The sequence below is a fragment of the Taudactylus pleione genome, unplaced genomic scaffold, assembly GCF_031769625.1.
Source record: "Taudactylus pleione unplaced genomic scaffold, aTauple2 ptg000406l, whole genome shotgun sequence".
NCBI lineage: Eukaryota > Metazoa > Chordata > Amphibia > Anura > Myobatrachidae > Taudactylus > Taudactylus pleione.
Genome location: NW_028284808.1, coordinates 304,765 through 593,122, shown reverse-complemented (window position 1 = coordinate 593,122; position 288,358 = coordinate 304,765).

The window sequence follows — 288,358 nt, the reverse complement described above, 5'->3', positions numbered from 1 at the left end:
ATCTCACATTACAATTTGATTAGCTTCTTATGTTATTTTTAAGCAGGAGAGCAGCTATCTGTTCATTGCACATACTGTAGATGTATGACATACATAATTGTTGAGAGTGAGCATAATATGTTCTAAGAGGGCATCATTTTTAATTGTGTGTTGTTTATAATTTTTGGTATTGACACGAAAAGGGAAAACTACTATATACTTTTTAATAGGACCAAATAAAGGTCAAATTTTACGTAATTTACATAATTCAAAATAAGAGTGGCCCAACAAAGAGTCTCTCTTTTTCTCTCTTGGAGCTTTTAAGGCATTTGTAATATCAGAATCAAAATATCATGTCCTATGTAAAAATCAACAGAAAAGCACCAGGAAGTGATAATAAAAACAGCTAAAATCATGTAATTTGAACCTGTTTACATGCAATCCAGAACCCGAGATTCGTATTTTAAATCTGAGTTCCGAACTTACAGCAGACCCGAGCCGAGACTGAGTTTTACTCGGAACCCCAAAAGTGATCCGAGCCGGGACTAGATTTGATTCGGGATCCCTTGGTTTGGGTGTGTTTATTTTTCAGTAAAACCAAACCGTACATCTCTACTTTAAACTTAAGCCTGATCTACCCCTGTGTGTCGATTAATTAGCATAAGAATACACAATCACTATTAAATTCCAAGACTGTGACCCAGGGGTGTGCATGTAATGAGGTATTCTGAGAAAATTGTATGGGGCATCAGATTGGAGGGCAGCAAAATGTATAAAAGTAATTAAAAAAAAAAAATATTCATGCTGCAAATATTAAATTAATGTTATTACCTCAGATCAACTATTCTCTTTTTAAAAAAAATTATAACATTTGCAAAAATGTTTGCGGTAATTTGTGCAATAGCTGAGAAGGGACCCAAATCATGTCCTTTCTCAAAGCACTGGGAACACCACTGTAAATACCAAAGCATACTTATGCAGTCTCACTTTGGGATGAGTGCTGGTTTACACTGTCACAAATGATTCTCTTTATAAACTATCTCATTGAGCTTTGGTCTGCACCTCGGTACTGTAACTTACCAGAGAAAGCATTTTGACAATTCAAAAATAAATCTAAATTGGTACTGTTATTGGATGCTGGGAACAATGCTTAGAATTATGACCAAATCATGTAGTACACTACATTTTAAAAAAATGCATGCCGTTTTAGGATTTTTTTCTACAGATCTACTCAATGGAAAAATAATTCCGTACATTGGATTCATTACAAGTCATTCACTATTATTTCTATTAGGAATGTCACATGTATTTGAAATATTATTCATTATTAGGTTGCAGAGAATTAATTATTTTGATACGTGTGGGCTAGATGCACGTTCTAATTATGACTGGCGATAGCAGTTCAACCTGTTGTGACCTATTAATTTATTGCTTGTCTCTATAATAAAAACTCATACATGGCTCATTATAATATTCTCACTTGACAAATTGAAGGCCTTAATGGTCTGTTATTTATAATTAGAAACTTTGATCAAGGGTAAACAGATATCTAAGATAGCATACAATTAATATTAGTGTTACTATGTATAAGCCTTCATGGGGTATATAGCTTATTAGTTCACACAATGCTATTCATTAAAAAATACAGGCACGCAGTAAGACACAATGTCATGTATATACCATTGGATATGTTGTGAATAGACAGCTGCATGTATCTAAATTGCTGTTTGCGTTAATGTGCAAGTCAGAGTATTTTTTAGCTTTTCACTAAAATAACAAAACAGTTGTTTCAGACACTTGGCTCATTTTCTGCTCCAGCTCACATTTATAAATGTGTTGACACTATATGCCATGACTCAAATCATAGGGAACTGATAACTAATATCAAATACAGAGTGTGATTCAGCACTGGACACAAGCAGCTCTGCAATTCTATCCTTGCTATTATGTTAAAGCAGCAGAAGGCATCATGCAGTAATGATCCGAGCTGCATCCACGGACGCAGCATTGGATCATCTGCGTGATTCTTGGCTGGCTGGGTCACACAGGCCGGCCATCGCAGATATCCAAAAGAGGCCAAGAAATCTCTGTCTTCCAATGGAGTTCCTGGCCTCTTCCCTCTCCTCCAACAACTGCAACACAGCTCCATTTTGAAAAACGGAGGCCGTCGTCACCTCATCCCCACCCCCATACAGCAGTAGACTGTCAATCACTGACAGTATGCTGATGCTCTGCATCCAATCACACAGGAATTTGCATTCAGCATTGTGCTTACGTACAATGCTGAATCACCCCACAGTTTTGGTCAACATTATTGGCACCCTTGAAATGAAGCGAAACAGCTTTGGTCTATAGACAGTAAAGTTTGGCCCAAAACAAAAATTAAAGAATAGCAATTTGATAAATCAGTAGGAGGAAAAACTATAAAAATTTAAAGAATACTCTAAAAAAGTTAATGGCACCCTTTTGAACGAATTAAATCAATTTGAAAAAAAAAATAGCTAAATGGTGGACAAGAAAGCTGTTTGACAGCATAAAATGTGCTATTATCACCAAACACAAAACCTCCAAAAGGTGCAAGACCATCTCTAAAGACCTTGACATCTCCATTTTCATGATGTGCAATGGTTTTAAGAAGTTTGCTACTCATGAAACTGTGAAGAATCTCCCTGGACATGAGGGAAACAGGAAAATCCATGAAAAAAGTGTTTGAAGGCTGGTACAAACTGTGGATAAAACACCACGCAAAACATCCAAAGAACTGCTAATCTGTGACAATCCGGAGTGATGGCTTTAACCAGTACCATATGCCACACACTAAGCTAAGAAGAGCTTCATGGGTGAAGGCAAAGAAGGACCCCATTACTGAAAAAAATACCTAAAAAGGTACAACTGATTTAAATAAAGTGGAGAGAGATAAAGTAGCAACCAATCAGCTACTACCTGTCATTTTTCAAACACAGCCTGTAAAGTGACAGGTAGAAGCTGATTGGTTGTTATTTCATCTCTCTCCAAAGTTTGATACATCTCTCAATTTATTCTTATCAGTCTGTAAATACTTGGTTTCTCTCAAATCACAATAATCGACCCAATGTATTTAGTGCAAGGGTAAAGGCAAGGGCTCTTTATAAAAGCTGTATGGAGGAATGCTTTCTGTTCATTTCACAAAGCCCTGCTAAAACCAATCCAGAGTCAACTTTCAGCCTGAACTGCAAACCCAGTATTTCGAAAATGAAAACTTCACACAGAGGGCATACTAATTTTATGTTGTAAATACATCAATACTATTTTATATGATGCTATTATACCTCAATTTTATTATATTTACAATAAAAAGCTTTATTGACTATCAAAGGAATAAGCCAACTTTCATCTGATGAAAAATATTGCTCATGGATAAAAATTAATTTCAGGTAATATAATTCTCAATTGTGATACTGTATTGGTCTTATATCTAGTGTTATTGAGATAAAGTCATTGAGCAGAATTTATGAAGATTCAGTAGTTTCAATTATTTAGACCTTTTGGCTGAGAACTTGTGTTCACAAAGAAGCAGTATAATTAATACTTTATTTTAATTATCACATTAAGCTATTCAGAGTGAGTTTTAAAAGGTTGGTTTGCGATATCCTGCATTTGTTTTTACACAAATGCATTTAAATGGCAAAGCACATGGATTAATATGTCAAGATGGCACTGGTTATGGAAATGAAAAATGTAGTGCTGTCTGACTAGAAGAGGTAGGTAGATCAAGGCATATGTTTCTATATGTGTCAGCATGCAAAACTAAATTTCTTTTTGTGGAACAAGATATTTACATTTAGATTCAATGGGTTAAGAGAGAACATTTCTGGAAGCAATGATTATTACCTTGGAGCCAGCGGGGGTAACTACAACGTCAGAATAGGAGTTAGTGACTGGAACCTCAGGACAGGAAGCAGCATTTGGAACCCTGGAGCAGGACCCAGCATCTATAAGCGAGGTACAGGAAGCAATGACTAGAACCTCAGGCCAGAATGCATTGACTGCAGCAGATGAAGTAGTCAACACACTTTCAGGAACATATATTAGAGCTGGTTCCAAATTAATTTTCTTACTTGGATGAGAAGGATTCTTATTCCTACTTAGGCAATGTCACAAAAAATGCTCTTTTCTGGCACAGTAGAAACAGACATTCTGACATCCTCATTCCTGATCTGATAAGAGACTATGTGCCCTATTCATTATCACTTAACTGCTTTTTCTGTGCAATCATAAGACTACTCAGAAGATCAGTAATCAAAGGATCTGTACAAAGAATTTGTATGCAGATGCTTTGATTTGCAAAGCTGCTGGTGGGCATCTCAATACATTCCTCGGCATCTGGTACAGTTGAACATTTATGCACATCCACTGTATACATAGATGCAGCAGTGGCAATAGCATACAACTCTGTATCAGGCCCTTAGCCCATTGTTTATTTTGTCAAACATCGGCAGGTGAAGAATCTCTGAGAGCGGAGGATGTTTTTAGGCAGGAAGGAGCAATTGAACGGTTAGAGTTCACTTCAAAGATTTGTGGAGAGATTTCAGGTCAGGAAGCAGGATCAAAAAATTTCAGAGAGTAGCTGAACCATTTCAGGCTGCAAATATTGCAATGAGGAGGCTTCTGAGAAAACATCCCCAACAAGGTTTATGATTGACAAAGTAATTATGTCACAAAACTGTGAAGAAGTCAGAAGCTGTCATGGTTTTGATAGACTTTATTAAGGTCACAAATACTGAAATTAATATATAACACATTCAGATGATAGATTTCAGTGTCTGGAAGTCAATCTGAATTGGTTGTGCAGGTATTTAACTGTGCAGGTAATATGATTGAAGTAACTGGATATACTGGCAATTCTTGCAATACACTGTGCAGGTAATAAGAGATGTAGTTGACATGCTGGTGGCCAGGATGCCGGCGGTCAGGATACCGTCGCTTAAAATACTGGTGCGAGAATGCTGACAGCAGTCGGAATCCCGACCGCTGGCATCCCGACAGTAAGCATTGGGGTTAAGGTTAGGCACTAGGGGGAGGGTTAAGGTTAGGCTCTGGGGGAAGGTTAGTTTGCGGGAAAGGTGGGTTATTGTGAGGCTTAGGGTTAGGCTACTTACCTTTGGGCATTGGGATTCTGGCTGTTGGGATGCCAGTGTCGTTATTCTACCCGCCGGGATCCTGACCACCGGGATTCCATACCCAACCCGGTAATAAGAATGACGTAGCTGGATATACTGGAAATGCTTATAATAAGCAGTACAGGTGTAACAGAATTTGCTTATAAAAAAATGTGCATGTAGCAGACCTTAAGTAGTTTGTAATAAAGTTGTGCAGTTAACAGGACTGGGGTTGTTTATTCATTGCAAATAGGCTGTGCAGGTTTGAAGTGTCTGGGTGCCCGGTGATAGCTAAGTCCAAAAGACAAGCCAAGGCCAAGCAATCCGGAAATCAACAGGTCTTGGGCCAAGTAAAAAGATCAGGTTACTGTAAAATCAATCAGAAAAAAAGAAGCAAACTCAGAAAAGACAGCTTAGACAACTAACACACAATAATGACTTTGCACAGCTCTGAAGCAAATAAATCCATTTTACAGAGTAATAATCAGGGATGATCAGCTTTAGAGTGGAGAACAGACACAAAATATGTGCAAGCACTTAGAAGAAAAATTGACAACTGGAGACATACACACTTGCCCTATACTCATTGAAACTAAAAACATATATTTTCATATAACAAACTCAGGGTCATGACACTACCAGGAATAATTTTGTTTAAGTTTAAATCTATACTAATTAAAAGTAATTGTAAATAAAAAATATGTACTGTATATCAAGAAAGTAATCTTATTGTAATAGTGTATATTTAAAAGTAGAATTTAAGTGCATTTTTTTAAACTCACAAAATGTGTCATCATTTTTATTACATAGTTATACTGTATATATCTACTGAACAACCCACTGCCTTGGTGCACAAAAAGAGCTCATCCTGAATTTTGACTTGTCCCTAATGCACACATGGGAGCACTGCTGAAGGGGCCCTTTATAGCAATATATTTTTTTAAACATGTGTTTATATATAATAAAAAATAATTTACAACTGGATGATAAGGTCATAATTTATGTCAATAAGTCATCAAAATAGTAAACATTATAGTAATTTAAATTGCATTGCATATTGTTTTATTATTATTCATATATACATATGGACAAGATACTTGAACCCTAAAGCTGTGCTAAGTTATCAGCAAATGCAACAGTACAGTTAATTAGTAATGAGCACACTGGTTCAACAACAAAGATTGTTGGCTAAAACCAAACAAATTATTATGTAAAATGACAAAAATAATACAATTTGCATATATTTACATTATAAAGAAAAATATTCTAAATAATTCAAACTACTAAACTACACAGGCTAATTGAGATTCATAGAATATCTTGCATGAAATCACTCTGCATCCACATGTGCATCAATTCTACTGCATATGAGCTTGTGCCCTGCATGTTCACACATTGCTAACATATGCAGACTGGAACAAATATGCTTATGCACCTGAGAACGCTGTAATATTTTTGGATAGTCAGTGGTAGATGCAAATAGAGGTGATGATGATGCTGGATGCCAGCACTAGTGAGCCACCTGTGATTGGCTGTTTGTGAGTGACCTGCTGATGCTCATTGGTGATTTCTTAGTCACTGGTGCATATATATTAGGCTTGCGTGTGTGTGTGTATATATGTGTCTTTCAACCATGAGATGGAGAGTTGTTTCTGTTATATTAAAGACATTTTCGCATTCTTATTGATGCCTAATATTGAATGTGTTTATTGGCAATATTACACTTTTCAGCAGTGAGGTGAATTTTTCTTAAAGATTGTCAAACATTGCTTAGATTTGGGATGCCCTGTGTCGAAGCTGGATTATTGGCTGAGACAAGATCAGTTTAAAATTGAATCGCAGCGACACCATCTTGCGACTGGCCGCAAGATGCCATTTTGCGAATGGCCACCTAAGCACCATTTTAGATAAACTCACACTTTAGTACATGTGGCGATATTACTATTAGCATCATGCGATTGCATCTGTGACCATCGCCATAAGTTACGGCGATTCACCAAAAGCCCATTTCATGACTTTACATAGTTTGGGTGCTCTGGATAAAGTGTATATTATTATAATTCGCCTAAAGGATATATTGCATTAGCTAAACAGAGCAAATGGCCACGTGACAACTAGCCTGTGTAGACAAGCTTCCTGGATATACCGTCTGCTCTCACTCCAGGTGGCCCTGCTCAAATACACTCCTTACATTAGCAGGCTTCCTGCAATAAAATACCTTCAAAGCCAAGAGTGTTATCTTAGGTTTTGGGTCTTGTAGCTGTGCTAATTTGCATTTACACAAGAGCCTGGGAGAACAAAGGACTTTACTTTTGAGCCTGGGAAGGGTGGGGGCTGCTGAGAGAGGGGGGCGTGTGGAACTATAAGGCTCAGCATTCCACATTGCTAGGTGTTCACTTAGTTGAAGTGAGATTTAAGTGCACCATTTCTCATACACACATTAATACGCACAATTGCGCTGGTAACTAATCGCATATTAGCGAATACATAAGATCCTATATGAAAATGTTGTTCATTAGCTTTATGCGCACGCATCTGCTCCAAGTTAACTAGCGTCTTTATATCAAACCCCGCATACTCACACATTACATATCCACATACAAGGTTCCATAAGCTTTAAGGGATAAGATTTAAGTTCGTTCATTTAGTATAAATGCTGTGAAATAAAGATTATTTGGTAACTAAGGTTTTATACATGCTAAGTAAGCCGTGTTTGGTTTTGTACTGATGTGTACTCTTTCAACAGAATTCTGGTATTATCGGTGTGGAGATCGCATCATGCATTGTCAACTTATGGACTGCAGAGGCTTCAAGCAACAAAATGTATATTATATGAACAACTGTTAGGATGTTGCATGGGGCAGGAAACCAGAGACCCTCAGTTGTTGGAGGCTGGGTTGTGTCTATTTGAATCAGCCTGTTAAACGCTCTGTAACAGATGCATCCTACTTGAGGACCAATGGCATAAGCAACAAACTTCTCTATTGTGTTGTCTATTTCTGGGGGGTATAAATATGTGTGCTCCAACACTGGGTCTTACTCTTCTTGCTGAATGCTGACTGATGAGGGGTTTCTTGCTGATGGCTAACATCTGGACCAGAGAGTGCTGCGTATGTATAATTGTACTTGGGTCTGTATAATCTCTTTGAGCTTAGATTATATGAGGCTCATAGCATGTAACTGCTGTACTTTTACTTGAATAATACTTTGTGCTTTGGAACCACAGATTCTAGGTCTGAAGTCTTTATTTACTGTATGACTGCATACGCAAAATAGCGTCATCCTTAGAGGTTTATAGGTAGGATATTAGAAGGTATAGGCAGGGGTATATAGAGGTTTTCAAATATAGATTCCTTAGTTGTCTTACACCATCTTACTCCTTGATCTTCTTTAACTGTAGATGTTGCAGAAGTGCAGTATATGACTGCCATCACTAGCACTGGGTTACTGTTCTATAGACAGATTCATGATTGATCTACATTAGGACAGGAGTAAAACTAATTCAGGTTTTTTTAAATGTAGAAAACATTTTTTTTCAACAGTATGTTCATTTGGGATGCAGCTGACAGGAACACCACACCCACTAAGTATAGCAATATGCACTGCCTCTAAAATACACACAATCTCCCCCTAGAATTTCTAAATTGAGATTTATTTGTAAAACAGAAAAAAAATTCAACTTTTGTTATTATGGGGTGCAACTGATGGGACCTTAATACTCGGTAAGTACAGTTATGTACGCTGCCACTTAAAAACACACAGTCTTAACTTTAGATATTTTAATTGAATTAGAAGTTTTGAGATTTGTTTTTACACAAGAAAAAAAATCTTTTTTGGTATACAGTTCCATCAGACGTTGCACAGCTTGCAATCTCAGCTAAGCTTGTAATCACAGTACTGTCTTTGCCCCTAGTGCACAATATATACTGCAGTATAGACTATACATAGAGACACCCTTGTGAAAAACAATTGTACAGTAAGTGCAGCTCACTTCAACAAACGTGAGCAGGCCGTATTGCTGAATGCTAGCTAGTGTCTAATTAGAAGTAAAATAAATGGTTAAATACCTGAGCACAAGTAGGACAATAAGGCAGTGGTGGGAGCATGGGGAAGGGGTGAAGGGGGCATAATTAAATATGTGAGGAAATGTGAAGATTAGAAATATGAGGCATTAATTAATTATTCCAATATGAAGTAATATTAATTATATTACTTAATCAGATTGAAGTTGATGTTTTGCAGCTGCCATCCCAACTGAAATAGAGAAACAAAAAACAAGATTGCATAGCTGGAAAATCAGTACCTTAACAATTAAAAAAAGCTACCTTCTCCAGGTTGTATTCACATTTACTAGAGAAACCTACAGTATTTTCCCCTCAAACGATCCCAACATTAAATTATTAGTATTCACATTTCATAAAAAGTACTCCTCCCAAAAATTCAGCCCCACATTCAATGATTAGCCCTCATACCATTCAAGCATTAAACCACTAGTCCTATCACCCAATCTTAATTAAGCATATCATGACCTCTTATTAAATTAAATGAAACAGTTTCCACCTTAAAATTATTTGACTCCACCTGTACAGTGATTACAGTGCCACCTTTTTTACTCCTTCCACAATTCCTTTATTTTGAATTAGGTAAATGGCACACATTCTAAATATATGTATATATATGCAAAGCACTGGTTTCCTGTCATTTCAATGGTTTTTTAGATGACCTGTTGAATGTTTCACATTAATCAAAGATTTGATCGGGTTTTAAAATCACTGTCCCTTTTCTGTGCTCTTATTTCTTAAAGAGTGAGGTGCACTTGTGTCTAATAATACACTGGATATATAAAAAGTTATACATAAATAACCATTTACATAATATCATAATATGCCTTTAGTTAAAAGACATAGGGTCATTATATGTGCTTTAGCACCAGAAACAATGCAGGCAGCATAAATTCTCTCACCCCTCTCCAGTTGTTTCTACCACCATGACCAATACACCACAACCCTTTCCATCCTTCCCAGGTCTCTTGAACCTAAAGTATACATTACTTTATTTATCTCAGGTTCCCATTAGAAGGTCACATCCATAAAGCTTAAGGCTGAAGGGAACAGTGCATGATCAGGGTCCTGTCCTCTTAGAGCAGTGTCTCTCAAACTTTTTTTGACATACAGTAAGACACGAGAAGAATGGCATCCATACATGTAATTCAGCATTGTAAAGAAATAAAAAAAAAAACCTACTGTATTATTAAAAAAAACCCTAAACGCCCTCAAACCATGTTTTTAATTTTCACCTATAACCTCCCCAAATGCATTTTATATAATCAAAACCACCCACATGCTATTTATGTGCCCCTCAACCCCCATGTGCACCAAGACCTCCTCACATGCCATTTATATTGCCATAAAACTACCACTACATCCCTCTACATGCTTAAATCATTTTTAAGCCATTTATGCTTTTGCCACAACTTGGTTTTATATTTTGACACCATTAGTAGTGCATTGTACTTATACTAGTGAAATGCCAACACTCAAAGTGTAATTCATAATTGAATTACAGATTAGAACAATAAATCAAAGATGGTGGGACGTAATTATGTACACTAGTATAATCTACAAAGGTCTATAGGGTCCCATCTGTCTACAGAAAAATTAAATGCATGACAGATCCTCCCACACACACACACACACACACGCATACATCCTCCAACAAGACTCCTCCCCCTGTACAGTTTATTGGTTATTGGACATCTGACCATAAGTATTAACATTTGGTGATGCTAGAATGGTCACTGTTCGTTTGATCTCTGTGGTGCAGAGGAGAGGGCCACAGGTAGAAGAGCACACTCCTGAGGCTTCATCCTATTCTTTCAGTGTTATGGCCAGCTAAGGCCAGCCACAGCATGGTGAATTAAATCTTAAAGTCTGAGTGCATCTTGGAATACTGCAGTTTGCAGTAGACCTGTTTTTTTTCATGAGTTCCCAACTGCAGCCACAGTGACAAGCATCACAACAAGGTGTGGCAATGCTAATTTAGAAGTACTACATTAGAATATGAGACGGGTCTCTCAGACAGTGTGGTCCAATGGAATATATCCCTGATTCCCTTAGCCAGTTCAACACCTAACCAATAACGGCAGAGAGGCATGTGCCCCAATGCTTTCCCCTTGAACCCTCCACTGTATTAGAGTATGTGGCATTTGCTTGCTGTAATCCAGTCTCAAATTCTACTTTTACCAATGTATAGTAAGATAGTTGCTACTTTGCATATGGTCACAATTGGGACTTTTTAATTAAAATATATTGTGCCTGTGATTTAGGGAGCAAGAGCCAACTCCGCTTCAGGTACTAAAAATTAATTTTGTCCATTAAAATAATGAGTTGGATTTACTGTATCTTCATTTGTTCGCTTTTTGACTTATTTTGCTATAAAATGCATTATCATTTTTTAACTGAGACTTAAATTTACATAATAATAATATTTTATAGCACTTTTCTCCTAGATGACTCAAATCTATTTACATTTGCAGTAAAAAATTCCATATTACAAAGAAGGCAGCCAACTTGGGCGCACTAACAATATTTACAATTGGTGAATAGAAACAATTAGAGATATGCACAGACCCCTGTGTTTTGGTTTAGGATCTGGCTTCATCTTCGTGTTTTGGTTTTGCAAAACCACCCTCACGAGTTTTGGTTATGGATCTGTATTCTTTAAAAAATAATAAACTAAAACAGCTAAAATCATGTAATTTGGATCTGTTTACATGCAATTCTAAACCGAGTTCCAAGCTGACAGCGCAACCAAGAAAAAACTTGGTTCTACTCGGGACCCCAAAGTGATTCCGAGCTCGGACCTGGTTCAACTCGGAACCCCTAAATTTGTTTGTTGTTGGTTCCCTGGGAACCAGACCCGTACATCTCAAGAAAATATGTAATTAAAATACAAGATACATATCATAAATTCAGATTATTTATCCCACACACAAGTACCAAGTGAGGCAGCCATCTTGGGTGCACTACTAGGTAACAATGGGTGGGTATCAGCAATACATGGAGCTACACATGGGTAAATACAAGGTGTGAATGTACTTTATACAAGCAAGCTACCCACAGAATAATCAGTTGCATGGATTGCTCAACTCACCCCATGGAAGTACCTCATGAGGCAACAACCTTGGGTGCACTACATAGGTTACGCTAGGTGTCATAAGCAATATGTGGAGATATGACTACATTTTGGGGAGATACAGTGAACAAGATACAATATACAAACAGCAAGATACCCACAGAATTATTGGAAAGATATAGCGATATAAATAAAAACAGTGGAGGGAGTACTAATCAATTTTCTGGACACTGGACAATTTTCCAGCAACAATTTTAGAACAATATTTCATTATATTGGAAATAGAACATTAGCAGAATTTATATTTTATTTAAATTTGAAATTCCCCCCACCATAATCACATAATGTGAGAGTCCATCGTCCCCTACAAATACCCTTGTAATTGTTAATGTAATGTACCAAGAAATAACTGCATAGTGTACTGCATTCTTTATAAGAACCTACAGCCTAGCCCAGAGTACATATTATCTGTAGTGAGTTAATCAAGATAGTCAAAATAGCAACTTATATAGTTTATTCAACTATCAAAAACATTTATACTGTAGTGAACCATACATTTGGTAAATGATATTATAAACAGATCAATACTATAAAACTGACCACAGTAGATTACTCAAAGCTTTCTGTGAATCAGTAACTTACCGTATCAGTTACTGTATAAAAAAACAGATTAACCGTACTTGATCATTGTTTAATGTAGTTGTTGTAACGGTTTTACTATACCTGGTCAATTGCATCATTTAACTCTTGGCTAGAAAACCAATAGTAAATAGATAAATAAGTAGGCATGTGATTAAATGTAAGCATCACTTTATGATATCACACCTAATCATGTGAAGTCCTCTTTGGACTGTAAAGTTTACTGCTCTATTCTTACCTGGGCAACTGCATTAAACAATGCTATTGCTTAGGGGTTGGCTAAACACTTTATTACACAGGCAGATCTTTGTCTACAAGTGCCCAAATGGTATAGATCTGAACAGTCAGTTCTCAAGTCTATCTTTTGGATCACATTGGGGCAGGGTGCTATTGCCATATATAGTCTTGATGAGAATCGTAGCAGTTGATAAGAAATTCTGGGGCAATTTGGGTCAAAAATTTGCAAATTTGTTATCTAAGTCTCCATGTGTGTAGTTTTCTGTACATAATACCCATAAAGTCACTATTTGAACACTCTTATAATCACCATGCAATCTTACTTTTCTACAACATATTTTTCATCAAATATCTGAGGAATCTTTTATATATTTTTTATCTTTATTTATATGTATCTAGTTTCACAAAAAAATCATATTGTATTACTACATAGTGTGTCAAATATTGAAATAAGTACATGTTAAAATAATTACTTATATTGTCTAATAAAATGAGAACAGAATAAATAAAAGTTTAAATAATTATGATCTGGTGAGGTTTAAAAGCAGTATTACTTGTACTTCCTTTGCAATTAGACATTTGTGACCTGCAGTACTTTAGGCTTGTGTGGATAGCAATTTCCTTTGAATTGTTCAACAAAGAATGTTTGGTGATTGAAGTAAAGCATTATAAAATATACATGCTGGTCACTAGTATGCCACTGTGCCCAGATCTAAAGTGGAGTCACTTTGATTAGGAGCTTTCCAGAGATTTATAGAGTATTAACAATGAATAAAGCTTCCAGAATACATAATAAAACCTTAAAACCTCACATTAATTTATTTCAGTGATACATTTTCAATATCTGTATATTTTAAATGCAGAAGGTTCATATTTTAAAATGTATTTTTTATTTTATTAATATTCTATGTTATTAATCCAAAGTCCATGCTATTTTTTAAATTAGTACAACCACAAATTATATTAGTTTTATTTGCATTTTAGTATACAAATAAGCTTCTGTTTAAAATAATTTTAACCTAATTAATTGTGAGATGAAGATATCTGCTGACATATCAATTTACTTTGAAAGATTGTAATCTGAGTTCTCACATCCCTTCAATATTCATTACAACAGAATATTGCCAGCAGGCAGGACTTCTGTTAGCTTTTGATTTGGAACAAAGATGCTTGATTTGAATATGTAAATATGTGTACAGAATTTTGTACCATTATTTTAATAACAAAAAAAACAGCCAAAACATAAAAAACATTTGTGTATAAAACATTTTCCCTAATTCTTATTATTGATTTCTAGTGTTATGAAATCATGAAAAGTTATTTGTGAACTGTAAAAAAAAATGCTTTCTCAATATTCTTTGTGCAAACACTACTATTTATCTGCCGTATACATTTTAGGGTGCACTCCTGCTTCATTGAACTGTGTTTTAGGTGAGATGCTCATTCTGAGACAGCATAAGCTTGCTCAGAACTTTAATGTGTGTCCGAAGTGTTATCAATTTTTTTTGCTTTCGAACATAAGTGACAGATTCGAGACGCCAACAGTAGACGTGTCTTTGCACTAGACGGAGGCTGAGTTATCGGCATATTTCAAAAGTCCACTGCGAATACGATTGTACATTGTGTGCATCTCTAAATCAGGCCTATAGCACCATCATATTTTATTTGTCCCATGCCAGCTGAGCTTCGAGGAGCCTGTGCAGCTAAAAAAGTTATTCACCTGAAGACAAGAGATCCCACTGGTAAGAGTGGATGGATGAATATCTATTTTTGTTGCTGCCAAGGCCACTGGAAGAGAGAGTGGCCAAAATTGGAAAGATCTGAGCCATCAAGAAATTCTTCCTCAGGTTCCATTCTGCAAATTGAAATGTCCATTGCCCTATGTTGGGCAATTGATCCTTTGATACAGAGATCTTCTTGGATTTTGGCACCATGGAGAATTTAATAGATTTGGACTCCATCTTGAAGAAGAAATACCCTTAAAGCTATTGGCCATAAAAACAGTGGATAGATGATCCATAACATCAGCTTAGCTAAAGCACAAGACTATCTGGTTAGTGAATTGTGTTAAACTTCAGTCACAAACAGCCCAATCATCCTGAGTTAGGACCTAAAAAGAAGGTCTGTGATACAAGCCATGCCAGACCACTTGCCTATAACCAGCAAAAGCCAAAGTGATATGTGCTACTACCCAGAGACTGTAACTTGAACAGAAAGGCTTCTCAGTGTGTACCAAGGCTTCTGCAGGGTCTTTGACAAATAGCATGCAGAGATCTGTACTGACTAATCAACCTGCTACTTGCACAATGCTACCAAGGGGTAAGAAATACCTGTCTGCCCAGCCTACATATACAAGTACCAAAATTTATCATGGTCCACAGCCAGTCAGAGTATTTTTGTTAGAAAGAAAGACACTTTGCTAAGACCTTACATTACAGAACTCTAGAAAATTCCTAACAAGAATTGGTATCAGCCACAACTCTTGGACATCTTTGTGAGGCTTTGTCTGGTCATGGTATCCAACCTGATCTGTGTTGGGATGTTGATGAATGGAAGACAATTTTCAAAACAATGGAAGACTGCCGTGAATATAATCATGTGATTTGCCATTTGGAATTCCCCAGCCATCTCCTAAATATTTGTGAATGCCCTCTTTAAAGACTTATTGGTGATATCAGTTATCATCTACATGATTTATATCCTAATTTTCTCTTGCAAGCTTGAGTAACATCATAGCCACATGAGAGAGTTAGTGCAATGCCTGTTGGTTAATTAACTATTTTTTAAGATGGAGAAATGTGTCTTAAATCTGCCCAGACTAGGCTTCCGGGAACAGTTCAGTTCAGTACATGGTAAAAAATTTGTAATATCTATGATGTGCTCATTTGGTTAGTGCCAAGAGGACTCAAGGCAAATCAGAGGTTTGTGTGGTATAGCAACTACTACAGATATCTTATATTTGCCTGACAAAGGCATCACAGATTAGAGATGTGCGGTTTAGTTTTCCTGAAAAACGAATACACCTGAATCTAGATGTCACGAGTCGAATCGAGTCACGGCTTGGGTTACTTTTTGGGTTCCGAGTAGAACAATGTCCCAGGTTGAGTCTATTGTAAATTCAGAACTCGGATTTAAAAACCAAATCTTGATTTTGGATTCCATGTAGATAGGTTCAAATTACATGATTTTAGCTATTTTTATCAATTCTAAAGCAACACAAAACCAAAATTGAATCCGAACCAAAACACTTGAGCATGGTTTTGCCAAAACCAAAACCATAATATTTGAGGGTGTGTTTGCCAAAACACAGGGGTCCATGCACATCTCTCTCACAGAGTCACATTAGCTTGATGAGGGGTTATAACTTATTAGTTAGTCATTAAAGCTTATCAACTTCATGTCACTTTAACTTTGTTTTTTTAATTTAAAGGCAAAAGTGCTTGCTCCCACTTCTTAATTATTGGCTAGCATGGTATAGAACATTGTTTTTACTTTCATAAGAGAAATCAATATTTTGTGACCTCTGTACATTTCAAAAAATATTTACTGGTATCTGTTTAAATGTTGTTTATCTTTGTGGACATTTTTGATTCTCTGACTCATGTTGTGGAGACCACGTTAGCATTTTTTGCCATAGTCATGTCTTTATGCTAATGTTACTCTCCCATATCCAAAATGCTTAGGAGTTATATTGGATATCGGATTGTTCAGTATTTTGGAATATTTGCATACCATAATGAGATATCTTAGAGATTGGACCTAAGTCTAAACACAGAATGGATTTATGATTTCATATACACCTTATACACATAGCCTAAAGGTAATTTTATGCAATAATTTTAATTATTTTGTTCAACAAACAAAGTTTGTGTACATACACATAGCCTGAAGATAACTGTATACAATATTTTTAATAAGTTTGTGCATCAAGCAAAGTTTGTGTATAGTGAACCATCAGAAAGCAAAGGTGTCACTATTTCTGTTGTGCTAAAAAAATTCCGTAATTCAGAATATTCCATATTTCGGAATATTTGGATATGGGAAACTCAACCTGTATAATCCCTTCCCTGGTGTACAAGCATGCGTATGAATGCTGAGATCCCCATCATTGAAACTTGCACCAGCCCTAAGCTATGTGCAGATTCTTCTTGAAAGTATGGCCGCCAATGTAAGCGATTAAAGGGGGAATTCAATTACACCCGATAAGTTTTCTCAGATGAAAAAGTGAGATAGCCTCGGCTTTATTGTCTGAGGCTATTCGGTTAGGCTCGCTTTTTCACCCGGTACCTTTGTTAATGCTTGTTAAAATGGGTTAATGGGTGGTAACACAGTGAAAAGTGAAAAGTTCATGGATTTATGCGTTAACAGAGTAAAAGCACCTGTTAACCACCTGGTTATTGGGAATTTTTTTCACTGCTTGTGCAGTGGTGAAAAAAAATCCCTGATAAGTGCTGCCTCTAGTGGCTAATTTAATAGCCCCATGGGATCAATCAGTACACAGTAATTTACCACCGCTACTTGAATTCTCCATTAAACATCTGAGTTTGCAACCAGTTATTCGACATGCCCGCAATACTCCTATAACACACCTATAAGACAGTGCATCTCCATGTATATGAATATGCAGCTCCCAGTAACCTCCCAGTAATGCCCAATACATTTTCAATATATTTCAAAGACTATGCATCTCAATTTCTACAGCGCCTATAAGTGTACAGTGGGACACATGCGGTATGTAAAGTTTTAGAAACTTAGATGCATGTGCAGTTGGAAAGCATTAACCATTTGCACAAATATCGGCATTGTATGCAACTTAGGCCCGTAAATTCTTCTTTATTGCCAATGCAAGTCCCTATCTAACTGGTGTCATTTGTTGAAAAACTCTACGTTATCTTTACTCGATAATTTTGATCAACTTCTTACATATGACAATCTTATTTAGAGGACAGTGGTTGCAGTATATTGGTGGAAATGCATTGGGTCACGTTTACCTTAACCTGACTATTATTTCAGCTAACACTTGGACTTCAAAAACATATTGCACCATTTTTAATATGTGCAATGCTTGTATACTGGAATATGCATATACAAAAAATAGCACTTTATAGCATAAAGCACAGTCTCATATGTCCCCAATCCGCTCCCTCTCAAACACACGCAGCCCACAGATTGACACTCTGCCCTGGAGCTCCCAAGAACAGCAGAGTAAGTAACTGTCACAAGCCGCCGCACTGCGAATGTTGTGCAAAGTGAAAACTGGGTGAGCATTCGCTGAAACTCCTCCTAACTCCTGTCCATCATTCTGGGGTCAAAATTGGCTCCTGCATCTATGTCCTTCTGCTGTGAATGCTGCTCCAATGCCAGTGATAGTGTTTCACGTGTTTCTGGTTCTGGCATTGTCTCTTGTAATCCAGTCAAGTATCCAGTCCTCCTGCCTGTCTTGTATACCTGCCATTTATATCATCTGGGTGGCATGGTTCACATACCATCTACCTGCCGTTTGTGTCATCCAGACGGCATGGTCCGCACTCCGGCATCCTCAGTACACAAGCCAGCGTACTCGCACTTGTGTCAACCCTGGTGGCACAGGCCGCACTCCAACGTTAGCTGCTTATGTCAACCCGGAGGCACAGGCCACACTCTAGCATCCTCAGTATGCAAGCCAGCGTATTCTTGCTTGTGTCAACCCAGCGGCACAGGCCGCACTCCAGCGTCCTTAGTACGCAAGCCAGCGTACCGATGCCTGTGTCAACCTGGTGGCAGAAGCCACACTTCAGCCTCAGGCGCTTGTGTCAACCCAGCAACACAGGTCACTATTCAGCGTCCTCAGTATGCAAACCACGTACTTCCAGCAGTCTTCAGTTACAGCAGCCAGCCAAAGCACTTCAAGCTCTCAAGCCTGCTACACAGCCCAAAAGCCACATCACATCTTACAGGCCCACAGGCCACAGCCAGCCAAGGCACTTCCAGCCCTCAAGGCTGCTACACAGCCCAAAGACCACATCTCATCTTAAAGCCCACAGGCCACAGCCAGCTAAGGCACTTCCAGCTCTCAAGGCTGCTACATGGCCCAAAGGCCACATCTCATCTTACAGGCCCACAGGCCACAGCCAGCCAAGGCACTTCCAGCCCTCAAGGCTTCTACATCTCATTTTAAGGCCCACAGGCCACAGCCAGCCAATGCACTTACAGCTCTCACGACTGCTACACAGCCCAAAGGCCGCATCTCATCTTAGGGCCCACAGGCCACAGCCAGCCAAGGCACTTCCAGCCCTCAAGGCTGCTACATAGCCCAAAGGCCGATCTCATCTTAAGGCCCACAGGCCACAGCCAGCCAATGCACTTACAGCCCTCATGACTGCTATACAGCCCAAAGACCGCATCTCATCTTAGGGCCCACAGGCCACAGCCAGCCAAGGCACTTCCAGCCCTCAAGGCTGCTGCACAGCCCAAAGGCCAAATCACATCTTACTGGCCTCAGGCATCAACCAGCAAAGTCATCTCAGCTCTCAAAACTGCTCCACGGCCGCATCTAGCCAAGACCATACCAACCCTCAAGGCTGTTGCGGGACTAAAACCCTATAGAGTTATCTGAGGCTTAGCAGTAACATTTATCTTACCTTAAGAGTCTGTTTTCATCATGTCTGGTAGACCCCTGATTCTGTACAACTATCGGTAATTTTATTGTGTAGAAATGGTGTAATGGGGGATTAGGAGTGAGTGCCTATTGAATACCAGTAGAGCTGCCAAAGTGGGTCAAACACACATCAGACTGCATGTTTCTTGAACATCCGGGCTACCTGACTGATAATTTATCAGAACACAATTCCTATAGGTAGAGTTCTTAAAAATTTATAGACTGTGCTGGCTAAGGATCATAGGACTCATTCCAATTAGGGGTGAGTTGTCATTGTACCAGCGTAGAATTTGCCCCTCTTGCAGCCCGAGCTCACCCTAGACTCGCACATATTTGTTCACAGCCCTATGGAACTGCAAACAAAAATGTACGAGTCCAGCGGTACCTTAAGTGTGACATACAGCTGCACGTATTCATGCAGCGAGTAATTCACACCAAATTGGATCAAGCCCATAGACTCATCCCAGAAGTCCGAGTGCATGTCATCATCAGTGGGCAATAAAGACTGATCAACATATGCTTATGTTGCCTGGACCTCTACAAACCAATTTCTAGAGGTTTGGGAATTACAAATTATATAGTCATCTCACATTGTCCAGAAGAACCTCAATCCTATTTCTATATACTGTTGTGTGAGGTTAGTACACCTTTTTGTTGAAGCTGCTAGGGGCCACAGACACTATACTGTACATTAGAACGCAGACCATTCAGTTTTTACATTTTATTGGTGGTATTTTCTTTTTTCTTTGAGTTTCCATATTTTCAAAGGATGTGCTTCCATTTGCATGCTGATACCACATGGGAAATTAACCAGCTAAAAGTAACAATCAAACGCTAAATAATTAAATTGTTTTTACTTCTCATTGTAAGCAGATGATATTTTTAACTGCACTTTAATAATGCCATGCCCTTTATAAGCCAATTTAATGTTTTCTGTCATCCTGTTTTTGAAGTACATGTCGGTTTAATTAAACTATTAATGATTGGCAACATTTTAAGTATCAGATACTTCTGGTGCCTGCTCTACAAGAACAAACTGGAAAATTTCAGTTAGTAGCAGATTCTTTTTCTGCAAATAAAAAAAAAACATAAAAACCCCACTGATGATCAAAGGTTATGATGAGGCATCTCTGTTCCTTGATGAGTTGTGCCAATCAACAAATCCATTTTCATACAAAAGATTTCATTGACTGCTTTGGAAATAAATGACAAAAATCAATTTTAATATTTTCATCCATGCGGAAAGCTTATTTATTTTATGCAAATTGGGCAAGTAACAATGGCATATATTCAAAGCTGCAGTTCATGCAAAGTTTAACTTCTCTGTGTTGCTCCTTTTAATAGAATATTCTTAGATATAACAATGTTTAAAGCCAATTGATTATTATGATGCTGTTTTTGTCTGAATCTCATTAGACCATCCTTTTTATAACAGGTTACTGATATGAAGCTATGATTTTATGATTTACGATTATTTTTTAGCTTGTGTGCGCTGTGTGGGTTTTTTAATCTGATCATACAACTGACAACAGTAATGAATAACTGTCAACAGTACTTGGAGGTTTGAGATGTTCTTTTCTCTGTACTAATTATAAGCAAATAAGCAGAGTTAGATTCATTATATATATATATATATATATATATATATATATATATATATGTAATGGGAGCCGCATGGTTAGCAAAGTTTACCCTGCGGTTCCCACCATTGACTACAATGGAGGGAGCCGTTCATTGGCTGAGAGATGGGGGATGACCTCTCTCAGCCAATGAATGCTTAGCATCGGGGTTTCCATAGTGATACCCCGCCGCTAAGCTCTCATTCGGGAAGTACCATTCTATAGAACGGTACTAAGTTCGTGGATCGGGTTTTCGTGTTTTTTTTTTGCCAAATCCGGGGATGCCTACTTTGGAACGAATAGGACAGAACCTCGCATAGGAGATGGAGAGTATGTTTTTTTTTACAGGTCTCCTATGGATACTTTACTGGACAAGTGGACCGATGCTACAGGGTTACATAGGTGAGTATGTGTACATGTGTGTGTGTGTATTTATGTTTAATAAACTTATACTGTCACGGTGTGTGTGTCCTGTGTTTTTTTTTTTTTTTTACAGGTGAACTACAGGTACTAGTGGGCCCTTAATGCCCTGCATGCTGGTACTTGTGGTTCTCCAAGTACCAGCATGTGGGGCAGGCTTGCTGGGACTTGCAGTTCTACTTGTAATGACAATGTTTCATATTCTTTATTTACACCACACCACACTATCAACCTGCCACCCACCGCCACCAGGGGTGGTGGGGATAGCCCCGGGCTATCAGCCTGGGCCTGAGGTGCCCTGGAGAGGGTGACCACTTTATTGGGGGGGGTCCCTAGCTCTCCAGAGATCCCCGGTCTGGGCTTACTTGCGGTCAGGGCTGATGCTGCGGCTGGGGGTCCTGGTGAAAGGGCTTCCCTGGCTGTGGCATCAGCACCCCGCTAGAAAAAGTCCAGTGCTGGTTCTGGAACATACAGGGGATCCCTACTCATTTTTTTCCACTGTATTTCAAGAACCAGGACCGGATCAGAGCCCAGGGCTGGTTGCGCAGAGTACGGGGGACCCCTACGTTGTTTGTTCCCCGTATTTTGGCAACCAGCGCTGGTTCTGACTAGCCCAGTGCTGGTTGTGCTTAAGTACAGGGGACCCCTACATCGTTTGTCCCCTGTATTTAAGCACACCCAGCACTGGGTCACTAATGCCCGGGGCTGGTTGCTCTTTTTTGGGGGAGGGGCACGCCATTTTTTTCTTTTTTTACACAGGTTTTTATTTTTATTTTACCACAGCAGCACAGACGGGTCTCACTGACCTGTCCATGCACTGTGTCAATCACACAGATGCATGTAGCACGGATCTTCCGGGTCCATGCTACATGCAAATGGGCACCATAATGCTGATTGGCTTCCTGTCTGCCCCTGCAGTGCCACTCCTAGATGGGCCACGTGTTTGTGCCGCCCACTTGTGTCGCTTAGCATACTCATCCAGCTACCTCGGTGCAACCTTTTGGCCTAAAATCAATATTGTGAGGTGTTCAGAATAGACTGGAAATGAGTGGAAATTAATGTTATTGTGGTTATTAATAGTGTGATTTTAGTGTTTTTTTTTATTTTTTAAGAAAAAATCCAGATCCAAAACACAAAACCCAGAACCAAAAACACGGAAGGGTGGTTTTGGCAAAACCAATCCAGATCCAAAACACGAAGAAAGATCCAGATCCAACACCAAAACACAAAACACGAAAAGTGGCCGATGCACACCCCTAATATATATATATATATATATATATATATACATATATGGCTTTATTCAGCATCAGGGTCAAATGTAACAGGGTGAGGGTTTAGAAACTGTGAGAGTTAAGCAGTAAACTTACGCATTGGTCGTTTTATCTTCCAAATGGGAAAACATCTGGATGACAGTTTAAATCGTGGGAGTTCTTTGAGTCTAAAAACATGCGACTTTGCATGTTCTCAGACTCTATTACATTGGCCGAGTTTAAAAAGTGTGAAAGTTTACTGCTAAACTCTCCATTTTCTAAACTCTCACCCTATTACATTTGGCCCTCAGTCTTAAATACAACTTGAGACTTTTTTCAGTGTCAAACGGCTATTTTTTACACTGCGCTTGTGCGACTTTCCAGAATCTGTCTTTCATTGCCTCAAGCCTGTATTGAGACTTGTTGCAACTAGGAGGGTCAGACCAGGGCTAGATTTGGTTTGAAATCTCAGGAAGTGCATAGGCAAATGCAGGGGGGTTTCCAGCTGCCTGGAAACCCGCCTCCCCAGCCCACACCATGACCACAATAGAAATAGTAATATAATAGAATTTTACTAGTGCTGTATGTTCTTCTCATTATCACAAATTAAATAATTAGCACCAGATGTGGATATTTTAACATGTGTCAGCCAGTAATAAATACACCTGTGCACCAACTAGGAGATCTGAAAAACATGCACTGTTAAGGATGCACTGCTATAGGCCATCAATAGGGTTAATCATTAATACTGTATAAAAATACTCTATCCAGTACATATATGTCCAGAGCAGTGCTAGGTTATTCTACTGCTCCCCCAGACTCCCGTTTTTTGCTCCATAGCTCTGGAATGGTGCCCACATCTGAAATAAAAACATTCAGCTCAGGCAGGATAGCCCTACTTCCGCATATAATGGCATACTGTGATCGCTGGTCCTGTATATGCTGGAATTATGACACACAATACAATTTGAATGACACATATTAAAGCTGGATAAGTGCTAATTATGTCCACTTCATGTACTGGTCACACTCTAAAATCAAGCATTTGGAAACCCAACTCAAGAAATCCTGCATTTGCCACTGAAGTGGGTGTGAATGCAACTGCAGTGGACATGCAGTCGCAACAAAAGTATAGTACGGGCACGGTGTGGGGGTGTGTAATCATAAATTGAGAGTAACATGGTCCCCGAAAAATAATCTCCATTCGTCTTGTGTGACCCCATGGTCATTCAGCTGACCAAAGGGATTGCAGATGATCTGATGCTGCACCCTTGGATAGGTTATCAATCCACAGCTGAATCACCCCCTTTTTTCAGCAGTGTTTTCTGAAATCAATTGATTTTGGAAGCTACACTGATTTCTGTTCTGTAAGTCAGTCTGCTCCTATTATACCTCATTCCAAATGGTATGAGGATACGCCTGCCTGCACTATAATACTTTTGTCATCAAGCATAAGTATTCTTTCACCAGCATTTTTGAAAAACCTTCAACACTGTCGTTCTCATACATACACTATTCCTACTTCTTGTTTTTCTCCCCCTTCTTACCTCATCCACACCATGACCATGTTTTCTTCAAATTCTCACTTTATTCAGTGCCTACCTAATCCTTTATTCTGCCCCCTGTTCCCACCTCTATCCTTCCCCCCTAGTCTCCTCCACTTCTTCCTCCCCTTCTCTCCCCTCCTCTGTCTGTATTCTTTCCCTCTGCTTCCCTCTTTCTCCTCCCCTGTTACTCCTCTTTCAATCTTTTCTCCCCCACAATGGTCCTACTACCCAACCACTAAGCTCAGCACCCACCCTCCTGTCCCTATCACTTCACCACACCTTCATCTACATCATACTGATCTCCCCCCCTTTCCTAAAAATGCATGCCACCTCTCTTGCCTATTGATCACTTCCTTCCACTCCTGCCTCCAAGATCTCGCCCGTGCTGCTCCCTACCTCTGGTACTCTCTCCCTCTCCGACTCTCCACCTCTGCAAATCTTCAAACAGGCTCCCAAGACTCACTACTTCAAAGCCTTCCAGCTCTCATCCTAACCTGCTGCTTACATGCTTCTTCCTGATTATCTACCCTATCTGTGTCACCCCTGTCTGTGTCCCCCCCTCCCTATAGAATGTAAGCTCTCACGAGCAGGGCCCTCTTCCCTTATATGCTTTTCCTTCTCTCACTCATACAATAATCTACTCAAAACTCTCCACAAGGGCACTTAACACTTGGTAGCTGATGCCCTGCTGCTTTTTTGAGTGTTATGATCGCAGTAGCAATGTTTACAAACTATGTTCTTATTCTCTATTGTCTTGTATTGTAAGACGCTGTTTTACTAGTTTGCTCATTTGTTAATGTACTTTGTGAGGCGCTGCGGAACCCTTGTGGCGCCATATAAATAAAGGATAATAATATCTTTTACTCCTAATTTGCATACTGTAGTTATCCAGGTTATAGGTGAGGCCATTGTAAAAAAATTAAGGCTGCAGATGTACTTCAGGGTCCAGTCTTCAACCTAGGCAACACCAGGTATCCCAGCTAGTATATATATATATATATAGATATATACTAGGATATATACTGTATGTGTGTGTCTGCTTTGCAGAGCAATTCATATGCTCCCAGCCACTTGGGTAGTTTTTTAGCTGCATGGTTCATCAATTAACTTCAATATATTTCTATTGTGTACTGTGATTTTTAGCATTTTCTGTACTGTCCATGAAGCCACCAGTCTCATCTCAGTCAGGAACAACATGACTCTCAGCAAGTAGGAGGGTGTTGCAGGCTATTACATATGGCCTTGACATTAAATAAGACAAATAGTCATCTTGAGTGTCTCTATTAAGCTGCTAAATGTGCTAAAGATTGTATTAAAATGTAGTAACAATTAAAGGAAAGCATCACATTAAATGGACTTTTATCTGCCATACATTGTCTATGTGCCTATATTATTATTAAAATAAATATGTACAGGAAAACATAATTTCCCCATTATTGGTTGGATAGAGAACGGGATTTAAGTTTCCTACCAGAAAGTTACATACATATAATCTGATGAGGCTGAACAATATTGCAGTGTTACTTACAGCTGCTGTACATATATTGTTACAGAGATAAGGATGGCACAAGTGTAATTGATATAAATGGGTGGAGATGCGCCTCCTAACAGGCACATTTGTGAATAGTTGTAGGCTTCCATGACCCTCAGTTGCATGATCCTCACTGCACTTTGCCTACATCTTTTCAACACCCTAGAACCACCTCTTTAGTCATAAGTCCTGTTGCATGCAGTAATAGGTTTTTGCGTCTAGTGAGGATGTTGTGTCCAAATTTCATACAAGAAACACATTTGCATGTGCCTATTTTCTGGCCATGTGCAGTGCAGAGTCAGGCAAGAAATGCTATCCAAATAGGCATATGTTCAACTCTTCATCAGCCCTACAGTGTCTCATCGAGCCATACCATACTTAAATAAATACTGTGTTGAGCAGGCCAAGCCAATACAGCCAATTGGGTTTGAATTAGGGATGTGCAGGCTCGGATTTACTCGGTTCTTATTGCCACTTTACTGCAAGTTCGGATTTATTATATTGGCTATCCAAAGCACATGATAGGCGATAGCCAATAAAGTGCGGTTTTGAGATCCAAGTAAATCCGAGTAAATTCGAGCCTGCACATCCCTAGTTTGAATAATGATGTAGAGGTGGCGGCTGACTGTAGACAGTGCACACAGGTTATGGAAAGATAAGCTCTGTTTAAAGCAGACAACTATAAATACAAAGAAGACACTTAGGCCCTGATTCAGAGCCAGACGCAAGTGGCTGCTCGTGCGAATGCCTGCTATTTTGAGTGACAGAATGAGGTGTATGTGGGTGGTAACAGGGGAAGGTGCTTGAAAACGGGGAGTGGAGATCTGATCGCAGGCGTGCTTAAAGGTCAAAACGGGCGTTTTATGGGTGTGCATATTTAAAACAGCAGCGCCATTGACCACGTCACTGGGTTATTTTAGAGCCAGACCTGCTTGCAAAATTGTGGTAGCAAAAACCAACCACAACAATAGCGAGCAGCTCATACCCTGATCGATGTACTCGATTAATCTAATAAATAGCGGACATGACATAGGATGCGAGCGGCCAGGGGGCGTAGTTTCCCAAAAAACGACCGCAAGTTTTGTACGCTCGTTCAGACCTAGAGGCATGAACAGACCGCAAACAGCGAACGGTTCATTTGAATAGCCACCCCTATTTTCTTGACGAGCGAGCGCAAATAGCGTCCGGCTCTGAATCAGGCCCTTAGATCCTATTTAAACCCCCAAAAAACTAAACATACTGTAGTTGGACTGTGCCTTTAAATTATCAGTGTCTTCACATTACAGTGCTTTATAGTTGTTCTGTATGTACAGTATGTTGCACTCGGCTTCTCCATTAACATGTGCTAAATGCAGCAGGAGGATCTGGTATTCGCATTGAAGATTTTTTTTGTATACCTTTAAAGGAGAGCAGAGCATATTGCTTTTCATAGAAACGAGTGAATTATTTTTGAGAGCAAGGGTGAGCTGTATACCACAAATAGAAAAGATCTGTCGGGGTTTGCATAAGTCTCCATATATCAAGATCAGAGCGCCCCTCTGAAGACGCGTGGTTCAGCTGACCTGATCGAGCTGACACAACCGAGCACGGGATAGCCGTAGACCCAAAAGAAAGAAAGGTAGCTGTGGGGAGGAATAAAACTCTCAGGAATATATTTAAGGAGGATTACAAACGAGTAAGGCTTTGCCGAATGAAATCTATCTACACGTGGGTCCGGTGAGTTCCCAAGTTACTTTATCTTTCTGCTCTCAATAATGTTCATTTCGTAACATTGTTTTAAAGAGAGAACATTTTTTGAAGATTGCAATAAAAACTGTGTTTTTTTGGATATAAGTACTCCAATTTTTTGGTAAATTAGACACTTGAGAGGAATCCTTAACAGGACTGATTCATATTGAATAGTGGTGATGAACTATTCCAACTGAGGGATTTAATAAGATATATGATATGGACATTGGAATCAAACTTTAAAAGGAAAATACGAGACTTTGTTGTTTTGTTTTGTTTGTCTGGAAAAAGAAGGTTTTCTTTCCCCTTCCACTATTTAAATAGAGAAGCCTATATCACCCAATTTGTTTTGGGCCTTAAAACTTATAGTATTAACGGAAGAAGTTCTATTGGAAGGAGATAGTATTTTCTGTACTTGCTGTGCAATTTTTAATAAGAAACTGTATCGACAGCGCTCCAATTTTTAACTAATTTGATGTTTTTATATGCTAAATGCTGCTTCAAATCCATAATTACACAGATTATCCAATGCTGCATTGAACGACACAGCTCGGATAAGTAATACACAGGAGGTGTGATGCGTTGTGCTACATTACCATTACTACAAGGATCGCAATTGCAAAACTGCATGCGTGCATACATCATATAGCCTGCGTGCAGCTTTGCAATTGCAATCCTTGCTGAATCAGGCCCATAGATCAGTTGATTATCAACCTTCTGAGTAACCTTATGGTCGTGCAGAATGGATTCCAGCCTCCTTGCTTGGTAAAAAGCCCTTCTAATCTCACCATGCCGGGGTGCAACTTGCTAGCACTGAGCCTCTTTTCATGCAATTTTTTCCCCTTGCATTGTGTCTTATTCAGAGCGATGCAGATAGATTGCAGAAGTGGCTTATACTTATTACAATGATATGTGGCATGCCTATATTCTGTGAGCGACTGAGGCTGTACCTGCATGCAAAATGCTACGTTACAGTATCACAGCCACTGACACTGTAACGTAGCTATTTGGCATGCAGATGCAGTATAACCGCAGCTGCACACAGAATATAAACATGCCACATATCATTTTAATCAGCATAAGCTGCTTGTGCATCCTCTTCATATCACTTTGCGAATAAATGCACTGTAAGCGAAAAAGTTGCACAAAAAGACTCTCAGAGGTACCAAGTTGCATGGCGCTCACACGTTATGTGCAATGTGACTTATAGTGCACGAACGATAGATGTATATGGATATATCTGTACATGCAGGAATGCAGATGCAGTCCAAGACACACCTTGTAAACAGTTGTGACATGTCTGCGTTTGAGTCACCAACCCCCCGTTACTGCCCACAAGTGGTTCCTGCCTGTCAATCATATTGCAAATAAATCCTCATTGCAAGCAACAGCGGTAATGAAATTTGCCACCTGCGCAGTGCAACTCAGATGCATGCACAGATTACTGATAATTGCTCAACTGCACAAACACCGGCATTGGGTCTATCTCTGTATCAGGTTCTAAGTCATATAAAAGTAGCACAGCACATGCGCTAGTAACCATAGAATGGCTGAGAAACAGAAAGCTTACATAGGGCACAACATTGAACTACTATAGCATAGAATAGTGTAGAACAGAAATATTTTCAATCATGTTAAGATAGGGAAATACACAAGTATTTCCATTGATTAGGAAAAGTGTAATAAAGAATGCTTGCTTTAATCCTTCAAGAAATCCAACATGATTATACGGAAACCTTTGCAACAGGATATTCTATTGAACTCTAAACTTTTCTTTCTCTTTTACTCTGTAAAACCTTAAATCACTTTCCACAGTACTGAACGTATCTTACTAGAGCTGGATCTTGCTACCATAATGACAATCTTGGCCTTCCATTGTCTATCTGATTGGAATCAATGCCAGGGCATTTGATCTTGTTCACTTTCTCCCCGTAATGAAACCCCTCTGTGATGTGACAGCTATAGAATAACAAGTGGTCACAGTGCTGGTGTTAACAAGAGAAAGTCTTGTTCAGGTAATTAGGCCGTTTTCTGGTCTCAGATCAAAGATTGTCAATAGCTTGTCTAAATAACACGGCTTCCTTTCACAAATCACTTCATACAATGTTGGTTGTAACACCAGCAACTTTCACTCCTCGTTTATTTATAGCAATATTTAGTGTTGCTCAAGGGAAACCATATTTTTTCCTATAATATTACTTAAATGTTATAGTAATAATAACATCCAAAATGTTTAATATTATGCAATTATGCTTCATACACTCAGGCCTAACCTGATCACATGCAATGGGTTATGAATGTATGTTAAAATTAGATAAAAATGGTGAATGGTTGTCTTGTCAGCGGTATGAAATAAAGGATAGGTCACACAAGGGAATCGGTATGAAATACCGCCGGCCACATCGATTCCCGGCAGTGCCTGGCCGACAACAGCAGAGTTCCCTGCAGCGGAAGCCCGATAGCATTGGAAATCCCGATCGTGGATAGGTAAGTACTAACTAACCTAACCTAACCCCCTAACCCTCCTAAGGGGTGCCTAACCCAAACCTCACCCCCAAGTGCCTAACCCTAATCCCCCCTCTAAGTGCCTAACCCTAACCCCCCCATTCCCCGCTGCCTTAACCTAAGTCCCCCGGGGGGGGTGCCTAACCCTAAGTCTCCCACGGGGTGCCTTACCCTAACCCTCCCTCCCCCTAGCCTAACCCTAACCCTTCCGGGGGGGAGCCTAACCCTAAGTCCCCCCCGGGTGCCCTAAACCTAACCCTCACCCCCCGCATTTTTCTGCTCGCGGCGCCTGGCATCCCTTCGATCCGGATGCCGGGCGCTGGTCTCCCGGCGTCGGGGAAATGTCAGGCATCTACATCTAGACACCCGGCATTTCATCCCTCGCCGGGATATGACAGTCGGGAAGCCGGCTGCCGGTATTAAGGCAGCTGGCTTCCCGATTGTATACCCACACAAGCGCTAAAATTTTCACCACATATAGTACATCCTCAGGTTGAAGATGCAATCACAAATTCCAAATCGCTTCCAATGATGTCATCTAATGATACATATGTAAATAAAGGCTAAATGGACACAATAGTGTAATACTGGCATAAATATGCAACACCACACAGGTATCTAGATGGTAAAGATGATAGTGGATAAGTCCCAACAGATCTCCAGATGACAAAGTACCACTAAAGTACCACCATAAGCTGTATAACACCCAGGCGTGATGAAATAATAGTCACACAATGTTGATGACTTGCTTATATGCTTGCATGTAAATAGCAGATGGAAAACTCATAAAGGTTTCTTTAGATCTTCTACTCTCTGATGTCAGTTCTCGTATGTACCTGTACGGCAATTTTTTCAATTCGGCAATAAAAGCATTAAAAAATTAGTCCACTTAGGTGGACAAATGGAACCTGGGGATCCCAGCACATAGTGGAAATGGACTAATGGATGAGACACTGCACCCCAAAATTAACACTGCATTTCAACACTCAGCTGCGTCTTTTTCAAGGTAAGTGTATACCTAATAACAGGTCTAAATCTATCATAAATATTTGTGAATTATTTTAGTGAAAAACACCATTGGTCTATAGAACAAATATTTATTTAAATTTATTAGTGATGGATTTGCTTATCTATATAATAAGTGAGAAAGCGTGTCTGTCCGTCTGTCTGTTTGTCCTTTATGCATACCCAGAGTTTTGGACCTAGCTCCACCAAATTTGTCAATGTTGTGTACTATGGCCAGGATTGGGTTTTTGTCTAGGTTTGAACTTCATCAGGGCCACACACTGTCACACAATCCCTAAAATGGGGACACTGTTAAATTACAAAGGCAGTCTGCCAAAAACCTGTGTGAAAGCTACAAAAGTATCCTTTGAACCTCACAGTCTGAGCAAGTGTCAAACTTTATGACGCATGCAAGTTAATTTTAAATCCAGAGTTAGTACTTTTTAATGTGACAATACATATGTCAGCCCACTGTGTTTGCATGCAAGTGCATAGCTATTTCATTGGGGTCCACATAGCAAGAACTTAAAAGAGCCCCCCAGAGGTAAAAAAACACATACATTTGCCCCCACACAGAGCCCATTCAGGTTATGCCATACAGTAGTACCCCTTATACACATTATTACATGCAGTAGTAGTGCCTCTTAGACATTATGACCCCCAGCAACATACCTCCCCGTCTCTCACCAGCAGCCTCTCGCCTCCCCCTGTGTGCCATCAGCAGCCAGCAGGTGTGGATTTGGGGCCGGGCCGCCAGCTAATTACAGCTGGTGGACCAACAGTAAGTGGCAGACATGTACAGATGGCGCTGGCACAATTTGAATCTGGCACCAGTCGCGAGCCAATTGGAGCTTGTGTTTTCTCTACTTCTTTTTACAGTATAATGCCCATATCCTACAGTACAGATTGCAATCTCACACTGTTTTGTCTTATTGTATAGTCATATATTATTTTTACAGACTTCCAGTAATGCAATTTTAATAACATAAAATGTTTCCAAACACAGGAGCAGCCTCTTGGCACCAAGGTCAAATGTCTTGCTACCACAGAGCATCATTAGTGAGAACAGACATGGACTGCTCTTGGTGGTATTTTGGGGTGGATATAGTTGGCCCAACCCTGGCGAGATGTAGTTGGCATCCCAGCAGTCGGGATGGCGGTGGTCAGAATATCGGTGCCAGAATGCCAACAGCAGTTGGAATCCTGGCTACAGAATCCCAACCGCTGACATCCTGATGGTAAGTATTAGGGTTACTAATTAGGGTTAGACACTAGGGGAATGGTTAGGGTTAGGCTGCGAGGGGGAGGGTTAGGGTTATGCTGTGGGGGGGAGGGTAAGGCTGTCAGATAGGTGGGTTAGGGTTAGGCTGCACAAAAAGGTGGGTTAGGGGTTAGCATACTTACCTAATCCTGTCTGGATTCTGACCACCAGCATCCCGTACCCAACCCTTTTGGGGCCATACTGTACATTGGTCAGTTTTCTCTGGAACAGCCTAATTGGCTTTCCAAGTTTCAACATAATGGACACCACACTTTATATTCTGCCCAGGTGTAATTTAGTTATGTAACTTGTTTTGAACATATAAAGATTTTTCTGGGGACAGACAACTTTTAGCATTGAATGAATTAACTTAGTTAACAATAAACACAGCAACATCTTTCTTAGTCGCTTGACAAGTGTCATGTTTTTAGGCTCAGTAAATGAGTTATTGACCTGTTCATTAAAGTCATTTCACAGTGCTTTTTCATTATTTAACTTAGTCTTTTCTATCATTTCTTATCAACAAGTAATTCTCTAATGTAAGAGTGCTAATCTTTTATTGTGGAGAAAAAAAGAAAAAATAGTTATTCACATATGCATTCTCAGTCTTCAGTGCCTTGTTTGCTGGGCCCAAGTTATAATGGATACAAAACTGTATGGTGCATAGCAGACATGATGTAAGCTCTACAGGAAATCCGAGTCAATGAATCATAAAGGCAGACTCCAGCAGAGGTCTCTGAGTTTGAACAGACTGCTAAGAGACAGAAAAGCAGCTTATATGGCTTGCTTTCATATGGCAAGTATGCATAAATTAGGAAGAAGAGAAATTGCTTAAAGAGATGAGGGGATGCTGCAGGCTACCTAGAGTGGGCAAACGGCCAGGATCCTTGCTGCTCATCACAAAGAGAAGATACTATCTTGCCGTACAGCACTACTAATTAGCCATTTAATCTTGGGCACTAATGGCCAAAATTATATAGCATTTGTTTGATAGCATTTTGTTTCGATTTTGTGATTTGTGACTTTTAGGCATTTTTCCTACATCAAACACTAACTAATAATGTTCAACTGAAACAAAATGAATAAATGTATAATATATTGTATAAAATGAGCGAAGATAGAGATATAGGTGTATTTTGTAAAGATATTGAATTATAGTAAACATTGCACCACAGCCTGAGATTAAGGGCGCAATGGAGGGCTAGAAGTAAAAGAAACATATATGGAAACAATTGTGTATAATATTATATTTGCAAAGTTGTCCACATTTTGTGATGTGACAACATCAACGTGTGTAGCAAGTGTGTCTGGCTTGCTACTAAACATCACCAGCATGTGCTTGTGCCTACCCTGTACTAGATGCAAAAGATATACATTTAAAAGGCATTGTGTAGATTACATCCAGGTCTACATAGTTCGTATGTGCATTGACTTGCCCTCACTGAGCTTTGCCCACATGAGAATGCCACAGATCTGTTTATTTGAACATAAGTGTAGATGCATTTGAAATGCATACTACTCTGTATTGGTCTATATTTGGAGTATGTGCACTGAAAATTTGAGCAAGATAAGCTCCGCAAGTGGCCGTACCTTCAAATCGGCATCAGTGGGTAATATTATATCTTAAAAGATCTGCAAAAGTCCTTTTTATAATAGGCAAAAAAAAATGACACAGAAAAACTTTCACTGTTTTATTGTTAGAAAGAAAACTTTTAAAGGTTTTATGTTGGTGAACTTGAATGGCGAACCTCTAACTGGAATGGCAGGATGGCGAATCTCAAATACCGTACTTTGAACAGGAGCGGCAGCCTTGAATGTATACTATGTAGACTAGGAAAAGTGAACATAAGCACTAATATGCAGCTGCAAGATCTGTGCAAATTTCTGAACACCCTAAAGGACCACACAAAGTCAGTTTTTAAAAGTTTTTTTGGGCTCTTTAGGAAGTGACCGTATACCTTTCAAATGAGCAATTCACCTTTTAATGTATAATTTTTTGGAAATGGGAATACCGGGATTGACTGGATATACTCTTTGTTTCATTAATGCAATGAATCTTTTTCATGGTCCCATGTATTTCAGGTGCCCAGAAAGAGCCTGATGCTGAGTTGATCGCTAGATGACCATGATTTATCTATGCATCTGTGCCTTGTTTATACGCATCCTATCCATATGCTTGCATAGCTCTACATAGCCTACAGTTGTATCAACACACCCTCAATGAACTTTGCAAATATGAGAACACCCCATTAAAGCCCAATTACACCTTTACAGTCACAAGTGAAAATGTGGTTGAAATGCGTACGCTCTAGAGCATTTGTGGTGCAAAATGCCTCAAGCTGCACTCGGAAAGCAGGCACACGCTCAACTGTACATCAAGCCCAAAATATTTTCTGGATTTTTCTGTACAAAATTATCATTAGTATTTGTCATGTCCATTGTATTCTGAATATATACCCTTGTGCAATGGCAGTCAGTTAACAAACTCTGCTGTCTGAGTCCTACACGCAAACGTAAAACACATTCGACCCACATCTGACCCACCCAGTATACTCTAAGATCTAGTCATCTGCGCATTACGATTATGCTAAATTCAGGCCCAAAATTCTATAGTCAGAAAAAGTAGTGTAATTAAGGTAAGCGTAAGTAACTCAAGTAAAACAATAATAGATAGATCTATGCACAAACCCTAGCATTCATTGACTGTTACAGATTTTTGGAGCAGTTGTTGTTAAATTATACATAAATATGTGCACTCTTCATTTAGATGAGCTAAAATAGGTGACAGAGGTAAAGATTTAAGTTTTCTTCTTGCTTGAATTACATAAACAATAGTGAAGTTTCCATGTTTAGGCGCATAAACAAAAAGTACGGGAAACCTAATCCACTTCTAGATGTTTTTAAATATATCAGGCTAGGCCAAATTAAGCGACTTTTGCTACATGGTGTCTATTCTTCAATCTGTACTGTTTTAGACAATTTTTAGAAAATGATTCTTAAAAAAAAAGTGTAAATGTGTCATTTTGTGCATTAACATTTTGAGATCTTGACACAATAAAGGAGAAGAACAAAGATGTGGTATGAAGACTTGGGCTCTATGAACTTTTCCATTCATATGCTTCAAATATTCGTTAGGGAGATGTCTTAAAACTGTCAATCTCTCCATCAGCTATAATAGCTTCTTAAATCACAAGGATGTACAAGATCTTAATTTTTGTAGTGTTTTGACAGATAAACCATAACATGAAACTGAGAAGAATTCTCGCAGGAAGGTAAGACATGGTCTACAGAGTTAAGACTGTGAAATAGCTTTCATGAGATCTCATCAAACAGAGGCAAGCTCCAGACTTGCTGTGCTATCAGATGACCATTAATTTTTAATAGTGTTAATGTTTGTTTGTTAGTGACAGATGACTAGCTTGAAGTGTCTTGTGAATAATGTATAGACTGGAAGGGTTTCTGCCACAGATTTGTATAGAAAACCACATGGATTAACCTCTGCACTGTTTTGGGAGCTATGCAAAGTACAGTAATGACCCCCAGGGATTGATGGAAATTTTGCACTTATGGCATAGAACATTGAGGCAGACACATTTTCTGCTGCTTTTCAAGAAGCAGAGATTTGAGGGACCTAAGGGGACTGGGAATTTCATCCATGCTGTGTGGCAAATTCAAAGCAGCCTCTGAGTGCCTCGTTCTATCTGAGGCCCTGCGGTATTTCATCACACTTAAACACCTGTGTCCATCAAAGCAAACATAGAAAGTCTGAGAGATGTTCCCTGGACTTTGTAATTTCAGTGACTGACAGTTTAATATCTATTTATTTTCACATCTGACACTAGTAAAAGACAAGTTGGCTTCATGAATGTCAATACATTAGGATAAACAACTGTATTTTTAGCATGGAAAAAAAGGACTTTGGTTTCAGCATCTGAACATTCATAATGTATTTGAAGACAGTACAGAGAAAGAAAAATTACAGTTCAAAAGATAATTAGCTCTGATTATTGATAGGTTAGTGCGAATATTCCCTGGGAAGTAAATTCACTGCCTCTTTTCTTTATCATCTCTGTCAAAATATGTAATTACTTTATGTAAATAAATGAGTTGGTTCTGATACTGTACCACTTTTTTGAGAAGAGTGTTATAATGTAATTGAATGTTTATACTATTTTTCTTAAAAGCAAAGAAAGCACAAACTATGACTTTTTATTAAAATTAGTCACACAAACCATCAACTAAATGCCACACATTTTAAAATGTATTTTGCTTTTCAAACAACAAAAGTTTAGTCAAATTATTCTTAAAAAAAAATTAAATATAGCAGTAATTTAGTACATTTATAATGTATGCAACATTTGTGGACATGTCAATTTCCACCAATGTGCACATATTTCTGCATTATTGCAGATATAGTAGCCACGCCACTCTTTCCAAATTCATCTGTTGCAGAAGTTTATGGAATAACACATGATCTTTGCTGTCTTTGGTTGGAAGAGCTGAAAAATTCAGCATACAGTTTTGCCCAGAGATGTTAAAACAAGCTGGAAAGTGTTCCTCTAACCAGTTTATCAAAGCAGAATAAAAATTTGAAAGTCAACAGACGTTCACTATTTTAGATAGATTTAAACATTAAGTTAAATCCAAGCAAAAAGATTCCACAATGTTTCAAGCTGATTCAAACATGGATAAGCCAACCCTACCAATGTGATCCTCAAATGCCATAACTTGAACTGGAACAACAAACCTTGATTGTGAACAGTAGCATCCCTCCCCGTGGTGACACCTGGTGCTTATATGAGTGTAGGGGCCAGGGACATAACTGGAACTTTTTGGGCCCCATAGCGACATTTTTAAGGGCCCCCCCCCTAACTTAGTTCTTACACATTGCCCACAGTAGTTCCCCTAAAACACTAAATGCCCACTGTAATGGTGTCCCTTATGCAAAATCCACTGTAATGGTGCCCCTTACGCAGTGCCCCCAGTAGTAATAATGCCCCCTGTAGTAATGCCCCCTGGTAATTATGCCCCTAAAAGTAATGCCCCCTGTAGTAGTGCCCCCTGCAGTACCGCCAGTAGTAAGGCCCCTATAATGCCCCCATATTATGCCCCCAGTAGTAAGGCCCCTGTAATTCCCCCTGTAGTGACCCATATTATGCCCCCAGTAGTAAGGCCCCTGTAATGCCCCCTGTAGTAAAGCCCCTATTATGCCCACTGTAATACACCCATATTATGCCCCCAGTAGTGAGACAGGCCCCTGTAATGCCCCCATATTATGCCCCCAGTAGTAAGGCCCCCCCACCACACACCAACATACATACACACGCACAAATAAAAAACATACTTACCTTAAACCCCGCTCCAGTGCCTGCTGCTGACGTCCATCCTCGGCGCCCGCTCCTCTGAACTATAGGAGTGATGTCATGACGTCACTCCCATAACGCACTGCAGGACCCGGAAGCCGGAGCTCAGTGGTAACACAATCTCAGCAGGTGCCCGACAAATGGAGGGTACATGGGGTGCGATCGCTGGGCACCATAGCAACCACATACCCCTGCACCCTCCGTAGTTACGCCTCTGGTAGGTGCGTGACCTCACGGGTAGGGGCCATGGTCTTGCTGATAGGGCATGGCCTAGGACCCCGAACCCCCATTTTAGTCACTCCGGGAGTCCTGGAGATGCGGACTGCCCCGAGGACCAGTCTGTGTGCAGTTCCGGCTCCCTCACTGTGTCAGGAGCCAAGTGCTGAACATAATACAGCACCTGGCTGCTGTCATTGAGGAGGAGTCGGCACTTTGGTGTCACCCCTCGGCAGGTGACACCCTGGTGTGGCCCACACCCCCTTTGTGACACCACTGATTCTGAACTGTGAATGGTGAGTACGAGCTACAAATTTCTCACTGCAAATTGGATAAGCATACATTAAGGATTGTACTGTGTACATATTTGTGACCAGTGATCCAATGAAATTCAATTTAATTTCAACTTGTTCTAAATTTTCCAACATTTTCATTGCCTAAAATCATATTAGGCTCCCTAATTTTTTTCCCATTCTATACAGTTCTTATGAAATACTGCCTGTTTTGTTTTCTTTTGAGTTTAATGTAATTTATGCAATTAAAGGGATTGTCTTTATAGATTTTATGCACATAGTTTTGTTGGTGGCCCATTAGAGGCTCTGATATCCTGTACAGCATCCCAAAAATGTAGGCACATTGTCAAATACACAGAATCCCTAACTCATGTACAGTAAATTTTATAACCCACAATATTACATCTTGTTTTTCATTTCCTCATCCTATCTGCCAGCATGTTCCACATATTGCTAGAAACAACATTTAATAATTCCATAATACTAGTTGTCACATAATTATTGTATGGTCTCATATATCAATGTACACAACCTGAGAATCATGGGCATAACTATCATAGGTGCTAGGGGTACAGCTGCTATGGGGCTCAGAGCTTCAAAATTAAAAGTTGCATGTGTTATATACATTTTTCACCTTTGGGTGGTACATAGGGGCCCTTACAAACTTTTGCTATGGGGCCTTCAAATACTTAGTTACACCCCTGCTGAGAATGCAGTTATGATGTTGGTCCACAATGATATTTTCAACATTTCATTGTACTAGATCTAGATGGTGTTAGCCCATGCAGGCAAGATCTGCAAATCTTATTGCTGTGGGGGCTGGTGGACAGAAAATAGAGATGCGCAGAGACCCCTGTGTTTGGGTTATAAATTATCGTGGTGTTTTGGTTTTGAATTTGGAAAAACCACTCTCAAGTGTTTCAAAGTCATTCAAAACCGGGACTCGGTTTGACTCAGAAACTCAAAGTTCAGGTGTGTTCGGTTTTCAGTAAAACCAAACTGCTCATCTCTACTTTCAACATTCAGTGCAAATAGCTAATATTAAAGCTGGATATACACTAGGACAGTGGATTGGCCATTGTATCCTGACAATTAGCAAGTGCATACACACTTACCAATAATTGACCTGATTTGTGTTATGTCTGACGTATCAACTGGGTGGGCATATACATGTGCTCACTCAGTTGAGATTTCAGTCACCGATGGTCTCTGACCACCCATACACACAGCACAATATGCCAATATACCAATATATCTGAAGATATATCGGCCACTGGCTGTGCTGCACTGGTGACGCGATATGTCTGTGAACGGCATTGCTCACAGAAATATCAATGGTACAAACCCACCAACATGCCCATGTTATATCGACCATTCAAATTGTACCCAGCATTAAGAATTCAAGGTTTAGTTCAAATATTTGCCATTGTTATGGATTTTCTTTTAAATATTATAAAATGCAGTTATTTAAGCTTAATTGTGTTTTTTAACAGCTTCTCTGTTCAGCATTTTTAATCTATATAAAGTCTGAAAATTTGGAACTTTACAACTGGTAAACAAATTTGAAACAATTTCCAGCAACTCTAGTAACTAATTCTGTATTCATTAGGAAAATATGTGTATTATAATGAATAAACTACTGTGATTTATTCCAGATATAGGAAGATACCTTGGATTTTAATGATGTGTATGCAATCGTCCTGGGGTCCATGATCATGGAACTCCTCAATGACTTTTACCATTCTCATAAATTACAACAGCAAATACATTATTCCTGATATAACATGTAAACAATTATATACTTAAATGTTACATCAAATATATGTGGATAGTTATTTAAATTCTGGGTATGGGCTTACTCTACTGTGACATGTATTTTTTACTTATATAATGTAAAGTGCAGTTATGTGATAAAGGGTCTTTTCTTTACTCTGAGGGGCCTATTCATCATCACTTATTTTTCACAAAAAGTATTTTTTCTGTACTTGACTGTGTTACTGAACGCCACTCTGAGATGGCGTTCAGCCCCCAATAATCTTCACAGGCTGCTGTTTACACGGCAGCCTGCTTCAGCCAGCCACAGCAGAGGGATCTATTACGATCCCTCCCTGTGTGATAATTATGTTATGTTATTTAGGGCCCTATTCATCATGATAAAATTATATGTAGTGAAAATGTAGTTTTCTATTCTCATTTTTAATTACAAAAAAATTGTGCAATTCAACATTCAACTCTGTGATTTTGCAGAGACAGCTTTACAGATTAGTGATAAGTTTCACCTTCAGCTGTTAGAAGCAATAATAAAAAAATAATACTTTTGTTTATCTTTATTTAAGATGCATGAATTAACATGCATGACTTAAAAAGGAAGCCAGGGGAGGCAGCTTGTCAGCAGTGCTTGTCACATTTGGGAAAGTGAACGCCATCTAAAAATGGTTAACAGTTTCACTTTCAAAATCAGAAAATAAAGCATTTTCAGAGCTTGATGAATCCCACAATTTTAACATCCCCATACTTAAGTTTGGGGAGTGTGACATTTATTGGGATAGTTTTGTAAGAAGGGAGATATGAGTGATATCTCCTTTGTTACAGCTTGATGAATTAGGATTTTACAAAAAAATTTGAAAAAAATAATGGCTAGTTTAGTGATGATGGATATAGCACTTACTGTACTACCTTGTGAGTTTCTGTAGGACTAATGAAAATATTCCGTGTGGCTCTGCCCACTCTTTTACTGTCCACAGCCACAACCATTATCATTAGTATCGATTCTAGTACCCTGGCTGTTGGAGTTGGCTCAGATAAGTTTAGATAGTTCCTTACAGCTGAAACCGTAGTTCCTGTGGATCTTCCTACATCTCTGGCAATTACTCCATGAGTTTATCTACATCAGGCTGTAGCAGAGAAGCTAGCCCCATCCACACAGTAAAATTACAACCTTAATAAAAAGAATAATCTAGTAGATTTTTTAAAGGGGGTGTAAGTGGACGTGAGTCCAGGGAAGATCACAATAGAGAAAATAATGATCATCATACAAATGACAGTAAACTCTGCACAGATGAATAAACTACAAATATAGGACAGTAGTTAGTAACATGGTAGTAAGTAGACAAAAAGCAATAACTCTCTTTAGTAGTTGAATAGGCTTCTTTAAATTAACTGCTGCAGCACCTCTTTGGCTATAACTAGGGAAGATGCAGTTTCTTTATTGTGTCAATACACTGGTTTCTCAACACACAATAACTTTCACAAATACACATATAATGAATTAAGATAACTGATTAATACTCAGCACAATAGCAAAACCCCTGACTGATCAGTCATTTGCTTTAAAGTAAATACAAAGTTCTTTGGTTGGAGTACTCTCTTGCTAGGTAATCATTGTCCTATAAAATGCATGTACTTGTAATCCACAATAGGCAAAACTAATAGGATAAGCATTTAATGCTGGTCTTTCTTAATTCCAGAGAACAAAAACTTTACTTTCCAGTGATAAAACACAATAAACACAGTTCCACTTTTAGTAGCACAGTTATCTTCAGTACCTGATAATATCAAAAGCTCAGTCCCAAAGTACATGTTAACCATCTTATAATTCTCTCACAAACTGGCTTCCTCTCTTTTTACTCATAGACTCAGTCTCTGATACAATAGTAACAGGACATATATCGACTGTCAACATATTCAGATCTCTAGCTCAGTATCTTGTAAATATCAGGGTTACTCAATATTTTTAATATGCATTCACTATGCTTTCATATGCTTCCACTTTGCCTTCCCTAGGGGCATTTCCCATTATCAGTTTTATCTCACACAGCCTTCACAGACCTCTGCGGAAGCTCCCAGCACTGTCATACTGCCTCTGGGTCTTAGACTCACTCAGCTGGTGCTTCTAGTGCAGTCCCCAGCACACATTAGTGAGTATTCAGTGGCCCTTGGCACCACTTCAGCATCATCGGTTGCCTAGTCCTGGCTCATGAACCTGTGGCACCTAACTCCACTCTCCTGCTCCACTCCTCAGCATCTCTCAGTCTCCACTGTGTAAGTGCAACCAGTGAATCTTTTCCTTTTTGCCCACTTGTCCCTTTTTGATGCTCTATCTTTTCACATAATGTCAGCCTCCTATATTACAGCATCCATTAGCTCCTTTAGAGCCAAGGATATTACATTGGCACTTTCACCAGCCCCTTGCTTATGTAAGAGATCTGTCTGAAACATGCTTTCCTTCTCCATAGGCACAACTCAGAATAGCACAGAACTCAAGCTATATGCCCATTTCCACAAGCTATTGCATGGCATTGTTGCTGCCCAGTTCCCACCCTAAAACAGCCTAAAATGCACATAGTTTCATATTAACAGTTAAGATGATTTTAGGAAACATATCCAGCAATAGGGGCATAATCCATAGGGGCATATTTATTATAAATTGTGGCCTGCCCCAGAATATTAAGAATCCTTATTACTACATATAATGACAGTAAGGATTCTTTATTCACTTAAATATAATAATAGAATTTGCTGGGACACAGGCTCCAATAAGAGCCAGTCCCAGCAATCTTGAAAAAGACTAATCGAATATCCGATCACTTTACTTCCATTCAAGGACCTCCTTGTGGCTACTGCAAATATGTAGCTTTCCAGCTGTGCATGCACAGTGCTACCTTCTGCAAAGAGGGATCACAAGATCCCTTTTAGGCAGGGCAGCCCCATTGCAGTATCTCCTATGTCTCCTGCTTTCTGAATTGGTACATTTAAGGGATACTTAATTCTGCCTTTAAACATGCAAAACAGTTGCAGCATTTTTAAGTACAGAATAGATTAATACATATGCTCCATAGTGAGTTATTTACACAGGTCTCAATGCATTTGGGTCTCCAGAAAAGTGGCTGCTACTGGTATAACTATGTCAGTAAAAGAGACACACTTTAAATTAGTGGTTAATTCCCCTGAAACAATTGTTCTGCAAAACCTTATTTAGGAACTTTATCTCTGCAGAATGAGCAATAAAGGATTTTTAGTATTTATTTACTGTATTATTCAACACTGTTTGTTTCAGCATCTGTCACAGGGCACAAGCAGATACTTTAATGATTACTCTCTGTTGTTTGTGTGTCTGTGGATTCCATGTATGTGTCTCTTTCTACAGTAGGTGTCCCATGCGAGTTTGTATTTATACAGTATATACACACACATGCACATATATACAAACTATTACAAATCTTAAATTTGGTTTGCGTTCTTCAAATTTCCAGTTGTGCCTTTTTTTTCAAATTGATATCTTGCTGTCCACTAGAGGGAGATCATTACAAAGTACAGTACTGCAGCCTAGCATTGTAAATCTAAAATAAAAAAAATCAATATATTTTCTAACATTTTAATTTTAGAATACAAATTAACTAGTATTTAAGGTAGTCTAATTACTGCTTGATATAAATATCCATAGAAGGTATTCAATTCTTAGCATGTTTTCTATTTTGTAATCATTTGCCTGCAAGACAAACAACATATATAAAATATAATATTGTAGTGTATATTGCATAGGAAATAGTAACATAGATGTCCAGTATAGTTTTCTATACTGCTTTGTTACACTCTGATGGCATAGATGCACAACTGTATCTTGTTTACAGCATCACAAAGCAGCAGCAAATAAGCAAAGTAGAAACTGCACAGCAAAGGGTCTGATTCAGCATGGAATGCAACTACAACAACGTACACAGATGGGCAATTGTTGCAATCTGCACATGCATTGCAGTGTGCATATGCGAACTGTGCATACCCATCACAGAATGATTGACAGGAAGTACCGTTTGGGGAGGTGACGGGGGGGCTGGGCGGTCGGAGAAATGCAGGCTTGCCAGTACGTTTGAATGCTGTTACAGGGGCATGCATAAATTAGTCACTACAATGCCATATGCAGCTTGAGTGCTCACTGCGTACAGGAAAGTTAGCAATTTATAAGTGAGCTCTGACCTGCTGTAAATGTGCGAGTGGCTCCAATGTGCTTCGATATTATTGATGTTTTTGGCTTAATTGCAAGGTATTACGGATGTGCCAGATTGAATGTGAACGTCTGCATGTTGTCCGTGCGAGTGCTTTGCATTTGCACATATTAGCATACTTTTGCAGCAGACCTGCGTATGCGATTGCAGCTGCATTCACATCAGTGATCCTTGCTGAATCGGGCCCCAAAGTACCGTTTCTGCAATTGCATTTTTAACACATCTTTAGTAAATGTGATTTTACTGTAGCATAAAATACTATGGGGGAATTCAATAAGTCCCGATAATTTATCAGAGTTGAAAAATGGAGGTAGCCTTGGGCTTTATCATCCGAGGTTACTATCACGACTCTAGGGAAACTGGCCTCCTGAGATGGAACAGGCTTTGCTGGCTGAGGTACCAGCAGCACAAACAGAGGAGGTCTATGATAAGTCTTCCTCATAGGACGGCACAGAGTTAGGAAAATGGAAAACAGGAACAATAGATGAAGGCAGACTGTGTTGAAGCAGGAACTAGATATGAATTGATCAGGATAAAGTATGATACTTTATAGGTTTTAGATAGCAGTAGAAGATTTTGGTACAGATGTTTAAAACAAAAACTCAGAGGTGAACAGCAGGAGTCCGTAGTCAGGGTACTGAGGAAATTCAGCTCAACAAATGCAGGAAACCTTGCTCTGTAGATTGTTGTACAGTAAACACCAAAGACTTCATGCTGTGATGCTGGGTTGAGCCCAGGTAACTGAGACAGAATCAATAAATAAACAGCAAAAGTCTTGAACAAAATACTGAACTATGCTCAGTTTAACGATGGCTTGAAAGCTTGATACTGAACTGGGTTCGGATAAATGACAGCAAAAGTTCACTAGGTCAGGAACAAACATAGATCCAACAGGAGCCAAAAGGAAACCTTTAGAAGATATTTCACAGACACTGACTGAGAGTCCAGGAAGGGTTTAAATACCCAGTGTCTGTTGCTGATTGGACAATTATTCACAGCTGACCCCGGAGTTGAGCAGGATTGGCAGATTCTGAATCAGGTGACCAATCCAAGATGGCTGTGCCCATGAACAAGAGTAGTCAGCGTGGATGCAGAGGAACAGTGCCAGGTAGTGAAGATATTCTTAGGTAAGTGGAGCAGAGAGAGGCAGTGGCTGGCAGCGTGACTAAATGGCTATCCCTCCAGCAGTATTAGGAAGTCCCATGCAGCGGACACCGCTTACAGCTGCAGGGAGAGCGGGCATACAGCAGAGCGCACCAGAGCCCAGTCAGATGGAGCACGGCTGTCCGGAACCTCAGCTGTGATCCGGCAGCCCAACTCTTGACAGTACTCCCCTTTTTTGTGTGGACTCTGGACACCCACGGGGTTTCTGAGGGAACTTCAAATGGAAGTTTCGTACCAATCTAGGAGCATGAATATCTGAAGCTCTTGACCAGGATCTTTCTTCAGGACCATTTCCTCGCCAATCGATAAGATACTGCAGGTGTCCTAGATGCCAATGCAAATCTAAATTTTTTCAATATCAAATTCTATTCCATGAGACGTCTGCACCGGTGGGGTTTTAGGTAATTTGACATGGAAGCTATTGAGTATCAGTGGTTTAATCAAGGAAACATGAAAGGAATTCAGAATACATAGGTTGGATGGAAGATGTAACTTACAGGCCACAGGATTAATAACTTGTTTGATTTGAAAGTGTCCAATGTACCAGAGGGCAAATTTCATGGTGGGAACCTTAAGTCTTAAATTCTATGTAGATAACCAGACACGATCTCTAGGGGAGAACTTGGGCAGAGCAGAGCATCTCTTGTCAGTAAAAACTTTGTAATTATGTGAAGTTTTCTTTAGAGATTGATGGACTTGTCTCCAAATCTGAAGAGCAGCATTGGCAGCAGAAACTTCCACTACCGGTTAAAACAGGAATTCAGGAATGCATTAATGCAATCCGTAGTTGACAAAAAAAGGACTTGCTCCTGCAGCTGAGTGATAGTGGAAGTTGTGAGCAAACTCTGCCCATTAAAAAACTGGTCTGCCCAATTATCCTGAGAGGAGGACAAATACATTCTAAGAAATGCCTCAAGGTCTTGATTGATTCTCTCAGTCTGGCCAATTGACTGGTGATGGTACGCTGATGAAAAATGCAACTTAATCTGCATAGCAGAACACAGAGCTCTCCAGAAGCTGGCTCTAAATTGAATCCCAAGATCTGATACTATCTCTTGAGGGAGCCCATGTAGACAAAAGATTTCTTGTATAAAAATCTGTGCCAAATTAATGGCCGTAGGTAGACGTGGCAAAGGAACAAAAGGGGCCATTTTAGTGAAATGGTCCACCATGACCCAGATAACTGTATTACCTTTGAATTTGATAAGGTCTGTAATAAAGTCCATCGAAAGGTGGGACCAAGGTCTGACAGGAATTGACAAATGATGAAGCAAACCTGAAGGCGCTTGTCATAGAGTCTTATGTTGTACACACTTGGGATAAGATAGTATGAATTCTTGAACGTCTTTCCTCATGGCAGGCTACCAGTAGTTGTGTTGAAGAAAAGAATAAGTCCTACGGACACCTGAGTGACCAGAAAAAAGAGAATCATGTGCCCAGGATAATGATTTGTTTTGTAACTCTGGTGCAACAAAGGTTTTACCATGGGGAGGACTTGGAGATGTAGTGGTAGTGGCGAAAGCCAGTGGATTGATGATTGGATACTTCTGCGTAGATGTTTGTTCATCCTCTTCTGACATAAATCTTGAAAGGGGATCAGCTTTACAATTCACGGACCCAGGACGATACTTGAGAATAAAATCAAAATGGGAAAAAAAGTGCCCACCGGGCCTGACGTGGATTGAGGCAATGAGCAGATTTCAAGTATAGAAGATTCTTGTGATCAGTATAAATTGTTATAGGATGTTTCGCACCTTCTAGCAAATATCTCCATTCCTCCAGGGCAAGCTTGATGGCTAAAAGCTCCTGAACCCCAATAGAGTAGTTTTTCTCTGCCAGAGAAAATCTGCGGGAAAAAAAACCACAGGACATGAGTTTCCCATCAGAAGAGATCTGCGACAAGATTGCTCCCAGTCCATGAACTGATGCATCAACTTCCAGTACAAATGGTTTTTCAAGATCGGGTTGCAAAAGAACAGGTGCTGAAGAAAAGGCTTGCTTAAGGGTATGATAAGTAGAGAGGGCTTCTGGAGACCAATTGGCTGGATTGGCTCTCTTTCTGGTCGTAGACATGATGGGTGTTACGATGATGGAAAAATATTTGATACATTTTCTAAAATAACACAGGTCTGCAGAATTTAAGGTATTGAAAGCTTTTTTAATAATACTTTTATATTCTTAATTATACTTCTGTGTACATCAAGAAATAGTATAATAAAAAAAATACCACATAACATTTACCTATAAGGGGGTTACATAAATTTTTAAGAAAAAACAAGAAGTTTAATTGTTTTTCACATATTTATTGTGACATACAAAGAAGTGTAGATGATATCACTGTTTTTGTCTTAAATACATAATGAAATAACAATAAAATCAAACAATAATAGAAACAAAACCATAATTATTGAAAAAATCATTAATATCTTTTTTGTTTTGTTTTCAAACTGCGTTTTGTCGCTTTTCGCATTTAAGCTTTTTTTGTGTTGTCTCTGTGTATCATCCAGCAGTAGTCAGCCATCATGCTTCTTGTGAAATGCTCAATATGGGAATTCAAAAAATGTACCTTTAAACTCATATTGTAGCCAAGGTTTCTATAACTACTAAGCATTTCCTGACAATTTCTTTGTAGTTTGGATCCATGTCATTGCCTAAAAATGTTGAAATCACTTGTACTGTATGAGTGGTGTGTAATGTATATGTACTGTGTGTGCAGTGTGTACTGTGTGTGTATGTGGTGGTAGGCAGGGGTTAAAATGAGCCAGCACAGGGCAAAACTGTGTTGCATTGTTGTATTTGGTTACACCTTCGCCAGCTCACCTTGTAGTTGTAGTTTTGTGTGTGTTTGCAATGTTCCTTTAGACAGTATGGGGTTTAGGCGCTTTGTAAATTTCAGCTCCAGGACCTTGTGGACCTTAATCTTGCAATGGGCACGGGGAAGTTTTATGATGGGAACCGAATTGAAACATTCTATACTACCAACTGAATTAATTTAAGACAATGTTTTATAATAAATGTAGGCAGAATACATTTATTACTTTAAAGAATATTCATTAATACACATTTTGGAGAAAAACGTGATGTGATATGCAAAACGGGAGTCATTTTCGTGTTCAGAAGCCAAAAATCCATAAGTATCACATAAATTCCTTAAAAAAGCTTTTTCATCACAGAGCTGTGTAACTTGCGAAGCCCAGAAATCTTTGGATAGCTTTAAAGGATGTTGGTAGAATCCACTCCTAAATGGCCTTGAGTTTTTCAGGATCCATGTGTATCACATATCCAAGAAAAGAAATAGTTTGAACTTCAAAGATATATTTAGAAATTTTTCCGTAGAGTTGGTTAACATGAGGTCGGGACAAGACTTCTTTAACATGTTGCCAGTGACTGTTGAGATCACATGAGAAGATGAGAATATCATCCAGGTAAACGATGACGTATTGATATAAGATGTCACAAAAACACTGCTGGGGCATTACACAGGCCGAAGGGCATTACAAGATATTTGTAATGCCAGTCACGGGTGTTGAACGCTATTTTCCATTCGTCCCCTTTTCTAATTATGATAGTTATAGACACCTCTCAGGTCTAGTTTGCTGAAGATGTTTGCACCTCTAACTCTATCAAAGTGCTAGGTAATTAGGGGCAATGGATACTTGTTCTTGATAGTTATATCATTTAGACCCTGGTAGTTTATACAGGGGTGGAGCCCACCATCTTTATTTTTACGAAAAAGAAGCCAGCACTAGCAGGGGACAAAGAGGGTCAAATAAATCCCTTTTGTAGGTTTTCCAGCCATGGACTGATTTTCGGGAACAGAGAGTGGGTAGATGCGACCTGGGAGGATCTTTTCCTGGAATAAGATCAATCAGACAGTCCCAAGGACGGTTAGGTGGTAAAAGGTCGGGCGCCTGTTCTGAAAAATAGTCGGCAAATTCTTGATATGGTTGAAGAAGTACATTCAGGGAATGAGTCTTGGTGTCCGCGACTCGAATCGCCTGTTTAAGGCAGTGTTGTTGACAAAAGGTACTCCAAGAAAGAATCTGAGCTTTTTACCAATCGATGTGGGGATTATGCCAACACAGCGAGAAATGTCTGGAGCCACCAAGAACTCTACTTGTTCCATATGTAAAGCTACGATCTTCACCTTTAGGGCTTTGGTTACATGAGTGACTGTATCATTTTCAATTCGAGTTCCATTCACAGCGGTGAGAGAAATATTGTACTACTGATGAAGAAATGAAGTTACCGGCAGCGCCGGAATCAATTAGAGCAGAAAACTCAAGGAACTGAGAATCAACACCATCTATGAGGACAGGAAAAAGACAATCTTGATTTGGGGAAGATGTGGTAAGGATCCCTAGTCTGACTTCCCCTTACTGACTAGGTCCGTCCGTTTCCCGGCCTGAAGGGGAATTTATTCAAGAAGTGTTCATAGTATGCACAATAATGACACAGTTTCTGCTGTCTTCTGTGTTGTTTCTCTTCTTCTGTTAACTTGGAGAAATTTATTTGCATGGGTTCATCAACTACAGAATGGGTGATGCGAGGCTGTAGGTCTGAAACGATCACTACGGGTTTTTTCAATGCCATGTTGTTGCATCCGAAGGTCATTCTTGATACTGAGGGATATCAGATCGTCTAGGTTATCTGGTAAATCCCATGTGACTAGTTCGTCCTTGAGTTTATCCGAGAGTCCACTCCAATAGGTGGCTTCCGAAGCTTCATTATTCCACTGCAAATCAGCTGCCAAAGTTAGGAACGGGACAACATATTGACCTAATGGCCAAAACCTTGCTACAACTGAAGAATATCAACTGAAGCCACCACCAATCTGCCCAGTTCATCAAAAATTCTCTTGAAAGACCAGATAAATTCTTGGTAATTGGAAACCACCAGTTCATTCCTCTCCCACAGTGTAGACACACAGGGCATGATTCAGAGCTGGACACTCTAAATCAGGGCCCTCCTCACTGCCGCAAGCCCAGGAGTGCTTTTGGCTCTATCAGAGCCAAAAGCACTCCCACTGACATCACTAGTGATGTCAGTGGGGCCGGACCCAGATGGTAGGCGTTTCCATGGGAACACCTCCATCTGGGCAGCAATGCCCCCGGCACGCCCACCAAAGGGGGCATGCTGTCACTCACCATCGACAGCAAGCACCCTTTGGTGTGAGACCCATAGCGATGGCTGGCCGTCGCTATGTGGGTCTTGCGCATGCGCACAACGGAGATCCCTCCATCATGCGCATGCGCACTAGGGCACCATCGACCCGCTTGCGAGTGCTCAGTGCTCGCGAGCGGGTCTGAATCAGGCCCACAGTCCAATGCTGACCCATCAAGGAAAGAACTGATATACGCCACTTTAGCTCTGGGAGATGGAAAATTCTGTGGAAGGATTTCAAAGTGGACTTTGCATTGATTAAGGAACCCACCACAATTCTTGGGATTGCCATTAAAATTACTTGGGGTCGGGAGATGTAAATGAGATTCAGAAGGCCTTATAGGACTTGCTACAGTGGCCAGAGCAGATATAACTGCCGGCGATGGAGTAACTTGGAGATGATCTAGTCAAGCAGAGAGGTCTTGCAGACACTGGAGCACTTGTATCTGTGAATTCTCCTGTGCCACTAGCCTTGCCGCTAGGTTTTGCAAAACTTGAACCCCAGAAGCCTGATCCTGTTCAGAATTCATCTGGTCTGTGCAAACTGTCATGACTCCTGGCCTTCTGAGATGGATCAGGCTTTGCTGGCTGAGATACTGGCAGCACATACAGAGGAGGTCTGAGATAAGTCTTCCTTATAGGACAGCAAAGAGTTAGGAAAACAGAACATGGAACACAGAAACAATAGATTAATGGCAGACTGTGTTGAAGCAGGAACTAGATATGAATTGATCAGGATAAAGTATGGTACTTTATAGGTTTTAGATATCAGAAGAAGACTTTGGTACAGATGTTTAAAACAAAATCTCAGAGGTGAACAGCAGGAGTCCATAGTCAGGGGTACTAAGGAAATTCAGCTCGACAAATGCAGGAAATCTTGCTCTGTAAGTGAGTAGATAAACACCAAAGACTTCATGCTGTGGTGCTGGGTTGAGCCCAGGTAACTGAGACAGAATCAATAAATAAATAGCAAAAGTCTTGAACAATATACAGTACTATGCTCAGTTTAAAGATGGCTTGGAAGCTTGATACTGAACAGGGTTCAGACAAACGATGGTAAAAGTTCACTAGGTCAGGAACAAACATAGATCCTACAGGAGCCAAAAGGAAACCTTTACGAGACGTTTCTCAGACCCTGACTGAGAGTCCAGGAAGGGTTTAAATACCCAGTGTCTGCTGCTGATTGGACAATTACAGCTGACCCCGGAGTTGAGCAGAATTGGCAGATGCTGAATCAAGTGACCAATCCAAGATGGCTGTGCCCATGAACAGGAGAAGTCAGCGTGGATGCAGAGGAACAGTGCCAGGTAGTGAAGACATCCTTAAGTAAGTGGAGCAGAGAGAGGCAGCGGCTGGCAGCATGGCTAAATGGCAATCCCTCCAGCTGCATTAGGAAGTCCCGAGCAGTGGACGCCACTTACAGCTGCAGGGAGAGCCGGCATAGAGCAGAGTGTGCCAGAGCCTGGTCAGACGGAGCGCGGCTGTCTGGAACCTCCACTGTGATCCGGCAGCCCGACTCCTGACAGTTACTTCGGCTCCCTTTTTTCCCCGATACCCTTGTTAACACCCTTTAAATTTATGTGTTAATGGCCATTAACATGGGTTGTCGGGCATTATCACACAGAATCCATCAAAAGGTCAAGAATTTATGTGTAAAATGGCTGTTATCACCCCATTATGGAAGAAAACAGAGATTTATTTTAGGGTCTCAGCAGACCTGAAAAGAATTCTCCATTAAGCAGGGCTAATTGAATAGTGGTCGGCAATCAATTGGAACCTGTAAATTAATGTAGCTAATTGAATCTCTCCCTATATGTTTGCTTTTCTTTTAGTAATTAAAGAGCCTGTGACAGAAAAGAAGACCATTGGACATCCAGAATGTCATATCTATGGAATAGTTTTTAATGTTCTGTACCTCACATTAAAATGAAATGGAAAGACCCAGGATTCATTAAACCAACCAATTTATTCAGAAATGTTCAGTTGTTATGTTCCTAATGGTTCCTACATTTATGCTAATAATGGTGCCCTAAAGTCTCAGTATTATTTTCATGGCACCCATAGACTAAACATTTCTACTGAGGTAATGCACATTAAAATAAGAAAATGGTGCTGACCTGTAATACTTACATTATGTTCAGTTATGTGGTGGTGGACATAGATGCTCTTCTGTTTGTCCATGTAGATTGTGATTGGCAGCCACCAGCACTGCTTTATCTAACATATACATTATACCAGAAGAACAGAAAAAAACATGTGAAGAGGGAAGAAGTGGATGATGAGGGGGAAGATGTTGCCATGAAAGTAGACAGGAAGTTGTGTGAGAACATGTGAGAAAAAGGAGGGGGAACAAATGAAAAGGGGGAAAGTGACAGAAACACACACAAAGTAGGTGACAGAGAGGAACATATATGGGGAGACAAAAATACTGGTACATATACAAGATAGGTACACATGACGGCTGGAGAAAAAGAGACTAATATAAAGATGACACGCAGAGGATGGGACAAAAATGGGGAGTGAAGGAGGAATGGAGTCAGGAGTGGGCAAAAGAGGAGACATGTGCTGAGACTCTGGGCCTGATTCAGACCCGGGCGCTAAGCTGCACTCGCTCATTGCCAAAAGGGGCCGGCTATGCAAAGCCCACGCTTATATTGTCTGGCTTAAGGATGCCCTCTATGTCTTAGAGAGCGAGGGCAGTTACCGTACGCTGGTGTGTCAAGACGCCCACTTTTCATCTCCAGAAAGTGTATGAATCATCGGTAACATCGAGAACCATCAGAGCAGTTCGCAGCCCTTGAAGTAGACCCTACCCCATCGCAAGCACTGCGATCAGTTCAGGGAAAAAAACAACCAAGTGATGTGTTCAATGATGCTACTTTGCTAATTATCTACACCCATTAAAATCCATTTTGATGCTCAGACACGCCTGCGTTCACACAGCCACTCCTCCGTTCACAAGCATCTTCCCCTGTTACCACCCACAAACAGTGCTGTCACTCAAAGTAGCGTCCAGTCTGTGTACTACATGTGCACGATTCCCTGGCCGCAGTGACTGGTTCGAGCATGCGTACTTTGATGCATATGCATGCGTAGATGTGCGATAATTGCCCCTAGCGAGCGAGCACAGCTTAGCGACCGAGTCTGAATCAGGCCCTCTGTGTGTAGCAAACCACATGAAGAAGGTGGAGTAGAATGTTGGAAAACTGCAGCAGGGGGCAGGGATAAACATGCACTCACTAAGCAATTCAGCCTGGTTAAATAGTTATGTTCTGCCTCTCTAAGGCAACATAAAGATGCCAGTCCAAATCACTTGATTTGGAACCACACCACCAACCTGTGGTATCCCTGCCAGTTTGGTAACCATTGCATTAGCCCATGCATTGTGGTTTTTGAAACTATACCTCATTGGGTTTAGCAAGCACAAGTAAGCAGGTAGAATGAGAAAATCAAAAGACAATTAAGTGTACATTATAAAGTGTGCAAAAATTGTTTAGTGCAAATAGAGCTTATCTGAAAAACTGGAACACCAACAGCCAAATAGCTAGAAGGATCCTAGAGTGTCACAGGCCACTCTGGAGGACCACAGGCGTTCCAGGAATTACCTGTCCATGCGCTTTGGCGTGGTCCGTCTGATGGCGGTGCAGGCTGCTAGCGGTTAGCATGGTGTGAGGGCAGGTCGCTGAGAGGCAGCGCTGGGTCTCTGGCATGTTGGAGCTGCAGTGGCTAGGAGTCTGTGCAAACACTGCCGGGTGCTGGGCATCGCCATCTTGGATTTGGTCACATGTCAGGAACAAGCCAATCCAGTCAGGAATGATTCACATGAGCTCTGACAGCCAATCCAGCTCCAGACATGGGTACTTAAGTACTTCCTGGGAGTCCTCAGGTTGCCAGTGCAATGTCTTACACAGCTAGTCTGTGTGCTAGTTCTCTTTGCTCCTTGTCTCATTTACCTCCAGTGTCCCAGTTGCAGTGCTCAGTTGGTAAATTAATTTGTTGCCAGCTCCAGTTCATAGTGCCACTGCCAGTGCTCTACTCTTCTCAGTTCTGGTAATATGCTGCTACCTGCGCTACATTACAGAGCCTCCTCCACCAGCATTCCCAGTCAGCACCGGTACTAGATTCCCATAACTCAGCATCTCCGGAGCCGCACACTGAATACCCAGTAGGGTTTAGTTCCCTTTTCCCTGTGATCTCCATCCTCTGCATCATCCAACAGAGGCAGAGACATCCATGAACAAGTACCCCCTGCGTCCAGCCTCATTCCAATATCAGTAAACTACTCACAAGGACTTACCTGCACCCATTTCGGGTCCACTTCCAACTTTGGATTTGACACTAGAGGTTAGAACTGCCTTAACGCGTTTCATCTATGAAGTATATGCTGGACTTGATGACATCCTGCATGTACTCCATGGGATCCTTCTTGTTATTTGGCTGTTGGTACGCTAATTGTCTTTTCATATTTTTTTAATAAACCTGTTAAATGTTACTACACTATAATATGGTTTTTTTTCACGTTCATGTGGCTTGGAGTGTCTAAGATGTATTTAATTTGAGATTCATCACACATATGGAAAGATCATACATACCAAATGAGATATACCCAAGGTACCTATTTGGTACGTGTGCATTCAGTATCAAACCACGTGGTGACGTTGTGGTGGTGCTTTCAATATGATCCCAAAGCCGGTAGTCAGCAAACCAGTGTGACCTACCAGTGAAAGCGGTAGAGGTTCCAGTGGTATAACCTGTGACTGGGAGAGGTACAGCACCTGACCATACATCTACGGGGTAAATTTACTAAAGTGAGAGTTTTTAGAAGTGAGTTTTAGAAGTGATGTTGTCCATAGCAACCAATCAGATTCTACTTAACATTTAACTAGCACCTTCTAGAAGATAATAGCTAGAAACTGATTGGTTACTATGGGCAACATCTCTTTTAAAACTCACTTCTAAAAACTGTCACTTTAGTAAATGTACCCCTAAGTATTTGTCTATCTAAGTGGTTTACATTTAGTATGAGCATTACCTGGCGAGTTTGGTATTTTTATTGCAAACGCATGTTTGAGTATGTCCATCCCGAGTTGGTTTCAACTTGGCCGGTTCTGTCCGTAACTATAAATATATTGTGCGTTCTTAAGTGGTCTCAGTCATACACCGACCAAACTACGCAGCAGAAAGAATTGACTGCTATCCCAGGTTTAATTATTTGTCATAATGCAGATTTACAGGAACAGTGCTAAATGGCAGAACTAAAGCGGAACTCACAGTTTACACCTCTGTGAAAAAGCCTGTTCTGATACAAACTTCATCTATAGTATATGAAATTTTAACGCAATCTCACTAATCTGTAATTGGTACCTGTCTCTCTGCTTTAAATAGCATTGTCTCTGCATATAAAAGGTTGTCATTGACTGAGCAGTGAATTACAGTGAATTACTTGAAGAGACCAGGTGTCCAGACCACTCATTGTGCCTTTTTTGGCTAATTTATACAATGTACATTAGATTGCAAAGGAGGATGTGGTCTATAAATATAATTAAAAATGGTTATTGTTCTGTGAGAGTAGAAAAAAAGCTCATGCATGGAAAATGATTGCATAATAATATATCTGATGTACTTCAAAATATAAACTGTAAATAAAAAACTCTTATTTTAAAAGCTTTATATTTCAATACATTATTGAATATTTTGCCAAACAGTATATATTCATTTATGTGTTGTCTAATTGTTTTCTTTAAATATTTAAACGTACTGGGCCTAATTTAGAGGTTGGACTGCGTCTTTATGCGAATGGTGCAGCCAATGGTATTCGTAATGAGATGCGCACCGGCTGCAGGCTGCAACTCAAATCTGCAGCTTTTCACAATGAGTTGCACTATTGGACGCACATCGATCACACCTTAGTACATTACAGCAGTCCTGTGGCTGCTAGTGTAACTGCGAAAAAAGAAGTAGTCACTGGCCAGGACACAACAGCGTCTAGATAGCCACCCCCCTGTTACCACCACTCAGGAACACCCACTGAAATTGTCGCTGTCTACGTTCAAATTTGTTCTGTGTCCACAGTGGTAACCATCAAGCTGCATGTGCAATGTTACTCGGAACCATGTGTAGACTGAAAACATGGGCCAAAATTTATACTGCGTTCAGCTCTTATTCAGGCAATTTATGCCTAAAATAATGATACCAGACACTAATGGGGAAACACTCTCCACCGTTTCAAGTAATTCAAATGACATTGATCTGCTTCAGTCATATATATTTACTAATAGTAATGTTTTAACATGATAGTTTTTCTGAATTTACAGGAAGCCATAAATCCTGCTTATATTAGTAATATGATAATTAGAGATGTGTGGTTCGGTTCTTCAGAAATCTGCGTCCACCCGAATTTCGTGAATCCGGAAAGATCCCAATCGTGGTTCTGATCTCCTGAGATCTGGACAGATGCAAGTCACAGGTCTGATCTCCCCGCGGTTCGGGTTTTGGATTGCAACAATTACATGATTTTAGCTGTTTTTAAATTTTTTTAGCAATTTTTTAAAAAACAACCCAGATCCAAACCCAAAACATGAAGATTAATCCAAGATCCAAAACAAAAACACAGGGGTCAGTGTACATCCTAATAATATTATATTTATTTAATACAGGCTACAGAACTTGCATTCAAAGCCTAAAGGAGAAATGGTAATCACATATGAACTTGTGTAAATATAAACTCGGTTGCTTTTAGTTTGTTGCATTGTTGTACTAAAGCACTGTGCTGAGTGATGCAGCGATAACTGTAGAATATAAGGTTGCTTTTTGTAGCAGCACAAGATTTGACAGCATTTACTCTTTCATAACTGGAATATAATTACTTCACATATGGAATTTCTAGATAGCCCACAGGCTACTGAGAGAAGGCAGCATCTTACAATCTGTCCCGTGTGATACATTTGCATTAAAAATATGTGAGTATAAAACACCTTGCAATGGATATGATAGACATTACAGATCTGATGCAACATGTGGCATGAGATATTTTGTAGTTATAACGTAAAATATTGGAAAACATTTCTAATGAGCCATGTGCAGGCTTTACATAGTAATAATGTGCACTGACCGCCGTGTTTTGGTTTTGGATCTGGATTCATCTTTGTGTTTTGGTTTTGGTTCTGGATTTTTTCTTTCAAATGCTAAAAAGTTTTGAAAAACATCTATAATAATTTTTGCTATCCAAAACCTGAAATTTGGATTTAAAATCTGAAATTCCAAACTCCTGGAAGATCAGAACCACGACTTGGATTTTTTCCAGATCTCCTCAAGAGATTAGAACCGCGACTCAGACCTATCCGGATTCACAAAATTAGTGCAGATTCGGATTGCTGGAGAACCGAACCGCACATCTCTAGTACAAAAGTATGCAGAACATCGACATTCACAAATGTTGACAGCAGGTTAAAATGTCGACATCATTAATGTTGACACCTGCAAAATGTTGACATTGACAGAATGTTGACATTGCCATATTATCGACATTTCCGTTAGGGCTATAGTTTAGCGTTAGTGTTTGGATTAGTGTTAGGGTTAAGAATTGAATTATGTAAAAAAGATATTATTGACACCTCATCAATGTCGATATTACTGCAGTATTGATATGCTGACTTCCGACATAGCTAATGTTGCCATTATGAACATACCTGTTAATTGCATTATTTTTTTTCCAAGTGTTTCAATTATCTGCAGTTTTACACTTGCAAGATGCATCGAGTGGGATTGTCAGTGGAAGCCATGCACAGCTTGATCAAAGTTTTCAGCTCATAAATGTGTTTAAAGGAAACAATGTTGCTTAAACCTTTGACCAGACCTATGACTGTCATACATTCCCCCCTCCCTAACTAAACTGCTAAATCACAATATGACAGTAAGAAGACCAGTAAAGACAGTAATTTGACAATCATAATAATAATAATAATAATAATAATAATAATAAAAATAATTTTATTTATATAGCACTTTTCTACCATAGGACTCAAAGTCGCAATTGTCACATGAACACAAGTATGCGGGGCTTAAACTTTGCATCAAGTGCACATGGGTTACATACTGTACATGCAACATTCCACAACATCAGTTTTTCCCCCATGGTTTCTTACACCTGCTCTGATCTATGACAAATCTCGAAAGTCCTATTGTGTAACAAGCTGTAGAATGTAAGGATTGGAGGGACGGGAGGGTACATGTTTTTTCTTTTGTTCAATGAATTATAAATCAGCTTTATTTATTCCCTCCCAAATTCTGAGATTCCAACCCATAGCAATGTTTGGGCATGTGAATTTTATTTTATTTAATAGTTGTTATGTTCTGGGTTATTTGTGGACCCGGGTGGTAGAAGGAGCGATCACAGAAGCGGGTTTGAATAAAAAACTAGGTTTTTTAATAAGTGCTTGAGTAGACATAAAATATGGCAGTAAATAAAAGTCCAGGAATATATAAATGTGCACAAGAGTTCTGTGGTGGGAGTAATGGGTTAATGTCCAAGTACAAACAATTAGAGCTGTCCAGGTGCACAGGTAGTGAAACTGAAAATAATCAAGCCAGGTATGCAGGTAGTGAACTGAAAATAATCAAGCCAGGTATGCAGGTAGTGAACTGAAGCAAATGAGCAGGATGTCAGCAGGCTCAGGCACTCAGGTATGGGCAAGGGTGATGGAGGAAGCGGGGTAGTCCAGTGGGAGCTAGGAGCTGACAGGTAGACTGGCAGACAGTGAATTCACAGGAACAGGATAAGCACAGAGAACTCCCTCTCAGCTAGGCTGAGATACACGTTGCACTGGCAAAGAAGGAAGGCACTGACCCTTCCTAAATACCCCATGCTGTGCTATTACTGGCTGGAGGGAACATGTGACTCACCAGGATTGGCCAGCCGCATCACATGGCCAGAAGGCAAGATGGCGGCGCCCATGCTAAACGGAATGGAGACGCTGCCAGGCCTTACCAGCGCAGAGTGACAACAGGCCCACACAACAACGCGCGCAGCCAAAGCCCCCTGCCAGACACCAGCTCCGCCACCAGACAGCCCGCGCCACAATGACCTCACAGGTACCACTCGCCTAGCACCATGCTGAAATACCCTGGCCGTGACAGTACCCCCCCTTTTGGGGTGGCCTCAGGACACTCACCAGGCTTCTCTGGATGGGCAGAATGGAATCTCCTGATGAGCGTGGGAGCATGGACATAATGAGCATCGGTCCAGCAATGTTCCTCTGGACCGTAACCTTTCCAGTCCAGCAAATACTGTAGATGACCTCTGCGTACACGAGAGTCCAATATCTGGGCGACCTCAAACTCAACTCCTCTCTCCGTCTGGACTCGTGGAGAAGCAGGTAGAGCATTATGGAACTTATTCTGGACCAGGGGCTTTAATAAGGAAATATGGAAGGAATTAGGAATTTTTAGGTATGGGGGTAACTGTAGACGATAGGCCACTGGATTAATGACTTCTGTTATGGAGAAGGGACCAATGAAGCATGGTGCAAATTTCATAGAAGGCACCCTCAGATGAAGATTCCGGATAGACAACCAGACCTGGCTTCCAACTTGAATGCGTGGAACTATTCTACGCTTTCTATTGGCCTGGGTCTTATAGCGAGAGGATGCCTTCAACAAATCAGACCGTACTTGAGTCCAGATGGCAGCAAAATTCCACACCGTGTCCTCCACGGCCTGAACATCAAAAACAGGCAGGCTTCGGAATTCGGGAACACGAGGATGAAGGGCATATACAACCTGAAATGGCGTTTGGTTAGTTGACGAGTGGTAGGAAGCAATACGTGCAGACTCAGCCCACGGCAGCAAGGCAGCCTAATTGTCCTGGGAAGATGACATAAAAATTCTTAAGAAAGTCTCTAGATCTTGATTAACTCTCTCGGTGGAGCCGTTGCTTTGCGGATGGTAGGCCGTGGAAAAGTTTAACTTCACTTGAAGAACAGAACACAAAACCCTCCAGAATTTTGCAGTAAACTGCACACCACGGTCAGAGACAATTTCAGCAGGAAGGCCATGTAGACGAAATATGTGTTGGACAAACAACTGTGCCAGGTCAGGGGCAGAAGGTAACTTCTTCAACGGTATATAGTGGACCATCTTAGAGAATCGGACTATTACAACCCAGATAGTGTTGAAGCCTTGAGAGACTGGCAGGTCTGTGACGAAATCCATGGAGAGATGCATCCATGGACGTGATGGAGTAGGTAATGGAACCAATTCCCCAGCTGGAGCTTGTCGTGATGATTTATGCTGGGCACAGGAGGAGCAGGAAGAGATGAACTCCATTATATCTGCCTTCATAGAAGGCCACCAATAGTGTCATTTCAGGAACTCCAAGGTCTTCCGAGTGCCTGAGTGCCCTGCGAAGTGAGAGGAATGTGCCCAAGTGAGAAGCTGCTTCCTTAATTCCGAGGAGGCTGAACTCTTGATTCCAAGACAGGGGTATTGCTTTGATTTTCAGATTGATCATCACAGAGGAGAGATCTCGATAGGGCATCAGCCTTCTGATTAAGTGCTCCAGACCGGAAGGTCAGGGTGAACTGAAACCTGGCAAAGAATATTGCCCAGTGGGCCAAACGAGGACTCACACATTGGAGGTTTTTGAGAAATAGGAGATTTCTATGGTCCGTAAATACAGTAAATGGAAACTTGGCGCCTTCTAGCAAATATCTCCATTCCTTCAACACCAACTTTACAGCTAGTAGTTCTTGCTCACCTATGGCATAGTTCCTTTCGGCAGGTGAGAATTTTTTAGAAAAGAACCCACACAGATGGACTCGGTTGTTCTCATAACGTTGAGACAAGACTGCTCCCACAGCTTCAGATGATGCGTCTACTTCTAACAAAAAAGGCCTGTCCAGATCTGGTTGTCAAAGAACTGGTGCTGAGATAAAGGCCTGTTTTAGAAGATGAAAGGCAGACTCTGCCTCAGGAGACCATTGGGCAGGATTAGCACCTTTGTGGGTCAAGGCTGTAATGGGAGCCAGCAGTGTAGAAAATCCCTTAATGAAGCATCTATAATAATTGGCGAAGCCCAACAATCTCTGGATGGCTTTCAGTGTCTGAGCTCGGGTCCAATCCAGAATTGCTTGTACCTTCTTCGGGTCCATCTCTAAACTAGAGCCATAAATGACACAGCCGAGAAAAGGAACACTGGGCACTCCAAAGACGCACTTCTGCAGTTTGCAGTAAAGGTGGTTTTCTCTCAAACGGGTCAGAACTTCTTTAACATGTTCTTGATGTTTAGCCACAGAGGATGAAAAAATCAGTATGTCATCCAGATAGACAACAACCAAAACATATAACAGATCCCGGAAAATCTCATTAACAAAACTTTGAAAGACAGCAGGGGCATTGCACAATCCAAAAGGCATTACTAAATATTCAAAATGTCCATCTCTGGTATTAAAAGCGGTCTTCCATTCATCACCAGCTCAGATATGAATGAGGTTGTAAGCTCCTCTCAGATCTAATTTAGAAAAAATGACAGAGCCCTTGACCCTATCAAACAACTCAGTAATCAGGGGAAGAGGGTATCGATTCTTTACAGTAATGTCATTAAGGCCTCGATAATTGATACATGGTCTTAGACCACCGTCCTTCTTGCCAACAAAGAAAAACCCAGCTCCGGCAGGTGAAGTAGAGGGGTGAATGAACCCCTTTGCCAGGTTGTCCTGGATGTACTCGGTCATGGCTCGAGTCTCAGGCAAGGACAGCGGATAGGTACGACCACGAGGTGGTTTCTTATCAGGTATCAATTCAATTGGACATTCCCATTCCCTATGAGGAGGTAAGATATTTGCTTGTTGTTCAGAGAACACGTCGGCCAACATCTGATATTCCTTGGGAATCGCAGAAGAAACTAATGGAACTGTCTTTCTTACAGGTCGAATTTTTTGAAAACAGGATTTCTGACAGTCCATACCCCATGACAGAATCTGCATAGAACTCCAATCAATCCTGGGATTATGTTGATGTAACCAGGGTAGACCAAGAACAATTTCTTGAGAGGCCTCTGATATCACCAGGAATTTTAAGGACTCAGAATGAAGTGCCCCAATTCGGACCAATACTGGTTGAGTCTCTTTGGTGACTATCCCGTTAGTTAGAGGGCGTCCGTCTATAGAGGTCAGAGAGATGGCATGGTTGAGAGACAAACAAGGAATCTGAAATTTATCTATGAAACTAGACGTTATGAAATTTCCGGCTGCTCCTGAGTCAAGTAGAGCAGTAGCAAAGACAGGTTTGGGTTTAAGATCAAAAGCTAGGGTAATCGTGAAATCTTTAATTTTTGGAGACGGGCTCATAACTCCTAACTTGATGTTTCCAGGGTCAGTTAGGATTTGGCATTTCCAGGTTTACGGGGGCAGGAGATCAGCAGGTGACCAGACTCTCCGCAGTACAGACAGAGATTCTTTTGCATTCTTCTCTGATGTTCTTCTTTGGAGAGGTGTGTATGATTCACCTGCATAGGCTCCTCTTCAGTAGGAGAAGGAATGGGACGGGTAGAAATGGTGGGGGTAAATGACCTTTGCCGGTCAGTTCTGTGTTTTTCAGCCTGACGTTCCCTGAAGCGTAGGTCAACTTTGATACACAACAAATCATGTAATTCAGATTAGTAGGAAGCTCTCGAGTGACTAGATCATCCTTTAGTCAGTCTGACAACCCATGCCAGAAAGCCGAGGTGAGGGCTTCCTCATTCCATTTGAGCTCTGATGCTAAAATATGAAACTGCACGGCATATTGACTGACAGGACGGACCCCTTGTCTCAGTGTCATGATGTTTGACGATGCTGATACAGTACGGCCAGGTTAATTGAAAATCCTCCTGAAGGATGACACAAAGCCTGCGTAATTATCCAGCAGCGGATCTGAGCGCTCCCAGAGTGGGGAAGCCCATTCCAAGGCCTGGCCGGATAACAGAGAGACTATATAAGCCTCTTTAGTTCTTGCAGTTAGAAAGTTGTCAGGCTGCAGGGTAAAATGTATGTCACACTGATTTAGGAATCCTCGGCAGAGTTTAGGGTTGCCGTCAAATTTACTTGGTAAAGGAAGATGTAAGCGGGTAGATGATCTGCCTCCTGTATTCCCAGATGCTGATGCGGATGTAGATGCTGGTACTACAGGGGTAGAAAAGGAAGTTTGCAAACTATCCTGTCGCTTGGACATCTCTTGCAGAAATTGAGCCATCTGATGCTGCATGTTTTCCAGATTTTCTAAATGACCAGAAATGCATCGGAACAAATCCACTCCTGACTCCTGATCCATGGCCGGCTCCATGGGGCCAGTGCAAACTGTTATGTTCTGGGTTATTTGTGGACACGGGGTGGTAGCAGGAGCGATCACAGAAGCGGGTTTGAATAAAAAACTAGGTTTTTTAATAAGTGCTTGAGTAGACTTAAAATATGGCAGTAAATAAAAGTCCAGGAATATATAAATGTGCACAAGAGTTCTGTGGTGGGAGTAATGGGTTAATGTCCAAGTACAAACAATTAGGGCTGTCCAGGTGTGCAGGTAGTGAAACTGAAAATAATCAAGCCAGGTATGCAGGTAGTGAACTGAAAATAATCAAGCCAGGTATGCAGGTAGTGAACTGAAGCAAATGAGCAGGATGTCAGCAGGCTCAGGCACTCAGGTATGGGCAAGGGTGATGGAGGAAGCGGGGTAGTCCAGTGGGAGCTAGGAGCTGACAGGCAGACTGGCAGACAGCGAATTCACAGGAACAGGATAAGCACAGAGAACTCCCTCTCAGCTAGGCTGAGATACACGTTGCACTGGCAAAGAAGGAAGGCACTGACCCTTCCTAAATACCCCATGCCGTGCTGTTACTGGCCGGAGGGAACATGTGACTCACCAGGATTGGCCAGCCACATCACATGGCCAGAAGGCAAGATGGCGGTGCCCATGCCAAACGGAATGGAGACGCCGCCAGGCCTTACCAGTGCAGAGTGACAACAGGCCCGCACACCAACGCGCGCAGCCAAAGCCCCCCGCCAGACACCAGCTCCGCCACCAGACAGCCCGCGCCCTAATGACCTCACAGGTAACACTCGCCTAGCGCCATGCTGAAATACCCTGGCCGTGACAATAGTACTCCAGCACTGTGATTTGCACCCTCATCACATGCTAATGTCGGAGGATATTCTCAGCAAATGTGTAACTCACTACCAATCACTGTGCACATTCTCTTGGGTGTCTATGTATTAAGCCTTGGAGAGAGATAAAGTGGATGGAGATAAAGTACTAACCAATCAGCTCCTCACACTTTTCAAACACAGCCTATAAATGACAGTTAGGAGCTGATTGGTTGGTTCTATATCTCTGTCCACTTTATCTCTTCCCAAGGCTTAGTACATAGGGCCTGATTCAGAGCCGCTCGTAAGCGGCCACTCGTTGAAACCGAGCAATGTTTGCCCAACTGCGCATGCGTACGGATCGTTATACTCATGCGCGAACCAGTCAGTGCGGCCGAAATTCGTTTGTTTGCTAAATTGCGAATGCCTGCTATTTTGAGTGACAGAATGAGGTGTATGTGGGTGGTAACAGGGGAAGGTGCTTGAAAACGGGGAGTGGAGATCTGAACGCAGGCGTGCTTAAAGGTCAAAACGGGCATTTTAAGGGTGTGCATAATTAATACAGCAGCGTCAATGACCACGTCACTGGGTTATTTTATAGCCAGAACTGCTCGCAAGATTGTGGTAGGAAAAACCAACCACAAGAATAGCGAGCAGTTCATACGCTGGTCGATGTACTCGATTAATCTAATAAATAGCAGACATGACGTAGGATGCGAGCGGCCAGGGGGTGTATTTTTCCAAAAAACGACCGCAAGTTTTGTTCGCTCGTTCAGACCTAGAGGCGTGAACAGACCGCAAAGAGCGAACAGTTCATTTGAATAGCCACCCCTATTTTCTGGACGAGCAAGCGCAAATAGCGTCCGGCTTTGAATCAGGCCCATAGACCGCTTGGTCTGATCTTCTCAATCATGATTGTTGCTCAGGAAAATTCTAAATTTCCCATGTCTACTGTATGAACTGACCTCTAGACTACAGATGTGCACTGACCCCTGTGTTTTGGTTTTGGATATGGATTCATCTTCGTGTTTTGGTTTTGGTTTTGCCAAACCAGCCTCAAGTGTTGGTTTTGGATCTGGATTTTTATTTTTAAATTGATAAAAAGATTTTAATAACAGCTAAAATCATGTCATTTTACAATCCAAAACCCGAAATTTGGATTTAAAATCCGAATTCCAAACTGCTGAAAGAGCAGAACTGCAACTAAGATTTATACAGATTTCCTTAGGACTGAGGTTCCCAAACGCGGTCCTCCAGGCTCCCCAACAGTTCAGATTTTAAAGATATCCATGGCTGAGCACAGGTGGTTAAATCAAATTGACTGAGGAACTATTTAAGTCACCTGTTGGGGAGCCTTGAGGACCACGTTTGGAAACCTCTGCCTTAGGAGATTAGGACTGTGTCTTGGATCTGCCAGGATTCACAAAATTCTGGTGAATTTGGATTTCTGGAGAACCGAACTGCATATCTCTACTCTAGACATGAGTCTTCTGTTAGGTTTAGCTACTGGAGGAGTACTGCACAGGCAGACTGTGGCTCAGTACTTTGAATGCCCGTTTGAGCTGAATAGTTGAGCTGTGCAAGTCTCAGTTTCCCCAGTGTGTACTCCAGTGAAGGAACCACTAGCTACATCCAGATTTAATTCTACTGTCATTTTTATTGCTTCTAAAACTACAGCATCAACAAGGGCAACTCCAGAGAAACGTAACATCAGTGACCTCACTTGATGCAAAGTTTTCACCTCTATCGCTATTGTGATCGCAACTCTGTAATTGCACGTAGGTCTGCCACGAAAATATGCTAATGAATGCAATCGAAAAGCCATAGCACAGCAATCATAGAGACGCCCACTATCACTATCTCATATCCGTAATACCTTGCAGTCCTGCGTATACATCCGGAAATGGAGTAACATCGGCCCCTCACGCAGAATTAAACCAGGTCTGACCTGGCACAGAAACTGCTAGTTTTGTTGAAAGCAGTAAGTACTCAAACTGCGTATGCCGTCTCAGTGGCTAATTTATGCATGCTTATGCATCAGCGTTCAAACGGACAGACACGCCTGCTTTTCTCCGACCACTCCCCGGTCACCACCCCCAAATGCTCACAGCCTGTCACTCACTTTGAAATGGCTTTTATTCTGCTTGAGTGATCACTAAGCGATCGCAATGCCAACTCACGCATGAGCACTTTGCTGCATACGCATGCACCATCGATCGATATGAGTACAGTGTTGCACTTGCGATCCATGCTGAATCAGGCCCTCTGTTCGTACAATATTCCTCTGAAGAACATTGGGATGAATGACATCATTATTATTAATATACAATCCTAATTTGCAAATTAAGGTTCAGTGTTTTTTTTTAATACTTATTACAGCTGTAAGTTTCACTACAAGGGAAAAGTTACTATGGATGAATGTCAATGAAAATGAGCCGGCTAATCAAAATGAGTGTCGTGTGCTGAACACTGGAGGACTATACAATTTTATTCCTTCTGATCCCGCAGAGCACAAAAGACTTCACCTTCTCACCTTTCAACAAGACAGTTTTAACTTTGATCTTTTCAATTTTGTTTAACTTCACAGAATCAGTAGTTGCCAAAACTTGTGATCATTTATTTGACATACAGTATATATGTATAAAAAAGGAACTTTTAACTTGGCTAAATTGTACCTCAATTTTTGGATATTACACACTTTAAATTGGATTAATAAGATGATTTATCATAGGGAATGAAAATAATGGTCACATCTTATGAGTCAGCAGCATATTTTTCTTCAGTGACTTTGAAAAAGTAAAGAAGCATATACTAAAGCATTATGTATATTCCAAATACAGTATGTATTGAATGGTCATTCCTCCAGATAACATATTATTATTATTATTATTATTATTATTATTATTATTATTATTATTAGTATTATTAGTATTATTAGTATTATTATTACTACTTTTGTTAACATTAAAGTTTTTATATTTACCATTTGGATACTGATGTCTATGACTAATGCTGGGTACACACATAGTGATTTTTTTAACAATTTGCCCAATTCCGACAAATCGTTTATATTTGTCAGAACAATTGCTAGGTCGGCCGTACATACAGCCCAAAATGACAATGCGGCTGATGACCCTATGCAGCGTGATGCGCCACGGGCCGACATATCAGGTGGTCAGGCACCGGATCATCTAATGTGCACCGGTTGCCCGATATGTCGGGTACACACTTAGTTTAGTGTGTACCCAGCTTAAGACTGGCCTCATATACAGTACTTATATACTTGGATGCCTAAATTGGATAAATACAGATATTGTTCCGAATTCAGAGATGGACCTTAATGCCAGCATAACTGCGACTTTTTATTCAGCACTCATGTGGCTATTTGCTAATGCTGCAGCCAATGGAATTTGTACAGACATATGGTGCTAATCTGCGACTTTGTGCAAACAGTGACACCATCAGACATTGGACATTGATCAGACCTATGGAGGTGCAGCATGTCTGTCTGAACATGGCCCCCAAAATCAGTGCAACTGCGGAAAAAGTCACAGTGACTGACCATGACACGCCCGCGTCTGGCTAGCCGCCCTATTGTTACTCCCCGGGAATGCCCCCTGATATTGGCTCTCTCTGAGACTAAATTTGTTCGGCATCCCCCAGTGGCACTGGCCACATGCATATGATGCCACAACAGCGCCCATATGTGGGTGGGACTAATATTTCATGACACCCAATAACAGCACACATATGGTCAAATGAGGTAATTAAATTACTGTATTTAATCAGACCTCTCAAAATGTACACTTGTCAAATTGGTACAAAATCAGCCCCAGCTCCCAATCTGCCAAAATTCCACCCACATTTTCCATTAAATGTCTACCTTTGGTTTAAACTACGCCCCTTTCATGGTCAGTAGATCAGGCCTGTCCCACAAAAAACAGGATAATTGGGAGGTATTATTTATAACCAGTCCAATTAACATTCCCTCTGATCCAATCAAATTTTGTTTAGACCCAGGTATCATTTAAGGTCCAAGAATGCTGCAGTGTTAGGTCTGTTTGTTTTAAACAACCTAAGTGAACAATGGAATCTAACGTGTATCTGGTTGAATGTTTTATGTAACCTTGCCCAAGAAGGAGAACGTGAGGCATAGTCAATCTTCTTGAGCTGGGTTAAAACCAAAGTTGAAGAAGCATTGTGCCTTTAATAATTATGATGAGCTCCCTTAGTGCTTTTGCATTGCTTTTTTATGACCTATGGAGTCCATAGGGGTATGTTTAGTTTGTTATATTAGTACCTGTCACCAGAAAGCCATCTCTTTGCTTCTACATATCCCACACTCCCTCCCACCCTTTGTTATTGTGTTGCATGTTGTAGCGGAAAGATCTGTAGTTTTGCTATTTAGTTATATATATATTAGATGGGTGCGCTCTAATTACAGCATTGAATTATAGGCCAATACCGGGAAATGACACAGCCTGTCTGGGCGTGTTTTTTCAGGAAAGTTGAACACCAATGAGTGTTTTATGCATGTTATTGTTGTAGTTGTCTATTCTTTGTCATCTGTGTGATTGGTATGAAAGACCACCAAACTTGAGCCTGGCGCTTGAAATCCCAATGCCGGCAGCCTAAACAGCACAGATCCTGACAGGACAGGTAAGTACGCTATCCCTAGCCATCTCCCTCCCTAATCCTAACCTCCCCCCAGCGGTACCCAAACCTAACCCCCCCTCCCCGCACCCTAACTCTCCCGGGGGGGTGCCTAACCCTAACCTCCCCCCGGGGGGTGCCTAACCCTAGCCACCCCTTTCCCTAGCCTAACCCTAACCCTCCCGGGGGGGTGCTTAACCCTAAGTCCCCCCATGAGCCCATAAGCCTAACCCTCTTCCCCTGCAGCTGTCCACTCGTGGCACCTGGCTTACCGTAGTTTGGTATGCTGGGCATTGGGATTTTGGTGGGTGGATAATGATAGTCGTCAGCATTTCGATGCCTATCATTACTGCCATGCCGGGATTTCCCAGTTGGGAAGCCGGCAGTCGGCAGTTTGACCGCTGGCTTCGTGACTACATACAGTTGTCTGCCACCATACTAACTTTAATTATATTCTAACTCAATTCTATTTGATTATTCAAGAATTTTAATCATGGGCCTCATTCAGCATGGATCGCAACTGCAATTATGCATGCAATTGGCTGATCATTGCATTCTGCGCATGCATAGCAGTGCGCATGCATGAACCAGCCACTGCCATCGGGAGAGCGATTGCAGTGACTGTGCAGATCAATCGCAGAGTGATTCACAGGAGATGCCAATTTGGGGAAGTGACGGGGGATGGTAGCTATTTCTGAGTAAGGTCAGAGCTGGAGAGAGGTCATGTACTGGGCATTCCTGGATGGTGACAGGGACATGGCTTAGCGCATGCATGGAGATAGTCCGTCTTATGGGCATGTATCCATGTGTTGCGGATGTATCATATTGAGTCTATAAAGTGTGGCAATACCCTCTTGTCTGTGCCATCAGGAAGTCTAAAATCAGCCTTTGCTGTATGAGTTCAGTTTTGAAAGCCTGTAATGCTTTTCCAATAATACCAAGTGATCAATCATAAATACCTCTCATTGGGCCTGATTCAGAGTTGCATGCACTGCCAATGTCATACATAGTAGAGGAATATTTTGCTACCGCGCATGTGTCTAAGTCACACCACACATGCGTCCCAATTGTATCTGTTCAGAGCCACAGTTCTAATTTCAGGCACACACAGGGAGAAGTATTTTGAAAATGTATAGTGGACATTTCTGGGTGGTGACAGGGAGGTGGCTTAGCACATGCACAGTTATGGTCCTTTTTATAATCATGTAATGGGGGTGCATCCTTGAGGACTGAAATGTGGCACTGGTGCCGAGGTGTGGGCTTAGGGATCAGAGTGTGTCTTAGATGATACAATGTGGCCTTGAGGGCCAAAGTGAGGACTGGAATGCGGCTTTGGTGACCACTGATGACATGATGTGGCCTTGGGAGTCGAGGTGTACCTTTGAGGGCCGTAGTGCGGTGCTCATGCCAAGGTGCGGCTTTGAGGGCTGAGGTAGCCAGGAAGCAGATATAGGCCACTGGATGGTATCACTGTGAATGTGGCAAGGTTTGCTGCAAACCACATTACTCAGGGTGGTAACTGCAGTGATTAATCTGTAAGTCATGAAAAAGCATGTCAGCCAGTATTCCCAGGAGTGACTGCGTCAGCCCAGCATCTAGATCTCCTAGCAACCACAAGCACCATCCTAGTTCAGCGACTACATTGCCCAGCAACAGAGGAGGAAGTGTGAAGCTTTGGCCAGAGGAACCGGCATCCCAGAAGAGAAGTGACAGCTGGGGCACGAGAGTGTAACAAGTTGCCCTCATGGCTTGTTGCAGTACCCCCCTCCTGACAAGTGTTTAAGAAACCCCTAGAGCCAGGCTTGTAGGGGGATGCCTTGAAAAAAGCCTACTTCAAATCCGGAGCATGCAGAAAACTCTCAGGTACCCAAGAACATTCTTCTGGTCCATAGCCCTTCCAATGAACCAAGAAATGTAAGTATCCCCACACAAACTTGGATTTCAAGATCTTCTCCACCACAAACTCCTTTTGATCTTGAACCACCACAGGAGAAGGTCTTCTAGGGTGTCTAACTCCAACCCTAGTGGTAAAATGTGCTGCTACCGCAGGGAACAATTAGATATATTTTTTATCTTTAGGATTTTGGGTAACCAGAGTCAAAAAGCCACAGGATTCACTTTGGCAAAGATCCAGAATGGCCCAATGAAACTGGAGCCCAGTTTTTGAGAAGGTTGATGAAGCTTGGTGTTTTTAGTGGACAAAATCCCCAACTTTAAAGTTACATGGTCTCCAGTGTTTATCTGCCAAAACATTTAAGCAAAAATATGCCTTGAGGAGACATTGGTGAACCTTGTTCCAGACTGACCGGAGTCAAGAGACAGATGGAGCTATTTGAGAAGCACTGGTGTTAAGTTTAAAAGGAAGATATTGCTCCACGGACTGGCTTACTCATTCCGTTTGTCCATTGGACTGGAAATAATACCCAGAGGAGAGACTGATACTGATAGCTAAGGCTGAACAGAATGACTTTCAAAAGTGGGTTACGAATTGAGTTCCACAGTTAGAGATGATGTCCTGCAGCAAACCATGGAGACTGAATATTTGATGGATAAATATGGTTGACATTTCCTTGGCAGTGGGGAGTTTGCCTAATGGGATGAAATGCACCATCTTGCTGAAGTGATCCACCACTGTCCAAATGATGGTACAATGAAAATAAGGAGGAAGATCCACCCCTAAATCCTTGGCAATATGGGTCAAGGTTCTGAATGCACTGAAAGAGGAAGCTGCTGACCAGCAGGAGTGACATGGGGAGTCTTATTCTTGGCACAGGTGTCACAAGCCAGAGCAGTCTCTTGGACATCCCGAGTTACAGATGGCCACCACACCAAATGAGACAGTAACTCAAGAGTCTTTGAGATTCCCAGATGACAAGAAGCCCTGCTGGAATGGAAGTCCAATAAAATTGATCCTCTGAAGATTTCAGGGACAAACAACAGTCTTGCAGGTTTCCTTGGAGGGACCTTGGACTGACAAGACTGAAGACACTCTGTCAAATTTTGTGCCAACTCAGTATGAATCTGAGAGCAAGGAATGATGGGGTCATCGGAGGTAAGATACTGCTGTACTAGGAGAAAACATTGGGAGAGAACTACTGCTTTAGTGTTCTTGGATCCAGGCCAGAATTAAATAACATAGTTAAAGTGGGTAAAAACAACACCCAGCAAGCCTGCCTTGAGTTCAGCTTTTTAAAGCTTCAATATAAGACAAGTTTTTGTGGTGAGTATAGACCAGAATTAGATGTTTGGCTCCCTCCAGGCAATGTTTCCAGTCTTCAAAAGCCCACTGATAGACAGCAGCTCACAATTACAACATCGTAGCTCTTCTCGGCAGGGGAGAACTTTCGAGAAAAGTAGTCACATGAAAGTAGTTTGATGTCCAGGGCATCCTTCTGAGATAAAATGGCCCCTACTCCAACCTCAGAGGCATTCATCTCCATAACAAATGGAACCTCTGGATTATGGTTATGAAGAACAAAAGTGAGGGTGAAGGCTGTCTTCAGGTAGTCAAAGGCCCGGTCAGCTTGTGCAAACCAGTTGGCTGTATCTGATTCCTTCTTGGTTAGTTCCACTATTGGTGCCACAATAGTGGAGAAGGATTTAATGAACCTCCTATAGTAATTTGTGAATCCGAGGAAATGTTGGATTGCCTTGAGTGTTGTTGGTAGGACCCATTTCAAGAATGCCTTCACTTTACTGGGATCCCTGGAAAATCCACTGTAGGTGATGAAATATCCCAGAGAGGAGACTTTATTTACTTTGAATTTTGCACTTTCCAAGTTTAGCATAGAGATGGATTCACAAAGTTACTGTAGTACCAGTCTAACATGATGATGATTTTAATCCAGTGACTGGGAATAGATCAATATGTCATCTAGGTATACTACAGCAAACTGTCCCAGAAACTCATGTAGGACATAAGCAAGGTCTTGGAAGACAGCTGGGGCATTAGAGAGAGTCTAAAAGGCATCACCAAATACTCATAATGTCCTGAGAGAGTATTAAATCCTGTCTTCCATTTGTCATCCTGCTTGATGCAGATCAAATTATATGCTCCCTGAAGGTCAATTTTAGAGAAAATGGTCACCTCTTTCAACTGATTAAATGAATAGAGATTAATGGCAGAGGGTAAGAGTTTTTGACAGTGACCTTGTTCATACCCCAGTAATCTATACAAGGCCAGAGCGATCCATTTTTCTTCTCAAAGAAGAAGAAGCCTGCTCCAATGAAAGACTTTGATGGATGAATAAAGCCTATGGCCAGGCTCTCCTGGATATAATCTTCCATTGCTTTATTCTCTGGAATGGAGAGATCATAGGTCTATGAGATCTATGCACATGGGGCTTACACAGCAATCCTGGTGATCACAAGATGTTCTGTGGCTGGTGATGGTAAGGGTCACTTGATGCGACCTTAAATGCCGAGATGCAGCTTTACAAGCCAAAGTGTGGCTTTGGTGATGAGATGTGGCCTTGAGGGCTGGGGTGTTGCTTTTAAAGCTGAAGTGTGGTTTGGTGATGAGGTGTGGCCTTGAGGGCCGGGGTGTAGCCTTGAGGGCTGAGGTGTGGCATTGAGGGCTGGGGTGCAGCCTTAGGGGCTGAATTGCGCACTGGTGCTGAGGTGCAGCCTTGAGAACTGGGATAGGAGACCAACTGGCAGGGAACGGGAATACACACTAGGAAATCCTATAACCCGCAAAATGGTGCTGAACCAGTAGGAATATAAAATATATTGCACCAATAGGATGCCAAGCAGAAAATGATCAAATGGCCAAACACTGTGAAGAAGCATGTCAGCCAGTAGTCCCAGGATCAACTGCATCAGCCTGGCGTCTAGATCTTCTAGCAACCACAGGCACCATCCCAATTCAGCATCTACATTGCCCAAAAACAAGGGAGGAAGTCTGAAGCTTTGGACAGAGTACACTGTGTCCCAGAAGAGGAGTGACAGCTGGGGCAGGAGAGAGTAACAAGTCAACATCGTGGCTTGTTGCAGCTGCAAGTTTAGATGGTGCGACTGATGGTGAGTCTAATGTTGCACCAATCAGTATTTCAACATCTACGAATACTGACAGTGAGCATCTTAGTCCTTGCACATTTGGATGCAGGGAAGTACACCAGGGAAGAGCTTTGTAGTAACATTTGCATAAAATCGCAGATGGGTGACCACCACTAGATACAGATATGGTCAAACTAAGAATAAGCCCCGTTTGCTTTGCCAAATCCTGAATTTTTAAAATAAGTGTCAATGAACAATACTTATATATTAGCATAGTATCCCTTTAAAACATTTTATTTTTATTAATAATATTTACAACACAAAAAAACTGTACTTACCAGTGTTATGCCCATGAAAGGGGCCACCTCATGCAACTGACTATATTCAGCAAAATCCAAAACTGGAAAAAACCACTGAAAAATGTGTGAGATAATAGCTCACACATGGCATGTATAATTTGAAATATCTGAAAGTGGACACATCCCCCATAAATGTACTTAGACATTTGTCCATTGATCCAATACTGTGGCACTGCAGCTTATCCATGAGGCATGAAACAATTTCAGAGAGCAATCTTGATGGCTAAGCTATATTGATGAGTGTGTAGCCTATATTTTCCTCTAGCCTTCATGAGAGATACAGTAAAGTGGAGAAGTGGCCCTTAGCAACCAACTAGCTTCTAACTGTCATGTTTTAGACTGTGCTATTTATTATGTAAATAATAGCTTGAAGCTGATTGGTAGCTATGATCATCTTCTCAACATTATCTTTCTCAAAAGTTTGATACATCTACCTTCAAGTACTTGTGATTTCACCACAGCATTTTTCACTTATCAATTTGCTTTTAAAAAGTAATTAAAGGCCAATAAAGGGTGTTAGTCATTGCTCATGCTCATGTACAATGAATTATAATTTACAGTTGATATGCTCACACTATTAGCAAAAGATGAGGGTCATCATCTAGATTGTATGGTATTGTAGTAGCATCAACTATTGATCCATTTCATCACAAGTAACTCAAGACAAATATGTATTTTGTTCATCATACTTGCTTTGATAAATCGTGATAGGGCTATTACACACATGACGGTTTTGTCCATCCGGCCTCTTTTCAGTTAAACATAGGAATACATTGTAGTTTTCAGACAGCAGGTATATAGCATGTGGCCTCGTTATAGCCATGAATAACCACTGGTTAGGATGGCTGCCATGCCGTGCTGTCTCCATGACATAGTGAAGCACATGAGAGCATGCACGCTTTCAAACACCTCTCCTGGTTCTAAAAATATGCGGAAAAATGTAGGGTTTGCTTGTATTTTAGGAACCAGCACTGGGCTCCCAGAGCCAGTCCTGGATTTAAAACAGGGGGAAAATTGTGATGAGTTACCCCTATTTTTAAAACTAGCACTGGATGCAAATCTAGCCGGGGTGTAATGCCACAGCCAGGGGACTCTTTCACCGGGTCTCCCCGCCAAAGCATTAACACCCCAAGCTAGTCAGCACAAGTTGGGGATCTCATGGGAGGTGGGGAACCCCCCAATAAAAGGGTCCCCCCTCTACTGAGTCCCTGAGGCTTACGCTGAAGCATGGGGCTCTGCCCTGCACCCCTGGCCGTTGGGTGCTATGGTCATTTTGGGAAAAATAGAATTATACTATTGTTTTTTACAGTGGAACTATAGGTGCCAGCGTGCCTGCCTTTTGGCACTTGTGGAACTACAAGTGCCAGCAGGTGCCCGGCACCCATACCCCCACTGTAAAAACAAATAGTACACACACCATAGAATGTAAAAGTTTATTACATACCAAACAGACTCACACATACTTACCTTCTACCAGATATTCCCGTCCCCTTCTCAAGTAGAATTCCCATGGATTACCTGTAAAAAAATTTCCAATACTCAACTACCTCCTGGCTTAGCTTTAGTCCCCTTCTCCTGTAGGCTCCACAGGACTGGGCAAAACAAAAACAATTAGTACCCGATCCATTTTGGACTGTAGAGATTTATGTGTTAACAAATACATCTCTATTGTGGTGAATGACAGAGACCAGCATGCTTCTGTCATTCTTCGGGCCCACCAGCCAATCAGAGGTTGCTCTACAGTTAGCGGCTGTTGATTGGCTGTGACCCACATGGCTGATAGTCAACAGCATGTGGGTCACAGCTAATCAGCAGCCGCTAACTGTAGAGTGGCCTCTGATTGGCTGGTGGTCCTGGAGAATGACAGAACCCGGCCAGTCTCTGTCATTCACCACAGTAGAGATGTATGTGTTAACACATACATCTCTACAGTCCTAAATCGATTGGGTACTCATTTTTTTGTTTTGCCAAGTCCTGTGGAGCCTACAGGAGAAGGGGACCGAAGCTACGCCAGGAGGTAGGTGAGTATTAGATTTTTTTCACACAGGTAAGCCATGGGAATTCTACTGGAGAAGGGGGTGGGAACATCTGGTAGAAGGTAAGTATGTGTGAGTGTATTAGGTATGTAATAAACTTTTACATTCTACGGTGTGTGTGTGTACTGTCTTGTTTCTGTTATTTTTTTTACAGTGGGGGTGTGGGTGCTGGCTGCCTGCTGGCACTTGTAGTTCTGCAAGTGCCAAAGGGCAGGCACATCGGCACCTGTAATTCCACTGAAAAAACAATAGTATAATTCTACTTTTCACACAATTACCCCTGCACCCACCGGCCAGGAGTGCAGGGAAGATTCCTGGGCTTCAGCGTGAGCCTGGGGTGCTCCAGAGAGGATGGAACCCTTTATTTGGGGGATCCCCACCTTCCCTGAGATATTCAGCTTGTGCTGACTAGTTTGGGGCATTAATGCTTTGGCAGGGGAGACCTGGTGAAAGGGTCCCCTGGCTGTGGCACTACACCCCGGCTAGAATTTCGTCCAGTGCTGGTTTTTAAAATAGAGGGAACCCCACGCAATTTTTTCCCCTATTTTTAGAACCAGTACTGGCTCTGTGATCCCAGTGCTGGTTCCTAAAATACAGGGGAACCCTACATTTTTTTCACCATATTTTTAAAACCAGGACTGGCTTAAGAGCCCGTGGCTGGTTATGTTTTGAGGAGGGGCTCCACATCAATTTAAAAAAAAATTAACCATTTATTGAATACCAAAAGGCAGAAACATGCATGGATCACTCTTTCTGCTAGACACACTGCTCAGAAGGGGTTATATTTGTAGGTTCTATGTTTACACCATGTTTGGTTTTATTACACCTGTGATTCTAAGCATGATTTTTGTTAAATTCCTGTGTTGTATTCCTGTATATGGAAAGTACTGCCTTGTTCAGATGATGGTCTATTAATTTCTAGTTGTATTTTTGGGTGCATTTTAACTTCAAATCAGCCATGATCACCTCTAAAGATACAGAAAATACTCCCTTTCTTTTCATTAATTTTCCATGTTTGGAAAAATTACAAAATTCTCCCGTGATTGCAATCTCAGACCAACATGATTCTTAGTTAATTTACCCCTAAGAGGGAATGCATGCAAAATGTGTTTGACTCTGCAACTGATCATTTGACTCTGCTTTTTGGAGATATTCAGTATAATCCCATGCAAAATAAGCAATTTTATCTAGCATAGTGCTCACTCTGCACCACCCACTTATTCTTTAGTGCTGCATCAAAAAGACCCATTCTCTATATACAGATTTATGGGGTTGAACTACAGTATATACTGATTTCAGGGCAGGAAAGATTAAAGAGCTGGAGTGGTCCATCTGCATCGTAAAGATTTCAAATGCACAGAGCCAGAGTCTCTCCTAGTTCATGTGTGAAGCCATATTTCTGTACATATCACTGTAAAATGGCACCACCAGACGAGCACAGGCAGTCACAGTGTTTGGTCCTTGGTGGAGGGTGTGTGGTGCGTGGGTTCCCTGGAACCATGAGCCCTTGAGTACTGCACACTCTGCACCCATAATAGATATACCTTTTATTAAATACTGATTTTGAGAATTGAGTACTGCTATGGGCATCAGCCATCCATTTTTACTTGATGAAGAGCATACAATAAGTTGATTAAGGCCGATTGTATTGGATATACTTATGGCCAAATTACTAGAACATTAAAGTAAGCATCTTAATTATGTTTTCATTTGCCTTAAATAAACTATTTGAATTATTTAGTCTACATTTTAGGTCTATACTTGATGAAAGATCAAACCTTACAGGGTATCCCAGATGGAGATAAATTACTAGTACCATTTTCAAATTATCCATTGTTGACTCTCACTTTCATGTAACAAAGGTAATTGTAACTGTTGAAAGATTTACAGTATCTTGCTCAACAATCCATTTCCTAAGTGAAATGGGGAAATCTGGTAGAACAACTAAAAATCATAACATTGCGATCAGCGATATCACTTTCAGTGCTAGTCTTTCCTACATTGCTGCCTCAAAAAATGAGTCACGCACAGAGGGGGAGTTTCAGGGAAAACCACTGATAGAAACAGCTCTACAATGGCTAACCCTCCTCACACTTGCAAGTTGTTATTCCTATGTTCTACTGCTGTTTTGGATTAGCAAGAACACAGGAGCAAGTACATTATGTGTTAAATCTCAAACTGTGAAACATGAAGTTGAGTGTTCAACTCCCCGGTATGTCATACTGAGCAAAGTGTTTTGTAAATACAGAGGTATTTAACTAAAATGTATTATTGACAAGGTGCAAACAAATCATACTAACAAGTGCATGGATAGAGGTATAACAGGTTTAGTGCTCAAATTCCTTGCTTGGAGTGTTGCTAAATAGCTTGTTTACTTCGAGCAACTAGAAACATCAGTTATCATCAGAAACTATCAGTGTTCCCGAACTAAACAATATTTTATTACAATTGTAAAAACATTGGTACAGTACTACCATTTTATTTACAATGTCCCATATCTATTATCAGTTGTCTGGTGAGTGGGTGGGGCGAATATATTCATTGCATTATTTTGGCTATGCCCCTCCCCAATCACCTTATATATGGACCTCGAACACTCTTTCCAATCTTCTGTATTCCCCCAATTATGATGTGATTCAACATAAGTTTTCAGGTCTGGTATTAATGCAGCCAGTTGCACGACTCTGTATGTTATTCTAGCCATTTCGGCCAAGTCGGCAGGTTGGTAAGTAAGTAATGCTGCTGCTATACAATGAATCACCAATATCTAATAATCATTTTTTTACTTGCTTCCAACAGTCTCTCCTACCCTTCACTATTGGCAAGTAATAGTGTTGATTAGATGATTGGATCAAAACCTGGCTTGGTGCAAGGTTTAAATATTTTGAATCAATTAGAATTGTATTTAATGTGCATCACAAAATTATCTTAAAAGAAGTTAACACTGTATAACAGCATATTCACAAATTCAGAAGTTTCACAATATGCTGAGGTTAGAGTTAGACTCTTGTGTTGTAAAAAATAGAATAAGTTATTTATAAAGCAACAGAAAGATCAATTGGTTACAGTTTTGCTCATATCTGACTATGGCTTAAATATATAAGAACAAAGCATTTGTGGGTGAAGACAGAAGAAAGATAGAACAAATTAATAAATCTCAACTTGTAATTTGTTTTATTTTTAATCAAACTGATGCTGAGGCTCCAGCTTGTTTGCTACATTGAGTCATTTGGTTATGATAACTTCCCTGTCAGAAAAGTGAGATCTTCAAGACCACACTTGAAAACTGCAGATTAATACCTTTATCAGTTTAGAAAATTATGACGAAAGATAGAAGCTGCCCAGTACTACAATTAGGCAGCCCAATGTAGCTGCCTATTATTCTGTGATCTGTAGGCTACTGCAAGGGTGTCCCATCTCCATTTCCTTGTTAAAGAGGAGGAGCAACCAGTATACTGAGGAGTTTCCTGATCAGACATTCAGAAGCCTTTACTGTGCCCCATTAGATGAATGATATTACAGAGTCACTCAGCCAATCATAGCAGGCTCCCTAATTACACTGTCCAAGAAATAGAGGAAGCTGGAAGCAGAAAAGCAGGAAGAAGTAAGTGTGTAAGCATTTGTATATGAGAGTCAGTATTTATGAGAGACAGATTGAATCAGTGTGTGAGAGATAGAGTGTAAGTCAGTGTAAGAGAGATTGTGAGTGTTCTGAGAGGGGGAATAAATGTATGTTTGAGAAATGTGTGAATGTTTGTTATATGAAGGGTGTGGACATCATTGCGATTTTTAACTATATTACACTATATTTGTCTTAATGTTTTAACATTTTTACATGTTGAAACTAATTTCAAGTGCAAGAACATCTCCTCAGGAAAAGCACTATTGCATATACAATACATAATCACATGTACAGTATATGTTCCAAACACCACTACATTTATCTACCTAGGAGTCATCTTCCATTGCTACTGGCCCCCATACACCTCCAGTGTGATGTTTATTATATTGTTTTGTTTATTATTTTTAAATAAATTACACTCTAAATATATTGTAAGAATGTAAATAATTATAAAAGAAATCTGCAATAATAGGTATGAAGTTAATTAAGCAATAGACATGCATACAGAAAGTTGAAGATGAGCTTAAGCTTCCTGGGCTGAATATATGTACTTGGGATGTGAAACAATTATTCTTTCTTATATTGGTATCCAAACAAGTGTGAGATCTTCATGCTTCAGTAATTTTCATTTTGTTATTTAAAATAGACACATTTTATGTTTTGTGCAGATATATGAGCATTTCACTGTACCATTACACAAGCACATACTACATATAGCTCAATTAAATTATAAAAATGGCAATTACTGGTTATTGCAACAAGTTTTGCTTGATTCAAAATCTAATTTTTTGGACACTCTTCCCTTATTAATCTTGCCCCTGGGTAGCAGTGGAAACTGAATAGAGCCCTGCAAGGCAAGAAGTAGTAATGCTGGGTACACATTTGTCAATACATTGTTCGATTGAAGCAATATTATTGCCACTGAACGCCGTCATTCATTGACAGATCAGGTCTCTGCAGCACAGCTGATGCCGATATATCTGAAAGATATATCGGTGCATCTACATGTTTGTACGGGTTACCAGAAAACTGCCCATACACTGGTTGCAGGGACTGTCAAAACTGACATCACAACTGTGAGGGCAAATATAAATGCCCACCCAGTTGTGATGTAAGACCAGACATATCAAGCAGCTCATTGGTAAGTGTGTATAGCATACAAATTGGCCACGCTGATGATGGATCGGTCTGCTGACTGATCCATCATGATAGTGTGTACCCAGCATAAGAGTAATCAATTTTGTTTTAGTGGTCTGGGATGGTAGCAGTGACCTGAAACTTTGTTTAGGGTGTGGAGAAAACTTCAGCTGGTCCTAGCTATGAAAATATCACAGACTGATTTAACTAGTAAGGGATGCTGCATTATGTTTTGGCGTCACTTTCTATAACCAGATATATCCTTTGATATATTATTGAAAATGTTAATCTATGCACATGAATAGAGCCACATAAAAATTCTATTTTATTGCTGTTCTTATATTATTATTTGAATATAAGTTTATTTGTCTTAAAAATGATCCTTAAGATAAACATTTCATAATTTTAAGATACAGCTGCATTTTAGCCTGCAAAAAGTGAAGGTTTTATTTTAATTAGATAGTTTAGCCAGTTAGGTACTGATGTGTAAATCTACTTCAATTAATTTAGTCATCTAGAATGACAAATCTGTTAAAAAGAATAAATTACCAGATGTTATTATGATCAGCATTTGAATTATGAAAATGTATACAATATGGCACCATATCTGGGTCAGCAACCACAATCCAAAGGAAATGTGATTCTGTCATATTTCAGTTCATACAAAATGCTAAATTGTTTTGTAGTTAGTCTTGCTACTATTATTTCCCAATACTTTGTGTAATAAAGGTTAGTGGCTAAAGTCACGGTCTGTGATACATGTTAAGTAATTGTTGTATATGAAGTCAAGCAAACTCTGATTACAATTGAATTTAGAATTATACACAATGAATGAAAAGGAACAACACAATAAAAGTATAATTGCTGCCTTTAAGGGGAAAATAGCTAATCCACATACTGTAGGATAATTGCAAATGTTGTATATTAATTTCAAGGTGTCATAATCCATTATGAATTTATGGTACTTTAGATTGAGCACCTTTTTCTGCCCTCGTTGTAATCTGTGGTTAATGCACAATTTAGTGAAGCATTGATATCAACCATAATTAAGAAAAAAAGACTAAAACCAAAAATTACATTTAAAATTTACAAATACCCACAATTTGGACAGGGTAATTCTATTGTGCTATATTAGTAAATTTGATAGTCTTCCATTTATTGTAGTTCAGATATTACTACTGTATGCTACTGTAGCAGGAGTAGTGTACAGTATGTAATTTTGGCTAAACATGCTTGCCGCTAGGAACTGTGAAGAATAGCACTTGCTGAGTTATTTATTTTAGAGCATATATCCATAATATAAAATAATGACAATTGGGCACATGAACACACTTAGAACCTATTTGTCACAGTACTATAGTAATTTATGGATATAGAGATATCAGTCTATTTTTGCAATATCAATATCAAGGGTGCAGAGTCTAGAAACTCCTTGCGGGAAGTCAAAACCTCCCACAAGGAGGTTTTGATTTCACTGTGCCAGGTACAAAGGTTGAGGTTCCTAGTACTAGTTACTGGTGTGGTAGTTAACACTAGGAGAAGTCAGCCAGCTCTGGCCTGGCACATTTGAAGTCTCATATAAACCACAAGGAGTATGCAAAAGACACACATAGCCAAAGTCAGTACATAAGGAGGTCATGGATAAGTTACAGAGGTGCTGTAAAGAGTCCCCAAAAATCCTGGGTCACAGATAAGCCAAAGGGATATTGCAGAGAGGAGTCAGATACAAGCAGGGTCATACACAGGAGCATACACAATAGAGATCACAAGACCATCGAGCTAAGCAGTGAGTCTAATATTCTAGGAGTCATTTACAGTCAGAATGGTGCTTAAATAGGCACAATCAGTTCAAATAGCGTACCTCTGCAATGCCTGTATGAAAGAAGGCAGGGAAGTGAATCAAACCTGCCCATATAACAAAGGGAAATTGCAATGGTCAGCATAAAACATGCTGAAGAAGCACAGAGAGCTGCCACAGATGGACCTGGTAAATATCACGTGAAGTATTTAGTTTGGAGACAACACTTAGAGCACCATAAAACACACTTCTGATAACTACTGCTATAAAGTAGTCTCTTTATATACATATATACAACCAAAGGCATACAGTATGCTTGGAAATTCCATGTTTTCTCATTAGTGACTCTGAATTGCCCACTACAATGTGACAGAAAGCAGATGTGATACCAAGTTTTATAAAGGGAACAAAGTGAGAACCAGGAAACAGAACTGAGAGTCACACATTAGACATGGGTAAATTATATGAAGGGACTCTGGAGGATGAAAATCAAATGTAGCTACAAAATGCAATATATGACATCAGTTTCCTTACTTGTCACTTTGCCTCTGCTTTCGCTCTCTGCCAATTGCTACACTGGCTCCATGTACCATCTCAGCCACTACTCTCACCCCAACATTGCCCAACTTCAATTCCGTCCACACCCTCTGTAGCCCTTTCAACTGTGCCAGCAATCCTCACCTTGACTCTCCAGTTGTTACTGCTTTTTATTTCCATTTTTAAGATTTCTCACATGCTGCTCCACAAATTTGGCACGTATTCCAGTGCTGAATCAGGCTATACACTAGAGTCTATGGGGTATAATTACTAAAGTTTGTGTTTTTAGTAGTGGAGATGTTGCCCATAGCAACCAACCAGATTCTACTTAACAGTTATCTAGACCCTTCAAGAAGACAATAGCTAGAATCTGATTGGTTGCTATGGGCAACATCTCCCCTTCTAAAAATCCACAATTTAGTAAATATATCCCTAGGGCTTAAAAACTAATTTACTCATCAAAACCAGCTAGCACTCCTCCTGAACCATCCCCTACTGACCCACTCTCAATTACCAGCAAACTCACTGTCAAATCATTTCAGGTCTGCCTCTCTCCTCTAGATTGTAAACTTTCATAGGCAGGCGTGTCAGATGCTTAATGATGTGTCACTAAAACTATATTGATGAAATTGCAAAATGCTGATGAAGAGCAGGAGGTAAAGCTAAAATATATGAAATGAGTAGACATAAGCCACAAATTACTATTTCCCCCTCTTAGGTTGTTCAGGGGTTTATTAAACAGTTATTATGTTGCTGTTAGCTGTTCTCTTCACATATTTGAGTCTCGAGCTCTGTTTGTTGTGCCTATGCTCCTGAGCACAGGCTTGCTTCACACTGGTGTGCTCTCCCTCTGTAATGTGTAACTCATTGCTGTTTTTTTATCATGATCTATGGTTGTTTTGCAGTAATGAGTATGCGTAGGGTTATTCACAAGCAAAAGGAGCAATCTTTATTTATTTTTTTTAATGGGAAGAATATAAACCATGCAATGTATGAACATGAAGTTTTAAGAACCTGCCAATATTCTGGTTTTACGCGCAAAAAAATATCCGCACAGGAGCTAATTGTTTCCAACAATCTATTCCCCTAAATTATCACATAACCTTTGAATATAATTTAATATTGTGGGGAGGTGCACCAGAGAATAAACATAACATGATTTCAACCAAACAAAGACAAAAATATTCTCGTACCGGGCACACACAGATTATATTGAATTAATGTATATTTACAATACAGTGCAAGTCTGGATTCTTTAATTAAAACATAACTTTTATTAAGGCGAAATATGTAAAAATAAATATATAAGGAAATAAAGTGATTAAAAATATTGACAAAAACCTGTTGTTTATTTCTCTGTTAATTCATACATTGTCCGCATACTTTGCTGGGAATACTAAATGTCATCAGCCTATTATCAATGCATATGCCAATATGGAAAACAACTGGTGAATTAAATCCTACTTACATGTCCTATAATATTAATATAATGTTGGAAATTAATTAGTGGAGTTCATCAGTTGTATGGATCGATAACCCATGGATCACCAATATTCTGTTCATTGCTCTATTTTCGTACAAATCATTAACACTCCCTCATTTCCATATCTCAGCCATATGCTTTAATTATTCATGATGTATAGCTGTGTTAATACAGTATATAAAATAATCATTGCTGTGTATATTCCGTATCGGACTGGAGGTTCCTATATACTGAGAACATATGAATGGAGTGAATAGGAGATGGTCCGGACTTGATTTGTAACACAATATATATCTTGCTTCTTAACCAGATAGCTCCCCTAAATGGTTTGTTTTATTCACATGAATGATTTAACTGGTGATATACATTGAGGATTCAACATTCATCATTGCATGTATCTTTCTCAGCAGTATTGTCTGGGGGTAACCACCATATCGTAAGAGTAATAAATAATAAACAATACAAGTTTGTTGTCTAAGATACAATGTTTCCAAGTTTCTATGTGTTCCATCATCTCCAGCACTGCATATTGCGAGCTGATTACCACGTATTCGGCTTACTCCACCATGTGTAACTTATTCAAAAACAATGCACGTGGGTGCTCCCCACATACTGAGAATATCGTTTTACATATAACCTCTACCACCAATACAGTAACTAGTATCCTATAGTTTCCACAATTATTCCGCTTAGCGGTATTGCATAATAGCAAATAATTGCCGCTTATATTGTACTCAGGTAATTCTAGCTAGTGGCAGATCGTGCAAGTTTAACCTTCAGTATAGTGTGAGTTTTTCATTTTAATCTACTTTATATAGTAGTACGTGATCCACATATATTGGCAATGATAAACAGTATTCAGCGGTATCTTATACAATGAGAATACAACATAGGTTTTGTCTTTTAAAACGGAGGAGACGCCAAGCAGCGTGTCCTCCCTACCCTGACGCGCGTTTCGCCAGTGGCTTAATCATAGGGGCCAACCCGTATTGCGGGTTGCCTCTCCTTTTAACAGGTACATAACCAATCATCATTAACCTAGGTGATTGACAGTTAATTCCTCCAATCAAAATGTATTACATCGTAAAACCTCTATCCTCAGGTCCAGACAGGAATAACAAATGGAAACATAATGCATTCAGATCAAATGTTGATGCCACGAAGCCTCTATAGATCTCCAACTTATTCTTATACCCTTTCATTATGAATTAATTGATAAACTCATTATATTATACAAGAAAATTAATATCAAATATTACAATTAATAATCTCAATGTGGGATTTATAGGTGTATAATTAAAACCTAGTGAAAATTAAATTAATATTATGATCATCCACATTAAAGAGGATAATACTAGTGCCATACTATAAGCTATTATTTTACCTTTCCATTATACATGTGTATATATACATGTGTGTATGTGTGTACAGATATTGACATGAGATTTATTTATGAACTAAGATTTAATTCATTATCTGGTGGGTTCTTATATCTTATTTTTCACATTTTTCACTTTTATGCACATTTAATTACATAATCACTATGCCATTTATTACTCATACTATAAAGTAAGTTGTTAATATTTTGAATATCAATTGGGTAATATTTATTTATGGCACTAGTATAGTCACTTCTCTTAAATGTGGATGACTATAATATTAATTTAATATTAATTTAATTTCACTAGGTTTTGATCATACACAACATTTCACTTTGAGATCATAATTTGATGACTCTATACAATATTAAATTTTTTTTAATTGATTTATAATGGAAAGGTATAATAATAGCTTATAGTATGGCACTAGTATTATCCTCTTTAATGTGGATGATCGTAATATTAATTTAATTTTCACTAGGTTTTTAATTTTCACTAGGTTTTATTTATACACCTATAAATCCCACATTGAGATTATTAATTGTAATATTTGATATTAATTTTCTTGTATAATATAATGAGTTTATCAATTAATTCATAATGAAAGGGTATAAGAATAAGTTGGAGATCTATAGAGGCTTCGTGGCATCAACATTTGATCTGAATGCATTATGTTTCCATTTGTTATTCCTGTCTGGACCTGAGGATAGAGGTTTTACGATGTAATACATTTTGATTGGAGGAATTAACTGTCAATCACCTAGGTTAATGATGATTGGTTATGTACCTGTTAAAAGGAGAGGCAACCCGCAATACGAGTTGGCCCCTATGATTAAGCCACTGGCGAAACGCGCGTCAGGGTAGGGAGGATACGTTGCTTGGCGTCTCCTCCGTTTTAAAAGACAAAACCTATGTTGTATTCTCATTGTATAAGATACCGCTGAATACTGTTTATCATTGCCAATATATGTGGATCACGTACTACTATATAAAGTAGATTAAAATGAAAAACTCACACTATACTGAAGGTTAAACTTGCACGATCTGCCACTAGCTAGAATTACCTGAGTACAATATAAGCGGCAATTATTTGCTATTATGCAATACCGCTAAGCGGAATAATTGTGGAAACTATAGGATACTAGTTACTGTATTGGTGGTAGAGGTTATATGTAAAACGATATTCTCAGTATGTGGGGAGCACCCACGTGCATTGTTTTTGAATAAGTTACATGTGGTGGAGTAAGCCGAATATGTGGTAATCAGCTCGCAATATGCAGTGCTGGAGATGATAGAACACATAGAAACTTGGAAACATTGTATCTTAGACAAGAAACTTGTATTGTTTATTATTTATTACTCTTACAATATGGTGGTTACCCCCAGACAATACTGCTGAGAAAGATACATGCAATGATGAATGTTGAATCCTCAATGTATATCACCAGTTAAATCATTTGTGTGAATAAAACAAACCATTTAGGGGAGCTATCTGGTTAATAAGCAAGATATATATTGTGTTACAAATCAAGTCCGGACCATCTCCTATTCACTCCATTCATATGTTCTCAGTAAATAGGAACCTCCAGTCCGATACGGAATATACACAGCAATGATTATTTTATATACTGTATTAACACAGCTATACATCATGAATAATTAAAGCATATGGCTGAGATATGGAAATGAGGGAGTGTTAATGATTTGTACGAAAATAGAGCCATGAACTATTTAGTAGTTTAACAGAATATTGGTGATCCATGGGTTATCGATCCATACAACTGATGAACTCCACTAATTAATTTCCAACATTATATTAATATTATAGGACATGTAAGTAGGATTTAATTCACCAGTTGTTTTCCATATTGGCATATGCATTGATAATAGGCTGATGACATTTAGTATTCCCAGCAAAGTATGCGGACAATGTATGAATTAACAGAGAAATAAACAACAGGTTTTTGTCAATATTTTTAATCACTTTATTTCCTTATATATTTATTTTTACATATTTCGCCTTAATAAAAGTTATGTTTTAATTAAAGAATCCAGACTTGCACTGTATTGTAAATATACATTAATTCAATATAATCTGTGTGTGCCCGGTACGAGAATATTTTTTTCTTTGTTTGGTTGAAATATTCTGGTTTTACATGTTTCTGACAGACAGAGTTAGTTCATGTGCATGCTGTTTCACAATCTTTCCTGTCTCATCTTTAAAAAAGAAAGGATAATGAGGAAAAAAACATCCTTACCCTTCCTTAATAGCCTGTGCTCCTGAGCATTGGTACAAGCCCTATAGAGGGGGCCTGAACAAATGATTAAGCCCCCACAGGATACCTGGAGGAGCCCAATACCACTGGTCTCCTCCAGGTACCCTGTCATTTGGGTACTGTGGAAATACAGTAGTGTAAAAAAGAGTGCAAGCACTTGCAGCACTACAAGTGCCAGCCTGCACTCACAGTCCATGACTGTTTTGAATCCTGCCTCTTGTAGAAGTAAATAACATGGACGTCTTATGAGAGTAAATAAGTGATCATGCACTCTTAGGAGAATTGATAAATAATAGTTCCCTTTTGGAAAATTATCATTGATTATTGTTCATACTGTAGTATTGTCTTAATATTTGTTTTTGCAGATTTGTGACAAATAAATCCCTGAAATCTTCTTCTATTGATCTGATGTAATCCATATGGAAATTAAATAACACCACATAGACACAACACACTTCTCATGAGGAGCTCCCAATGTCCAAGGAGTTAATGTCCATGCCTGCTAGCCAGGCAGCCAATCAGGAGAGGGTTTTCATCTATTTTGGGCTAAACTGCTTGCACCAAATCATGACACATAGCCTGTGGTATTAAAAGTCAGTGGATAGTAAAGCTTGCCACCCTAAAAAATGAGAAAGTTTATCACATAGGGTTTGAGTCAGATGCAAATTCAAAAGTAGACAAATCTTGGGATTTTCTGTAGACTGAACATGCACAAAAATCAACAAATGCAGCCTGTGTATGTGATGTGTGAGTAATCCACAGTTGCAAGGATCTCCATCTCCAAGTGTCAGATCTCCATCAGACATAGGGGTCTATTTACTAAGCAGTGTTAGGAGAAGTGAAAAGTGAAGAGTGAAAAGTGATAAGGTGCCAGCCAATCAGCTCCTAACTGCCATCTCACAGGCTGTGTTTGAAAAATGACAGTTGGGAACTGATTGGCTGGCACCTTATCACTTTTCACTCTTCACTTTTCACTTCTTCTAACACTGCTTAGTAAATAGACCCTATAGGCTTTTTGTGAAATTAGTGTTTATAGGTGGGAATTGGGGTGTTATACAGACCCACAGAACAGATGCATCTTGTGGGAGTGTAATGGGGGTGTAATGGCATGTAGCCCTCCATCTGTGCTTGTCTGAGACATACAGAACGGAGACAGGATGCTGGTTTCTGACATATCTTTTTCACTCAGCATGGTGTGGTTCAGGTGCCGATACTAATAATCACAGCTGTGGACGTAAAAATAGTGGGTGGAGCGATGAATTACGCATTATACTGCATAGGTAATTACATAAACAGATGTATACTCTCATTGGCTTAAGGTAGAAAATCTGTCTGCTGTGGACAGCCATACTTGAGGCCACTTTGCATCTGACTCAGAGTTCTAGTGTACAAGTCCCTAGTTAAAGAGTAGGAACTCAGAACATCTGACTCCCAACAGAGACCAATGTTTTCCCAACGGTACTTGCATATGGAAAAAAAATCCATGCAAAGGATTTCTCCTTAGCTTTCAGGTAAATTAACATTTTTCTGATTGTTATGCAAACTGGATACTAAAAATGACAGCTATGGGAATCAAGAGCATAGTAACGTTTAACTGTTTTATTATAACAAAACAAAGTCCAGACAATGAAGGGTATAAACAAACCAAGTTCAGTGTAGCTGGAAATTTGTATGCGGATGGATAGCAGGTGAACTAAGCAGACAGTCCCAGGCAAATCAGAAAAACATAAACACAAGTAACAACTTCTGGGAAATTCAGATAAACTGTGTGCTGGAAACTATGGTACTCTGTCTGGCCCAAGGAAACTGCACTGGTTGTCAGGAAGTCCAAGGCACAAGAACTTGAACCCAGAGTGGCTGGAACATGGACGAATACATCCAGGAAAAACAAACAATGACCAGCAAGGTGCATGGTGAGGGTCAGGAAGAAAGAGTCAGTGAGGCAGGTGCAGGTGATTAAACAGTGGAGTGAGATTAAATCCTGCAAGCGTGGAGAAAAATGTCCAAATACATGAGCACACTTCTGGTAGCACAGAGGTACTGCAGGCCAAACACAAAATAAGGACAGAGTCAAAACACAGCTTGTCAATTATCATGTGCGCCCAGGTCAGTAATTATTTATAGCAAGCGATTAGACTGAAATAAGATCTGTGAAAGAAAACCCATCCAACTTTGAGGGCTTGAGATAGGTACACACTATAAGATTATCTATCTAATATGACTGGTTGGAATTAAAATCTGGTAATGCATGGGAGCAAAAGACAATCAACCATTTGCTCCCAAATGCTGGAAAAGGGTAAAAAAATTGTTAAATCAAATGGATTTAATCATTTTGTCTGAACAACAAACAGAGCTCGAGACTCAAATATGTGTTGATGCAGTGATAAATGGTTGATTGTCATTTGCTCCCATACATTATGTACCATATTTTTATTCCAACCAGCCAGATTGGACAGATGATCAGCCAATATATAGGGTGCCCATCGGCCAGTGTGTTCCAGCGATATGTCTATGAATGACGTCGTTCACACACATATCTCATCGGCTGTGCTGCTCAGCCAATGGACAGATATCTCTGCAGACATATCTGTCCATCGGCAAGTGTGTACGGGCGATCAGCCGACCACCCATACACATGCAGCAGCAGCCGCGGGGAGGAGGACCCGTCCTCGACCCGCCCCCTGCTCAGCGTGACCCACGGCTGCCTGGAAGATGATGGCCATGCAGTGTATATGAATGACCATCATCTACAGATATATCTGCAGATCACTCGATCTGCAGATATATCTGCTAGATGAGTACCCACCTTTACAGTGTGTATCTAGCTAGAATTGAGGGTATATTGGGGAAAAGATAATGGAAATTGAAGCATAGAATCATACTGTAGATCAGAAAAAGATTTAATAATAATGAATTACTGCTACAAAAAGTGACACCCACACAAGGTTTACACCATGGGCTACAGCATATATATCAAAAACATCTTCAGGTAGACACTGTACTGATAGAAAGTGTTTCCCCATCTTTTATTGTCAACCCATTATCTTATATTAGATCAAAAATGTATAATGTTTTAATGAAGATATACTGTCACGACACAGCACCCCAGCCTGCGCTCAGATTCGCCAACCTGATGTAGATGGACGGTTGTGACATGGTTTTTACCAAAGTTGTCACCATGAAGAGCATTAGAACAGTGCTCTTGCATTTTCCAGACACTTAAATCACAATGATTACACAAATGTAGAATGGGCCTTTCCAGGCACGTGAATTCATTATAGCACAGAGATACTGCTGATAAAGTTTTAGGATTTATTGAGAAAATATCTCCAGGGTTAAATTACAAGGAAAAACAGATGAATAAAAAAGACATACAGATATGAATACACAGATTGATTTCAAGTAAAAGAAAATGATAAAGAGTCAGAATCCTAAGTTTTCTTACTCTGAGATCTCCTAGCTCTCAGCTACTCCCTTGAAGAGTGAACCCAGTGGAACAGGGGTGGCTAGCTCTTATGGTTCCCCAACCACCCTCTACCCCGAGCAGCCCCCACCCTTTCTGGGCGCAAAAGGCACTGTCCTTTTTTCTACACAGATCTGTGTAGATGTAAACCAGGACTTAGAGTCGTATATCTCCCTGACTTGGAAAGGTCTGTTTATGGCAGGGAAACTGATAACCTACAAACTGAGCCGGACTGTCTGTGCATTGGTCTGGAACTAGGCCCCCCTAAGGTGAAGAGCAAAAGCACTCCTTTGTAGTCAAAGGCTACGTACAGTAGCACTTGGCCATTTGGTTCTCAGTTGTGTGATGCAATGCAGTTTTGACATAAATCGTGAATTGGGACCCAATTCAAAGCAAGCAGACATTCGTGAAATATATACTTTAGGGGAATTACAATAATACACACACTTTTATCAAGGGCACACAAAATACATACAGTAATGACACGTGGCTTTGATAAATCACTGTAACCCATGGCGATGGTCACATACTGTTTACTATGTACGAGTATTACTTCCTTTGGAGAGTGAGGATGAGCACATTAGTTTGCCATGCATAGAATGAGTGCCAGAAAGTATTTGCTCCAAATGTTTTTTTCATTAATGACAATGGTAGTTGTGTATTTATTTTTTTACTTTATATTTTCAAACAGTTCAACTTTGCTGTAAAAAGTTAAACACAGTAGACCCTTTTTAATTTCTTAATAGTTCTAAATAGGCCTATTTATTCTCTTTGCCATACTCACCACTGTTGCAAATAATTTTAGTTGAGTAATGTGAAATACCCATATATTAGGGGGTATGAGAATGTGTTTTTGTTCACCTGATCAAAATGCCTATTATTTGCTTATAATATTACTTTGGCTATGTTTGTCCTTGTAGAGTAACTCAAACATTAAAAGTAGGTATTGTTGGGATAAAAGCATAATAGCTGTTCCAGAATTAAAATGTGGTAATACCTTTAGTGTGGCAATTGAAAAATGAATAATTCAGTATTCATAATATTAGACATCAAAAATATATATTTATTACTCTACAATTATAAATATTTTTGAAAATGAATTATAATTAGCCTAGTATTCAGACAAAGACATTTAATATTGTAAACTTAGTTATCAAACACATAAACCAAATCCCATAGCTTCTAGCTCTCATGAGTAGGGCCCTCTTACTCTCTTTTCTGTTCATCTACATAATTATGAAATTTGCAGTCTATAAATATGTATATATATATTTTCATGTTTATGAACTTGTCTATAAAATGTTATTTATGTTAACTTTTTGTGGTTTGTTTTATCCCCTGTGCACAGAACCTTTGTGTTGTCATATAAATAAAATGTAATAACTCGTTCTTGCCCTCCCTTTTGATAGGCAAGGAGTGGTATGACATGATTGATGAAAGCATACCACCGTCTGAAATAGAGAAAGCATATGATGAAAATGGTCATAAATTTGTCATGAAACTTTTAACATAAAACATAAACAAGCGATTACAAGTATTCAGAATAATTATTCTGAATTATACAAAGGTTGATTGGATAAAATTGTTTATTTCTCCTCAGGTAAATCGTCAGCTTTGTCTTCTGCTTTTGTGAGAGATGCTAAAAAGCTAAAATTATTTTTTATGTATTATACAAAAACTACAATGTATGAAAAATAGAATTAAATGTTCACTGGGAAATATTTTAGAAAATCACTGCTGCAGTATTCTAGTTTAAAAAAAGGGTCAGTTGATGGAAATAGTTAAATTGATTATTATTTTATAACAGAGATCTGTGCAGAGAACAATGTTTAGCTTTTAGTTTAACACCTTCGTGTTTTGGTTCTAATTTTTGCAGAATCACCCTGATGTGTATTAATTTTAGATTTCATTAAACATGGTCAAATACATGTCATGCCATTAGAAGCTCTATTTGTTTCTTCATTAGTGGTTATACAATTAACATAACATTCATTTGAGTAGTTACAGTCAATTTTCTAATGATCACCTTACAGCTACTAATATTTTCTTCAAAATTATACAACACAGCCATGAATAAAGAATGATACCAAAATATCCTCCAAGAACAATTTCTCCCAACCATCCAAGAACAGTTTGGTGACAAATAATGCCTTTTCCAGCATGATGGAGCACCTTGCCATAAGTAAAAAGTGATAATTAAGTGGCTCGGGAAACAAAACATCAACATTTTGAGTCAATGGCCAGGACGTAATCCCGGCGGCCGGCTTCCCGACTGACCGGCATCTACATCTAGACACCTGTCATTTTACCGATGCTGGGAGAACGGTGGCCGGCATCCCGATCGAAGTGATGCCGGGCGCCACTGCGGACATCAGCGTGGGGGGGTTAGGTTTAGGGTTCCCGGGGGGGACTTAGGGTTAGGCACCCCCCCAGGAGGTTAGGTTTAGGCTAGGGGAAGGGGGGCTTAGGGTTAGGCACCCCTGGGGCAGAGGTTAGGGTTAGGCACCCGGTTTCTGCCGCAGGGAAGGGGGGGTTAGGTTTAAGCATGTAGAGGGGGGATTCAGAGCTGTCTTAACAGCATTGTGGGCCCTGGGCAAAGCAATGCACTGGGGCCCCTACCCACCCATTCATGTGAAAAAAATCTAAATGGTCAATAAAATTAAACCTTTAGATTTTAGGCTCGAGAACGGGCATTCTCCGACTAAACCTCCCGGCGCAATGCTGTTTTCCCGGCACTAAGGGCAGAAAACAGCATCGTGCCTGGACTTTTGTTGGATTTCTGCTCGAAATCCTTAGTCGGGCCTAGCACCACAAATGAATTGAATAGCTCCGGGAGGTGATTCCCGCCGCTATTCACTTTGCTTTCAATAGAATCGTGCTGTGTCATTCACAAAAGTTTTGGAACCACTGGATTAGTGCAGTGCAGATTCTTTTAAGAATGAAAGAAATGTTAACACCCAAACACAAAATCCATACCATTGCAGCCAATATCTATATTCAGGACAATGATGGCTAATCCAAACCAAAACAGCAAAAAAAAAAATAAAAATAAAAAATATATATATATATATCTCAACACCAAATGCCTTTATCTTACGCTTATGTTAATCACACAAAGCTGCACCTTTAGATAAAAACCCCTGTCAGCTAGGGTCAAATACAATACAATATCACAATCACACTCTATTGTTTGTGAGATATACTATATATATATATACACACACACAGTATATCAGGACCAGCGCTACACTTTACTGCACCCAGCTGCCTCCTTTGTTGCTGCCCCTTCCCTCCTCTGCTCCCTCCCCATGAGCTTACATTATCCAACTAGTGCCGGGAGGCAGGGTGGGCTTTTCCTGTGCCCCCAGGCTACAATAACGCTCCGAGCGATGACCCGGCTTGCCTGTGCCTGGAGCCGCCACTGATATATATGTATACAAAAAAGATACAGGTATTGTGATTTCACACCACCCCATTATGGGGACCCCACCCATAAGTATGGCTGGCTGCTCATGATGACTATTAGGAAATTTTTGATAATGTAATATATGTTACATTACATTATTAAAAATGTCCTAGAGTAGTCATAACATGACAGGTTCACAGTAAGCTGGTAGGTTGCATTCCCAGCCATCCCCCTCCCCCATCATCCCATGCATATTAACAGGAGTCTCCTGACCTGTACTGACTCCTGTGAGGAAGCTGAGACCAGATCGCGGGACGATGATGGACAGATCCTCAACCTGCTCCAGACTGGTGCCTCCAGTGACTTCACCACCACCAGTCCGGCAGCAGAGAGACAGTCGGAGTCGGACTACAAGGCAATCGGCGGCAGCAGCAGATTGGGACAAGGAGGTGGAGTCAGCAGCAGCTGGTCTGGACCTGGACGGAGCTGCAGCATCTTGCACATGACGCATGAAGAGATGTCTAGATGCGGACCTGTGCGCACTCGTCAATCGCAGGCAGGGGTGGGTGACAGGGAAGTATTGCGCATCACCCAGTGGTTGAAATGCACAGTGCTTTAAAAAAAAAACACATTTATTAACAGGCCGGGGCTGTAGGGCCCCTTGAATCTTCGGGCCCTTGGGCAACTGCCCAACGAGCCCAATGAAGGAGACGGCCCTGGGGGGATTAGGGTAGGGCACTGGGGGGAAGGTTAGGGATAGGCACACCTAAGGAGGGTTAGGGTTATGGAGGGAGGTTAGGTTAGTAAATACTTACCTGGGGACGATCAGGATTTTCACCCATGTCGGGCAGCCGCTGTCGGGATTTGAACCGGCGGTAATTCATACTGATTCCCCAGGAAACTCCCCAGACCTTAATCCCATTGAGAATTTGTGGTCAATCCTCAAATATATATATATATAATGCATCAAAAAAAACAGAAATCTCCATAGAGAATTCCGGAGAGGGTGGTATGGTGTTTAAGGGCTACACCTCAAAAGCTCTTGGAGGTACCGAGCTAAAATTTGGCATAGGCGGGTAGAACTGTCCTTCGGTGCAGCATGCAAAATTTCATGGCAAAAACATAAAAAATGAGGATTTGGGAGTAATCTAAAGCTCCAACTGTCACTTTTTTCTGACATTCTCAATCAGGACCACTTTTCTGCTTTTCTCTATGGGGGATTTTTGGGAAGGCATAACTCAGGGTAGGGGACGAATTCAGACTTGGGGTTTATTTTATTAGGTAGCTATTGTATTGGTGCTTTTGGGATTTAGGTAATTGAGAAATTTACAGTTTTTAAACTATTACCTCATGAATGCCCCTTTATATAGATAAGAAACTTCACCTTCTTCTGCAGCCTCAGTAGGGGCCTCCAGCAGGGGGAGTATGTGGCTTCACTTAGGTGTATTAAGATGGCTGCCTTTTAGCATCCTGTGCCCTTATAATAATATATAACAGATGCTCCCTCTCCTAATGCATGCTGCTGCCACTCCCCCTGCTACTAATACTGCTGCTTCTGAGGGTAATGGTAATGAAGGACTCGGAGTGGGAGGCTGGGAGCACATCACACACTACTTGTTAGATGTTGAATGTCCCGTCTCTAAGCTCCACCCCTCCGATTTTAAGCTCCGCCCCTCCCATTTTTAAGCTCTGCATCCCCTGTCTCTAATCAAGTGGCTTTGGCTGTCACTGGGTTAGCGGCTGCATGTGACGTGATGACGTTATATGCTACATGCGCTGTGTCCCTGCTTTGCCCAGTGAACTAGTGTGAAGAAGAAGAGCTGAAGAGAGGAGCTGCATGCTAGTGCTGGAGCAGGAGGAGATGCAGTGGCTAAGTCACCTGACTGTGGTACACACTGGGGACTGTGAGAGTGTGGCAGCTGTCTGTCCTGGACCTGAAAGAAATGCCTAAGCTATAAGGTAAGTCACCATGGCTGTCAAGAGAAAGGTTGGGGTGGGGTAAGGCATCAGTGCATTGTATTTAGTAAGAGTAGGGGGTGGTCTGAACATTGTATTTAGTAAGGGTGGAGGGGGGATCTGTGCATTGTATTTAGCAAGGGTAGGGGGGTCTGAACATTGTATTTAGTAAGGGTGGAGGGGGGGTCTTTGTGTTGTACTTAGTAAGGGTGGTAGGTGGTCTATGCTGTGTATTTAGTAAGGGTTGAGGGGGAGTCTGTGCATTGTATTTAGTAAGGGTGAAGGTGGGGGTCTGTGCATTGTATTTAGTAAGGGTGGAGGGGGAGTCTGTGCATTGTATTTAGTAAGGGTAGTGGGGGGGTCTGTGCATTGTATTTAGCAAAGGTGGTGGGGGTGTCTGTGCATTGTATTTAGTAATGGTGGAGGGGGAGTCTGTGCATTGTATTTAGTAAGGGTGGGGGGGTCTTTGCTCTGTATTTAGTAAGGGTGGAGGGGAGGTCTGTGCATTGTATTTAGTATGGGTGGATGGAGGGGCTCTGTGCACTGTATTAAGTAAGGGTGGAGGGGGAGTTTGTGCATTGTATTTAGCAAGGGTGGAGGGGGGTCTTTGCATTGTATTTAGTAAGGGTGGGGGGGATCTGTACATTGTATTTGTACAGAGTAGTAGGCTTGAATGACAAACCAAGCTGAAGGTGAAAGAGAGCTGGAGGCGACACAGGGCAGGGGTCAGGAGAGATGCAGGAGGCTAGATGGGACATGGGGCAGGAGGCTGGAGATGACACGGGGAGCTGGAGGTGATACAGGGCTGGAGAAACACACATGGCTGAAGGGTACATGGGGCAGGACATGACACGGCACAAAACTGGAATGTTGCAGGGATCTGGAGGTGACACGGGTAGGAGGCCAGAGGAGACAGAGCAGGAAGCTGGAACGGCACAGGGATCTGGAGGTGACACAGTGAGTTGGAGGCTGGAAAGACATGGGGATTTATGGGAGCCAGGCAGGAGGCTGGAGGGGACATGTGGCACGAGTTTGGTTAAACCTCTGTTGTATGATAATGATATTAGTTATATTCCTGCACAAACAGGCATCTTCCGGACAATGTGATTTCCTACATGAATAATGAATACCGACTGAAGACACCGTCAGCCTAGGGAGGATCAATTTCTTCAGAGGTTCCCCATCGCAGAGAAACACAATATAGGTAAGGTCAGGTGTATTTGTATTTCGCATTTCGCTGTACCTTTGTCAAATATATTAGAATTGCACATACAGTAATACATGTGCCGGGGTTTTGGAATTGCATAGAGAGTCCAATGAGCTGCAAAACAAAAGATGTGGAGAAACAATTCCACAGATAACATCCTGTGTGTTGCAGCTCATTGCTGTCTTCATGCTTTACAATTCCAAAACCCCAGCACATGAACTATGTGCAATTCTATTTGGCACCACCTTCTCTCTCCTGTCACCAGAGCCGTAACTAGACTTTTGGTACCCTGTGCCAGAAAGAGCATTGGCGCCCCCCTCATTTTTTAAAGGGACTTAATGCACCCAAAAAATTGCCATGGCTTCATGGAGAAGGGCCAGGGAAGAGATAGGAGGGGCCAGGAGATGCTGGGGATGAAATAAGAGGAAGCTACAAGCAAGATTGATAATAAACAGAAATTTACCAGGCCCAAACAGCGCCCCCTGACCTGTGGTGCCCTGTGCGATGGCACCAGCCGCACTACCCTAGCTACGGCCCTGCCTGTCACCCTCTGCCCTCTATAAGGCATCACCCTCTGCTTCTCCCTATCACCCACTGCCTCTCCCAGTCATGCTTTACGTCAACCACTGCCACCCCCAAGCGTCACTTTCTGATTTCCCTGTCACTCATTCCCTAGCATCACCAACTGCCTCTCCCTGACTCCCAATCCCTGGCGTCACCCTACTATCTAGGGTGTCACCCACTGCCTCTAACTGTTACCCTCACTCTGGCATCACCCACTGGCTCTCGCTTTCACCCTCTCCCCATTACCCTCTGCCTCTCCCCAGTGTCACTATATCCCAATTACCCTCTCTCCTGTCACTCTCTGCCCTCTACAAGGCATCACCCTCTCCCTGCCACCCTCTGCCTCTCCCCATCACCCTCTCTCTCCTGTTACCCTCTGCTTCTCCCTATCACCCACTGCCTCTTCACGTCACCCTTTCCTTTCGCCCGCTGTCTTTACCCGTTGCACATCTCTCCTGCCACCCACTGCTTCTCCCTTTCATACTTTGCATCACCCACTGCCACCCCTTGCATCACTTTCTGATTTCCCTGTCACTTATTCCCTAACCTCTCCCTGTTACCCAGTGCATGTCACTCTATCCATGGCATCACCCACTGCCTCTCTCTGTCACCCATTGCATGTCACCCTATCCATGGCATCACCAACTGCCTCTCACTGTTTCCCTCTCTCTGGCATTACCATCTGCCTATCCCCTGTGTCACTATATCCCCATCACACTCTCTCCTGTCACTCTCTGCCCTCAACATGGTATCACACTCTCCCAATTATCCTCTGCTTCTCCCTATCACCCACTGCCTCTCCCTGTTACCCTCTCCCCGCATCACTATCTCCCCATCACCCTCTCTCTCATGTCACCCTCTGTCCTCTACAAGGCATCACTTTCTCCCAGTCACCCTCTGCTTCTCCCTATCACCCACTGCCTCTTCCCATCACCCTTCCTGTCACCCACTGCCTCTCCATTGCCCACTTTCTCTACCTGTCATCCATCTCTTTCACTGCCTCTCGCCTGTGTCACCTTCTCTCTATCGCCCTCTCTCTCCCTGTCACCATCTGCCTCTCACCTGCGTCACTATCTCCCTATCACCCTCTCTCTCCTATCACCCTCTGCTTCACCCTATCACCTTCCCATCACCCTCTCCCCATCATTTGCTGTATTTTTCCCATCACCCTTTTCTGTTGTCCACTGCCTCTCCCAGTCATCCTCTACGATACCTACTGCCACCCCTACCATTACTTTCTGTTTTCCCCGTTATTCATTCCCTAGCATCAGCCACTGCCTCCCCTGACACCCTATACCTGGTGTCATCCACTGCCTCTCCCTGTTACCCTCGCTCTGGCATCACCCTCTGCCTCTCCCTTGCATCAGTATCTTCCCATCACTCTCTCTCATGTCACCCTCTGCCCTCTACAAGGCATCACCCTCTGTTTCTCCATATCACCCACGGCCTCTTCCCGTCACCCACTCCAAATCACTTACTGCCTCTCCCCATTTCCCTTTCCTGTTAACCACTGCCTCTCCATCTCCCACTGTCTCTACCTATCACCCATCTGTCCTGTCACCCACTGCCACCCACTTGCATCATCTACTGACTCCCCCATCACTCATTCCCTGGCATCACCCACTGCCTCTCCCTGAAACCCTATCCCTGGTGTCACCCACTGCCTCTCCTTGTAACCCACTGCCTGTCATCCTATCCCTGGCTTCACCCACTGCCTCTCCCCCTGCGTCACCATATCCCCATCACCCTCTCTCCTGCCACCTGCAATGCATCACCCACTCCCTGTCACCCTCTCCTTCTCCCTTGCACCTCCCCATCACTTACTGCCTTTCCCTGTCAACCTTTCCTGTTGCCCACTGCCTCTCCACATCATCCTCTACAATACCACTGCCACCTCCTTGCTTCACTTTCTGATTCCCAGTCAGTCATTCCCTAGCATCACCCACTGCCTCTCCCTGACACCCACTGCATGTCACCCTATCCATGGCGTCACCCACTGAATCTCCCTGTCACCCACTGCCTCTCCCCTGTGTCACTATATCCCCATCACACTCCTGTCACCCTCAGCCCTCTAAAAGGCATTACACTCTCCCCATCACCCTCTGCTTCTCCCTATCATCCGTTGCCTCTCCTTGTCACCCTCTCCCTGTGTCACTATCTCCCCATCACCCTCTCTCCTGTCACCCTCTGCCCTCTAAAAGGCATCACTCTCTGCTTCTCCATATCACCCACTGCCTCTTCCTGTCACCCTCTCCACATCACTTACTGCCTCTCCCCATTTCCCTTTCCTGTCAACCACTGCCTCTCTGTGTCCCACTGTCTCTACCTGTCACTCATCTGTCCTGTCACCCACTGCCACCCCCTGGCATCATCTACTGACTCCCCCATCACTCATTCCCTGGCATCGCCCACTGCCTCTCCCTGAAACCCTATCCCTGGCATCACCCACTGCCTCTTCTTGTCACCCACTGCCTGTCACCCTATTCCTGGATTCACCCACTGCCTCTCCCCTGTGTCACTACCTCCCCATCACTTATTGCCTATCCCCATCACCCTTTCCTGTTGCCCACTGCCTTTCCCCGTCATCCTGTATGATAACCACTGCCACCTCTTTGCTTCACTTTCTAATTACCCAGTCCCTTATTCCCTAGCACCCACTGCCTCTCCTTGACACATTATCCCTGGCATCACCCACTGCCTGTCACCCTATCCATGGCTTCACCCACTGCCTCTGCCTGTCACCATATTCCTGGCTTCACCCACTGCCTTTGCCTATCACCTTATCCCTGACATCACCCACTTCCTCTCCCTGTTACCCTTGCACTGGCATCACCCACTGGCTCTCGCTATCTCCCTCTCCCCATTACCTCATGACTCTCTCCTGCATCTCTATATCCCCATCACCCCTCTCTCCTGTCACTCTCTGCCCTCTACAAGGCATCACCCTCTGCTTCTCCTTATCACCCACTGCCACTCCCTGTCACCCTCTCCCCGTCACCCTCTGCCTCTCCCCTGCTTAATCATCTCCCCATGACCCTCTCTCTCCTATCATCCTCTGACCTCTACAAGGCATCACCCTCTCCCTGTCACCCACTGCCTCTCCCCATCTCCCTTTCATGTCAACCACTGCTTCTCCATCTCCCACTGTCTCTACCAGTCACCCATCTGTACTGTCACCCACTGCCACACCACGGCATCACCTACTGACTCCCTTTTACTTATTCCCTGGCATCACCCACTGCCTCTCCCATCACCCCCCTGTGTCACTATCTCCCATTCACCATCTCTTTCCTGTCACCCTCTGACCTTAACAAGGCATCACCCTCTACCCATAACCCTCTTCCTCTCCCCACCATTTACTATTTCTCCCTGACACCCTATCCCTGGTGTCACCCACTGCCATCCCCTAGCATCACTTTCTGACTCCCTCATCACTCATTCCCTGGCATCACCCACTTCCTCTCCCTGACATCGTATCCCTGTTGTCACCCACTGGCTCTCCCCATCTCTCTCTGCCTCTCCGATGCATCACTATCTCCCATTCACCCTCTATCTCCTGTCACCCTGTGCTCTCAGCAAGGCATCACCCTCTCCCCATGACCCTCTGCCTCTCCCTGTCACTTACTATCTCTCCCTGACACTCTATCCTTGGCGTCACCCACTGCCATCCCCTAGCATCACTTTCTGACTCCCTCATCACTCATTTCCTGGCATCACCCACTGTCTCTTCCTGACACCCTATCCCTGGTGTCACCCACTGGTTCTTTCCATCACTCTCTGCGTCTCTCCTGCATCACTATCTCCCCATCACTCTCTGACTCTCTCCTGCATCACTATCTTCCCATCATCCTCTGTCTCCTATCACCCTCTGCCCTCTACAGTACAAGGCATCACCCTCTCCATGTCACTCTTTCTTTCTCCCTATCACTCACTGCCTCTTCCTGTCACCTCACCCCCTTCCCATTACTTACTACCTCTCCCCATCACCCTTTCCTGTCACCCACTGACTCTCTGTCTCCCACTATCTCTACCTGTCAATCATCACTCCTGTCACCTCCTGCCTCTCCCAGTCATCCTCTACATCACCCACTGCCACCCTCTAGCGTCACTTCCTGATTTCGCCATCACTCAATCCATAGCATCACCCACTGCCTCTCCCTGACACCCTATCCCTGGTATCTCCCACTTCTTCTCCCAGTCACCCTATCCCTCTGTTGCCCACCTCGTGAAAACAACGAAGCTCTGGGGTGGCGGTGGCCACAAAAAGATAGGGTGTCAGGAAGAGATAGTAAGTGATGCGGAGAGGCGAAGATGACAAAGACCTGGTGGGTTGGTGCCCACCAGGCGAAAGACGCCAAAGCCCTCTGGTGGCAGTAGACAGCTTAAAGGCTGCCGTCCCACATGCAAAGACACTGAAGCCCTGGTGGGTTGGTGCCCGCCAGGTGAAGAGGATGAAGCCCTGGGGGGTGGCAGCACAAAAAAGAGCTTAAAGGCCGCCACTCCTCCAGGTGAAGGAGCAGCCAAATAAATTGTTTAAAAAAAAATTGGTGTATTGTGTTTATTTTAATATTTCTTTTACAGGAGTAATACAGGTACCAGTGGGCCCTTAATGCCCCACTTGCTGGTACTTTTGGTTCTCCAAGTAACAGCATCCGTGGGAGGCTTGCTGAGACCTGTAGTTTACCTGCAAAAGACAATATTTCAACTGTTTGCTTACACAATCAACCTGGCACCCACCTCCCAGGGGTGACGGAGATAGCCCTGAGCTAGCTGCCTAGACCTGGAGTGTCCTGGAGAGGGGGACCCCTTTATTGGAAGAGTTCCCAGCTCCCCAGGGATTCCCAGCCTGGGCTGACAAGTGGTCAGGGTTAATGCTTTGTCTGGGGGACCCTGGCTGTGGCATTATCCCATCCCCCCACTAGAAAGGGTCCAGTGCTGGTTCTGATAAATACAGGGGAACCCTACTCACTTTGTTTCCCCCTGTATTTCCAGAACCAGGACTGGCTCAGAGCCCAGTGCTGGTTGCATGCAAAAAACATCTTTATATAATGCAGGGCATGTATCCCATAATCAGTTCCACAAGGCATTAAACGTGCAAAATTCGCATATAGTGCAGGCTCAAAGAGGAAAAAGCAGCTTTCCATGTCATCTTACAAGGCACATAATACTCATCATTCCATGTGTAGATCAGGGTGAGCAGCCCAATGCCCGACAGCCGTTTCGGTGCACACAGACACCTTCTTCCTGGGGCAGCGTGTTAAACAACAAGCCATCTCTGCCTCATATACTTACCTATCCACCTGTTTATGCCCACAATCATCCTCCAAATATGCACACACCTGTGTAATGCTGCCAGGAACCGGACTCATAATCCAGGCTGCATGTTTCACCGGAAGTGACATGCTCTACAACTTCCTCTAAGGTGGAACACAAGCTAAACCAGCGTAACCAAGCAACCTCAGACTGATAGACAGGCGACAATGCATGCAGTCCGAAACCGGAAGTGCTGTGCTATATAGTCATGGCCAGCATTGCTAGGTAAGTATATAAGATGAGATGGAAAGCTGCTTTTTCCTCTTTGAGTCTGCACTATATGCGAATTTTGCACGTTTGATGCCTTGTGGAACTGATTATGGGATACATGCCCTGCATTATATAAAGATGTTCTATTTATATATATATATATATATATATATATATATGTAGGGAAGGAATGTCATGTTGGAGCTGAAAAAAGGTTGTACTAATGTTTTTCACACCCCCAGCTATCAAACCTTTGTGGATCTGAAGATTAAAAGAACCAGTTGTACAGAAGAAGAGGAGATCAGTGGTTTGAAAGGTGAGCGGTAAGTGGTTGTAGTACACACACACACATATATATAGTTTACATACAGCACACAGGGAAGGGGAGTCTAGTACCTTGCCTAGGTTCCCGGTGGGTCCAAATCCACTTTTGCAAAGATGGCATGTAAGCACAAATTTCCTTTAATAAATCACTAGGGTCAGGACAGTAACTAGTGGTGTGCGATTGATGCCACCACACAGAGCTCTCTGGGTGGCACTGTTGCTGCCCCATGGCCCTTTCTTCTGGCTAGCAGGGTGCCTGGCATGGCACCCTGCAGCCAGTATTGCTGCAGCAGAGCCACTCACTTTTACTTAGTTGTATTGGTAATAGACTCTTTGATAAAGCTTCACAGACCGGAATCGAAACGCATAAGTGGATTACTACAAACTGCTACAAATTGCTATTTTGTATACCTTACTTGCCGGACATTATTTAAGCACCCAACTCTCTCACTATATGAGAGCTGCCAGCACTATGAGCATTACACTCTCGTCAGAGACGTTGGATTTGTATTGATACAGGAATAGGTGAAGGCGGTCACGAGTTGACTTTATTACAGCCTCCGGACCTGGTTGGTCTTTGGATTATCATGCTATTAGTCCCCTACTGGGTGTTATTACTTCAGTCTCTACGGAGCCCCAGTGTGTGCTTTATTGTTACAAGACCTGGAGATCATTTTACCAGCAGCCATTCTTAATATTGTACGGAGGTTACCAAGTGCCTTCATTTCTTATGACCTGGAGGTCGGAGACAGTGGATTAAGACTTTAATAAGTGGACAATGGTCCGGTGAGATCACTGTGTCATTTAGACAATTCATATTAGTAGTATTTGTGGTTCATAAATATGGAACTTTTTTATATGCTGTAGAAAGCTAGCAGTTTTGTTGTTCATATTAACCAGATTAGTCTGTATAGACTTCTTATGAAGTAATATATTTTATATTGTTATGTCTTATTGATTCATTGTTGTACTTGATATAGACTTTCTAAAGAAAGATTTCTTAAATATACATTTGGTGTCTTGATTATATCTTCTGCCATGTCCAGTCATTAATTGATCAATTATCTACATTTAGGCTATTACCGCAACATCAATACTATTTTTCTGTTTGTTTGTGATTGCCTCTGGTAATCTTTATAGGGTTTTTCACACACCCTTAGGTGTGTGCCGCTGTGTTTACTCATAGAGGATTTATAGATCTTATTAGCACCAAGCTGATTTAAGTTTTTTATTTTGTATTTTTTAGTTGTATTTGTGTTTATATGTGCAGAGATCCATACCGTACTTCTGCATCCATTGGCCAGGTGCAGTGTGAAGGGGGGAAGCTTGTGGGTTGAGCAGGTTGTCGGGCCCTGCTTGTTTTGTTTGTACTGGGCCCCACAATTTCTGATGGCAGCCCTGATTGCTTTATTTACAAATGAGAAAATTTTTCGGGTCTGACAGAGCCATGGCTAGTGTTTCAGGTTTAAAAAAAAGAAGGTACACAAAGAAGCTGTATAAAATCCATAATGTAAAAATAGTGCAAGATTAAATTGTCCTTGGACCTGCCAACCCACCTTTATGTTGTGTATTAAAAAGGTCATGCACAGTTTAACAGGGAATGCCAATTGCTTATTGGGCTGTAGAGTAGGGAGGGATTTTAGCAAATGAGCTTAAGGTTTATAGTGTTCATCAACCTCAATGTCATCAATGTCATCGTACTTAACACTGATGTCAACAGCATCATTAAGCAATATTAATTAATTCCCACCGAAATCCAGCATTAAAGATTCTTTGTAATTGGCAGCAATAATAATCATCATAAAATTTGTAGATTATTATGATAAACAACAGTTTTTCAAACTTTTTTTTGTTTCCTGTTTTATTTTCTCTTAAAGGGCCTATCCATTACCCGACTTTGTGAACCAGGAGGTTTTGGTTGCATTGTTCACAAAGTTGAGTAATGGATAGCTGGCAAGGACCATCGATGCGCGTGCACGCTGGGTCCTTGCAATCCCCGACTATCTACTGAACATGCCCATCAACCTGACGATGCTCGTCAGGTTCAGCATGTACAGAGATAGGAGGTCGGGCTCCTTCACTGAATGACGCTCAGTGAACACAGTTTAATGTGAGCACCGTACCTCAGCGACCTGAAGGTCTGAACACTAGACATTCAGTCTTTCAGGTCGCCTAGTGGATAGGCCCCTTTACACATCTATGTCTGAAATGCTATTTTGTACATTTATTATTAAGGTAATCCTCCTGCATTCAACTAATATAAAAAGTGTTTCAGATTGAGATGTGGTGGAGGTATCAATATATGGACATTTCTTGTAAGACTCACCAGATGTCTTAATATTCACATTGATGCACTGTGTTAGAAAAGTTAAGAGTTTCTCTGGTAGCAGCATGTATAAGAAAGGCTGATGCAGGGGACATGTCATTTGTGAATTAAGTCGACAACTTGCTGTTAGCACCTCTTAATATCTGTGTGAGTTGTAAAAAAATACATGACTTGAGTGTCCTGAGTTGGATGAGCTTAGAATAGAATATACCTCCCTAGATCTCCTGCTAATAAATATTATTTTTCATCCAACCTCATGTTCTGATCCCAAATGGTGGCAGTACAAGGAACCTGTAGAAGAGCTTTCCATCTGGTACAGTCATGTAGGCCTTCTGTAACCCTCCTCTGAGTTAGGGCTATTGGGGAGTCAATGCTCCAGAGTACTGTAGTGCTCAATTTGCTCCTGGATTTGATGAAACCTGCACATGCTGCTGACTTGATGAAGTGGACTACTCACTTCTGCTTCACCCTGTGCTTTCAAATACCAAACTGCTGTTTTATGAGATTAATATCTCATTTGAGTGGGTTTCATGTCCCATTTGTTGTTGCTGTCTGCACCTGTGGTTCAGCTCTATTCAACCCTCTGCCAGGGACACTCAAGAAGCGTTTGTACATCAAGTACTAATGGATATCACAGATTTGAATAAATGTTTGGCTATTAGAATGGGAGACGTTAATTGTGATATCTCTTTATGAGGGTAAGAGTGGATGCATACAGTATTTCTGGTATCAAGGTTCTTGCCACTCCCATTAAAGGTGAAGTGTCTTACTTAAATTTCCAATTTTCCACAGTGTATTAATACAAGTTGTGGTACCTTGAAGCAACAGTCTGCAGTAATAATATATGGCTGCAGGGTGTATCATGGTGCTTAAGAAGGATTGGATGAGTCTACCATGAATTCCGTTATTCTAACTCCAGACGTCCTAATGTTCTAATTTATATACACCTACACTTTGTCATAGAATATGCACATATTAACTCCTACTATGAATTTATCCAGGCTTTAGTAAATGCTTCTTCCCTCATATTGCTGGCAGTTTATATTCCAAGATCAGAATCCTTCTAAAGACAGCTGTCTTCATGGTCCTTCTTATTGATACCCCTGTAATTTGTAAGGAATAATTCAACACCAATATGGCTGCTTGCTTTGATTAGGAAATATCCACCTTCTGCTCTTTCAGGTTCCTCATGATAGTATTCAGGATGGTTTCCAAATTGGGGCTGTAGATATCTGGAGACTCTGGACCTCATTCAGAGTCGGTCAAAGCGGCCGCACGGTCGTATGGGAAAAGGGGCCGGATATGCAAATGATTCCCTCGCAAGTTTCGTCCCTAAGTTCGGATCGGTAGCTGGCCGACCAAGGGGAGGAAGCGGCCGGAATTAAAAAAAATACGCCCCCTTCTCGTACGCATTGCACGTCATCTCCGGGCATATAAGGATTAATCGACACCATCGGGAACCATCGGAACTGGTTGTAGAGCTTAAGGTTGACCATACCCTCTCTTAAGCTCTACGATCATGTCAGTGTAAAAACCTCCCATGTCACATGTGCCATGACGCTACTTTGTTAATTATACACTCCCATAAACCGTATGCACTCCTATAAAACGCCGTTCGCATAATTAGGCACGCCTACGTTCGGATCTCCACTCCCCCGTTTTCAAGCACCTTCCCCTGTTACCATCCATAAACGCCTCAATCTGTCACTCAAACTACCGACCTGGCTGTGTTCAAGGAGAGAGAAATTTCTGATTGTAGTGGCTAGTTTGCGCTCGCGTATTGCGAATTTTACGCATGCGCAGTATAGCGAACATCGATGGTGTACGACCGTGCGGCCGCTTTGACCGACTCTGAATGAGGTCCTCTGTTTTCTCAGTCCCACCATTTCTCCTATCATTCTTTGACTCACTGTGTTTTTTCAGCCATACCTTAATAGTGTGGGTGCAAATTCCTTTCACCAAGCCAAGAAGTTCATTAATGGTCAGGTTTTGCTACCCTTTCACCTGGACAGAAGTACCTCATGGGGTTGTCCCCTCTACCTATCTCATGGCCTCATGTGTAAGTCTTGATATCTTGTTGATGTTCCTCAAGTCACCAAATCATATAAAGAGCCTGATTCATAGGTGGATGCAGAGGCGCACACAGCAGCTTCTACTGTATCTGCGTTCAACCTTCTAAAACTTTATGCAAATGCCACCACATATCTCTTATCTTGTGTATATCCATTTGGTCAAATGTGCAAGGACAGATACAGTACATCCAATTTTAGCATGTCTACATGCAGTAATACTGATTGCTGTGCCCTTAGAAGTCACCATCAGTTATACCATTGCAACTTGCATCAGTCACCATGCAGGAATGCCCATCACTGATTCACAGTCACACACAGCTCTGTATTTGGTTACATTCTGAATGAGAATATTTTGCTAACAGAATGCTTATACAACTATATGCACATCCTCAGCATACACATTGTGCTCCCCACTGTTTATGCATCTGCAGTTGTAGCTGTTATCACAGCATTGGGGTTTCACAGCACTGGGGTATCACAGCACCTAACCTATGCTGTGTGCAAGAGAACTGTCTGAAATAGGCTTACCCTTGGCAGAAGCATGTCTCAGAAAAGGACTCAATTAATTTGCATTGTTGCCAACCAGGAACTCTGATTTAGCATCAGCAGAGAAATTGATGAGATCTGGCCAACTCAGCCAGAGATACATATAGATGTGCATTTTTGCTACGACGCATGCACATTTTGCTAGCATTCGCAAGAGGGAGCTGCGTATAGAGCTGCATGCACTCAGAATCAGGCCCACAATATTTGCTACGTTACCGTTAATAAGGAATCCTGAGGTGAGTCTTAATGAACTGAGCCATTTTGCTATGATATCCCTCAGTTATTTTGTGACACCAGTATGTATCTTAGTGAAGCCAGTGATAAAGAGAGTAGCTTACCTTTGAATTACGTTATGTGCTAGGACTTCCATGCTGATAGGATTGGAGGATGATACTATAATTATACTACAAGCACTGCTGCTGAAGGCACTACACCTACCCAGTGGGCTGTCATGGTCATGTAGTCTATTGTTTGACTGGTGGATACTGCTTCATCCATAGTTAAATGGATAGTTAGTACAATCACATATTCTAGAGAATTAATGACTTTGGGCCTGATTCAGAGAATAGAGGGCCTGATTAAGAGCCGCTCGTAAGCGGCCGCTCGTTCGTTCTGAGCGATGTTTGTACAACTGCGCATGCGTACGAATCGTAATACGCATGCGCGAACCAGTCAGTGCGGCCGAAAATCGTTTGTTCGCTAAATACCGAATGCCTGCTATTTTGAGTGACAGGAGGAGGCGTATGTGGGTGGTAACAGGGGAAGGTGCTTGAAAACGGGGAGTGGAGATCAGAACGCAGGCGTGCTTAAAGGTCAAAACGGGCGTTTTATGGGTGTGCATAATTAATACAGCAGCGTAATTGACCACGTCACTGGGTTATTTTATAGTCAGAACTGCTCGCAAGATTGCGGTAGGAAAAACCAACCACAAGAATAGCGAGCAGTTCAAAAGCTGGTCGATGTACTCGATTAATCTAATAAATAGCGGACATGACATAGGATGCGAGCGGCCAGGGGGCGTAGTTTTCCAAAAAACAACCGCAAGTTTTGTTCGCTCGTTCAGACCTAGAGGCGTGAACAGACCGCAAAGAGCGAACGGTTCATTTGAATAGCCACCCCTTTTTTCTGAACGAGCGAGCGCAAATGGCGTCCGGCTCTGAATCAGGCCCAGAGTGAGATATCTCTCTCAACTGATCATCTTGGTGAAACCATGTTGCACTGCAGGTGGGGCAGATTTAAAATGTGCAGAGAGATTTAGATTTGGGAGGAGTGTGTCCAAACTGACATCTAAAGTGTAGATTGATAATAAAGCTGTGCAGTATTTGTGGGCTACATGCAAAAGCAGCCAGCATTTAACCCACATGTAAAAAATTTATGTGTTTACACCCCTTGCATTGCAATATGGTTTCTTCAGGTTCACAGTTAAGTGTTATGTCTTTCTCTATTCCCAAGTCTGAATCAGGCCCATTGTCTTTAACTTCCATATACAACTAAGGAATTATTGTTTAGGAGAAAGGAATTAGAATGGAATTTGGTAGCATGGATGGACACATGACCTCAACTAGTCTGCTAAAACCTGATGCATTGATGGTGGAAATTGAATGCACATAGAATACTAACATACAGTAGCTGTCATGTCTTTATTGATCCATTGTGTAAAAGGATGCTGGTTGTCATATTTGGTTCCACTTGCAAATGATTTTTTACAGACAACTGTTGTTTAAAACTCTACTGCTTAGTCTTCTTGGTCCCCTTCTGTAATGAGGTTTCACTCTCAGTATTAGCAGCTCTAGCAACCAAGAGTTCTTTTTTGGAATTACGGATTACATTAGTGGAAAATGTTTGTATTTGCACTTTGGATGCACACCTACCTCCTAATTAGGAGGTTGATGATGAAGGTGTTGGTAGTGAAGGCTGCATGAGGTACTTATCAATGTTTTTGGTAGCTGATGCTGAACTGCTTAATATTTATAATATCCCTGCTATTGATGACAGCTATTGAATGAACTTTCTGCAAATTATATAACAGATAGATGGGGCCTAGATGTTTTAAGTCCCTACCTCTTCTTACTTTGCTATTATATAGGCTACAGATGGTTTGAAAAATATTGTCTCTGTTTGTGTAAAAATACTTCTATAACAAAGAGCTGGTTATTTTTGTATTGCCCAGGCATGACAATGTACTTATTAAGGGCATGAGGTGGTACCACTGGTGAATGCTTTACTTGGACATGTTGATATATGTGTACTATCCTGTACTAAAAAAAAGGTGAACATTAGGAAACTCCAGCAAAATCAGTACCGAGGCAAACCTGGCAGTAAGAATTAACCAGAAGTTTGGCTTTATTGAAGTTCACAGTTTGGTACAGTCATCCTCACAGTAGCATAAGCACACAACAGAGATGGAGCAGAGCATACAGCGGGCCATCCGGTCATGTGTGATAGCAGTGGTATGAGTGGGATAACTGAGTTCTTCTGTGGAGCTGTTTACTATACATCCATGTAGTACTGTTACACTCAAACACAGTGGAAAGATGGCACAGTGCATGTGCAGTAGCACTTTTGGTGGCCATCTTGGTAAAGGACTGATGCTTCAGTTCTGGAGCATCATGGAGACAGTGCAGCAGCGTGCTCCATATACTAACCGGACACAATCACTCGTCATTGTTTTCATTATTGTCAAATCTTCATATATTTCCCTCATTTGGGATTGGGGATTTGTGGAAGGAACCAGGAAAAAGAAGGGGTTGTGTTCCTGGCTGCACCAAATCTCACCTAAATGAGCCCAGTAATTTCTCTTGTGAGTTGCTAGGGTTCTCAGGAATTGTTTTTTATTATCTCCTAATGGAGATTCAGAATTAAGCTCTTAAGTATATAGGAGTGCTACTGATTACCCCAAATTTGTTATACAAAAAAGGAAAGAAATAGAATTTGTGGAAGGAGACGGCTCTATAATTACAATGACAATATCTGAAATGTCCGACTCACACACTGCTCTCATGTACTGTACACTCTCGGGATTCTTCCATGAACTCCCAAATTGTTCTTCAGCCTCAGTGTTCTATTCAGTCACTGTTGTATCTGTTTTGGAGTTAACACCTAGGGGTAAATTTACTAAAGTGAGAGTTTTTAGAAGTGGAGATGTTGTCCATAGCAACCAATCAGATTCTATTTAACATTTAACTAGCACCTTCTAGAAGATAATAGCTAGAATCTGATTGGTTGCTATGGGCAACATCTCCACTTCTAAAAACTCTCACTTTACTAAATTTACCCCCTAAAGCTAGAACACGAAGGTGATGCATGGGATGTTACAGAAGATGCATGACCGTGTTGTGTACTCACTTATTCATTGAGCATTTTTGTACCTTTAACTGGAGTAGCATGGTTAGAGTGGTCGGTGCCTTTTCTTACCACTGCGGGTAGTGTATGGGATGTTGGCTATTTTTCTTTTTTTGATCAAAGCACCACACATTCATTAGTAACTTTTTCCTTCATAATAAGTACACAAATACAAATAAACACACAGTTACACACTCACAACTCATCTTTGTTAACAGATCAGTGGCAATAAAATAATTAAATGTTTTCTTGGTGTATGTGCACAATCATGTCTGTCTGTATGTGTGTCCAGTATATATATATATATATATATATATATATATATATTGATCCTCCTGAAGAAGTATGGCCATTTGATGTCCTGACAAAACGCATTGAGGAATTTCTGGTGTTGGTACCCTCTTGCTGATGGTTTCAACCAAATAAGCTGATTATCCTGTTCTTAGATGTAACTTTTTTAGATTTTTTATTAAATGTGGTCTCAGATTATATTACTCATTGGTACCTTTTCTTCCATTTTTACAATCCTTTGGTATGCGTACATGCACTTTATTTTTTTGTGGTTGTTGGTTGTGGTACCTATTATTCAAAGTTGCACAAAGCACAGTGCACTTTATTCTTGTGGTGAAGCACTAGCGCACTTTTTTAGTCTGGTTGCTACTGACACTTTTGCACTTTTTGGATGTATGGTGAAATTATATTATTTAGTGGCACTTATAGCTTGGTTTTGATATGCTGTATACTTTTGTGTATATCACATTATTAATACATTGTTCTTTTATAATAATTTTTTTTTGCTTGATACTTGCAAATATTGGGAGTTGTTGAAGAAGCTCTCCTGATTGGACTAATTATCACAACTCACTTTTGAGGACTATACACTAGATGGTGCTGATGTCTCACCATATCTGAACAATATATATATATATATATATATATATATATATATATATATTAGAGTTCAGAGGGTGCGGATCTCAGAGATCTGAACCCACCCGAATTTTGGGGATCCAGGGTGATCCAAGCCAAGCACGGATCTCCCTGCCTGCCCCAAATCCCTCACCTAAGGCGAAACCTCCCGATCCGGCTGTCGGGCCGTGAGAATTTGTATTGAGCAGGTTTAACACTGATTGGCTGAGAGAGCCGTCAGCTCTCAGCCAATCAGCATTAAGTCCATTTAATATGCACAGTTGCACACAGTCAGGATGCAAAAGAAGATGGCGCCCGCCATCCCCCGCCACCTGACACCGCCGGCACCCCCTGCTGATGACACCACCCGCTGCCGACACCGCCGGCATCCCCACTGGCAGCATCCCCCGCTGCCGGCACCACCGCTGCCGACACTACAGTACTGCTGCCCAACGTACTGAGGACACCGTCAGCGACTCCCACACTGCCGATTGACTTGGCCATTGCATAACATTCCACTTTTTAGCCTTAAAAAACTCTTTGGTTGCTTTTGCAGTATGCTTCGGGTCATTGTCCATCTGCACTGTGAAGCGCCGTCCAATGAGTTCTGAAGCATTTGACTGATTATGAGCATATAATATTGCCCAAAACACTTCAGAATTCATTCTGCTGCTTTTGTCAGCAGTCACATCATCAATAAATACAAGGGAACCAGTTCCAATGGCAGCCATACATGTCCACGCCATGACACTACCACCACCATGCTTCACTGATGAGGTGGTATGTTCCTTTCCTTCTCTATACTCTTCTCTTCCCATCACTCTGGTACAAGTTGATCTTTGTCTCATCCGTATAATACGATGTTGTTCCAGAACTGTAATGGCTTTTTTAGATGTTGTTTGGCAAATTCTAATCTGGTCTTCCTGTTTTTGTCGCTCACCAATGGTTTACATCTTGTGGTGAATCCTCTATATTCACTCTTGTAAAGTCTTCTCTTGATTGTTGACTTTGACACATATACACCTACCTCCTGAAGAGTGTTCTTGATTTGGACAACTGTTGTGAAGGGGTTTTTCTTCTCCAGGGAAATAATTCTTCTGTCATCCACCACAGTTGTTTTCCGTGGTCTTCCGGGTCTTTTGGTGTTGCTGAGCTCTCCGGTGGGTTCTTTCTTTTTAAGAATGTTCCGATCAGTTGATTTGGCCACACCTAATGATTTTGCTATCTCTCTGATGGGTTTGTTTTGATTTTTCAGCCTAATGATGGCTTGCTTCACTGATAGTGACATCTCTTTGGATCTCATATTGAGAATCGACAGCAACTGATTCCAAATGCAAATGTCACACCTAGAATCAACTCCAGACCTTTTACCTGCTTAATTGATAATGAAATAATGAGGGAATAGCCCACACCTGTCCATGAAATAGCTTTTGAGTTGATAGTCCCATTACTTTTGGCCCCTTAAAAAGTGGGAGGTACATATAGAAACTGTTGTAATTCCTACACCGTTCACCTGATTTTTATGTAATTACCCTCAAATTAAATATGAAAGTCTGCAGTTAAAGCACATCTTGTTTGTTTCATTTCAAAGCCATTGTGGTGGTGAATAGAGGCCAAAATATGAAAATTCTGTCAATGTCCCAATATTTATGAACCTGACTGTATATATGCATGTGTATACAGTATATGTTTGTACTGTATATACTTCTGTATATATATATATATATATATATATGTATATATATAGACGTACTCACACATATGTACTGTAGTTGGCAGCCCCCAACCAATGTCTCTCAATCGATTTTTCTTTCAATGGTTTCTATCGACGGCCATCACTACTGTATACCTTAAAAATCTTTAATATATATATTAGGGATGTGCGCCGACCCCTGTGCAAGCTCACTTATATTAACCTGTGTTAAATGCCTTTTTGGTAGTATAATAGAAGCTGTTTGGTGACTGCCTTGCCTTGAAAAGCCATAAGTTAGTTGGCAGGTGAGCTTTAAACCAGTTAACATGTTTTCAGTTTAAACTCTGTGATAGCAGCTACCAGGTTTCCATAAGTGTGACTGATAGTGTAGGACCTACAGAGAAATGGGGTCCCGTGATGGGTCCCGTGATGTGGGCTGCAGGCTGAAATGCATTGATCAAACCATGAACCAAACCCCCATTATTTATGTATTACTGTGAGTGATTTAAAAAATGGTGAGTGCTGAGTTTACATATATATATATATATATATATATATATATATACACATATATAAACAGTGGGTAATATGAGAGCACTCACCAGTCTTCTTCAGGGTCATGCAAATATTTTTTTCATAGTAGCCACATACTGTACTGTGCAAACAAAGCAAGCAGAGTGTCAATGTTTTGGTCCACAAACAGAAGTTTGTCAAGACAAATCCTAGAATGAAATCCAAATCCACCCATCTCACCGACCTGGGATATAAATAGCATCTTGCACCCTCATGCAGAACACCTGTGGAGCAAACACAGGACTAATACAGAAAACCTGTAAGGCAAACACAGGAAGTGACCTCATTCCGCCATCGGATCTAAACATCGCTGCCCAGTACTGTATATACCAGCTGATCTAATAGCACAATATATCAACACCAACACATTATAGTGGAGCATATCTCAACTCTCTTACATAGAAATCAATCTTCACTATGGCTCAGCAAAGCACCACAGAGATGTCCTGGGTGACAATGCCATCATTTCCTGTATCTGCATTCCAACCAGTGGAACGCAGCATAAGAAGACAGACTAATCACAACAAAGGGAGGTCACATGATGCGTCTCACAGAGGCATATCCTGCACTTGTGCTCCAATGAATGGAGCACAGAACAGGATAACAACCAGCAGCTCTCTCCATAAGGTCACATGGTTATCTCATGTCGGACTCTCAATGTTACAATCTTGAAAAAAGTGGATGGTCTGATAGGAATACCCTATTATGGGCTACTAGCCACCACCCTTGCTCCCTGAAATCTGGGTTGCCTGTCTCGCAATTTTTTTTGAGGAACAACTCTGACCCTGTGATTGCTGAATTTCAGCTAAAGGAATGTCAGGAGGGTTTTTTGGAATGTGGGTTCCACACATTACAGTACAAAAAAGGCCTCACCAGAGCCAGAAATATTGTGGGTCATGCACAGAAAGCCACCTCAAAGACAGTGACCTCTGACACTGTTATACTCAACATGTGTGTGACACCAATTTGAAAAATGTAAAAAAGGCCATGAAGAAATATTGGCCGATCGTCAAGTTGGATCCAGCATCTCAAGTGTGAGACGCGGACCCAATCTGAAGGTCTTCCTATTGAGTGCTGATATGTGTTCTAGGAGGAATTCTGATTCTCAATGGCTGTCTCAATTGCATGGATGCTTTAAATGCTTAGGCTGTATGGCATGAAGGTCTCTAATTACTGGCAAATATTTCTGTCATCCACACAGCAGAAAAAAGATTTTTCTTCTTCATCATTTAACCTGCCAATTGGATTACATTATTTATTATCTTGTGTATCCCTGCGGACTATTCTATGTGGGGAAGACAGTGAGAACTTTCAGAGAGCGGATTTCACAGCACCATTCTTCCATTCGCTTGGTATACTCCCCTGGACAGTCGTATAAACCAGTGGCTCTTCATTTTTTGAAAGAAAAACATCAGCTTCAATATTTGCTAATAGACTGGATTCCACCACCATCAAGATGTGGGGCCATGACCTCATTCTGCTCCAATGAGAGGCAAATTGGACTCACCGCCTGAAGACTTTAGCCCCAAAGAGTTTGAATGAGGTCAATCCTTTGAATATCTTTATCTGAATGTTGCTATGCTATTAGTATCTCTGGTTGGGTTTTCATTATTTTCTCTAGGTGACTCTGCACTTTCTGTACATGACTATAGACAGCAGTACAGTCTATAGTCATGCACTTCGGTGTGCACAACATAAAAGTCTTTGCACCGCGAGAGTAGTGTCAGGCATCCACTCCCACATCTACAAACAATAAGATTAAGCGCTATGTGTTGTCTGCTTGTGTTTATATGACCTCTGCTGCTGGTAACTTAGGCCAGGGATGCTTTGGCACTAACTACTTGTGTCTCACCCTCTGACTTCTGCTATTTGGAAAGCGGAAGTTGTAAGTTGGGTCCAGTGGAAGTATAGTGTCTGCCTGGAGTGGATGCCCGATGCTACGCTCGCATATGCTGTACACACCGCAGCACCCTGCTGTCTATAGCTGTGTATATCGGTGACGGCTATTGGGACACCTGGATAGGTGGGTGAGTTCCTTTTATTTTGCTTCTTTGATGTTTAGGTAATATTGCTATATATGGGTTTGCTATACGGAACCACCCATGAGATGATATCACACATGTTAAGTGCTGTTTGGCACCTATTGGGTACATTGTGGTAAATATAGGACCAAGGGTGATAGGTTATCTCTGCTGCTGGGATTGGTGTGGTGTAGGCTGACTTTTTGTGAATTATGCCATGTGTCCTTATGATGGCCTTGGTGAGGCTGATGACGTTTGACAGTAACCTGTTTTCCTGGATGCTGAATATGCTGTAAGCAATAAAAAAACACCAAAACCTTTTCTTTATGTGCTTAAAATCTGGTGAGTGCCTTCTTTTTCTCTCTCTCTCTCTCTCTCTCTCTCTCTCTCTCTCTCTCTCTCTCTCTCTCTCTCTATTGATAAATAATTGTTACAGGTTATATTCAATAGAAGCTTTGTTGTAATTTACTGAAAAAAGGGTAAATACTGTATATTATATACAGTATTTTAAATACCTGAATGTGAGTGCCGAAATATTGGTTGTCAGGTAACATGGTGTGCTAATAAAATATATATTTCATAGTCATTATTTTATTCTCTCTCTCTATCTCTCTCCAGCATATATAGTGTGTCCCATATAGGCTTGCCGTTATATTCCTTAGATCTGGGAATTCAGGATGTCTATGATTTACACATTTTCTGTGGCTGATTAAAACCAGGCAAAATGCAGGCATGAATTTAGCCAGCCACACAACTTGTGTCATTTATGTGTGTCCCAGATTAAAGGAATATTAAGCATATATATCTATTATAATAAAAGGATAATGCTGCTCCTCACCTCTATGGGGGAATTCAAATGTGTTGCGCGCTGGTGGCCAATAGATGGCACCCGATGGAGCAATTCAATTGTTGCTCCAATTGGGCGTGTACAGACGCCAACACTGATATTTTTACTCATAGACCCCAGAGCTGGCGAACAGAAATGACTGAAAAGATATATATATATATATATATATATATAGGAACGATGTTTCCCCTATGAGAGGTATAGCAACCCCCAAGGGAAGAAAACAAAACACAGGAGGCACTCCCATTTAGAAAATAGAAAAAATATATATACTTATGTCATAATGCAAAAACGGTACAGCAATATGTCAACGTTTCAACGTTTCAAGGTCCGCAGACCTTTTCGTCAGGACTGTACATCTAGTATCAAACTAGATATTATCAAACTAGTATTTGATACTAGATGTACAGTCCTGACGAAAAGGTCTGACATATTGCTGTACCGTTTTTGCATTATGACATAAGTATATATATTTTTTCTATTTTCTAAAAGGGAGTGCCTCCTGTGTTTTGTTTTCTTCCCTTGGGGGTTGCTATACCTCTCATAGGGGAAACATTGTTCCTATATGTTTCATTTAGGAAGGCACCCCGTATTTTGCAGTTTCTACAGAGTGCCGAACTTCTGCATTATATATATATATATATATATATATATAAAGTCCAAAAAGTCTGGCACTCCCCACTCAGCAAACCAACTCCAGCTGGTGCCATCACAAAAAATTTAAATAGATAAAACAAGGTGCGGCACTCGTAGCTTTAACTCTTGAAATAAAGGCTGCGTACAGCAGTAGATTTATCAACGTTTCAATATATTGTCATCAGGATACAAAACAGAGTACAAATAAACATACCTTATATACCCATGTCCACCTCGTGAATTTCGGTAAGCATGGAGGGACCACTCTGTTTTGTATCCTGTTGACAATATGATAATATATTGAAACATTGATAAATCTACTGCTGTCTGCAGCCTTTATTTCAAGAGTTAAAGCTACGAGTGCCGCACCTTGATATATCTATATATAAATGAAATGTAAAAAAATGGAGGTGTCTACAGTATTTCAAATTTTTCCCTTAGACACAACATTGGCCCGAAAAATAATACAGTTGTCATGCCTTGAGCATAGGTTTGTTATGTTGCACTAAATTCACATTAGCAGCCCGACCTAGTGGTCAGGACAGCAGTAGTTTAAATATGATCTATTTTGTCCTTCTTAACATTCCATAACAGTCTAGCAATTCATTCTGGGCTAAAGGAGCTGTAAGCAGCCATTTTCCTTTTCACATGGTCCCAGTCATCATTACATATGCTCAACCTGGTATAGAATCCGATGTTTTACCACATCACTTGCCATTACTTGTCATCACTCATCACATCATTTGTCATATCAACACTTATCATCACATTACTTATCATTTCTACGCAAGTTCCTCTATTGAATAAAAAACTCAGTTCTTCAGATCACATCTGACTGGATTATTGGAAGACAGAGTATTGGTTATGCTGGCTGCTCCAAATTTGTCAGACACTTAGTTCGGGCAGTACAACAGTCCTTACTTTAAATTTAGATACAGTACATCTCTAAAACTATTCTTGGTCCTATACTTGCTGCTTAGTAAGTTACCAGTAAAGAAAAGCTTACTATCCTTTATTTTTTGGGGACATAGTTGCAAGGGGAATGGAGGTTCCCTAATGTGATCTTTACACTGGGAACACTAATGTCTAGAAGCCAGTCCAATACTTAAACAAAATTAAATCTCAAACACAGGAGTTGCTCTATATAACCTTATATTCTATCTATCTATCTATCTATCTATCTATCTATCTATCTATCTGTCATAATTTACATTCACAACACCAAAAGTCATGAAGTACTGAAATAGTTATACAATTTGTTGATAATCTTAAACTTCAGGATAGCTGTGCTACTGTACTTGCAATGAAATAATCTCAAAGAAAAATGTCTAGAACTTCCCAGGTCCCCCCGGAGAGAAGCATTGATATGTTTACAAGCTACAAAGCGTTCTCTCTGATTTTGCAGTCTGTGATTGCACATATCCCAAACCTATTGATGTGTATGACCCAAGCAGAGATAGAAAAATGTCATCATCCCTGAAATGGAAACTGTACGTTATTTTGTCTTTGATTAATGTGTCTGTTGTCAAAACGTAATATGAAAGAAACTGTCAGACTGAACAAAAGGAGAAGATAAGTAGGTCCCTGTTTTATATAACATTTGCGCACAATAAAGTCTATTTCAATCATTCTATCTTTGCAACATAATGTAGGAAGGGAAATTGGATTATATCACCCTTTTTAAGTCATAAACTGCAAAACAAGATTCTTCTATAAGAGCATCTAAAGTTTCTCCTTATCCAAGGATTGCCAGAAAATGTTAATTTATAGTTGTCATTGTATAAGTAGTTTAGGGATTGCCACTCCTTTTTCCCACTCTAATTGAAATAATTATGCTAAATTGCTTAAGAATGAAGGCAAGGAATGGGAGTAGGCTACAAACCTGCTGGCCCACAGGTGTACTGGGGAAATCCATGGTGGGCTCCACTACTTGTGGGCCCGACCTCATCCTCTAGGGGTCAGTAACTTGGTAGAGCAAGATCATGGTTGAACTTAGGTGCTTGCTGTGTTCCTATGGAAACTACATCAAGAGCAGCCCTCCTGCCTTTCAAAGGGTGGTTCTGCCACACCCCTGTTCCCTCCTTTATAAAGGAGACCTGTTCTTTACATGTCCTCTCTAAAGAGTTGGCCAAGTCAGATAAACAATATAGTATACTGCAGTGATATATTTCCTAGAGAAAAAAAAGGTTCACGTTAACAAACAAAAAAGAAACAATCAACAGCACCACACATAGTAGCCTGTTTGTTTGCACTGCAGTATGTGAGTGTGCAGTCAGTGTGTGTGACAAACAACAAACACACATACAATGATGCATGCAGTTACCCTTTCCGGTCACCTACTCCAGCTACTGCTACTATTAACTATAAAATGATGTGCACTCCTATCTAAGCTCCTCCAAATGGTGCCCTGATGGTGTGCTAATGGTGTTTTTTTTCCCACAACTACAGCCCACAGCTCCTCCTATCTCCTGGGTGAAATAGCGCCCAATCACGAGGGAAGGACTATTATATGCAATCCAAAACATGTGAGAACCTATGCTGTGAAGATGATGTTTTGCCTCATTTTGGAATCCAAACTTAGCAGGAAGAGTCAGGATTCAGATCCACTCGTAACCCTTAAGTTTGGGTGTGTTCAGTTTCCTGGCTTGACACATGCCGTAAACTTGAAAAATGAGTCGTGCTCTCCTCTTTTCACCCTGTATAGTATATTATAGCTATCTGAGTAGATAGTGACAAAAGAAGGCTATAAAAGTGCAATACTAGTATAATAATTATTATTATTATTATTATTATTTAAGTAATAATTGCATTAACTATTATAGTATATATTTATATAGAACCCAATGAAGTCCCAAAACCTCCCCCCTTTCTAGAAATAGAATAATGTGAATTTGACAATTGTACTATACAGATTTAGGTCTATTCACTATGGTGAATATACTTTCAAGGCATGCAGTGATGAAATGAAGATATTAGAGAGAAGATACTGTACTACAGTAGAAAATTGTAATCAACTTCTTCAATGTATCTTAAATTAAAAAAAAATTAGAACGTCACTGTGGAAAAATAAACAAGCACTTTGAAGTTTATGTACTTTGTAAGGCGCTGCAGAACACTTGTGATGCCATATAAATAAAGGTTAATAATTATTATTTATTATCATTATTATAAAAAAGTAAAATAAAAACTGCTAGGTATTTAATTTTTTTGTAGTATAAGTATGATTTTTTTTTTTTAAACTTTAAACCAGTTTCATTAGATTTTGTTCCCTTAATAGCATTTTCATTATTATATTGAAGAAGTTGCATATTGGCAGGAGGGCAGGCCTTATCAGCCAGCACTGCACAAATGTGTTTAAGATAAATGCTTGTAAATAAGATAAAGTCAATAGATTATTTTGAGAAATTAAGAGAAACCATTGTTAGACTTTAAAATATCTAAATGTTTCTAATGATCTCCTTATCTAGCAAATAATACTAACACTGCAGTGGATTCTGTTCAGCCTATTCTGTTAATTTAGGTCCTATTTAATATTAAATGTAACCTTAAGGAAAATGTCAATGTACAATTTAGGCTGCATTATCCCCTTCCTCCTGATCTACCCTTACTCGGGAACTTAATAATAACTTAGCTGAGTTTATAAGTAGGTCTTTTCATTGCATACAAATCACCTCCCACCTCACTTCATCGTGGATAGATGTTTAAGAGATACAAAATGTTACAATTATTTTCTATTTAGATGGTTCTTGTTTGTATAATGAAGATAGAACCCGTGTATCTAGTTAAGATGTTGGTTCTCAGCATGAAGTAGTTGAGGGTATTTTTTTAGCCTGTCATCTCATCAGAATTTTCCTGGAAGTTTGGTGACCAATGATGTCCCGAGACCACCATATGTTTGATTTTTTATTTAGTCTATGTGACCATTAGCTTATCTGTGCTAGCTGTGTCCAAGAGGGGCCAGGCCAGCCATTGGTGCTTCCTAGCCGCTGACCCTTCCTCCATCAATACCCATCTTTGTGTATGTTTCACACAGATAAGCATGACTCATTCCTCACCTCCCTACTACATATGACAGACACCCCTCATGTCATCCTCACTGGTATCAAGACACATGAAGGGTGTGCCCTTTCTGAAATGTGTGCATCTCACCTGTGTGGTCAGCAAGGATGGTGGATAGAAGAGTCTACCTCCTAAAACATACAGGTCAGAAGTCAATACAGAAGAAGAATATCAACTGTTTATGCAAAGACGCAAAAAGAACAAATTTAGTCTAACTGGTGCACTCTTAAGCAATAAAGAAGCAATTGAAAGAAAAAAATATATATAGAAGTATTAATATTTAACCTTTAATAATTATACAGTAAAAAGGTATTATATGTATACTAATAAATACCCAGGGATCACAAACAACAACAAATAACAAAAATACACATAGATAATAAATGTAATATTAACATATGGCGAAAATATTCTCCCGGTTCCTTAGTATAATCTCAAAATGAAATAAATAAATGATAATACTTCTATGAACCAGAGTAAATACACCACCTACATTAAGTGCAGAGTATTTGAAATGATCTAATTAAATATCTTAGAGACCAATCAATGCAAAATTCAGAACAGCTGTACATCATATCTGAATCACAATGCTCATTATTCTCAATATTGCACTGCTAATTGGAATAAATATAAAAACATATAATTCATAACCACCTAGTAATTGTGATTGAAACTGGTATCATTGTTTATAAAGTTATACAGAGTAAATCTCCTAGCTTGCTTATAATCCTATAATAAACAGGTCTGCAACAAAATAACCCTGGAAAATCAAAAAATAAGGTATATATAGCACTCTTGAGTTAAGCTGAGTGATACAAAAATATATACACTGAGAATATCAATACCACAGGGCAAGGTCTGTGAGTTGCAGATATAAAGAAATTAATGGAAAGCCTGGGGATAAGCTATATATCACACCTTCTACTTTCCCATGTCTATATGGATAGCGAACAAGGGATGAGAGAGGAGTGGGCAAGATCCCCAAGGAAACAACAGTTAAAGTGCTTCTGCTGTCCCCGCTCCTGACCGTATCTCCCCTCTGTTACTGTTGAAGCATTGTAGAGGGAGAGTGTCAGCCCGGCTTGAATGAGAGAGCGCCGGAGTGAAAGGCAGAAAAGATACCTGTTACACCATCAGTGCGATATGGAGCTGTAATGGAGATTCTGGCTGAGCTGTTGAAGATTAAGCTGCCCGTCGCGTATGGCTTCGGGAAAACAGCTGTTCGTGGTGTGTCAAAGTTGGGGCTGTTAGTGTATAGACAGCCCGTCGGAAGGACGCGTGTTTCGCCTCTACAGGCTTGGTCACCTGATCGCAGTGTGGTAGGCCTCTCTCTCTCTCCCTCTATCTAGTGATACTGCACCAATTGGGATCCCTTTTTAATGAATGGCATGTCTGTGGACCAATCAGCAATTACCTCCAAAGGATCCAATCAGGCACAATTGCATACAAAATAGGTGTGGGTTCAGTATCTTAATTAGCATATGTAAACATAAGCCCCGTAACTAAGCCAAACTGTATCATAGCATTTAAGGAAATGAGAAGGATTATAAAGATAACAAAAAGGGGTTATAATGAATTAACCTGCACCTAAAATCGGGGGAACACATAGTAAATAATTACATATATACATGTCATTATTGCAATATCATAGATCGGATAATAAAAATAATCCAGAATAAAAATGCCAATTAGGCACTGTACACTTGAAATAAGTATGAGTACAATATGGGCGTAAATTGTTATTAACAAAATTTCATAACTCTAAAACCAGAGAATCAGGAAACAGTGTCAGAATCTGACTCCCCCTCTTTGTCTCAAATGGAAGAAGAAGCCCTTCTAGCTTTTAAAGATCTGGCCGGTGAAACAGAAACTGGGATAAAATTTCAACGCCCTATATGTAAGAAGCGATCTTCATTTTTTCTACCTGAGAATATTTGTCCTGAAATTAAAGTATTCTTGAACATGGTGTCACATGATTTTGACAAACTCTATAAACAACAGAAATGGCTCAAACCAAGAAAAAACTTTAATACTATTCAAAGACAAGCTATAAAAGAAATTAAAAGTTGGCATGATGTTCTGATTAAACCTTCAGATAAAGGTGGGAATATTGTTATCTGGCCATTGAACCTTTACCTGCAAGAAGCTGAAAGGCAACTCAGTGATAAATCATGTTATCACATTACACTTTTTGATCCTACTGACAACTTTAAAAATCTTTATTCCAGGATCATCACTAGGGCCCTAAAGAATGGGGTTATTACCAAAACGGAGTATGATTATCTTGATACACCTCATCCCAGGACTCCAACTTTTTATTTATTACCCAAAGATCATAAAGAACTATTGAATCCTCCTGGGAGACCCATAGTCTCTGGTAATGGTGGACTCCTGGAGAAAGCAAGTTGCTTCCTTGACATACACCTAAGGCATCATGTTCTGAGCTTACCTTCCTACGTGAAGGACACCACAGATGTACTTCGTAAAATACATGACGTATTTCTTGATGAGAATTACCTACTTGTAAGTCTTGACGTGGAATCATTATACACGTCCATTATTCAGATCTGGGGATCAGAGCAGTGAAGTACTTCCTTATGACAGAAGAGATTAGGCCTTTTCAGGAATTTCTTCTGGAACTTCTACACTTTGTCCTTTATCATAACTACTTCACCTTTAACAATCCTTTCCACATCCAGGAGAGGGGTACTGCGATGGGAGCAGCTTGTGCTCCCACGTATGCAAACCTATTCCTAGGATGGTGGGAGAGGGAAGTGGTTTTCAGAGAGGATCGGGATGAATATACTCAACATGTGATTTCATGGATGCGGTATATTGATGACATCCTGTTTATCTGGGATGGAACCCAGGAAGAACTTAACAATTTCATCACTTCCCTCAATAATAATCATCTGAACCTAAGATTCATGTATGACAGCAGCAAGACCAGTATTCCTTTTCTTGATCTCAGGCTCTATAGGGGAGATGATAATTCAATATAGACAGAAATTTTTCATAAAGAAACATCTACTAATAGTCTGTTACATAGCAGTAGTTCGCATTTTCCCCCCTACCATCTTCAATATACCGAAGGGTGAATTCCTCAGGATACGCCGTAACTGTTCTAGTGACGAAACGTATACAAATCAGTGTAAAGATCTGTCACTACGATTACGGGAAAGGGGGTACAGTAATCGAGCCATTAAATAAGCCAAAAAGATAGTGGACCAACAGTCATGTGAATCTCTCATCTTTCAAAACAAAACAGATAAGAAATCTACCAATATTGTGAGATTCATTTGTGACTTTTGTAGTAGCTGAAAAGAGGCAAGGGCAATTTTGCAGAAACATTGGCCCATTATACTTTCTGATGAAGATCTGGCTAAGAATTTGGATAAACAAATCAATATGAGTTGGAGTAGGGCTCCCAATCTCAGTGATTATCTAGTAAGAAGCCATTTCTCTCAGATGAGGGACAAATATCCTCATATAACCAGAAGCCATCCATGTGGGAACTGTAAAATATGTCCTCACATTACTAATATTCAGAAAATTGCTGACAAATATGGACAAGAAATGGAGATCAAGGACTTTTTCAACTGTCTAACAAATAATTTGATATACTGTGTTATGTGCGACTGTCCAAAACGGTATGTTGGGATGACTACTAGAGTGCTGAAGATCAGAGCCCTGAAACATATGGGGAATGTACGTAATGCATCCAGTGACCTGACTAAGATGAAACAGATCACGACAGTTGCGAGGCATTTTTTTGCAGAAACATGCAGGAAAGACACAAGATTTCAAAATATGTGGACTTGAAAGGGTGAAATTAGGACTTAGAGGTGGAGATAGCAACAAAGCCTTATTTAAGAAGGAAAGTGAATGGACTTTTAGTCTTTGGATTTTAATGCCTATAGGACTAAATGAAAATATCAATTACAGTATATTTTTGAATGAATAATGAATGAACTCTGACCTGACAATATATGTTTTTTCATTTTTCAACACAGGGGCTCTTGAATTTGACTTAGGTCGGATAAGGGATCCCACTGTATCCTTTATCTTTACTTTTTTACCATTATTATTATTATTATTTTTATTATTGTTATTATTATATATTTTTGCAATTATATAATTATTTCTCTTATATGCGATAGTCATCACTTTATTTGATTAGGATATTTTATTGTGACACTTAATCAGATTTATACACCTGACATATTGCATTACTTCACTTGCACTATGACCAATGGTTTATTAACACAAGGATATATAGTTTATCATATATTATATTCTTATACTCTTTCCCCTTTTTTATCACTTATTAACCTTTGTAATATCACATCTGTATGTATATATAGATATGTATATATATATATATATATGTCTAGATTCTCTCATGTACACATTCCTCTTCTTTTTTATATATATATATATTTTTTTCAATTATACCATATATAGCATTTTTTCTATGATATGTGCTTTATCATTTTTCCACTTGTTTTTTTGTATAATTTTCACTTCATTTTTATTTCCATTTTACACTTATTATCACTTTATCTGCACATTTATTTTTTTGATTTTTTGAATTCTTTTGATTTTTTTTATACAATTTTTTGATATTTTATTTATATATTATTTTCATTTACTTGCACAAAGTACTTTTTCTATACTGATTGGCTTGCACATGTGCATGGGTGTTTATTTTTGCATGAATGCATGTATACTCATGCATCGGATTACATTTCTTACTCTACTAGGGTTTGGTTTCTAGGATACTTTGGTAGCTATGTAGGTGCCAGAATTGATTTTATAGGTTTGGTGTTGACTATGATATTGGAGCAAAACCGTCATATATAAACTATCATTTATTATGTGCCTTTTTTTAAGCTGACTAATGATTCATTATATTTTTCTATGCGATCTGCACAATCCAGTTTATTTTTACATTGTTCTAAATTAGTATGGCTTAATTATGACTTTTGTTTATTCTAAATAATGTAATCATACTTATTTCAAGTGTACAGTGCCTAATTGGCATTTTTATTCTGGATTATTTTTATTATCCGATCTATGATATTGCAATAATGACATGTATATATGTAATTATTTACTATGTGTTCCCCCGATTTTAGGTGCAGGTTAATTCATTATAACCCCTTTTTGTCATCTTTATAATCCTTCTCATTTCCCTAAATGTTATGATACAGTTTGGCTTCGTTACGGGGCTTATGTTTACATATGCTAATTAAGATACTGAACCCACACCTATTTTGTATGCAATTGTGCCTGATTGGATCCTTTGGAGGTATTTGCTGATTGGTCCACAGACATGCCATTCATTAATAAGGGATTCCGATTGGTGCAGTACCACTAGATAGAGGGAGAGAGAGAGAGGCCTACCACACTGCGATCAGGTGACCAAGCCTGTAGAGGCGAAACGCGCGTCCTTCCGACGGGCTGTCTATACACTAACAGCCCCAACTTTGACACACCACGAACAGCTGTTTTCCCGCAGACATACACGACGAGCAGCTTAATCTTCAACAGCTCAGCCAGAATCTCCATTACAGCTCCATATCGCACTGATGGTATAACAGGTATCTTTTCTGCCTTTCACTCTGGCGCTCTCTCATTCAAGCCGGGCTGACACTCTCCCTCTGCAATGCTTCAACAGTAACAGAGGGGAGATACGGTCAGGAGCGGGGACAGCAGAAGCACTTTAACTGTTGTTTCCTTGGGGATCTTGCCCACTCCTCTCTCATCCCTTGTTCGCTATCCATATAGACAAGGGAAAGTAGAAGGTGTGATATATAGCTTATCCCCAGGCTTTCCTTTAATTTCTTTATATCTGCAACTCATAGACCTTGCCCTGTGGTATTGATATTCTCAGTGTATATATTTTTGTATCACTCAGCTTAACTCAAGAGTGCTATATATACCTTATTTTTTGATTTTCCAGGGTTATTTTGTTGCAGACCTGTTTATTATAGGATTATAAGCAAGCTAGGAGATTTACTCTGTATAACTTTATAAACATTGATATACAGAGTAAATCTCTGTATAAAGTTATACAGAGTTACTCTGTATAACTTTATAAACAATGATATACAGAGTAAATTTCAATCACAATTACTAGGTGGTTATGAATTATATGTGTTTATATTTATTCCAATTAGCAGTGCGATATTGAGAATAATGATCATTGTGATTCAGATATGATGTACAGCTGTTCTGAATTTTGCATTGATTGGTCTCTAAGATATTTAATTGGATCATTTCAAATACTCTGCACTTAATGTAGGTGGTGTATTTACTCTGGTTCATAGAAGTATTATCATTTATTTATTTCATTTTGAGATTATACTAAGGAACCGGGAGAAGAATATTTTCGCCATATGTTAATATTACATTTATTATCTATGTGTATTTTTGTTATTTGTTGTTGTTTGTGATCCCTGGGTATTTATTAGTATACATATAATACCTTTTTACTGTATAATTATTAAAGGTTAAATATAAATACTTCTATATATATTTTTTTCTTTCAATTGCTTCTTTATTGCTTAAGAGTGCACCAGTTAGACTATATTTGTTCTTTTTGCGTCTTTGCATAAACAGTTGATATTGTGCTTTCACAAATAATTCTGGTGCACCAACAACCAAAGATTAGTCTTACTTTATTATAATTTTTGAATTAAGACCAGAATGTTGGTTTTCAAACAATACTATACTTCTTAGTAACAATGTTTCAGACTGACTAGTGCAGATTCTACCCAAATCTTTCTTTATAACAATACAGAAGAAGGTAAGTGTGGAATGACAAATTAGCTGATGCTGAGTTTGATGCCTGTTTGCGAAGTATCTTGGTGTCTTCACCATGTGCATGCTCTTTATCTGAGCACATGGTTGTATTGGCACTGTAGAGTCATACACATTTCAAATGCACCTATACTTGCTATATAACTGAAGATTCATAACTGGACTGTAAAAGGGAGTCCTCCCTTAGTGAGGGTATCATGTGTCTTTTGTACATAGGCACAAATGTACACTGATCTTGACTATTAGCAAACCAGTCATACACATATGGGGCAGCTGCAATGCAAGATGTCTACAAATCTGCATAGAGATGAATATAAGCATTTTTTCTATGCATGCAGTTTGGTTGCACTATAACTCAATTAACTTTCAACTCTGCATCAGCCCTTAGTGCTATGTGGCTGATGTTGCTGGGTAAGTAGTGTGAACTGTTTGATTATGAAATTATATTTGTAATCAAGGAGTCTACTTATAAGCTTTTCACACAGAAAAGCAAATTGCCGGGTCAAGCATTTGGACCCAGTAATTTGCCGATCAACACAGGTCCTTTTTCTGTGCGAAATGGTCAATCCGAGTCAAAATTCCGGGGACTTCAACCTTGGTTGTTATCAGGGTCGAAGTCCTGGGAATAGCGACCCGGATTAAATCTTTCACACAGAAGATCACACTGAAGATCATCAAATCACCGGGTCCAAATGCTTGACCTGGCAATTTGATTTTCTCTGCAAAGGCGGGTACAGGCTAGGACTGGCAAAAAACTGTGCATCAAATGCCGGGTAAAAGCTGGGTTTTTGAGATTTTTCTGCGAGAAAGTGGTATTAATGGTGATAATTAAAAATAGCATCTATTAATCAAGTAGAATATTTGGGACTATTAATTTACTGCCTGTGTGGTTAAGGGGCTGTCAATTGAATGTGGAGCCAAGGTGGTAGAGAAAGACAGTTTATTATTACATTTGAATACTATTGATTTAATGCTAGGTGTGATTAAGTGAGGGGAGATGCCTATTTATTAAATATGCATGTTATTTAACGGCAATGTTAGTTGGGAGAAATAGATCTACATATTAAACATAAATACTAATAATTTATTATAAGGGAAATTGGTGTTAAATAGGTCTATTAATTAACTTTTAGTACTAATGAATTTTATGTCTGGTCTCATTAGGGGAAAAAAGATCTTATTATTTAATGTGAAGGTTTTAAAATCAATATTGGTGCTGTTTGCAGGAGTGAGGTCTGATAAAATATGGCTGCTACTGAATAAATGCCATAAATGTTTAAATGAATAAATGTTTTTTTTTATTCTAATTTTTAAAAAATACATATCCAAAGACAAAACCAAAACACATGAAGGTGCTTTTGCAAAACCATAACACAAACATGAATCCATATCCAGACCCAAAACACGGGGGTCAGTGAAGATCTCTAAAAACTAGGGGAGAGTATAACTCTCTGCCAACTTTCCCAGTTGTAGTAGGATAGTTACAATTTTTGGGAACTTTTCTGCTCAGTCAAGACTTGTTTCTCATTGCACTAGCAGTAATTGACTCCCCCCTCCTCCACCATCTCATCTTAACCACTGTATAATAGCACTACATGTCCTGTTAGATAAGGAGGTAGCTGTGCATTGTAAAAAAAATGAATACAGCTGGGCATGTATAGAAGAATTAACTTTATACATTTATCCATAAATATTTGAATGAGATCTATAGTATTTCTGCACTTACTATTATATTTTTGTAATTGTACAAAATCTTTTTCAATATTTCTAAAATATTATGCTTAATAAAATCAACTCATAATGATCTTTTGACACCTTGTACCAAGATTTAAATTAAATTAGCCTTTATATCTCAATAAAGAGTTTAAGATTAATTAGTGAACTCATGATTGTGAAATATAAGCTCATTATGCTGTACAAACACAAGAGGAGGGATTGTAAGGGTTAATTGCATGTTATGGGTTAAATTAAACATGTGTAATTGAGCAATAGATTTATCTTTAACTATTAAAAATTAATAAAAAAATATGTGTTTGAATGAAGAGAAATGTATTTGAGATAAAGTTGCTCTGTAGCTTGGCCTTGGTTTTTAGAGAACCATATTGTTTAGTGTTCTGCGGTGAGTGTTTTTTTAATACATATTGTTCCTCTTTTTATAATACATCAATGTAATTGCTGTGCTATAAAATTCTAGAATGTACTGTGCATGAGTTGTATTATGCATGTCAATATTTTTTAATAGTTATATAAAACTCTGCTCATAACATCTTATGATAGAGCCATTTAATCAACATCGGGCCACTGTGTCAGATTGCTTTGCCTTTAACAAAGAAATATTTGATAATTAGTCATTCTACATTGTTTAATTTCTCCATGACGAGCTGCACTGGTAAACTTCATTTTGTTGAGCAGAAAAGAGATTTCCTTTTGTAGAACAAGATTAATAAAATTAGGAAAAGGGTTTAGATGCCCCATTTCAAGATTTGCACCTTTTTGAGTGGAGAGGCACACAGTCACTTCCATTTTACAAAAGTTTTTGAATTTTGCTTTAGCTCAGATCCAACAGTCATTTGGGATCACCCTACACTTCTAATGGAATATTTTTGGACCTCTCTGTTCACTTCAGATATGAATGGCATTCATAGGCACAGGCTGGTTTTAAAAGTTATTAAAAGTGTTTAAAAGTTATTAAACATTTCACACAAAGCAAAATTGTCACGTGATTAAAACAACCCATATGTTCCCACTGGTACAGGATTAATGTAAGAGATAAATAAGCTTTCACCAAGTAATGTTTTAGGACAAAACTGGAAAACAATACTTTTCAAAAGAGGTGATACCAAAATGGTATGAGTTTACACTTAGATATAACATTTACACTTTTGCATGGTGTGTCTCTTCACGCTGAGACACACTTCTAGAATGTGGATATATCTCCCTAGAATTGAGAGTAGAAGTGCACTACATGAAACATCTAAGCACAAAGATTTTTCCTTGTTGGTCATCAAGTGGATGGAGTTCAACTTTCTTGTTTAGTAGGTAAGAACATCTGCAAAATTGTTTTGCCATTATAAGAATAATTAATAATAATTAGCTCCACCTTTTAAATATCCCCTAGATTTAACCCTTTCTTACACAAGAGGCAATGAAGACCCTCATCCACTGTAAGGTCTTCTAATCTGGCCTCCCTGACACCTGCCTCCCTCTACTCCAATCTATCTTTTATACTACTGCTCGGATAATCTTCCTCTCCAAACTAAATGCTTCCAAACCTCCACACCCTCACTCACACACAGACACAAAGCCCTACACTAGCTCAACTTTCCCTATAGAATCCAATTCAAACTACTCACATACTTATAAAACCCTCACCCATTCCTCATCCCACTACATCTCCAACCTCATCTCACTCTACATTGCTTCCTGCCCACTTTGTACAGCCAATGACTGCTGCCTCTTATCCCAACTGATTACCTCCTCCCACTCCCACTTTCAAGATTTTGCCCCTGCTGCTCCCCACCACTAGAACTCTCTATCTTCCTTTATCACATTCTCCACCTCTCTCCAAAGCGTCAAATGGGCTCTCAAAACACACTGCTTTATTAAAGCCTTCCAGATCTCATCCTAACCTATTGCTACAGCATTTCCTACTCGCTCACTGTCTCTCCCCGCTGTGTCACCACTGTCTGTCTCCCACTCCCTTTCAGATGAAGCTTTCATGAGCAGTGCTTTCTACTCTCTTGTGCTTTTCCATCCCTTGATTATGCCATCATCTCCTCACCACTACCCACAATGGAACAAAAGCTTTTGGTTCAAATGCCAGCACTACTGCTGTGGTTATTATATTTGCATATGCAGCAATTTTTATATAGCTACTAATATATCTCATGTTCTGTAATGTTTAGTACTCTAAGGGCCGTATTTAATTTGAGCTGAGCCGCATTAACTTAACGCGGCCCGGACTTAACGCCGACTTCGCCTATTTTCCAGGCGTAAAAGTATCGCACGCGTATTAAATTTGAAAGTAGGCGAAAACAGGACTCGGCGATACTTGGATCGGCGGTAAAAAAATGGTAATTTTTGGGAAATAATCCTAGGACCCCCCTAAAGAAGTCCAGACATGGGGGATCACTATGGGTACCCCCGTTTTTGGCTGCAAAAGAAAGTCAGGTTTTTAAATAGCTGCGGCAGGTGTTTTTTTCCCGACTTTGAAGAAGTGATGCAGAAGAGCATTTAGCTTATTTTTTTCATTTTTAAAAATGTTCCCATCAAATTTGGGGTACATGAAAATGGGTACTAGCATATTTTTAAGTCCAAAAATTCATTTTTTTTTTAACTTCTGCAAAAATGCACCTGCCATGGCTATTTCAAACCCTGACTTCCTTCAGTAGTTAAAAATGAGGGTACCCATAGTGATCCCCCATGTCTACACATCTTTAGGGGGGTCCCTACAATATTTTCTGGAAATTTCCATTGTGTTGTACCTGTAAAAAAAAGTAGTAAAAATTTACTAATAAAATGACATAAGGTGGTTTCTAAAAATATGGGGAACAAAAAGTGTAAGGTTCCACCGTATTTTTGAAACCAACCCAAGGCTGCAGGGACCAGTTCTGGTTTTAAATATAGGGGTAAAAAAAAACGTGTGGATCCTCCTATATTTAAGACCAGCACCAGACCCAACCGACCAGGATGTAATGCCACAGCCCGGAGACCCAATCACCGGGCCCAGGTCCAAAGCATTAGCACCCCAAATTGGTCAGTGCAAGCCGGTGATCTCGGGGGAGTCGGGGACCCCCCAAAGAAGGGTCCCCCCTCCCGAGCATCACAGGCTTACGCTGAAGCCCGGGGCTCTTCTCCATACCCCTGGCTTGGTGGGTATGGAGGTAATGGGGGGGCCAAATAATGTAAAACTATTGTGTTTTACAGTGGAACTACAAGTGCCAGCATGCCTGCCATTTTGCACTTGTGGAACAACAAATACCAGCACACATGCAGCACCTGCAACTTCACTGTAAAATAAATAGTTAAAAAAAGACAAAAACACACACACTGTGACAGTATAACTTTATTACACACACCTACCCATTCACACATACTTACCTATACCAGATGAATCTGTCCCCTTCTCCAGTAAAATATCCGAAAACATGGCACTGCAAAGAAGAATTCATACTCACCTATATCCTGGCGCTGGTCTCCGCAGCATCCCCGGGACTTGGCAAAACAAAAAAACAAGCTTACCCGATCCACGCACTAGCTATCAGTATGTGTGTTGCCACACATACTCATAGCTCCCGAATGCCAGCTGCCGGAACATGCACGGAGATGGCAGTCCCGAAAAGCCAATCAGCGGCCGCACTGACTGTAGAGAGGCCACTGATTGTCTTTGGCTACTGACAGTTTCCACGTTTTGTAGGCTTTGAATAAGGTGATGCAGAAGAGCATTTAGAAGTTTTTTTAGGGCAAAACAACTATGGCCATCAAATTTGGGGTACATGAAAATGGGGTGCAGCATATTTTAAAGTTGCTAAAGTGACTTAAAAAACTTGTGAAAAACCCACCTGCCACAAACACCTGCAATCAAAAAAACACTTGGGGCATACTTGGGGACCCCCCCAGAGTCAAGTTCACTATTTCTTAAGTTTGTACCCCAACTTTTTTTTTATCACCCCCTTTTTCAAAGTCAATTTTTGGGGTGTCCTTAATTTTTTTTTTTTTTTACACAGATTACCTTTGGGGGATTGTCTGAAGGCTGCACGGGGGTTCCCAAAAGGTTGCACCCCAAAACCCCAATTCTGCACTTTTTAACGTCTGCCATTCATAGGCGATACTTTACCGCCTATTACATTGCATTGACTTAACGCCTCGGTGGAAAGTCTTTCAAATTGAATACGGGCTAAAACTAAAACAGACGATAATGATGTTATCGGTGATAAATTACTGCGAATCCAGACTTAACGCCTCAAATTGAATATGGCCCTAAGTCTATTGCATTTTTCCTTGGTTTGATTGCACTTTTTTTTGCTTATGTATTTCCCAGTAAAGTGAACACAGCCCATGACATCGATGATATAATTCAGAGTGAATTGAGTCACCATGGTACCACCGCCCTAGCAGAGTGACAAAAGCCATGGCATTATACAAAAGGTAATAGACCTGGAATTCCTTCTTCGGCTGCAAAGGAATTGTCACTAATGCTGGCCTCTCTTCAGTGGAAATTATTTTAAAGGCAAAATCACTGTCATTGGTCTGTAAAGTGCTCACAGGGAGGAAGCCTGCAATCAGGGCCTTGGGGTTTAGCCAAAGTGGAAAATTTACAAATTATCCAGGGCCATCGAGAACTGACAAGGGCCTGACAGTGGGGTGTGTGGCCAAATCTTGGAGGTGTGGCCACGCCCCCTCCAAAAAATTTTAAAACTAGTATGCATGGTGTCACAAAGCTGCAATGATGGAATTTGGTTAACCACAGCAGCACTGCAAAGGTGGGGTAATGTCCCCCCTCAACAGCTGACCTGAGCTTCCGCCAGGCCCCTCCAACAAGCCTGGTCCCAGATAATCAGTGCCTACCCCACTCTCATTAACCATGCTCTAACCATCTCTACTCTGGTTACATTAATTTCATGAAATTCTAAATCTGTATAACATTTTCTTTAGAAGTCTTCTTAGTTTGTAAAGATATCAGATATAACTTAGTAATTTTGTAGGTAATGACCCAGATAATGATTAAATTAAATATTAGTGATTTGTATGCACCGTTACTTTATATTTGTTCCAGTTACACTTGATAATGGATGGATGTCATTTTTTTGCTATGCTATATAGTTCATAAACTGCTTTATGATCCTTTAAGATACTAAGAATAATAAAAAACTCTATAAGCCGATATCCAAAATGTTTCCTTTGCTTAAGCTGCATGCAAGTATATTTAACTCTTTCTGTACTAAAGTACAGGTTGAGTATCCCATATACAAATATTCCGAAATACGGAATATTCCGAAATACAGAATATTTTTAGCTTGACTGAGAAAGTGAAACCTTTGCTTTCTGATGGTTCAATGTACACAAACTTTGTTTAAAGCACAAATTATTAAAAATATTGTATAAAATAACCTTCAGGCTGTGTGTATAGGGTGTATATGAAACATAAATGAATTTCATGTATGTACACAAACTTTTTTTGATGTACAAAATTATTAAAAATATAGTATAAAATGACCTTCAGGCTGTGTGTATAAGGTGTATATAAAACATAAATGCAAATATTCCAAAATACGGAATATTCCGATATCCAAAACACCCCTGGTCCCAAGCATTTTGGATATGGGAGACTCAACCTGTACTAAGACTTTGATTAATTATTCAATGTAAAACAATATATAAAATATATATTTTATTATAAGGTTTATGATGAGGAGGCCTTGTTAAAAAGAGTGCAAAGAACAGTAAATGTGCTTTAACCCAAAGCAACCAGATAATAGCTTTCATTATTATAATGTATGAGTGAATCCCCTGGCTCTAAAAGAGACAATTGATAGTGTAATTTAGGAGGATGCTACTAAATGGAGCCAAAAAAGGACAAGCCAACAATAGAAAAGGAATTCAGTAGTTGAGAAATGCTGAGGAATGGAGCAGGAGAGTGGGGAGAGGTGCCGCAGATCTGAGAAAAGAGCCTGGGCAAGCAGCGATGTTGAAGTGGTGCCAAGGACCACTGAATACCCACTGAGGGTGTGCTGGGGACCGCTTCAAAAGCACCAGCAGAGTGAATCTAAAATCTGGAGTCAGTGTGACAGCGCTTGGAGCAGCAGCAGAGATCTGCAATACACAAAAAGAAGAAAAAGTAGTCCCATACGAGTGCACAGCTGTCTCGCAATATTCGTAGTTAAAACTTAACTTTTATTAATCTAATAATATCCACTGAAGTGGTATTGAAACACAGCAAAATAAAAGACAAAAGTATTAAAGTGTGAAACATAGTATTAAAAGTGATTAAAATTAAAATACACAGTAATGCCCGGTCATATATGCCTTATAATCATAAATGTCTAAATGGGTAGAGAACTGTTTAGGATAATATCTATTTATAGAGCAATCTCTTAATTATTTCACTCCTTAAGAGTACCTCAAAATCCAAAATTAGTAGTAGTGTTTGGGTCTCTTAAATCATATGATATAAATTCAATCTCTATTTGTAATAAGTGAATAGCTACATATGTATCTCTGTATTTATTATCCTTAATCGATGTCTATAATGATCACACAGATACATAAGTACTGCCTATAGTTGTATTATTAGAAAAGGACATTCATTTCAGCTTTTATTAGCAGCATGTTAATTACAAGAAGCTTTGTAGGAAATTATGTATTTAATTATTCCACACGTGTTATCTCACCAGTCACTAAAGTGGTGTTTATATTATTATGAATCACATCTACCCATTTAGACATTTATGATTATTAGGCATACTGTATATAAACAGTCCTCTACCCATTTAGACGTTTATGATTATAAGGCATATATTACCGGGCATTATTGTGTATGTTAATCACTTTTCATACTATACGTTTCACACTTTAATATTTTTGTCTTTTATTTAGCAGTGTTTCAATACCACTTGAGTGGATATTATTAGATTAATAAAAGTTAAGTCTTAACTAAGAATATTGCGAGACAGCTGTGCACTCGTATGGGACTACTTTTTCTTCTTTTTGTGTATTTCTGATCATTTATACGTCCCAGAGTTGCACCCCTACTATAAATATTAGATGATAGTGTATATCAGTATTTTGTCATTAGTAGGGTGAGGTCTTATTAAATTGTATGCCTTTGTTGCGACCCCATTTTCCCTCTTTTCCCTATTCCCTTGAAAAATTTATAGCAGCAGAGATCTGTTGAAGCTGTGTAAGTTAAAGCTGTTAATGGGAATGCCTAATGAAAGCATATTGCAAGCATATTGTGAGCAAATTTTAAGTATATTGGGAACATATTGCAAGCATATTGAGAGCATATTGAGAACATGATAAATGCCTATTAAAAGTATATGGAAAGCCTATTGAAAGTAGATTAAAAACACAGTGTGATATGTTTTTTTGCATTACTACTGAACCAGTAACTGGAAAATGAAAGCTATTCTCTGGAATCAAGAAAGAACAGAATTAGATGCTACTTTTGCCTATTGTGGATTACAAGTACATGCATGGTTTTAGGACAGTGACCACCTAGTAAAAGAGTACTCCAACAACAGAACTTTGGGTTCACTTTAAAGTAAATGTAATGGTATATGACTACCAATGGTGAAAGGGTAAAGTAAAAGAAAGTGGAATAAGTGCAGGTTATCACTCCAATTAGGTTGAGTTAATGGTATGGTATTTATTTGCAAACCACAATAAATAGTTATTAAAACAGTGTTAGTCAGGAAATGTTATTTTGTTTTAAAAATAAAAAAACAGCCCTAGTACAGATAGGTGTGTTTAGCCCTTATCTGGTTTTGACTTGTAAGGAGCTTTTTTGCATATATTAAAGGCTCCTACTTGACCAGTGTCTGCAGCTGTTACTTGAAATACAGCAGTAGAGATACAGTAGTCTTTTGTTGAGTGTAGCCACAGAAATGCGAGTACCCATGGTTTTGGAAGGGCCCTCCTAGTTTTTCTTGGTTATTGCAGGCAAGATTCAGTGCTCCCTGGGATTCTGAGATGGTTTCAAGGCAACTGTAGCTATTTTGATTTCCTTATTAATGGGAGATGGTTTGCAGCTTTAGCTGATCTCTGCATTTTAGGTTTTGCAACTTCGGTGCTGTGGCTTTGAGACCTTGCTTCATGAGTACATGTGTGGCTAGTAAATAGCTGTAAATCCCACCACCTTGCAGAGGTTCGAGAGATGCCCTATGCCTTACCAAAGGTCAGAGAGTTGTCTGTCATCTTTCTAGAGGTCCAAGAGGTGTCTGTCACCTTACCAAAGGTCAAAGAGGTGCCTGCTGCCTTACAAGAGGTTCAGGAGGTGTCTATCACCTTGCCAGAGGTCAAAGAGATGTCTGTCACCTTGACAGAGGTCACGGAGGTGTGCATCACCTTACAAGAGGTAAGAGAGGTGCCTGCTGATTTTTCAGAGGTGTCCATTGCCTTGTCAAAAGTCCAAGAGGTGTCTGTCACTTCAACATATTGTTAGAGGTCTGAGGGATTCAGTCTCCTGTTCTGAGGTTTAGTTTGTGCATGCCTCCTTTCACAAGGTCTGCCAGGCCCTTACCTCCAGGCATAAGATCCTGCTAGCTCAAGTTGCCAGTCCTGCTGAGCCTGTTGAGGTCCCAAGCCCTGTATCCATGACTGCCGAGAGGAGTTGGTTTGCCAATTCTTTGAGAATTGCCAGTCTGCATCATTTTCTTGTGCCAGATCCCTCAGGTTTCCTGTTTGAGGACTGTAGAGTCAGTGCAGCACCTAAAATCCCCCCTCAGAGTCAGTTATGTCTCTTTGTATTCTGTCTTTGATGTTGTCTCCAAAAACAGGTATCCAATTCAAACATGTTATTTAGATTCTGATAGCAAATTTGGGGATGACAAAATATGTCATATAGGTAATCCCCTATTGCCTAGACACATTTTTTTAGGGTAGTATGGGTACATTCAGACTGATCTAGAAATACCAAAATAAAAAGCAAAGGGAAGGATAAGAAGCAATGACCTCTAAGGTATCTGAAATCCACCTTCTGAATGAGGGCATTTTCTAGACTTCTGAGGAATTTCTTGTGAGGAGTTAATTCTGCCTGATTAGCTGCACCTATTGGGCAGGTATTTGACTTCTTTCTCTGAGACAATGACTTTCTGGTCATTACTTGTTATTGATGACTCCTGTTTCATGTTCCTGCGTATTGTTGCAATTTTTTCTGTCCTAATATTCCGGTGTCTGCATATACAAGGTGTTTCTGTTCCAACATTTCAAAGTCTTCATATTCAAAGTGTTTATGTTCCAAGATTCAAGCACCTGAATGTACAAGGTGCCTCAGTTCCAAGACTTCAGTATATGCATATACAAGGTGTTTCTGTTCCGAGATTCCAGTGTTTGCATACACAAGGTATTTCTGTTCCAATATTCCAGTGCCTGCATTTGTTCCAAGATTCCAGTGTTTGCATTTACATATGTTTCTGCCTGCGTTGGACCCCTTGTGACTGAATCTCTGTGTCAGATACTTCATGTCTGTTTCCAGTGCTCTCCTGAACTCTTGCTCAGCATTGTTCCACAACATTCAGCATACCTGCATACTTCAACCAGTTCTAGCCTGAACTTTAGCTCATCATTGTTCAATAGCGTTCAGCATACAGTACCTGCACACTTCAACCAGTGCTATCCTGAACTCCTGCTCAGCATTGCTCAACAGCATTTAGCATACCTGCATACTTTAATCAGTGCTATCCTGAACTTTTGTTGAGCTTGCTACACAGCATTCAGCATACCTGAATATACAGTATTTCAAGGGTATTTGCCAAGTGTTTTCTGCTACTTTTTAAAGTCTACTGTATACCTGCATTTTTCAGTGACTGAATTCCCAGGGTGTATCCTGTTTTATGTTCCTGGGTAGTTTCCTGTCTGACATGCCAGTACATGTCTTTGCTATTGCTCTCTGGCTGAACTTTGGAACCTATTCGCTTGCAGCCTGTTTGTGATGTATGTTGCAAACTTGGACTTTTATTTATCTGCCTGGTCACTGCTGCATCACATCTGTTTATAGTTTTTAGAATGTAAGCTCTTACGAGCAGGGCCCTCTACCCTTTTGTGCTTCTCCCTACTTTAGTTTCATCTACTTCTTACTCACCACTAGGGAACCTAACACTTGGTTGCTTATGCTCTGTTGCTTGGTCGCTAATGTAGCAATATATATTATCCACGTCCTGGTCCTGTAGTGAAATGTTCTGTAAGTTGCTTGTCAATAACTTGTTTATGTACTTTGTAAGGCGCTGCAGAACTTTTGTGGCACCATATAAATAAATGATAATAATAATATAGTTTCTGGATTTGTCTGCCTGCATGCCATTGACTATGTTTTGTATTTATTTGTGTACTCTCCAGCCTTCAAGGGTCAGCATAATCCTGCCTTCATGTATGCTTTATAGAATAAACCTTTTGTGCACCTGCAACTGTTTCTGGAATCTATCATAACAATTAGCTTCCTATTCTTATGCAGAAATTACATATAAAATACTTCATAGGGTCTGTTTTAATCCCAAATTGAAATTTCTCATAGGGTAGTCTAGTGATTGTAATTGCTATAAATGTCACTGTCCTGGAGCTGGATATCTATGTACCATTGTTTATGGTCCTGTCCAAAAATTCAGAGTTTTTGTAAGGAGGTGCAATGACCTCAACATTTGTTTACAGTTACTCCTGAATTGGCTCTTTGGAACTCTTTCTAATCTACTCATTCCCCTGTTGATCTCCAGGCAATAAATTATTATTGACCAAATATCAGTTTCTGCTAAAAAAAACAATCCTTTTCAATGGATACCTATTGATGTCCCTAATATTGCCTTAATGCTCCCCAGGGTTTCTGTGTTATTTCGATTGAATTGGAGAGAGACTACAATTAATAAGGAGGGAAGAGCATACCATTTACTTGAAACATGGTTATCATATATTTGTACCCTTTCTCCTCACATTAAAGACTTTCTTCGATGGTTCCTTCTTGGTTCAATTTGGAGATCACACAAATATATCCCTTTCTAACTATACCTTAAGATTTTGGGAACCTCCAGACTCTTCTAGGGTCCCTCCTTCACTTTTTTCCTACTTTAGATGCCCCTTATTATGGTTTTTGAGCTTTGGGTTGATGCCATGGTACAATGGGAAGTTATTTGTTTTATTTATTGTCTTTATTTGTTACAATGCTTTATATATACTGTATATTATATATTACTATGCTGGTTTACAGAGGATTTTTTCTAATTTCCTATTCTGTATTTGATGACCACAGACTATGCTATTCTCAGAATCTAACACCTACTGAATTATGTCTAACACTAGTCTCTTGCATAATAAACATTATGCATATATCTATTACCTCATGTCATGCATTCCAATAAAGTATGTTTAAAGAATGTACCATTCAAGTGAAATATATCCCCTTGACAGGAGAGAGACCTATGGCAGAGTGGTCTACTACCCCTGATCTTGACCCAATATTTACCTCGTTCTGGTCACATCCCACTTCTGTCTAAGCCCTGTAACAACTTCTTTATATGTGATGTAACCGCACTTGATGAATCTGTATCTAATGACCCTTTAACAGGTGATAATGTATTGCACATGGGTGCGGAATGTGTAGAAAACTCTCAAATTGTAGTGAAATTGTCTACAAGAACCATTAATTGTCAGCTACCTAATAGATGATAGCAGTAATACCTTCCACAGTTGGAAATGTAGATATTTGTGTGTTCCATTGAATTCTCTACTGGACTTTGAATGACTTTGCATAGTGTGAGGACACATTTCTCCATGGTGGGGAAGCATGTGATACCCCTGTATCTATAGGAGCAAATGGACTCAGGAATATGGAGTCTAGAAAGGAAAGTGTAGCACTCACTTCTAAATCCTCTACTTGTAAAGAATTGTTCGAGTGAATAAATATAGTAGTTATAATGAAAATGTGATATAATGAAAATTAGTGTTTGAAAGGACAAAATACTTTATTGAGCATAATGTATAGAATCAATATATGTGATAGTGGAAAACACAATCAATATATGGTGTTACATAGTATTTAGATTTATAATAGTTGAGGATTAAGACATGCTTGTAGGGTTTATCTTTAGCTGTACAGTCAGATTAATTCAAACTATATGTCCCTCTTATTATGATTGGTATGTGACCTAGTGAGGGGTGTTTTATGTTCTACAGTATTCTGCTCAGTAGAGTGGTCAGTGGTGCAGTATTTAGGTGCTCAAATAATGATAACCATACAGCTTGTACATCTTAAAACAAACAAAATGATGCTTTAATATTGTCAACATACACGAACGTATAAAATAGACAACCCAGTGAACTATCTCACTTCTTAATCCCTATCTACTGAACCAAGGGCAGCTACTGTAGTCTGCACACCGCTTCATGTAAAGTCTTAAAGTCCTGCCCGTTTCTTGCAGGTGTAGCCACTGGCCTGGTTGCCACAGCCCTGCCTAGGCTGTATTCTCTGGGCAGCTGATAGGTGTGGTCACACCACTTTTAAACTTGTTTGGGCAGATCCCACCATCACAGCACAGATTGAATGGCTTATCAACGCCACCGAGTTTCATTCTGCCACATTCCCTTCTAAAACTCACAACCTCTTGGTTCAGTGACTTGGAATGAGGCATTTTCTTTCATTATCAGGACCTTTCACCACATTAATGACATCTGGTGATCTCCTCCTCCAAGTTCTTATTCTTCGCTTTTTCTGACTTTATGGAATTTATACATTTACGTGAATCCTCAGGGATTAAAACAGACCCATCAGTTGTTTTATTGTGGTTTCCAATTTAGCATACATTTTCAGCATTTTAACACATTTGAAGTTAAGCCTTTTGTGCCCTCTAGCCTGACATTGTCTATAGCCGCATCTATATCTTTTTGGCTGTATGTATTTAAGAACTTAAAGAATTGCCCCCACACCAGATGTCAAGAGGTTAAATTCTACATCTCGCACACTGATTGAGATGTCTGGGATTAAGGAAGCAGCATCAGAGATCGTAAATGTCCCCACAAGGTCAAGACTTTCCAATGTCTCTTCATTTCCAAGACATTGATGAAAAGGACAAGCTGCTTTGGTTAGGGACCCAAGGAGCTTTGAACAGATCAGCAGTGGCACATTGCTGACCAAGACACTGTCACCAGGAGCAGACTTTTTTGAAAACTCCCTGAACGAAAAATTCAAATTTCAGATATAGGGATTTCTTTCTAAAGGCAAACTCCTTGAATAAAAAATTACCACTCCCAAAACAGTAAATTTCTATTGGTTGGCAATAACCTTTATATTCTGCAGCAGGTTTAATTGAATTCCATATCCAGTACTCCAAATTCCTTATTGGGCATCATTTTTGGCATTGAGAATTCAAAGTAATTTTCTGATGGTCTATCAGTAACTTTCAAAAAAGTATTTTCCTTTGTGGCCAAGTTTATAATAACATCCTCAACCAAGTGTTCCTCTGTGATATCTAATTTACTCACAACTGCTGGCATTTTGTCTACTGTATTGGCTTGTTGGAACTTCCTTTCATGGAATGCAAACAGTACTGATTTTTCAGCTTTCATCTTATTACTAAAGGCTTTATTAATAAATGGAGAAGGCACTTCTTTTGATTGGGAGCTTTCAATCCTAGACCTACTTAAATTAATTTCCTTACAAACAAATTCAGCTGCATTATAATAGTCATATAATTCTAATTACATGACAAAATTAGAGTTTTATCCTAGGAAGCCTAGATTCTTATAGTCTTATGTATTGCTTGTGCCTTTGTCTCATGGGACAAAATATCATAATTTGTATTTGTCAACCTTTTCTGCTTTTCCCACTTCCAAATTATAGTTTTCCTCAGTTGTACAGAGCTGTACTTCCAGCTGGATAATTTTTTTCCCATTACGCTTTCCAACCTGTTCTGAGTCTGCTGAAGAAGTCCCAACTTTCGTTCAGCTATTTCAGATTCTGCAGCTTTTATTTTACACTCAAGCTCTTGTTCTCTGGCTCATTTCCATCTGAAGATTGTGCAACTGTTTCTGACTGATAGACATATTTCAAGCTTCTTATTTTCTGTTTGTAATGCTTCAATCACAGCATTTGACTGGTAAAGTCCTTTTTCCAAAACTTCACTTTGTTCTGCTGTTTCATGCAAAATTTCCTATAGAAAAATATTTATTCCACCAAGTCACTTTGACTTTGCTCTAGAAGTAGCCAAACTGTACTGGAATATCTGTATTTGCTCCTAAAAACTGCATGAAGACAATCTTCATGTCTTTTGCATCCTTATCTCTTTCCCACTGAGCGGGATTCTGTAGAATTTTGAGATATTTCTATTTTCCAGCGAAGCATTCATGTAGCTTCTCAGTTAGATGATCTTTCTCTAATTAATTTTGCTTGTATGGACCCAATAACAGCTTTTTCCTTTTAACACCCGAGCCACTCTGATATCCCTTTACACATTCTTATAATGCTTCCACTTACTGCTGAAGTACTATGCACTGTTGGTGAAATTCAAAAACTTTTTCCAAGAAGTATATCATTTTAATGCTCTTTTTCCAGCATAAATTCTTTTAACAATTCAGACTCCTCAAGGAGTTCTGACATAACTGACAAATTGAGGTCTGCCTCTTTAAAAGCCATATTTTCCAGCTACATTTTTTTTCATTCTCTAGTCCATATGATATTTTTAAATATGATAATTCACTCTATAACTTTTTAACAATTTGCTCATGCAGCAGTTTCTCTTTTTATTACAGTCACTTATCTGCTACATAAAATACAAAAGTCTTTCATGAAACACTATTCATATGGTCATATTCTTCCATGCTGACATAGACCCTGATTCAGAGCCGCTCGCAAAAAGCGAGCGCTCGCTCTGAATCAGGGCGGCCACTTTGTTTTAAATAACCCGGCCTCCTGGCCACTCGCTAAGCTGTGGGTGACCACCCACAGTTTTAGCGAGTGGCCAGGTGATGGTCTCGATGGTCCCGACCATCGCGGCCATCGGGCTTGCATAGAGACCCTTGTGATAGGGTCTCGTCTGCTGCAAGCCTCAGTGAGCTTCCGGCTCTAAAAGAGCCGGAAGCTCACTACTGACATCACTCGTGATGTCAGTAGGTTCGCCCACAAGCTGTCGATCAACATCGACAGCCGCCCTGTTTGTAGCGAGCCCCGGAGCGAGAGATTTTCTCTCTCGCTCTGGGGCTTACGCACAGAGGTGTCACTTACCTATGTGACACCCGGTGCGGCAGGGCTAAAATGCTTTGCGCACCATAGGTGCACACTCTCACAAGGGGGCATGGCTTCCCAAAAGGGGGCGTGTCTTCACCCACGAAGCCACGCCCCCTATGTGCACCGAGCTGGGAGGCGTTATTGCCTCCTGTTCTCGGCACACAGTGGGCTTCCCCAGCACTCCTGCAGCTGCTGGGGCAATCCACAATCTCACCCCTTCCTCTCTCCATGTCACAGTGACACCATCCGACAGGGTGACACCAAAATAGCAGAGCAGCTCTGCTATTTTGGTGTCACCCCCTTGGATGGTGTCACCCAGTGCGGTCTGCACCCCCCGCACCCACCTAGTGACGCCGCGTATGCACAATGCCCCACCATCGACCCATCGAGACTTAGCACCATCGTTTTACTACCCTGACCACACATATCCTTAGTTTTACTCTGCTTTTACACTTTAGATGTCTCTCAAATCAAAACTTCAAAATAATTTAGATCACCTCCTCCAACATTATTGTTTTTCTTACAGACTGTAAACTCCAGTCCTGGATTTGCAACGCTACAGCTTGAGACTGAACACTTGCAGACAATGTGCTTCTTCTGAGAGCATGCTTCTTTTTAATACCTATATTTATCTGCACACAGTATATACAGAAACAGCTTTTTTTGTTTTACTGTATTACACTTTGCTTTTAAAAGTATTCACAATACAGCAAACTACTTTACTTGACACGGTAGACATGGCAATAAAATTACCAGCAGTTATCACATTAATTGTCCCTTGTATTTTCTTTGCAAAGGTATCTTACTCTGCACCACACCTAATTCTGATGAGCCAGATTCAAATACTTGTTTTCTCCAGCAGAAATACACTTGGGCTGCGGTTCCCCTGGCATACTGCAGCGCTGTCTCCAGGGTGCCCTGGCCGCTGGCCTAACGAGGCTGCCCAGAAACTGCTTGTTTATTTTTCTATTTGTTTGCAGGCTTGTGAGAGGAGCAGTGCAGGGAGCCAGGGGTGGGGCACGGGAGGGTTTATGCGAGTGTGCGGGAGCTGTCTGTAGTGTGGTATGCAACAGGCAGCGATGCTCCAGTGAGAGACACATGGATGGGGCTGCAAACGGAGACATAGGGAGGAGGAGGCTGCGATGAGAAACTTTTGGAGGAGGGGGCTACAAAGGGAGACACATGGAGGAGGGGGTACAAAGGGAGACACATGGAGGAGGGGGTACAAAGGGAGACACATGGAGGAGGGGGTACAAAGGGAGACACATGGAGTAAGGGACTGCAATGAGAGACACATGGAGGGGTTGCAAATGGAGGCACATGGAGGAGGGGGCTGCAATGAGAGAAACATGGAGGAGGGGCTGCAATGAGAGAAACATGGAGGAGGGGGCAGCAATGAGAGAAACATGGAGGAGGGGGCTGCAATGAGAGACACATGAAGGAGGGGGCTGTAAAGGGAAAGGGAGACACATGAAGGAGAAGGCTGAAAAAAGACACATGGAGGAGGGGGCTGCAATGAGAGATGCATAGAGAAGGACACATTTTGGTGCATACCATTGTTTTATTTTGTTCTTATTCATGTTACTACAGTAAGTGTTGTAAATTGTTCTTTGAAAGAAATATAATTAAAAAAATTATATATATATATATATATATATATATATTCTTGGATTTATGTTTATTAATTTTGTAAACAAGTTAATCATTTTTTTTGTCCTGACCTAACTTCTAAATATGTTATTTTGACCCAACTACTTTAAAAAGGGACCGCTCAGAAATTATTTTGGCTTAGGGGTGCCTTGAAAAAAACCATGAAGACCCTAAGGGTGTTTTGAACTGAAAAAGTTTGGGAACCACTGCACTTGGGATTTCCTCTATTAACCCTTTTTCTGACTGCTCACTTCTGCATCACTTCACAAACAGTTGCTTTTGTTTGCAGCAACACCTGATCAACATTTTAGACAAAATGTTTCTTCTCCTCCAAAGTCAACTTAACAAACAAAATGATGCTTTAATATCATTAGCATACAGTAGCAGAAAATAAGAAACAACCTAGCCCCAATTCATGGAAATTCCTCACTTCTTCAGACCTATTTACCAAGGGCGGACAACTTCATACAAGTCTCAAAGTCCTGCCTACCACTTGCAGGTATGGCCTCTGGGCAGCTCTAAGGTATGGTGATGCCCCTTATTAAACTTGCTTTAGTTGAACCCACCATCACAGCACAGATTCAATGGCACTCCGAGGCCACCTACCTTGATTCTACCACATATATACAGTATATATATTGTATATCTATCTATCTATCTATCTATCTATCTATCTATCTACATACACACATACATACATAGATACATATATAAGCATAATCTTTGGTAGTTCAAAGTCAAATATGAAATATAAATCAATACAGTTCTGGTGTTCCCTTACTCTAATAATTAGTTTAAGCTGGTGGTTCCAAGCTGCATGAAATGTGCTAGAGAGATAAGTAGCTGCACTTTTGCACATAAACATTGTAACACTGCAATTATTGTGGTTCTTAAATGACCCTTACTGTCTATTTATTTTACTGTCTATTTAATCCTGCATGTAGTCTTTATCTCTGCTCACTGAAATATAAAATTGCATATAATTTCAGCAAATAAATCCACCATAGTGATCACTCTATTAAAGTCTTGAGAATTGTGCATTTCATTAATGACTGGCTCTGGAAAGTGGCTGAATTAGATCAATACTATACAGGTGAAACATTTTGTAATGAGGGAAATAACACTATCCAGTGACCCAAAAGCATGATGGGCATGAAACATTGTAATAACCCTGAACTCTCTGTCATTTTTCAATGGGGGAATAAAGCTTGAATGGTGTGGTCTAATGGATATTAATTGCATCATTTGTCTCTGTAAGTTGAGCTCTGTCTGTACTCACATTCAAACATATAATGGTTTATATGCTAATATTGAAAACCAATAGCAAACAATTAGAAACTTGTTCAGTTTATATCTACACTTGCAGATTGTACCCAAATTTGCCCTAAATGCAATATTTAGCTTACCACTATTTAGCACACATAAGGCATGGTAATTATTAATCTCATTATCATGCATACATGCCCTCTGGTAAAGGCCACGCAAAGTGACTGATAGGATGCAGACATGTTTAGAAGAGTGTAAAGTCACACTTTCATATTTGCCTTTTGTTAGTACTATTATTGATGTGCTATTTTCTTTATTGAAAATACAACTTTCCGAAGTGTTTGATGGGTCTATTTATTATCGGGGACCAAATGGTCCTCGGTAATTAAATATTCAAATCACTGAAAGATGCAGCGGTGGATACTTAATTATGGAACAATTCTGTATTGCAAAGGCAGCTGTCCCATGATCCCTATTACCTACACTTCACTGCTAATAACTAATGGTGAAGTTTACACTTTCAGGTGGTGTAAGTGTGCAGGAGTGGATCTGAGTTTACACCTGTGCACAGAGAGGGCCAGTGGAGGAGAAGGGATCTGTTCAGGAGAGAAAGGATTGTCTACTGCAGTGGTCTCTAACCCGTAGCTTTCGGTCTTAATTTTGGTAGCTCACCTAGCTGCAGTACTGAAGAGTCAACTAGGAGGAAGTGACCTCTGATGAACGCTCCCCCATGATGCCATCAGTGGAACTACAGACAAGTACTTCAGGTGATTGCCGCAGTCTCTATTGCAATCAGCTGACTTGCTCCACTGTGCTGTAGACGCCGTAGGTGACACCATGGGGAAGCACGTGTCTTTCGCCAAACCCTGAAGGAAAATCACACAGCAGCCCTGCCTATATCTTTTGCTCCTCTACTGCACGTACCTGCTTGGATCCTGTAATTAACAATGAAATGTATTACAATGATATCACTGTAATAATTAAATGCATTGTTGTTTTCTATTAAACATTTTTTTCATTTTCATTAAATGTCCTTCAATTGTTCGGTTATTAGCTAGATTTTTTTCTACAATTTTAGTACAGGTAGCTCTTTAGGAGGTTTTGTTTTTCTAAAGTAGCTCACACCTCAATTAGGGTTGGCAAACACTGGTCTACTGTATATTTAGTACACTAGGACAGAATTCGACACATAAAATGTATGTTTTGTAATTTCAATTAAGAACAGTAATACTAAAAACAGTGAAATAAAGTAAAATCATGTAGAAAATATTTTTATTTTAATTAATATATTTCATTTATTGTGCAACTTATTTTATTCTATTTTATGTTTATGTGTATGTATGAATGTATGTACACATGTCTGATGACATTTTGAGAGGAGCATGAGGCACATGTCATGCTGCGATGCCCACCTGCAGTAATGTGATTGCTGTAGACATCATGGCCACATGCTGGACCAGATTGGAGGCCAGGGAGACAAGGGGGGCATGTTTGTTTAATTTTACTGGGCCCAACTATTTCTGATGGCAGCCCTGAGGATAATTCATAATCATTATTTCAATGACAAGCATCACAAATCTTTTATACAACTTGAATGGTGAGGCTAAAAACCAAGGTGGCCTTTCACCACTATGCAGATATCCACAAGATTATGTGACATTGACATGTTTGATGTCTAAGAATATTATAAAGTGTCCCTCGTGTAACAGTATACTACCTGACATAAAGATCCAAGAGTGAAGAAATAATACGGGCAGGCATATAGTAGTTAGCCCATATTACCAACCCTTATACCAATTACTGTGGTCCATTATGCGTCCTTAAATTATAAAGTTCACTCTCCATGTGTATGAATTATTTAATTTTTTTTTTTTTTTTAAAACACACACACAGAAAAAAAAACTAAGTATTGAATGTAACTTAGGCTTCTTGTTTCCAATACATGACATAATTAGGATTATAACCAAAGATTTGCACAGGCGTCTGTGTTTTGGTTTTGGCAAAACCACCCTCAGGTGTTTTGGATCGTATTCGGGTTTTGGATTACTTTAGAATTGATAAAAACAGCTAAAATCATGTAATTTTGACCTGTTTACAGGCAATCCAAAACATAACATGTTGTTTTAGGATCTGCAATCCAAACTTATGGATAGACCCGAGTCAAGACTCAGAGCCTGATTCAGACCTGCTCACGAGCGCCGAGCGCTCGCAAGCGGGTCGATGTTGGTCCAGTGCGCATGTGCACGACAGAGCCGGCTCCGTCGTGCGCATGCGCAAGACCCGTATAGCGACGGGCAAGCCGTTGCTCCGGGTCTTGTACCAAAGGGGGCGTGCTGTCAATGGTGATTGACAGCATGCCCCCTTTGGTGGGCGTGCCGGGGGCATGGCTGCCCAGACGGAGGCGTTCCCATGGGAATGCCTACCATCTGGGGCCGGCCCCATTGACATCACAAGTGATGTCAGTGGGAGTGCCTTCGGCTCTGATAGAGCCGAAAGCACTCCAGGGCTTGCGGCAACGAGACCCTACCACAAGCGTCTCGTCGCAAGCCCGATGGTCGTGATGGTCTTGACCATCGCGACCTTCTTCCTGGCTGCTCGCTATAGCTGTGGGTGGTCACCCACAGCTATACGAGCGTCCAGGAGGCTGCTCTAAAAATTAAGAAGGACGGCCCTGATTCAGAGCGAGCGCTCTGTCAGAGTGTCTGGTTCTGAATCAGGGCCTCAGTTCCACTTGGAACCCCAAAGTTTTTGTGTGTAGATGCATAAGACTAGGCAAGCCCTGTAATTTACTTGGGGAATTAAAATATTTTTGTATTGTTTTATATTATATTTACTGTTTAGCTTAATCAAATTCAAGGCTGTTTTAAATTAAACATACAGAAAAAAAAAAGGTGTTGGACAAAATAGTTTCAGTGTAAAATTAATAAACAGCTTGACAGTATTAAAATGTGTACTTGCAAACTAAAGTGAAAATAAACTTAAATGCAGCTGATAATATGCTTTCTAAACATCCTTAAACTGAGCAATGTCAAACTCCCTATCAGTTACCTCCTTATCATAGATTTTCACCTTTTAATTAAACATCTTGAACTAAAATAACACCACAAATACAGGAATTGGTGTTAAAAAATTAGGTCAGATTTATTTAAAATCAATTGAATTCATTTTTTTATCAGTTCCCAATTAATGGTTAATTTTACAATGGTGATGGACCAAGAATGGATGATAAACAATATGCCAAAACATAACATTCATTATTCAAACAATCCAAACAATGGTGTTCAACTCTCCAAAATCGCTCAACACACCTTGTGTTGATTTCCCAGTAAGGACATTGGATTGGCCACCATAAATTATAGCAGAGCACACACACTAATCTAAATAAAAATTCAAAAAACATGCAACCGTTCTACCACCACCATGCAAAACTCAAAAACAAAACAACAATAGACAAAAAACTAGGAAGGGAGGGATTTATAAAAGAAAAAGGGGGGGGGGCTGCGACAAACAACTGCTTATTAATACCAACAAACACACCCCATCTATTTAAATAGTTAAAAAGATATTTCATTCAAAAATCAGAGACTATAATGAAATCTGCACCCATAAGTTCTTAAAATGGTGATGGATAGGACCACTGCTGGAACGAACTAGGGATTTACTTGGCTTGTGCTTCAATTCTGTTAATATGCTGCTTTTTCATATGATTAATTATTATATTTTCCATTTGCCTTTACATTTTACTAGTGGAAATAAATAAAAAGTAATGTTTGTGGCATGGATTTTCAAAAGAGGGACTGGGTACTTCATAATGGGTACGACATCAAAGGGTATGTGGACAGGTTGCAGAAGACTGACAAACAAGAAGAGAATAGGTGGCTAACAATTATTTCAATATTATTATAACTTTTGCCAGTGCCTTGCAAAAGTATTCACCCCCCAACAACCTGTAATTTATTTTATTTTTTTAATCTGAATTTTATGTGATGGATCTGCACAAAATAGTCTAATTTGGTGAAGTGAAATGAGAAAAATACATATAAAAAAAATCTTTAGAAATAAAATTCTGAAACTTGGCATGTGCATATGTAATCACCCCTTTTGCTATGAAACCCCTCAAAAGTTCTGGTACAACCAATTACCTTCAGAAGTCACATAATTAGTGAATTGAAGTCCACCTGTGTGAAATCTAAGTGTCATATGATCTGTCAGTATAAACACACCTTTTTTGAAAGGCCCCAGAAGCTGCAACACCACTAAGCAAAAGGCATCACACAATGAAGACCAAGGAGCTCTCCAAACAAGTCAGGGACAAAAGTTGTTGAGAAGTACAATTCTGGGTTGGGTTCTAAAAAAATATCCAAATCTTTGATGATCCCCCGAAGCACCATCAAATCTGTCATCATCAAATGGAAAGAACATGGTACCACAACAAACCTGCCAAAAGAGGGCCACCCACCAAAACTCACAGACTGGGCAAGGAGGACATTAATCAGAGAGGCAGCACAGAGACCAAAGGTAACCCTGAAGGAGCTGCAGAGTTCCACAGCAGAGACTGCTGTATCTGTGCATGTGACCACAATAAGCCGTACACTCCATAGAGCTGGGCTTTATGGTAGAGTGGCCAGAAAAAAGCCATTACTTAAGTGATAAAAATAAGAAGACATTATTTGAGTTTGCCAAAAGGTATGTGGGCGACTCCCCAAATGTATGGAGGAAGGTGCTCTGGTGAGATGAGACTAAAATTTTACTTTTCGGCCACCAAGGAAAGTGCTACATCTGGTGCAAACCTCAACACATCCTATCATCCCAAGAACACCATCCCCACAGTGAAACATGGTGGTGGCAGCATCATGATGTGGGGATGTTTTTCAGCAGCAGGGACTGGGAAACTGATTCGAGTCGAGGGAGAGATGGATGGTGCTAAATACAGGGATATTCTTGAGCAAAACCTGTTTCAGTCTACCTGTGATTTGTGACTGGGACACAGGTTCACCTTCCAGCAGGACAATGACCCAAAGCATACTGCTAAAACAACACTTGAGTGATTTAAGGGGAAACATTTAAATGTGTTGGAATGGCCTAGTCAAAGCCCAGATCTCAATCCAATTGAGAATCTGTGGTCAGACTTGAAGATTGCTGTTCACAAGTGGAAACCATCCAACATGAAGGAGCCTGAGCAGTTTTGCCTTGAGGAATGGGCAAAAATCTCAGGGTCAAGATGTGTCAAGCTCATAGAGACTTATCCAAAGCGACTTGCAGCAGTAATTGCCGCAAAAGGTGGCTCGACAAAATACTGAGTTTAGGGGGGTGATTAGTTATGCACAGTGAAGTTTTCTGTTATGTTGTCCTAAATGTTGTTTGATTCACAATATAAAAAAAACACAACTTCACAGTTGTAGGCATGTTCTGTGAATGAAATTATGCACAAATTCAAACAATCTATTTTAATTCCAGGTTGTGATGCAACAAAACTTGAAAAATGCAAAGGGGGGTGAATATCTTTGCAAGGCACTTGTATATCATCTAAAGGTATAACGTATTATTTTCCTTGTATTAGATATAATTAAGCAAACAAGGTTTGAAGATAATCTTTCTTTAGTTAGTATTTTTTCCCTTGCCTTTTTCAAAATAAAAATACACAACAGAAAACAGTACAATTGCACAGTAATAAAAATAGAACATCAAAGCTGAACTGAAGAAATTAAATAAATTATTAAAAAAATAATGTTACTTAAATGAGATTTCTTTTTGGAGATATATGATGAGAGCCCATGTGTGTAAACTGCCGGGGGTTAACATAAAATGAAAATTTTTATGCTAGTCAGTGAATTTTTACAAAATGTAGTGTGCTTGTAATAGCTTCTCAATCATAATCATGAACATATTTTAATATAGCCATCAAGAGAAAATGTTCCGGCAACACTAATTTAAGTACTACAACAAACATGCAAATGAGGTTTCTTAATTATGGTTATTTAATGCTTCTCCTAAACAAAGCTCTTCAATTTCAAACATGTCAAAGAACTGTTCTCATTATGAGCTTTTATTTAAAAAAAAAATCTTGTTTATTAATAAGAACTAACTACAATCAAATGTGTTATAGAAATGTCAACCTTTATTAAATTACATACTCAACATTGAAGTCTGGAAATGTTGCTGGCACAAAAATATTCTTGCAATATAAAAAATCTGACATTAACCAATTTTTAAGTATATAAAACAGCATTAATGCCCAATAAACTATATAACATTGAACTAAAATGATAGTTCATATAAGTGCAAAGCAGAAAATAAATAAATAAAAGAATATTAAAAAAATGCATATCATTAACATTTGTTGATTCCTATCTTGTTAATGTATATCTACTAATTCCTGCATACCAGTCTTTGCTGATAAGGTGTAGTCATGATGTTCTTTTTCAAACTATGTACTGTCAATGCTGACTGAGCACAGACATGACACAGGGGAAACATGAGTGCTAGATTTACAAACTGTTATCTTTTGCATTTATTATTATTACCATATATAATTTGGAGGTCAAGACCGCCAAGAATCATCAGCTTGCGAAACCTGCCAATGAATGAATAGAGCCTTAGCATCTATGAATTCAATTATTTGATTCCTACATTTTCGAATTGTAACCTGTAAAAGTTCCCATGAAGTTTCAAAAACATGAGAGTCAATGAGAGCACAGATTTATTACAGGGTATTTGATCTAACAGTAACTTCTCCTTCCTCTTGGCAAATTGTTCCACTTTATTGGACACTATGCTAGTGTTTCCCAATATAGTTCTCAGGACACCCTAACAGTGATTAAAAATGAATACCACCTGTACTGTAGATCAACACACATGTGCCCCAGCAAGGAGATATAGAGAACATGCCCTGTTAGTGTGAGTGTGAACACACTCACAGTCAACCACAACTGGTTGACATTGGTTCAGTTGGGATTTGGAGTCTAAAGTGTGATTGCTCTTTACCAGTTAATGGACTTTGCCTGAAGACATATTCTACTAAGCAGCAGCAGACACATTACATATATGAAGACACAGAGAGAGGCACATTTGTGATGTCACATGAACAAAATACAGTTTAAAAAAAAAATATTGAAAGAGTGTCTGAAAGAGTCTAACATTGTCCATCTTAAAGAGAGTGTTTTGCAGAGCCAGGGAGAGAGATAGAGAGAGAGAGAGAGAGAGACAGCTGTCACTCTTGCAAGCAGATGGACAGTAATGACATTTACTGTACATACTGTATAGACACTCAAAGGCCAATAAATAATTTTTTTTTTGCATCATGTTCAATTTTCAGTATTTCCAAATATTTGGAGGGAAATTCAGGGTATTCCAGAGAAATCTAGTTCAATAAATTGATCCAAAGACAAAAAAGCCATATTAGTAATAGATATGTCATGAAAATGGACAGTCCTTCAAGAAAATGAATGGCGTAGACCTGTTTCTTATACTTTTTCATCTCCATTTGTTTAGTGAAATCCATTCAAAGTCTGCAATGGGTCATCTGCAGGGTCCATGGTCTCCCTGTCACAGATTATAAAAGCGGACTCACTGTTATGCTACCGGTTGACTCTCAATCATTTGGATTGAAAATCTACTGGGTCAGTTGTGTTCACTAGAGAGAATAAGAAAGATGTGATGTGCTTTGTGGCAAGACACCCATAGGATGCAGCTATCTGGTTCTTCTTCACTATATAGCAGCTTATATAAAACATACCTGAAGGTTGAGGCATATATGTGACCATAGTAAGTCCAAGAGACTGGTGCAAGGTAAGGTAACAAGACAAAAGACAGACTTAAAAGTAGACGGTAACAGTCAAAGACAGGCAAGATCAGTAATAGAAAATCAGATGGTAGGCATGGGAATAGTCATGGACAAGCCAGGTATTCAATGTACAAATTGCTAACTATACTTTAAGGTGCAGAATACCTGTTGCTCAGGCAAAATAGTGTGCACTGAGCTACTTTTCTAAATCCAGCATGATGACCTACATTTCCAAGGATGGAAAAGGGAAAAGAAGGTGAGGGCATGTACATATGCAGCAAATAGAAAGGGGAGTGAGGACAGCCCTCTAATTAATGCAGATCAGGGGACCATTTTACACAAACAGATAAGATATAAGAGATAATAAAATGTAAATATTTAAAAAATGTCAAATAAAGTTTTGATTTGTAATTATTAACTTGGAGGATCCTACACATAGGCTGGTTCTAAATGTGCAAGTGACTTAAAAATAAAATAAAATGAATGTTCTCCACAATAGTCTATTATTATTGCTCTAATGCCATATAGCACATTAAATAATTATTTAATGATTGAGTGTCTGAACACGATATCAAAATTTATTCAAATTTATCCTCCGTGCTAACAAATCTTCTCACAATATGCTGCTCATGTCTTAACTGAGTGGTGATCTCCTAGTGAATTCTGCAGATATTTACATACACTTATAATATTAGGATATTCCAAGTGATATGTATTATGGAATGTTCTCCATTGTATCCAAATTATATACACAGCGTATCATTAATGGAAATTCCATAGAAAGGACAATTGATATCAATACCTAGTGTGTATGTCCCATACAGATGTTTTTATATACCACACATCACTCATCCTCACTATTATTATTAATCCCAGTCACACAAATTGTGGGCTGCTCCAGACTTGGATTTACATAAGCAGCTTATAATCACGTGTATAATTTAATAGTGAAAAGAAAGATATACAACGCTTGCTTATATCATGCTTGTACTTGACCCTTATTCCTGGATATCCTTTTAATCAAGAGTTCTATTCAAACTTTACTTTGTCATTCACAGTGCTATATGCACAGGGAGCATTATGTTCAGTTCATAGCTGTGACCACATATACTTAATTTATCTCTGGATAAACTCTGACACCAGAGGCGCCACTCCATTAATTTCTCTATGTAATTTAGAAATGTGCACAGACCCGTGTGTTTTGGTTTTGGTTCCAAATCATCGTTGTGTCTTGATTTTGCCAAACCACTCTCAAGTTTTTTGCTTTTGGTATTGGATCTGAATTTCTTTAACCGGTGATAAACAGCTAAAATCGTGTAGTTTGGACCTGTTTTGTTCCTACAGTATTATTAATCAATAACATTCATTTCTAGTAATTTTTAGTAAATTTTGACCACCTCACAGCTCACAATATTGTTTAGACCAATATTGGCCAAAGACTGCAGCGAGCTGGCTGGCTAAACTAAGCCACAGAGCTGTGGCATAAACATTTGGCAGTATTACTAGCAAATCTATCATCATCTATCACTTCAAATTCATGTCTAAGAAACAGTGAAGTGCATTGCAGGTGCTAGCTACAGTAGTGTCTGACAAACAAACATACACAGTGACAAAGATGCCTGCAGTCTTTTACACACTTCCCACCAGTTCCATCTACCTACAACTCACTCTAATGGTGACTAGTATGTAGTATTGCAGAATGAACTACAGCCCATAACAGTCCATACACTCTCCTGTGTAAATGGCACTTCAAATCACAAGTGAAGCACTTTGCGAGATCAGGTGTTTAGATCTGAGTTCCAAACTTGGCAAGAAGACCGAAGTTGGAACTTGGTTCTAGTAGGATCCCCAAAGTGATCAGAACCAGGACTTGGTTTGACTTGGAACCACATAGTTCGGATGTGTTCGGTTTTCAGCAAAACCAAACTGCTTGTAATTATTTATATATGTAAACTAGCTGGAGTACCCGGCGTTGCCCGGGATTTTAAGAATGTTTGTTTACACATCATCCTCCAACAAACCTCTCCTTAGGCAGGCCTCATGAAAAGTGTGGCAATCTTCTCCATCCACAGTCCTAAGGTCTTTGAAGGAAGTAGGACCTGTAATGGTGTAAAGCAAACTTCGGAGATAGAGCATTCAAAATTTGTCGAATGTACAGTGTAAACACGGCCAAGAGCCTCTGTTGCTCTGATACCAGGATGACTGTGTACTTCCTGGTTGCTGGATCACACTATGAAATGCACAGCAACTACTTCCAGTTCCTTGTGTTGCTGTTTCCAGCATTCAGGGTCTCCCAGGTGTATAGGATTCATCCTATCGGTTTTACCCTTCAGGGGCTGACAAAGGAATGAATTTGTTTTTGGATCTGAATCTGGTTTTGTTTTTTTTTTCCTTGGTGTTTTGTTTTTTGGTTTCGGATCTGGATTTTTTCTCAAAATATCATAAAAACAGCCAAAATCACATAAAATTGGCCTGTTTTTGTTCCTACAGTATTATTAAACTCAATAACATTTATTTCCAGTCATTTCCAATCAATTTTGACCACCTCACAATATTATTTTTTTTATCTAGTTAAGGCCAAAAGATTGCATCCAACTAGCTGGCTGACTAAGCTAAGTGACACAGTGGGCGGCACTAACATGTGGCAGTTCAGCTTCCAATTTCCAACACAGATACAGTGTGTTATACAGTGTGGGTTGGATACACCAATAGTTCACTTACTGTGACAGCAGTGTCAGCAGAGCAGGGTTGCTGACGGTGTCCTCAGTACATGGAATGGCAGTGCTGTGGTGCTGACAGTGTCCTTAGTGAAAGGTACTGGCAATGTCGGCAGTGCAGGGGTGCCAGCGGTGTCCTCAGTGCAGGTTTGCTCTGACTTTGTCAGCAGTGCAAGGGTGTGATCAATGCAGGGTGCCGGTGGTGTTGGCAGAGCAGGGGTGCCAGTGGTGTCCTCAGTGCATGTGTGCTGACAGTGTCGGCAGTGCAGGGATGCTGGTGCTGTCCTCTGTGTGGGAGTGCCTGCAGTGTCGGCAGTGTGGGGGGCGCTAATGGTGTCCTCAGTATGTGGGGCAGCATTGCAGGGGTGCCAGCAGTGTCGGCAGCGGTGGTGTCGGCAGCAGGGGATGCTGCCAGTGGAGGTGCCAGCAGTGTCAGGCAGTTAGGGATGTTGGGCGCCATCTTCTTTTGCTTTCTAAGTGCATATTAAATGGGCTTAACGCTGATTGGCTGAGAGCCGTGACAGATGGCTCTCACAGGCAATCAACGTTAAGACCGCTCAATACAAAACCTCACAACCCAACCGCAGCATCGCAAGGTTTTGCCTTGGTTTAGGGATCAAGGGCAGGCAGGGAGATCAGAGTTTGGCTCGGATCGCTCCCCGGATCCCAAAATTCGGGTGGGTTCGGTTCTCTGAGAACCGAATCCTCTCATCCCTAATAAATTCTTAGACATCATTTAAAAGGTACTGTAAACTCCATGCGAGCGCCATAGTAAATGATGTTCAGAGACTTAGATTATATGCTATGACAATGTCAACAGCAGAAGGTCATCATTGATTATGTTGACATACTATAGTTAAAATGTCAATATCATTAATGCCGACTGTGATGTATGGATATACAAACCCAAAGCGCAGATAATAGAACCACCCTGGGGTGGATTACAGAGGGTTAACCTAAACCACAAAGTAAGTGAATAAATGTAAAGAAATTGTAATCAACCCTGAGTGCTAGAGAGGATAGGGAATAACATTTTACAATATATTATGTACTGTATAGTTTCCTTATGATCTTTGAATTTCTCTATATTGTCCATGTAACACGAAAAGGAAATGAAAAGGGTCAACATAGTGTATTATCCTAGGGACAACAATGGCGGTATAAACATTTCAATGTACCTTAACAAATGCTAAAGCTGGAAGGTATGACTGACAATCTAAATTTATTGGAGTAGGAACAGGAACAAATAAAAATATAAGCTCATACTGTATAGAGCAAATGTCAAGTAAAATACACAAAATTAAGCTCATCAAGAGCAGACACAAACAATAATTAGCTCTTATAGAGCAGTTAAAAAAATGCAAAAACTCACATTAGAACATAAATAATGTGTTTGCATTTGAAAGTTCAGATGGAACAATAAATAAAATAACCAGTAGGCCAAGTGCCAGATTTGATATGAAAGTCCAGCATTGGTGTGCACACAGAGGGCTCGATTCAGACCCACTCGCTAGATGTGTACGCTCACCTGATGCATATGCAAATTCGGCTAAGTGACAGCAAGGCATAAGCACACCCACTATGTCTTGGCGTGCGATCGCTTTGTGTATGCAGATGCCCACCAGCTTGTCTAAAGATGCCGACTTGCGCACGTCATCTCCAGGAAGTGTATGTAACCATCAGTACATTGAGGACCATTGGAAGTGAACGCAACTCTTGTGATTGGCCATATCCTACCGCAAGCACTGCGAGCACTTCAGTGTAAAATTCAGCCAGGTGACATGTACTATGATGCTGCCTGTTTAATATGCATGCCTCTGAAATGGCGTTAAGATGCTCAGGCATGCCTGCGTTCGCACCTCCACTCCCGTTTCTAGTGGCTTGCCCCTGTTACCACTCACAAATGGCTTTTCCTGTCACTCATTCAGTCGGGCTGTCTATGCTCAGCGAGTGTACGTTTCCGGATCACTCACACTGGTTCACGCACTGCGATGCATACGCACGCGCAGAATGCGAACCATCGGCAGCTACGAGCGAATGCTTCCTAGCAAGCTGGTCTGAATAAGGTCCAAAGTGATTTCAGAAGCACTATGGACCTCATTCAGAGTCAGTCGAAGCGGCCGCACGGGAAAAGGGGCCGGATATGCAAATGATTCCCTCGCAAGTTGCGTCCCTAAGTTCGGATTGGTAGCTGACCGACCAAGGGGAGGAAGCGGTCGGAAGACAAAAAAATAAGCCCCCTTCTCGTACGCATTACACGTCATCTCCGGGCATATAAGGATTAATCGAGATCATCAGGAACCATCGGAACTGGTCGTAGAGCTTAAGGTTGACCATACCCTCTCTTAAGCTCTACGATCATGTCAGTGTAAAAACCTCCCATGTCACATGTGCCATGACGCTACTTTGTTAATTATGCACTCCCATAAACCGTATGCACTCCCATAAAACGCCGTTTGCATAATGAGGCACGCCTGCGTTCGGCTCTCCACTCCCCCGTTCTCAAGCACCTTCCCCTGTTACCACCCACAAACGCCTCAATCTGTCACTCAAACTACCGACCTGGCTGTGTTCAAGGAGAGAAAAATTTCTGATCGTAGCGGCTAGTTTGCGCATGCGCATTGCGAACTTTACGCATGCGCAGTATAGCGAACATCGGTGGCGTACGACCGTGCGGCCGATTCGACCGACTCTGAATGAGGTCCTATGTGTCTAACTGAAAAGATTCCTCTTGGATGGTAGGAAATAGCATTCTTCTAAAAGCTATCCATGCTGGTGAGTGTTTGTTCTTTAAATACCTGAAAACTGGTGCCACCTGGAGCGGAAGTAACTTTCTGGTTAGCATCAACACCTGAAGTCATCCACAACTTCCTGTTTCTGGTGCAGTTTTCAATGTTTTCCCCATATGGTACTGCTATAGGATTCCGGGTCATATCATAGACCGGAAGTGTTGCAAAAACAAATCTTTATTAATTTGATGAATTGTTTATTGAAGTGCAGTGTGCATGCAGGGAAATAAATAGATACATATTAGTAGGTAAAAAATAAATAAAATAAAGGTCATTATATACAGTATATATATATATATATATATATATATATATATATATATATATTATATATATATAAATATATTGAAATGAATATATTTAGTGAAAGGCATGATGGGACGTATAGAAACATCATAAAATGATATACAGTATTAAAAGGCATGATGGGACTCTGAGGAAGTTGTCTTAGTAAAGATAAATGCATTAAACATCTTGTCCTATTTGAACTGCAAGATTCACTTGGATGGTTGCCATTCATTCTCACCATTAAACAATGCTCATATCCGCCTCTACTGCAGACTGAATACTTATCAGACCATTATCAACTGTGAATGGCAAGCTGCTAGATTCCTTACTTACCAGTAGAGAAGATCAGTTCGGTTTTACTTGGTTTTCCTTGGTTATGTTTCGGATCTTACAAATTGCATCATATTGGATATTCAACTTTTACCAAACCAAAGTGCTCATCTCTACTTACCAGCAAGGGACTGTACAGGCTGTAGGAATCTTTCTAACCAGTTGTGACCATCTACAGATCCCTACTGTAGATAATATGATATTGAAAGGCTATATTACCAGACATGGAATACTAGCTCGGGCAACCAGCTTTTACCAACAAGGGGCTGCACAATCTCCTGCTGGGTCCATTACTACCATCTATAGACATACTGATACATACTTTACCAGTGAGTAATTTTTTTTGAGAGAGTAAAGTAACCTTTATAGCTTCCAGCTAACTTATTGGGACTCTTAGGAACATTTCCTCAAGGAAAGCCTATTGACTGAAACGCTTTGTTCAACACGTGACCCGACACCAGCTGCAACAATCCAGGCAGCAGGAATCAGCTTCACACTGCACATCGATCCCCGTGCTCCATGTACAGCGAGCATAGTTCCAGCAAGATCCTGCCCCAGCAAGGGGAAGGGTGATACTGCATGCCGGTATCAGAAGCGGGAGACGGGATGCGGTGAAGTACTGCAAAACAGAACACAACTACTGGTAAGAACAGGAGCACGAGACGCCACCACTGGCCACTTGCAGGCACACTGCACCTACCTACAATACTGACTGGAACATTTTAGTGAGGGGACCTATGATGCAGCTACTCATACGGTAGATCACCCCTTAGCAAGGGCAGACCAAAATCCTACACTTCACCTGAAATTTAACAGACCTTCATAAGAAGATAACCAGTTTTATAGGAGGACAGTGAGTGTGAAGAACCCGAGGCATATCAATACCCATGCCATTGACAGAGGCATAGGGAAGTTTGAAAGCAAGTGTTATATATGCATACACCCGGTGGGTTGTCACATTCAGTGTTAAAAGGGAGACATAGGCACCAGGTGCTATATGGAAAGAGACACCCTAAAGGAGGCTATTTATGTTACCTTCAACCAAGGTGCAACAAGGACACTGATAATTGAACTGAGCCATTCAAGTGCAAGCTCATTTGCTCAGAGATATTTGGCCATAGGGTAACGTAGGCATAGCTCTGCCCTACAGAAAGAGGCACCATAAAGGATCCATCTGACTTCACCTAATAAGAGCCACATATTCAGGACTATCTGTCAATAATTTTTATATTTATTCAAATTTGAGGTCTATATTTGTTATTTGTTTTTGTTACATGAGCAACATTTAATTCCTAATTATTGAACAAGTAACCAATATCAATGCATTAGTATTAAATACGTTTTAAACATATACATTTCTTGTGTGCCTATATTACCCAAAATCCCAAGAACATCTATATTTCAGGTTAGCTCTGGACACAACACCCATTTCTAAACCAGCATAGAAAGGGAGCTATTTCATAGCTTTCATTAAAGCCATGTGGGGCCAAAGTATCCAATTAGAAGATCCAGATCTCTCTCCTTGACAATTTGGTCCTAGATCTCCGCCTAAGATGACATGTTCTATGGCCTTGAAAGTCAGATCTTCTGGGTTGGATTCATGCTTTATATTATAATGTCTAGAGACTTCATGTCCTTCCACCTTATTTATTATGTTTCGAATATGCTCCTGTATTCTGAGTTTGAGTGGTCTTTTGGTCTTCCTTATATACTTCATACCACATGTGCATTCCAATAGGTAGATCATTGATGTGGAATTACAGTTCATATACTGTTTAATCTTGAATTCTTTGAACTCATTATAATTTTTTTTTAATTTTTTGTGGATGAACATATTTGCAAATGTTGCACCACCCACATTTGTAGCTACCCAAACATTTTGGTAGGATATTGCTTTGTTTGGGGTCTTACTCCTTAACATGCTGGGTACCAGGGTGTCATTCAGGCTTCTTGCTTTTCTAAAAATGACATTAGGTTTAGGAGGTAATATGTCTTTTAAAAAGTGGTCTATAAGTAAAATGTTCCAGTGTTTTTGCAGAGATCCCTTGATTACTTTCTCATGCCCATTATATGTGGTGTTAAAGGGAACCATATATTTTTTACGATAGTATTTAATCTTTTATTCCATCAGTTCCTTTCTCTCAAGAGTTTTCATTTTAGTTGCTGCTTTTGCTAGGAGTTCTGCAGGGTAATCGTTCTCCAAGAATCTCTCCGTAAATTGTTAAATCCGTTCTTCGCATGCTGTTTCTGTAGTACAATTCCTATTGATCCTTTGGAGCTGGGAGTATGGAATGTTGTCTTTCCATTTCTTTAAATGTCCACTCTTGTAATGCACACTGACTGAGGAAGCCGTTGATAGTTTGTGGAGGCAGGGAAACGCGTATTACCATTACTTGCAAGATACCAGCTGGCCTTTTGCCCACAGATCGGAGAGTTACTGCAGGATAAAAGGATGGTAAAAATATCTCCAGATATGGCTGCCTGAGAGAAATTCACATAAACTGTATGGATACATCCATTTCAAATATTGCATACTCTGATACCAAGGATGTGGTAAAAGTTGTTTTTAAAATTACATTTGTATTAATATCATGGCCATGATGGACTGTTAACCTATAAAAGCTAACATTGAGAACAGAAGCTAACTTTTAACATCAATTTGACTGTTACAAATATTCAAAAGTTGCTGAGTGCTTATCCCTAATGAGACCTGAATTGCAGCTAATAGTATATGTCTGCCAATTGCTGCACTTTTGATATCATTGTGTTTGCTATACATTTTGCTGCTTGCTGGTCTTAAAGGAGATCTGAACTGTTGCTAATACTATATATATGCTGCACCTAAAAAAATATTTGCTGCATATGCATGTCTAAAGGAGATCTTAATTGCTGCTAATATATATATATAATATATGCTGTACCTTTAATACCATTGTGTGGGCTGCTGCTTACATTATAGATATATGCTGCATTTATAAAATCACTTATGCAGCAAAATATTTAAATTTTTATTTTTTACTTATTTTTTTTTTACAAATTTATTTTTATTTAATTTTTTTCTTTATTTTTTATTTTTTTATTTTGATATTTTTAGCAGAACAATAATAAGAGAATAAGTGTGCATAAATACTTTCTTTTATATCCAAAAAGCTGTAAATGTTATAAAAACATTGTGTGGAATAAGTAAGGGGGTGTCCAGTAAGTTTACATATAGAGAATTTAACATATGGCTCCAGTTGAACACAAAATGGCCTAATTTTAATTTATTTTTACTGTCATAATTTATTGCATTTTTTGTCTTAATGATTGGTGTAGGTCGCCAGCTGATGTCTTGGGAGAGATTTATTAACTGATATTTAAAAGGAAATTAATACATATATTTTTCTGTTTGCCAGCCCTTCCTTATTTATTTTTTTAATGCAGATAACTATTGGTATCTACTCCTTTGATGTAATTCATTGTTTCAATCTTGTCCTCTTTGCCCATTAAGATGAGGTCCAAGAATTCCACTGATGCTGTACTAAAATGGGATGTGAATTTTAAATTCATGTCATTATTATCTATTTGTACTAAAAACTGGTTAAAAGTCTCTTCAGGTACTTCCCATATTAAAATGTTGTCTATATAATGCTTATATAGAATGATATTCCTGGTAAACGGATTGTTTACATAAACATGATTCTTCTCCCAACATCCTATAAAAAGGTTTGCGAAACTAGGCACATGCAAGTACAGTATGTGCATAAGTGTTTACACAATGTGAGTAAATATAATAAATATATACAATGTAGTACTATTCCAGGTGCCAATAATCCTATCACAAGCAGCACCCCTATCCTCAAAAAAGGTATACCTTAAAATAACTAAGACAATATTGACCTAAAAAACAGTGTTGGGGACTAGGGTGCACTAGTGTCAACTTTAAAAAAAAAAAAGAAATCATATGTCATAAAAAAACAGTCCTTTCCTTGTATATCCAATCTGAATGATTCCCGTATCTGTATGTTCTCTTATTCAACCAATATCATGTAAGACACAATGAATGGAAAAGGAACCATAGTATAATCCAATAATAACAAAATAATTTATTCACATACAATCAGTAAAAAATTGAAGAAAAAAAATCCTAGATGTCGTTCTTATCAACAGAATATAATGAATTCCATAGACAAAAAAAGTTGTGGTTTATAGGTTGTGTAATTACCAGACATCCCCTTGCATAAAGGCCTGTATAAAATCACCACGTGGAAGCCTCCAGATGCTCCACCTCGATTCCTTTGTGCCAGGAGATAATGCCAGGAACATCCACACCAGAAACCTTCAGTCTGTGCCACAGGCCAACGCGTTTTGAGTCTCTGCTCTCTTCCTCAAGGCAATGTGGCTTAGACTGGGATACACAGCCCTTATATCCCCCTCTCTATTTACTTCCGGGTCAAAAGGCCCATCTCATTAAGAATCTTCCATAATCATACATAATAATGGATACTCAGTGGGGTCCATTAACACACACATAATCCTGCTTAACCAATATACTGGAACAGCCAAATTATAAAAAAGCACATTTAATATTTGCTAAATAGTTTTATACATGATCCCGTAAGTACCCATCCAGACCTCCGGTTTCGTGGAGCGTGTTCTTTGTGACCAAATAAGTCACATTTACTTCTCACATTCCACACGTCATTTCTAGGTGTCAGAGGACTTTACTAGTGTCCTATAATGTCCAGAGAATTCTCATACTTTCTGCGATCTCTAACATAAGTGACCACTTCCAGTCTTACAACTTCCGGTTACAGTGGCCATCTTTCTTGAGGCACAAACATCCTTTTCTCCGGGCCATCTGTATATTCCCTATTAGAATGATGGTGGCCGTCTTTAGTGTGGTATCATTGAGGCACAAATGTCCATTTCCGAGGACCATCTGTATATTACCCCTTTGAATGACGTTGGCCATCTTTAGTATGGTATTCCTGATGCCTCTATCAGTGACATCGTTTCTAACAAGCCAGTCATGAAGATTCCTACTGCATTTATAGCAGTTAATCAGACCTGTGTCATTCAAAGAAGGAATGCTAGAATCAATGTTGACCACAGGCCAAATTCTCTTAGAGGTTTTACTAATAACAGTGCTGGCTTGAGAAAAAGTGCTCACAAATGGGAACATAGAGCCTTTAGCATTAGGGGCTATATGTTGTTTATTCAAACATTTATCTCTGGGAGTGGAGACAACTTTCTGTTTGGCAGCTTCTAAATCACTCCTCAGATAACCCCTCACCAAAAATGTATCTAACATTACATCAATATCTACTTTGGCCTGTTCTTCATCAGAGGTGATCATCCAAACTCTCCAAAAAATGAGAGAAGGGCAAACTTTTTTCATAGCTATCAAATGATAACTGCATGCATTCAGCAATGTATTCATGTCAGTGGGTTTGCTAAATATACAAGTAGTCAGGACATCATATTTTCTAGAGATTTTGACATCAAGATAATTAACAAATTCTTCACTACATGTACAGTATATGTAAACTTGATAGTACTATCCATGAAACTTTAAAAACATACAATGGCAACAATGCACTAATTGATTAGCATAAATACTGTGATACCTCTTAACTCAATATTAGATACCCGGCAACAGACACAGGGCCTGATTCAGAGCCACTCATAAGCGGCCGCTCGTTTGCTCCGAGCGATGTTCGCACATCTGCGCATGCGAATGGGTCGTAATGCGCATGCGCCAACCAGTCATTGCGGTCAGAAATCGTGTGTTCGCAAAATAGCGAGTGCCTGCTAATTTGAGTGACAGGATGAGGCGTTTGTGGGTGGTAACAGGGGAAAGTGCTTGAAAACAGGGAGTGGAGATCCGAACGCAGGTGTGCCAAACGGTCAAAACAGGTTTTAAGGGTGTGCATAATTAACAAAGCTGCGTCATCGGCCACGTCACTTGGTTGTCTCTTAGCCTGAACTGTTCGCATGATTGCGGTAGGAAAATCCAACCACAAACACTGCGAGCAGTTCAGACGCCTTTCGATGTACTCCAGTCCAAACCAAAAAAAAAATTATTTTCTGTGTTTGTGAATTGTGTGCGCAGTAGCCGCACGTGCATCAACAAAGTAGTGCCAAGTGTGCGCCTGTGTCATAAGTAAAGGGCCGGCTGGCTTGACCGTTAAAGGGTGCTGTAACCCCCAAAGTACACTCCAGTCCAAACCCCAAAAAAAAATATTTTCTGTGTTTGTGAATTGTGTGCGCAGTAGCCGCACGTGCATCAACAAAGTAGTGCCAAGCGTGCGCCTGTGTCATAAGTAAAGGGCCGGCTGGCTTGACCGTGAAAGGGTGCTGTAACCCCAAAAGTACACTCCAAACCAAAAAAAAAATTATTTTCTGTGTTTGTGAATTGTGTGCGCAGTAGCCGCACGTGCATCAACAAAGTAGTGCCAAGCGTGCGCCTGTGTCATAAGTAAAGGGCCGGCTGGCTTGACCGGTAAAGGGTGCTGTAACCCCCAAAGTACACTCCAAACCAAAAAAATATATATTTTCTGTGTTTGTGAATTGTGTGCGCAGTAGCCGCACGTGCATCAACAAAGTAGTGCCAAGTGTGCGCCTGTGTCATAAGTAAAGGGCCGGCTGGCTTGACCGTTAAAGGGTGCTGTAACCTCCAAAGTACACTCCAAACCAAAAAAAAAATATTTTCTGTGTTTGTGAATTGTGTGCGCAGTAGCCGCACGTGCATCAACAAAGTAGTGCCAAGCGTGCGCCTGTGTCATAAGTAAAGGGCCGGCTGGCTTGACCGTTAAAGGGTGCTGTAACTCCCAAAGTACTCTCCAGTCCAAACCAAAAAAAAAATTATTTTCTGTGTTTGTGAATTGTGTGCGCAGTAGCCGCACATGCATCAACAAAGTAGTGCCAAGCGTGCGCCTGTGTCATAAGTAAAGGGCTGGCTGGCTTGTCCATTAAAGGGTGGTGTAACCCTCAAAGTGTGCTCCACAAGAAATAAAAAATTCTCCTTTTTTTTTCTGTCTTTGTGAATTGTGTGGGCTGTAGCTGCACCTGCATCCTCAAAAGTACAGCGACAACCGTGCGTCTGTCTGTTAAAGGGTGGTGTAACCCCCAAAGTGCGCTCCAACCAAAATAAAAGAATCTTTTTTTCTGTCTTTGTGAAATGTATGCGCAGTAGCCGCACCTGCATCCTCAAAGCAGCAGCGAAAAGTGTGCATCTGTCTGTTAAAGGGTGGTGTAACCCTCAAAGTGCGCTCCACAAAGAATAAAAAATTCTCCTTTTTTTTCTGTCTTTGTGAATTGTGTGGGCTGTAGCCGGACCTGCATCCTCAAAGCAGCAGCGACAAGCGTGCGTCTGACTGTTAAAGGATTACATCGGTGACAGCATCCAAATAGGCATGTCAGACAGTCCGTTCCTGTACTGGCAGGAAAAGAGGCAATTTGGAGGCCCCTGTACAAACTGGCTCTATTTTACCTGAGTTGCCCCCCCCTCCAGTGTGTACTCCGAAAGAGTGTTTAGTGCAGCCGGGAACCTTGTCAGCGCAAGGCATAGGAGGTTGCTTCCACAAAATGTGGAGAAGATGATGTTCATAAAAATGAATTATCAACTCTTCCAGGCTGACCAGCCTCCAGAATGTACAGAGGGACCTGTGGTAGTGGATTCCAGCGGGATGAATTAATACTCTGTGAGGATGAGGATGTACACAACACTGAAGAGGGTGAGGAATCGGTGAATGAGGAGGATGAGGATGACATCTTGCCTCCGTAGAGCCAGTTTGTGCAGGGACAGATTAATTGCCAGCTTGTTTTGTGGGGGCCCAAACGAACCAATCATTTCAGCAACAGTCGTGTGGCAGACCCTGGCGCTGAAATTATTGGTTTGTTAAAAGTGTGCATGTCCTGTTTATACAACATAAGGGTGGGTGGGAGGGCCCAAGGACAATTTCATCTTGCACCTCTTTTTTCATTGCATTATGTACTGTTTGGGGCCAAATTTTTCAAACTGCCATCCTGTCTGCCACTGCAGTGTCACTCCTAGATGGACCACGTGTTTGTGCCGCCCACTCATGTCGCTTAGCGTAGTCATCCAGCTACCTCGGTGCAACCTTTTGGACATAAAAACACTATTGTGAGGTGTGAGGTGTTCAGAATAGACTGGAAATGAGTGGAAATTAAGGTTATTGAGGTTATTAATAGCATAGGAGCAGAAAAACCAACAAATTCAGTGATTTTAGCTGTTTTTATGCTTTTTTAAAAAAAATACAGATCCAAAACACAAAATCCAGAACCCAAAACACGGAAGGGTGGTTTTGGCAAAACCAATCCAGATCCAAAACACGAAGTAAGATCCAGATCCAAAACACGAAAAGTGGCCGGTGCACACCCCTAATATATATATATATATATATATATATATATATATATATAGGCGAAGAAACAGTGGCACTCCCGAACTTGAGAAATCAAAGTTGTAGTTTATTGCATGCCTAGATATGCCGACGTTTCAGGGCCATATGCCACCCTTTTGTCAAGGCTGGCATTGCACAAATATACAAATAACACATAAGAAGAAACAACTAGGTCTCTTACCTTTAAATAGTATTCTCCATACTGCACACTGTGGCAGGCCAGGGCTGACAGGAGGAGGCGGTGCCACGCACGCGTCCTCTCGGTCCTCCAATGATGACATCATACCGAAGTCCGTGGGTTGTCATAGTAACACTCCACAGATCGGATACACAGTCTCCCCGGCCCACACACAGAGACTGTAGAACGGAAGTGATAAATATAAACATACAAAGTTGCGGTTGGCAAAGAAATGCTGGCAAACTAGCAGAGAAAATAGAATCAATAAAGATTATATCAAAAGTCTAAACTACAACAAGTATCACAAACAATACAACATATAACATACAATTAGGCAGGATATTTAAATCTTCTATTCATCTATGTCAAATCTACATTAGAAATTAGGTGAATACATTTAGAGAAAGTTTCTCATTTAAGCCAGCCGGATAAATGGTATTCAGTCTATGAATCCAGGTAGCTTCCAATTTTAATAATTGACCTCCTCTATTGCCTCCCCGTATTGAAGGCAGAATATGATCTATAACCTGATGTTTAAGTTCTGACAAAGCATGCCCAACCTCTAGAAGGTGGCGGGCCACTGGTTGTTCTGCTGATTTTTTTGTGAGCGCTATTTTAATGGCTGAGCGATGTAAGGCCATTCTCTCTCTGACTGTTCTAGTGGTCTTACCCACATAATAATGGTTACAAGGAGATTTAATTAGATACACAACGTAAGAAGAGGTACAGGTAAGTACATGTTTGATATAGCAAATCTGATCCCGATGGGGATGCTTAAATGTTGATCCTGTAAGCATATGTTGACACGTAGTGCATTTAGCACATTTATAGCACCCTGGGGGTTTGGTCTGTAAAAATTTACTCTCTTTCTTAATATTGAATCCGGTGATATTGGTATGTACTACCAAGTCTCTAATATTTCTTCCCCTTGTAAAACAGGCCATTGGTCGTTTGCCTTTTAAACATGGTAAATCTTTATCTGATGTTATTAATGGCCACAAGGCTCTAGTTGCTCTTTGTATAACTGGGCTACTTGTTTGGTACTCCATTTTCCATGGTATGACATTCTTTTTTTTTTTTAAGTGTTTAATGCGTATCCTCGGGTCATAAATTTATCAATGAGTTTGTCCAGTTCATTCCTGGTTTCTTCAAGGTCACTCGATATCCTTGCTATTCTCAACATCTGGGACTTAGGAAGCTATCTCACTAACGCTTTTGGGTGGTGGCTACTAGCTGCAAGGAAGGTATTACGATCTGTCGGTTTCGAATAGACTCCAGTTATAAATTTGTCTTCTTTTGTCGTAACTTGCACATCCAGATAATTTAATGTAGATTTACTAAACTGGTATGTGAGTCTAATTGGTGACTCTCGTTCATTGATGTATGACATTAAAGATTCAAATGACTCCTCACCTCCAGTCCATAACATAAATATATCGTCTATATATCTCGTATAAATAAGAATATTTTTGCTGATATCCTCGTTCTTAAAGAACATTTCATTTTCTTCGCTGAACATATAGATTATAGCGTAGCTAGGAGCTACATTACTACCCATTGCGCATCCCAACACTTGTAGGAAGAATTTCCCATTATACATAAAATAATTATGTGTCAAGGTCATCTGAAGTAATTTAACAAAAATCTCTTTATCCACAAGAGTTAGTTGTTGTTCTGCAAGGAAAGCTCTTACTGCTGTTATTCCTTGGTCATGCGGAATCGATGTATATAAACTGGATACATCCATGACACAGATCAATGTGCCAGGAGGAATTTTTGTAACAGATTGTAGCGTTAAAAGTAATGCTGTAGTATTTTTAATGAATGTTGGTTGTGATGTGACCATGGGTTGAAGAATAGTATCTAAATACATTGAAACCGGTTGGTAGAGAGAGTTTCTCACCGATATAATCGGGCGGCCCGGAGGTAACTGCAAGTTCTTGTGGATTTTTGGTACCGTGTATATAATCGGTACAACTGGAAATTCCTGTGTTAATGCTGATTTAATTTTAGGACTGATAGTACCTTCCTGGCAGGCTTCTCAAAGAATACAATCCAATTCGGTTTTATATTCGATGGTAGGATCCCTCGATAGGACTTGATAAGTATGTATCTGATAATTGGTATTCTAATTCATTCATGTAATCACATAAATTTAAAATCACGATAGCACCCCCCTTATCGGCGGGGCATATTATTATATCGCGATATGCACCTAAGTCTTTTAGTGCCTTCTTTTGCTGTATAGTTAAGTTATAATGTTGTATGGATGAAGCTTTAGTGTATCGAGAAACTGAATCGTCCATTAGACGATTTAATGTTTTTAATGAAGAATTTGATGATTGTGGGTCAAAGGTGGATTGGCTCCGTGTTTGTAAAAAATTTTTGAACGGATTCGTGTCATCTGGAGAGTCTTGAGCTTGAAAAAAATTCTTGCAATCTGAGTTTTCGTGAAAAACGATTTAAATCAATTTGCCACTTTAGATCATTATGGATATTTGTAGGGACAAATGACAGTCCTTTATTGAGAACATTGATTTCAAATTCAGACAATGTCCGTGAGGAGAGGTTACACACTAAATTTTGTTTTGTGAGGGTTGACTTTTTATACCTCTCGTTTTGACCCCCCCGACGGGTGGGCGTCCTTTTGGGGGTTTTTTTGTTGGGAGCCACGGCTTCTGGCCCTAAAGGGACTGCTGATACTTCCATGTTATCTTCTGAATCCCTAATGGCAAATTCGCTATCGCTATTAGATGTATTAGTTTCTCCTTGTTTGTTTTCACGTCTGGTACTCCAGCTTGATCTCATCCTCCTTGTACTCTGTGATTGGAATTAAGATTCAGCTTTCAGTGAGCCATTTAGACCCGATTATTTTCATAATCATCAGACACAATCATTTTTTTGTTGCACTTAAATTTAATGAGTTCCTGACGATATATGTCACTCTGTTTCTGCAACTTCTGCATCATGTCAATGTTGCCTTAATGATCAATAATGACTTTTGAAGAATCCATTAATAGGTTTAACTTTTGCCTAGTTACTGCAAGTTCCCTGCCCGCCTCCTCAATAACCAGCAGCATGAGGTCCATGCTGCATTTATTGGTCACCCCCTCCCATTTGCTGCAAAATTCAGGGTTGAATCTCCCTATGGTAGGAGCGTTCTCTTTTCTTTAATTTAAGGGATTGGTGATAAAAATCTTGAGCATCTTCTATTTTGTCCATAACTGGCCAATTTTCCTTAAATAGAATATTAGCTGCTTCTACTTCAGTGAAACTATGTGATACTCCTTTGTCAAAGTGATGCCTTTATAGCCTGGTGGATCCTGTTGTAGACTATGGGATGTTGAGGTGGTTAGATCCATCCTTACCAAAATGTCAAAATCCATAATAGGAGAATGTTAACTAAACGTGCTTCGGTGCCTCGTTCCAAGCGGGGCCTCCAGGTCCCTTCAATGTAGTAGTCCTTGTGTAGAACTGGCACTCGAATAGCAAAGTAATTCTGCCGGGTTGCCCTCTGTAGTAATTTGGATATACAGGTGAAGAAACAGCGGCACTCCCGGACTTGAAAAATCAAAGTTGTAGTTTATTGCATGCCTAGATATGCCGACGTTTCAGGGCCATATGCGACCCTTTTGTCAAGGCTGGCATTGCACAAATATACAAATAACAGATAAGAAGAAACAACTAGGTCTCTTACCTTTAAATAGTAATCTCCATACTGCACACTGTGGCAGGCCAGGGCTGACAGGAGGAGGCGGTGCCACGCACGCGTCCTCTCGGTCCTCCAATGATGACATTATACCGAAGTCCGTGGGTTGTCATAGTAACACTCCACAGATCGGATACACAGTCTCCCCGGCCCACACACAGAGACTGCAGAACGGAAATGATAAATACAAACATACAAAGTTGCAGTTGGCAAAGAAATGCTGGCAAACTAGCAGAGAAAATAGAATCAATAAAGATTATATCAAAAGTCTAAACTACAACAAGTATCACAAACAATACAACATATAACATACAATTAGGCAGGATATTTAAATCTTCTATTCATCTATGTCAAATCTACATTAGAAATTAGGTGAATACATTTAGAGAAAGTTTCTCATTTAAGCCAGCCGGATAAATGGTATTCAGTCTATGAATCCAGGTAGCTTCCAATTTTAGTAATTGACCTCCTCTATTGCCTCCCCATATTGAAGGCGGAATATGATCTATAACCTTATGTTTAAGTCCTGACAAAGCATGCCCAACCTCTAGAAAGTGGCGGGCCACTGGTTGTTCTGCTGATTTTTGATATATATAGATCCATACATATATTAACAACATTCTGTATAAACCTTAAAACAAACTATCTATTTTATAAATAAAATAAACACTTTGTTATCTTGGATTTATCTCCATTAGAGCAAAAGTATTATAGTTTGGAGCTTAATAAATGTATTAACATCATATAACATCATTCTGGAAGCAATAAAATTTAACAGTCATTTTTCAAATAACAGTAATTTTTCAGATATTAATTTTTTGAATTTTCTTATACAGACATAGGATTACAAGAATGAGGCTATATCCACTCTCTCATTTAAACCCTTAGGTGTCAAAGTATTTAAAATATAGATCCAAAAGGATTCTCTTTTTGATAATTTAATATTCCATTTCCCTCCTCTTTTATTTTATTTCACATGTTCTAAGATTGTAAACTTTAGACTGCTTATATCTGAATTATGAAACTCCAGGAAATGTCTAGGCAAACTATGTGTCATCATTTTGTTTTTGATATTCCTTAAATGTTCTTGTATTCTTATCTTAAGGATTCTTTTAGTTTTCCCTACATAATGGAGAATACAACCACAAGTGATTCAGTAGATAACATGGTTTGAATTACAAGTATGCCATTCCTTAAGTTTATATATCTTATTATCTTCATCACATATCTCTAGAGAATTTTCCATATATTTACAGCACATACATTATTACATGGATAGCTGCCTATTCTCTTAGGTAAAAAAAAATCAGATTTATAAGGCTGTAATTCTTTATTTTCCTCTTTTAATTCACTAGGGGCCAAAATGTTTTTAAAATGTGCTGCTTTTCTAAATACAACTACAGGATTCTCTGGAAGGTGAGGTCCAAGTACTGGGTATTTTTGTAAAATACACCATTGTTTTCTTACCAGTTCTATTCTCCTTATTAAATTGTTTTATAAGTGGTATATTTCTATTAGATTCAGTTTTTAAAGATGATTTATCCTTCAGAAGATATTTTCTCTCTTTCATATGCCTTAATTTGGGCATCCTCAATTTTTCTCTTCTATAACCTCTCTTTAGAAATCTCTTTAGTAGAATTTTGGATTGCTCCCAATAAATATTCGAATTGCTACAATTTTTCCTTAATCTAAAAAATTGGGCGTATGATACATTTTCTTTCCAACTAGATAGATGGCAACTATCAGCTGGTATATAGCTATTTGCATCAGTTTTTTTAGAAAGGTTGAGGATTGTGTAAGATCTACTCCTTGTCCTTCTAATTTCAAGTCCAAATATTCAATCACATTTTTATGACTTTTGTAGGTGAATTTAAAATTAAAATTATTTTTATAGATGGAGAGTATAAACTGTTCTATACTTGCTATGTTGCCTACCCATATAAAAATTAAATCATTGATGTATCTTTGATAAAACTTTATATTCTGACTCATATATACCATACTGAAAACAAAGTCCTCCTCCAATTCTCTGATTAAAATATTTGCATTAATTCTCAAATTTAAAATGATTGTGTTTAAGTATATACTTAATACTGTCTATTATAAAAGCTCTTGTATTAGGGAGAATATATGTATCCTGATCGACATTTTTTTTAACTGCTATACCTTTAGTATGTAGAATAGAAGAATATAGTTCTTGTACATCGATAGTTAACCAATAATAGTTAGGGTCCCAATGTGTCTCCTGGAGCTCCCTTAAAATAGCTGTTGAATCCTTTGAATAAAATTTTAGGATTTTCACATATTTCTGGAGTTTTAAATCTACAAAGTGAGATAAGTTCGAAGTCAAGGATTCAATCCCTGACATTATTGGCCTTCCTGGAGGGGACTCCTTATTTTTATGTAGTTTGGGAATATGGTAAAAGATGGCCATATGGGGATATTTCACATATAAGTATTCAAATTCTTTTTCACAGATCACTTTATCAGCCTTTGCTTTATTCAGAATATTATATAATTTTATTTGGAAGTCTAAAGTGGGGTCCTTCTCTACTTTTTCATAAGTGGAATGTCTTCAATGATCTTATTTGCTTCATTTATGTAGGATTCCCTATTTTGAATTGCCACTGCTCTACCTTTATCTGCCTGTTTGATCACTATCTCAGTTTCTGACTTTAATTGTTTTACTGCTTCTTTTTCCATAGAATTAATGTTGGAGATTTTTCTTTTCTCTTTTTGTACTTTTATCTTCCTAGAATCTTCTTTAACAGAATCATAAAAAATGTCTATATAACTTCCTCGTGACTCTACAGGATAGTATTTAGAGGGAAGAGATACTAGTGGCTTCTCTCTTGGTTCATAAGCTAATTTAGGTACAGGATTTAAAAAAAATGTCTTTGAAGATTAAGTGTCCTAACATATTTATTAAGATCTTAAAATAAAAAAAAATTATTAACATTAGAATAAGGTGCAAATTTAAATCCTTTATCTAAAATCCTGATCTATGAGTCTGATAAAAGTTTTTTTGAGAAGTTAACAGTTCCTGTCTGTTGTCTTCCTGTATACTGAATTGGGCTTTCCTCTTTTTTGGAGAGCCTCCCACTTCCCCTCTTTCCTCTTCTCCATTGTATAATCTGCACTTTGTTCTGTGTGGAGAATCTATTTTTCAATGATTTCCTCCCTCCTCTGAGGGAAGGATAACCCCCTTCTCTATCCTAAAAAATATTGTTTGTAAGATATTTTGGATGGGGGATTTTGAGATTTTAATATCTCATATCTATTTCTGTTGGTAGGAAACTCTCTTCTCAAGTTGTCATATCTATGGTTATGAAAAAAAGTTTTTTATTATTATTTGGGGACTTCTGTCTGGAGTAATTAATCTGTTGCCAATCACTAGTGGTATTATGGTATCTGGACGGTCTCTCTCTAGATCTCTCCCAATTCTGTTCTTGGTTACTCCTTAATCTTTGCCATAATGTTGATCATATACATTAGAATTTGACCAATTTTAAACTCAATTGTTCTCAAAATCTATCTTATTTCTCAAATATTTTTTTTTGTTTGCTCATAATAATGTCATTTTCTAAATGATCTAACCTTTTGCATGCTGCTCCAATTTCATTAATACACATCATCATTTTCAAATTTGGATATGCTTGTCTCAAGCTATTTAAATCATCCTCAATCTTTTTATGCTCTTTCATTCAGTTATCAATAAACTTATTAATTTTCCTGCACTATCCTCTAAAATTCTATTCCAACTAGCCATGAATTCCTCTTTATTAATTTCAAAGGTTGGGTACTTTTGTAACCTCTTGGGATCCTTCCCACATCCAAATATTTTTCTTGCATGATGATATCATACAAGCTTTTTAATTCATGAGTATTTAATTTTTCCACATTATTTAAAAGATTATAAAAATCATCCTCATCATCCTTTAATTGGACCAATGTATCAACATCTGTAAATATATGATTACAGTTTTGTGCCTTTTGAGATCTATCTCTGAACATAGGCAAGTCTTTATGCAGCAACAACAAGGTTCTGTCAGATGATAGAGTATAAAATAGAATACCAAATATACTCTATGACAGCCTAATTTATTAATATTCTATTAAAACAAATTTTAACAAATTGTAATTAAGCCGCTGTCCTCAAGTAAAGTCAATCTGCCAGTAGAGACCAAAGGAAAAGTTTCTATAAATAAAAGACCTGAGGAGCACTAGATAATTTTCCTTGCTTTCTCACCAATAATATGATGATTAAATAATTACGGATAATAGGTACCAATATAGAGGTGAGGGATGATTTACAAAGTATACCAACTTGGTTATAAAAATGTATTAAAGTACATAAAACATTTCAGTAATACACATTATATGAATAAAATATATTTTATGAGCATAAACCTGTTAGTACCCAATACTCTGGGAACATTTAATTGTAACTTGAATCTCACCAATTTTTGATTAGCGATAATCAGCTAACGCATTTCGTCAGTCATGAATTCTTCAGAGGTTTCTTAAACAGAAAATGAGGTGTCTTAGTATGCTAGTTGAAATATAAATTCTCATAAAATTCAATCAATTTTCCAATATAAATATAATATTCCATTTACAATTATCACAATCACTAATATCCCATAATAAAGGTCAATTGTGTCACCCTTAACTAACTTATCTCACAACATAGAGGATTTTCTCCAGGTAGTTCAGCATCTGTTGTAGGTTTGCAGCCTGTACACAGGCTCCCAAATTAGAACTATACTTGAATCATGTTAAAATTACTTAATGGTAAGAACCTAGTTTTCAAAATAAACAGGTATTAATAAATATTTTATCGGCATTGATGCCTACATATATAAGTACAAGAATTTCCTTATTTTAAGATTTAACTCTCAAATTAATCTTGTTGTTATCTCAGAGGTTAGTGGCCTGCCACTGGACTCCTAGTTTGGACACCACTTGACAACTGGTGTAATAATTACTTGGATATTGATGAAACCTAATTTATAAATGGCTATGTATTTAATACATTTGTATAACCAAGTTGGTGTACTTTGTAAATCATCCCTCACCACTATATTGGTACCTATTATGCATAATTATTTAATGATCAACAAATTATTATAGAAACTTTTCCTATGGTCTCTACTGGCAGAGAGACTTTACTTGGGGACAGCGGCTTAATTAAGATTTGTTATAATTAAATATTAATAAATTAGGCTGTCTTAGCGCATATTTGGTATTCTATTTTATTTATTTATATATATATATTATATATATATATATATTATATATATATACACACACAAATTAAATCGGCACTCCACAGATAAGGGTTAATACTTGCCCAGGTGCCCTCCAGATCAACAAGTACTCCAATGTACAATAGGATATGGGTGGCACTCCAAGGTCCTGTACTGTTCAAATATAGATGACAAGCTATGTCAGAATGCAACGTTTTGGTCTTGCGACCTATATCCCATTATATAGCATCAGTAGGAGACATGTATTGAAGTGAATATTGATAATAAAAGCCTATTGAACTTACAGTCCTCTGTTTTTCATGGTCAGGACACTGACTTTTGGATCCACCCATATATATATATATATATATATATATATACACATACACACACACATACATATATACACATACATACATATATACATATGCACACACAGTATATATAAATAAAATAGCCAAAGCAGCGGCACTCACGAGACTTGAAAAAAAAGATTGACACCAACCAAGGGAACGTTCGTTCAACATTTCAGTCTTTCCAGACTTTTATCAAGAACACAGAAATCTAAATAAAACACATACCTTTATACAGACATGATGGTAAGTTAGAGCCCAGCCTTTCCTCCACGTCCCAGCTGGTGTCGCCCAGCAGATAATGTCATCGGCGTGTGGCAGATGCATACCAGCGTGCGTGGTAACGTCACGCATTTCCGGTGCATGGGGAAGCTTACTGACATCACCGACTCTGTGTCAGACACTCAGACTGGTAGGGGAAGTGTGCAGCCATCAACATTAAAACATGACAAAACCTGTGAATATAAACATACAACAATAAATGACTGAGTCAGAAACAAATATCGGGACACCATGTGGTTCTTCAAGTACCAGCATGCAGGGGAGGCTTGCTGGGACCTCAAGTTCTCCTGTAAAAGACAATATTATTTGTACTATTTTTTACACAATCAACTCTGCAACCACCGCCCAGGGGTGCAGAGGATAGCCTTTGGCTATCAGTCCTGACCAGGGGTATACTCAGGAGAGGGGACTTCTTTACTGGGGGGTTTCCAACTTCCTGAGGAATACCAGCCTGGGCTGACTAGCATGGGGTGATGAGTGCTTTATATGGGAGACCCTGTAAACCATGTCCCCCTGGCTGTGGCATTACTCCCCCACTAGTTAGAGCCAGATGCTGGTTGTGGATAATAAGGGGACCCTTACTCATTTTGTCCCCAGTATTTCTACAACCAGGACCAGCTCGCAGAGCTCAGTTCTGGTTATGCTTTGGGTGGGAAACCCCACATCATTTTTTTTCTTTATTTTTACACTTACTGCACATTTTAAAACACAGAAGCCTGCATGGATCTCATTGATCTATGAAGGCTTCTGCTATAGACACTGCTGCTCAGGCTAAACTCGCTAGCCTGAAGCAAGTCTATTTTTATGTCATTTTATTTACACATTTCTGTGTAAGTTAAAAACTTGCACTCTATTACATTGGGAGAGTTGTATGTTTCCACGGGAAACCATCTACATGCGACTTTGCACCATGCGAGCAGTGAAAATTTGAGAAATATGCGAGTTTGCATCTTCTCGCAGCCTATTAAATGTGCAAGTTGTTAAAAATAATAGGTTAGCCCTAAACTCGCAATTTTTTACAACTCGCATCGCCTTATATTTAGCCCAAAGAGTGCTTCCGGAATCTCTCTGTGTGCACACCAATTCTGCATTATCATATCCATCTAGTACAGGACCTACTGGTAATTGTACTTATTGTTCCATCTTAACTTTTTACAGCAAACACATTGTTTATGTGGCTGTAATGTGAGTTTTTTTTAATTGTTTATCTGCTCTATAAGAGCTAATTATTGTTTACGTGTCTGCTCTATATGAGCTTAATTTTGTGTATTTTACTTGACGTTTGCTTTATATGAGCTTATATTGTTTTATGTTTATATTTTTAAATTGTCATAGCTTCCAGCTTTAGCATTTGTTAAGATACATAGAGACGTTTATACCGCTACTGTTGTCCCTAGGATAATACACTATGTTGTCGCTTTTCATTTCCTTTTCATGTTGAAACTACAGTGACAGTATGGAAAAATTCAAGGATCATAGGGACACTATACATTACATAACATATTGTAAAAAGTTATCCCCTGTAGTGCCCATTTCTTTACATTTAGTTGTATGTCCTATCCCCTATGTACAGATCTATGGAACATTGGTGGTGCCATATAAATAGAAAATAATAATAATGTGACAGACAAAGAGCATTTCCAATTGAATATAATATTTCACTGAGTTCTAACATGTGAATACCATCAAAAGCAAAGTGTAAATGGTTAGTTGACACCAGCCTTTAGAATGTTACTATGACCTTCTCATAACACCTAACATTACTGAATAAAAAATCAGGACACAATTTGCCACATCCAGTGAAGGAATGAATATATACAGTATACAGTATAATAAAGAGCATTGGCACATCGATGAACTTTAGTCCATTAAGGATAAATTGGTTTCTAGTACTAAAGATAAAGGTGTGCATGCAGGGATAAGCCTTTGGCTCAGCATATTTTTTTTTATAGCATTTTTATTTTATTTTAACAGTTTCTTACTACATAGACTGGTTTATATTGGTGGATGAGATAAGTTCTCCATGTTTAAGGAAATGTGATCAAAGTCACTTGCATAGAAATATTATTTTCTTTTCAGCGGGGCTTTAACAAGTGCGCTGTTATAATAAGTTACAAGTTCAATAATTCATTGTGTTCTTAGTCGTTCATACATTTTATGGTGTTTCTTGTACTCTTTAGAATGCATTGGTATATTTATGACTGATTGGTAACTAACACATATGCTTTTCTTTAAAAACAAAAATCTTTACAAAGGCCCAAAATGTTTGGACAATCTAACATGGAGATGTACATTAACTTAAATGATATCCCTTTTATACTAAAGTCTCAGTCAACCCGGGATTTGGAACATGGTTCTAAATGAGGATAGAACCCTTTCACACTGTGGTGCCAACATGGGTTATTCCCAGGTTGGCGCCGTTTACACTGCACACGGTACTACAGTACCTGAGCTTGGAGATTACATTATCTCCAAGTGCCAGAAAATTCGGTTCTCACCATACTATAAATAGGACCCGGGTTGGACAACCATTTACACTGCAGAGTTACACCAGTCATTCCCGTGTTAAACCCTGCAAGCTACCCGGGTTGGATTGTTGGGTCACATGACCTGGGAATCCAACCCTGACCCTTTTTACACTGATCCAAGTCTCTGGTTGAAACCCGCAATAAACCAGGTTAAAGGGGCAGTGTAAAAGGGGTAGAGAGAAGGGGCAAGGAGCTTGGTAAAAAAGAAATAATAATCTGATTGGAGTGGGCTTGCATTTGAATATTAGATAAAATGCTGCTATACAGGTTGGGTGCTATAGACTATTGTAGACAAGAGAAACATCATTAAATGTAATCTACAGAAGACTTAGGCAATCTCAGCATGTCTAGTTCTGTTCCAGAGGATATAGCGGAGCATTGCACAGTGAAGTTCTGCAGTGTATTAATCTATAACTACATCATGACCTGTCAATTATTCTAATACAGAGTTTAGTTAGATCAATAAAACTATTATACAGAAGATACTATGCAACTAGTATAAGCTGCAAATTGAAAACAAGTGTGTTGGCAAAAACTGTAAAGTTTAATGACCTGCGATGAGTGTGTTAGAATGCCACATACAACCTGCTGTTTAGTACTTACATCTGCTGTCACGGTATGCTACGATTTCTCTCTCTCTAAGATAAACAGACAAGCTGTTTGTATTTAAGAGTAGCTAAAAGCTAATTTATGTCAGATTCCAACAGAGATTATCCTCCAGTCTAACTGTTCCATCTTCAAAGATTCCTTTGGAAAATTGCTATCATTTCTCTAATTGGCATCTTGCTGGCCACAAAAAAAACAGGTAAGAATGTATCGTGTGTAGTAGTAACAGGCAGTTATTGTTAAAAGAATAATATGAATATAAAATACTGTCCATTCAGCAAAAAGTTTCAACCTTGTGATGATCAATCTATACTATGATGAAAACACAGAGGCCCAAATGTAATAGTATTCTGTTTTGAAAGGGAAAACCGATGGTTTATCTTGAGCGCCACACTGTGAAAAATTTCCCGCTGCCCATAACTCGCAGGCTATTACATTTGGGCATGAGACGTAAACCTTTATATGATTGCTATTGAGTCACCTCCACAAAATATGAGACATTTATTAAACCTGGTGCACAGGTAACTGTACAAAACGGTTGCCTGTAGCCAATAGCAACCAGATTATGTCACAGTTCTAGAACACTTTAAAAAAAATAAACATAAGATTTGGTTGCTGTGGACTGCAGAGACATCTACATACAGTAAATGTCCCACAATGTAATTTCCCCACTATTATTTCAATTGACATACAGGTTCTGCCATGTTCATTGTAGAAAACTAAAGCTAAATTGCACCACAATTGTGTCATTTTCAGAGGTAAAAATAAAGCATCAAATCTTACCCTTGATTCACAGCTTTGCTCAAGAGCAATGAGAGTTGTAGAAGAACTTAGGTTTTCTGAATTTACTGATTAAATACAGTAGATGATGATAGGGGCACAGAGGCTGAAAAAGAAACTGTTAGAATAACTGGATACTGAATGTCTATAGTTGTATCTCATTCTCTATGTAAATTTATGAAATTACCATTGCTCTAAATATTTAGAAAATAGTATACCAATGTGTATCATATTATTTAGCTTAGTGTTATACACAATTCGGTGCCAATTTAAAGGTTAAAGTAAATAATGATATTCAATATTATATGTATGTTATTGTATATTTTATATTTTATCTATATGAGCACCTACATTTTTATTTTGTTGAATATGACACAATTTCATTGATTTCATATGTCTATTTTTTCCTTCAATTTAGGCTGTTGAGTTAACATTCAGATGATTTGTGAAGAGAATATGCCATTTTGATTGTGCCTATAAGTACCTATCTTTTAATTTGACAGCCTACATTTTCTGCTTAAGAAAGAAAATAGGAATACGGTAATATTAAGGTTTATAAATAGACAGGACATTTACAAGATCTTAATGGATGTCCTAAGTCCAATAATAACACAGGCAGAGAATATGAGAAAAATAAGGGAGCTATGAAGTAAGGGTGATGGCCTATAAACGGGTTGGGTATGGGAGACCGGCAGTCGAGAGGTCGGCAGCCTAACCCTAACCTCCCACCCCCTGCAGTCTAACCCTAACCCCCTCCCAGTGGTGCCTAAACCTAACCATTCCCCTCCCCCATGGCTAGAAGCTAACCTGGCTCACTATACTTATATTCGGAATGTCAGCAGTTGGGATTCCGACGTTGGCATTTCAACTGATGTCGGGATTCCCGCGCCAGTGTACTGGCCATGGGTTGAGATTTTGACCGGTGGCATCCCCTGTGGCGGTAAGCTGACTACATCCCCCTATAAACATGGGGGCTGCGACTTGTGGTATGTAAAATGTCATTACTTTGGTTACCAATTTAGGATTGTGGTGTGGTTTGACAAAAAGCAAGTGCACACTAAGGGCCTGATTCAGCAGTGCAGATTCCTGATGTTTGGGAATCTGTGCAGGCGCAGGACCCATTCTGCGAGTGTGCAGAATGGGTCCTGCTAACTTGCTCGCAGACTGGCAGCAGACTGTCAGTGATTGACAGTCTGCTGCCGTTTGTAGATGGGGAGAGGGCGGCAATGCCCTCTGTTTCCCGAAACAGAGGTGTATTACCGCCATTGCGGGGAAGGGAAGAAGCCATGATCTCTGTTGGCTGACAGAGATTTCCTGGCCTCTTCCTCTACACTGCAGCGGCCGATGTTACTCAGATTATCCGATGCTGCGATAGACAACGCAGCTCGGATAAGTAATGCACAGGAGGCGTGATGCCTCCTGCTGCATTACCATATCTGCAAGGATTGCATTTGCAAAGCTGCCTGTGTGCAGCTTTGCAATTATGATCCTTGCAGAATCAGGCCCTAAGAATACTGATAATAAAAACAATTATATAAAACTCTCAATTAAAATGGAATATTAATAAGATTCTTAGCTCATGTTTGGACAAAAATGCATGCCTACCTACCACGTCAAGCTGAAAACTCATCAGTTGAAGCCCTAACATCCCTAAAACTGACACACTACTGTCTATACATGCAGTGGAGGCTCCAGAGGTGGGGCTGCAGCATAGTCCAAAATTCAAATAGGGGAGCCACACCAACTGCGAGTGAGTCCTGGCAGCGTTTGAAATGGCAGTTGGCGTGGCTCCACCTCTGGAGCCACCACTGCATACATTTATCCAGGACTTATCTATAATAGTGCCCACAGGACCTGTACTAATTAAAATTTCCTAAAGGAAGATGGGAAGGGTTCTAATCCAGGCAGAAGATGTCTCTACCTTCAACTGTAGATTACAATATATACACAAATACAGAGGAAAAGGGGGTGGGCTTGTACTGCACACCCTAAATTGAAACATACTAAGAAGTGCTACCATGCTAATGTTTGTAGTGCCAGTTAGAAAAAAGAAAATGCAGGTGAACACCGTAGCATTAAGAATACTGACAATTAAAATAATTATAATACACTCTAAAAATAACAGAGTATGAATAGGGTATTTAGCACGTTTGGTGAAAAATGCATGCACATCTACCACGTCAAGTGAACCTCATCAGGTGGGTACCTAGCATCCTTCATACTAACATTATATAAATGTATCCAGAACTTACCTATAATAGTTCCCATTCTTATATGTAGACTGTAATGAAAGGATCTATACAAATTGAAATCATCAATGGTCATGTGGGAGAGATGCTAGTCCAGGCAGAAGGTATCTCTACCTGAAGTGTACATTATATACACAAATACAGAGGAAAATGGGGTGAAGGCCTGGACTGCACATCCTACTTTTAAACATAATAAGAGGTGCTGCCATGCTGAGATTGTGGTGTGGGGTCTGATTGTTCACCTATAGCTGTGTGGAGGCAGAGGTTGGGTGTGTCTTCAGGGTTATAGTAGTTTGTTGGCTTGTGATCTCCGTCTTTGTTTCATGACATTTCCAGGGAAATTTATTGTATGCTGTAATGTGGTACATTGATGCTTTTACATCGTGCTTTGTCTGGTTTTACTATGCTTTATGATTGTCTCAATGTCTCCTACATCTCTGTTAGTTTCCTTCTTTTTTCTCTCATTTACTCTGCTCTTTACTCATTTTCTGTGATTTACTTCAGCTTTCTGCTCTCTCTCTGTCATCGTTCTCTTTTCTCTTTCTTGGCTTTCCTTCACTCAATGCCATAACCTCTAGAGTTGTGTGGTGGTGGGTAGCATGCCTGGCGGCTGTTCTGATAAGTTCTTTCCTGCCCAGGCTCTTGATAGTTGCTTCATCCCCATGGGTGGTACTGGCCATAGGCGATTTGTTGCTGGGTCCTCCATAGTCTCGTGCGGCCTCCATTTTGTATGTGCGAGGCTTTGAACAGCACACCGTTCTGCTGTGCTCTTGGAGAAGTTGATCATCCTTGCTATTTGAGCCTGTCCTTAGGCTGTGCAGTGGTAACAGTAGCATGCCAGCAGCCATGATTTCCGAAGAGGGAACCTGACGGTGGCTTTGGACTACTCTTTTCCCTTAGCCTCAGTCTCCCTGTCATATGCGGCTCTATCTGTCAGCTCTTTCCTGTGACCCCTTCTAGTCCCCTGATATTTTTGTCATGGATAACAGGTAGGCAGCTGCAGCAGGGCCAGGAGGATCCCTGTCGTTCATGGGTCTCGGGAGAATGCTTTTTTGTATGTATTTATTCTTTCAGCTATTGCTGTGAAGCTGACATATGTGGGTTACTTAGTTCCTTAGACCGGTAGGTGGGTTGTCAGTCCATTATTATCATTTACATATTTTCTTACATTTTTCCCCACTATACTGTTTTTTTCCTCATGTCTTTGCTGGGTCAATTTTTAACCCACAGGCCAGGAGAGAACAATGGATAGACTCTGCACCTATTCATGCTATTATTTATTTAATTCACTGATCTTTAACATTTACTTATTTATGCATTGTCTATGGATGCACCCCTTTAGATATAGGGATTATTGTCTCTCATACATGCTATGTATTGTTTCACTTGTTTCATTCACTATTACCTATTTTTATTTAATCACACAAACTCTGCAGCTGTTACCTGGGGTCATTCACATCAGACCATGCCTCTTTGGAGTTTGCAGTCTGTATTCCCTACCACATGTAAAACCCATACATATTCACTGTTGTCGCCTTTGTTAGATTCCATGTACCCTTCCGGTATGTTTTTCACTTTTGAATATAGGTTTGTAACATAGCCTGTTGGCTACCTATGGCTTCTGCATTCACTTATATGTCGCTCACACAGGTGCACTTGTGTGCATTAGGTTGGGTTCAGTTTTAATCATCTAGGTTTTAAGTTTTCTTTGTATCCCAGGAAATTTTAAGTGTGTTTTTCACGTGTATTTTAATGCATTTTCCCATTCAACAACCATATTGTGGAAGAGTAATTTACCATTTTTTTATTGACAGTTCCATGTACACAGGATATAAGATTTGGGTAATAGGGTCTTCTTGTGTAAATTTTGCTGCCTTTTATTTTGTTTCTATAGCTTATTACTGGATTTCACTTGATGACGCCATATTTTTACAGAGTAATTACCGCTCTAATTAAATTGGCCACATTACATTTGTGTAGGTTTGACACCCCTTTTGCAGTCTTTGTGTCAGAAGCAGGTTTCCTTTCTTTATTCCAATTAATTCTCTATTTTCTAGGCTGTGGTTGGCCTAGGGATTGTGTTCTTCACATTTATTTTTCATCATAAGCAAATACAAGAAAAATAACAAATATCTATATCTTTAACAATACAAAATGAATAAAGAAAGCACACCAACTAAGCCTATTTTATATTGGGTGACTGCACTCTAAATCCCTGCTTCATCCAGGTTTTTTGTTCCTTTCAATTCGGATTGAGCTGTAATGATCAGGCCAGTCCCCAGATACCTCAAACTGAAACTGCTGGTTGTGGTGAATGGTTAAGACAGCACTTATGATGAATAACCCAATTCCACAGCCACCATCAAGGGTTCATTAGAAGTAGCCCTTGGATTCTATTTTCACACAATGAATAATTTTCAAACAATAATGTCACACATGGGCATGTAGCATTGACCTTAGCAATCCTATAGGCATATAGGTATCTGTAAAGAACTTCAGAAAGCATGCTAAAATTAAGAGTTTTAACAATAACTAAAACATACAGATTAAAATGCAAAATAATGTTAAGAAATAAAAGGAATACAAGCAGGACAACTCACTTATAAGAAATATGAAAGGCTGTGTGGAGCTCAATCAGAGAGTATGGGCCAATATAGTCTGCAAAAACTTTTCCAAAAGATTGAACAACCTTGTCTGGCTAAGATCCCTCTTTATGCCATAGAAGGATTTTCATAGCTCTCACCTTCTGGTTAACTTTCTCAGTACCAAATGCTAATGAAAGCTGAGATTCACATACCTTCTTCAGTCAGAAAGGGGAAGTTTTATACATAGATAGAGAGTTATTTAAAGTGTCTTATAGCTGTCTGCACAAGAGATAAGATGCAGTTGTATCAACATACTGTACCACAAATCTTTGTGAATCTGGATGTAGATTGTTAACTGCTCCCTTCCTGGCCTGTCTGGTTTCAAAGGGCTCAATGGTTATAAACCTCATTCTACCTATCAGCCCCTTTGCAGTACACACTTGGAACTTCTCTAGGGCATAGTACCTGGAATCCATTTTGATACATGTCACAGGACCATTTTACACACTGAACACACATAGGTTAATAGAATACAGTTGCATACAAAGTTCAGGAAATATAATTTCTGGTGACTACTTCTGGGCCTAATCACTACAAAGCCTTCCATTCAGGGGCTGGCTGGCAACTTTTAGCCTGGGGGGCAAGTACAAGACAGTGGCCCTTGCTTTTCTACCAGCACATGACAACAGAAAACATAACGTGACAAACACCTGTATGCGTGGTTTGTCCAATGTGAGTAATACTCCAAACCAAGTATATAGGAATGCAAATGATGCAGAGCCATGTGTGTTTCAAATGATTCTTCACTTATGGTTGTAGAGGTGTAACAGGGCGCTCCCATATAGTCACAGCTCAGTAAGGGTGTGTTGGCGGGCTGAGGCCACAGAGTTGTTCGCAAGTGTAAATATGTTGTTGCAACAAGTGTAGACTGATGTATATTGAAGATTAGTAGCAAACTAAACATACAGATAGGGAGCTGGCACGCCACATACGCACATGCAAAGCAAGAGTACAAGCTCCTGAATGCTGTCCAACTCAACATCATCGGGAGGGGGGAACTGTCCACTTACAAACATACAAAGGTGAGCGCAGGCACTGGACGCAAACCAAGACAAATCATAAAAATGATGATCAATACATGCAGCTAGTAAAGTCACTCTCCATGTTTAAATACAAATAAGAATATTATGGACTTCACATAAAAACATACATTTATGTAAACCTTAAACCGCTCATACTTCATGCTGTTACCAAGGGGCCCATTTATTAAAGTGTATTTGAGGTATAATCCCCGAAAATGGTTTACCTCAAATACTAAGCCTCGTACCTCGTATGTATTAAGGAGGAACCGTAGCAGGTATCTCCAATACCTGCTGTGATCCCTCCTTTACCGCTGGCAGCCGCATCCCTCATAGGTTTCTATGGGGGATGCGATGCTGTCAAATTTACCAATATCCAGAATGCAATGCATTCCCAGATATTGGTCACCGCAGCTAACATCATCTGAAGATGGCGTTAGCTGCTGTAGCCTATAAGCTACACCGCGCACTATTAGCCGGCGGAGGGATCCGCCGGAACCCTCCCCGGTTATGGCGGATGTGCATGTGCAGTCCACAGAACTGCACATGTGCACCACCCCCTGCACTGGCTGGCAGCAATCCGGAGACATCGCAGGGACAGGCTCTGATCGGAGCCTGTGTCCCTGCATGTCCCGGATGATACATCCGGCCAATAGGATCGCTTTTTGCAATGCGATCATGGGCGTTACTGGCATGCCCTGATCGCGTTGCAAAAGCGATGAATGATAAATGGGCCCCCTAGTGTCTGACCCATCTGGTGTCACTCAGTGCTGCTCTGTGAGCATGGGAATGGCCTCTAATGCTCAGTGCTGCTGTCATGGACTCATGTAGGGCTGGATAACAACCAAACGCTATTACCTGGTGCGTAATGTTATTTGTGCTGCTGCCGTCCTGCTGTTTACTAGTGATTGAGTTAATGCAGAGCACCCTTCTACAATGGAGCTTGGATAGATAGATAGATAGATAGATAAGATAGATAGATAAGATTGATAGATGAATTAGATAGATAAATTAGATAGATAGATAGATAGATAGATAGATAGATAGATAGAATCAGTGGTAGAAGTGGGATATGGCGGTAGTCTGCACACATGCAAAAGATAAAAAGGGTTTGGCCACTTGTCACAAGGGACGTGGCCATTCAAAACTGGGACCTATCAGCATTTCCCTAATGTTTAATTTCACCCCTGCTCCTCTTCCTACTTCCCTTACTTATCCCCTGCACCAATCATACTCTATCCCTCTTTTACCCTGCACTTTTCACTCCCTGCTTCCTGTGAGGCACACAAAGGTGGAGGGATACAAAGGGGTGGTGAGGCACACAGAGGAGGTGAGGAACACAGGGTTGGTGGGATACACACATGGGGACAGTGAGGGAGTATATAAAGGGGGACAGTGAGGGATGACAGTGCACACATGGGGACAGTGAGGGAGGATGGTGCATACAGGGGAATAGGGAGGGAGGACAGTATATACATGGGGACAGTGAGGGAGGATGGTGCATACATGAGAATAGGGAGGGAGGACAGTATATACATGGGGACAGGGAGGGAGGATGGTGCACACATGGGAATAGGGAGGGAGGACAGTATATACATGGGGACAGGGAGGGAGGACGGTGCACACATGGGAATAGGGAGGGAGGACAGTATATACATGGGGACAGGGAGGGAGGACAGTGCACACATGGGAATAGGGAGGGAGGACAGTATATACATGGGGACAGTGAGGGAGGATGGTGCATACATGGGAATAGGGAGGGAGGACAGTATATACATGGGGACAGTGAGGGAGGACAGTATATACATGGGGACAGGGAGGGAGGACGGTGCACACATGGGAATAGGGAGGGAGGACAGTATATACATGGGGACAGGGAGGGAGGATGGTGCATACATGGGAAGAGGGAGGGAGGACAGTATATACATGGGTACAGGGAGGGAGGATGGTGCACACATGGGAATAAGTGACAGTAAACACATGGGGACAAAATGATTGACAATCTCACAGCATAAAGGCAAAAACTTTACAGGCCCTAAGGGCTGTTAGGAATAATCACACACAAATCACTGTTAATGAAGATATAAATATATGGGAAAGATTTCTGGACTGCACAACCTGACATATATATATATATATATATATATATATATATATAGTGATAGGATCACTGGTAAAGTGGTCTGTGACAGGGACATTTATCCCAGATTCCTGTCTTATGTGTTTTAAATCCCCAAGAGAAAGTCTGCAGTGTAACAGGCTTGAGTCTCGGCTTTTTGAAAAGCCGGTTTGGGACCTGGGGGTTATGGGTGAGAGGAGAGGGAGGGCTCCACCCACGGCCACTCCAGGTTTTGGTTCTCGCAGCCTGGTAACAGGCTTGTTAGGGTTTCCACCTGAGAGTGGCCAATATAAGCCTAGTGTGTTTAGGGCTGAGTGTCTCACCTGGGAGAGCAGGCAGGGAGTTTGCTCAGAGACACTTGAAAACCGAACTGTGAGTGTTGTGCTGTGCTTTTGCTGCTGGTGAGGGCATTAGGCCCTGCCAGGTTCTGGTAGTGAGGGAACCACCTGTGAAGTTAGTGCCCCGACAGGGCTAGGATTTATGTTTGTTTTCTTTGTTATTTCTGACATTGTACAATAGACTGGCGCCGACCAGCTTGTACTCTAATCCAGTCTGGCGTACTGTTTCCCAGCTGCTGTGTGTGAAAGGAAGGAGTCCTCTACCCAGGAGAGGGACCCCCTAACCTGACTGTGTCACAATATGGTGGAGAATGCGGGCACCCACACACACTGAAGTTGCAGCGAGAGGAAAACTTTCCGTTTAAAAATTAAAGGGACAGACACCCAATTTGTGAGTGTGGAAATAACACTGTGTCCTTGGAGTCCCATAGAGGAGGCGTCAGCCAATGCTCAGAGAGGCAAGGTTCAGCTTCCAACCTACACCCCAGGACAAAATGGAGGAAATTGTTAAGGCCTTGCTCCAAGCTACAGCAGCTCAGCAGGAATCTACCAGGGCTCAGCAGGAAGCTACAGCAGCTCAGCAGGAATCTACCAGGGCTCAGCAGGAATCCACCAGGGTGCAACTGTTGGCCTTGGAGACAGCCCAGAGGCAACAACAGGTCGCCATCGAGGAAACCCGCCAGGCCATAAAAGAGGTGGTACAGCACTTGGTCGCCCGGCCCAGAGATGTTAATACTGGTCCTCCCACCACCACTCACTCCGTACGAGCCAGTCACTTCCTCCAAAAGATGACTTTGGGCGATGATGTGGAGGCCTATCTCGCCGCATTTGAAAGAACGGTCGAAAGGGAGAGTTGACCCAAGGAGCAGTGGGCAAGTCTGGTGGCACCTTTTTTGTCTGGGGAGCCACAAAAGGCCTATTTCAACTTATGCCTGGCTGATGCCAAGGACTATAAAAAACTAAAACAGGAGATCCTAACTCGCTTGGGAGTCACCACCTTTGTTCGTGCCCAACGCGTCCACCGCTGGGAGTTCCATATGGACAAGCCTCCATGTTCACAGATGCATGACCTCGTCCATCTGTCCTCAAAATGGCTACAGCCCGAGACGCTGACAGGGCCACAGATCGTGGAAAGGGTCATGATGGACCGGTACCTGCGATCATTACCTGCAACTCTGCGCAAGTGGGTGAGCCATGCAGACCCTAAGTCCGCGGACCAGTTGGTCGAGCTGGTGGAGAGGTACGTGGCGGCTGAGGAGCTGATGAGTATGCCCCACCGAACCCCGATGGCGCACCGGCGAACTCCCGGAGACACTGGTAAGACTGTTCCAGGGGAGAAGGGTGCTGGGCGGTGGGATGTACCTAAGACTGAGGGTGTAGAACCTGGAGACAGGCCTGCCAGGCCAGGAAGGTTCTTGCCCCGTAAACGACTAGACATTAATATGATTCAGTGTTTCCGGTGTGGTGACTTCGGCCATATTTCCGCGAATTGTTCACTTACAACTGAACCTATGCAATGTGATACAGCTCATGTCTACCGCAGGGCGTCTTTCTTTGCACAGACAGCCTGTACGGCTGACCGGCAGGCTGAGACTGATAAGCACATGTGTGTACTCACTGTAGATGGCAACCGAGTAGAGGTACTGTTAGACTCTGGTAGCTTGGTGACACTTATGAAAGCTGAGCTGGTGAACCCCTTGAGGCATAAGGGGAAAACTGTTGGTGTGACCTGCATATATGGGGATACTCGATATTATGTTACTGCCGAGGTGAACATCGAGACACAATTTGGTTCAGCTATAGTTTCTGTGGGTTTGGTGCATGGTCTGATGTGCGATGCAATATTGGGGAGAGACTTTGCTCACTTCTGGAAGTTGTAGGAAAGCCGTTTTGTTCCAGAAGTGAACAACCCCGATCCATTTGAGAAGGTTGTCGATGTAGTGGAGGAGGGAGTTTCTTCTGAGTCAGAGTTATTCCCTTTTCCTACTATGATTGGCGAACTAGAGAATGCGGAGCATGACGGTGGCCCGCCAACTGATGTGCCTCCCATTGTGGTGGGAAGTGTTGTTGGGCCAGTTGATCGTCTGCCTGACTTAGAGGTCAGAAGAGAGGTCTTTGCCATGGAGCAGTTGAATGACCCTACTTTGGTAAAAGCCAGGGAGAGTGTTAAAGTAGTTGATGGTAAACCCGTAGACCCTGATAGTCCTTTGTCCTATTCCCACATGGTAATGTGTCAGGATTTGTTATATCAGGTGACTAAGAAGGGGGAAGATGTTGTTGAACAACTAGTAGTTCCGAAAGCCTACAGAAGAACAGTGTTGGATCTGGCCCATGGTCATATAACGGCAGGCCATCTAGGGGTAGAGAAAACCACTGAGCGAATAGTGCAGAGGTTTTTCTGGCCCGGGCTCCATAAAGAGGTATCTAACTTTTGCGCATCCTGCCCTGAGTGTCAGTATTATGCTCCCAGACCACATTTTAAGGGTCCACTAGTTCCATTGCCTATTATAGAGGTGCCGATAGTGAGAGAGCACCTGGAACAGGCTCAACAGGCACAGCAGAGGGTATACAACCGCAATGCTCGGTTACGCAGCTTTGCTCCTGAAAGAGTGGGACAGGTCAGTTACAAAGTTTACCAGCCGGGGAAAAGAAAGCCGGAACAGATATACCATATAAATCTGTTAAAGCCCTGGAAAGATTGAACGGTACTGTCGGCCGACCGAGCCCCTCCAGTAAATCTAAAGCCCTATAGGTTGCCAGTAGCACAAAGAGAATCGGTGTTGAAAGAAATTAAAAATATGCTAGAGTTAGGGGTTATTGAAGAATCACATAGTGAATGGTCAAGTCCCATTGGGTTGATTCCAAAGCCCGACAGGAGTGTGCGTTTCTGCAATGACTTCCGAAAGTTGAACAGTGTTTCAAAATTCGATGCCTACCCGATGCCACAGTGGAGAAGGAGGCGTTGGCCATAAAGTGGGCGTTACAAACTTTTAAATTTTCGGTGGAACACAGGCCAGGGGGCCTGTTGTCTAAAGCGGACGCGTTGTCATGCGTTCATTGTTTGGGGGCTTCAGTTGTTCTGCCCCATAGGTCGAAACAAAGGGGGGGGATATGTGATAGGATCACTGGTAAAGTGGTCTGTGACAGGGACATTTATCCCAGATTCCTGTCTTATGTGTTTAAATCCCCAGGAGAAAGTCTGCAGTGTAGCAGGCTTGAGCCTCGGCTTTTTGAAAAGCCGGTTTGGGACCTGGGGGTTGTGGGTGAGAGGAGAGAGAGGGCTCCACCCACGGCCACTCCAGGTTTTGGTTCTCGCAGCCTGGTAACAGGCTTGATAGGGTTTCCACCTGAGAGTGGCCAATATAAGCCTAGTGTGTTTAGGGCTGAGTGTCTCACCTGGGAGAGCAGGCAGGGAGTTTGCTCAGAGACACTTGAAAACCGAACTGTGAGTGTTGTGCTGTGCTTTTGTTGCTGGTGAGGGCATTAGGCCCTGCCAGGTTCTGGTAGTGAGGGAACCACCTGTGAAGTTAGTGCCCCGACAGGGCTAGGATTTATGTTTATGTTTTCTTTATGTTATTTCTGACATTGTACAATAAAGACTGGCGCCGACCAGCTTGTACTCGAATCCAGTCTGGCGTACTGTTTCCCAGCTGCTGTGTGTGAAAGGAAGGAGTCCTCTACCCAGGAGAGGGACCCCCTAACCTGACTGTGTCACAATATATATATAATGGGAGGTGCTACCTGATGAGACTAATTGCAGGCAAAGAAACAGACAAATCCCAGGTGCACAACTCCAAATTAGTAATAATATATATATATATATATATATATATATATATATATAAATGCAATAACATTTTGCAATCAATAGAGGTTTTTAGCATAATCATGGCCAAGGTTATGGGCCCACCCACCATATCCAGGTAACCTCTTTCGGGTAGGTCCCTAACATACTAGGGTTCAAATCCAGAGCGCAGGACCCCCCAAAACTGCCCCAGCCAAGCCGCCCCAGGGCACCAGCATAGTAAGAAAAGTGCAGTGTAAAGCGATAGTTAGGAGCAGCTGCATATAAAGAATGAAAATAAAAAAGTGAAGTACATATATATAAAACACACAGTGAAGGGTTAAAATGTGTTATAATGGAAAATGTGTTATAATGCAGTGCCCTGAGACAAATCAGCCAACGCAATCCAGGGGGACCCACGCCCCAAAAATGACCCAAAATTGCACTACAGTATATAACTTTTAGGACTTACCTAGAATTGTGCCTAATACAGTGTGCATATACATTACCATACTCCATGCTTTTAAACCAATAAGGTAGGGTACCAGTCCAGAATGAGGACGTCTCATTTCCCTCAGAAGTGCAATGAAGCACATTAAATGGAGTATATGGGAAAGATTTCTGGACTGCACAACCTGACTTTATATACAATGGGAGGTGCTACCTGATGAGACTAATTGCAGGCAAAGAAACAGACAAATCCCAGGTGCACAACTCCAAATTATTAATAATATATATAAATGCAATAAAATTTTGCAATCAATAGAGGTTTTTAGCATAATCATAGCCAAGATATAAATATAACCTGGCAATTCCTATAAATCTTATACATATAGGGATAAATGTAGATCTACACTCACTCCCCTAGATGTAAGTGACACAGGTGCACACCTCTTCCCAAGGACCCTTAAGGATACACCAGGGGAATTAACAATACATCTGCCAGTCTGATCAATTCACATATAATAGGCATGTTCCTTTTCCCACACTCTGCATTGCAAGGAACAGGGTTAAAAGACAAGGTAATGTGACTGCATATACTCAGGACTGGTATCCGAGGGGGCTGTTCTTGTGTCTCAGCTGCAGAGTCCCAGACAAGTATTGCATCCATGGCTTGGTAGGAGCTTGCAGGTTTAACCTATTGGCTGCCAAATGACTGCTGCATTCTCACTGTCTGTGAAGGCTACTCGATGCTGGGACTAAGGGTTAGTCTGCAAACTACTGTCCACTATATACTAGGGGTGTGCACCGGCCACTTTTCCTGTTTTGTGTTTTGGTTTTGGATCTGGATCTTTCTTTGTGTTTTGGATCTGGATTGGTTTTGCCAAAACCACCCTTCTGTGTTTTGGGTTCTGGGTTTTGTATTTTGGATCTGTATTTTTTTTTTTAAAAACCATAAAAACAGCTAAAATCACAGAATTTGTGGGTTATTCTGTTCCTATGCTATTATTAACCTCAATAACCTTAATTTCCACTCATTTCCAGTCTATTCTGAACACCTCACACCTCACAATAGTGTTTTTATGTCCAAAAGGTTGCACCGAGGTAGCTGGATGACTATGCTAAGCGACACGAGTGGGCGGCACAAACACGTGGCCCATCTAGGAGTGACACTGCAGTGGCAGACAGGATGGCAGTTTGAAAAACTAGGCCGCAAACAGTACATAATGCAAAGAAAAAAAAAAGAGGTGCAAGATGGAATTGTCCTTGGGATATGTTGTATAAACAGGACATGCACACTTTAACAAACCAATCATTTCAGTGCCAGGGTCTGCCACACGACTGTGGCTGAAATGATTGGTTCGTTTGGACCCCCACAAAACAAGCTGGCAATGAATCTGTCCCTGCACAAACTGGCTCTACGGAGGCAAGATGTCGTCCTCATCCTCCACACTCACCGATTCCTCACCCTCTTCAGTGTTGTGTACATCCTCATCCTTACAGAGTATTAATTCGTCCCCGCTGGAATCCACCACCACCACAGGTCCCTCTGTACGTTGTGGAGGCTGGTCTCCCTGGAAGAGTTGATAATTCATTTTTATGAACATCATCTTCTCCACATTTTGTGGAAGCAACCTCCTACACCTTTTGCTGACAAGGTTCCCGGCTGCACTAAACACTCTTTCGGAGTACACACTGGAACTCAGGTAAAATAGAGCCAGTTTGTACAGGGGCCTCCAAATTGCCTCTTTTTCCTGCCAGTACATGTACGGACTGTCTGACATGCCTACTTGGATGCTGTCACCGACGTAATCCTTTAACAGACAGATGCACGCTTGTCGCTGCTGCTTTGAGGATGCAGGTGCGGCTACTGTGCATACATTTCACACACAAACACAGAAAAAAAGATTATTTTATTTTGGTTGGAGTGCACTTTGGGGGGTACACCACCCTTTAACAGACAGATGCACGCTTGTCGCTGCTGCTTTGAGGATGCAGGTGCGGCTACATCCCACACATTTCACAAAGACAGAAAAAAAAGAATTTTTTATTTTTTGTGGAGCGCACTTTGGGGGTTAACCACCCTTTAACAGACAGACGCATGCTTGTCGCTGCTGCTTTGAGGATGCACATGCAGCTACTGCGCATACATTTCACACACAAACACAGAAAAAAAGAAGATTATTTTATTTTTCGTGGAGCGCACTTTGGGGGTTACACCACCCTTTAACAGACAGACGAACGCTTCTCGCTGCTGCTTTGAGGATGCAGGTGCGGCTACAGCCCACACAATTCACAAAGACAGAAAAAAAGAAGATTATTTTATTTTTCGTGGAGCGCACTTTGGGGGTTACACCACCCTTTAACAGACAGACGAACGCTTCTCGCTGCTGCTTTGAGGATGCAGGTGCGGCTACAGCCCACACAATTCACAAAGACAGAAAAAAAAGAAGAATTTTTTTATTGTTTGTGGAGCACACTTTGATCATCCTCCTCGCTAAGGACTGTTGGAGGGTCAATTGTTTAGTAAAAGTAGTGGTGTTCCTACTTCCTCTCTGGGATGATGAATAACTCCCAGCAGCAACAACAGCACTAGGAGGAAGTGGTTCTTGATCTTTCCCTATTTAATTTTTATCGGAGAAAGTTTGGTCCTCCATTTATGTTATATTGATATATACGTGCGGCTAAGGCGCACACAAACACAGAAAATAATTTTTTATTTTTGTTGGAGACTAGTGCACTTTGTGGGTTACACCACCCTTTAAGAAATGAGCCAGCCGGCCCTTTACTTATGGGACACAGGCGCACGCTTGGCGCTGCTCCTTTGTTGATGCACGTGTAGCCACAGTGCACACAATTCACAAACACAGAAAATATTTTTTTATTTTGTTTGGAATGCACTTTGGGGCTTACAGCACCCTTTAACGGTCAAGCCAGCTGGCCCTTTACTTATGACACAGGCGCATGCTTGGCACTACTTTGTTGATGCACGTGCAGCTACTGCGCACACAATTCACAAACACAGAAAAAATATTTTTTTTTTGCACTTGGGGGGAGCACCCCTGATGGACAGAACACCCCCTGGACAACACTACAGCACCCCTTTAGGACTGGGACACTGCACAGGACTTTGGAGTGCACACAGCCCCTATGGACAACTGACTGCACAACACAGTCCAGCCAGCCCCTATGGACTTTGGACTGGAGGAGTGGACACAGCCCCTATGGACAACAGCAGCACAGCGCAGCACAGCACAACACTACACTGCACTGCACTACACAGCCCAGCCAGCCCTAACTCCCACCCTCCCTCTTCACTGTCCACAGCCGAGTGAGAAAACGGCGCGGACGCGGGTACCTTATATAGAATACAAAACCCGCAAGACCACGGAAGGCGGGATGATGACGTTTTGCCTCGATTTCAGATCCGAGTCAGGCGGGAAAAGTCGAGCCTGACTCAGATCGGCCTCGCCTCGGGGGGGTTCGGATTTCAGAAATCCAAACCCGCTCACCCCTACTATATACGTGTATTCAACAGTGTTTGAATACGCTTCTAAAGTGGCAAGTAGTGTGTAGACTGTCCCTTAAGGCCCCCATACATCAGCAATCTGAAAACCACAATTGAACAATTTGAAGATTTATTGCCCGATCTTAGGATTTCCCAATCGAGCAATCTGCGCCCATACACTACAGATCTTTTTCAGTGATTTGCAGATCGATTGCAGCAAACACAGATCTGACAATCTTGAAAGGCCCATCATTTTGCTAGAAACGGTCTGCAAATCTGCTGATCATGTCCATACACTAGCAATCTACAGCCCAAATCGATCTGTGAAATCCAACATGTTGGATAATCAGATTAAACAATTCCAATCACTTTTTGGTTGCAATCTGCGATCTGTGAAGCCCATACATTGCAGATTTTTATACACAATCGATTGCAAATTGCACGATTGCTGCAATCCATCTCTGATGTATGGGGGCCTTTAAGGCCTAGCTGGCTAGATTACCTAATGAATGTGGCTATATCCTGTTTTCCAGAGGAGGCATTCTCTGTTGCTACAACATTTTCAATCACTATTTAATGAAATGCCTTAATGCTATTTATTTAGGAGTTTTCCTTTTAAGTTTAAGGTGTTAAACTATTTTGTCAGATATATCACAAATGTGTGAACATTGTTAATTTTCCATATAATATTTAGATTAAATTAGGTTTACCTGTAAGAGGTTGCTTCAGCAGAAACATGTAATAACTGATTGGCCTGTACAAAGCAGTGACTTTTACACTAAAGCTGACTGTCATCATAAAGGCTATTTTGATGTAAGTCAGTCACATGATCAACCTAGTTAGCTGTCGGTTTCCAAACATTCTGCATTTTACCACCAAATATAATGTTCCTGCATCATAACATAATGCATTTTACTGAAAATCAAATTTTGTTCTGCAAATTATTTTCAGTATCCTGAACCAGACTCCAAAGAGTTCCAAAAATAAACAATCAATTTTTATCCCCACTAGCAAACTCCTTATGATCAATAGAATGTGCTTTATTTGAATGACACTGCACACACTTATTTTCATTCACTTATTAATACTTGGCTTTTTAGTTGTTTTCAAAGCATTGGATTGAGCAGCATTGTTTAAAAAATCAATTGCAAAAATAAAAATGACAGTAATTGTGGGAGAAAATAACATTATTCAAAAACACACAAATAGCAATACAAAAACACCTCACTAGAGATTGAAAAATGAAATTGGTTTTATAGCTATTAGCATTTTGTTTTACATTTATTGTGTTTTTTTTAGCTATACTGATGGGAGCTGCTGAAAAGAATGCCATAGCCCACGTTCACTAGACATTGCAGTCTGTAGAGTCATATGGTAATAGTTGGATTGCTTGTGTTACAAGGGGAGGAATGGTTGGGAAATTATGTGACAAGAAAAGGAGGCTTGGGAGCATATTAAGTGACAGGGGACAGTGTGTGTATATGTTTGTGTAGGGGGGTGGGGATAATGTATCAGGGTATCAGCTGCATGTCTTGCCAGTTTGCTACTGATGAGTACAGATTCAAATGCCTTAAGAGATGTGCATTTCACAATCATATAGCCAAGTGATTCCCAAAATTGGTTCTCAAGACACCTTAATAGTTCAGGTTTTAAGGATATTCATACTTGAGCACAGGTGACTTAATTTAATCAACCCATATGTGCTCAGCCATAGATATCCATAAAATTTGGACTGTTGAGGTACCTTTAGGATTGAGTTTGGAAAACAACAATTTGTTAAAAACTCTAACTAAGAATGAGGACAAGAGGCACCCTTCATAGACCTCCTCATTAGTTCTCATACATTAGAGATTGTGCCAACAGCCAAAATTATTGGCAATGATTCCAAGACATTCACAAATGATCAATTAATATCAAACTGCTTAAAACCTTACAGAGAAGTTTCCATGAACTGCTATCAACTGCTGACATCTAAGATAATCAGCGATATTTAGATTTTCTGCTCTTGGGCCACCAATAATTTCCTATAATTCTTAGCACTTATTGACCATTGATAAAACTTTTTGATTACAAAAATCTGGACAGTATACCGTTCACCAGTGGATTATCATAGAAAAAGCTATTTATCTGTAAGCCAATTAAAGAAAGAATTTGTATTAGGTATAGGTGGATAAGCACTTGCCATAGGCAGCTTCAGGTAGTAAATCTTAATAGTGATTGTGGGATAGGGCTGTAACTAGGTGTGTGTGAGTGGTGCCACCATCTAGGGAGAAGGGCCCAGGGGTTAGTATTGTTGCTGCACTGCAGCATTGTATTTGGCTTGCAGGGCGCCTGAAACATCACCCTGCATGAGTAGAGCGGCTGCAAAGCTGACTACAGCGTCCAAAGGACATTCTGGGCATGCACCCTGCAGCCTGCAGAGCAGTCCGGAGCATCCTTAGGATGCTCCAGGAACTGCTCTTCTTCCTGGTGTAGGTGCCCCCCTACCTCAGTGGGCCATCAAAATGTCACTGCTGCTATGGAATACCTGTCGTCTTAGTCGGCATCCTGCATCACAATTAAATATTGCATGATTTTATTCATAGTAATGTTGACTTTTTTGACAATAGTTGGTATAAATCATATTTTCTACTGGTGATATTCCATTCTCCTTTGCTGAAAGTTTCTTCTATAAGAAGTATGCCAGTTTTCATGGATTTGTTGAAAGATGTTAGAGCGCAATATGTTATCTAGATTGGTGGTTGTCAACTGTCCTCATATAACCCCAACAAGTCATGTTTTCTGGATTTCTTTAATCATGCATTGGTGAGTCAACCGATTGTGCTAGGTGAGTATTATCTTACCTGCTTCTACTTGCTACTTTAGGACTGGAAATGAGTAGCACTATTCTAGAGCATCAACTTTAAATTCCATGTCTTACAATTTATATTCAGTCCTCCCATTGTTGATTGATCATGTTTACATAATCCCTTAATCATGTGGCATTTTCTTCCAAGTTAGCTATCCAGCTAATATGTATGGCTTTTTTTCTAGTTTGAGCTGATGCTTCTCTAGCATGGTTTGTAATATAAGAATTTTCTCTTTGCCCACTTTTGTAGTTTTATTTAATTGTATGGTTTAATTGAGTTTGCAAACTTAAATTAATACATTGCTGCTATATCATCATAGATGTTGATATATTAGAAACTTCTATATACAAGACTATCCTTCATTTAGTAGCTTTAGTAGTATGGCTATGACGGTCAACATTAATTATGATACCACAACATTGTTGACTTTCCTGCACATCTGTATGGGATGAAAGGACAAAACAGAACTGAATATTAAACCAGAACGTCATGTTCACGACATTTTGGTGTAATGTTCAGTACCATGGCAACTAACGCTCATTACTGCTAATTAATTATTTCCCTATAAATTGATTTCTGCAATCTTAAACTGCGTATACACCTGAATGATGTAAAAAACGATGTGACTGTTCTTCAAATTTTGCTTACTGTACAATCACACATCCCAGGACACACAATTTTGAGCATACACACTATGCAATCTTATGCACAATATATCATGTCCGGGGAGCAATCTAATTAATTGTTGCTCCTGTACACATTATGCGAGCAAACTTCAGAGGTATGATCAAACTTCAGAGGTATGATTGTCCAACATATTGTATATTTGTGTGGTCCTGAATACACACTACACAATGTGTACCGCAGCATACATCGCATTGTCCTATCTGAAGTGCAGCACATCAGATGGGACAATGCAATGTACAATGAGTATAAACAATAGATTGGGAGTGCAAACTATATGAAGTTAGCGCATACTGGTCGCAGGTCGCACGATTACACACTATATTATATAGTGTGTATCCAGCTTAAGGCTTGTGACCATACTGCTTAACTGCCTGAAGGCATACTGGTTGTGTTTTGACTGGGTACTTGAGACCCCATGTTTTGGTTTTGGTTCTTGATCATCATTGTGTCTTGGTTTTTATTTTGCCAAAACCACCCTAGTGTTTTGGATCTGGATTTTATTTAAAAATGGTTCAAAACAGCTAAACTCATGTAATTTGGGCCTGTTTTTGTTCCTACAGTATTATTAACCCCAATAATATTAATTTCCAGTCAATTATTATCACCTTACAGCTCACAATAATATGTTCACCCATATTGGCCAAAGGCAGCAGTGAACTAACTGGCTAAATTAAGCAACAGAGCAGCAGCACAAACACATGATAATTTTAAAAAGAAAATAGCACATCTAGGAAAAGAAGTGACACTTCAGTGGCAGACATGATGGCAGTTTAATATAAACTTTATGAAACTACAGAATATTTTCATTAATCAAGAGTTAAATAAGAGGCCTGATGCCAGCACAGGTAAATAGAGGTGGAGTACGATTTAGTTGAAGACAGGTAAATCATTGATTGATTGATTCATTGATACTCCAGCAAGTAAACTGGCAGAGGAGAATGGATGTCAGACAAGAACAACTGTACCATTCTTCACAAATCACATCCTGTTAAAAACATCATTTTAGAGCTCTGCTAAAACCTGAATTCTAGACTACACAGTGTTGCAAGAGAGTCTGGAAAAGAGAAAGTATATTTATACGTTAGTGAGACCAGTGATGATACTTTATTCTGAATGATAAATGCATGCCACACTCAAACCATAAGTAGCCAAAATAATACTTAGGGGTAAATTTGCTAAAGTGAGAGTTTTTAGAAGTGAGTTTTAAAAATGATGTTGCTCATAGCAACCAATCACATTCTACTTAACATTTAACTAGCACCTTCTAGAAGTTAATAGCTAGAATCTGATTGGTTGCTATGGGCAACATCACTTTTAAAACTCACTTCTAAAAACTCTCACTTTAGTAAATTTACCCCTTAATGTATATCACAATTTAAATACTATATTTTGGTATGCTTAGTGAATTAATAAACTTTTTGCACTACATTAAGCTATTCTAAAATTAGATACTGCTGCTGCTGAAGGTGATACACCCACACAGTGGGCTATCCCAGTCATGTAATCTTTAGTTTCACCAGTACCTTTTGTCTGTGGTTAAATGGGTAGTGGGTACAATACCATTTTCTAGGCCAAAAATTCTGTTCTTTTTTTAACACGAGGAATTGCTGTTCTGGTAAAGTGGAATCAAGATGGATTTTGGTGGAATGGGTATGTTATACTGGCAGTCGGGATGCCTCCTGTGAAAATACCAACAGCTGCATACCGATGCTCGGTAAGTATACTAACATTAGGGACCGTCGGGTAAGTATACTAACCCTCCCCCTTCTCCCCCTTTTCCCCCTAACACTCCCTTCTTGTAGCCTAAACCTACCACCCCGCACCCTAACCCTCCCCGTTAGTGCCTAAACCTGTCTCCTCCTTCTTGCCTAAACCTAACCCTAACCCTATCCCCCCCAAAACCTAAACCTAACTCCGCTATACTGCCTAAACCTAACACTCCCTCACTGTGCGGCTAACAGTTAAGATGTTCCCGGCTTACCTCATTCGGGTTGGCATCTGTCTGTATTCCGGCATCGGGATTAAGATAGGTGTCAGTATTTTAACACCTATCTTAACTCCCATGTCGGGCTTCCACTTGCAGGTTTTAGACATGTGGCACCCATCCGCTGGTCTGCTAACTACATCACGATTATGGTAGTGGGAGCATAGGACTTTAACTAACTGTCTGAAATCAGATGCATTGACGGTGGATATTGGAAGCAGATCTAATGCTAGCATATGCTTCATGGATTCAGTGAGCCACTGTATAACTGGATAGGAGCTTTCGTACTTGCTTCCTCTTTCAAAGGATTGCTTCACAGTCAATTGTTTGAAACTACTAGTCTTCTTGTCACTTTTCTGTGATGAAGATTCACCCCCAGCAGAAGCCCTAGCATGCAAGGATTCTTCTGGGGAATCCTGGATGGAGGAGGAGTCAGAAAGCCATCACAAATTAGAGGCAGGAAGACTAACTCTGATTAATAATTAGGAGATTGATGATGAAGGTTTGGCTATGGAAATGGCATGTGCTGGGATCTTTCCATGCTGCTCATAGCTAATGCTGGGCTGCTTGTTATTATTTTACAGGAGTTTTGAGATTTTCCCAAAAAACTTGCATGAACTTTTTCTTGTCCAACACATTCATTTTCAACATCGTCAGTAGCGTCAGATACACAAACATCCCCATCATCTTCACTGCACTTCCACAGTAGCATCCTCAATTTTTATGTCACCATTTTTACTTTTACTGTTACTTATCCTCACATTTTGTAGAGGGTGCAAAAAAAAAGGTTTCTCTAGGATTACAGTGTCAGAATCACACATAGCACTCTTAGACTCAGGGATTTGTAAAGTTTGTGAACACACAGTTTGTTCTTCAGCCTTAGGGGTACTGTATATTTACTAAAGTGAGACTTTTTAGAAGTGGAGATGTTGCCCATAGCAACCTATCAGATTCTGCTTAACATTTAACTAGCATCTTCTAGAAGATAATAGCTAGAATCCAATTGATTGCTATGGCCAACATCTCCACTTCTGAAAACTCTCACTTTAGTAAATTTACCCCTTAGTGTTTCATTGGGCACTTATTTGCCTGTTTTAAAGTTGACACCACTAGACTCAGAGGGAGAAGATGTTGCATGTGAGGTTACAGAGGTTACAGAAGATGCCTGATTGTGTTTGGCCCTGGATTACACAATAGGCATTCTAGTGCATGAAACAGCAATAGCAGGACCACCTCTTGCTAAGAAAGGCAACAGTCTGAGCCTTTCTTTGCCACTGCATGTGGTGAATGGCATGCTGGCAATTTAATGTTTTTTTCTGTAGTAAATTTTCCCATTATAAGTGATGTTTTTGTCTTTAACATTGTGAAATATTGTTTAGATTTCAGGTGCCTTTGTTTTCAAAGCAATTTTTATTGAGACAGAAAATAAATTTAAGGCATCATACTGCATATGCAAACATGTATAAATTAGAACAAGTCAGGATCAGTAACTTACAGGAATAACATGGTGTAATATATCCAGCCAGGAAAACAAAATGTAGCACAAGTAAAGAAAAGAAATAGAAAAAATAGATAGTTCAAGGTAGAAAGAAAATTACTTAACAACAGAAAATAATAAACTAAAAGAAAACAAACATAATAAATCAGGGAGAGAAAAAAAGGGAACTAAACCCTGAACCCTTGTGCAGCCAGACCCTTCTCATCTACACACCCTTCTCATCTAACAAACCTGCAGTGAAGAAATGCCAATATCTTGCAACATCTGAGTATGCTGATTAGATATTACAAATATGTAGCATAAAAAATTCTATATATGTTACTCCATATTATGATATGAAAAACAATTTGTTGTCTCAAACAATTTCAATATATGTGTCTTAATATCAGGATCCAAGGTGTGAATATATATATATATACCCCATTTAGTATTAAAACGGGCCACCCCTCTCTCAACATCAGGTATAGTTGCCCATCTGTCAAAATAAAGGATTTGTAGAAGCATGTTTTTAACTGCTTAAAGAGATGGCACTGTGGAAACTGTCCAATAATGGGGTATAATTTTCTTTACTACAGTTACAACCAATGTAAAAAAGGGCAGCAATTCTGTCTTTCTACCCTGGAAGTCCTAAATCACAACATTTACATATAACATAGCTAGGGGATCTTTTTATAAGGTGCAAACCTCATATTGTGTTTATAAATACCATAAATTTATCCCAAAACATTCTAATTTTACCACACCACCACATACAGTATTATGAAAGAATATAGCTCAGGAAAATGTACATTTCGGACAATTCCCTGATTCCCCTTAAACAACATGTTGCCGCTGTATCTGAAACATGTACACCTTATGAATGGTTTTAATATGTACTTCCTGCCAAATAGCAGAATGGAGGATATTCATAGTCTTTTCCATGTGCTTCAACAGTACAGTAGGGGAGTCTACTCAGATGCCCTTTCTTAAACCTTCTTTTCCCTTGACCACATTTAGTAGATGTTGAAGTACTATTATGACTGACAGCAGCTGCAGCACTAGTACTGGGTTGCTGTTCCTGCTGTTCTAGCGACTGATTAATGATTGCTTATTTTTGACACCAACCATGAAATTATTTATATACACTTGAGAATTGTTTTGGGGTGCAGATTAAGGGTGGGACACCATCGTATACACCGTCATTTAACCTGGAAGGATAACACACTATGCACATTGTTTTGCACTAATGGATTAATGTTTTACACAAAAAATCCCTACTGGCATTTGTTTGCATGCACTTGTAGCATACTTGCCTACTTTTAATTGTTCCTCCCTGGGAAAAGCCCAGGGAGGAGAAGCATGTGGGCGGTGATGGGGAAGGGGCCTGATGCTTTGCACCATTAAGCCCCACCCTTTAGAGCAAATTGCAGCAAATAGCACATATTTAAATAGGGGGTGGGGCCAAAAGATGCAATTCTTGTCGAGTAGTATCATTATACCCTGCCCCCTACTCGGTGACCTCTGATCTTCATGGAAATTCTCCCCAATCTTCCCACTTCACTAGGAAGTGGGCAGTTATGCGGGAAAAGTGCCTACTCTACCGGAGGTGCAGGGGGTTACCTGAAAAATCTGGAACCTCCCGAAATGTCCGGGAGAGTAGGCTTGTATGATTTGGAGGAATAGGCCTTAGTGAGAATTGTTTTGTGGTCCAAATTAAGGGTGGGACCCCACCGCACACACTGACACTTACATACACTATGCACATTTTTTTGCATTAATGGCTTTGGGCCTGATTCAGACCTGCTCGCGAGCGCATTGCACTCGCAAGTTGGTTGATGGCGTGTGCACTGCGCGTGTGCGTGCCCCGGAACGAGTGAGAAATCACTCGCTCCGGGGCTCGCTACAAAACGGAGCGGCTGTCGATGTTGATCGACAGCTCGCCCGGTTTTGTAGGCGGGTCGTGGGGGGTGGCTGTACAAACGGAGGCATTCCCGAAGGAATGCCTGCCATTTGTGGGCGGCCCTACTGACATCACACGTGATGTCAGTAGTGAACTTCCTGCTCTATTAGAACAGGAAGTTCACTGGGGCTTGCAGTGGATGAGACCCTACCACAAGGGTCTCATCGCAAGCCCGATGGTAGTGATAATCGTGACTATCGCCAGGCCACCTGCTAAAGCTGTGGGTGGTCACCCACAGCTTAGCAAGTGGCCTGGAGTCCGGGGTAAAAAAAAAACGTCCCGCCCTGATTCAGAGCGAGTGTTCACAATTAGCGAGCGCCTCTGAATCAGGGCCTTTGGGCCTGATTCAGACCCACTCGCGAGCGGCTGTCCGCTCGCAAGTGGGTCGATGTTATGGACTGAGCATGCGCACGACAGAGGGAGCTCCGTCGTGCGCATGCGCCAGACGCAACGAGCGAAGGAAAGTCCTTCGCTCGTTGTGTCCGATCAAAGGGGGCGTGCTGTCAATGTTGATTGACAGCACGCCCCCTTTGGTGGGCGTGCCGGGGGCGTGCCTCCCTGACGGGGGCGTTCCCACGGGAACGCCTCCCATCAGAAGCCGGCCCACTGACATCACTAGTGATGTCAGTGGGAGTGATTTTGGCTCTGATAGAGCCAAAATCACTCCGGAGCTTGCGGTTGAAAACCTCAACCGCAGGCTCCGGCTCGCAAATTCGATGGTCGCGATGGTCTCGACCATCGCGACCATCACAATGCACGCTCGTATAGCCTGTGGGTGGTGACCCACAGCTATACGAGCGTCCAGGAGGACGCTCCATGAAAATGGAGCCCGGCCCTCATTCAGAGCGTGCGCTCTGCTCAGAGCGTACGGCTCTGAATGAGGGCCTTTGTTTTTTATAAAAAACACTGGCAATTGTTTGCATGTACTTGGAGGTGCAGATTAAGGGTGGGACACCACCAAACACAGAACAGTAATATACGCTGTATCACTCATCTAAGATGAGCACACACTTCTTGAAATACACAATATAATTTTTAAGTTCAATTAGAAAAGTCTGCAGTTTTTTTGTTTTAAAGTTACACAGGAAAAGTATATTCTTTTGTAATTTTTTTTTATATATAACTGGTAGAAAAAAAATAAACAAACAGGTCTTCCTGGGATGTAGCAGCTTCAAACACACTAGAGTACTTTTTGGTCAGATAAACAAGACGTATACAGCATAAAAAAGGTGCAGGTTCACTTTAAGAAACAAAAAAACAATCAACAGCAACACAGCAGTAGTTAGCCTGTTAGTTTGTACTGCAGTGTGTGAATGTGCAGTGTGTGTGACAAACTCACATGCACTGACAAGTGACAATGATGCCTGCCGTCATACTAAGGGCCTAATTCAGAGGTGGATGCTGTTGCAATTTGCATGCAGACTGAGCGATTGTTTGCCATTGAGCATGCGTATGCATCGCAGTGCGCATGTGCGAAGGCAGTTGTGCAATCCCGCAGCGATCGCCATGCGAGCCCGCAGACCACGGAGGCCCATTGCAGATTCATTGACAGGAAGTGACCATTTGGGGGTGTTGACAGCGGGTGGTTAAGGAAACGCAGGGGTGCCTGGGCGCAGAGCCGTAACTAGACATTTTGGTGCCCTGTGCCAGAAAGAGCATTGGTGCCCCCCTCATTTTTCAAAGGGACATAATGCACCCCAAAAAAGACCATGGCTTCATGGGAAAGGTGCAGGGAAGATATAGGAGAGGCCAGGAGATGCTGGGGATAAAAGAAGAGGAAGCTATAAGCAAGAATGATAATAAACAGAAATTTGACAGGCCCCCCTGACCTGTGGTGCCCTGTGCGATGGCACCGACCGCACTACCCTAGCTACGGCCCTACCTGGGTGTTTGAAAGCCGTTTCATGGGCGTACATAAATTAGCCACTGCAAGTGCATATGCAGCCCTCCGTGGCAGAAGAGCTCCCTAGGCTGTGGCAGGTCAGATCTGCCGCAAGGGTAAAATGGCCGCCAATGTCCTTTGGTGTTACCGATATTTATTATTTATGCGTGTTTGCGATCGCGCATGCATGTACAAAGGCAGCTGTGGGTGTCTTTATGCTCGGGTGATCTTTGCTCACATTAGCATATTTTCACAGCTGCGAGCGTGGGAATGTGCGGCTGCATACGCATTAGTGTCCACCTCTGTTAGTGCCGCACTATGCAGAAAAACAGCTGTGCGCCCGGCACTTTGGTCAGATTTCTCTTTGCATCCCCAGGGAGGTGCAAGAAGAAATCCTTAGCCCGCCCAAACAGTGCGGTGTATTGAATAGCTGCGGGAGCTCTCTCCCGTCGCTATTCAACATCGCGCTGAATTGAATTCCCCATATGGTTAGCTAATTACTTTTATTATTATAGGGCCTCACAGTGCTGCAGCCCACAGCCCCATACCCTCTTCCTCTGATATCCTGTGTGAAATGGCGCCCGATCACAGGGGAGCGACTCTTATATGCAAAGTAAAACATGCAAGATCCGACACCAGGAAGATTACGTTTTGCCTACTTTGGGATCCAAATTTGTCATGAAGACCCAAGCCGGTACTCAGAATCACCCAGAACCCCAAAGTTCGGGTGTATTCTGTTCCAGGTAACTGAACCCACACATTTCTAAAGGGTGCACCTCAAAGTTTCGCAGCAGTGATGTAATTCTGGCATTATACCAGAAGTCTTCAAAAGTCTTACTTTTATCAGCTGCAAAAGAAAGAATATTCTTCTGCATTAAAGCTAAATAGTAAGATATGTGAAGTTAATAGGTAAAAAAAATAAATGCCGTCCTTTGACATTTTAAGCTTAAGCTTTTCTATGTTAACCTTTAAAGACAATTTTCTCAGCATGTGTTAGTTATTTATGGCAAGCATTTTAACAGTGATTATCAGCCAGTGCTCCTGTCAGGACTCATTTTTTTTTTTTTAGGAAAGGTTAAGAAATGTGAAGTACTCAAACCAAATTTTAATGCAAATGTTAGCTATCTGATTTATATTCATATGGGAGAACACACTTTAAAATAACATTCAGGTTGCATGTGATTTTCAGTGACAGCAAAGTGTCAGTAATATGTGACTTTATTTGGCATATTCATTTCATAAAATTGGAATGGCATAAAATTTCACCAGTGAGTTATCAGCTGTACATTACCCATCAGCAATTCTGAAAGGAAAAATGGAGCATTTGCCATCCCAAGCACTACTGCATTACAGACAACTAGTTAGCAGCCCATCAAAATGACGGGACATTGACGCATCCGCAAAAAGTCCTGTTTGAGCGCTGAAATGGGTCACTTTTTGGTAATTTGTACTCGCCAGCTTGTGGGGCTGTGAGTAGAATTGTCAACACGGCGGATGTACACGTCCGAACGGAGCAACAATTCAATTGCTCCGTCAGGCACAATTTAGTGGCTGATGGCGTGCAACGCACCTGAATTCCCCCCATAAAGGTGAGGAGCAGTGTTAGCTTTTTATATATATAGATGGAGCTGAGTGGAAACATAGAAAAAAAAAAGCAAGTGTGTAACTGCACCTTGACAAACCATGTTACAATGCAAGGGGTGCAAATATATTTATTGTTTTTACATGCAGGGTAAATACCGGCTGCTTTTGCATGTAGCCCACAAATGCTGGAAAACTTTAATTTTACACTGCAATGTAGACTTCAGTTTGGAGTTGGACATACTCCCTCACAAATCTAAACCTCTCTGCTCATTTTATATCTGCCCCACCTGCAGTGCAATATGGTTTTACCAATGTGCAAAGTTGTTTGCTGAATGAGACCCAATTTGAACTGCAGATTTTCTGTTGCACATATAGGCTTTCATAATATTCAGTTCAAACAACTGATGTTGGCTGTATGATGCAATAATTGGGACTGGGTAAAGGCAGATTTTATTCTCCCAGTCCCTGGAGAATTAAAATTATCCTCAATAAGGTACTATTTAGTTTCACACTCTGCTACTAGTGAATCTTACCAGATATAGGATATGGGTTATAATTATAAAACAGAACATTTTGCATATTTAAACTAGCATACAATGTATTTAAGATTTTGTTTTCAATAAAATCATAGTTAATCAATTTATAATCTTAGTTTTGACTCGGAATATAATTCCTGGGCCTGATTCAGAGATTGGATTAATATAATAGCAAACAATAATTTCAATATACTCTAGTAAGCATGCTAGTAATATTTGACTATAATCCATACATCAAAAAGTCAATCTAGATCAGCATTTAGGAATTAAGTATGTAATTTAGAATTTTGTCCCACACGAACATATATTATCGGAATATGGGTGTTATTTCTTTTAATCGTAAAGCACATAGAGTTCACCAATGCATTATTTAAGCTCCACTTGAATTGAGTGATGATGATTAGACCTCATTCTTCTTATATACCTGCACCAAGGGAAAATGATTGGAGCAACTGTTCAAGACCATTAGTTACATCAGGTGAATTAACACCTGTTGTTCTTAATTGCTCTAAATATCTACAAACATGGGACAATGCTGCTTAGAATAATTTTCATCTATATTTCCATTGTTCTAGTGTTCAATAATATATATATATATATATATATATATAAGGGATGTGCAGGCTCGGATTTACTCGGATTTACTCAGATCTCAAAACGGCATTTTAGTGGCTATCGTCTATCATGTGTTTTGGATAGCCAATATAATAAATCCGAACTTGCGGTAAAGTGGCGATAAGAACCGAGTAAATCCGAGTAAAACCGAGCCTGCACATCCCTAATATATATATATATATATATATATATATAGTCCAATGTGGCTCGGCACTCACTGATCTTCCATACAATAATATGACCTGGGTGCTCGCATAAGACAATGGCATGCAGAAGTACAAAGTGTTGAGTCACTGGATGTGACAAAACACACAGCGTCACTCCAGGATTTATCGGAAGCAAATTTAATGTGGATATCCACATTAAATTTGCTTCCGATAAATCCTGGAGTGACGCTGTGTGTTTTGTCACATCTAGTGACTCAACACTTTGTACTTCTATATATATATATATATATATATATATATATATATAACCTTATCTACTTTACCTCAATATGAGAGATAAATAATTCTAGATTAACAAATACATGTGTAAAAAAACCTTATACATACAAATCAGGATCAATCTGACTGCTATATTCAAAAAATATATAGTCCACAACACTATATAAAAAATTTAATATATATTTATTCTGTTCCCCCATTCGGGAACCGAGGCCTTTTACCTTTACACTACAGGGGTTTCAGTTACTCTTATGTATCACTATGTAATTCATATTTTATCTATATTTTTGAGTTTTTACCACACATATGTATTTCATTTCTATATATAGAAGAGAAGAATTCATTGAGCTATTTGTTATGATTTTCCTCACAATGAAAAACAAAGTTAGAAACATAAATGCATCCGAATACTTGAATAAGTTTGAGGATAGATAAGCACCCTGTTTGATATGTAATTTTGTTAGGTAAGTTAAGGGTTAAAAGCTGAAGAGGGGTGTGGTTAGTTATTGGTCATTTGAGGAGTATAAGCCTATGGTAGGATTTCTGGGAGGGCTTAGAGGTCCCATATAAATAGTCTGGGGAAGGGAGCCATCTTCCTCTTTCCAGTTTATTCAACCCCACCCACCCACCCGTGTAAGCTGGTTTCTATCATTCTTATTTTGTTGGATAGTGCTTTTGTCTGTGATTTCTCCCAACAGGTAGAGGTGCAGCCTGGCGGGAAGCAGTGCTCACGGGCGGCCTATTATTAGCGCAGGAGTGCCTGTGGTAGCATCTTTCCTTTGAGAGCGGCCAGTTTGTCACCGCCTAAAGGGGGGACATGGTCTTTGTTCCAAGGGAGGGGCCAATGCTGTGCCAATTAGGGAAGGATGGTACTGCCCCAGGTCAGTCTGCGCAGGGCGGGGATCTGCCCCTATTATTTAGTATTGGTATCCATCGGGCTGTGGCCTTGGAGCACTGCTTTCTTCTTGCCACCTATTCTAAAATTTCAATTTGATCAATAAATTCTGGCTGTGACCTCTTTTAATTCCATACATGTGTCAGTGTGTTTATTCCTAGGTTTAGGATTAAGTTAAATTAACAAAAGGGAATAATAAAACAAATGGGTGACTTAATAGATAATTAATAATTGAACTGCATCCTACAAATGTAAATAAGCATCTAAAAACATATTCAACAGTTTACCCTTATTGCTCTATTCAACCTTTCTCATTATCAGTCCACCAACTTAATATTCTTTCTATGTCTTGGTGTATATATCTCAACTCATCTTTATTGAAGGTGTATGATAGAACTTTATAATAGTGTGTTTTCACCATATACCCAATACTATACCCCTGATCACATATACTCATATTAGGTGTAATATAGTCTACCTCTCCACAAAAATAAAAGGAATTAATTACTATTGGTACTATTTCTCTCTAGTCAGTATAACTAGAAAATAATACTACACTAAATAAATATCAGTCTATTTAACCTGTATTAGTTAGGAGTAGGACTCATATGCAGAATCCACCATAAGTAATCTGTACAGATACTTATTTAATTGCTATGGTAATAAACAAGTAAAGTCATCCTATTCATATTAGAATGCTTAGTGTGAATTCTTTAGCCCATCATAAGTCACCAAAATATATCGAAGATGTTCCAACATACAAAAAACTATGTACTAATAGCCAAATGCAGAACACAGAAATCTCCTGCAGAAGGCTAATTAGTGCTGCAGATCGTAGTCCCCATTATTATCAATGAGTACTATGATCTAATCTCTATGTACCAAACATCAAAAAGCTAAGCTTTTCAGAGTTTGGTCCCTTTGGTTTACATCATCCTTAGATGGCATAAACAGCTCTATGCCTATAGAGGCTTATTCCCAGGATAGGGATCTCTTGCAGCCTCCATCCGGCTCTGGCTCTTGAATCTGACAGTGTCGGATTCCTCGGAGGTGTCTTTTACAAATGTGAAAAGCTCCTCCAATATGCCGGGGAAGTAAGTTGCAGGGACAGCGGTTATAGCTACAGCTATCCCTGAGAGTTAGTCATTGCAAAATGGATTGTTAATAATTACGGCAGTTTACGGCAGTTTAATTGATCAGCCCCTTAGATTTAAGGTAGGACACATCTCTTCCCAACTTTAAGTCTCTGAACATTTTAAATCTGTCCCACCTGCAGTGTATGAGGGTATTCCTATATGATATTGTGTGATTAAAAGCATTTCTATATGGTTTATTAATTCATCTGTTTCTTCTGCTTTAAGTAAACAATTCTTATTTGTGGTTCTATTCCTTAAGAAATTATGCATTAGATTTTTGCAGAAGGTCACACAAACCTCGGAACATGTTATCAGGAGAAATGCATATACTCAAGGCCTACTTCGATGTTCCCAAAACATTCAGTGTTCATGACGTGAAACCACAGCAGAATTTGTCAAACACCGTCTGGGACATTATTTTGTTTTTGTTCTTAATTTACCAAGTATTGTTATGTTCTTAAATCACAAACATTGAAGAAAGGAATATTAAACAATTCTAGGAGAATGTACTTATAAAATTTGTTTATCTGAAAAATAATGTGATTGGCTAAAATGTGTACCATACCCCTTTCTATATTTTCAATAAATATAGTTGATTTCTGAATGAGCGCTTACAAGTTCAGTGCAACTTAAAAACTCACACTTGTGTTAAGTGCCTTTTCTGCTATACTGTTGTCTTCATTTCAGGTCCTCACAGAACATTGGTTGATAAAGGTGCTGGGACACCCCAGTACCCTGTCATTTTCAAGGGGCTACGTCCAGGATACCCCAACAATTTCTACAACTGGCAGAACAGCCGTCAAAGTGCCCAGGAATAAGCTGAATAAACTCCGTATGGTGGGTAAGTTACAGTGTGCATTTGCACCTTCTTACCCTTTTCAGCTCTTCCTAGAGGTATTTAAGGTGTCCAGTTGTTGAGATTAAGCGGGTGTCCTAAGAATCCAATGTTTTTGAGGACATAAAAGTGTTATTTTGTTATAAACTGGCAGAGGGAAATTCTATTGGGATAAATTGTAAAGCAGGATTTAGATTGCAGGGAAACTGTCCTAAATGTACATGTAGTATTGTGTTGCAACAACCTAGTGGTATAAAGGCATGTCACATAATTGCAGTGACTGATGTCTGTAGGACTACATTTGATCCAGTGCATAGACAATTTATAACTATTTTAAGTAGTCATTTGAATAAGGATATTTTACTGCAAAGGGTGGGGAAGAGTGGTCTAATTGTCTGGCTACCTGGCCAGCTAATCATTACAAACCATTTTAAGATTTAATATGTTCATATGTTAAATTCTATTTGCCTAAACCAAAACAGTTTGATTGAATACTTGTATTATGGTTTTCAAGATAACAAACAAGAAAGATATGTTCTGATGAATTGATAAGTATGTGCATAGGCATTGTTATTGTTATCATCTATGTACTGGTGATGTTTTATTTTTTAAGAACAGGCATACAAGGTGTAAAACACATTGTGTAATATAAGCCATCAGGAATAACTACGTATATTATAATTGCAGTTACAGATTATCGTAAATCACATTATATATATATGTCCATATACGTAATAATGTTTTCCAGAAGGTATTATGAAACCATTGGTGAATAATCTGTATAACGGGTGTTAAACACATAAGATCAAATGACAGTATATGAGGCAATTGTGATTTGTCTGGGAAGTGTGTTTATAACTATACTTATTGTTATATTATTGTGGTGTTTAAAATCTGGGCTGAAGGGATCAAAATATATTGTATAATAGAGTCTGTATGATTTCTTAGATGTCACTGATACGCCATTTTCATGTACAAGTTGTCTGGGACGTTTATTGATAACAACTGATAGTTCAGAGATACTGATTTTTCAAAGTAGTTTGCCCATAATGTCAAAACCAGGTGTGTATTCATCCTCATTGACAGATCCTAGAAATAAAGCTCATATTGTCTTAGGAACACGTTTGCCTGATCCAACTTATCTTGATCCTTATATTGGTTTTCCATGGACAGTGTTATATTATTGCCAGGGATAGGTGACATTGCCTTTCATGTTATAACCTGTCCTAACAGTGAACAAGGGCTTCTGCTACACTTGAGGGTTTTTACAGTTGTTAGATGCTTTACAGGTGATACATCATTATTAATATCACGGTTTTATCCACTACTTATGGGATGAGGGTAGACGGGGTCTGCCCATATTGTTCTATAGGAGGGCTGCTTAGAAACATTTTGCAAGGCAAAGCATCACAGGGCAACCCGTTGAGTTTCCCTTTCCATAAAGGTATCATAATTTCTAGTCAGAATTGTCACCAGAAACTCAAGCATGGGGGCACATTACAGTAAGAATCCCATTCTCCTGGGATCACCCCTAGAGATTATGAAGGAAAGGGAAGGTAGGGAAGCCACTAACGGAATACATAAAGTATTCAAGAAGGCAGGCATGCCACCTACAGGATGCTTAGAGGAGAAGGAATCGAAAATGTTTCAAAGCACACATACTGTATAGCATGGATAAAGAAACATAATAAGGAACAACAAGATGAAGGTTTTGAAGGTAATAACCCACAGCATCAGAGGTTGTTCAAGACAAAATTTCTGAATGGTTTGTCCGAAATCTACAGGCAACAATTATATCAGACCAGGCCTAAAGCAGGAACTATGATGGTACAAGCCCTTATAACAGTTTGGGAAAGTATTGAAGATAGAGAAACAGAAAACAACATAAAGCTAAAGAACACAAAGCTATTCTAAAGGTAACAGTGTATGTAGCGCAAGAAGCCCTGAACAATCCATTAGGGGCTATCACGAAAAGGGACTTTGTTTTTCTGCAAGCAAAAAGAACACATGAAAGGGACTGCCCTAAATATAAGACTTAGCAGGAAAACAAAGACAAGGAGAAAGATACTGAATAGGAAGCAGGCAATCTAGTGTGCCCCCACTCTCTACTCCAGAAGAAACTGATATCACCAAAGGTATCGTTACTCTGAGCCTACCTTCTGGAGAAGAGTACAATTGTTTATTTGATATTGAAGCAAGCAGAACAGTTTTAAGAGAAGAGGAGGTACCTGCTAAACTATTAACCCCTTCAACCCTTACAGCCACAGGTTTAACAACCCCTTTAAAGGAAAGTACTCTAACAATGGTAAAGATTGGAAATGAGCATATTGAAGTCCCAATAAGGTTTCTTACTTCCCCCACTTGTCCATATAATCTGTTGGGAGCAAATGTCCTGTTCAAATTGCAAGTTAACATCAAGTATACAACAAATGGAGTCATCATGACAGCCAGAGGAGACCAAAGACTTAAAACACAAGGCTGCAGTATCTTTCCTCGAAGCAGAAGAATAAAGGGAAGAGCCTGATGTAGCATGGCTTCTGAAGTCCCAACACAGGTCTGGTCTAAAGAGAAGAATGATGTGGGACTACTGACTGTCAGCCCAGTAGTGCTGAGGCTTAAACCAGGTACTCAACCTATCAGCATCAAACAATACTCACTAAATACAAGACAGACAGCTGCAATTGACTTATAGATTCAACAATATAAAGATGCGGGAGTATTATAAAAATGCAGATCCCCATTGAGTACCACAAAGAAAAGGGCCATCCCAGGAGATACACAGGAACATTTTAGGATGGTTTATGACCTCAGAGAAGTCAATGTCTGAGTGGTTTACTGTCATTGATTTGGCAAATGCATTTTTTCTCCATACCTATTACTGAAGAAAGTCAACAGATATAGGCCTTCACACATAACGGATGTCAGTATTGCTAGACAAGATTGCCTCAAGGGGGCGCCTCCACTCCATCAGAATTCTCAGAAGCCATGAGCTTGATATTGTAAGGATGGAGACCTAAGAGGACAACCACACAGTTGATTCAATATGTTGATGATGTGTTGCTGGCCACAGAAACTGAAGATTAGTGTAAAGAAGAAACATTATCTTTACTATCCTTTCTGGCTCTACAGAATTGCAGAGTATCTAGAGCCAAATTGCAAGTTATACAAAAGAGTTGTATTTTTGGGACACTGCATTGCTCAAGGTACAAGACATCTTACAACCAGCAGAACTAAGACCATACAAAAAGCACCTCTTCCAAAGACTATAAAACAGATAAGAGCTTTCTTGGTACTTATAGGATATTGCAGAGAATGGCTCTGTTCTGCCTCTCTACTTATGCAACTTTTGTTTGATGCCCTCAAGAAGAGACAACAGAATGAACCTATCAATCCACAGGAAGTTAAAGAGACTGTCCAGGTATTTAAACATGCTATTACAAATGCACAAGCATTGGGACTACCAGACTACAGTAAGCATTTTAATCTCTTCTGCCATGAAATGAAAGGACATGCATTAGGAGTTCTCACTCAGAAACATGGAGCAAAGAAAAGACCAGTGCATATATCTGTCCAGCTTGATCCCATTGTTCAAGGAACTCCATCCTGTATCAAAGCAGTAGCAGCAGCATCAATTTTAAAGGCTAAAGTATCGGATATAGTCCTCAATCATCCACTTGTTATTCAAGTACCACATTCAGTAACAGAAATTCTCAAACAAGCTAGAACAAAACACTTGTCAGCAGCAAGGTTGACTAAGTAGGAAGTGGCACTACTCAGCTCTTCACATGTGTCCATCAAGAGATGTACTGTTCTCAATCCAGCTACTCTCCTCCCTATTGATGATTCAAAAGATGGGAGTGCAAAGGAAAATTTGAATGAATCATAAGACACGGGTATCACATACTGAAGTATATCTCCTGAAGGAGTAACCCAACAGGATGAGGCTGAAGATGTAGATACTGGATATTTGTCTGAGGATGAAGAAAATGTACACACAAAATTTTTTCCTCATAATTGTCTGGAACTTAAGGAGACTGAGATGATTATGCTAGTTAACATCACAGAAGACTGTCTGCTCAATGTTGATACTATATGGATGGTTCACAAAGAACAGGATATGCTGTTACCTCTCACCATGAAATACTACTTCAGGAAGCCCTACCAGCTCACTGCTCAGCACAAGAAGCTGAACTAAAAGCCCTAACAGCAGCCTGTGTTATGGCAGAAGGACAAATAGCGAACATCTATACAGACTCAAGATACGCTTGGGGAGTTTCTTATGAATATGGCCCATCAGGATACTTTCCAGACTCAATGCAAGTTCCAGGAACAAGCGACACAAGCAGAATATAAGACTTCGATTAAAATGGGAGCATACCAGAATGACGAACTATTGTGGTGTGTAGGAAGCAAACTGTGTTTACCAACAGCCCTATACCCAGCTATGTTGTCACTTATACATGGTCCCACTCATCTAGCGAAAGAACCTATGACCAATGCAGTACACAAGCATTGGATAGCACCAGGATTTAACATGGCAGCTACAAGATACAACGCAGCTTGCTGGATATGTGGACTCTATAATCCAGGACAAAAGGTCAAGGGACCTGAAAAACACACTCCAAAAGCATACTACCCATTTCAAAGACTACAAATAGACTATATCCAGTTAACAAAATGTGGAACATATGAGTATGTGTTAGTGGTTATGGACATATTTAGAAGCCAGAAGCTTGGCCAGTAGCCAAAGCAACAGCTAAAACAACAGCAATGAAATTCATCTCAGAAGTGACATGCAGATATGGAGTACCAGAAGTCATAGAGTCAGACAGGGGTACTCATTTTACAGGCAAAATTATGCAACATATCATGAAAGAAACAAGGAAAACCTGGTTAGAATGTCTACCATTAGCGTTATTTTCTGTTAGAGCTACACCAATTAGGCCTCATAAGTTGTCACCATTTGAAATTTTGTTTGGGAGTCCACCTAAGACAGGATGTTATTTACCTCAGCAATTACAGTATAATTATGATAATTTAACTGATTACATGTGTGTTTTATCACAGATTCTAACTAAAATGCATGTTCAGGTTTTTTCTTCACTTCCAGATCCAGTCTCTTGCAGGAGCTCATATTTTACATCCTGGAGACTTTGTATATTTGAAAAGACATGTACGAAAAACTTTGGAACCCAGATATGATGGTCTTTATCAAGTACTGTTGACCATGTCTACAGCTGTGAAGCTGGAAGGAAGAGATACCTGGGTACACGCATCACATTGCAAAAAGATTACTGTGTCCATTGAAGAAGTAAAATGAAGTCGTATATCCTTTTCATGTTGTGTGGTGTCCAGATATCTATTGTTAATGCCTAGACACCTGGGGAGCTTTTGCAGCGATTAGAACAAAAACAAAAAGAACAAGAACAAAAAGATGCAAAAAGTGAGAATGAAGGAGTATTAACGTTTAAAGGGAGTGAGAAGATTTGTTTGTATAGAAATTTATAAGCCTGTGGTTAAGGAATGTATTACTAAACATGCGATCTATCCCTTTGCATATCTATATCTCAAGGGATTATGGACCTCATTCAGAGTCGGTCGTTGCGGCCGCTCAGTCATACGCAACCGATGTTCACTAAACTGCGCATGCGTAAAATTTGCAATGCACGTGCGCAAACTAGCTGTTATGATCAGAAATTGCTCTCGCCTTGAACACAGCCAGGTCATTAGTTTGAGTGACAGAATGAGCCGTTTGTGGGTGGTAACAGGGGAAGGAGCTTGTGAACGGGGGAGTGGAGATCCGAACGCAGGCGTGCCTGACTATGCGAGGGGAGTTTAATGGGAGTGCATAATTAACAAAGTATCATGGCACACGTGACATGGGTGGTTATTATACTGACTAGATCATAGTGCTTAAGAGATGGTATGGTCAGCCTTTAGCTCTGCGATCAGCTCCGATGCGTCCCGATGGTCTCGATTAATCCTTATATCCCCGGAGATGACGTGTGTTGCGATCGAGAAGGGGGCATGTATTTAGTCTTCCGATCGCTTCTTACCCTCAGTCGTTCAGCTAACGAACTCATCTTAGCGGCCGCAACGAAGACTCTGAATGAGGTCCTATATGTAATCAGCATCCTACATTTTATGAACCTTGTAAGTAGGATCATCCAACAAGTGCCTGTAGTTGGGCCTTGCATAATTCTGAAAAAGATATGTTCATCGAAATAGGGACCTGATTCAGACTTGGGAATAGAGTGAGATATCTCTCTCAACTGATCATCTTGGTAAAACCATGCTGCACTGCAGGTGGGGCAGATTTAAAATGTGCAGAGATTTAGATTTGGGAGCTGACATCTAAATTGTAGAGTAATAATAAAGCTGTGCAGTATTTGTGGGCTACATGCAAAAGCAGCCAGTATTTACCCCACATGTAAAATAATGTATGTATTTACACCCTTTGCATTGCAATATGGTTTGTTCAGATTCCCAGTTGAGAGAGATATCTCACTCTATTCCCAAATCTGAATCATGCCCTAGGTCCCCAATTTGCCTGTGTTATTAGCACAAATCAGTCAGATCTAAACTAACTGGGAAGGCATTCGCCCATTCTCAGGGTGTATGTATAACATTTCATCCTTAGATTGGAGAAGACATACTTACATCTTTTTTAAAGATGAAGAAAAAACTGTTCAGCTACTGGGAATAGGTTATTCCATAAATACAGCAATTTCATTTAATTTACAGCACCTCATTGATGCTGTAAACAATACACGCCAATTGGAAGAACATCTTAAGAAAATTAATTATTCAACCAATCACGCCCTAATGACTACAGTAGTAGAACAAGGAGAACTGAAACATCTGGCCACCAGACTTAAGGATGGATTAGAATCCAACTGGTTGGACATGTTTATACATGGCTCACCATCACTGAACAAAGTTAATAACATATTGATACATCCAGGGGCGGATTGGGAATTGAAAGTGGCCCTGGAAAATTCTTGTAAAGCAGCCCCATGTGCGGGCGGCAAAGGCGCGTGCCCAAAAAAGGTCTTGTGTCAAGGTGCATGGCCTTGTGTGAAATGCCATGCTTGCGAGCCATTTTTCCCCTTGTTTTTGTCATGCTGGGGAAATGCCCACCTCTCCGGGAGCAAATGGACATGCCCACAGTACCTCTCTGCAGTGAATAAACAAAGCGAGCATGTGAATGAGTATTTCCTTACCTATATGTTTTCTCTGCAATGAGTTGGTTTTCACTATTCATGCTGGAGATCACATTGCCTGGAAGCCGACCTGTTTGTGTAGGGAACAAAAAAAAAACAATGGCATCAACATGTAGTGGCTATCAAGTCAATGTTTAAAGGAAGCAGTTGTACCATAAGATGCTAGAGGACTGGAAGCTGAGTATGGGGGGGTGATATTTCTGGTACAGGTCGCTACAGCTCATTTTGCCAGTACAGACAGGTAGACAGGTAAAAGATGGTACTGTATGGACAAAATGGCACATTTGGAGGCTACCTTTTGTGCTACATTTCAAAAATAAAATCTGGGACACATTTCGATTCCACCAATACAGTAAATCTGCACCACACTCTATTACTCTATTACAGGACTTATAGCATCCCTAATTTACACCAACCAAAACTGACCACACACAGACTGCAGCAGGGTGTAGATCATGGGGTTAATGATATATTACAGGTGGAGGCAATGTTTGGCATACCAACTGCAGTTGTACTACACTTCCCAGCATGCCATGCAACAGTTTTGCTGCTAGAACAATCTAAATCTATGGAAAGTCATGCTGAGACATGCAGTTTCACAGCAGCTGAGTGCTACAACAGGGATTGGGTATTGCCAGCGCATGGGATCCTGGTGGTCAGAATGCCACCGTCCGCATCCCGACAGAGTTAGGATACCGACACTTGTTGGTCACTATCCTAATCCTCCCCCTCTCCCTACCCATAACCCTCTCCCCCTCCCCAGTGCCTATACCTAAACTCCCCCTTCCTACACCCTAAAACCAAACCTCCCCCTAGTGCCTAACCCTAACTTGCCTACTAACCCCAGTACTTCCAGTCAGGATGCTGGCAGGCGGGATGTTGCCACCAGAATTCTGACAGGTGTCAGGATTCCGGCACCAGCATTCTAAGTGCCAGCATCCTGTCGGGATATTGGCCGCATCCCCCACACATTGCCTTCCCCTGATTTAGAAAACTCAGCTTAGGAAGCCTGTGTGCCGCCTGCAATGGAACTACAAGTTCAGCAATGCCCTGTAAGGAGCTTTTCAAAGTGTGCTGGGACTTGTAATTCCACAACAGAGAGGCTAGATATGTGACACTGCCTTACCTCATTCACCTTCTCATCCTGCTCAGACTCAATCCTCCTCTTCTACCATGTGCTGGTCCTGGGCAGTGTACACCTCTCAGTGCTGGATGACATGTTGGGGCTGTTGCTTGCTCTGTCCCTGTCTGCCTGCTCCCGGCCAACGTGCATGTTCAGTTGGTTATGACTAGAATAGGGGTCTGCAGGGGACCTGTGATGTCACATCCACATGACAGGTGCTGAAAGGGGGAGGGGCAAGTATGAAAAAGTGTCCCCTCATGGGCTTGATACGCTCGCCACACTTCGGGCACAGTGGCTCACTACGCTCGGCAGAAATATTTATTCCCCCTCTAGATATGTGACACTGCCTTACCTCATTCACCTTCTCATCCTGCTCAGACTCAATCCTCCTCTTCTTCTACCATGTGCTGGTCCTGGGCAGTGTACACCTCTCAGTGCTGGATGACATGTTGGGGCTGTTGCTTGCTCTGTCCCTGTCTGCCTGCTCCCGGCCAACGTGCATGTTCAGTTGGTTATGACTAGAATAGGGGTCTGCAGGGGACCTGTGATGTCACATCCACATGACAGGCGCTGAAAGGGGGAGGGGCAAGTATGAAAAAGTGTCCCCTCGTGGGCTTGATACGCTCGCCACACTTCGGGCACAGTGGCTCACTTCGCTCGGCAGAAATATTTATTCCCCCTCTATGACCTAGTGGATGGTAACACAGGAGCAGTCCAGCCTCCTGCAGCGGTCATGTGGTTGACACGTCACAGAGGTTCTCTAGCCACATAGGATCTAGCATCAACCATGTTCAGTTGGAGACTAGAAAGTGAAACTGAAAGTAATCAGTAGACTCCCCAGACTGTACCATCAGTAACCTGATGAGGGGGGGGGGGGGGAGGTGCGTTTTCACAGTCGGCTGTTCTGTCTCTGTGTTCCAGCCAGAGACAGTCTGGCTGATGTACCAGTGATCACTAAAGGACAGGAAAGCCTCACACCCGGATGTGGCCCTCACACCCAGGCACACAGTGGCCATGGGCCATATATATCAGGGCAGAAGACCCCCTGTAGTGGAGAGGGCCAGTCCTCCTGAGTCAGTGTAATTATGCTTGTTCTTCCGACTTCACTGACATGCGTGGCCGTGCTACACTCTGCGGTACAGGCATATTGCGCACAGTCAGCCCCACTTCCAGGACTTATAGCAGCCCTAGTGGCCCCACAGGTGGCAGCCCACCGGGCTTCTTCCCGCTAAATATTATTGCCAATCCACCCCTGGATACACCCATTAGTGGTGATTGTAATCATATTATTTGTTTTAATTGTTTGGAATTGTTATTTGTCATATAGTTTTTAGAAAATGATACAAAGAACAGAACAAAGGATGCCCTTGAATTTCCCCAAAATAGGGTATACTCCAGCAATGGGTTAAGACACTAGGGTTTAGACCCTGCCAGATGTATTCAGAAACCAGCAGTCTGGCTTTTAGTAAAGACAAAGAAATGATAACACTTTGTATTTCTGCACAGGATGATAGAGACTGGTGGTATGTGTCGAATGACGTATTGCTCTTCTCGCATGTGGTCCTTAAGATAAAATGGGAGGAAAGTAGGCATTAGCAACTATATCCTCTCTATCGTCTTAGTGTGGATTTTTATGTGAATGTTTTAATCATAAGAGGGGTTTATGAGGGTATTCCTATATGATTTTGTGTGATTAAAAGCATTTCTATATGGTTTATTAATTCATCTGATTCTTCTGCTTTAAGTAAACAATTCTTATTTGTGGTTCTATTCCTTAAGAAATGATGTATTAGATTCTTGCAGAAGGTCACGAAAACCTCGGAACATGTTAACAGGAGAAATGCCTATACTCAAGGCCTGTACTTCGATGTTCCCAAAACAATCAGCGTCCATGACGTGAAACCACAGCAGAATTTTATTCTTAATTTACCAAGTATATGTTCCTAAATCACAAACCTTGAAAAAAGGAATATTAAACAATTCTAGGAGAATGTACTTATGAAATTTGTTATCTGAAAAGTAATGTGATTGGCTAAAATGTGTACCATACCCCTTTTTATGTTTTCAATAAATATAGTTAATTTCTGAATGAGCCCTTAGAAGCAGTTCAGTGCAACTTAAAAACTCACACTTGTGTTAAGTGCCTTTTCTGCTCTCTAGTCAACTGCCATAATGTTGTCTTCGTTTTCAGGTCCTCACAGAACGTTGAAGGTGGTTGATAAAGGTGCTGGGACCTTTACCCCGACAAGTACAACATGGTTTTGCAAATAACTCCATTTTCTTATTTGCTCCTAACTCTAAATCAGTCCCTATGTAACAGTCATAAAAAACTTGTCATCTGAAAATGCCTATAGCATGTGTTTGAATGAATAGTCCCTAATAAATGCAAATTATTGTAGCCAGATATTTTATTATTGGCTGATTCTGAGTCAGATGCAGTTGCAGCCGTCCTTGTGTCTTTAGTCGCAGTTGCATCTGTGATTTATGCTACTACAAAGTCCTTTCCTTGTGTACATCCGAATGAGCAAGAACAGAGATGGCCGCTCGCACCCTCTATAGACTCTGCATTGCCGCCTGAAACGTGCATCAGTCCTATGGTGGGTGCAGTTTGTCCATCTGAGTATGGTCTGCTATGTGAGCGACTGTGCATCACTGTACATCATGCTTTCAGCAATACGTCAGTGGCACTCCCATTGGATGCAACATTTCTGGGCATCTTTTTAGCCACTCCCCTGTTACCTCCCAATCACTGGCCAGTAACGCCCCCTTACATTTCTGCTACCATGCGTCTAAATTTGTTCTTCAACTCTATACGAACAAAATTGAGACACATGAACAGTGCGAATCAGATGCATGCACAGAGGGAACACATCAGCCATTTGTGTGAATATTGCATTAGCGTGAATCAGGCCCTATATTTTCTCTTGCTTCAAATATAATATATATAAAAAACATCATTAGAGTTCTTTAAAATGTTACCAAAAACAATACAGAAAATTGTGCTCTTAAGGATCTGCACAAACATTAATTACCCAACTCCAGAGAATCATATCAGTTAGACAAATGACATGACAAGTTACATAATAAATTATGTTAAATCTTATGTCACATAATACATGCCAAACATTATCTATTACATCAACATAATCAAGTCATTCATCACGTCATTAGGAATTAAGAATGATGTCATCAGGAAATCTTTTGTTTGTGGGTCTAATTAAGCTTTGTATGCAAAATGAGTTTTGTTAGCAAAATTTCTTATGCTCTTACTTACAATAAAGAACTGCTAAAACACCATAAAGGGGTCTTTGTAATGTATAAAATCAGACCAATAACAAATTAGAACAAGTTGTATATTGCATGTTTGTTTAATTTTGTTTTAAAAAGTAATTCACACATACAGTATATACGGAATCAGTATGATTTACAACTGGACCCATGCCTGGTGGTTGGAATCCCGACAGCGGCATCCCGGCAGAGGAGGAAATCCCGATCGTCCAAGGTAAGTATTGTCTAACCTAATTCTACCCCCTAACCCTAACCCTCCCTTAGGGGTGCCTAACCCTAATCTTCCCCCCCAGTGCCTAAACCTAACCCCCCCTTCCCCGCCACTTAAACCTAAGTCCCCCTGGGGGGTTAGTAACCCCAACCTCCCCCCGGGGGTGCCTAACCATAACCCTCCCTCCCCCTAGCCTAACCCTAACCTCCCTGGGGGGTGCTAACCCTAAGTCCCCCCCGGGAGCCCCTAACCTAACCCTCCCCCCTATGGCTGTCCGCACTCGGCGCCCGGCATCGCTTTGATCGAGATGCCGGGCGCCGGTCTCCCGGCATCAGTAAAATGACAGGCGTCTAGATTTAGAAGCCTGTCATTTAACCCTGGCCGGGATTAAGCAGTCGGGAAGCCGGCTGTCGGGATTAGGTCCGCCGGCTTCCCAACTACATACCGTATATACGAGTGTGAAATACTGCTCAAAACTGTTCTATAGGGTTCTGTTTACAGAAAAATTAGTTGTGAATGCTAAATTTACTACTACATTGCATCAGTATTGCTGCAATATTGTGACTTTCTTCATCCAATTTAGAAACACTACCCCCCTGTGCGAGGAGAAACAAAGGGGTCTATTCATGAAGCAGTGAAGTGTCCTGTTCATCTAGAAACAGGGCTCTTTTCTGCTTTGTGCAATTCATAGAGCTAGTTACCGCAGAGAAGCCTATGACTTCACCAGCAGTGCACCCGCTCTGTGTCTATATCACATCACCATAGTTTTGCAGGGTTAGTGCGATTCATAAAGGAACGGAAACCCGATTTTCTTGCACCGCATTTGCCATATCAGGATGGCATATTGTGCTTCTCCTGTTGAAATGAACAGGGAACTTGCCTGTCCTTAAGCCTGGTGCCATCCTCTGTTGTTGCTCCACCCCTACTTATCCCATGAGCCATTGCTGCCATGTTCAGACAGGAGCCGCCAAGTGCATGCGCAGTAAGGAGATAAAAATGGTGCATGTGCAGAACCGTAATGGGAAAATAAACAAACTGAATACACGCTGAAAACAAAGAGAAGACCAGACCAGGATATACAGCATCACTTCGCAAAACAGGTCAGGGTACACAAATTGCTACTTACTGTAGCAAAGGTATAGGTCACATCGAACGGATGCGATCTATAGTGATAAGTAACAATTCTGTGGCACAGATCTACAGTACATGAATAGACCCCATAATCTCCTTACTATTGTGAAGAGTTGTTCAATGTAGAAAGTTCTCCTTTCTAATTTTGATGGAGGACAGACATATCACAAGGGGTGAAGCATAGATATTCCTAGGCATTGAGGCTGGAAACTGTTTAAATGTATTGGGACAATTTATATACAAATGAATGAAATACTGTACAATCCAACTCTCAGAAAACAAGATTCTGTTTTCCGCTCTCCGGCTCCTGCTCTGGGTACATGACTACTAGTCTGGGGTCTCAGTACACATGGCTAGGGGTAAATGGAGACACCTCGGACAAATGAGACACGTACAATGGCAGATAATTTGGGGAGGGTATCATCTGTCTCATTTGTTCCTTTTGCTGGCAAAATGGTCTGTTATGTGTCTTTTGTCAGTGTAAGGTCATACAATGTGTACAATGGATTCTACGGGGATGTCTGAGGTAGGCTGTAGGTTGCTTTTTGGTACACTGGAAAGGGAGTGAAGCATCATGCTGAGGACAGGGAGGAGGCGGGGAGATTATGGGGTCTATTCATGTAGCAGATAACAGGGCTTTTCACTGCTTCATCCAATTCATAGAAGGGGTTACCATGGAGAAATCTCAGATTTCTCCAGCAGTTTCCCTGGTTAGTGCAGCTATCATTTCCCCATACACTAGTATGGGGAGAGCAATTCATAGTATGGGGAGAGCAATTCATAGAAGCACGGAAAGCTCTGCTTTCCACTTTGCTTTGCAAAATCCATTTGCCATTTCCGTATGGTGTAAGGAGGCTTGCTAGGGGAGAAGAGCAATGAATATGGCTGTCTCCCTGCCGTTTCCCTGTTTTCTTCACTACCTTCAGTGCCAGCAGCCAATCAGAGGAGCCCAGACCATATGCATATGCCAGGTTACCTCCTCTGTGTCCTGACTGCCCAGTGACCCTCGATCTGTCCCACAGGACCCTCCATTGCTGTATATTAGTAAAGAGATCCAGCATATGCATTTACCAGGTCACATGGGCATAACTACCATAGGTGCAAGGGCTGCAATTGCTATTGGGCCCAGAGCTAAGGGAGGCCTATCATCCTTGCCAAAATTACATGTGTTAAGTACATTTTTCACCATTGGTTGGTGCATAGGGGCCCTTACACATTTTTGCTATGGGGACTTCAAATACCTAGTTGCAGCCCTGCCATGTCACCTCCTCCTGACTGTCCAAGCCAGTGCCCCTTCTCCCTGCCCTTACCCCCACAACTGAGATGACCTGGTGCTAAAAAAATGCATGCATGGCAAAGTACTGGGAAAACAAAACTCTGAAAAGACAGAGAAGAAACTGAGAAGACCTGGCTGCTTCACCAAGGAATACCGCATCACATCGCAAAAAAAGTCAGTCTATATGAATTGCTAGTTAGCAAAGCTATAGAACGCATAGAATTGATGCAATCTGTAGTGAAAAGTAGCAATTCAGTACCACACATCTACATAAATTGGGGGTCTATTCATGTAAAATATGAACTGGCTACAGAAAAATTTCACTCTATATCGCATCACATCGATGTGATATAGTAATGTTTTGTAGTAATTCATGTACACTTACCTGTATGGTGTCGTCCTCTGGTAAATGGCTCCTTTGCAATCGCTGGAAGCAGTGTGAAGAGAGACATATGTCTTTTTCCCAATGTGCATGCATCGACATCTAGGAGCAGCAGATCACATCAGACCTGCTGCAAATGACACTGGGCTACAAGCGGCGGAGGCAGTGCCAGTTGGCGGGCAGAGAGCAGAGAAGTATCCAACTTCCCTGCTCTTTTATTCTTTCAGTACAGATTACGCCACAGCAGAGAAATGGAAAGCTGAGCTTTCCATTCTTCTATGAATCACACTCACCATACAAAAGTGTAGTGATGCAATGCATACATGAAGCGGGGGTGACGCCTGAGAAAGAAAAGCCTTCTCCACGGTAACCCACTATATTAATTGATGAAAGCAGTGAAAAGCTCTGTTTTCAGATACACAGGGCTTTTCACTGCTCTATGAATGGACCACTAGACCCCCACATTTTCTCTGCTTTTCTCCTTCATCAAAGCTTATTTCATATCAAAACACCATCCTGAGAGGAATCAGTATGAATGACCCATGTCCGGTGGTTCAAATCCCAATGCCGGAAGACACCAGTGAAGATCCCGATGGGTAAGTAAACCAACTATACCTAACCCTCTCCCCCCCAACCCTATCCCTCCCTTAGGGGTGCCTAACCCTAACCCCCCCATAAGTGCCTAAACCTAACCTCTCGTCCCCGCAGCCTAAACCTAACCCTCCCGGGAGGGGCGCCTAACCCTAACCTAGCCCTGGGAGTGCCTAACCCTAACCCCCCTTCCCCTAGCCTAATCGAAACATCCCAGGGGGGTGCCTAACCCTAAGTCCCCCCTGGAAGCCCCTAACCTAACCCTTCCCACCATGTCTGTCCGTGCCCACCACCCAACTTACCTTCATTCGGTATGCCGGATGTCGGGCTCACAGCATAGGGATAATGATAGGTGTTGGGATTTTGACACCTATGATTAGTCCCCTGTTGGGATTGCACAGTCGGGAACCTGGCAGTCAGCATTTCGACCATCGGCTTCCTGACTGCAGACCTCCTGAGATGGCAATATGATTTTTTTCAAAGACCAAGGTAAGTGGAGCTTATTATTGCTTTATGATTACCAAATAGTCACTTTCTCTATACTTGAGTATGCAAAGTGAGCCATAAAGAGGGAGACAGCAGAAGAAATCAGAGTTATTTCTGCGGTAGCCCGCTACATGAATAGCCCAAAAATTTAAAAACGCCCTTTTATCATAAGCCACAGATTATAAAGGGCATACTACAGCTCTATGACTATAGCCCATATTTTGTTTTTATTTGTATGGGTATATGATAACTAAGTTCATGGATAGGTGATAGAAGTTGCGTAAACACATCAGGGATTTATTAGAGATTTGCGCTGGACCATTTTTCCTGGTTTTGGTTTTGGTTCTAATTTGTCTGCCAAACCACCGTGGGATTTTTTTGCAAAATTTTCAAGACAGCTAAAATCACATAATTTTAGCCTTTTTTTGTTCCTAGAGTATTATTAACCTCAATAACATTAATTTTCACTCATTTTCAGTCAATTTTGACCAGCTCACAATATTGTTTTCAATATTCAATTTTGCGACTAGGTGAGAGAGCTGTCATACTTGCTTCCCCTTGTAAAGGATTGTTTCACAGTCAATTGTAGTTTGAAACTAGTCTTCTTGGTCCCCTTCTGGGATGAAGATCCAGCAGCAGCAGCAGACCTAGCGCTAAAGGATTCTTCTGACCTTAACAAATTGGATGCAGTTCTACCTTCGATCATTTAGCGTTGATATTGAGGATGAAGGTGTTGGAGGTAGAGATTGCAGGTGCTAGGATCTAGTAGAATTTGACAGAAGAGAGCTAGCTGATGCTAGACTGCTTGTTGTTATTTTTTTAGCACCAGTTTCTGATATTGTTGAGAACTTTTCATGAGTTTACTGAAATTGACTTAACAGGAAGGAGGTTCCTAGATGGTTAACATCCCTACCTCTATTTACCGTGGTTTTACAAACACTACAGATGGCTTGACAATTGTTGGCAGGATTTGGGTTAAAATAATTCCACCCATAAGAGGTGCATTGTTGGCCTTATGTCTAGGCATGACAATGGCCTTCCTCTTATCATGGCCAAGAGCTGCTTCCACTGATGCCTGATTTTAACAAACAACATCCTCATCCTCAACATCCTCATTTGCGCTGGCGTCAGTTCCACAAATATTCCCCTCATCCCCTTGCACTTCCTTGGTGGCATCCTCAATTTCTATGTTGTCAGCTATATTTGTGCTGTTCATCCGTACATTTGCAGAGGGAGCAGAAATGGCGGAAGGTGGTTTCTCTGTGAGTACAAAAGTATCAGAAAGGTCAGGCTCAAACATCGCACTCGTGGACACACTTGGGGTAAATTTACTAAGATTCGAGTTTGGTCGAGTTTTTAATTTTTTAAACTCACTTTGCTTCACCAAAACTTGGGTGAGTTTTTCCTTATCAAACTCGCAAATTTACTAAGAAGTGTGTTTAGCTGAAAGTGAGTTTTTCGATGATGAAGCAGTTCCAGTTTTTTCTTCCAAATTGTGAGTTAGAGGAGAGTTTAAGGAGAGTTTAGGTGAGATTACTCACCCAAGATTGCATATCAGTGATTAGCTGCTTGTGTGTTAAGACCTGTGAAAAACGGGTTAAACAATTTAAAAAAAATGACATAAGGTCCCCTCTAAAGCTTAACCAGCCCTGGACTTGCCAGCCTGTCCTGGGACCTAAAATTACAGGGAACAAAATGAGTAGGGTTCCACCATAAATTAGGTACCAGCACCAGGCTGCAGGGCCAGCCCTGGTTTTAATTATAGGGGTAAAAAATTTGCGTAGGGGTACCCCTAAAATTAAAACCAGCCCTGGACCCTTTGTAATGAGGGACTGATGCCACAGCCAGGGGTGCCCTTTCACTGGGCCCCCCAGCCGCAGCATCAGCCCTGACCGCTAGTCAGCCCAGGCCAGGGATCCCTGGAGAGTTGGGGACCCCTCCAATAAATTGGGCCCCCCTCTCCAGGGCACCCCTGGCCTAGGATGATAGCCCGGGGCTATCCCCGCCATCCCTGGACGGTGTGTGGTGGGTTGATAGTGTAGGTGTACTGTTAAAAATGTAATTAACAACATTGTCTTTACAGTAGAACTGCAGGTCCCAGCAAGTCTCCCCTGCATGCTAGTACTTGGAAAACCACAATTACCATCATGGGGGGCATTAAGGGGCCACTGGTACCTGTAGTTCACCTGTAAAGAAATGTGTAAAAAAACACAACACACACTGTGAATATAAAGCTTTATTACTCACATACATACAGTCATACACACACATACTTACCTGCTCCCAGATGTTCATGTCCCCTTCTCAACGTAAAGTATCCAATGGTTGTACCTGTAAAAAAAGAACCAATACTCACCTTTTGTCCCTCGATGTTCTCTGCAATATTCCATAGAGGGCCCCGGAGACACTGTAACAAGACGCTACAGCATATTGTTACAGTATCGGTAATGACAGCTCCGGGCTTGAGCTATCATTAGTGTCGGGCGGCCAGCCAATCAGAAGCGGCTTCCATTGTACAAAACAGTGCAATAAAATTATTTTATTTAATTTTCTGATTTTTTTTATGTCATAGATGCAGCTCTATTCAAACAGCACGGAGTGGAGTCACTTAAATGTCTTACTGATGGAGTCTGGGCACAGCACAGCCAATAGAGCAGCATGTACACCCTATACACATTGACTAAGCACTTATGACTTGTTAGTGTGGACACAGCCTATACAGTAGGGTACAGCACAGCATACAGCAGTGTGCACTCCCTATACACATTGACTAAGCAGTACAGCCACTTTTGTTTTCTGAGTCTGGACACAGCAGAGTACAGCACAACAGTGTGCACCCCTTATAGCCTGCTTAATAGGGAATTGCAATGAGTCCTTATATAGAAACCACAACCCGCAAGAATCCTATGCTGTGAGGATGAAATTTTTCCTCGAAGTGGAATTCTAGTTAGGTGGGAAGATCAGAGGCCACTGTTTGGATCTACTCAGATTCCCGATGTTCGAGCGGGTTCGGATTCCAAGGAATACAAACCGCTCATCTCTAGTATTTTTTTTACAAAGCCTAGCAATTGTTCTGCTTGTTGCTGTATCAAACATGAAGTGGCCTTTACATAAAGATTCTATTGCTATGATTGGCACAGACTTCTATACCTACCCATTTAAAACTACTGTAGCTTACTAATGGATGTCCAGAGACAAAAGCCAAGCCTTTGGAACTTACACACTAATTGATTCTGAGTCAGACATAAAGCACTTGCAAGTGAGCAGCAGACAGATTTATTGATTATGCTAATATCCATATGTCTATGTCAGTATCCTTCCATCTTCATGGATATGGCTGCACTGCCCTCTAGTTTTCCATCTATAGCCACATCCGTCATCATTAATATCACCACTTACACCTACCCCATGCTGGGTGCAAAAAATCCATCAGAAAAAGGTGGCCTTCTCCATATTCATGCCTCATATAAACACAGAAGTCTGGCTAAACGTCAGTGACACTCCCATGAGACAGATCTTTTACACAAATTTGCAAGATAGCTTCCCAGGTGCCACCCAGAAAAGGCCTTTTTATGGACAGAGTGATCCGTCCATGCACAGAGAGAACTCTTTTATCCTCTTTCAAACTGCGAATGCTAGAAGGCCAATGGCCTGATGAGCTGGCCCGGTCTGAAATCCTGGCCAAGCAGCCCCTGCCTCCTGGTGCTCTGCTCAGCCAGGATACTGAGAGACGGGGGTGTGCCATGATGCCAGGCCCCTGTGACTCACAGCATGCTCCCATGAGATTGTACCATGCCCCTTTTACGTGAGCGAGTGCACCTACAGTTTGCGCACAGAAGGGAATGCCATGGCTTATTTAGAGCCACAGTCCATTCCTGTGCATAAGCAATGTACAGAGTATGGAAAGTCTGCTATTTTTCAATTATTTATTGTATTGTTTCATGACTGCCCAGTACTTACTGGACAATGGACAATTTATCTCCCCCTTGTGCACTCATCTGGTTAAGTTATCATCCAGCTAAGTTTGTCTGTGCTAAAAATTAAAATGATTATATCTATATTTATCCCAATCTATGAATAGAACACTGCAAATATTACACTACTAGTTTATATATGTATATATTGGAATCAGAATGGGAACTTTGGTAATTATCTATTTCATTGTAGAAATGGATTTGGAAAGAGAATGGGGTTTGCTTTGGTATATCTATTTATGGATAGGCATTTTATGTATAATTAAGCACTATAAATGTATTGCAAAGTTATTTCAAAGAGAATTGTTCCTAATTGCATCATGGTCTGTTTCAAAGCTGAGATCCTGTTAGTAGAGTTGAAGAAGTGGGAAGAGATAATATAAAGCTCATTATAAAGTATGCTGTTAAATCCATGCAGTGGAACTGACTCGAGATCCAAAGGGGCTTTCTGCCATCCTTGTAGCAAGACGTGATCTTATCTGGAAGAGAAACCTTAGAAGGTCACATCCTGTAGGCAGTGATAATGAACTTTAAGCTCATTAGATGAAATTTGATTTTGAATAATTATTTTGAAACCTGCAAATACACTTCTCAAAATAAATATCCAGTTTAAAGACTGTTCTACAGATATGTATTGTTGTAATGTATTTCCAATTCAAGAAGGATTCATTTTAATGTTTAAATAAGACCGAATTTAAAATTGCATAAGAAACGTACAAATGTAAAGCAGATAAGACAGATTGTTATTATTGCAATGTTTAAAACTGTAGTAAAATAAAATCTATACAACAAATATATTTTAATTGTTTTAATACACATATACCAATATATTACTAACATTGCTGATTTTCTAAAACAATTAGGTTTATCCACCCAATCACATATTAGTTATTTATAGGTTGTTGTGGCTAAAACAAAATGAATTTATCAAGAATTGTCTTTCACCCTTGACAGCCCAGTATCAACACGGAGAGGTGGTCAGTACCAGTCCGATAAGGAGAAACCTGGATGTGAACAAACCACTTAAATGTCAAGAATTGATTTGAACCATTATCCCCCAAAATATTACATTTCTAGTTGATCCTTTTATTCTGGTTACAGAAGTCATATCATTGAGGTTCAAGCAGAGTTGAGTGAAATTTGGGCATCATTTTGCAAGAATCTAATTCTGTTGTATAATGGGCTGTTTTGTGGAGGTGAACTTTTCTGGTTACATAATCTTTGAAGTTTACTTTTGCTTCACTATTCCACAGAATGTTATGTCACACAATTAGTTCAATTGAAAACTTTGCTGAGATTGAAGATTAACAGTGTTTAGTCATCCTGCTTTATTGTTTAGTTGTGATATAATAAGGAGCAATTCCAGGTAGAAAAAATATAAGGGAAATCTGAGAGCACCAAAAAGTCATAAAGGGATTTTTGGATGCAATATGTAAAACCAAATTCCATTGGAGAAATGTGCTAAATTCCTGGCCCCAATGTAGATTTAGATGAATTTTCCATTGAACAAGTTTGAAAAATGTGCTAATGTTTAGTAGAGATGTTTGCGGACCCCCGTATTTTGGTTTTGGCAAAACCACCATCAAATGTTATTGTTTTGGATTTGGCAAAACCACCTTCAAGTGTTTTGATTTGGATTCGATTTTGGATTTCTTTAAGATTGATATAAATAGCTAAAACAATGTAATTTGGACCTGTTTAAATCCGAATTCCGAACTTACAGCAGACCAAAGCCGGGACTTGCTTCTAATTGGAACCCCAAAAGTGATCCAAACCCGTTGGTTCAACTCAGATCCCCAAAATTCGGGTGTGTACGTTTTGCTGGAAAATTGAACTGAACATCTCTAATTTTTAGGTTGAACCCAATAATTTTCAAAGGATGAAATTACTTCTCCCTCATGCTATCTACAGGAGAACTCAAGGTTTAGTATACACATCAACCAAGGTAACAAAAGTGGCCATTAAAAAAGTGGCATCCATACTAAATATTATATATACTGTTTTCCTAAAGGCCTTTAAAAGAAAAATCCAGAGTTTCATGTATTAATTAATGTGAGCCCATGAAATTAAAATCTGACAAAATGATGACAATGATAGCTGCTAATTAATATAGCTATTAAACCACCACTACATCTGAACACATTTCAGTGCCAAAAATTGTAGTTACATTATTTAATATTAGTACAGGAGAATTAACCTGAGTAGATTGATAAATTACATTTAATGAATGATTTTCTCACACACATTCATCTAATGTACAAGCTTGAGTATGAAGAAACTATCTTATTATATATTAAACCATCATTGTTTAGCAACCATATGTTGCTCTGTCTGAATGCTACAAAGTTTTGTTGTAGCAGCACTTCTAATTTACACAGCATAAAGGCTGGAGAAGGGTAAGTGGTTGGGTTGATGGGTAGGAGAGATGTATAGAGATAGAACAAAGAAGTTGTGTGATTACACATTCATGTTGCTGATTTGGGCACTTAAGTATTTATGATTTATCTTTTTTGTGCAATATGCTTGTGTATTATATCATATTTATACAATTGCCCTGTTAATATAGTGGAAACAGGACAAAGTTATATAATAAGTGGGAAAGGCAAACTACCTAAACATAAACTTTAGTCTTCTCTTTCAGGTGTGAAATACCCCTGTCAAGAAGGGTAAATTAAAAAAAATAACACAGTGAACTTTTTTGCTTTTTATTTTTTCTACCTCAGAAAAAAAATCACGTATTAATATTTTGAACACCAATTTGCATTTGAAATATTATTTTTAGTATAATTCTTTCTTTCTTTTAATTTATCTATATCATCATTTATCTATGTCATCATGTTGATGCACGTGCACTTTGGACCTAATGTGCTAGGCGCGAGTCTCCCACTGAGTTTTCTAAAAAAAAAATCTTCCGCTATACGGTGAAGACAAAGTCCATAGAAGTGGTGGTGTATCCAGCTGCCCTTGGTCACCTGCAGCTTTCTGGTCAATGAGTGCTAATTGTAAGCTTAAAGCACAGGATGAGGGGCAGCTCCTGGGTCAGTGGGAAATTGGCTTGGGAGGCACACAGCCCTGGCATGGGAAGGAAGATGAGAACACAGACTGAGGAGAAGATACCTGGCTAGGCCATGGTGTGTGTGTGACTTTGTCAGGCCATAGCTATGTTTGCAATGCCATAGTCACCATTCATTAACAGTAACCCTCCAGTATGTTTATTTCATAGCCACATCACATGTGTAATGAATCCCTCTTATAAGTTTTCACTACACCCCCACCTTACATCACAAGAATGTTTTCCTTTTACAGGTAACACCTGAGTGCATGACGGTCTTACAACTCTCAGTTTTGCATTCCCACCCACAATCTACAAATTTGCAGTCACAGTGTAAGACAGAGCAGACTGCACACTGTGACTAGAGAGACAAATGGCCCCACTCTCCAGTGACATGAGCCATATACTTACTCTGGCTCTAATGTCAATAAGAGATTATACACACATCCATGTCTATTGCACACACATTACATTCCCCTTTCCAAATATTTTACAGCCCCCACACATTTGTACAGATCTCAGATGCTACAGCTACCCGGGCTATACCCTACACCAGACTTCTTACAATAGCAGATAGGAAGGTGGTAGTTGGGTGTCATCCTCTGGAGATTGGTTGTTGAGACCGGGGTGATTTCTCTGGCATACACCTCCCAACCATCACAATTTCTGTGGGCTAGTCCCAATTTGAGAAACCTGACCCGACATCAATCAGTCGGCATGTTCATCCTACTTACCAACTCACAGGAATTTGGTAGTCATTACCATAGTGAATTGATGCCGTGAACAGTGGAGGTAGATGCCGATGTGTGCAGCAAGTCAAAGGTGTTTTAGGAGCAGTGGAAGGAGATTGGTGTCTGAAAAGAGAGAAGAGGAATGAAAGAGACAGGAGAATAGAGAAACCCCAAGCAGCACCGGGGACAACAGTTAGTTTAAATATATGCCAAGTCTATAAAATTATGTGTTTACTATTTAAAAGCTTTTGACCTTATTAGCACACATTTAAACATTATATACATTAACATGAATTCACAAATGAATGCATTTTTATAGAATATATCTTTAGCATAAATCAATTTGAAGTTATTTTTAATTTCCTGTACACTACATAATCTTTATACACAGGGCCCGTGCAAGGTTTCTTTGTGCCCTAGGCAAAGCTCCACATTGCCGAACCTTCTTCCCCAATATACTTTTTCAATTAATTTGCATAAAACCACACTTGTGTGTGTTTTCCAAAGTCTATGGCAACTGGGTGTGTAATTTTTCTGCAGGTGACTGACAGATGCCCGCACAGGAGTGTGAAGGGGCCAACAGTGTCTTAATAAAGACAATTTTTTCTAGGACCAACATGCTGGATTGTAAATGATTGTTTTACACAGATCTTAAAACTACAGAGCAACAATATTAATTTACTGTAGAATGAAAAAAAATGAATGAAGGCTACTGTATGTAAGAGGCAATTTTTGAATTATGTCACATATAAATCATAATGAGACTGCAGGTTTGAAGAAGGGGATTGTGAGAGAGACTGCAGGGGTCAAGAAGGGGACTGTGAGAGAGATTGCAGGGGTGAAGAAGGGGACTGTGAGAGAGACTGCAGGGCTGAGAAGGGGACTGTGAGAGAGACTGCAGGGGTGAAGAAGGGGACTGTGAGAGAGACTGCAGGGGAGAAAAATGGGGACAGTGAGAGGCACTGCAGTGGTGAAAAAGGGGACTGTGAGTCAGTGGTGAAAAAGGGGGACAGTGAGAGAGACTACATGGGAGAATGGGACAGTGAGAAAGACTGTAGAGGTGAAAAGGGGGACAGTGAGAGAGACTGCAAGAGGTGAAGAAGGGGACAGTGAGAGAGACTGCAGTGAAGAAGGGGACAGTGAGGGACACTGCAGTGGTGAAAAAGGGGGACAGTGAGAGAGACTACAGGGGAGAATGGGACGGTGAGAAAGACTGCAGGGGTGAAAAAGGGGGACAATGAGGGACACTGCAGTGGTGAAAAAGGGGGACAGTGAGAGAGACTACATGGGAGAATGGGACGGTGAGAAAGACTGCAGGGGTGAAAAAGGGGGACAATGAGGGACACTGCAGTGGTGAAAAAGGGGGACAGTGAGAGAGACTACATGGGAGAATGGGACAGTGAGAAAGACTGCAGGGGTGAAAAAGGGGGACAATGAGGGACACTGCAGTGGTGAAAAAGGGGGACAGTGAGTGAGACTGCAGAGGGTGAATAGAGGGGACAGTGAGGGAGACTGCAGAGGGTGAATAGAGGGGGACAGTGAGAGAGACTGCAGGGGGTGAATAGAGGGGACAGTGAGGGAGACTGCAGTGAAGAAGGGGACAGTGAGGGACACTGCAGTGGTGAAAAAGGGGACAGTAAGAGAGACTACATGGGAGAATGGGATGGTGAGAAAGACTGCAGGGGTGAAAAAAGGGGACAGTGAGAGAGACTGCAGGGGGTGAAGAAGGGGACAGAGAGAGACTGCATGTGAAAAGAAGATTGCTGTGAGAGAGACTGCAGGGGAGAAAAAGGAGACAGTCAAAGACTGCAGGGAAGAAGGGGCCAGTGAGAAAGACTGCAGGGGAAAGGGAGTATCTTTGTGGTGTGCTCCGCAGATACAGTAGTCCCAGCCTTCTTCTATGCAGTGCCAATAGAAGAATGGAGAAGAGAGAAAGAGAGCTGGGGGCGGGGCTACTCCAGTGCCGAGGAAATGATGCTGATCTGCTGAGGGGGGCCTGAGGGGGAATCTGTCTGTTAGAGGGATTTCCCAGGGCAGGTTCCTCCATTATAATCTAACCTTGCTGAATGGACCATGGGATCCCTGCAGTTTGTAGTTAGGAACCTCAGAAGCACTGGCCACCCTCCATCTGCCCGTGCCCATACAGTTGTACATCCTGTACTCATCAGATGGCCCTTTCTGTACCTGCCGCCCCCTCTTCTCATCAGCAGGCAGAGAAGCTTCCCGGATGTCACTCAGGCATATGTACTGTATGTATACAGACACAGTGCAGCAGCGGTCCTAGTGTTGCACAATCGTACAGCCCGCCCCGATCCTCCATGTGGCCATAACCTGTCGCTTAGCTGCAGCGCATACTTCTAGTGACTGTGCTTTGTGCCTGAATATCAGAGGGCCCTCAGCTCCCGGCGCCCATAGGCAGCTGCCTACAGCTGCCTAATGGAAGCTCCGGCCCTGTTTATATATAGCTAAACCTCTCAACTGATGTCAAACTACTGGGCATCTCACACTCTACAGTTCATCAAATTATATTTCAGCAAAGGGTGATGCATCCTACTTTAACTTTACAAAGATACCAGAAAAATTTAAATTAGGGTCATAAATTGAGAATTGAGTATAAAATTAGTTAAAAAGTAATTTACATATATAAAAATGAATGTTAGAGGATGTTAAAATGTTATTTGCATGCATTGGTAATTTAATTTGTTGGTTATCAAGAGGAAGCCACAGTGAGGATTTCTGAAAATATGACACATCCCACCCAAGAAACCATTCACACATTCTATTTGCCTGTACATTGTGTACATGCATTTCTGACATGCAAGAGAGGAAAGCTGTGTGAACAATCTAAAATGTTTTCTGAAAGAAGGGATGTCACAATGACTGCCAGTAATGAAATGATTATAAAATAGTCTGCAAACATACATTATCCATGTATCCATTTTCTGTTATCAGTTGTATTTTACCTCATACAGCACTCAAACTAATTTCATTATTAAAAAAATATATATACTGTGTATATATATGTATATATATATATATATATATATATACAGTCAGGTCCATAAATATTGGGACATTGACAGAATTTTCAGATTTTGGCCTCTATTCACCACCACAATGGTTTTGAAATGAAATAAACAAGATGTGCTTTAACTGTAGACTTTCAGATTTAATTTGAGGGTAATTACATCCAAATTGGGTGAACGGTGTAGGAATTACAACGGTTTCAATATGTGCCTCCCACTTTTTAAGGGGCCAAAAGTAATGGGACTATCAACTCAAAAGCTATTTCATGGACAGGTGTGGGCTATTTCCTCGTTATTTCATTATCAATTAAGCAGGTAAAAGGTCTGGAGTTGATTCTAGGTGTGACATTTGCTTTTCGAATCAGTTGCTGTCGACTCTCAATATGAGATCCAAAGAGCTGTCACTATCAAAACAATCCAATCAGAGAGATAGCAAAAACATTAGGTGTGGCCAAATCAACTGTTTGGAACATTCTTAAAAAGAAAGAACGCACCGGAGAGCTCAGCAACACCAAAAGACCCGGAAGACCACGGAAAACAACTGTGGTGGATGACAGAAGAATTATTTCCCTGGTGAAGAAAAACCCCTTCACAACAGTTGGCCAAATCAAGAACACTCTCCAGGAAGTAGGTGTATATGTGTCAAAGTCAACAATCAAGAGAAGACGTCACAAGACTGAATATAGAGGGTTCACCACAAGATGCAAACCATTGGTGAGCCACAAAAACAGGAAGACCAGATTAGAATTTGCCAAACAAAATCTAAAAAAGCCATCACAGTTCTGGAACAACATTCTATGGACAGATGAAACAAAGATCAACTTGTACCAGAGTGATGGGAAGAGAAGAGTACGGAGAAGGAAAGGAACTGCTCATGATCCAAAACATACCACCTCATCAGTGAAGCATGGTGGTGGTAGTGTCATGGCGTGGGCATGTATGGCTGCCAATGTAACTGGTTTCCTTGTATTTATTGATGATGTGACTGCTGACAAAAGCAGCAGAATGAACTCTGAAGTGTTTTGGGCAATATTATATGCTCATATTCAGTCAAATGCTTCAGAACTCATTGGACGGCGCTTCACAGTGCAGATGGACAATGACCCGAAGCATACTGCAAAGGCAACCAAAGAGTTTTTTAAGGCTAAAAAGTGGAATGTTATGCAATGGCCAAGTCAATCCCCTGACCTGAATCCGATTGAGCATGCATTTCACTTGATGAAGACAAAACTGAATGGAAAATGCCCCAAGAACAAGCAGGAACTGAAGACATTTGCAGTAGAGGCCTGGCAGTGCATCACCAGGGATGAAACCCAACGTCTGGTGATGTCTATTCATTCCAGACTTCAGGCTGTAATTGCCTGCAAAGGATTAGCAACAAAGTATTAAAAAGTGAAAGTTAGAGTTAGGATTGTTTAGTTTGTCCCATTACTTTTTACCCCTTAAAAAGTAGGAGGCACATACAGAAACCGTTGTAATTCCTACACCGTTCACCTGATTTGGATGTAATTACCCTCAAATTAAATCTAAAAGTCTGCAGTTAAATCACATCTTGTTTGTTTCATTTCAAAGCCATTGTGGTGGTGAATAAATGCCAAAGTCTGAAAATTCTGTCAATGTCCCAATATTCATGGACCTGACTGTATATATATTTTAGAGATGAAGGGGTTCGGATTTCCGAAATCCGAACCCACCTGAGCCCCCCGCCTGGCTCAGGTCTGAAATTGAGGCAAAGCATCATCATCCCGCTGTAAGATTCTTGCGGTTTTGGATTCTATAAAAAGACCTGCGATCGCCGCCATTTTTCATTCTGGCTGTGGAGTGTGCACAGGGAGGGAGCTGGGATTTGTGTGTTGGTTGCTGCTGACTGATGCTGACAATAGGGGCTGGCTGACTACTGTTGTCCAGTGCTGTGCTGCTGTCTGTCAAGGGCTGCTGCCCCCCCCAAAAAAAACAACACACACCTGTCACTGTCATCGGCGCAGCTATCGCTGTCACTGTCATCGAAGTAGCTGTCGCTGTCTTTAAAAAAAACACCTGTCACTGTCATTGGTGTAGCTGTCACTTTCATTGGTGTAGTTGTCGCTGTCACTGTCATCAGCTACTGTCCATGTTACTGTCATCGGTGCTGTCGCTGTCATAAAAAAAACACCTGTCACTGTCATCGACGTAACTGTCACTTTCATTAAAAAAAACATCTGTCACTGTCATCGGTGTAGCTGTCACTGTCATCGGTGTAGCTGTCATTGTCACTGTCATCAGTGTAGCTGTAGCTGTCACTGTTATCAGTGTAGCTGTAGCTGTCACTGTTATCAGTGTAGCTGTCACTGTCTTAAAAAAAATACTTGTCAGTGTCATTGGTGTAGCTGTCACTGTCATCAGTGTAGCTGTCCATCTTACTGTCATCGGCGTTGCTGTCGCCATCACTGTCATAAAAAAAACACCTGTCACTGTCATCAGTGTAGCTGTCACTGTCATCGTTGTAGCTGTCGCTGTCACTGTCATCAACGTAGCTGTTGCTGTCACTGTCATCGGTGTATATGTCGCTGTAACTGTTAGAAAAAAACACCTGTCACTGTCATCGGTGTAGCTGTCACTGCCACTGTCATAAAAAAAACACCTGTCACTGTCATCGGAGTAGCTGTCGCTGTCACTGTCATAAAAAAAATACCTGTCACTATCATTGGTGTAGCTGTTGCTGTCACTGTAAAAAAAAAATACCTGTCACTGGTGTAGCTGTCACTGTCACTGTCATCGGTGTAGCTGTCACAGTCGCTGTCACTGTCAACAGCGTAGCTCCGCAGGGGTCCTGTGCTGCTGTCTGTCAGGGAGGGCTGCTGCCCCCCTAATAATATGTTTTTACAGGGGTGATTCACTCCATAAAAATAATGGAGAACAAAAAATTGGAGAATAAAAATAAAATAGGGAAAGATCAAGAACCACTTCCTCCTAGTGCTGAAGCTGCTGCCACTAGTCATGACATAGATGATGAAATGCCATCAACATCGTCTGCCAAGGCTGATGCCCAATGTCATAGTAGAGGGCATGTAAAATCCAAAAAGCCAAAGTTCAGTAAAATGACCTTAAAAAATAAATTGAAATTGTCTAAGGAGAAACGTAAACTTGCCAATATGCCATTTAGGACATGGAGTGGCAAGGAATGGCTAAGGTCCTTCCCTATGTTCATGACTAGTGGTTCAGCTTCAAATGACAATGGAAGCCGTCCTCCTCTCCCTAGAAAAATTAAATGAGTTAAGCTGGCAAAAGCACAGCAAAGAACTGCATTTTAATTCTAAGAAGATATCACAAATCCCCAAGGAGAGTCCAAGTGTGGCGGCGGTTGTGATGCCTGACCTTCCCAACACTGGATGGGAAGAGGTGGCTCCTACCACCATTTGCACGCTCTCTGCAAGTGCTGGAAGGAGCATCCACAGTCCACTTTCTGATATTCAAATTGAAGATGTCACTGTTGAAGTTCAACAGGATGAGGACATTGGTGTAGCTGGCGCTGAGGAGGAAGTTGATGAAGAGGATTCTGATGGTGAGGTGGTTTGTTTAAATCAGACACCGGAGGAGACAGTTGTTGTCTGTGGGATGGAAAAGCCCATCACGGTCATGCCTGGGCAGAAGACCAAACATTCCACCTCTTTGGTCTGGAAATATTTCAGTCCAAATCCGGACAACTACTGTCTTGCCATATGTTGTGTATGTAAAGGTGTAATAAGTAGGGGTAAGGATGTTAACCACCTAGGAACATCCTCCCTTATACCTCACCTGCAGTGCATTCATAAAGTGTTAAAGACCGTAAGCAGTCCAGGGACAAATAAATCCCTTTGTCCTGTTGTATCCAAGTGCCTGCAAACCACACCGTCAACTCCCTCCTCATCAAGTTCCTCCTCAGTCAGGATCAGAAGTAGTCCTGCAGGCCATGACTGACTGGCATGACTGACTCCTCTCCTATCTTGGATTCCTCCAGAGGATCCTGCATTGCTATGCCTACTGCTGCCACTGCTGCTGTTGCTGCTGGGAGTCATTCATCATCCCAGAGAGGAAGTTGGAACACCACTACTGTACTTCTTTTACTAAGCAATTGACCCTCCAACAGTCCTTAGCGAGGAGGATGAAGTGTGACAGCAGTCATCCTGTTGCAAAGCAGATAACTGAGGCCTTGACAGCTATGTTGGTGTTAGACATGTGTCCAGTATCCGCCATTAGTGCACTGGGATTTAGACAATTGATGGAGGTAGTGTGTCCCAGTACCAAATCCCATCTTGATTCCACTTCACTAGGCAGGCGATAACGAGAATGTACAGAGACGTCAGAAAAAGTATCCTCAGTGTCTTAAAAAATGCGGTTGTACCCAATGTCCACTTAACCACGGACAAGTGGAACCAGGGCAGACTAAGGACTATATGACTGTGACAGCCCACTGGGTAGATGTTTCTACAGCAGCGTCACCAGTTGCAGCATTTTAAAAATGCCAGCTTGTTCCAAGGCAGGCTATACTGTGTATCACTGGTTTCAGTAAGAGGCACACCACCGACAACCTCTTGGAGAAACTGAGGGAAATCATCGCCCAATGGCTTACCCCACTTAGACTCTCCTGGAAATTTGTGATATCTGACAATGCCACCAATATTGTGCGGGCATTACATCTGGGGAAATTCCAGCACGTCCCATGTTTTGTTCACACAATCAATTTGGTGGTGTATAATTTTCTGAAAAATTACAAGGGCGTGCAGGAGATGCTTTGGGTGACCTGAAAAATTTCTGCCCACTTTTGCCATTCAGTGAGTGCATGTTGAAGACTGGAGTGCCAGCAAACACTCTTGAACCTGCCCTGCCATCACCTGAAGCAAGTGGTTTTGATGCAGTGGAACTCAACCCTCTATAGGCTTCAAGGGATGGAGGAGCAGCAAAAGGCCATTCAAGCCTATACGTCCACCTATGACATAGGCAAAGCAGGGGGTTTGCACCTGACTCAAGTGCAGTGGAGAATGATTTCCATGTTGTGCGAGGTTCTCCAGCCCTTCAAACTTGCCATACGTGAAGTCAGTTCAGACACTGCCAGCTTAAGTCAGGTCATTCCCCTCATCAGGCTTTTGCAGAAGCAGCTGGAGAAAGTGAAGGAGGATCTAAGACAGAGCGATTCCACTCAGTATGTGGGATAGTGAATGAAGCCCTTCATTTGCTTTGCCAGGATTCGAGGGTGGTCAATCTGTTGAAATCAGACCACTACATTTTGACCACCGTGCTCGATCCTAGGTTTAAAGCCTCTGTGGTGTCTCTCTCTGGCAGATACAAGCCTGCAGAGGTGCAAAGACCTGCTGATGAAAACACTGTGAGCTGAAGCGGAACGTACAATGTCAACAGCTCCTTCTTCATTTTCTCCCGCAACAGGGGCTAGCAGGAAACAACTTAGATATCCTAAGCAACCCGCTGGTGGAGATGTAGGGCATGCTGAACCAAGTATGGACAACTGGTCCAGACTGAAGGACCTGCCAACAATTTCTGACATGTCTACTGTCACTGCATATGATACTGTCACCATTAACAGAATGGTGGAGGATTATATTGGTGACAGCATCCTAGTAGGCATGTCAGACAGTCCGTACCTGTACTGGCAGGAAAAAGAGGCAATTTGGAGGCCCCTGTAGAAACTGGCTCTATTTTACCTAAGTTGCCCCTCCAACAGTGTGTACTCCGAAAGAGTTTTTAGTGCAGCCGGGAACCTTGCCAGCGAAAGGCGTAGGAGGTTGCTTCCACAAAACGTGGAGAAGATGATGTTCATCAAAATGAATTATCAATTCTTGTTTTTATGCTTTTTTCCAAAAAAATACATATCCAAAACACAAAACACGGAAGGGTGGTTTTGGCAAAACCAATCCAGATCCAAAACATGAAGAAAGATCCAGATCCAAAACCAAAACTAAAACTCAAAACACGAAAAGTGGCCGGTGCACACCCCTAATATATATATGTATATATATATATATATATATATATTTATATATATATATATTATTATTTTAGAGATAAACTTCCAGATCTGAGGTGAGAACCGAGCAAGGCAAGGGTTTTTCCGCCTGACTTGGATCTCAAAACTAGGCAAAACATCATCCTCCCACTGTCGGAAGCTCGCGGGTTTTGGATTCTATAAAGGTCCAAGTGATCGGCGCCATTTTCAGTCCATAAAGGGGTGCTGTCAAGGGACTAGGGCTGCAGTCCATAAAGGAGTGCTGTGTTGTCCAGGGGTGCTCTTCCCCAGTGTAAAAAAAGTGTTGTATTTTTGTGTGTGTGTGCCTTAGCAACTTAGCTACGCTATTATTATTTAGTGACACTGCCAGGCAGACCGCAGTTTATCATGCACTGCAGCTGGTCTGTCCGCACTTGGCATGACTGACTCCTTGGCTTTGTTGTCCAGAAAGAAAGGGTGCTGTCTGTGTTGTTCATAAAGGGGCTGCAGCCTCATTCAGGAGTGCTCTTCCCCAGTGTTAAAAAATAATAGTTAAATAAAATTAATATTACCAATCCACAAAAAGTAAAAAATATATATATTTTTTGTGTGTGTGTGCATTAGCAACTTAGCTGCGCTATTATTGTTTGGTGATCCTGCTGGCCAGACTGCAATTTATCGTCCACCTATTTGTGACTCTGCAGGTGGTCTGTCCGAACTCTGGGCCTGATTCAGAGCCGAACACTATTTGCGCTCGCTCGTCCAGAAAAAGGGGCTGGCTATTTAAATTGACCGTTCGCTCTTTGCAGTCTGTTGACGCCTCTATGTCTGAACAAGCGAACGAAACATGCGCTCGCTATTTTGTAAAGATGCCCCCTGGCCGCTTGCATCCTACATCATCTCCGCTATTTATTTGATTAATCTAGTACATCGAAAGGCGTCTGAACTGCTCGCAGTGCTTGTGGTTGGATTTTCCTACCGCAATCATGCGAACAGTTCAGGCTGAGAAACAACCAAGTGACGTGGTCGATGACGCTGCTTCGTTAATTATGCACACCCTTAAAACGCCCGTTTTGACCTTTTGGCACGCCTGCGTTCGGATCTCCACTCCCCGTTTTCAAGCACCTTCCCCTGTTACCACCCACAAACGCCTCATCCAGTCACTCAAATTAGCAGGCATTCGCTATTTTGCGAGCACACAATTTCCGACCGCAATGAATGGTTCGTGCATGTGTAGTACAACTCATACGCATGCGCAGTTGTGCGAACATCGCTCGGAGCGAACGAGCGGCCGCTTACGAGAGGCTCTGAATCGGGCCCTCTGGCCCTGATTCAGAGCCTGACGCTCTGACCAGAGCACACGCTCTGAATCAGAGCCGTCCTATTTAAATGTGGAGCGGCCTTTTGGATGCTCGCATAGCTGTGGGTTACCACCCAGAGCTTATGCGAGCGTCCATGATGATGGTCACGATGGTCAAGACCATCGCGACCATTGGGCTTGCGACGAGACCCTGCGCTAGGGTCTCGTGGCCGCAAGCCCTGGAGTGATTTTGGCTCTATCAGAGCCAAAATCACACCCACTAACATCACTAGTGATGTCAGTGGGGCCGGACCCAGATGGTAGGTGTAACCATGGAAACGCCTCTGTCTGGCAGCCACGCCCCTGGCACGCCCACCAAAGGGGGCGTGCTGTCAGTCACCATCGACAACACGCCCCCTTTGGTGCGAGAACCGGAGCGACAGCTTGGCTGTCACTGTCCGGGTCTCGCGCATGCGCACGACGGAGCTCCCTCCGTCGTGCGCATGCGCATTGGGGTAACATCGACCCACTTGCGAGCGTCCTGCGCTCACGAGCGGGTCTGAATGAGACCCTCTATTTGTGACTCTGCAGGTGTTGTCCATAAAGAAAGGGTTCTGTCTGTGTTGTTCAGGGTTGCTCTTCCCCAGTGTAAAAAAAAAGTTAAATAAAATTATCATTCCTCAAAAAATAAAAAGGATCTTTTTTTCTTTTTTGTGTGTGTGTGTGTTAGTAACTTAGCTATGCTGTTATTGTTCGGTGACACTGCCGGCCAGACCGCAGTTTATCATCCACGTATTGTGACACTATGAGTCGTAGCTCAGTGTGTTATTCTTATTCATAAAAAATATTGTGACACTGTAAGTGGTAGTGCAGTGTTTTACTCATAAAAAATCTTGTGACACTGTAAGTGGTAGCTCAGTGTAATATTCAACTTTTCACTTCTTTCCTCATTCGTGAATAAATGATTAGTCTTCACGCCGACTACAAGACCATAACAAAGTGGTATATAGCATGCATTTTATATAAAACATAATGACATCACTGTAAGTGGCAGCAAAGTGTGTTATTTTCTTACGCATAAAAAATCTTGTGACACTGTAAGTGGTAATGCAGTTATTGTTTTCTTATTCATAAAATATCTTGTGACACTGTAAGTGGTAGTGCAGTATGTTATTATTTTTTAATTCATAAAAAATCTTGTGACACTGTAAGTGGTAACGCAGTGTGCTATTCTTTTCTTATACATAAAAATTCTGGTGACACTGTAGGTCATTGATACCGCAGTGTAAAATTTAAAATTGGTACAAATTGACGTGTGTTCTGTACCCCAATTCATTCGTGTTTGTTGATATGGAGAATGATCAGCTGAGAGGAGAGCAGGAACCAGATACTAGTGCTTGAGCTGCTGCCAGTGCCACCAGTCATGACGATACTAGTCCATCTACATCATCTACTATAGCCAATGCCCAAGAGCATATGGGGCTTATGTCAGGGCATCTAAAATGAAGAACTAATCTTTTATAATGGTAAAGAAAAAAACATCAAAGGGAAAGTTAGCTGCAGAAAGACATAATATTGCCAATATGCCTTTCATTTATTTATTATTATTTATTACCAGTTATTTATATAGCGCACACATATTCCGCAGTGCTTTACAGAGAATATCTGGCCATTCACATCAGTCCCTGCCCCAGTGGAGCTTACAATCTATATTCTCAACACACATACACACTAGGGTTAATTTGTGTTCGGAGCCAATTAACCTACCAGTATATTTTTGGAGTGTGGGAGGAAACCGGAGTACCCGGAGGAAACCCACGCAAGCACAGGGAGAATATACAAACTCCACACAGGTAGGGCCATGGTGGGAATCGAACCCTTGACCTCAGTGCTGTGAGGCAGTAACGCTAACCATTACACCGTCTGTCTGTTCATCACACCAAGTGGCAAGGAAAGGCTAAGGCCTTGGTCTTTATTTATGACTGGTGGTTCTGCCTCTTATGATGATGTAAGTACAAGAGAACATGCTGACATAGAAATCGAGGATGCTTCTGTGGAAGTGCACCAGGATGAGCAGGATATTTGTGTAGCTGATGCTAATAGGGATGTTGTTGATGAGGATGTTGTTTGTGTAAATCAGGCACCAGTGGAAGAAACAGTTGTTGCCCATGATAAGGAAAAGCCCATTATCATGCCTGGGCACAAGACAAAAAAATCCACTTCTTATGTGTGGAATTATTTCTACCCAAATCTGGAAAACAATTGTCAAGCCATCTGTACCCTTTGTAAAGCCAGAGTAAGTAGAGCTACTGTAGGAACCTTAACCATCTAGGAATCTCCTCTCTGTTATGTCATCTGCAGCGCATTCATCTAAAAAGTTTTTTAAAAATTCAGAAATTTTGGCTAAAAAAGTACCAACAAGCAGTCCTGCATCAGCTAGCTCCCTTCTCTCTGTTAGATCCAAGCACCTGCCATCGTCACCATCAACACCTTCATCAACAATATAAATCATGAAGCGATTGGTTTGTTTGGGTCCCTACAAAACAAGCTTTAAATTGGCAGCTGACATTGCTGGCAATGATCTCTACATTCACAAACTGGCTTTACAGAGGCAAGATGTTGTCAACATCATCATCCAATTCCTCACCCTCATTAGTGTTTATATCATCTTCACAGAAAATTAATTTGTCCCCACTGGAATCCACCATTACTGGTGTCTCTGCAATTTTTGGATGTAACTGGCATAGAATTTGTAGTTAATTTTGATGGACTTTTCCATACTTTGAGGAAGTAGCCTCCTATGCCAATCGATGATAAGGTTCAGGGCTGTGCAGAAAACTCTTTCTGAGTACACACTGGAGGGTGGGCAGCTCAAGTAAAGGAAAGCCAGTTTGTGCAAGAGCATATAAATTGCCCTTTTTTTCTGCCAGTAGTCAAACAGACTGTCTGACATGCCTATTTGGATGCTATCATTAAAAAATGTAAAATAATCCTCAAACATTCTTTGAATGGTGACCGTATCAGATGGAGTAATGGTAGAGGTCTAATCTTTTACACTCAACCAGATATAAAAATGTGGTTGTGTTGACTCATCTGCCTCACCAGTGGGTCTTTTGGGAAAGATTCGTTTTTTCTTGGCAGATGCACTTGCTGGAGAAACTGAAGGAGAAGCCATCGCTGCATCACGTGCCACTTGAGCTGACAATTTGCTTACCAACAGCTCTTTGCATTTCTTCAGATCTGTGTACATTAGGAAGAAAGACATAATGTATGACTTAAACCAGGGATGGGGAACCTCCTGCCCAGGGGCCATATAAGGCCTCGGAATAATTTGGTCTGGCACTCTGAGCATTTTTCTGCTAGCCTCATCTGGCTAGCAGGGTGCCTAGAATGGCACACTGCAGCCAGAATCTATGCAGCAGTGCTGACTGGAGCATCCTTAAGATGCTTCAGATGGTCACACAGCTGCCCTTATAGCTCCCCCGAGCATCCTCAGGATGCTGGAGGCATTGCTGTAATCACTGGCAATTGTTGTCCTGCCCCATGCGATGTCAAAAGGAGGGGGTGTGGCCTGCACCGGCCCACGAATTATGTTATATATATCAAAATGGCCCTTGGCAGAAAAAAGGTTCCCCACCCCTGACTTAAACCTTAAATCTTAAATCTTGCATTTGCTCTGTTCAGCTTCTCCACATATCTGTGGTTAAGTGGATAGTGGCATTTTGGAGGCCACTAATTATGGTTTTTTTTAACGTCCCTGTACAGGTTGGGAATTGCTCTTCTTGTGAAGTGGAATCTAGATGGGATTTGGTAGCGGGGACCGAGGACCTGAATTAACTGTCTAAAACCCACTGTATTATTGGTGGATATTGGATGCACATCTAATACCAGCATAGATGTTATGGCATCAGTGATGTGCTGTGCAACTGGGTGACTTCTATTATACTTGCTCCCCCTTGCAAATGATTGTTTAACATTCAATTGTTAAAATGAAATTAATGCTATTGAGGTTAATAATACCATAGTAACAAAAGAAGCCCAATTCATGTGATTTTAGTAATTTTTATACATATTTGAAAAAAAAATACAGATCCAAAACCAAATCCAAAACACGGGGGTTGGCACAAATCCCTAATATATATTTATTTTTTATTCACCATGATAGATAATTACATAATGTAACGGTAGGTGAGTCTGTATTTCTGACATAAAAAGGTACTGGCCATGAAAAGGTGTAAAGTATTCCATTCACAGTAACACTTTCAGGGGGAGAGAGAGACTCAGTGGCAGAAGTTGACAATAGAGAAATTTTCAATAGCAACCAAATAGCTTCTACCTATCATTTTGAAGAAAGTACATAATAAATGCTACCTCAAAGCTGATTGGTTGCTATGGGAAACTTCACTAGTCCACTTTTTTCACTAGTCCACTTTTTTCACATCAACCCCAGTGATACATACATTTAAGAAGCAAAAAGTTAATTTAATACATGCAACCTACATTGGTTGCATGTATTTACAGAATCCAATATAATTACTCCTACTTACATACAAGACAATGATTTGCACACATTTCTGGTTACAGGACCTTTTCAGGCTGCACCCCTCCCTTTTAAAAAACAAAACTTTCTTTTAGGCTCCAAATCCTCAAGCATTTCCTAAAAACACACTTTTTTAGACAAGCTTAACACATACCGGATACATTCAGTTAACCTTCTACACAACTAACACCCCTCTATACTGTTTACACAAAACTTACATGTGTTCTCTTTCTACACTCAAACAACCCTCTGACCTCAGACCAAATATACTGTGTGACTGGATATACGTCCCACCAATCATGTTTACCCTTGCAATCTGACTGAACCTATTTGAAATATGTAGCAGTTAATCTCATGTATTAAACTCCTGTTATTTTATAGATTACTAGCTTGTGATCAGTGCCCTCTTATCTCTCTGACTATCTGTTAATACATTTTATCACAGCTTTTGTTCCCAACTGCAAAGCACAACAAAGAGTAAAAATTTGATTCATAAACAAAGGTTTAAAATATTTCTGGCTCAAGACGATACATAGGATAAGAGTATCCTCCATTGTGAATAAAAGGATGTTTACCAATTAACATTGAAATTGTTTAGTTGGGTTTTAGTTGGGGTATTTCTTTATTATATGAGACAGTAATGGCATATACCAGAGGTTCCCATACGAGGTCCTCAAGGCTCCTCAACAGTTCAGGTATTAGAGATATCCATGGTTGAGCACAGGTGGTTAAATCAAATTGACAGAGGTACTAATTAAGTCACCTGTGCTCAACCATGTATATCTCTAAAACCTGAACTGTTGGGGAGCCTTGAAGACCGTGTTTGGGAACCTCTGGCATATACACTAACAGAATGTAAAAAATGGTTTGGATGCTTTTCTTACAAGGAATTTTATCTGCAGCTAAAATTGTTAGAGGACATAGAGCCATATTTATCAATATGTCCCCATCCCAGATTTGTGCTTCCAGTTTTACTAATGTGAAGGGGGGGGGGGAGTTTAAAATTAGATTTATTTTATTTTTAAAGATTTTTGCATTTTTAAAATAAATCTTTAATCTGGGAATTCAAACATTTTTAAAAAATATTTTTGTACTATCATTGCCATCTTAAAATGCTTAATTAACAATGCCGGTAAAATAAGCTTTCCCTTAGCACTGTAAAGGTTAAAGCAATCATGGTAATTGCTGGCAGTAAACCTTAAATGAAATAGGCAATGTGAAAAAAAGCCCTATTACCGGTAAACTCTCACCTTTTCCTCAGTATGGGGTCTAAGTACTAAAGAGTATATTTACTAAAGTGAGAGTTTTTTAGAAGTGGAGATGTTGCCGATAGCAACCAATCAGATTGTAGCTATTATCTTATAGAAGGTGCTAGTTAAATATTAAGTAGAATCTGATTGGTTGCTATGGGCAACATCTCCACTTCTAAAAACTTTCTTTTTAGTAAATTAACCCCTAAGCCTTTGAAAGAGATAAATTAGACAGAGATTACCAACCAATTAACTCCTAACTGTAATTTTTCAAATACAGCCTGTAAAGTGACAGTAAGGAGCTGATTGGTTGGTACTTTATCTCCGTCCTCTAAATCTCTCTCCAAAGCTTAGTACTTGGACCCCTAAGTCTCATAATGGGAATGATTGATCTAGGCAGCTTATCCGATCCATTTTCGAAGTCATTAAGAAAAGTGTACACTAAACGGTATACATTCATAATATCGACAGTCTGAATATGGACACTAGAATGTCGTCATGCTCTGAATGTCTACATTGACAGAATGTCAACATTGTGAATGTTGACAACAGCATGTCAGCATGATCTTAGGGTTAGGCTGCTATTAGGGCCAGGGTTATGATTAGGCTGTGGTTAGAGTTATGGCTATGGTGGACACACCAACTGGCAATCTTGACATTATGTCAATGTCAACATTGTAAATGTCAACATTTGACATGTATACATCCCATCCATGTCAACATTCTTAATGTTGGCATTAAGAACACATCAACATTTTGAATGTCAACATCCTGGACGTCAACATTTAGTACCTAAAGTGAAAACTATCACAATAGGGTTTTGGTTTGCTTCCCTGTGGATAACCTTAATTAGATTTTATGAAGTGATAGTCCTGTGTTTTTTTTTAACCTTGATAACTTATAATGATATAATACAATAACATTTGCTCTGTACTATTGCACTTTGATAAATTATATTTACTGTCTCTAATTAGAAACATCTTTATCCAAAAACAGAAAACAAAAACAGCTAATATTGTAACATTTATTTTCTATTATCCAACACAAATTAAGTCAGAAAAACATGAGTATACTATAGAGTCCCTCTAAGATCCAGTACAAAATTAAAATATACTTGTAATTTATGCTACAGATATAAATTAACACAGGTGACAATAGTTGCCATATTTGGTCTGTGACAGATATTCATGAAAACTCACTGAGCAATCATCTCTGCTGATCTTGGCTTAGATTCTGTACCTCCATTGTGTGTGAGATCAAAGTTAAAATCTTGGCGACTAATCATAAGTGATTCAACTTTTCAAATACTAAAAATACAACATTTCACTGGCTCAAAGTTATTGAAGAATAACAAGTCAATTGTTTCCTAATTCTTGTGTGAAAGACCTGCAGGTTAAATTCCTTTCAGTGCCAGGTATCTTGGTGTTTACAATCTAAACATTCTATTTATTTTTAGACCTTTTTTAACTTATTCATAATTTCATATATATATTACAGTTTTATTGCTACTAAATTTTTGGTCATTCAAAATGTTGACATTCAGAATGTTGACATGGACATTATGTCAGCATGTTGACATTCGCAATGATGACATGGACATAAAGTTGACATGGACATAAAGTTTACATTGCAAATGTAAACAGTCGTCATGTTGACATAGGGCCTGATTCAGTAAGGATTGCGATTGCATACGCAGCTGTGAATTCGTACAGAACGCAGCTGCAAAAGTATGCTTATGCCTGCTATAGCTCATCTAGCATAGAGACGCCTACTGCTGCTTTCTCACATCCGTAATACCTCGCACTCTTGCGTATACATCAGTACCTTCGGCGGACATTGGCCCGTCACTCACAATTACACCAGGTCTGACCAGCTGCAGAAATTGCAAATCTCTTTGCACGCAGTGAGTACTCAGGCTGCGTATGCAATCGCAGTGACTAATTTATGCACACCCATGCAACAGCATTCCAACAGACAGACACTCCTGCATTTCTACGATCATTCCCCAGTCACCACTCCAAACACTCACAGTCTGTCACTCGCTTTGCGATGGCCTCCTCTGTGCTTGTGAAATCGCAGTGTGATCACAGTGCACGTGAATTGCACCTTATATTCATTCACAGTTGTGAACAATCAACCAAAGTGTGTGTGTAATTACAATTGTGTACACTGTTGAATCAGGCCCATAGTGTTTTTAGCTATAACCCTGACCTAACCCTAACCACAGCCTAACCCGAGTATCCCTAGCCCTGGGAGGCTGAAGAGGAGATTGGAGATGCATGAAGGAACTTGGGTGGCTTGAGCCAGGACTTCCTCATGTAATGATACGAGGAGATAGAGATACGGCAGTGGATGATGGCCCTGAAGGACACAAATAGAATGTCTTTATTAAACAGCAGGGTTGGATGAGAATTGGAGGTGATAATACTAAGTGAATGTGCAGAATCGGATTGGGACCGTTGATGCTGGATTGAGAGCTGGATCGGTTTGAGATCGATGTCGATGATTTGAAGAACTTGATGGATTTGAGGCGGATGTTAAAGAATTGAAGAACTTAATTGCTATGAGTCCAATATTAATGAATTGATGAACTTCATCGGTTGAGACCGATGTTGATGAATTGAGGAACTTAATTGATATAAGTCTGATGTTGGTGAAATGATGAACTTGATCGGTTGGAACCGATGTTGATGAATTGGGGAACTTAATTGATAAGAGTTTGATATTTGAATCATCGTATGAGGCTGATGGTTGGAGGTAGCGGTTGAAACCGATGGTGGCTGTAAGTCTAATAATAGTAATAACCAGACTGGTTTGCAAGATGGTATAGGAGACTTGTTTACCAGATCTAGGAACTGGATATAATGAACTGGGACTGTTCAGTTACCGAGTACCTGGGAGCTAAGTTCTGAGCTGTAACTTCAGCAAGAAGCAACGTTGTACTGGCACCAGAGGCCAGTCAGGAAATTGAATTTATAAGGGAGGATCCAGAGGGATTGGATGCTGCAATCAGCTAGTTTGAGAGCCGCATCCTGAGTGGTGGAGGAGAGTCCAAAATGGCTGAGCCCATACTGTTGTTCTGGAGGGAACTCTGGAATGCAGCATGTATACCATCATGCCGGGGAGGCACACTGTGAGCAAGTTACTGTGAAGAGCCATCTTCATGCTCAGTGACAGGACACTGAGAAGACAGGGCAGGAGTATACCTCAGCACCAGCCATGAGTGATGTGCAGCATGAGTGGACCTCTGTGCTATCCGGGAGTGATGCGCAGCATGAGCAGACCTCAGTGCTAGCCTAGTTAGGCACCGGAGAGGTAAAAAGGTGATTTTAAGTGTCCGTAGCATGACACTGACATAATGATCTGGCCCAGATGGAACTGTGAAGGTTTAAATAGGACATCACAGGTGCAGACCATAGCTGGTGGATCATATAATTAACACAGACTTGCAGGATTACCAAACAGAATATGGGATCATATTGGCTGGAACATAGCAGAGTAACATCACTGGAGAGAGCAGCACAACTAGTGGGACAGCAGTACTGCAGCCGATCATGACGCATCTACTCTACCTGTCTCCATACAAAACACCAGATTTATTATATAGTGTTTTGGAGGGTTAAAATGCAAATCATCTGCAATGATCAGTGATGTTCAGCAGTTTAAAAAAGCTGCTAAAAAAAACTCTAAGCCATTGTTGAGTTTAAGGAAAAGATAATTTTTTTTCTAAATATTCTGCTTCCTTCTTGGCTGATTAATGAAAAAGCAAGATTCCTACCTCACCAGCACTTTACAAAATTGCCAACTGCCTAGGAATATATATCTGGATTGCAGGTATTAATGGTAGGAGACATACCATGAAGAGGAGACCTTAGTGAAGTGGTGGAATGCTGTTAGTATATCAGTTTCCAAACCGCAGTCCTCAAGGTTCCCTAACAGTTCAGGTTTTAGATATATCCATAGTTGAGCACAGATAGTTAAATCAAATTGACTGAGGTACTAATTAAGTCACCTATGCTCAACCATGGCTATCTCTAAAACCTGAACTGTTGAGAAGTCTTGAGGACTGCGTTTGGGAAGCTCTGTATTAGGCTCTTGATTACTGATTGCGTTGTCTGTTGACTGTATTTTGTCAATTTTTAATTTTTTGGGCCGAATTTTTTTCATTTCATTGTTCATTGTCCTATTTGTATTCCTATTCTTGAATATATTTTGCTTTACTCAGCTTCTCAAAATAAAAACATCCACTATCCACCTGAGTTTAGGAGAAGACGGAGGTAAGAAGGGAACACTAGGGGACATGAGATGAGAGGCTAGGTCTGTAAGTAAAACAAAAATTCCAGCTCTGGGCAGGCATTCACAGTGTTAGACAGAATGCCCAGAACCTAGTCTTCTTTCAGTCCACACAACTCTGATGTGATGCGTGCAATCATGGATAGGGATTAGGCTGGAATGAAACAAGAAAAAACTCTACATTACCAAGGCAATGTTGGTCCCTCTAGACAGACATAGGGCCTGATTCAGCAAGGATTGCTGATGCGATCGAGGCTGCAATCATGCATGCAGTTCTGCTGCGAAAGTATGCTAATAATTGCAAAGCACTCGCACGTACAACAAGCAGACACCCACTTCCCCTCTCACACATCCGTAATACCTGGTAATCTAGCCAAAACATCGGTAACATCAAAGTACATCGGAGCCACTCGCAGATTTAAGACAGGTCTGATCCTACCACTAGATTGCTAACTTTCCTGCATGCAGTGAGAGCTCAAGCTGTATATGCCATCGCAGTGGCTAATTTATGCACGCCCCTGTAACGGCATTCAAACGCACTGGCACGCCTGCGTTTTTCCGACCATCCCTCCATCACCACTCCCAAATGGTGTTCCTGTCAATCACTCTGCGATGGGTGTGCGTACTCACTGCGATTGCAGTCCCGATCGCAGTGAAGTATTCACGCACTGCAATGCATACGCATGCTTAGTACACAACAATCAACTGTATGCGTACACTTTAGCAGTTGCGATCCTTGCTGAATCAGGTCCATAGGCCCTGGTACAAACCACAACACAATTTAAGCTGAGCCCTAATAGAAAAGATAAATAGAAAAAATAGCAGCACACACCTGTAGGTTTGTGTGAACCTACTAAAAAACAAACTATCCAAAGATAGTCATAAATAAAACTAATATATACTGAAGTGATGTTGCGCTAATAATTGAATTAAATTGAAAAAGTTTAATATACCTAGACATGACAGAAATAGACACCAAGACGCCAATAATATATTCAAAAATGCAGTTTATATAAAAAACACTGTATCAATAACATTATAAAACATATATTCATGCATAAGGTAAATATCTCATGTGAAGACCACTCCAGAAATCCTTATATAGCTGTATAAATATATAAGGCACTGAATCCACAGTGTAGAGGATTTCCTTTACAAGGTATCAATTTAAATTGTAATTTTGTATCAAAGTCATATATCTCTCACTGGACTTGTATATAAGGTCCTCTTTTAGTCCTCATACATCAGACCTCTCAAGCTGTAGCCTTGGGAGACTCGCTTTCAATAGCGGTGCTTAACAGGTATAAAAATAAGGAGTCCCGGCTTGGGGGAAAAGAGCAGCCCAATGATCCCCGCTTGTGTGGCTTTGAAGGCAAGAATTCAGACAGCCCGTGAGCACCTTTATCCAGCCGCTGTTGTAATCCAGGTGCTAGGGACTTTGTCTCCAGATATAAATGCACAGCTTCAACTCCGTATATTGAGACATCCGGCTGAAGTCAGATAGAGTCTGTGAGTAGCAATATCAGTAGAAGATATCACTGGCGCGTTTTGCTTCCTTTTAAGGCGGCTTTATCAAAGAGATATTTTATATATGTTAAGCACCGCTATTGATAGCGAGTCTCCCAATGCTACATGTCTATTTCTGTCATGTCAAGGTATATTAAACTTTTTTGATTTAATTCAATTATTAGCGCAACATCACTTCAGTGTACCATAGGCCCTGGTAACCTAGCCATACAAATGTCCGCAGCACTGAAAATGGGACTGGCCTGGGGACTACAGTGTATTTGCTACCATGCTGTCACTCTTCGCTCTAGCAAGCCTGGTTACTATGGATTTCAGGTGAGGTTTTTAGCTTAATTCAGGATGGTTTCACACTGATCGGATTAGCCATCACCTGCCAAATCTATAATTCCTTTGTATCACCTGCTGGTTGCCAGAGAATCAGGTCTCAAACCTTGATATATTCCTTTAGAGTAGTTTATGTTAGGTTAGGCAGTGCAGACTAGGTAGTACAATGGGGCGCATACATCAGAAATCAATTGGGGCACTTCTGAGGTTTTCAGATGATTGTGTATACAAACTGGCAATGTACGGGCGTTCACTGATAGCTGATTCCAACCAAAAAGTGACTGGAATCAGTGAATCAGGTTGTCCAACATGTTGGATTTCACCATCCATTGGGATTGAAGATTGCTAGTGTATGGTACTGATCAGCCGTTTTGCCGACCATTTCACTGATAGAACAATTTTCATTACATGTGATTAGTAAAATGAAGACCCTTTGAGATGATGTATGGGCACTTTCATCATATGCAGATCCAATCTTTGGCTAAAAAAAAATTTCAAATCACTAAAAAATGTTGTCAATGTATTAGTTTAGATTTTGTTAAGCAATTTAGTCAGGGCTTTTTGTTTCTGTGTATGCAATTGTTCATTGCAATTACCATCTTGCACTATTATGTTTTTCATCCTTGTCAATAACCTTCTATAGGATCAGATGACCTGGACAGCAAAGCAGCCAATCCATCCCATCTTGCAGCTGGCTCTGATTCGCATGTGCTGCTATGAGCAGAGATAGGATATATTTGATATGATAAAAAACATTTAACTATATCAAAACTACTGTTAAAAGGAAGACAATATTTATTTTACATAATTTCTTAAACAAGGGGATGCACTGTGAAATTGGATGGAGGGTTGAACAGTAACTTATGGAAGAATATTTTTACAAAATGGATATATCGGTATATTATTTCTAATGCTGGCATGGTCATTATGTCGACAGCATGTTGACACTGGTGAAATGTTGACCCCAAAAAGTCTATCCCTAACCCTAATGCTATATGTTACCCTAATGCTAATCTTAATCCCTTAACCAAACCGTAACCCCTAACCTTTAAACCTTAGCTTATCCCTAATGCAAATGTCTATAATTTCCCAATGTTGACATTTCATACGTTGACATTCTGTCCATGTCACCATTTTCCAGGTGTCAACATTTTAACCATGTTGACATCATAACTATCGAAATTCGGGTGTCGACATTGTGAGTGTCAACAATATGAGTGAATACCACTGTAATGTGACAATGCCTATAATAAATCTAGGGCCTGATTCACTACAGATCGCTATTGCGATCACAGCTGCGATTACGCACGCAGGTCTGCTTTGAAAATATGCTAATTAATGCAATCACAAAGTCATCACGCCGCTGTTTCTCCGATCACTCCCCCGTCACCACCCCCAAATGCTGATGTCCCTCCCCTCCATTTGTGATGGCTTTGTATCTGCATCAGTGATTGCAGTACAATCGCAATGCTAACTCTTTCACATGCACTATGTGCATATGCATGCCTAATACGCAACAATTGGCCATCTGCATACGCTATCGCAATAGCGATCCATGCTGAATCAGGCCCCTAGTTCTGATTCTTAATTGTAAAGCACAATGGAAAATGCTGGTACTATATAAATGTTAATAAATAAATGTTAATTTGCTGACAACAAAAAGTCAGAAACTTTTTTTGCTGCCAGAGTAAAAATGACATTACAATTTTAAACATATCTTGTTTTTTTCACATATACAGTCTTGTGTAATCTTTAAAAGTCAGCGTAATTCAGTGGATATCTGTTTTTGATAAGAAAACAATGCATAGCTTGATTTCTGTGCAGGGATCCTGTGAAACCGAAGAGATTAGGCATTTCATTTACCCTGGGGGGTAAACATGGTATTTCAATGAGAGCAGGATTAGACTGAGAGGTTGAGAATCTATTGGTATGAAACTAAAAAAAAAATCAACAGATAAGGAAATATATTTTGGGATTGTAAATAAATAGACTTGTGTTTTTTTTATTTAATATCAAAGAATATAGAACAACTTAGAATAGAATTGTCAATAAAACAGCTTCTAGACAGATATTCTGAAAGAATCTAATCTGATAGAAATCTATTTTTGCCAGGGTTTTTCATTTAGTATGTCTCTGTTTTAAAATTGTGTTAAAGGCTGACTGATGAAATATGAATAAATAAATTGATTACTAACTTTGCCATATATTTTTTTCTGTATTTCCTTTTAATGGATACTGTTATTTCACCATGACATGATACAGTAAGAAGAGTGTGACAATGTGAAATAGCAAGCTGCACTTAGGAAACTAAAGTAGCAGTATTTTTGGAACCTATCTTCTAAACCCATTTTCCATTTCATAGAAAATAGATCCTAAAATAGGGTCACAGGGACTGACTGAACTGACTGTCAGTGATTGCCATAGAAACCAGAGCATTCAAAAAGAATTCAATTATTGTAACTCATTCGCCTTTAAAACATGGATTATGGTTTGTTTGAATTTTAGTGAACTGCCATAAATGAAACCATAAAATGTAACTTTTAGAATATTTAAAGGTACAATGCAACAAAACATTTCATAATTTAAACAGGATTGAGAACATACGAATGAACAAAGTACAATATCAAATATTTTTCCAGTGTTATACAAATTCACTATTATTCTCAGCTCAAGATTGCAGCAAATGGCAGCCGAGCTTTGAGAAACATTTTCATAGGCATCACTCGTCTACATAACCTGGTACTCAACATAGAGATTGCCCTTGTATCATCTCCAGAATTTTGCAAGCAGATCACATTATCAAGGCCAAAATATTAACTCTTTAACAACAATAGCTCTTATACAGATGGTGTTAAATGGATTTATAGAAATATCCCCCCTGTCACTTTCCACAGGTATTAAAGATATATGTTCCTCCACTCCCAAGAATCACATCTACTCACTTGTAATAACAACCGCTCACTCTTGGTCACTCATAGTTTGGAAACACTAATTTGAAACTTCCTGAATCCCAGTGTAGACACAAAATAAGTTAAATGAAAATGCAATAGTGTACACTGGCTCGATCCAGACCCGCTCGCTAGATGCGTACGCTCGCTAGATGCATATGCAAATCAGGCTAACTAACAGCAAGGCACAAGCATGCCCACTATGTCTTGGTGTGCGACCGCTCTGTGTATGCAGACGCCCACCAGCCTGTCTTAAGATGCCCATTTATGCATGTCATCTCCAGGAAGTGTATGCAACCATCGGTAACATCGAGTACCATCAGAAGCGAACGCTGCGCTTGTGGTTGACCATACCTTACTGTAAGCACTGCGAGCAGTTCAATGTAAAATTCAGCCAAGTTACGTGTCTGATGATGCTGCGTCTTAATTATGCACACCTCTGAAATGGTGTTGAGACGCTCAGGCACACCTGCGTTCGCACCTACACTCACCCTTTTACAAAGACCAACCCCTGTCACCACCCACAAACGGCTTGTCCTGTCACTCATTCAGCTGGGCTGCCTATGCGCAGCGAGCAAACACTTCCCAGTCGCTCGGATTGGTTCACGCACACGCACTGCGATGTGTATGCATGCGCACAATGCAAACATCGGCAGTCTACGTGCGAACGCTTCTTAGCGAGCGGGTCTGAATCACGCCCAGCGTGTGCACAATTTCTGTGTTTAATTACTTTTCAGGGCATCCATGATCTTCAAAAGTCCTACTGATGGAAGATATAGTGCACCTCGTATCCAAAGGAATCTATATCATATATTGCATCACTGTTAGTTTGATACATCTGTTGTTTTCCACTTCACATGAATTAGGAATATCTTTTCCTGACACAGTCCAAATAGATATACAGTATCAGTTAAATAAAGACAAGGCTGTAACTAGGGATGTGTGACTGGTGTGACGGCACAGAGCATAGGGTCCCATGGCCTGGAACGGCACCCAGCAGTCAGTATCACTGCAGCAGTGCTGCCTGTAGCGTCCTTTGGAACCTGCAGGCAGACACCCTGCCATAATTACAGCTGTCCAGAGTGTCTTGAAGATTCTTCGGACATTGCTGTAATTCCTGGTGCTGGCGGCCCCGCCCCCTTAAGCGGAATGTCATGCACAAAAGGGGCAGGTCCAGCACAGGGCACTCAGAGCCCTTGTTATGACTCTGAATAATGTGAATAGACAGCTACAACTTTACATTTTATAACAGCCACACTGATAATATAAGTACTATCGGCTAGATGGGTCAATCTGCTATAAACCTATTAGAATAGAATAGCTAGTGCTGCTAAACATCATCAGAATTATCATCATCACTGCGTTTCACTGCAGCAGACCTCATGCAAAGACAGATGCTCCTTTTGATAGGTACTGTATCCATGTCTACAACAGTACCAATTGGGTGAACACACTCTAACTGTACTCGTCCTACACTTGCCTGTTCATTCCTTTCCCTGTTCCAGTGTAAAGAGTCCTAAAAGGATGTAGTTATCTTCTCAACATTCATTATTTCAAAAAGAAATAACCCGACATGCTGAAGTGCTAGTACATTTACGTAAAGCATTGTAAACATCTCGACTTTGCAACTTTAAACGTTATGGTAAAGCATCATTGTTAAAGATTTAAAGCTGAGACGGTTACAATGCTTTACATTAAGGTACTAGCAAGTCGGCAAGTCGGGTTGTCGGCATGTCGGGTTCGAGATACCTCTGTCTCCCATATTTTTGTCAACATGAATGTCGAGAAGCCATACCAAATCAGTCTTAATCATCAGTGTAAGCCAATGCATTTTTGGCATGCATTTGCAGTATGGAAATACATTTTTAGTTTAATAAAAAATAAAAAAACCTTGCAGAGGTATATACTTCCCTTTGTGCATCCTATAGTCCTTAGTGCTGTTATTGGATTTTTGTTTGCAAAATGCAACTATATAAATGATTGTTTTAGTCCAGAATCAATGTCCATCGGGCTGAAATATCACTACAAGATGCTGTCCCCACTAGAAGAGCAAATTGAAAAGACAGCACCATAAAACTGTTACTTGGAGTCATGTTAGACCTACAGAAGATATTTATAGGGGTCACTGTAATAAAACAAGAAACACAGACACATTTCTTGAGCAAATATTAGTTTTATTGCAAAAATAATTTAAAAATGAAAGTATCCTTTAGGGAAGTTTACTGGATGGGCTCAACCTTTTTCTGTGACCTATGCTATCTAGAGAACAGAAATGACATTATTTAGCAAAAGTGTCAACATTCATACTCAAGTTTCTGGGTTGTATTATCTCAACTTGTGATATACAATAAGAGTTATTAAGTAATTATTACCAAACCCCACACCATTATTAAGATATTTATGCTATTATTAAAAATCGAAAAGGGATTTTAACAATATAATAATCAGAAAAATAATATAAGATATTTCCTTATCTGGATTGTGTGTGGCCCTCCATAGGGGATGTAGTCGGCATCCCGGTGTTCAGGATGCCAATGCTCAGAAAGCCGACACCAGTCAGAATCCCGTTGTCACAAGAGGGTTAAGTACTTACGGAGATGAACCCGGAGTGGATTCAGGGTAGTTTATAGGAGCAGATGTCTGATATTGAAAGGAGACTGGTCTGAGATGTGTGTTGCTCATGAATGGCCCACTGATGAAGAATAGATGCTGGAGACGAGATACACCCGGAGCAGACTGTGGATACCCCCAACAGGTAACTGGGACGTCCGGGAGGATCACAGACTGTCAGGATAGCTTAAGCAAAAAAAAAAAGAAATGGAAGGAACTTCAAAAACACTTTTCTCAATTTTGCAAAACAAATGGTTTCTTTGTTCTGAGATGGGACAGGACTTCTGTCATGTGTTTCCGATACTCATCCAGTGAGGAAGAGAAAACCAGGATGTCATCGAGGTACACAACCACTGAGGAAAAGAGCAAGTCTCTGAAAATCTCATTAATGAAGCTTTGAAAAACCCTGGAGCATTGCATAACCTGAAAGGCATAACTAAATACTCGAAATGTCCATCGTGAGTATTAAAAGTGGTTTTCCACTCATCACCAGGTCATATTTGGATGAGGTTGTATGCTCCTCGTAAGTCCAATTTTGAAAAAACTGTAGATCCCTTGACCCTAACAAAAAACTCAGTGATGAGAGGTAAAGGGTAATGATTTTTCACTGTAATATCATTCAATCCCCGTCTTTCTTGGATATGAAGAAGCCCACACTAGCTGTGGAGGTAGAAGGTCTGATGAAGCCTTTTTGCAGGTTCTCCTGAATATACTCAGACATGGCCTTGGTCTCTGGCAGGGACAAAGGGTAGGTGCGGCCAGGTGGTGTTTTCCCTGGTATCAACTCAATGGGGCAATCCCAGTCTCGGTGTGGTGGTAAGGAATCCGCCCTGGCTTTACTAAATGTCACAGAAAGAATGATATGGACACGGAAGTTGTGCATATTCTGACAATTCACGGTCTGATACATGGTAGACAAGACTCATGACACGCCTCTCCCCAGGAAAGAACTTGCATAGGGTTCCATTTAATCTTGAGGTTGTGTTTACTCAACCGAGCATAGCCTAGGATATTTCCATGAGAGGCCATGGGAATAACCAGAAATCGAATGAGCCCCTATCCAGACTCATACTGGTTGAGTCAATGAGGTCACAGTCCCATTAAGGATATGGCTGCCATCCACTGGGGATAAGGTGATGTTGTGTTCAAGTGTGGTAATGGTGTGGTAATGGGAATTGAGAGCTCCTGGACAAGTTCAGGTGCTTTTAAAGCTCTCTGCTGCTCCTGAATCAAGAAGAGAAAGCACTAGTTTAGTACTTTGCTCAAATTCTAGAGAGAGAGAAAAGGTAGACTCTTTTTTAGATGGAGACTGACACATGGCTCCTAACCTGGTGTCCCCAATGCCAGTTAGGAGTGGAAGTTTCCCGTTTTCCCAGGTGGCCAGTCCCTCTGCAATAAAGACATAGCTTGTCTCAGCGATGTCTTTGCCATTCTTCAGTGGATAAGTGAGCTCTATTGATCTGCATCTGCTCCTCATTGGATGGCTCAGGAACTGGAGTATTAGGAAGGGTGGCCAGGTGGAACCAATAATGATCTCCCTTAGTCTTCTCCACTTGGCATTCCCTGTGTCTAAGGTCTACTTTGTTGCAAAGTGAGATGACCTCATACAGTGAGGAAGGAAGATCCCTAGTGGTGAGATCGTCCTTTACTCGGTCTGAAAGACCACTCCAGAATGCAGCGATCAAGGCCTCCTCATTCCACTTCAGCTCTGAAGCCAGCATCTGAAACTGGACTACATACTGACTCACGGGGTGGTTGCCTTGGCATAGTCATAGAATCTCAGTGGCTGCTGACATCGTTCTTCCTGGCTTATCAAAGACTCTCCTAAAGGAGGCCAGAAATTCAGGATAATTGTCCAGCAGAGGATCAGATCTTTCCCACAGTGGCGACACCCAGTCCAGGGTGGATCCAAAAAGAAGGGACACGGTGTAAGCCACTTTAGCCTTGGAGGAGGGAAAGTTTGCTGGCTGAAGTGTGAAATGTACGTCACATTGGTTGAGGAAACCCCAGCATTACTTGGGGTTCCCGTCTAACTTATTAGGTCTCAGCAGTTGCAAATGGAATGGAGCAGTAAGAGCGGTAGGAGCCTGGATAACTGATATGGACTGTGGATTTTGAACATCTGGTAAATTCACCGTGACCAGAGCAGCCTGAAGGTTATCCTGGTGACGAGACATCTCCTGTAGAAACTGGGCCAGTTGTTTCTGCATCACTTCCAAGCCCTCCAGGCAGTTGGCAATGCCTTAAAGGAGGTCTGCCCCAGGGTCCTGACTACCAGCCACATCCATTGGGACAGTGCAATTTGTCACAAGAGGGTTAATTACTTGCGGAGATGAACCCGGGGTGGAATCAGGGGAGTTTATAGGAGCAGACATATGATATTGAAAGGATGCTGGTCTGAGTTGTGTGTTGCTCATGAATGGCCCACTAATGAAGAATAGATGCTGGATATGAGATACACCCGGAGCAGACTGCGGATACCCCCAACAGGTAACTGGGATGTTAGACTGTCAGGAGAGCTTAAGCAGGGCTCACAGATCACAGACTGTCAGGAGAGCTTAAGCAGGGCTCCCTCTGGGGATGGTAATAGGGAGTAGCACCGCTGGTATGCAGAGTGTCTGGAAGGCTGGAACCTGGAGCAGTATAGTATATGTGAGTCTCAGCAGGAACAAGGAATAGCAGGGAGCTCAGAGAACTAACACCCAGCTAGACTGGGAACAACATTGCACTGGCACAGAAGAACTGCAGCTCAGCCCTTAAATACCCGGAGGAGGTGACAATGGTTGCTAAGGACTCCCAGGAATGCTCTGACTGGATTGGCTGAAAGGAGTCACCTGACCACATCCAAGATGGCGGTGCCCATGTGGCAATGCAGCTCTGCCAAGATGTGCAATACTCACACTAGCAGCCAGGACACTATGCCTCCAGACCCCTGTAGCATGCAGTGCAGACCTCATTGTGCCTGCACCCCTGCCAGAAGGGGTGCAAGCCAGAGTGTCCGGACAGGTAAGTGCCGCTGATCCCGACACCTCACAGCCCTGGTCATGACAAGCATTGTCAGCAGCATCCCGATGGTAAGTATTAGGTTTATTTTAGGTTTAGGCACTAGGAGGAGGGTTAGAGTTAGTCTGCTAGGGGGAGGGTCAGGTTGAGGCTGTGGGAGGGTAGGTTACCTGCAGGTGTCAGCATTCTCCGCTAGTCAGGATTCCAGAGTCGGGCTGAGCGCCAGCATCCTTTACCCAATGCCTCAAAAGAAACCATGGTGACCCTAAGGTATTTAGAGGTGTTTTATGAGTCGGACATTATTGTGATTACTTTTAATAGAAGTGCTTTTGTCCACCCCTTGTTCCTTCAGTGTTGAAGGAATCATATACTATGTAAAAATATTTTGTTTGCAAAGTGTCAGTGGGAAGTTATAGATATCTACTATAGAATGTACTGTGGTCAAAAACAAATGCAAAGTTTGCTCTGTAGCTCTCCTTTGATATTTAAATGCAGGCTGATATTGAAACACAAATGTCATGCAAACACAACAAATCCAATTATTTTTAAGTGCATTTGTCCTTGTAAAATGTTAAAATGCCAAAGGAAGGAAAATGTTGTCATGCCAACAGGTTTGTCACATTGTATATCTAAATCAAAGCATCTAACATCTGGAAATTGCTTACATTGATGTAGGTGACGTTTGTACATGGTGCCTTGATTTTAGTTTAGGAGAAAAAATGCAAATTTATAAAGAAATGAAAATAAAATATCTCACATCAATATTTAAACTTTCCAATTTGCATATGTGTTAAATGTTCTCTTGTTGTAAGGGTTTGTTCATATCGCATTGTGTTTAATGTGAGTTATCATGAATTGAAAAGAGACATTTCTGAAAACAAAATTACCAGAGGATTGTAACCTCCTCACCCTGATTAGCAGAGCCACAATGGATATCTTCCTGGGATCATTGCAGGTCACGGGAAACACATCCCCACTGGTGCCTCCACCCCCACGATGTTTTAAGAATTAAACTTTTGTTTGATTGTAAAGTGATGCAAATAGAGGTTGTTCATGCACCTTGTCAAATTAACTATGTTGGCATTTAATATTAAAAGGCTAATTTAGAGTTAACTGCAAAGATGTGACCTAAATTTAAGGGATATATTTACTAAAGCTTCTGAAACAGACAAGTGGTAGTGTTGTTCATAGCAACCAATCAGATTCTGCCTATAATTTTCTATAATGCAATAGAGATATGTTAGCTAGAATTGGACTGGTTGGTATGGGCAACATCACCACTTTCTCTTTTAGAAGCTTTAGTAAATCTACCCCTAAGGGAAAAACTACAGTGCCAAAATTGTAGTTGTATATATTTTTTGGGCTGCATATATTTAAGATACGTGCAACTTGTAATCTAATTTATGAATAAGGCCCTGAGATGACTCTGTCACAGGAGGCTGAAGGGTTGACAGAAGGAGTCACAAATTGCCTGTAGTGCCACACAAAGAAAATACAGTTGGATAAACAAATAATACAATAAAAAATAGAAAAAAGGTATCAAAGAGGGGTAAAAACAACACAGTGAAATAATAATACAATAAAATGATATACAGTTATTGTAACAGGAGCAATAGATGCCCCCCCCCCCAGACCTGGGAAGGGTAGATAGATGGGACCAGAGTTCCTACCTTTAACTCTCTAAGTGGGGGTGTACTGGATGACATGTGCTTGACTTACATCCCAAAAATTGGAAGGTTACTGCTAGCACCAGCTGCCCTGGACCACCAATGGGTGGTTTTACACAATTTAAAGTGTCTTTATTTCAATTACTGCCCATTATGTTTAGATGTGGTGTCAGTCACTTTTGGGACCAGGGTCTGCATCCCTCTACAAGCTTGCTAACTGCAGAAACTTTAATTCATTCTAAGCCAATGTCAGGGAAGTGGCGAAGGGAATGGAGACATACAGCCAAAAAATTTGAAGGCTGCTGCTGGCACCAGCTGCCCTGGAGTCTGGACCATCATTTTAGTTTTTTTTCTTGTCATGTCCTGGAGTCTGGACCATCATTTTAGTCTTCTTTCTAGTCATGTCCTGTAGTCTGGACCATCATTTTAGTCTTGTTTCTTGTCATGTACTGGAGTCTGGACCATCATTTTAATCTTATTTCTTGTCATGTCCTGGAGTCTGGACCATCATTTTAATCTTATTTCTTGTCATGTCCTGGAGTCTGGACCATCATTTTAGTCTTCTTTCTTGTCATGTCCTGGAGTCTGGACCATCATTTTAGTCATCTTTCTTGTCCTATCCTGGAGTCTGGACCATCATTTTAGTCTTCTTTCTTGTCATGTCCTGGAGTCCGGACCATCATTTTAGTCTTCTTTCTTGTCATGTCCTGGAGTTCGGACCATCATTTTAATCTTCTTTCTTGTTATGTCCTGGAGTCTGGACCATCATTTTAGTCTTCTTTCTTGTTATGTCCTGGAGTCTGGACCATCATTTTAGTCATCTTTCTTGTCCTGTCCTGGAGTCTGGACCATCATTTTAGTCTTCTTTCTTGTCATGACCTGGAGTCCGGACCATCATTTTAGTCTTCTTTCTTGTCATGTCCTGGAGTTTGGATCACCATTTTAATCTTCTTTCTTGTCATGTCCTGGAGTCCATTTTAATTTGTTAAAGATGCAGCAGCGATGCTATTAGCATCCATCTCTGAATCAGCGCCCATTGTTTTTATTTCTATTGTATTCTATAGGCGTTATATCTGATAGTAAACTGCTGTGTGCTTGTGCCACTGCTCTATCACTAATTTAGACAACAAGCTCCCTGCAGCCTTTTTTTGAGGTGCTCTTAATAAAATCGACTGTAAATGACTAAAAATGAATACTAATAATTAGAGATGTGTGGTTGGGTTCTTCAGAAATCCGAATCCACCCAAATTTTCATAGATTTAGTCAGTCCCTAGTTGCAGTTCTGATCTCGTGAGATCGGGACATATCCAACTCACGGTTCTGATCTTCCTGCAGTTCGGTATTCGCATTTTAAATCCGAATTTTGGGTTTTTAAATGGAAAAATGCAAAAATTACATGAAAAAAAACCCCAGATCAAAATCCAAAACCAAAGCACGGGGGTCAATGCACAGCTGATATCTAATAATATTAGTAATTTAAGAACTAAAAAAAACCTACAAATTACATGAATTATCTGTTTTTGACCATTTTTAATGAAATACAAAACCAATACCAAAACACACAAGGAATTTGGGGTAAAACCAAAACATGAAAATTATTTCAGAACCAAAACCAATACCAAAACCAAAATACGGGTGTCTGTGCATATCTCTACTTCTTACCAGACGTGAATGGTGCAAAATATGTATGAATTAATGACAGTTTAATTGGCAAAGTGCTTTTTAGTATATATCTTGATAGAACTTCCTGTAATTGTTAATTATCTAAACAGTTGTGTACAAGTGATTGTACTCTGGGGGCAATTCAAACTCGGTCGCAAGCGGGCGTTCGCTCGCTAGCCGCACACTAAAGGCCCTAAAGCATGAGTGACATTAGATGCCATCAAAAGGTGTTGACGGGGGAGTGGTTGTGTGAATGCAGGCGTGTCAGGTCAGAATGCCGTGTCATGGGTGTCCATAATTAACACGCATCATCAGCATTCACTTCACAGGGCTGGATTAAAGTCAGCAGCACTCGCAGTGCTTGCGGTAGCCTCAGGTCTACCTTAGCAGTGCGAATGCATCTGATGGTGCACGATGGTACCGATGTTCCCCTTATGCAGCTGGCCTCTCACCGTTCACTCGTAGAGGGAAATGGGTGGACTTTAGTAGCGGATGGGCATTTCCATGTTTGTACACCGTGTGCCTCTGCGATTGTATATTTGCATACACATGCTACGTCACGCACCGAGCGATCACTTGTCAGCAAGCGGGTCTGAATCGCCCCCTCTGTTATCAGCAGACTGAGGGGTATATTTACCAAAATGCGGGATATTAGAAGTACAATCTGATTGGTTGCTATGGGCAATATCTCCACTTCTAAAAACCTGCACTTTAGTAAATATACCCCTGAGAGAGGTAGGTTGCAGCAGTCTGGGATTACTGACGGTAAATCTGCTTTCACTAGTCAGTTTGGAGCACCATGTCGTGCAGTTATTCAATAACCTTGTTCACTCACTATACTGTGTGCTTAAATAATGCCATATTAAATTGAAAACCCATCTCTGAAGTTCTAACCTATATTGTGTGACTAGCCTATGACAATGTCCACTGAATAGAGACACTGAAACTAATATATGCGTAGCATTTCTGTAGCAGCTGATAGAGATGCTGAGCTGCATCAGGTAGAAAGGAGACCTGACTAAATCAGCATTTGGCAAGTAATTCAAGTCGGTTACTGAACTCATCTCGTTGCAAACCTGAGGACAGCCAAGATTGTGTATTTGATGTGACAGGTTTAGGGCTATGACAGGGTAAGCAGTGACTGCACATTATCTGCATCTGCCAGGCTCATAACTTCATCCCATAATGAGTCCCTGGTAATGTGTAGTACACAAGGAAGCATTTATAAGTTTCTATGGTAACGTTCCCAAAATAGCCTTTAAGTATGTACATTTCATTTGCAGCTCTGGTGTCCTGGACAAAATAAATGCTGAAGGAAAAAACATGCATTTAGCAATGAAATTGATGTTACTATATGTAACCACTGCTGGCTAAAGTGCAAGCCTATTACTTTTTACAGTGAGGATATCACTATTTATCTAGAACCTGAAACCTTTATTTATTGCCATCTGCTGTAATAAAATAAAATGTTTACTTTAAGATTATAAACAAAGTACAATCTACCATATAGGTCAAGGGCCTGGAGAGACACATGTCTATTAAATTATTGCTCCATTGGGCAACTGTTTGTTAATTCTCTTTTAGCTACCACATATGGCTGGTGGAAGGGTACTAGGCAGCCCAGGGACGCCATTCCAGAATACCCCTCTTGCTCAGGTGCTGTACCTCGCCCACTGCTAATTACCTGTGTGAAGCAGACAGTGGAGGGGGGTGCTGTATCTTTAATTTTGCGCTGGGTTGTTGCTTTGACAACACATTCTAGCACTACACTCCTGGGATATTCACAGTGGCATTCATTGGTGCTTACACATTATCAGAGACAGACATACAGTAGAAAGCTAATGGCTAAGCTCTTTCAAAAATATCTATTTTATTAGCATAAGTATTGAAAATACTAATAAAAAAATCCCATCAATATTATGCATAAATATATAGGCCAGTATTCAATTAGCACTGATCATTTCTCAAGTGGCGAAAAAAAGGACTTTCCACAATTTTAAGCTTCGCCAATTCAATTAGAGAACATTTTTTCCCCTGAAAAATTATCTGTTTTCGGGCGAAAACACATAGGGGCAGATGTACTAAGCTCTGGACGTGATAAATTACAGAGTGATTGTCACAGTCATGGGATTTTGAGGCTGTGTTCCCGGGCTGGGTCTTGGACCTGTACTTTTAAACTCAGATGCTCTCTGGAGGAGACTTGGGGCCTGATTCAGACCCGCTCGCGAGCACTAAGCCCTCGCAAGCGGGTCAATGTTGCCCAAGTGCGCATGCGCACGAATAACAATGGCCAAGCCATCGTTATGGGTCTCGCACCAAAGGGGGCATGCTGTCGATGGTGATTGACAGCACGCCCCCTTTGGTGGGCGTGTCCCGGGGGCATGGCTGCCCAGACGGAGGCGTTCACATGGGAATGCCTACCGTCTGGGGCGGGCCCCACTGACATCACTAGTGATGTCAGTGGGAGTGCTTTTGGCTCTGATAGAGCCAAAAGCACTCCAGGGCTTGTGGCAGTGAGACCCTACTGCAAGGGTCTCAACACAAGCCCGATGGTCATGATGGTCTTGACCATCGCGACCATCATTTTGGCCACTCGCTATAGCTGTGGGTGGTCACCCACAGCTATGCGAGCGGCCAGGAGGCCGCTCCAAAAAGGAGGAGGGATGGCCCTGATTCAGAGCGAGCGCTCTGTCAGAGCGTCCGGCTCTGAATCAGGGCCTTGGTTTGATGAAGTTTCTACGCATGAAAGAGTATAAAGCTGTAGATACTTATGAGTGTATGTAGAAGGATGGCTGAAAGCTGGGGACAGCACGGAAGCTGCTTGGTGCAACTAAGAAGCTGTAAGGTGAACGGTGGTAACACAGGAGCTACTTGGTGTGGCTGGGAAGCCGTAAGGTGAATGGTGGTAGCACGGGAGCTACTTAGTGCAGCTGGGAAGCTGTAAGGTGAATGGTGGTAGGACGGGAGCTACTTAGTGCAGCTGGGAAGCTGTAAGGTGAATGGTGGTAGCACGGGAGCTACTTGGTGCGGCTGGGAAGCTGTAAGGTGAATGGAGCTACTTGGGGCAGCTGGGAAGCCGTAAGGTGAATGGTGGTAGCATGGGATCTACTTGGTGTGGCTGGAAAGCCGTAAGGTGAATGGTGGTAGCACGGGAGCTACTTGGTGCAGCTGGGAAGCCATAAGGTGAATGGTGGTAGGACGGGAGCTACTTGGTGTGGCTGGGAAGCCGTAAGGTGAATGGTGGCAGTAAGGACTGCTTGGAGCAGCTGGGAAGCCATTTGGAAAAGTATTTGCTGGATGGTAGCAAATACTCATGGAGCTCAGTGAGGAGGCTCACTTAGTCAGAATAAGGGACTTGTTGCACTGGTAATCTGTGAATGCAACAGGGAATCCTTTTATAGGCTCCACAGGATGCTGACTGGCTGAGAAAGAAGGAGAAACATCCTCATTTGTAGTAGTGGAGTCACATGGGCAAAACCAAGATGGCCACACCCATGGACCAGAGGACAGCATTTCCAGCATGTGAGTATTGGAGCTGGAGCAGTCAGCAGGAGCTAGCATGGAAGTGAGAGGACAGCGGGACCCGTCGGAGAGGACAGCAGCGGGACCCGCACCAGAGGGAGTAGACACCACTGCACATCCTGGGAGCTGGGAGACACCGCGGGTCAACACCCGCAAAGGTAAGTAACGGGGTCTGATCCTGGGGTCTCTGTTGCAGGCTGTGACAGCTCCTAAATGTAATTTTTCAAACACAGCCTGTAAGGCCTATTTCACACACGCCGGTTTTCACCGGTGTAGCAATTTTAATAAAGTATATAAACAGATGGGTCCTTTCAGATGGCACGGATATGGCACGGTTGCCATGTTATAGCCAGGAATATCCACTGACAAGGACAGCTGCCGTGCTGTGTCTGTGCTGTCACTGCAAGTCAGTGAAGCACAATTTGCAATGTTTGCTTTCACACACACTGGCTTTTCTTAGCTTGTACCCACCCACAACTCCAACTGCTGCTGCACATGCCTACTACATTAAGATAACTTACCACATCATTAAAAATGGCTCTAAGCGGTTTCATGTGAAAGGAACTGATTGCTGGCCAAAACAAACGCTGGCTTTCGACATTTTTTTTGCTGGCCAGTGAAACCGGTGTGTGTGAAATAGCCCTAACATGACAGTTAGGAGCTGAGTGGCTGGTAGTTTTTCACTCTCTAATTTACCACTTAACAAAGCTTAGTACATCTCCCCCTAATAGAATCCATGGTAAGTTCATGGACCTATGGGCCTGATTCAGACCCGGTCGCAAGCGCTGAGCGCTCGCAACCGGGTCGATGGTGGCCCAGAGCACATGCACACAATGGAGCCGGCTCCATCGTGCGTATGCACGAGGCCCGGATAGCGATGGGCACTCCGTTGCTCCGGGTCTCGCACCAAAGGGTGCGAGCTGTCGATGTTGAGTGACAGATCGCCCCCTTTGGTGGATGGGCCGGGGGCATGGCTGCCCAAACGGAGGCGTTCCCATGAGAACGCCTGTCATTTGGGGACAGCCCCACTGACATCACGAGTGATGTCAGTGGAGAGATTCCGGCTCTGTTAGAGCCGAAATCTCTCTGGGGCTTGCGGCCACGTGACCCTACCACAAGGGTCTTGTCGCAAGCCCGATTGCCGCGATGGTCTTGACCATCGCGACCATCATCATGTCCGCTCGCTGTAGCTGCGGGTGGTCACCCACAGCTATGCGAGCGGCCAGGAGGCCGGTCTAAAAAAATAAAAACTGGGCCCTGATTCAGAGCGAGCGCTCTGCCAGAGTATCCGGCTCTGAATCAGGGCCTATGTTTTTTGCAGGCAACATCCCGAAAAAAACTAATCAGGGATTTTTTTCCGGAGCATGCTGTGGTCACAAATAAAATCCCTGATGTGGCTGCACTTTGGTGCTATTTGGATAGCGGGATCAATTAGCGTACTGTAATTTACCACAGCTAATTCAAAGAGCATGCGACAATGCACAATATTGACTCATATCAAGTTCAAGGTAAAATAGCCAATCTTATTGTTTGGACACATATTTATAGAAGATCAATTAAACATGGTTTATGGTATCTTCATCAGAAATGTGCTGTTCTGATATTTAGCTTTGTGAGCTATGTGTAATCATGACCTGGATATCAGTATGATGTTTAACGGGTAAGGTCATTGAATGCCCTAGTTGTTGAGACCCGACCACCTGACAAAATAACAGATCAGATGTACTAAAAGTTAGTGCTGGAGATCATATAACTCACTTCTTCATCTGCTGATATCTAGTGCAGGAGGGAAATGATATCCAGGTGGACAATGCATATCTGAGCAAGTCCTGGTGGTCCCACAGAATAGTGTATATGCGGGGATATGCAGCTTGTGTGCAGCAATGTGCAGTAATGGGTTGTCTTTGTGATGGCACATTGCTAGTGAGTGTGCAGAGGTATGCAGTACCAAGTTGTCTCTTTCTCAGTGTGTGTGTGCAGCAGTATAAAGCAGCAGGTGGTTGTACTCTAACAACACGTATTATTTTACTTTAGTTAAATGGCACCACAAGAGTTTTGCAGTACCTTACATAAATAAATAAGTGAACAAGAAACCAGTGAGTTATAGTATAATACAATGCAGGACAAGGACAAGGTTTATAAACATTGATGCATTGGCAATCATAACACTTAAATAAGCAACAGGGCATAAGTGTTAGGTGCCCTAGTGGGAAGCAAGGTTTAGATGAAAGTATAAGTATGGAGATGCACAGGAGGATAGAGAGCCCTGCTCATGAGAGCTTACATTCTAATTGGGAGGGGCATGGAAAACAGGCGTGACACAGGGTTAGACAGAGAGGAAGGTGCATGTAGCAACAAGTTAGGATGACAGCTGGAAGGCTTTGATGAAGTAGTGGTTCTTGAGAGCCCATTTGAAGATTTGTAGAGAGGTGGAGAGTCTGATTGGGAGAGGTAGAGAGTTCCAGAGGTAGGTAAGCAGCACAAGCAAAATCTTGGAGGCGGGAGTGGGAGGAAGTAATCAGTTGGCAGGAGAGCGGCGTGCATTTGTTGAGCAAAGAGGATGTATGGGAGTGTAAAAGACAGATGAGGTCAGAGATCTAAATAGGAGAGACATGGGTGAGGGCTGTAAACAAGTGTAACAACCTTGAATTGGTTTCTTAAGGGGAAGGGTAGCCAGTGGAGGGCTTGTAGGAGAGGGGAGGCAGATGTAGAATGTTTGGAATGTATTAGTCTAAAACTGCCAGCTGATGGCATATAATGTCAGGGCAGCTCCAGAATAAAAGTCTTCATCAAATGTCTCAATAGAGAATTAGCATGGATATGTGTCTTATCCTTACTTTAGTACAGGTTGCAGACTGACCTTTGATTGAGAGAGCAGGCACTATGGCTCTCATAAAATATTTAGAAGCAGGTCAAGCTATTTTTAAAACAGTTGCCCAGTATTCTCGGAGCTCCATCTGGGCCCAGGAAGTCCCCCATACCTACTCAAATTGCCTCTCTGGGTCTTGACTCCACAGGTATTCCTTCAGCAGCACTCTCATTTATGGTTCCAAAGGTGTGCTGTCCTGTGCTGCAGTTGCAATAGGGCAGACAGACATGGAGGTACCATTACAGTTTTTCCAACAGGCTGACACCGGCATGTCCTTTAGTGAAGCAGCGATACAGAGAGTAGCCTGCCTGTGAATGAGCTGGCATTGAGTGTTATATACTGCTGCTGCAGCGGAAGGTGATACACCAACCCAGTAGGCTGTCACAGTCATGTAATCTGTAGTTTGACCAATATCGCTTGTCAGCATATCTGTAGTTTAGCGGAAACTCAGTAGAATGGCATTTTCTAGGCCGATAATAACTATTTTTTTATTGTCCTGGTATAGTTGAGGAATTGCTGTTCTGGTAAAATATAATTGAGATGGCATTTGGTAGCAGGGACACAGGACTTCCACTAATTATCTAAAACCAGATGCATTGATGGCAGATATTGGACAAAGATCTAATGCTAACACAGCCATCAAGGCTTCAGTAATCTGCTGTGCAACAGGATGGAAACTTTCAGACTGGCTTCCTCTTGCAAATGATTGTTTCACAATCAATTGTTGTTTTAAACAACTAGTCATCTTGGTTCCCTTTTGTGATGAAGATTCACTCCCAGCAGCAGCAGACCTAGCGCGCAAGTTCTTCTTGGGAATCCAGATAAGGGATGAATCAGTTGGCCTTTTCAAATTGGATGCAGGAGGATTACCTCCAATCATTATTTAGGAGGTTAATGATAAAGATGTTGGAGATTACATGTGTTGGGATCTATTCATGCTGTTAGAGCTGATATTGGACTGCTTATTATTTTACAGGATTTTTTAGATTTTTCTAAACAACTTGCATGAATTCACTACAAATGACATAACATGGAGGAGGTGCCTAGGTAGACCTCTACTTTCTTTGGGCCCACAAATGGAACAGATGGTTTGACAAATGCCAGGATTTGGGAAAAAATAATTCCACTTGAAAGAGGTGGCCATTTTGGTCTTATGCTCAAATATTATCATCTTATTCTTCCTCTTCCACTTCCTCCTCCTCCTCTTCCTCCACTTCCTCCTCACCCAACACATTCATTATTGACATCCTATTTTGCGTCAGATACACAAATATCCCCGTCATCCTGTTACACACATTTGCAGAAGGTGTAGAAATGGTGGAAGGAGACTTCTCTACAATTACAGTTTCACAAATGTCAGACTCACATATAGCACTCATGGATCTGTAAAATTTATGAACACAGTTTGTTCTTCAGCCATAGTATTCTTTTTGTGCCCTGAATTGCCTGTTTTCAAGGTGACACCTCTAGACTCAGAGCGAGAAGGTTTTGCAAGCGAGGTTACAGAAGATGCTTGACTGTGTTTGGCCTTGATTTCCACAATAGGCATTCTATGGCATAAAACAACAGTAGCAGGACCACCTCTTGCAAAGGAAGGTTTGAGCCTTTCCTTGCAACTGTGTATGGTGTTTGGCATGTTGGTAATTTTAGGGGTTTTTTGGCAGTAAATTTTTCTTTTATTGTTAAAGATTATGTTGTTGTTTTTCAAATTGTGAAATATTGTTTAGATTTCAGCTGCCCTTTCTTAAATCTTTTTTCCCCTTGACCACCTTTAGTAGATGTCAAAGAAATACTATGACTGGCAGCAGCCACAGCACAAGTACTAGGTTGCTCCTGCTCTTCAATCAACTGACCCATGCTTGGTTTTCTTTTTGACACAGGAGTAAAGCTACTGTTGTTCAACTTAACTGCCACAGAGTGAATGTACAACAATGCAATAGGGAAAGGAAAGACTGTTTTCTTTACCATGCAGTGTTATGAAAAGACTAGAGAATTTTTTTTACACCAGCAAAAAAAATATTTTCTTTTTACCACGTGAGAATTGTTTTGGGGGTGCTGATGATGGGGGATACCACTGTATATAGTAGTTGACACAGAAAAACACACTATGCCATTTTTTTTAAAATATTCCTTTCTTTACAAAAAAATATTTATTTTACAATTATTTTTTTAGAACAGGAAACAACTCAAAACAAAGAGGTCTTTTTGGGGTGCAGCTCAGACACAGGAGAGTATTTTTTGGACAGATAATCAATACACTGCAGTAAGAGATTTCCTTGAGAAAAAAATTTAAGGTTCACTTTAACAAACAATCAAGAACAGCACACACAGTGCTGTGTGTGTGACAAAAAAAACACACATTTACTGAGTTATAATGATGCCTGCAGTCACCCCTCCCACCCCCACTGCATCTACATATTTCAACAACTACATCTCTTTCTGCCATGATGTCCTCCTAATGGTGTTTTAACTTAGTACACATTACACAGTCCACAGTCTAACACACCCTCTTCCTCTACTCTCCTGTGTGAAATTGACATCCTCGTAATGGCATTTTTAGTACCCAGCCCACAGTCCCACACCCTCTCCCCCACTCTCCTATGTAAAATGGCAATCACATTGGAGGGACTTTTATATGCAATCCAAAACACAAGAGATCCGACACAGGGGGGATGATGTTTTGCCTATGGGATCTGAATGTGGTGGGACTCTGATACACTTAGATCCCTTAAGTTCAGGTGTGTTTAGCATTATGAGCTTTCTTCCATCATGGGTCCCTGTCATTGCTAGGCAACCAGGACACACCATCACACAAGCTGCATTATCTGGTGGTCCCAGTGGTTGCTAGGCTACCAGGACTCTTTGCAGTCGCAATGCCTTCTGGTCCTGGCTTTGTTACTGATATATGCAGCCCAGCAGCTGCAATTCATATGTTAACTAAAATGCTGGTTGGCTTTCAGTGCTGTTAAAAGGCAATCAGTTTCACTCTTCCATGCCGATGATTCTTCTTCTTGGAGCCTTGTCATTTGGTCCCTGTTCTTGATTACTGTTCCTGATATCCTAGCTGTCTTTTCCTAAAGGATTTACTCAGCTAAATGTTTCACTACTGTGCAATACATCTGCTGATATATACTTGTGATGTACTGACTGGTTTGTACAGTGCTGCACCACTAGCACCAGGTTCAGGTGTGTTCGGATTGCTTCAGTGGCCGATTTCCCCGTGTTCAGATAGGACACACCGTGACAGAGAGGCAAGCCTGAATTCCCCTTTTGCAGACACAATGACCAGTCAGAAGGGAAGGTGCAACGCAATTTTATTATTTAATAATTAACAACAAACGACAGGAGATATTTACCATATACAGATGGAAGGAAATTAATTACACTACTTAATGACAAGGTATTTATTTATTACCTCCCCATCATCTACCGGTGACCCCAGCTGGCAAGCATGTGAAACCAACAAGAACCACAATTCCTGCAGAACTTTACTTTACCAAAAAAACAAATGAGAGACCTAAATATGAAACCTGCTGGTCTAGCTTGAATCAATGGTGCTCTGGCAGTCAATAGCTGTGAAATACAGTCTGTGTTAATGCTCCCTTTTTGCTGAGAATAACGTGGGAAAAACACATGCAGGTTAGGCTTATATCAGTAGTGCACCAGCAGCCTATAGTTTAAAAATACAGTCTGTGTTAACGCTCCCTTTTTGCTGAGGAATAACGTGGGAAAAAACACATGCAGGCCAAGCTTGTACTTGTAGTTCTCCAGCTGTAATGGCTAACAGTTCATGCAGAGTAAATGGCCCAAGCTCAATAAAGCACATGCAAGTTAGGCTGGTACTTGTAGTTCTCCGGCTGTAATGGCTAACAGTTCATGCAGAGTAAATGGCCCAAGCTCAATAAAGTACTTGCAAATTAGGCTGATACTTGTAATTCTCTGACTGTAATGGCTAACAGTTCATTCAGAGTAAATGGCCCAAGCTCAATAAAGCACCTGCAAGTTAGGCTGATACTTGTAGTTCTCCAGCTGCAACCGCTAACAGTTCA